Source organism: Manis javanica, chromosome 15 (genome assembly GCF_040802235.1).
Source record: "Manis javanica isolate MJ-LG chromosome 15, MJ_LKY, whole genome shotgun sequence".
Classification (NCBI taxonomy): Eukaryota; Metazoa; Chordata; class Mammalia; order Pholidota; family Manidae; genus Manis; species Manis javanica.
The window spans coordinates 53230929-53488951 of NC_133170.1; the positions used below are offsets into that span (position 1 = coordinate 53230929).

Sequence of the window (258023 nt, forward strand, 5' to 3'; positions counted from 1 at the left end):
TTCTCCCCTATACCAAGTTCACCCCACAAACCCCATTACAGTCACTGTCCATCAGCATAGCAAAATGTTGTAGAATCACTACTTGTCTATTCTGTATTGCACAGCCCTCCCCTTTCTTCCACCCACCACATTATGCATGCTAATCATAATACCCCCTTTCTTCTTCTCCCCCCTTATCCCTCCCTGCCCACCCATCCTCCCCAGTCCCTTTCCCTTTGGTACCTGTTAGTCCATTCTTGGGCTCTGTGATTCTGCTGCTGTTTTGTTCCTTCAGATTTTCCTTTGTTCTTATACTACACAGATGAGTGAAATCATTTTGTATTTCTCTTTCTCCACTTGGCTTATTTCACTGAGAATAATACCCTCTAGCTCCATCCATGTTGTTGCAAATGGTAGGATTTGTTTTCTTCTTATGGCTGAATAATATTCCAATGTGTATATGTACCACATCTTCTTTATCCATTCATCTACTGATGGACACTTAGGTTGCTTCCAATTCTTGGCTATTGTAAATAGTGCTGCGATAAACATAGGGGTGCATCTGTCTTTTTCAAACTGGAGTGCTACATTCTTAGGGTAAATTCCTAGGAGTGGAATTCCTGGGTCAAATGGTAAGTCTATTTTCAGCATTTTGAGGAACCTCCATACTGCTTTCCATAATGGTTGAACTAATTTACATTCCCACCAGCAGTGTAGGAGGGTTCCCCTTTCTCCACAACCTCACCAACATTTGTTGTTGTTTCGCTTTTGGATGGTAGCCATCCCTACTTGTGTGAGGTGATATCTCACTGTGGTTTTAATTTGCATTTCTCTGATAATTAGCGATGTGGAGCATCTTTTCATGTGTCTGTTGGCCATCTGAATTTCTTTTTTGGAGAACTGTCTGTTCAGTTCCTCTGCCCATTTTTTAATTGGATTATTTTTTTTGTTTGTTAAGGTGGGTGAACTCTTTATATATTTTAGATGTCAGGCCTTTATTGGATCTGTCATTTACAAATATATTCTCCCATACTGTAGGGTTCCTTTTTGTTATATTGACGGTGTCCTGTACTGTACAGAAGCTTTTCAGCTTGATATAGTCCCACTTGTTCATTTTTGCTGTTGTTTTCCTTGCCTGGGGAGATATGTTCAAGAAGAGGTCACTCATGTTTATGTCTAAGAGGTTTTTGCCTATGTTTTTTTCTAAGAGTTTTATGGTTTCATGACTTACATTCAGGTCTTTGATCCATTTCAAATTTACTTTTGTGTATGGGGTTAGACAGTGGTCCAGTTTCATTCTCTTACATGTAGCTGTACAGTTTTGCCAGCACTATCTGTTGAATAGACTGTCATTTCCCCATTGTATGTCCTTTATAGCCATTGTATGGCTCCTTTATCAAATATTAATTGACCATATATGTTTGGGTTAGTGTCTGGAGTCTCTAATTTGTTCCACTGGTCTGTGGCTCTGTTCTTGTGCCAGTACCAAATTGTCTTGATTACTATGGCTTTGTAGTAGAGCTTGAAGTTGGGGAGTGAGATCTCCCCCCCCCACTTTATTCTTTCTTCTCAGGATTGTTTTGGCTATTCGGGGTCTTTGGTGTTTCCATATGAATTTTTGAACTATTTGTTCCAGTTCATTGAAAAATGTTGCTGGTAATTTGATAGGGATTGCATCAAATCTGTATATTGCTTTGGGTAGGATGGCCATTTTGATGGTATTAATTCTCCCTAGCCAAGAGCATGGGATGAGTTTCCATTTGTTAGTGTCCCCTTTAATTTCTCTTAAGAGTGTCTTGTAGTTTTCAGGGTATAGGTCTTTCACTTCTTTGGTTAGGTTTATTCCTAGGTATTTTATTCTTTTTGATGCAATTGTGAATGGAGTTGTTTTCCTGATTTCTCTTTCTATTGGCTCATTGTTAGTGTATAGGAAAGCCACATATTTCTGTGTGTTGATTTTGTATCCTGCAACTTTGCTGTATTCCGATATCAGTTCTAGTAGTTTTGGAGTGGAGGCTTTAGGGTTTTTTATGTACAATATCATGTCATCAGCAAATAGTGACAGTTTAACTTTTTCTTTACCAATCTGGATTCCTTGTATTTCTTTGTTTTGTCTAATTGCTGTGGCTAGGACCTCCAGTACTATGTTAAATAACAGTGGGGAGTGTGGGCATCTCTGTCTTGTTCCCAATCTCAGAGAAAAGCTCTCAGCTTCTTGCTGTTCAGTATGATGTTAGCTGTGGTTTATCATATATGGCCTTTATTATGTTGAGGTACTTGCCCTCTATTCCCATTTTGCTGAGAGTTTTTATCATGAATGGATGTTGAATTTTGTCAAATGTTTTTTCAGCATCTATGGAGATGATCATGTGGTTTTTGTCCTTCTTTTTGTTGATGTTGTGGATGATGTTGAGGGATTTTCGAATCTTGTACCATCCTTGCATCCCTGGGATGAATCCCACCTGTTCATGGTGTACGATCCTTTTGATATATTTTTGCATTTGGTTTGCTAATATTTTATTGACTATTTTTGCATCTACATTCATCAGGGATATTGGTCTTTGCCTGGTTTTGGTATTAGGGTGGGGTCTTTGCCTGGTTTTGGTATTAGGGTGATGTTGGCTTCATAGAATGAGTTTGGGAGTGTTCCTTCCTCTTCTATTTTTTGGAAAACTTTAAGGAGAATAGGTATTACGTCTTCTCTGTATGTCTGATAAAATTCTGAGGTAAATCTGTCTGGCCTGGGGGTTTTGTTCTTGGGTAGTTTTTTGATTACTGTTTCAATTTCTTTGTGTTTCTTCCTTGGTCAGTCTTGGAAGGTTGTATTTTTCTAGGAAGTTGTCCATTTCTTCTAGGTTTTCCAGCTTGTTAGCATATAGGTTTTCATAGTAGTCTTTAATAATTCTTTGTATTTCTGTGGAGTCTGTCGTGATTTTTCCATTCTCATTTCTGATTCTGTTGATGTGTACTGATTCTCTTTTTGTCTTAATATGTTGGGCTAGAGGCTTATCTATTTTGTTTATTTTCTCAAAGAACCAGCTCTTGGTTTCATTGATTTTTTTCTATTGTTTTATTCTTCTCACTTTTGTTTATTTCTTCTCTAGTCTTTATTATGTCCCTCCTTCTGCTGACTTTAGCCCTCATTTGTTCTTCTTTTTCCAGTTTCGATAATTGTGACATTAGACTATTATATTCATTTGGGATTGTTCTTCCTTCTTTAACTGTGCCTGGATCACTATATACTTTCCTCTTAAGACTGCTTTCACTGCATCCCACAGAAGTTGGGGCTTTGTGTTGTTGTTGTCATTTGTTTCCATATATTACTTGATCTCTATTTTAATTTGTTCGTTGATCCATTGATTATTTAGGAGCATGTTGTTAAGCCTCCATGTGTTTGTGAACCTTTTTGTTTTCTTTGTAGAATTTATTTCTAGTTTTATACCTTTGTGGTCTGAAAAGTTGGTTGGTAGAATTTCGATCTTTTGGAATTTACTGAGGCTCTTTTTGTGAGCTAGTATGTGGTCTATTCTGGAGAATGTTCCATGTGCACTTGAGAAGAATGTGTATCCTGTTTCTTTTGGATGTAGAGTTCTATAGATGTCTATTAGGTCCATCTGTTCTAGTGTGTTGTTCAGTGCCTCTGTGTCCTTACTTATTTTCTGCCTAGTGGATCTATCCTTTGGGGTGAGTGGCATGTTGAAATCTCCTAGAATGAATGCACTGCATTCTATTTCCTCTTTTAGTTCTGTTAGTATTTGTTTCACATATGCTGGTGCTCCTTTTGTTGGGTGCATATATACTTATAATGGTTATTTCCTCTTGTTGGACTGAGCCCTTTATCATTATGTAATGTCCTTCTTTATCTCTTGTTACTTTCTTTGTTTTGAAGTCTATTTTGTCTGATACTAGTACTGCAACCCCTGCTTTCTTCTCTCTGTTGTTTGCCTGAAATCTTTTTTTCCATCCCTTGACTTTTAGTCTGTGCATGTCTTTGGGTTTGAGGTGAGTTTCTTGTAAGCAGCATATAGATGGGTCTTGCTTTTTTATTCATTCTGTTACTCTGTGTCTTTTGATTGGTGCATTCTGTCCATTTACATTTAGGGTGACTATTGAAAGATATGTACTTATTGCCATTGCAGGCTTTAGATTCGTGGTTACCAAAGGTTCAAGGTTAGCTTCTTTAGTATCTTACTGCCTAACTTAGCTTGCTTATTGAGCTGTTATATACACTGTTTGGAGATTCTTTTCTTCTCTCCCTTCTTATTCCTCCTCCTCCATTCTTTATATGTTGATTGTTTTATTCTGTGCTCTTTCATGTTTCCTTTACCTGCTTTCAGTGGGTAGTTGATTTTATTTTTTACCTTTAGTTAGTATTTGGTTGGTCCGCTTTCTTTGCTGTGATTTTATTTTCTCTGGTGACATCTGTTTAGTCTTAGGAGTGCTACCGTCTAGAACAGTCCCTCTAAAATACCCTGTAGAGGTGGTTTGTGGGAGGCAAATTCCCTTAACTTTCGCTTGTCTGGGAATTGTTTAATCCCTCCTTCATATTTAAATGATAATCGTACTGGATACAGTATCCTTGGTCCAAGGCCCTTCTGTTTCATTGCATTAAATATATCATGCCATTCTCTTCTGGCCTGTAAAGTTTCTGTTGAGAAGTCTGATGATAGCCTGATGGGTTTTCCTTTATAGGTGACCTTTTTCTCTCTAGCTGCCTTTAAAACTCTTTTCCTGTCCTTGATCTTTGCCATTTTAATTATTATGTATCTTGGTGTTGTCCTCCTTGGGTCCTTTCTGTTGGAAGTTCCACGTATTTCCTCCCCAAGTTTGGGGAAGTTTTCAGCAATTATTTCTTCAAAGACACTTTCTATCCCTTTTTCTCACTCTTCTTCTTCTGGTACCCCTATAATACGGATAATGTTCATTTTGGATTGGTCACACAGTTCTTTTAATATTGTTTCATTCCTGGAGATCCTTTTATCTCTCTCTGTGTCAGCTTCTATGCGTTCCTCTTCTCTGGTTTCTATTCCATCAATGGCCTCCTGCATCTTATCCATTCTGCTTATAAATCCTCCCAGAGTTTGTTTCACTTCTGTAATCTCCTTCCTGGCATCTGTGATCTCCCTCCGGACTTCATCCCTTAGCTCTTGTATATTTCTCTGCATCTCCGTCAGCATGTTTATGATTTTTATTTTGAATTCTTTTTCAGGAAGACTGGTTAGGTCTGTCTCCTTCTCTGGTGTTGTCTCTGTGATCTTGGTCTGCCTGTAATTTTGCCTTTTCATGGTGATAGAGATAGTTTGCAGAGCTGGTATGAGTGACGGCTGGAAGAACTTCCCTTCTTGTTGGTTTGTGGCCTTCCTCTCCTGGGACTACAGCGACCTCTAGTGGCTTGTGCTGGGCAGCTGCACACAGAAAGGGCTTCCGATTCTTGCCCAGCTGCTATGGAGTTTATCTCCGTTGCTGCTGTGGGCGTTGCCTGCCTTGGGCTGCCGCTCTAATATGGTGGAGCCGCTTTAGAGGGGGAACGGCTGGGAGGCTATTTATCTCCACGAGGGGCCCCCATGCTCCCTGCTGCCCAGGGGGTTAGAGTGCCCAGAGATCCCCAGATTCCCTGCCTCTGGACTAAGTGTCCCAGGACGCTTCCATCCGGCAGTGGGGTCCCTGTCCCTTTAAGATTTCCAAAAAGCACTCCGTTTTCTTTGTCCCGGGTGCAACGTCTGCAGGGACCCACTCACAGGTCTTATTGTCCTGTTTCCCTAGTTTCCAGCACCTCACGCATGCACTGTCTCTGCCCTCTGGTGCAGATACCTGGGGCTAGGTATTTAGCAGTCCTGGGCTTCCTCTCCCTCCCTGCTCCAACTCCTTTCCTCCTGCCAGGAGCTGAGGTGTGGGGCACTCGTGTCCCGCCAGGCCAGGGCTTGTATCTTACCCCCTTTGCGAGGTGCTGGGTTCTTGCAGGTGTGGATGTGGTCTGGCTGTTGTCCTGTGTCTTCTGGTCTCTCTTTTAGAAAGAGTTTTCTTTGTTGTATTTTCAAAAATATATGTGGTTTTGGGAGGAAATTTCCGCTGCTCTACTCACGCCACCATCTTGGCTCCACCCCTGAAGTTCGCCCCACAACCTTTTACAAACTAGTAAATGCCTCAAGGAGAGTGCGTGGGATATATTTTTCTCTGAAATCATGGTTGTTCTTCAAGGCCTTCAAACTGCTGTGAGGGGGAGAAGTGCTTTGTTTAATTTGTATTTTACTTAGATTTTTATAGGTGTCTAGGCAGAATGATTGGCTTGTATAAGCTACTCCACCATTGCAAAAAGCAGAAGTCATAATCCATTAAAGATTTCCTGATGAAAATTTTTATGTAATCATCAGTATTACCAATCCTGATATTTTAACTTCATCTCCATAAAATTGAATCTGATTTGATGCTATCTAACTACACAGAAATTTATATTGGAAAAGACTTTAGAATATATCTCTTTTTAATCCCCCTACTTTGCAAGGGACTCATCAATTTAGTGATGCAGTTGAGACTAAAACACTGCCCTCCAGACTTAGTCCAGTATGTGTTCCTATACCATGGGGTGCATAATGCCAACGCATTCTCAAAGCCATGTACTTACATCCTTCCAAGACTTTTTCAGCAGGGTTAGATAATTTTTAGCTGAGATGACTTGAGAATGAATGTACTCTTGAAATTATGCAAGGAGTTCCTACAAATACTCCAACAAGTTTTATTCTGACCAGTCTCCCTGTAGAAAATTATCTTCTTATCCTTATCTTTTATCCCTAAACATATATATACCCCATATAAATGAGTAACAACATCTACAGGCAGAATCATGCTAGAAACCCAGGGAAGGTATAATTGTTACAGGACTGAAGAAATGTCCACATCCACTGGTGGGGACTTCGGGAACGAAACCAGAGAACACCATTAATATAAAATAAACTATAGCCCCTCAGCCCAGTTTCAGTTAAACAGCTCCCCTGCCAGCACTTCTGTGGCTGGCACCAGCTGCAGTTAAAGAAAGTTCATGTTTCTCAGGAGACCCTACTATAGGAGAGGTATCTTTAATTTAAGAAAGCAGGATAAATCTCTATCTCTCTCTTCCCCTAACAAGTGTTTTCACAGGCCTGGCAGTGGGATTGGATTTATGCAGGCAGTGTCTACATATTACTTTGGTCTCCAAAGACTAAGCATGTTAAGTAACTGTTTGCTGTAAAGTCAACATAGGCTCTACTAGAGATCAGCATTTGGGAGCCTTTCAACAAAACCCTGGTTGATCAACTTTTAGAATGCCTTTCATGTGACCAGGCTACCATGGTGTGAATGATATGCCCAGCTCAAAGACTTTTCAAGAGCCAGCTATAAAAATACACAGAATTCTGCCTGGTTACCTATGTGAAACTTTATTTCCCCACTGCATATTCGTCCTGAAATTAAGTTCACTCCTTTGAGAGATTAGGGAACTTGCTTAGCCAGCAATACAGTCATGAAAAGGCAGCTCCCAATATTTCCTGCCCTACAGCCAGGGAACACGCCAGGCACTAGGGACCATTCTGGTTAATATATATAAACACATTGCTTCTACAGAAAGCAAAATAAAGGGTTTTATATTGAGGATCTAGGCATTCTGGCCATGGCATTTTATTTGCAGAGCTTATTTTATATCATCAGTGATAATTACCGTCTTGAAATTCATTAAACATAATGAATTTAAAAACAAGCCATGGCTACTGAAAGCAGTATGGTTTTACATATTCTCAATTCCCAGTGTCTGCCAAAGAAGGTCACAGAATTGTTGCCAGGTAACTAAAGAAAACAAATACATCATTTTTTAGAACTAGAGTTTATTTCTTAGGAAGTAGCAAGCATGAAGAATTTTCTGGAAATGTTTTATATTTTAATATGAGTGCAGGTCAAAGGGATATATATCATTTGTCGAAGCTCATCAGATTCTACACTTACGACCTGTACATTTCACATCTATAAATTGTGCTTTGAATTAAAAAGGGGGACGAGGAAGAAAAGACAGGAGACTCTCACCTTCTGGTATGAACAACAGGTCATTCACTGAGAGAAAGAAGTAGCGACTCTTTCCAGTTACCAAAGGGACCAGGTGGGAGAGGCTGCTCAGGAACTGGCAGCCAGGCAGACTGTTCATACAGAGCCCTCTACATGAGGTTTAACTTTCTACTCCTCATGTGATTCCCTTAATGTATCTGTGTCCTTGTTGTATGCTATACATTCTTTTCGAAAACAATAACAAAAGTTATCAAGAAGCTCAGTACCACCGAGTGGCTCCCCTTGACCTCGACCTCACAACCATTCTGACCAAGGCTCCCCTACTTGGTAATGACCCAGTGGTCCTTGCAGAGGGGGCCACTTTCTGGGTTGCAGTCAGTTCATCAGAACTCTAAGGAAAAGTTTGGGACCACCAATTACGTCCACTGGTGCAATAGAAAAAAAACCCCATGTTTAGAAATGACTTCCCATGTCTTTCCCCCCAGACATCTCCCTGTGCTGTCTTTTCTTCAAGATTCTAGTTGAAGCCACTAAAGAACAATTAAGAAAAAAGTGTCAGAGAGATTTGGATGTAGTACTAATGTAAAGCACTATTTCTATCTTTCAGAATTGGGAGATATTTTAAAACAAGAGTTTCTCAGTATGTCTTGAAGAGAAGTCATTTTTCTCTGATTTGCTACAGTAACTGTAGAAAAATAATAAGCCAGGTACTAAAAAATTAGCTTTGGGATAATTAATAAGCATGTCCAAAGCTACTTTTGTTGTTTTCTCATGTAATTGGTTATAACTTACAATAAATGATTAATACAGCCCCCATTTCCATTGAGACCTTTGCCAAGTTGTTTCCTTTCAGAACAAAAAGGACAGTTCTGAAAAACCAATTCCATCAACAGAATGCCATGGGACTCTTTCGGTGGTTCACCTTGCAACCCATTATTCCTATGAAATATCTTCACTCTAAGGCCAGAAATGAGGGTGTCATTTTGTAGAACAGAATCTAGAGGCAAGAAGGTACAATGGCCCAATTTTACTTCCTGTTTTATTTATTTGTTATTTTTTTTAAAGCCCAACACAAAATATGATGGTGGAAGGTAGAAAGAGTAGTGGACTGAGAGGCCAAAAATCTGTGTTTTGCCATATGCTGTTGGATGACTAGGTGAGGAATGACTATGTGAGGTCAGCAGTGGTGGTGGTGGGAAAGCATGGGTAGAACTTGAGAACAGCACCACCAGTCAAGCTCCCTGGCTTCAAGTCACAGTCGTGCTACTAGACAGGAATGCTTCCTCAAGCTGTCCCTCTCTCCTGTTCCCAGCCTTCATTTCCTCATCTGTTAAGACACAGCATGATTCCAGGTCATCCCCAACGCTCCATCCAGCCCTATGATGCTGTGCAGTGGGCTGTGAATGGGTAGCCTTGCTCAATATTTGTGTGTGGAATTTAAAAAATTTTAAATCACACAGGTAGTACATCTCAACATAAAGAAGTGAATCCATTTGCCTCTTCCTATGACTTGTACTTTTCCACAATAGATGACTACTTTCATTTCCCAAGAAATGGCCATTTACAGATCAAGAAGTGAAATTAGTAGAAAAGCAGATGGTTTGGCACATCCTCTCCCTTCCTAACACTCAATTTCCTCTAACTCCAGTGAAAGTCATATTTGCTTAGGGAATAGGGGATCAGCCTTAAGAATCCCAACTGGCTATCCAGTCAAGGTCATTTAAAGGGCAGAGGGTAGCCAAGGTAAACAATTCAAAACTCCCCAAGCTTATTTTTAGTTTGAACTATCAGCCTGCTTTCTTGTTTTCTTTCCAATGGGCTCCCACATAATCTGATTTTGATTACTTGGTTAATGAGGATATTTTGAGGTTTGGCCTTTGTTCGTCCAACTTTCTCAGGACTGTTTGATCCACTGATCCAAAGCATGCCATTTAATGTTCTTGAAATTTTATTACCTTCTATCTGCAAAACAAGTAGCAGCTCTCTACCTGAGAAGAATGATTAATACACCCTGGTGTGTTCACTCTCGCTTTATTATTTACGATCTATATAAATAAAGGGATCCAAAGAGAAACCACATACTGCACAAATCACAAACTTAAAACATTAATTTAAAAAAAGCACATGCAGCTGAGAACAGATGTTTGCATTTTCCTGGGGCCCTGATATAGAACCAAGCAAATAAATAAGAGCTAGATAAGTTAGTTCCCCCAGAACCTCAACAGTAGGTGGCACTAAAAAATCTACTACACCTTGTGCATCCTACAGTATTTGTTGAATCCCTACCTCCTGGTCCCGAATCACAGAGCCCTTTCCCCTTCTGTGAAAATACCACCATTGAATGTAAACACAATGTGTGGCCAGGAATCTTGTCCTGAACCTTGTGACTTTAATGAGGCGAGCCCTGTGGTTGAAAGCTAATGATAATTTCTAGAATTTTAAAACTCTTGCCTACTTACAGTTGTGTTCTAAACATAGCTCTGATCCAAACCCATCTGGAAATCACACACAGCTCTTGGTAAAGCTTGATTTGCAGGCAGCAGAGCAGTGGGGTGGGTGAACAACAGGTAGAAAGAGGGAAAGTCGTAGAGTGACCCCAGGACACTCCTTCTGCAGGAATGCCTAGGACCTTGTGGGTTACGACTAATGTAATTTCTGTCATTATAGAAGAAATAAAGCAAGGAAGGGAGAAAGGAAAGAGGGAGAAGGCTATTAAAAAATATCTTTTATGAAGCCAGGCTCTGTGCTAGATCCTGGAGACACAAAGGTGAACAAAAAGACTCTAACCTTGAGATTTTTCCAAGTCTGATGGAGGCAATATGTGTCTGTGACAATTGCAAGATAGTGTGATAACGTCAATTAGTTACATAGTTACTTATTTTTGTTCTTCTAACTATATTATAGGGTAAAACTACATAGGATAGCCATTAAGACCCTGAGTTTCAAGTTCAAACTGACTTGAGGTCTCAATCCCAGCTCTGCCACTGGCTATGTGTGCACCTTCCATAGTTAGCAAATGCCTCCTGACCTTCAGTATCTCCATCTGTGGCATGGGATGGGGGTGGGGACATGTGTAGCAATAACACATCATATGGGGATGATTGTAAGAACTAAACAAAATCATGCATGCAAATGTTCACAGCGGGCTTGGAACAGAGTAAGGACTCAGTAAAGCATTAGCTCTTTCTACAAGCATTCCCACTTCACAGATGAGAAGACAGGCCCAGGAGTCTGTACCCTGGCTTGCAGGGGCTTATGTATAGCAAAAACAGGACTTGATTTTGTATCAGATTCTGAGCCCAAAGCCCTTCTCTGTGCACAAGGAACAAAATCATTAAAATGGCTCAATTAAGTGTGGTGTCCAGAAAGATGCACCTCCATGTCGGTGTTCTCTCCCTCCACATCTTTCATTGCATTTGAAGCTGTTTCAGAGCCTCACCTCAGTGGTTACAGGAGTCCTCAAATTATCACAGACCATGTTTTCCATGAGATCACTTTTCATCTGCCCAGAATAGAGCAAGATCTGCGACTGTGTCTAAAGGAGGCCCAGTAAGTCAGAGAAATATGCAATTCTTTTTCATCAATGTTCCATATTCCATGAGATCTAGCATGTGAAATCTCACTGAAAGCTAGTTCTTTCATTCAATCATTCATTCATTCATTCAGTGGTCAAAGAAGTTTTTCTTATGCACTTACTTTTGTGACAGGCAAAGATTGTGCTAAAGATTGAGGGTAGAATTCTGAATAAGACAAAAACCTTGCTCTTGGGGTACTTAAATCCTATTCAGGGAATAAGAAATGAGCATTTGAATAAAACAATGCTACATTTTTAAATTGTGATAAGTGCTATTTAAGGCAGGAAGATAAGATGCAGAAAAGGTAGGGGTGTCTAGTTTGAATTGAATGTTCTAGGCAAGGTTTGTCTGAGATGATGACTTTGAATAGAGCCCCAAAAGAGAAGATGGAGCCAGCAATTTAAACTAGTAGATGTCAAGCAGTCAAAAAAACAAAAGGAAATAGCAAATACAAAGAAATATGAACTTGGCTTGTTGAAAGCTGGGCAAGGCTGGGCGTGGTAAGCAAGTGACAGACTGGCATGAAACAAGATTCCCAGAGTATAGGAGTTGGATCAAGAAAGGTCCCCCAGGCCACAGGAGAGAGATGGGATGTTATTCCAAGTATAATACAAAGTCATAAGGTTTTAAACTTGATGTGAGTTAGATTTTTTTTTCAAGGTTGTCTTGATGCTTTGTGGAGATGGACAGCAGAGGGACCAGAATAGGAAAAGGAAGACCCAGTGGGGAGATGACAACATAGCCCTGGTTAGATATGCTGCTGACTTGGAACAGAGTAGCTGAGTTGTCAAGTTTTCCCTGAACTAAAGCAATTATTTGTATGAACATTTAACATTTGAGACCTTATTTGAATAATATAGAGAGCAGTGTTTCTATATCAGAGATAGAGCAATATTGGAGTCTTCAAGGTTTGAAATTAAGGGACATTTACTAAAGAGTTAAATGCTCTTCGAGGTTCTTCTTAAAGTGTTGCTTCCAAAAAAATCTCAGAGAAGCACCTTCTGGAATCTAGGCCCCTTAAACTCTAAGATCTAGCATTGTTTTGCTAGAGTGTTGAAAATCTAAACGATGTTAAACCTGTCCCACCCTCCCTTCCTTACTTTGAGAAATAGAGTTTCCTACTGTCCAGTGAGCAATAATCCCAGTTTGACCCATTTATATGATATCTTTTCTCCTCCTTCTCTCTCTTAGGTTGTGGAGAAGCCTAAGGAAAACCAGGAAAAAAAGAAAAGTGTGAGGAACGCTCCATTAAAGACACTCCCTCAGTTCCTGTGACAGCACACTTTGCAGGCATTCAAAGCTGCAGGAGTGACGGTCACACACCATCACTCAGCGAGGAGTGCATGCATGAAAAAGGAAATACCTGGTCACTAAGAAACAAAATCCTCTAAATTGCTACTGTCTTTGGCTCCGTTTTGGAGAATAAGCCACAGAAACTAGCAATATCCGACCATTGATTTGTAGTTCCCACCCCACTTTCAAAGACCAGTCAAGCCGCAGGCATCCAGCATCAACTCCCACAGGGATGAATCTGGTCAGCCAACCAGGCCTGCTTCAGGGAAATCGTCCTGGTAACAGATGAAATCCATCTTTTACCTCAGGGTGGAGCAAGAAGATGATATCAAGATTACTCTTTGTAAGTACAAAATCTTCCACTTTCTTAAAGGTATTAACATTTCCTTCCAATGGAAAGGTACCAAAATACTGTCCATCCCAGTAGCTTTATAATCTTAAACCCAGAGACATCATGGAGATTTCCATGAATGGTTTGAAAGAATACATCAGGTCCCTTAAATTATATTATCAACGCTATCGGAGTACATATTTTAGGGGCCAAGACCCATAGCTTCTAGGTACGTAGACGTATGTGTCTTCAAAAGCGTAGTACTCAGTAATGTATCTCTTCCTTCATTCTCCCTGCTCCTTCAAACTCTAGATTTTAAAAAGACTCCCTCCAGTGGAGGCAGCAAAACTTATTCTGTGGCTAAACATTATCTGAATACTGTTTAATATAATAACATAATAATATAAATGTGAAGTGTTCATCTTGTACCCAAGGCAAACAGGGTATAGTATGTGTGTGGGTAATGGGGGAGTCAAAAAAAGGTATATGTTAAAATTCTTGAAGCTTATAATGCCATTTGCTGGCTTACAGGAAGTGTTTGCTTCCAGACATATGTAAACTTTGTCTCTGGGGTGTGTGTGCCCTCTTTGGAGACCACTCCCCAATCCCTTAATACAGAGTGCTTCTAACTGAATAATCTTTAATGAAGCAGGAGCTCTGACTCAGGGTTTGCATACTGCCAGTTTCTATGATTGTGTCAACATGGTGTCAAAGAATGGAGCAGTTGGATGGATTTATTCTTTCTGTAACCTGTGGTTCCTTCTTCATAAACACACCTGGTGTTGAGTGACATCACATGCCAGTCATGGTAGGCAGTGGTAGGAAGGATGGGCTAAGCCTTTTGGGCAAAGAAGGTGTCATTCAAACACCTCCTCAAGATCCTTGATAAGGTCTAATTCAGCCCAGGATATTAAGTGTTGTTTAGATTTTAGACTTCCCTTCACAAGAAAGCTATTTGTTCTTAAGGTGCATGTGTGACTTGAAAATTGGTTTCTTACTGGTTAGGATATCAAGCCAACCCACATCAGGAGGAAGGAAATGCTAGAGGGTTAGGGAGAACTATCTTCGTAGTTTGGTATCCCCCCCTCCCCCTGGTGTTATTTTAGCTTGCATCAGCCAAACAGGATATTAAATGTTGAGTACTGCAGTTGCCTAATTTAGACATGGAGGCCAATTTACAACCCTAGGCCAGAGAGTGTAAATTCCTCTAAAGGAAATAAACATTTCCATTTCTACAAATCCTGGAGAAGAAAAGAAAAAGACAAGTCTTGAATTCAGGAGGTAAGAGCTCTTTTTCCCTCTTGCTGAGCCCAAGAGACAGCTGGGAGCCTGTCTTGAAGGAAGACTGGAAGTGGTCAAAGCCCCCATGTGGAGAGAGGTGGGTTCTGATGCTGGACATCAAGCAAACCAAAGCTGAGGAGGAAGATCTGTGTGGCAGAGACTAAAAAGTTGTTCAGAGTGCAGTTACAGTTTCTGCATTGTAGTTTCCTGCTCTTGTTTACAAACCTTGACCTTAACTTTCCTTTGGGGAATTACTAAGCATGCCTGTCTCCATTGTTAGGGTGAAATAGCACTGAGATGTAGATATGTAACAGAGGGTTGGTCAAACTGACAATGAAAACCGTGTGGGACTCATCAAATACGTAAACCATCCCCTGGCATTCTCAGATATATTTGGAGAGGGAATAAAGTAAAAGACCAGGCTCCCCATAGTCCCTCAGGATGACAGCTCAGATAGTTAACATCTGGGTGTTAAAGGGACAAGAGACCAGAGAGACCCTAGGGTACGTAAGCACAGGCTGGAGAAAGGAGTGCAACCTAAACTCTAGTGCTTAGTTACTAACAACAGATACCATTTCCTAAGCGCTCCCTGCCACGCAGCACACCCTTTCCCTAAACCACCTCCTTTGATCTTCACAAGAGCAAAACAGTTTCCAAGGGGCAGGAAGCTGTCCCAGTCCCCTCCGTGGACTCCCTCACCTTCAGCTCTCTGCACCGTAACACTGATGAAATCACTCAGTCACAAAACGAAGTCAGACATGCTTTGGAGTTAAAAACACTGGAGTCCAAATTACTACTCTGCCACTGATTGAATCATGACTTTGGGTGATGGCATTAACTCCTCAGGGGTTAGCTTTCCTCCCAGTAAAGAGAAGGTCATAGAAGTTCGTTGTGAGGATTAAAGGAGATAAACACCGGTACCTGAACAATGTACCTTCCTACCTCTTTTTCTGCTCCAAGCTCCACACAGGCAGTCTGTCACCCCCCAAAGTGCTTCTCAAGCTTCAGGGAGCGAACTGAAGGGATGTATTGAGTTGTGAGGACGCCGGGTCTAGTTTGGCTGTTCTGGGATGCTGCATGTCTAACAAGCTCCCAGGTGGGAGGGATCCTGCTGGTCCTCAGACCCCGCTTTGTGTGGTGAGGACCTGTTGCATGAACTCTCAGTGTCCTTCTCCAGAATTCACTGCTTGGTTCCACCCTGCTCTTCCTTTCTACCACATGACTTTCCTCTCTGTCCTTGGACCCTGATTGGTGCTCCATTAGCCACTATTGAAACATATCTCATATTTCCACATCTCTGCTTTTTCTCTGTTTTGTGTCATCCTAGCATATGTCAAGATTCCAACTCATCTGCTATCTTATTTGCTTGGAAATGCCCTAGTCATGTTCAATAACCCAGTTCAACTGATGCTGTTACAGAAGCTTTCTGACTTTACCCCCTGCAGCAGCACAGCCCTGCAGAGAAAATCAAGCCTTCCTCCATGCTCCCAGAGCATTTTGTGCTTCTGCTAGAATACACAGCACATTGGATTATACTAGCCAAGTATTTATCGTGTTTGTTGACCTTATACAAATATAGACTCAATGTCAAGGACCATGTCTCATTTTGTTTTATCTTTAACATATAACAGTTCTTAGTAAATCATTTCTTGATAAACACTAATTAAAATAAATCAGTGTAAATGATACAGTGGAGATGCCAAAAGAAGGAGCTAATTACATCTTAGGGAACACACATGGATATATGGTATGTAAAACAAGGAATGTATTCAGGTCTGTACATGAATCAGGGTTACAGATACACTGGTTAACTGGTAAAATGGTGAGGAAAAAACTTCAAACAATGAGGGCCAGTCCAAAGTGGAAGATATCTAGCCTGAAAAAGACAAAATGTCATTACCATCCTCAGGTACTTGAGTACCTATCACATCAAAAGGAATTAGACTTGTTTTCCTAGATCTTGGCACCAAGCTGTGTAAAATGAAGTAAAAGACTCCTTGGTCTACAGTAGGAAATCAATAATAAAAGTACTTGTCTCAATATAAGAGAAAGCATTTTTTTTATAACAAAAAGATTTTTTACAGAGATTTCTTAGGAGGCAGTGAATTGCCAATCCCAAGCCATATGAACACAAACAGCCCAAAGTCAAGACAGTTATTGGTCGGGGGAGAAATTCAACACCAAGAAAATATTTCATGAGGCATCTTTTAAAGTTTCTTTTAACTTCAAGAATCTAAGCTCATAAAGAGATGTCACGTTAGTAGGAGCAACCCATTTTTAACTCAGTCACCCCTTGTCTTTTCTTGGATATCAGACCAAGAGTTCTGTTTGAGATATTTACCTAACGAAGCTGTACTGTTAAGGAAAAGTCACTGACATTTACGACTACAAAGACAGAATTTGGTGCATTTTCGTATGGGTGTTAACACCTACAGCCACTCCAGAAGCCAACCAAGAAGAGTGAGAGATGTGACTGGGTGGCAACCTCAGCCAAGTACATTGTCCATGTTCACCCCTTCTGGCTCATCACCATCAGAGCATACAGGATGGCACCCGGGGATTATTTGCTGAATATTTATTGATGCTCTGAGGAAGATACAGCAAAGATGGAATACTTTCCATTCATTGGCCTTGGGTAAGGTTGAGCAAGGGCCCACCATTCTGTTATTTTCATTTATTTCTCCTTCATTTCTGGTACGTGTCTTCTGAGTTGATGGAAGAGCACCAGTCTAGAAGAAGCTGATCATTCATCTGACTGAAAAAAATTTTTTTATTACTATTCATGAATAAAACAATAATTATCTTTCAACAAGGGGACTGTGTTAGGAAACGCTAAAACAAAACAAATGCTAGTAAATATTTTCAGCAGACAGATATTTTGATGGGTGTCTTGTGATTGTCTTAAGTTGTGGAAATATGAAGTGCATTTTCTTGATTCATGAGAATTTTCATGTTTTAACATGGAGGGGTGATGGCTTAATATTTCTGCAAAGTTATGGGTCTCTGAGCCCCCTCAAAATGCTGAGCAGTGAATCCATCACACAAAAGGAAAAACAAGCAATTTACAAAAGCGATTATCATTATGCTGCATAAACTGATCAAAATAACTTACGCAGACTTACCCTGTAGGCTGTACTGCAAATTGCTAGATGATACATATTAAGCCAACCCTAGGATGCCTGTCTACCATTATGAAATTTTGTGATTTATATTAGCTATTAAGAAATATTAGAAAATCTCCAGCTAGGGAAAACTGCAACCTAGCTAGAGGGGTCTCTGGACATCTTGAAGACTGAAGGGCTTCTCTTGGAAGAGAAGTCCTTCATGCTTGACAGCTGCTGGGCACATCCTGCAATAATCTTCCAAATATTTTGTGGTCCGTGTTCATTTCACGGCTTAATTAATAAATGCTGACTTTTCTAATCACCCATAGTTTGAAGGCTTGAGGAATTTGCTCTCAAGTCCTCTGGTAAATGTGAAGTCTTTGTGGGTGAGTGACAACCACAGAATCACTCAGATGTCTGAGAGGCCAAGAAAATAGGAGGGAAACAAAGATATACTTTTTGGCCTCCATAGAATAGCAAATGTTAAAGGGAAAAAGAGCTGATGTGACTATCCTATAAACCCAGCTGTCATTTTCTTGACCCCAAAGAAATGCTCTTCAGAAAGCGCACTTGTTCTAATACTAAAACGTCTTCTTGTCAATCTCACAAAGCTAGACTTTCCAACTCTTATGAATGCATTCTTATGACTTATATATAGCTCTGCCTCTTGAAATGAAATGGTTGAGTAACAATAATATCATCATTGTTCTAATGTATCAAAGAATCCCTTCATGAGAAAAGTCATTTTAATAGACTTACATGTCAAGCAGAATAGGCCCATAAACCATACAGAAGTATTCTTTCAACAGGGCTCAATTCTATCCAAGATCATTAGAAGTCCTTTATGGAAAAAAAAATGGTCAAAGGCACCTTGAGTCTGGAGACCTTGCTCTAAGTTTCTAAAATGGAAAGGTTATGAAAATCCACACATGAAAGTAAAAGACTTGTTTTAGGGACCAAGAAGGGCCACATATTTCAATCTATAAAATGATGATTGACAGAAACATGCACCTATATTTTCATTTTCTCCTCTATTTTTCAAAATTTTAAAGATTTTGTTTATTTGGAAATAATTTCAGACAGAAAAATTATAAAATAAGACAAACCATTATCATATATGTTTCACTCATATTTTTTCAAATTAAAATTTTACATTTGCTTTGTCTTTCTCATGGTAGATAGATTATAGATGATCAATAGACAGGTGATAAACAGATGATAAAGAGATTTTTTTCTGAACTCTTTGAGAACATATTCAGCCCTTTTGTGTTTAACAACAAGTGACATCCTCTTATACAACTGCAGTAGAATTATCAAAATCAGGAAATTAATATCAATATAAAAATATTATCAAATCTATAGACCCTATCCAAATTTCACCAATTGTGCCAATAATGTCTTTTATAGCAAAAGAAAAAAATTTCGAGATCAGGTCCAATTCAAGATCACACCTTGCATTTCACTGTCATGCCTCTTTACTCTTTCTAATCTTGAACAGTCTATTTCTCTCCTTATCATCTGTGTCCTTGATATACTTGAGGACCCAAGGCCATTTATTATTTTGTAGACTGTTTCTTAATTTGAGTTTGCCTGCTGTTTCCCCATGATTATATTCAGTTACCCATTTTTGGTAAAAAGAGCATAGAAATGATGTACCTTTTCCTGCTTTTGGAACTATTTTATTCCCCAGGCTTTTGTGACCTGATGCTCACCTCAAGTTCCTCCTGCCTCCCTGGCTGTCCCATCCCTGGCCTCTCCACTAGATCTCCATATGTCAGGAAGCCCAGAGGGCTCCCTGCTTCACCTCCTTCCTTTCTCCATGGTAGGTCCCTACCCCTATCCATGGGTAGGTACCACCCATACTATGCTCTCTCTTCCCCATACTTCAGACTCATGTACTCAACCTTCAACTCATATCTTTCTTTGGGTGTTGCAGAGCATCTGAAATTGTAACATAGCAGAAACCAAAATATTGATCCTTTCCCTCCAAAATGTACTCTCAGAGTCTCTGATTTGAAAACTGACTAATACGAAGGAGGAATCCAGCCAAAAATGGGGAAGGAGGGCAAAATGGGGCCAGGGGAATGTTCCCAGTAGAAGGAAGTTCATCCTTATCAATGACCCTGTCTAAGATTATTAGAATCAATTGACTGAAGAAGTGACAATCACCTTAGAAGATCTAGTCTAATATTGCCCAGTGTGACCAGCCCTGCTCCAGGGGCTGTGTGTGACACGGTAGTTGTTAAAATAGTAATCATGAGAAAACTCACTTCATTAAAAGTCATGTCGAAAGGCAATTAATTTAACTGAGCAAGTCACAGTTTCATATATACCTCCGCATCACCTATATTGCATACTGTTTAAAAAATAAACGCAATTCAAGTTAGACAGCAAAAATGCACAAAATTGCAACTCAGTTCACAATTGCATGAAGCAAGCAGCCACTTAAAACATCTGTGTATTACCATGCCTACTGCAAAAATTTTTTTCCTATGCACACACAGTTATCATGTTGTAACTAACAGTGGTCTGCATAAGACAGATTGTGTTCCTGAATGAATCAATTTAATCACACGTAATTTAGCTCAAGGGAGCACAGACTGTAGAAACAATATCTGTACTTAGCTTCTGCTCCAATGCTCTTGCTGGCAAGGAGATTGCTGTCTCACAAAGCAGCCCATTTCATTTTTAAAATATCACCCGCCATTTACTAATAACTTCTTCTATATTAAATTAAGTACTGGCCCCCAATAATTTTTACCATTGACTCTAACTTCAGTCCGCTGGAGCCACAATGAAGTCTTGCTTTTTCTATATATGGCCTGGTGTGGAAACTCATGTTTCTTCCTATTTGGTTCTTCTATCCTGGGGCAATGCACTCCTGGTTGGTAAATGCCTTCGTAAAAATGAAGACAAAGAAGTAGGCCTTGCTGTTGGCGGACTGACCCAGAGCAAATGTAGCTCCAGGCAATTAAGTTGATCTTCCTGTCTTCCAGTTTATCCCTGGCATCCCAATCTCATGCTTAAATGCCAAGGGCACAGTTATTTACCCTTCATAATATTCACTTTGATCTTTTCCCACCCCTGGCTGCAATTCAAGTCTTCTTACCTATAACTAAAGACTTGGATGTTACTAGCAAAGTTAGTTGATTTAGCTCCAAAATCTCACTTGGTCTTACTATTAAGGTCCCAAACTCAGCAGCTCTGACCACTTTGGAAGCTAATGTAGCTGTCCCGTGGCTGGTCCATGGACAACATGCCACTTTGACATTCTCACCATTTTCATAAAACACATTCTGTTCCTGGAGGTAAGCTTTTGCTTTTCCAAGAGGTCTCAAAATCCAACTTAATTGTCCTGGCCATTGAGTGGGCAGAGTTGTTTGTGTGTTTGCCTAACAGCTTTCTTGAGACATACTTAACATACATTATGTAAAGTATATAATTTGATACGTCTGACATGTGAAAATATCTATAAAGCAATCACCACAGTCAGGACAGGACCACAAACATCATTGCCTGGAATTTCCTTCTGCACCTTTGTAATTTCTTCTTCCCACCCTTCCTCACCCTCCTCAAATACTCAAGTGACTCTTGATCTGCTTTCTGTTACTATGGATTTGTTTGTGCTTTTAGAGTCTTCTGTAAGTGGAATCATAGAGTATGTGTTCTTTTTGTCTGCCTTCCTCCACTCAGTATAATTATTTGGAGATTCATCCTTATCTTTACATGTACTACTATCTCATTTGTTCTTGATGGAGAATAGTATTCTGTTAGATGATATCCAATTTTTTTATCCATTCAATTAATAATAGACAGTTGGGGTCTTCCTAGTTTGGGGATATTACAAATAAAGTAAACAAAGTTCTTCCATCTACCTTGGATAGGTAGGCTTGCCAATGATTATGGTTCTCTTAGGTCTTCTAAGGGCCAACTGATTCTTTTAAAGATCCAGTTTAAAGGTACCTTTTCCGAGAACTTAGAATGAGCTTCCCAAGAGGGTCACACGTATGAAACAGAAGCTAGCACAACACTCAGGGGTGTTCGTTGCATATCTTTTAGACTGTTCTTTCCTCGGGAAGAATTTTCTACCCTCTGAGAAATGTGAAGTTTCTCTTTCCACAGACGAGACAAAGCACTTATCTCCTACAGAGCTTTGGGTTCAAATCTTGGCATGTGCACTCTTTGTGCAAGAAGGTCTGTGGTCCCTCATGAAGGAGGACTCCCCAGTAATCTACCCTAATGTTTCAGGATTCTCAAGGTGTATATTCAGCTGAGAGTCACACCCTAATTCTCTCTCTAAAAGTAGAAGAATATCAGGATATAAGATTCTCAAACTGCCTTTATTGTGTCAAGTTCCTGACTTTGAAAAAAGATCCTCTAAGAGCTCTTCCTCACTCTTGCCACACTCCTTCCCTTTTCTCTTTTCCATGCTCCTTTTTCACATTTAAGCCCTACTTCAAACTCAAGGGTCATGTAGAATAAGCTGAAGAAGGTTGAAAATTGTTGCGATCAATGGATGGGTTTGTCTCTTCTAACAGTAAGTTCTGTTCTGCTGCAAATATTTTAACTTAGGTTTAATTTGTGGGAATATGGGAAACGAAGAAATCTTTCCCTAGAAGGAAATACATGTAACAGAGGCCGTCATCTCCGGGAACAGTTCCAGGTTACTTGAGAGCAGTTTCGGTCTATCACGTTTGGAAATGTTCTCCATCAGACACTCCCTCCACTGTCACATTGCATGAGTTACTGATGTTGATATGACCCGGCCCTGGCGAAGGGCACTTTGAGACCATGGAACAGAGCTAACCACCGTATGCTCAACAAAATTCTCTCCCCTTGTCTTTGACTTTCAGGCAAATTACCTTTCAACAGCAGTAGGAAAAAATACCCACGAAAACCAATTCAGTTTCTTAAATTGTGATCATTTAAGTTTATGCAACTGTATTACAGCTATTCATTCTTCTTTCAGATTAAAATCATTCAGTTCAAAAAAGGGCAGGGATTACCTTGGGTTTTGTTTAGTATCTTAGTTCACTCTAATGATTTCATCCAGCCAAGGATCACCCCAGAGCTGGGAAAAAAAGGCTAAGACTCCCCAGTGGGTCTCCTTCCATTGAGAAATCTTCCCCATTACTGTCATTCAACTCCCTCAGTCTCTGTGTTCCATTGTAATTAATATACTGTGAATGAAATGATTAAACTATACAGGGCTGAGATAGATCTGCAAAGCACATTACACAGGATGTTACAGAAGAATTTTCATGGTACTGCATGCAGGTGTGGCATCCACTTTCCGTTCAAGAGGAAAACCCACACTAATGGAGCTTCCAGGTGCTAGATGATGTCAGCATTTGGGATGATGTATCCAGGAACCAGAGTCAAAGAATGAGGAACAGTACCTGAAGATTAGAGAGACAACACTCACCCGAGCTTAATGCTTAAAGATTTATTATAGATTTGATCAGCAGCCATTGGAATGGAGGACACATAAATCCAGCTCAAACTGACTTAGGGAAAAACAAGGAATTTATTGGCTTAAAACTAAGAAGTCCAATAGAAGTTTCTGTGTATTTTCCCCTCTATTCTTATGGGTTCTTTTGGTTGGCCTATGAATTAAATTGACATAAGACAGATTAACAAGAAAATCATCTTTAATTATGTGCATATGGGAACCCCAAAGATCTGAGGCCCCAGGGCCAGTTGGCAGTTGAGGCTTATGTGCCCTCCTGAGCCAAGGAATGGGACAGGGAGCTGAGGCTTCAAGACAGGAGAGTAATTCACAGGACAGTAAGAAGAGCAGATGTTTGGTTATTAGATATTTACCATGCCACAGAGAGAGAGAGATCTCTCAGACAAAAATGACCTCTGGTAATAGCAATCTTTCTGGGCTAGGATCCCTATCTTATGTTTTTTAGATAGTTGAGGGAGAGGTAAAAGTTTTTCTTGAGTCTGCTGGGTCTTGATCAACTTAAGCTCAAAATAATCCATGTGTCAAAGTGGCATATTTTGGGGTCATGGATTTTGCTCTGCCACAATGCATAGGATTGAAGGCATGCACTGAATTCAGGTGCCCAGATACCGTTGTCATCCACCCTCCTCTCTTCATCTCTCAGTTCTGCTTTTTCTTGCTGGCTTTACACTAAGATCAGCTTTCCCCTCCTGGCAGCAAGATGGCCACCACCTTGCTGAGTGTTCCTCAGCTCTTCCCCAGCACTGACATAGAAATCCCAGGTGCTCGGGTCACCAGTTTGTTGTCTTTCAGCTACAAATCTTGGCTTCACAGTCCTTCTTGTGATGCTGGGAAATTTTACCCCTTGCCATCGGGACCGACGTCAAGCTTTGTCAGTAGAAAGTGCTGGTGGGATCCTAGAAAAGTAAGGGCTTCTTCTCCTGGCTCCAGCATGCCGGCCTTCTTCGTGCTCCTGTTGTGCTGGGCTGGTGTGCAGGAGGCAGTGGAGCTCACCACCTCAGGCGGTTTCCCAGCAGCAAGACCCACAGAGCAAACTCCTGTGGCAGCTGCTGGCCAGCTCTGAGAGTGCCGCAGCAGGCTGCCTCCAAGGTCCTCGGGTGCTCCCACTCACTTACTATCAGCTTCCTGGTGGCAGCCTCCCAGCATTCCCCTGGGTCCCCAAACCCCATCCCCATTCTACTCCAGCCTGACGCCCAGAAAGTCCCACAGTATCTCCTATAGGTGAATTTCAGGGCACCTCTTGCTTGCTGGCCATGTCCCACCATCTTTGGACCAGCTCTGGTCTGAGTAGCTAAACAGTCCTCTCCACCATCCAGCGGCTACAACCATACTCTGTCCACTGGGCTCTGGATCCTAGCCTTGGAAAGAATTTCCCATTTAGCCATTTGTTTCCTGCCTTGGGTGTGCTCCCTCAGCCCTAGGACGTCCTTTAGATTTTTCTTATATTCCTTTTTAGTTAATTCCCTGTAAATCATTCACAATCCTTTACAGTAAATCTTCCTGTTCAAATTACAAAGTGTATCTATTTCCTGATTGGACCCTGTTTGATATACCAGAGATGGTGTTTATTCACCCAGATTGACCAGCCTTGGCCACAGATCCCCTGCTAACCTAGTATTTGTAACCAGAGAGAAACAGTGACATCAGTAGTCAAGCATGGTCTCTGCCCTTTCCTAAAGCCATCAGATACAGTCAGAGGCACTCATGCCATATTGCCTGAGATTAAAAGAGGGATAGTTTCCCAAAAATAAATTGCGAGGAATTGATTTTGAAGAGGGACAAACAGGACAGTCAATGTGAAAGAGCGTGTGCTTGAGCAGAAGAGAGAGAGCCTGAATGATGCGAGTCCTGAGGCAAAAAGCAACCATTTTAGCATTTAAGAGCACAGTTGCACAGGAGTAATATAGACCTCATAAGGAAGAATCTAGACCAGGTAAGAGGCCTTTCTTTAGCCCCCAGAAGTCAGTTTCTAGAAGAAGAAGAATTAAAGACTGGGATCAACACCGTATATAGTCTCGATTAAACAAACTATAAAGAGGATGCATTGGCTCATCTAACTGAAAAGTTCAGAGTTAAAGCAGAATCTAAGCAATACTCGATCCTCAGTTGAACGGTACCATCAAGGACACATTCCCTGTCATCCGTTTGCTCTGCTTTTCATAGCTTTGGCTTCATCCTGACCTTAGCTTTCTCTTATTTCCCAAATAGCTTTCAGCAACTTCTGGGCTATCATACTGAGAGAGAAACAGAGCATCTCTGACCCAGACCTCCCTGCACAAGTCCCAACTCATTTTTGTTTGACCATCCTAGTCCACAAGTCCATCCCTGAACCATTGACTAAGAGCAGGGACAAGGAAACACTAACTGGCTTGGCCTATGTCACATTTTCTGTGCCTAAAAATACAGCATAATCTGGGCTTGTAGGAAAGTATAGAACGCAGAGTAGACGATCAACCAACAGATATTCCCTATAGGAATTAGCCACTCCCTCGCTGAACTCTTGTACCATCTCAAACAAAGTTCTAACGTCTATATATTTATTGCTGTTTGCTCTGCTTTTCATAGCATTGGCTTCATCCTGACCTTAGCTTTCTCTTGTTTCCCAAATGGCTAAAGAAGAGAGAAACAGAGGATCTGTAACCCAGACCCCCCTGCACAAGATTCAACTCATTTTTGTTCGACCATCGAGTCCATTTGTCTTTATATATACAATTGCATTTGTCTTTATATATACAATTCTCCACTAAACTCCCTAGTTTCCTTCAATGGCAGGAAATGGTCCTTGTTTATTATTTCTCCCCCAGAGAATAAACAGTAGAAGCTTGATGAAAATTTGAATGAAAACATAGCCTTAAACATTATAACTGCCAAAGGAGTTTGAACTTATTTGGAAGATCATAAGGTTCCCTTGAAGGTCTTGATGGAACAGAATTGTATTCCAAGATGTTTTCAAATCAGCAATATCTAAACAAATGGAAGCAGGGAAACCAGTATGGAGGCTGTCATAATTGTCCAAGCCATTGATTGGTTACAAGCTGAATCTACAGCAGAGACAGCAGAAATGAAGAACAAGAGATTCTGAGAAATTTCAGAGTTGTCATAAATAGCCTTGGTGACAAATATAAAGACAGAAGTAGAGAGAAAAGTTTTAAAAATTCAGATTTCTAGCTTGGATGACTAAGTGAGTTGACGAGGGATAAAACAGAAAACAAGGGACTGATCTGTGGGAGAAAATAAAGAGCTCACTCTGTCATCTATAGAATTCAATACTTGTTCATAAATACTTGAAGAGTGGAAGACATTTGTCTGTAAATGGCCCAAATATTTTCCCACCTTCTCTCATATTAGAGAGGTGAAATACTTGTTAATAATTGTTAGATCTGTGCATATATCAAGAACAGATGGCTCTAATGCAGCTAGTCTACATCATGACTTCTCCCACTTAGAACTGGCATAGTCAGTCTCTCTCTTTCTCTTTTTATTAAAATATCATTGATGTACGATCTTTTCTTAGGTTTCACATGAGCAACATTGTGCTTACTACATTCCCCTATTATCAAGTCCCCACCACATACCCCATAGCAGTCATTGTCCAACAGCATAGTAAGATGCTATAGAGTCACTATTTGTCTTCTCTGTGCTATACTGCCTTCCCCGGGCTCCCCCTATATTATGTGCATTAATCCTAATACCCTTTAAAACCCTTCTCCTTTCCTTCCCACCACCCTCCCCAACCCCTTTCCCTTTGGTAACCTCTCATCCATTCTTGGGTCCTGTGAGTCTGCTGCTGTTTTGTTCCTTCAGATTTTGCTTTGTTGTTATACTCCACAGATGAGTCAATCATTTGGTACTTGTCTTTCTCCGCCTGGCTTATTTCAGCTTAGTGGGTCTCTTATTCTGGTATCCACATGGTCTACTGAATTTCCTGAGACAGCTGGCTCTATTAGTAAGAGAATGCCCAGTGATGGACAACAGACAAATGCACTGAGAGAGCCTTGAGCTAAGAACTAGGAGTCCAGGTAAGAAGGGTTTGCTTTCCTGCTGTAACACTTTTCATATCTGAGCAGGTCACCAGGTAGTATCCAATTCAAGGTCAGATCTGACCTGGTCCAGAGCTTGTGCTCAAAAGCCCAACCCTATTCTGTGGTCCATGATTCAGTCCTTCTGAAACCAGTGGTAGGTGGGGCATGAAGAGCTATCACTGGAAGGTACTTTTGATGCCCTCCTTCTGTAATTACCCACTGCAGAAAGCACATAGCATGGAATTTGGCACAGTGGGAATGGATGAGGACTCACAGTCCCCCAGACTTGGGTTCAAAGATGTTCCTATCATTTTTGACTCATCTAGAAATTGGTGTTAATAATGCTTCTTCCTTGCAGGGTGGCAGTTAATATTCAATAAGAGGACTGCAGGTAGAATAAGTTTTGGAGGTTAGTTATATTGTCTGTTTTGTTCACTGGTATATCCCAAGCATTTTACCTAGTGTCTAGCATGAAGTACTAGGGTATTCAACCAATATTTGTTAAGAGTACTGAAGTAATTTTCACCTTGCCTGAACCATAGTAGGTTCCCATTAAATCTTATTTCCTTCCTGTTCTACTCCTTCTCTAGCTAACTGATGACTTTGGAGTCCATGACAAAGCAATAGACTCTTTAGAGATTTCCAGACAGCTCTCTCATTTATACTACCTCCCTGATTTCTTCAGGTATTTGGGTTTGTTGTCTCATTTCCATAGCTTTAAAAAAGTCAGTGGGAAAAGGGTGGATGAAGGCATAGTTTTAAGCCCACAGTGGGGAGTGGGGATTCAAGTACAAGGTGAGGATGGGGTGGAAGGAGGTGTGAGAGTTATTTCTCTTGCTCTCAGATGCTTACCCATACACATAACTCCATAGTGTACTTTACATTTCATGATAAACATTTTCTCAATCTGTGAATATTAGTAACATCAGAAATATCACCACTGATACCATAAATGTGTTGACACATCTGGGATCTTTCATCACGAATTTTGAAGTGAAAAATTCGGAATGTTTTTATAGCAGGTACACGTCTAGAGACATGGACTGCACTTTTGTTTTGGAACTGAATCCTAAAGGACTTCATCGACCAATGGCATCTGAAGCTCAGTCAGCTGGAGAGAAGGTGACAGAAGGCATTTGCTGCTAAAATAATCATAGCTATTAAAATGCCTCACTCATGGTGGCCTTTTCACAGCCTTTGTTTATGTAAGTTAGTGACTTGTTAACTCAAGAATTTGGGGATTTAGCATCCTCGGAAAAGATGATGGGGAACAAGAAGACATAATCATTTGCAACTAACTTTAAAACATCTGGGAACAAGGGGTGTGGTATAAATAAAAGCTACCCAAATTCTAAATAAGGATGCAGAGGGGAGAAGAAGAGAGAAGGAGGAACCGAGAAGGAGGGGAGTAAATGGAAGGGAGTGGAATGGAATAAGGGAGGAGGGGAGGGGAGAGGAAACTAGAGAAATTCAAGAAGCCAAAAGTTTCCGCTCCCTTTTTCTTAGATCATAGAGGAAGACTGCAGTCAGGAAGGGGAACAAACAAGGTGGCTGAGGAGAGGAGGCAGGACAAGAGGAGGGGAACATAATTAGCTGGACGAACTGGCAGCTGTTTTATTCCTTCCCTCTTCAATCTTTTGGAAGTTATATAAAAGTAGGATAATAAAGAAATCAAGATCATAGAGAGTTTACAAGGTTCTCTTATTTGATGGAATGTGCTGGGCTATGTCAGCCTGGGAAACTACGGACATGTTCATTCTGAAAGACTTATTCTTTACTTACAATTGCCCCCATAGTGAAAGTTGGCAATAGATAAAAATGGATCTTTATTCCTAACAACTCTCCCTCCCTCCCCACATAGCAGGACATAAAGCCTCAGGACTCAGTACTTTAAACTCTTCAAGCGACCTGCAGAGTTGTGGTATATTTTATTCATGGAGAAATAAAAAGGAATTGAAGATATATTGGGAAACCTGCTTGTAGTCATACATCCAAGCTGACTTCTCTACTCCAAATAATGCTGATATTTTGATGTCCACCTAATTCATTTACCTATTGCTATTAAAAAACACCTACTATTTTTGAGCTCAGAAAGGCAAGAGAGGAGTGCTATTTGCTGTTTCATAAAACTCCCAATTAGTGAACCAACTGGGAACCTTGACAGATAGTTGTAAGCCCTGATATCCAGAGACTGAAATAACCAAGGAGTCCACGGAGACATGAAGGTGATTGGTTCAGTTAGGGCAGGAAGATTAGACTTTAAGCTTCAGTGTTCCATAAACTCAAACCTCTCTGGTTTTTTATCTTCTTAATTTGTAGCAGCTTCTATGGCAGTTATGCAGTCATTTTTTAACAGGCATGGGCTGTGGGAGCCTCTGCCAATTACCCTAAACTGTTTTTATGGGCACAGATTGGCTTTAGCAAGAATTATATCAACATCCATTCATTGAAGTACACAAACATTTCATATGGACTTACTGAGTGTCAGACACTGCTCTAATTTCTTAGAATATACCAGTGAACAAAAAATAAAGGAAGATTAGGAATTCCAGAGGTTGGAGGAAGGTTTCCAATATAAAGTGACTTGGTAAAACTAGGTCACATTGAAAAGATTATATGAGAGCAATGACTTAAGGGAGATGATGGATTGAGCCATACAGCTATCAGGAAAGGGGAGTAGAAGAACATTGCAGGCATAGGAAACAGTTTGTTTATTAAAAAAAAAAAAAGTATGGCAAGGGGGCCAGTGAGGCTGGGACAATAAGCAAAGAGGAGAGAAATGGACGGGTCAGGGAGGTATGAGATAGAAAAAATAATACAGGGATTTGTTACAATTGTGCAGATTTGCCTGAGTTAGACGGGAAGTCATCTGAAGGTTTTATAATCTGAATTATGTTTGCAAAAAATCTTTATCTTTTGTGTTAAGAATAGAACATAGGGGAAAATGTGAAAGTAGGGAGACTGGTTAGAGCACTGCTACATTATCATAGATGAGAGATGATGCTCCCTGGGACCAAGGTCATCAAAATAGAGGTAATAAAGGGTGGTCAATGTGGGAATATGCTTTAAATGGAAGTCAGTAGGGTTTCCTGATCACTAGGATGTAAGTGAAGGGAGAAAAAGAAGAGTTACAGGTAACTCTAAGGTTTTTAGCTTAGGAAACTGGAAGAAAAGACTTGCTACTTCATGAAGTACAGTAGGTTTGGGGAGGAAGATCATAAGCTTAGTTTTGAATGCATTAAGTTTGAGAAGTTTCTTGGAGATCTAAGTTGAGGTGTTGAGTGTAGTGAGCAGTTGGTTCTAGAGTTCAAGAGGAAGGTTGGAGAAGGAAATGCAAATGTGGGGATCAGCAGTTTCTTGACAGACATCAAGCCATGAGACTGAATGAGATTACACAAGGAGGGAGGAGAAAGTATACGGGGGTGGGGCGGAATGTCCCAAAGACTAATTAACTTTTTAGTCTAAACTGAAACTTACACCATAAAAGGCAAAGCATCTGCTCACAGATCTTTGAGTAGGTGAAATAGTTTTATCCCATTTGTGTTGGTTCACGGCCAGAGCTATAAACCAGAAGATGATCTAACCTTAAGTTGTTACGCCAGTCATACTTAGGCAATGTAGATTGGCTGCCCTAATTCCTCCTCATGTTGTCTTAGGTTACATGTAGATCATAAGAAAAACTGTGGGGAAATGGGATGGTTTCCCCAATTTCTAGAGTCATCAGCCATCACATGGTTTCATGTTAGCTTTTTTTAACATTTTGGAGCCACAGACTGTGACTTTAACCAGACAGTGATGTGCAATGTTATGAAACAAGACAGTCAACGCAATGGCCTGTAGCCTATTAACACATTGGAAATATAACTTTTATTGGAACTGCAATGGCATGAAATTTGAAAGACAAAAACACAAACACAATGAGCTAAAATGCCTTAAAGAAAGCTGTGCACAGAATACTTGGGTCTTTGGAAACAGAGAGGAGCAGAAACAGAGCAAGAGAAATTTCTGAATAGTTTAAGTTAATCGCAGAACTTTGGCCCAATAAATAGAGAAGAGTTTTGCTTTGAGAAAGTTCTACTCTGAAAATTGGGACTGGGAAAATATCAAGACTTTGCCAGAAGAAGTCAGTAGCAGAGAGTAAATAAGATTACTTCCAAACAGGAATTTGAGATACAAGAAAGTACTAACAGGTATCATTTTAAAGCTACGGATAGAGCATCTATACAAGGTTATGAGAAATTATATTTTGAGAAGTATGTATAAGTAAATATATATATATATAAAAGAAGTATGTTTCTTGGGAAATTTACAGAATAAAGACTCCTAGAGAAGCAAGGTAACCATATAATTTATCATGCAAAGTGGGACACTTTTGAGACCAAAAGGGGTGCTATAAATAACTTGTTAGTTTCATAGGGCTGTCATAACAAATTACCACAGACTTGGTGGCTTGAAACAACAGGAGTTTGTCCTTCTATAGTTTGCAAGGCTAGAAGCCTCTGTGGGATTCGGAGGAGGAAATTCCTTGCCTCTTCCTAGCGTCTGTGGCTCCCAGCCATCCTTGGTGTTTCTTGGCTTGTCACTGTGTCCCTCCAGTTTCTGCCTTACTCTTCCTATTGCCTTCTTTACGTCTGTGTGTCTTCTTCTTTTCTTCTCTTATAAGGACACTAATCATTGAATTTAGGGCCCATCCTACCTTATCCAGACCAATCTCACCTTGAGAACTCTACCTGAATTGCATCTGCAAATACCTTTTTTTCCAAATAAGATCCCATTATGAGGGTTCCCAGGGGACATATCTCTCTCTAGAGGGGACCACTAGTCAACCTGCTACAGATAATTTTACCAGACCAATAGGATTAAACCAGGACTGTCCTGGGCAAACCAGGGTATTTGATCAATCTAAAGAGAAGTCACGAGAAAGATGAGACCTGTTAAGGGAAACATGACAGGACAATGATGGAACAGCCCAGGTCTAGCTTGGAGGTTAGCTGAATGGAGAGTCTTCCTGGGTGGGATTTCCTTAATCAAGGTAAAACAAGACAATGTTTGTTGAACAATGGATGTATTTGGCTGATGGATTCTCAATGCCTTCCACATCTCTAACAAGAGTTGGCACTGCAAGAAAAATTCTTGAAGGGTATGCTAGAGTATGAGCCTTTAAAAAACAAGAATAGAAGCAAAGAAGGGCTTCAGATTTTGAAAACAGTGCTATTCCTGTGGGCCAGAGAGAAGGAAAGGGAACGGCTTTAAAATACAGTTAAAATGTTAAAAACTTAAGTGAACCATACCAAAAGGAAAGGGACACAATACAGGGAAACAGAATTCCAAGTAAGATCCCATTACGAGGGCTCCCTTTGAAACATATGGGGCAGCAGGAAGAAATGTGTCTGCTGTTAGTAAGTGAGAAGCTAGTGATTCAAGGCCTAGAAACATATTTTGCCTTTATTTGTACTGTTTAGTAAACTTTCAGATAAAATAACACACAGAAAAGTACACAATTTGTAAGTTTTTCAATACGATTCTCTGATTTCTCACAAACTGAACACATTGTGTAACCAGCCTCAGCATCTTCCCCTTACGCCTTGTTCTAATCGCTACTTCACTGGGAGGAATCCCCCTCTTGCCCCTGGTTTTGAACATTATACAAATGGAATCAGTGTGCAAAAAGGACAGTGTGCTCTCTTTTGTGTCTTACTTGATGCAACTTTATGTTTATGAGAACCTTCCATGGCCTGCATCTGTAGCAACAGCTTGCATAGCACTCCACTAGTTGAGTATTCTTCAATATGTTTATCATTGTTGATGAGCATTGGGTTGTTGCCAACTTGGGGCTGTTATCAGAGGACTGCTGTGAACATTCTTGCACATGCTTTCTGGTGAGTAAAGTTTGCATTTCTGTGGGCACACACCTGTGAGTGGAATTTCCAGGTCAAAGGGGACATCTATGTTCAGTTTTAGTGCATACTGCCAGATAGTTTTCCAAAGTAGGTATACCACTTAAAGGCTAGATGTTTAGTGCTGAAAGAAGACCTGAGAAGGGCCAGTCCTGTCACAGGCATATGCTGAGGAAGAGTGTGATGCAAAGATTTCCTTAAACAAGCCTCAGAATTGTGGAAGGTGTACCATAGTATGATCAACCGCTTCCGGGCCCCTTTATCACATCTTTGCATAGCATCTCTTAACATACAATATACTTTCACACGCTGAGGTTTATTTTACTTAATAGCATTAATAGGATACCAATAACTGCTCTGTAACAGAGTTATTATTAGAGCTATCTTACAGATTAATGATTTATCCACAGGAAGATGGATATATGTCTCATCTAATACATGGCAGATCCTGTATTTAAACTCATGTAAAGATAACACACATGTATCTACTAAGAGTCAGGGGCCTCACATATAATATTTATTCCTTAAGTGAAATGTGTAAGGAAGGTAACATGCTCATGATACATGCCTACTGCACAGAAACACTTAGATAAAGGCAGCATTCAGTGGATGAGATTAGGGCATCTCAACCAATCAAAGAAAGAGTAGGAATGGAGTTAAGTCCCAGGAAAGCTACATCTAGGGACCTGAATGTTGCAAAGACATTCTCTAGCTCATTTCTGTGTCTTTCTGTGATGGTTTCATTTTTGGTCATTGAAGTCCTTCTTCCTCCACATGATTGATGTCCAAGTCCTCTGAATCTTTACCCCAGCTTCACCATGATACAGAGCTCTTTTCTGCAGATCCAATGTGAAAAATCCAGATGTATGACCTGTTTGCTAAAGTGGATATAGGTGCCCACTACTAGGCAAATTAATTGTGATCACTGGGGCAGTAAAAGAACAAGGGGCCAGGCAGTGGTCGATCTCTCTATTCAGAGAAGCAGGGGAGAATGCCAGACAGGAAGGACAACAGCTGTCCATCTCAAAGCTTAGCCCAAACTGTACCTTTTGGGCCATCGGCCTCATGAACCACTGTCTCCACATTTACGAAAGGTGGATGAAGCCTGTTATTTAAAGACAGTGTGGGATGTGGAGGTAGGGGAAAGGTGGAAGGGGAACTGGGTCATGTCACAGGTACTAAGTCATCTAAATCCTTAACAACCATCCTTTTTATGGAAGAGGATACTAAAGCCCAAAGAAGTCAAACAACTTGTCCAAAATCAGAGCTACTAAGTGACAGAAGGAGAATTCAAACCCATGACTATCTGTAGAGCCCACGTGTACAAGCACTCTTAGTGAGAATGGAGAGTAAGAAATCACTGGGCAGACAAGGGCAGAGAAGCTGCTTTCCAGGGCTGCCTGGCACACTGGTCAAGCAGCTGGGGGTTAGGGCGTCTGCTGTTGGCTGGCCAGCTGTGGCATCTCACAAAACTGCTTGACACATTTTAGACTGCTTCCTCACTATCAAGAAACCAAAATAGGCAAAGGGGATTATGAGCACCAATTTTTAATTATACAATAAATAAATCACAGGGATGAAAATTATAGTCAATAATACTGTAATGTCTTTCTATGGAGACAGTTGGTAATTACACTTACAGTGAGCATTTTGCAATGTGAATAATTGTCAAATCACTATGGTGTATACCTGAAACCAACGTAATATTGTATACCAACTAGTATTTCAATAAATAAGCAAACAAATAAGAAAACTGACAAGACAAGCTCAGACATTCCTAAAATGTCATGTGTTCAACGGCATCCCAAAACCCAGGTGGGTGGCTGGGATTATCCTCCTTTTCCTCAAGTGGCATCCCTGGGTGACTCGGAGGCTATGTCTTGCGACTCCTGCCAGGCTTGCCTCCCCAGCTACATGTGGAATTTGCTGGTAGTGGTTAGAGCATCTGTTCTCTAATCACGCATGTGGCCAGTTGCTCTGCCCCATTTGTGATAACATGGTGAATCAGGGATACTAGATCTCAAGGAATATGATGAGGCAGGGAAAAATCTCTCCAGGACACACACCACAGAGGCCACAGATGAACCACTGCTTTTTTTATTTTCAATTTATGAGATCATTCAGGTTCTTTTACCCTTTTTAACAACTTATGTATTTATTCACCCACCCACCCCCAACTTAGACACACTAATACAGGTCTGTATGTCCTTGTCTTTCCACCCAACTCCCAATCTCAGGTTTGACTCAAATGCTGACCCTAACAGAGGATCCTCATCCCTTCATAGCCAGGGAGAAGAGGGGAAGGGCTTTCTGTGGAAAGATTACTTCTGATGAATGCCTGCTGCTGAATAATGCATGTGCTCTGTTTGTGAAGCTAATTAGCTGAATTCACTTAATGGAAAGATGGTACTAAGCATTCTTTTTCTTCCAGAAAAGGCTGAGGAATTAAATAGGAAAATCCTCCCTCACCAGCATGCCCCTGCGCTGTGTCGCTGGGAAGTCGCATCAAACCCTCTGAAGGTGCTGACCGTATTTTCCAATTGCTTTGTAATTACAGGCATCTAAAAAGCTCGATTTGGCTTTTCAATAACTCACGGTGAAAACCCATTGCCAGCCCAGGCAAAGCAATTTCCTCTATGCCTGTGGGACAGAACGGATTGCAAAGGAGCAGAAGGAGAGGAGAGTGATTATTTCTTTTTCTCTCTTCTCCAGTGTTGTAGTTTGTCACTCATTTTCATTTCCTTTCAAACGCTAGTTAGTGAGCCTCCGATTCCTCAAGTGGGGATTGTTTTCTGACTTCAAAGCCTTGCAAGACCACATCTAAATCGAAATGGCACTTATCGCAGTCAACCTCTAGAGAGCATGGAAATGCAGGAGATTTTAATTTCCCTCCTTGCATGTGTATTATTCATCATTCTCTGCTATTGCAGCGAATTATCAGGGTAAGGCAATGTGTTGATTCAGTCTTTCACCATTTCTCAAATGCCATTCAGGGGTTTTAATTTTGTTTTCTTTCTGGTTTTCTTTGTGTGGGCTTAGGTCTAGCTACTGTTGTTATTTTTTTTTTTGTTTATCTGGTTGTTTTTGCTTTTTTTCAATTTAATCTTCCTTAATTTTTCTTTCCCCTAAACAATCAAATCACCCAGTGTTTGCATTCATGGAAAAATAATACATACCCCTCAGTAACTGCCCAGTCTCCGGACAGTTGACTTTAAGAAGCAGCACATATACTGAATTTTCAGTCCTGAAATCTAAAACCCTGAGAGCTAATCATGGAACCCACCATCTCTGCAGGAAGGAAAAACTAATGGGCTTGTCCCCTTTTTCTCACCCAGAGTTTTTCCACTTGACCACTCTAAGGCTCTCTGAAGGGCAGGACAAAAAACGTGGAGATATTTCTTATGAGCCCCAAGCGAGGCTCTGAGCTCAGCCCAGACCTGGTCCCAGCTTACACCACAGAGCCTCTATCTGGCAGCTGTGGGTTTCCCCGACTCTTGTATCAAGGGGTTACGAGCAGTCAGTCACTTATGCTATCCGAAGACCTGGGTGGATTTGAGAACAAAAGACATGTATCACAGGGCTATGGCCTCTGCATGGCACAGGCCCAAACTTCCCCCAAGCATGGCTATGACATTTGTTCTCAGGAGAAGGCGATATGAACCACAGATTACATGAGCATCACTTGAGAAACTGCAAAAACTGGGTCACGGGGACTGCTCATGGGTGCAACACTAACTAAGGGCAAAAACGGTCATGCCTGATAATGTCAGCTGAGCAGACACATGGTGGGACTGATCTTAACCATGGTCCACTCGGGGGCATCATGATGGGTATCACCTGATACAATGGCAAAGGCCTAGGAAGAGTCCCACATGCAGCAAAGTTGAAGAGAGATGGGGGAAGAGAGAGAGGGAACCCCACCTATCTACCCAGGGGTTATTTTAAGACCCTAAAATTTCATTAATAAGAATATATTCCTTCCAATTTTTTGCGTCCTTAGAGAGGCAGGCCTAGGGCTTCTTGTGACAGTTGTCAATGACTGATTTACTCAACTGGAGTCAGAGATAGGAGATGCCTGGGCTTCTGGAGGGAGCAGGCCAGGACTGGTGGGACGCAAGCCAGATGCCCAGGAAGTAAAATTTAAGAAGGGGCATTCTCAGGTGCCAGCTGAGGAAGGAACAATAAAGAAACTGAAACAAGAGTATCCAACACAGCTCATTTTAGAAAATGAATTGGTACAGCAAGAAGGGAAGGAAAGATGAGAAAAATGAAGCAATTTACCCATTGCATGCAGCCAAGTGAAAAGATAGATGGTGGAAAGTTCAGATCTCCTGACTTCCACTCTGGAGTGCATTACTTGCTTATTTTTGAATTCTACAGAAGCCAAATTTTGTGTCATGTTGGTAATTGCAGTAATGTTTTATTATCTCTGCATTTTTTTCTGCTTTTTGGCTTAGTCAAAAAAATGACTTAGGAGTAGGATAGATTGGATTCCGGTTGCACCACTTACAAATTGATGCACCTTGGCAGAAATTACTTAGCATCCCTGAGTCATAGTTCCCCATCTGTAAAATGGGGATATTGCTAGAATTAAATGAGATAATTTGTATGGGTTTACTCAGGCAATCATTCAGGAATGTGTATTGATCACCTATGTATGTCTACCAATGCTTTGTGGAGGGCCACAGATAAAATGGCAAGCAGAACAAACATGGTCCCAGTTTTCAGTCTAGTGAAGGAAACAGAGAAACAAGATCTTTTGACTAGATGATTCATGAACACCTGCTCAAGTATTGGTTTAAAGAGGTGGACAAATGTGAAGATTTGTGTGTTCACCCTTTCTCAGTGTAGGAGTACTAGGTTAGTTGGTAGAAGGAATTATTTCTTCTTTATTCATAGGTTTCAATTTTTTCCAGTGGATTAATATAGCTCTAAACCTTACCAGGCCAACATTAGAGTTTATTGAATGGATAATGCACATTTCATAAACTCCCTTACACAAAAGACTACAGTGAGTCATGCTTTCAAAAGTGCCTGAAGATGGATTTACACCACATGACAGTCATAATGGTTCATTTGGAGCAGTTACACAGTCTGTTGGGTAAATAATGCAAGTTGTATAAATCACATTGATGCTGTGTTTACACAATAGACTATAACTGCTCCAGAGGAGCTCAAACAATCTGATACAAGAGCATTTTACAAATGATGTAAATACAGGGTAAGTTTAAGTTAATCAAGTGAAGCAGCTCCGAAAGAGGACAGGTTTGTATGGCCTGCAGGAGATAAGATGAATGAAATATGTGCTTCCGGTAAGAGTTTATGTTAGTTAAGCCTCCTGGCTGGTGAGTAACTGGAGTCAATTTAAATTCCCTTAATTAAAAAAAAGTGGGGGAGGAAGGATAGGATAATCTGTCAGAAATAGACAGGGGTGCTCGGCAGAACCTAAAAGTCAGACTGCAGCTGGGTTTTAAGGAGGAACTGAGAAATTAGAAGAGGGAATGCTGCAAAAACCCAGAAAGTTTCTTATTTCTGCCTTTTTCCTCTCAAACTTCATTCTACTCTCTCTTTGCAAATTGGCCTTCTCTGTTCTCTTGTCGGTGTGGCCTCCGAGTTTCCGAGTTTCCCTGTTACTGCTCCAGGCACATGTAGAAATAGATTTCCTGCCTCAGGTCTTAGTTCCAGTTTGCTAGGAGGGAGATTCTCATTGGCTGGCTTTGGGCCAGATCTCTCCCCACAACCCCAGCCCAGTAAGTCACTGGAAAGGGCTGGGGATCCAGCACGATCACGGCCCACTGGGCCACATGGGTATGTCTGGAGGTAGTTTGCAGAGAGGAGAATGGCTCATGGACTGGAGAGACAGCCAAATAAATGTCTGCCAGAAGTGCTGTAACCTTGATGGGACCCAGAAGCCCCGAAACACACTATGAATAGGCTCTGGAGATACTGACTGCTATAAAGACATCCATTCCTTTCTACATCAGGGAGAGGAAAAAGCTAAGAAACCTACTGGGATGTTGTCTGTTTAATGATGACTCAATTTACCTTATTTCTTTTATTCTAATGGAGTACTCATGTCTTGGCAGAATGCATTCCAAACCAAAAACAAAAACAAAAAGCAAACAAACACAAATTCAAAACACTGAAGGACAGGCATTTTGGTGTCTCCCTTCATGCCCTGTGCCCATAAAAGGAACACAAAAAGTGTTTGCAAATGTTTGTCCTTCAGATATGACCCAGAATACAGACCTGTGAGTAGACTAGGCACTTGACAAGTATCATGGGATTAATAAGATTAAGTATCATTACAATTTTAAGCTCATTATTTATAAAATTCATAAGCACAGCCCAAAGTGCATCAGTACATTGTGACTTAACCTAACTTTTGTTTTTTCAGGGATAGTTATTGTAGATGATTTTTATTGAAATATAGTTGATATACAAGATTATATTTGTTCCAGGTATATAATGTAGTGATTTGACCATTATGTATATTACAAAATGCTCACCGTGATATGTGTAGTTGCCATCTGTCACCAAGCAAAGATACGACAATGCTATTGACTATATTCCGTATGCTCTACTTGCATCCCTGTGACTAGTTTATGTTGTAATTCGAAGTTTGTATCTCTTTAAAAAAAATAGTGGGAGGCTGGTTCTTTGAATTTATGGCAGGTATGCTCGCCACCAGTCTCCAGCCTCAGTGGGGACCCTCTCTCTTGGGGTACCCAGAACCACTACTTCCCTTTTCTTGCCTCTGTTTTTATGCCCCTTTCCTTTGTAGATAGCTCTCACAACCCAGGATAAAAACTTGTTTATCACTTGACTAGCTGAGCTTGGATATGATACTTATTTACCTCATCAAAAAAGTCCAATATGGATGAGCAGACATTTAGGGAGCATTTGAAACACTCCTGTGTCCTTCCCTACCTTCACGGACATCACCTGTTCAGAAATGGCCATCCAGTCTGTCGCCATGTTTTTCCAAAGGTTTGCTGGGTTGTATTCCTTTTTATAGAAAATACAAGAAAGATTAAGGAACAAAACAAAACAATACCCATAACTCCACCCATCAGAGATGATCAGTGTTAACATTTTGTTTTATTTTCTTTCAGTTCTATTTATTAATAAATTTATTTTAGTTGGGCCCATATTGAGTCTGTAATATGATAAACTGCCTTTATCCAAGTGTTAAAGATATTTGTAAATATTTTAATATGAATACATAAATTAATATTTAATACTTAATAAATATTTACAACATACTGGTTCTTACGCATTTTCCATCATTCTAATTACATCACTTTTTAAATATTTATGTTACTTGCTATTGCCTTGAGATATATATATATATATATCAAATTTTCCTTTAGAAAGACAATACCAATTAATATTCCCGTAGTTTGTGTAAGTGTCCCTCAGAAAAACCCCTTCATGAGTATTGAGTATTGACAAGTTTTATAGAACACATGCCATGTTCTTAATTTAATTTCTACTCCTTTAAATGTTATATCTTATGTGTTTATCAGCCATCTTATTGCTTCTTATACTATTTCTGTCTACATATATTATCTATGTCTATGTATCTGTACATACCTTTGACCATTTATTTATATAGTGTTTTTCACTCATTATTTGTTGCCTACAGTCTGCCAATTTTAATAAGTGATTTATCTGACTTTTGCCTTTTAAATTTAAGATTTATTTTTGGCCTAAGAAATATCTGGGCACTTACATAATCAAATTCATCCATATTCCCTTTGTAACTTTTCCATTCATTCTAAGCATTCAAAGTCTTTGATGTGCAAATACTTATAAATATTCCTCTATATTTCATTCTGATCTGAATATATTTTCATTTTCTTGCATTAAACTATTCAGTATATGTGGTATGCAGGACACAAATTAATTGTATTTCCTGAATAACAAGTACCTTTCACCAAAACCAAAGTTTGTTTGAAATATTCAATTTACGAATGTCTTCTTGAAGAAAATCAAAGAATCCTATGGTTAAATCAGTTCAAGCACTGCACACTGTTTCTCTTCTTGTTACTTCATAGTACATAAGTGTTTATTAACATATTAAAGGCTGTGAGTGGTTCTTTAATAAAGGAAACTATTTCACTGTTTAATCTTGCATTTTTGAAACTCCTCTGTACCATTTTTAAGACCTGTCTCCACAAAAGAAGGACAAGGGAGAAATAATAGAAAACTGGTCTTTCACTGAAGAATACACAAGCTCTATTTGAGGAGTTAATTAACTCCGTTCAGGATGTGAAAGGACAGACTGTGGAGAACAGTTAGCCAACACTCCACGTGGGGCGCAGCACCCAGCGTTCCATATATCCATTTAAAAAGAGAGGTCTGAGACTTAGGGAATTTAAATGCCTTGTGCAAAGTGGCACAGTAATAAATGTTATCATTTGAACCCAAGTCAGGGCTTCTCCAAAGCTGTCGTTTATCCCCTGATAAACTTCTAAAGCTCTGTAAAACAAGGGCATGTGAGCTCCTTAATGGAGAGAATATAGTTTTGCCTCCAGATGCTCCAGTCATAAAGTTGAAGTGTCTCCTAAGATACTTTTATGCAAAATCACTTGATTACGCAAAATCCTTTCATTGCTAAAAAGCAATCCCTTCCCATCCCCATGTTCACCAGCTATAGAGGCTTAACAGAAGCTGAGCTCTTTATGGGGCCATATAATAGATCTCCTATACAGAGCATCTTGAGTAAATTATTATCAAACAGACCATCTCTCTACAGATTAAACTGCTAAAGTAAGCCATATGCAGAGAAAGAAAAAAGCCACATCAAACTCTGGATAGCCAGGCAGACCCTATGCCTGTAAGTAATTTCCAGGTTTCTGCTAGATTTGACAACTGAACTCCAAACTGGGTGATTAATGCAGCAACTTATCCAACCTGGAAAGCAAAGAGGAGGGTTCAAGATGGATAATGAGTTTAAGGAAGAGGAGAGGACTTTGGTAAGTCCATTTATTTATCTGACCATTTATCCCATGGTCAGATTATTTTACTACATTGTAAACTCTTGACTGTGGTTGGTGGGTAGGGGTGGCTGGCTATTAATTCACATTTCTATGTTTAGCAATGCACTCAGTACATGCCATGCCCTTAACATATGGTCAAGAAAAAATTCGAAACAGTTGAAAAGTATACAAGGGTCAGGAGTTAAGGGGGGAGATTAAAAACAAAACAAAATTTAATACATTTTGCTCTCTAGCTAAACTGAATTGTCAAAAACTGATAAATTGTCCAGGGTCTTACAAAGGAATGTTTCAGGGCTTTGGGAATAATGCACTTCTTCATATTCTGTCCCCCAAAGAAGACATATAAAAGATCAGAAAATGGTTCTTTTATACCGACCTTCAGTTGTATTAGAGACCCCAAAGCACACCCACCAGCAGGGCAGGGCAGGCAGTGGAGAGAACGTGGGGGGAACAGTTTGGCCCTTCTGTGCCTCTCCCATTTAGAGTGACCACCACGGACAACCCACTGACGAATGTTCTGACCCAGTAGTGTTCCAGACAGAGGGACTTTCTACAGTCCTAAAATAAAGTTGTTATTGTAGGGGATTTCTTGCCCTCAGTCTAAAGTTTTTTGGTCTTTCTTGCAGCAGATGAGCTAGCATATTTTAGGGAAGTCTCTTCCCTGGCACTTAAAGAAATTTTCTTGGGGACCCAGGGACTGTTAGAAGATGGCCTCTTTCTTTTTAAAGAGTGGGGATTTTGTCACCAGAAAAAGCCAAGCTGGAAATTCGGTTCCACTACTTCCCAGTGATGTGACCTTGATCACCACTTAGTTAATATATTCAAGGTGAAAAGCATCTGCCAATTTCATTTGGTATTAAAATGAAAACGATAATGATACCTGCCTTATATTGTTGATGACATTACAAGATAGTGTTTGAAAAAGGTAGGCCTAGTTCAAGCTCCCAATAAACTATAGTTTATTTCTCCTTTTCTCACCTGCTTCATAACCTTCTCTGAAGTGACATCTGTCAGGAAGACATGGAATGGTTCTCAGGATTTACTGACTTTCATTTAACAGATAGCCGTAAGGAGTCAGCATGGACTTAGGGTGGTAACGTTTATATAAAACCTATATGTATTAATACTGCCCAAGAATCAAAGTTGGTGAGAAGTCTCTTGAAGGATTAGAAATAATTAACAAAGAGGTAAATGTGAATGTGTCCTGTTTCCCTATACCCTCTTCCTCCTCCCTTCCCTCTGTCTTAATCTGCTCAGGCTGCTGAGCAAAATACCATATACTGGGTAGTTTAAACAACAGGAATTTTTTCTCACAGTGCTGGAGGCTAGAAGTCCAAGGTCATGGTGTCAACAGATTTGGTTTGGCGAGGGTCCTCTGCCTGGCTTACAGATGGGCCACCTTGTCACTGTGTTTTCACATGGCAAAAAGAAAGAGAGAGCTCTGGTCTCTTCTCGTAATGACACTAATCCCTTCGTGGGTCTCTACCTTCATGACCTCATCTCAGCCTAACTGCCTCCCAAAGACCCCCCTTTATTGCCATCACCCTGGGTGGTTAGGGCTTCGACATGTGAATTTGAGGGGGACACGGATACTTTGCCCATAACACCCCGCCTTCTTCCTCATCATGCCCCCACGCTTATTCCTTCTCTATGCTTGACATCCATTTAGTTACCAAATGCTATTGCTGTAGAAAAGAGAAACCGCAGTATGATTATACAGGCTAACAGGAATATTTTGTCATATATGAGTAGTAGCCTTAAGAAACTGCAAGAGTCTAGACATGTTATCTAATTGTCAATGGAGGGAATGCAAGCAGATCAATTATTCTAAAATAAAAAATCTTTATTTTGCCTATAATGGCTTAAACTTAGCCATCTAAACAGCAAGTCAACTCAGTTTCCTAGAAGTATATTTTATAATTTATTTGTCCTGGATATTTCCCCAAAGCATTGTATTACCTGAAGTTGGATATTTTGTGGGTAGTTATTTCAGTTATTGAACTTTGAGGTTTTATACTACAGAGAAGAGATTAGGAAACTTTGTATAAAGGGACACAAAGAAAATATTTTAGACTTTTTAGGTCATTTAGTCTGTCAGAACTACTCAAATCACCATAATAGCACCAAAATCAGCCATAGAAAATAAACATGTAGGCATAGCTGCATTCCAGTAAAACTCTATTTATGGACATAAGTTCAGATTTCATACACTTTTACATGTCCCAAAATAGTGTTGCTTCTTTGATATTTTTTCAACCATTTAAATATGTAAAAACCATTTCAGCTCATGGGCCATATAAAAAGAGGCAGCAGGCTACCCCTGCCATATAAAATGTGCCATGCTAATCCAAACCTCAGAAATCATTAAGGTGGTTGCTACCAAATACCATTTGTATTCAATCATTCATTTCCCTAACCTTGCTAATGGGGCTGAGATGCATCATTTCTGGTTAGCTAACATGAGAAACATAGACGACCTGGATTCTTGCTCCATGTTTGTTCTGAGTGATCTTCAAGAAGTCTCTGAACCCCTCAGCAGCCTGTAGCAAGCATATGGAAGATTCTGACACTGACAGTGAGGATCACAGGGTCTGGCCCTGCCTACCTCTCTAATCTCAACCAATATCATTCTCTCCACCCTCACCCATTCCCTACTCTTCAGGTTCCTCAATGTGCCAAACTCATTGCTGCCTCAAAGCCTTTGCACTTGCTCCTCCCTCTGCCTGGAATTCTTTCCCCAGAGACTTAGATAAATGAATCATACATATAATTCATCTCTTTTCCTAAATACAGTTTCTTCCACGTGGTCTTCCTCAGCCTCTTGATCTAGAACAGCACCTAACATCCACTACTCCATCTCCTTGTCCAACTTTCTTTTCTACATCAGCACATACTGATATAAAAGCAATCTTGTTCACTTAGATGTTTACTTCTTTGCTATCTATCTCCTGTAATAGTGACGAACAAACTGACCCACTGCTAGAACAGGGCCCGAAAGACCTTCATTGTTTCACAGTCACTGATTGGATGGACATTATCCAGCATGTGTCTCTGGAATTAAGAGATCTTTGAAGCCCTTATCCTTGGAACCAATCCCCAGAACCCTATTCTGGGATTATTCTCTGTAATAACAGATAGTAAATATACACTTCCATGTAAGGCAAGCTCAGTGACTTTTCTGGGACCTTAAACTAACATATGGCAGGGCTAATGGGTATTTGAACCCGAGTATCAGATTTGGGAGTCTGTTTCTTTTGCCCTACTCTTTGCTGATATCTGATATCCTGCACGTGTGGTGACCAAATGTCCCTCCATCAAAAGTCATGGTGTATTTAAAGTTAGAAAACTACACAAAAGTAAAAGGGAATAAGCTACCAGTACATACCACGAGATGGCTGAATCTCACAGGTGTGATGCTGAATGAAGGAAACCAGATCCACAGGCTCCACGCTGTGTGGTCCCATTTATATGGCCATTTATAAGGTCAACACCAGGCGAAGCAAAGCGGTGTTGATCAAAGTCAGAGTGCAGCTTTTTCTGAAACGGAGAAACAGCACAAAGGAACCCCCCTGGGTGTTTGAAATGTTCTGTCTATAAATGTGTGCTCGTGTGTAAAGCCTACTTAAAGGTGTGCACTTTACTGTACACATGCTGTACTTAATAAAGAATCAAAATTGGACAAAAATTGAAACATAAAAAAAAGTCAAGATATTTATAGAAATGATAGGATAGTGCAGTGGAAATCAGGATGACCTGGAAAATTCCAGAGATATGGTGTCTGTAGTTAGACAAAACTTCATGGACCATCTAGTGGGGAATTCACAATTCTCTCAGTGACTGACAGCTGAGGGGAAGACGAGACTAACCTCTGCCATCTGTCTGAAACCACCTCCAAAAAAAGCTGAGCCGTATAAAAATTTAGAGAAGTGTCTCATTTTCTCCAGCTTGTTGGCCTTGGAGTTAATGAAGCACTTTCTTCCCTAACTTGGCTTTTCTCCTGACCACCTACTTTCACTCGAACAAGTGAGGAAAAGAAGAGAAATGCCTGTCAAACTTGAATCATGTTAGGCAGGAAAATAAGCTTGTTTCACTGCTGTTTGTCATGGGAATTATCTCGCATTAAAAAGATTCAACAAGTCTTTTCCTTTTTTAAAAAATAACAAGTCATAAAAACACCAGGCCATTTATGCATGGAAATATCCCAGAAACTGAAAGGGTCAAATCAGTCTTTAGAAAAGACATGCCCACTCCATGAGAAAGAACTGGAGGTCTGGGTTCTTTGGGAAGAGAGTGTGTGTGACTGTGGCAGGGGAGGAGGGGAAGGACGGTCACCCCTAAAATGACTTCAGAGTCCTAAGAGACAAGTCATGGATAAGCGACCTCCTTGAGAAGCTTTGATAAATGACATTTCTGCTAATAGCAAGTCAAAGGACAAGATCACTTGTCCTTTGAACGGGGCTGAGCGAGCTATAGATCAGGGCACCCTGGCTTGCCTAGTAAATGAAGTCACCACAGAGTCTAAAGCAAGCTGTGTCTAAGGCTGAGTCTTGTTTATGGAAAATGAGTTTCAAGGCTTGGCTTTGCTTGAGCTCAGAGCCTTCTGGGCTGCAGTACATGGGTTATTCTTCACAAAGTAGCTCTTGTCCACAAGAGCAAGTGTCCTGATTCCAGGCCTCCGCGTGGAGCTCAAAGGCTTGGCCTATCAGTTTCCTTCATTTCCTGTGGGCTCGGCCACCACCCTGTCTCAAAAGGCCACTTTTACAACTACACCCTCAGTTCCTTTGGACGTTGGTACCTCATCCGAATAAGAAAGCCAAGAAACACACCAAGTATACATGGGCTGGAAGCAGAAAAAGGTGGCGAAAAATGATGTGGCTCTTTTACAGCATGACTAGCTCATTCACACCCCCTTTCACATGCGCAGACATCCCGGCAAAGTACTGAGTTGCCCTCTCCTCTTAGGAACTGGCTGGGACCACAGGACAGCTTGCTCTTCAAACTCATTCCTGTGCAATTTCCTCTCCCCACATAGTTCTTTATCAGAAGAAACTAATTACTTGCTGCCATTTTCTGCCTTCATCAAGAGCATTATGTAAAACTAGGACAAGATTTGATAAAGGCCTTTAATTATGTTTCTTTGCCCCAAGTCTCTGTGGAGTGCTCAGCGTTGCCAGGATAAATGTGATGTGACTCTGGGGACTTGAATTGCTGATATCTGAGCAAATAAATAAAATGGACTAAAATCTTGTTAGGAATGATGAAGGCTGCCATGGCAGAGAGCGTTTGGAGTTGTCTATCAAACACACCTTATATTCTGTGGTCTCTGTTTCCCTATTTCTACCTTGGCAAACTTTTCTACTTTCTCCAACATACGCATGGCACAAGCACATCAGAAGAAATTTGCACTGCTCTCTGCCCTTTTCCTTGGTCTCTTTTGGTTTGTACATAACAGGAACTCTTTTTAGGGCTGGGGATGAAAAGGAACTGTGGGTGAGTCTGCACTGTAACCACAAGGAGGATCTCAGTATACTCCTGGGGAACACATATTGGCGACCTTTTCCACCATCCTGGCTCAGTAATGTATTGGATCAACACAAAAGGGGACCTGTGTGAGGAAGGGGAAGTTTCTCCATCCCCCTGCTTCAAAGCACATGAAGATGCCCAAGTAAATCAGAACAGCTGCTGTCCAATGAGGTCCACAGCATTTGCAGGACTAGGAGGCCTGGCCAAGGTAGGTAGGGGTCAGAGTTCATCAGGTTCATCCATGTCCTCTGGGGATGTTGGCCTCTGTGCGTTTGATCATTTTTTCACTTCCCAGACATTTTGTCACTTTTCTGGGACCCTCTTTTCAGTACTTGAAATATTCTGAGGTCCCAGAATTTCTTAAAGGAGAGAGAAATGTGGCTGACTATAATTAGGAAGTTTTTAGTATCCTTGAGATCCTGGTGAGGTTTACAGGCATATTGATCTTATTTCCTTTTTGCTGTGTTTCTCTTTTGCTGTAACTTACAGAAGCCAGAAGAATCACCTTTCCCAGGCTAGCCCTTCACAGTATCAACACCTCCCAGCACAACCCCATAGCCATCCCGTTTGCAAGGGGAGTAAAGACCAGAACCAAGCAAGATGCAGAGATCTTTGGCTTCTGTCTCAGACTGTACTTACCCATCTTTTCCTTTCTCATAAAACATTGGGATTTTTCTGAAGTTTTCCATATGTACTGAAGAATCTGAGTCTTACCAGATACGTTGACCTGTGTGACCATCTCTCCAGTTCAAATATGTGTATCCAACAGCCAAATCTAAGCCAGTGTTTAGAATGGGGACACTTTTGGCATTTGGGGCAAAAAAATGTTCATCACATGGGACCACCCTGCACATTGCACTGGAAGATTATAACATCCACCTTAGTCTGCTCAGGTGGCAGCATGACAAAATGCTACTGACTATGTGGCTTAAAGAACAAACACTTCTTTTTCACAGTTCTGGGGCTGAGAAGTGCAAAGTTAAAGCACCAGGATCTGACGAGAGCCCACTTCCTGGTTTGCAGACAGCTGTGCACCAGCTGCGTCCTTGTATGGTGGCGAGCGTAAGCCCTCGTGTCTCTTTCTCTAGTCAAAAGGACACTAATCCCATCTTGGGGACACTACCCTCATGAGCTCATCTAAACCTTATTCTGTCCCAGAGGCTCCATCTCCAGTACCATCACAGTAGGGAACAGGGCTTCAGCCTGTGAATGGGGAGGGTGGTGGATAAAATTCAGTCCACAGTAACACCCCTCGTCTGCACCCACTAAAAGCCATTAGTGACCCCAACCACTGTGCTGAATTGAAACACTGACACATATTTCCTAATGCTCTCAGCAGAGAACCACTACATGTAAACAAACAAACAAAAACCATCAGACAACGGGAAAGGTTGTTAAAACAGGATGACTTTGCTCAGTATATGAGAGAACACATCCTGGAAAGCTGTTAACAGTGCAGTCATGACTTTTAACACCACATCCGCCTATTAGAAGCCTGGGAGGCCCCCTAATCCTGAGTTATGCCGCCAGTGCTCATGGCGGGCACCTGCTGAACAATGGGTAAGGTGTGGCTCCTGTTCTCAAGGAGACCACAGTCCAATGGCAAAGGGAGAGGCAAACAAGCGTGCACAGTGAGGTGTTCTCCACCGTGGCTACCTGAGCAGGGCCAAGGGAGAGCAGGATGGAGGACGGGGACGGGCTCCCAGGGCAGAGAGGACCCCACCTGAGAGGCCATGTGTGTAGCGTGATGCGTGTGGCACACCTGTGTCCAAAGCCCAGCTCTGCCCCTGGTCAGCTGGGCAGCCCAGGGTAACTCCTCCGTCTCACCAGCCTCAGTTTCCTGCTCTGTCAAACAGGGAATCTGAAGGCCCCCATCTCACAGGGTGAGTCTGAGGAGCAAATGAGTGCAAGCACACAGCCCCTGGTGTAGAACAAGAGCCCTGTGATATAATGAGTTATAGAAATACATATTTGGCCATTCATATGACCAAATATATATTTCCCGGGTACATCTGGTTTTCATTCACTGCTCCTGAAGACACTACAGGGTATTAAACATGAAATGGGTGTCTCGTCCTGTAGATGAGAGACTTCTGGACCTCCACCCATGAACAGGGGCTGGAGGTTGAATCAGCCAATGGCCAATAGTTAAGTCATTCATGACTATGCAGTGACAAACCGCCTGGGAAGAGCTTATGGCTCTCTCGGATTCCGCCTCTCAGTCAGACAGCACTTCTATCCCTGGGGATCTGGAACGCCTCCACGTGCCACCGAACCAGGCCCCAGGCTCCATGAGGATAGACACTCCTTAATTTGGGAACTCGCCCTCTGTCTCTCTTCATCTGCCTGCTAACTTGTATCCTTTACGGTGTCCTTTATTACACTGGCAAATGTAAGTGTTTTCCTGAGTTCTGTGAGCCACTCTACCACATTAATCGAAACAAAGGGGAAGGTCGTGGGAACCTCCTATCTGCAGCCGGTAAGTCAGAAGCCCAGGTAACCATCTGGGGCCTGTGACCAGCGTGTGGAGCTGTGAAGGGGTGGAGGGCAGACCTGCACCATGTTTGAGAACTGCTCGGGGTTGTGTTTGTGGGCAGACCCCTTCCCACATACTTACACACATTGGAATCTGGTCCGGGAACCCCAACAGAGTCACACTATTACTGCTGAGGATAGTACTCTTGTTGTATATAAGAGAACACATCACAAGTTCTTTCAATATTTTTTACAGAGTAATTTGAGACCTGGAGGATAAGCATCAGAAAACAGGTGAGAGAACATCCCACTCATGAAGACAGACTCTTCCCTGAGCATTGATTGCTCCAAAGCTGTGAGAAGATCCATTTCTGATTTGGAGGCCTCGTTTCTAAGAGGTGTGCCTTTGAACGAAATCTTAACCTCAACAACCCTCAGTGTCCTTGTTTATGAAATGGAGAAAATGCCACCCAATATTAATAAAAATAGTGGTGCTTTGCAAAGCCTAAAGCCCCCATGTAAGGGAGCATGGACCACACAAAATTCAGGAAGGCCCATAGATGAAATAAGAAGGGGAGGGAAGGGACATTGCTCATTTTTGATTCATGCCAATTACATTAGTTCTTTGAGTCTCTATTTTCTTACCTGAAAAAGGAGATTAATAATATCCACTTCATAGGGAGGGTCCCAAGAGATTATTTATACAAAGAGGTGCCCCAGGTTGACTCATAGTAGATGCAGTAAATGTTCATTTCCTTCTTCCTTTTCCTTCCTTTTCCTCCCAACTCTGAGATAGTACTTGAACTTCAAGTCAGGAAGAGCTGGTGCCTGAAGGGTTATTACGTGCTGTGTTCCCAGGCCACTGATGGAGGCCACCCCGCGCCTCAGAAGGGCACAGGGAGGGACAGCAGAGGCGGGCCTTCCAGGCTACACAAACGTACTTTGCTCAGCAAGGTTGACAGGAGACTGTGCAATGCTGTCCCTGGGGTCAGTCTTAGATGGCTCTCCCACAGGGAAGTGCCACACAAGGTCCCCACAACTGGCAGCTGCAATTGATTCCAAGGAAGTCTGTCTTACATGGAAGTGCAAGCAGTTCACAAGAGAAAAAGAAATGAGGTGGAGTGACTTCCAGTGCACTTGGGAGAGGAAGCCAGAGCACGTGCTGCTCGGAGCCATGGAGGCTCATAAAACAGGCCCTCTGGCACGTGTGGCTTGTACTCAGGGGGGACACAGTGGGGCAGGCGGACACTATCCAGGATTTGGGGCTGGGCGGACGGAGGCTGCCCTCTGACTTGACTTGTGGCTTCTCATTTCCCCAGGGCGCTGGATAGGGCATACAGGGCATATTTCTGCTCTGAGAAACTGAAAAAATAGGGTAGTTGTGAAACAAGCCCCAAGAGACTCTGCTGCTTATTTTATGCTCTGGAGTGATCTGCAGCCTGGACTTTCTCTGTCACTGTCCAGGTGGCGATCAGATGTTCTAAGGTCCCCTTTGTTTCTTTTCTCGAATTCTGTGGGGCTCACTCTCCATGTCCCTCACACTCAGGAGGCAAATCTTCTGACTGATAGTTATTATCAGTAGCATGAATAACTCATTAACAACTTTTAAAGAATTAAATTGTCCTTACATCTACCCTAAAGGACAAGGAGTCTAATTTAATCCACATGCTGAGATTTGGAAGGACTTGAGGTGGTATTTTAGACGTCCACTGGGAGCCCTGAGGGCACAGGCCTGGAGAGGGACCCCAGCTCTGCTCTTTCCAAGCCACGTGAACTCTAGCAAGTTACTCGACCTCTCTGAGCCTGTATTCCTCATCTGCAGAGTGGGAATAATAATAATAATAATAATGCATAACTTGGAAGATGGTTGGAGGTTTAAATGGAGAAAAATATATAAAGCATATAGCACAATGGCAAAAAGTGAGCATTTAGTAACTTATCATTACCACACATGACCATCTTGTCTGCCACCAGTGCATCAGCCTTTGGACAGTCGTGCTGCAGAGATGGCTGTGCAGGTCTGGTGACAGCTCATGTTTAATTCTAGGCCCTCTTATCTTGTTCTACACATTCTCTTCAGATAGTCTCACCTAAAGCCACTCACCAGCTATCGTCTTTATCCCAGGGACATGCACATTTAGACATGCAGCCCAGAATTCTCTCTTAAGCTTTAGAACCATCAGTGCAATGCCTCTGGGATATTCTATAGATCCTCCAGAATGATAGTGTTCCAAAACCAGGTTCATTGCCTCCTCCAATTTCCTCTTCTTTTTTGTTTTCTAGTTGGTAAACAGCCTCACCATCGATCTCAAAACCTCAGAGTCACCGCTGGTGTCTTGTCCTTCCTCACTCCTTTCCCTCTGCTCCAATACCAAATCAAGTCCTGTTTATTCAACCTTCTGAAGATCTCTTTATCTCTCTACTATCTTTAGTCCATTGGCAGCCACCTCTCTCTCTCTTCTTCTTCTTCTTCTAAATTGTCCTAGAACCTCCTAATATATTTTTCCCACTTCTAATCTAACCCTTCATGAAAAAGCTACAATGATCTCTCTAAAACTCATAGAATAATATGCATTACTCAGGCTAAGTATGTATTAATGGCTGCCATTGTTCATATACTAAAAACCAAGTTCTTTAACTGCCTTGAGAATGATGTGTGCATCTCCACAGCCTGGCCTCTGCCTCTGCCCTCTGACCATTCTCAGCTTCCTTTGGCTCCGAGAAATCCCCAGCTGCTCTCCAGCTTCCCAATCTTTGTTCCTTCTCTCCTCCTGATAAAAAGTTTTCCTTTTTTTTTACATTTGCTTACTTATTTTTTATTTTTATTTTTTATTAACTAGTTAGTTCCAGCATATTCTGTAGGACTTGGCTTCAGTGTCAAGTTTCTGGGAAGGTTTCCCCATCCCCCCAGCCTGGAAGCACTGCCTCTCCTCTGAGATCCCACAGCACAGTCGGTCACCAATTGCAACATACACACCCGGACTGTGCTTGCTGCTTACATCTTTGTCCCCTGTACTGGACCACCAGTTCCAAGGGGACAGAGCCCAAGTCTGTCATGTCCACCTTTGAGTTCTCAGGGTCTAGAATAATGTCTGATGCTAAGTAAATATCTTGGGGTTGAATAAGGACACTAAATGTCTCTATCTCCAAAGCTTGGGGGTCCCTCTCTCTCTTGCAGATTGCATGTCTTCCCAGTGTTGCATGGCCGCCATAGTCAAGAGTTGCTCTCTGTGCCCAACTGAAAAGAAAAGAGTGAGTGTGCAAAGGCAAAAGGCCCGCACACTTGGAACAGCCTCTTCTAACCATGCCTCCTCTCTACCTCCTTGGAGACTGGAAAATACAACAGGATTCAAGACCTAGACTTGGGTGACACTGAGCTGTGGCCTGTTAATGACCATTTCAGGCACTGGGGGTTTAGGGGTGAATGGAACTCCATGGAAGAATGGAGGCATTATAAAGCTAGTACATCTGGGAGAAGGAGTAATTCTTTAGGGACTTACGGAATCCTGGAGGAGATTCTTGGGCTTCCTGCTCTCTGCACTCACCACCCGTAGCATATATGTAGCCATGGCCTTCCTGCAAATATGCTCAAGGGGCTGTCATGGGAGTTCACTAAGACAGCATCTTAATTCACTCCTCCTCTCAACCTTCTGGTTCCTGCTCTACATTTTTTACATCTTTGTTCTCCTGGCTTTGTCACCTGGCTCCTGCAGAGCCAGAGGTGGGGATTCTTGTGCAAGTGATTTATTGAAGGAGAGCTTCCAGGAGAAACCGGTACAAGAGAGAGAAGTGACACAGGCAAGGGGAAGAATCTAGGCAAGGATAGGGTTTCAAGTGACATCTAATTTCATCCTCATCCCAAAGGGAGCTCTGGAGGGTGAACTGTACCGTAGGGTCCATTCTACCTTGAGATGAGGGAGCAGGTCTTTTGAGTCTCACACTGTCAGTCATTGGCTCATGGATGTCCCAGGTGGGGACAGAGGGTGAGGAGATACATTCCAGTCCCCTCCGGGCTGGGGGCAGTTCCCATTGCCCAAGGGCCATCTTCTGGGAAGCATTGCAGTTGTAAGCTGTTAACAGCAGCACCCACAGTGGATGTTAAAGGGAATACAGAGATCTGAGTAGGGCGACAGGGCCTTTGTATTTTGTTGACGGCTCTTTATGACCTTCTCCGGCTGAAAGTCCTGAACCAATGCACTATTTCTGGGAAAGTTTGGAGAACTTCTGGCCAGTCAAGCCATCTCTTCTTTTTACACCACGCTTCCCTCCCATATTCTCTGACAACAGAGACCTGTGTGTGGGTGTTAAAAGTAAGCCTTACAGCCCAACTGCATTCCTGTCAGAAGCACAGTGAGAGAAAATACTGAGATGCTGCCATCATCTGCTCCCAGTTGAAGCCACAAAGCACAGATGCTACCAGGTACCTGTATTGCATGAAGTCATGTCTGCCACCAGTAAAATAGCCACTCTAGGTGGGAGGGAGAAAAACGGGCTACATATTCCTTGCTGATCTCTACTACATGAAGAGTCTGTTCATCATGGAGAACTGAGAGTGGTGAGCACTTGCTCAGACCAAGGGGCCAGGTTCTCATGACCCAATAGATAAGAAGATGAACTTCATGTAAGCTTTCATGCAAACTAGTGATGTGCTAGTACAGAAGATGGATGGTACCTTCATGAGATACACTTGGGTTCGAATCCCAACTCCACAACTCACCAACAGTGCTAGCTGGGGCAAGTTTCTCATGTTTTCTGAGGCCCTTCTATAAAACAGAGACAGTGTCTACATTGCACAGTTGTTAGTTAAATTAAATAGCACCGGACACATATGAAAGCCATCATTCTGAAGTTATCTCCCCCCTCTACAGAAAGAAAAGCTAGAAAGGAGTAGATGTTCCTTTTTTTGGAGAGAGACAATGTGTGTGTGTGTGTGTGTGTGTGTGTGTGTGTGTGTGTGTGTGTGTACTATGCAGTGTTTATGTAGGTATCTGAACCTCTGTTATTTCATTAAACACAACAATTTTGTGATTGGGATGTTCTGATCATTTCCACTTAATAGAGGAGACTGAGGAACACATCATTTGCCTTTTTCTCTGTAGAGATTGGGTCATGAGTTTGAATGAGACTCTTCACTCCATCTGAGACCTGCAAAGCTAAACGGAAGCCCAGCAGTGTAAATTCTGGGATAAGCCAGTGTCTGAGGTCCTTGCCAATCATCTTCTTTACCATCTATCTACTGGGAAAGGTTACATTAGTGCAGAGTATTGATGTATAATACCAGCTCCCCATATCGATAGTGACTCATCTGCATTCAGGGCTTGCAACTGTAAATAACCCTCAGAAGGCTAAGACATCAGGCTGTCTGCCTTTCAGTTATGAGTCATCATAAAACTGACAGATGTTTTGTCATTGCTTCTTTACAGAGGACCCAGAATCCCCTTCATGCTCCATACAAGCAGATCTTACTTCAAGGATGACTCTCCTCATGTGTCATTTGGAAACTGATACTTGTCTCACCTAAAACTTTCTCTGCTTACGAGCATTGAGTATGTATTTACCAACAGTCTTGAGGAGTCAACAGTAAAGAAACACCTGTTCTTAGGCAAAAATGGCATCTGAGAGCTCTACTTTCATGTCACTCCATTTCCTTAAGCTGTTGAGGCTCTGGTTCTGCAACTGTGAACTGAGCCCCACACCTCTCATTTGGAGAATGAGTTAGAATACGAGGCAGCGCTTGCCAGTTATAGATAGGCTCATCCAAGACAGATGCTGAACCACTTGTTCTTTTTTCATAGGCTGCCTTTATCACCCTCATTTATAATTACTTTTAGAATGTAAGAGCTTTAAAAAAGTTTGTTTACTATTATTGTCCCAGAACTATTCTCAGCACTATGCATGGACTCATTTAATCTTCACAATAACACTCTAAGGTAGGAAATTCTTATTCTGGCCATTTTACAGATGAGAAAGCTGTGATGTTGAAGGTTAAATAACTTGCCCAAAATTAATAAAACAGTAAGAAGTGGAGCTGATATTTCATCAAGGTGATATTTGATTCTGACAGACAAACTCTTAAAATCTCAACACTCTTCCCTTTACAGAGTGTCAGTTGTAAGAAAATTCCACAGACTTTCTCCTCCAAGGCAAGCACACTCTCAGGATCTAGTTGTTTGTTTCAGATATCCACTTTCTAGGAGTTAAATAAATTGAGTCCAATCAAGTTTAGACATGGAGTATGACTTGGCAGTCAAGCTAAATAGAGTGGTGTGAGTTACATGTCTTGGAATACTAATTGTATTAGTGTGTTAGGGCTGCCATAACAAAATACCACAGACAAGGTGGCTTAAAACAACGCATACTGATTTTTTCATTGTTTTAGAGGGTGGAAGTCTAAGATCAAAGTGTCAGCAGGTGGAGTTTCTCCCGGGCCTCTCTCCTTGGCTTGTCTTTATATGGCTTTTCCTCTGTGTATACTCATCGCTGGCATCTCTCTGTTTGTTCTAGCCCCCTCTTCTTACAAGGACACAAGTCAGACTGCATAGGACCCACCCTAAAAGGCCTCATTTTATCTCAGTTACCTCTTTAAAGCCCATACCTCCAAAAGTACAGCCACATTCTGAGATGCTGGTGTTCAGGGTTTCAACATAAGCATTTTTAGAGGGACACTATTCAGGCCATAATACCTTCTAAGTCCCTGGGACTGTGATGTCATTTGGGAAGATAATCCACAAAGCCCTGAATGAATCAGGTCTTATTTCCTCTCTGCAATAAACCTGCAAGTTCCTACATAACAATATTACAGAGTAGAAAGTGAAATCTGGCAGGTAAGAAACACAAAACAAAGTGCTGGTGGAATTCGGGGAAATGAGAGGTGACTTCCCATTCAGAGGGCAGGTCAACCATGCTCCGTGGTAAATCTAGCATTTGAGAAAGTTTCCACCCATCACTTGATCTAGGGTGAAGAGGTCAAGGTAGATGATTTTTGTCTGTGAAAATCTAAAGCCAAAGAAACAACAGGACAGCACGTGATTTACTCATATTTTTATTCTGTGACCTTTTACCTGCCCTTTCTGAGTTGAGATCAGAGTTACTGGAGCTCATATATTTTTTTAAAGGCACATGAAAATGGGAAGATGGTTGTCAGGTCTCGGGTGACTTCCGTGGTTACTTCTCACTCAAACCTTTTGGCCTCTCTCGCCTCTCCAAGCACCTCAAGCCGTGTCACCAGCCAAGTAACTGATAGAGGAAAAGGACTTCTCACCTGGAACTGATGAGGATTAAGCCCTGAGGGGATCCAGCGGGACCCAATGACCTAATTCAGTCACTTTAAAAGCAGTATTGCATGTGTTAATGAGTACGTCTCTCCATCACATCACATTATGCTTTTCAGAGCATTTTGCCATATTTGAACCTCATAGCGACAATACTGTGAAAGGTGTGTTTTATATTAATGCGATGTCTTTCTTCCTTTACCCTACTAGGTCTTTTTTCCAGCCTTCTCTGTTCTGCTCAAACCCTCTGGAGGCTGAATCCTAAGGACTGCATCATCTAGGCACCCTCAGTCAGTGGTGTCCTGCTGGGTTTTGTAGCATACATCTTCGAGATTACTCCATTTTGGTAAATACGAAACTGCTCCTTCTTTTTAAAAGTTCCCTAATTTTGCATTTTTTGAAACTCATACTAAGGGAAGGGTTTGTGACATTCAAACAGAGGATGGTGTGTTGAAGACAGCCCCCGTTTCGGGGTGCCATTTTAGGAGTAGAATGTGGATCTGTGTGTGTTGATTCATGTATTTATTCTTTGCATTCCTAATTTGTTAACCAATCCTATAGATCCCACTAAATGATAACAATCTTTTTCTCTGACACACAATGGAACAATGAATAATGCACCTATTGTTAATTATTGCAACATGTCACTTCTCACATAGAGAAGCATACCAGAATTCCTGGAAGTAGAATCATGGGTTCAAACTGTATGTCATTTGTAATTCCCCCCAAAAAAATTGCAAAACTTTTCTCCTTTAAGGATGTAACCATTCACACTCACACATTGCTATGTGTGAGCATGCCTGATCCCACGCCCTTCCCAAAGGTTTGCATAATCAAACCACATTAGTGGGAAAGATGAAAAATATTACCTCATCATTTTAATTCAGATTTCTCTTATTACAAATGAAAATGAACGTTTTCTTATGATTTAAGTGCCACTTGTATTTCATTTTTCCTAAACTGTCTATTTTTATCTGTTGAGTTATTCATTTTCATTCATTTATAGAAATTTGGTAACTTGAGTGGCAAACACATGCACATAACCATACATATCAGTTGTTGATTTGTACTTTGACTCTGTTTATGATGTTTTGTGACTTGTAAGTTCTAACACATAGCTAAAAAGAATTACATTTTGAAATGTTCCTTCACCCTTCCACCAGCCATTATTTAAGAATAGCTATGTTGCAGGCTTTCTAAAACTTCACCTTTAGCCTTGTCTTTGCTAAACCAGATCACATAGTAAATCCTGTTAGAAATTTGGTGGCAGTGTAGAATGGTATGGCCCCAAGAAAGACCCAAGCCAAGATTTACAGGAGCAATGCTGAGAGTTTTTATATAATTGATTTTAAAACAGCAGGGTAAAATCACTTGCAAATAAAGGTTGCAAATAGCCTCACTCTGATCAAGTGAACATTTTCAAAATTTCCTTTGATTTCTCCTTATTGTAAATACCTCTCTCTCCTTCTCCTCTCATGGCAATGCGCACTTAGGGAATTATGTGCTAGAGTCTGGTCACTTGAAAAGCAGGGCTCCACATGTAAAAAACACAATCTGAGAAACCAGGTAAATTAGGAAGGCTACCATAAATATGCCTCTCTTATATATATATGTGTGTGTGTATATATAAATATGTGTATACACACAGATATATGATATATATGTTCATATACATATGTAAAAGAATATACATAATACATATATCTAAAACAGCATGAGATTATGAAAAATCAAGACTTGAAATAATACACATTTGGTGACAACAGAAGAAAAAACGAGAGCACCTTTTGGAGTGCATGTTGTTATCACTATGCAACTTTTCCTGAAGGCAAAGGCCCACTTTTTTATTGTGTAGAGAAGGCATTGGCAAAAGCTTTCTGCAAAGGGCCAGACAATAACTATTTTTACATTTTGGATCATATAGTATGTGTCCCAGCTACTGAACTCTGCCGTTGTAGCACAAAAAGAGGCATAAAGATAGGTGTATAAAGGAGCATAGCCATATTCCAATAAAACATTATTTCCAAAAATATGTGATAGGGTGGATTTGATCCATGAGCCATGGTTTGCTGACCCCAGGTTTAGAAGATAAGTCCTTATTTACATGATGTTTGCCTGTAATATACACCTATGCTAACTATTTTCCATTCACCTCTCCAGACCCAGTTGCCATCCATTATCTTCTTTTCTGTAGGGAAGTGACTTCTATGGGCCCATCACTGGACAACCTTACCCCTGGCTTCTGTTTGAGTTTGGCCAACAGAAGGCATTGTTAGAAAACTGGAAGTCAGGAGAAGAATGAGAACAGGGGAGTTCATGTTCTCCTGGCTTTCTCTATGCTGGGTTATTACACGTTAGCCATGTCCCTCAACCGAAAGGTCACAGCTCCAGTTCTGGTGGCTTCTTTCAACTGCAGCTGGACTGTCAGGTTCAGCTCCTGCTCCCACCCCTTGTCCCTTCATGCTTCAAGGCACCTGGCCCCGGTCACCAGGCTCGCCCTCCTTTATCTGTGCGTGTTAACACCCTTCAGAGGCTACACGTCACCAAGAGAAGAATCTGAAAACCTTTAGTTGCCCTAAACACTGACAAAATTATGTTGCCTCCAACCTACCCCCATTCTGCCATATGTAATTCAAAAATAAAAGCAATGGTAAAACAAATATAAGAAAACACAACGTTTTGAGGGTTTTTTCCCCTAACATAGCTACTTTTATATTTCAAAAATTTGCAAACTTTTTCAAAATAGAATTTGTGTCCTTATCCTGATTCATTGGTATGTTAAGCACATGCTTGCTCTGTCCCTTAAATCGAAAATTGCCCAGTAGCCTGCTAGCCCAAGGCCAAATTCTCGTCATGGAATAAAGAATTCATGGTGATCTAGTTTCTGCCTACCTCTTCCTCATCATCTCCGACCATTCCACCCTCTATGCTCTCTCTGTGTTTCCGAGCCCTGTGGTTTTGCAAACTCTGCAATAGGAACTAGAGTTTTTGTGAATGGGAAGCCCCAGAGTTGTGCTGTGTCGGGACCTTGTTTCAGCCTGGCTTAACTGTACTGTATCCATTCCTAGCCCTATCTCCTGCACACACACACACACACACACACACACACACACACACTGTGCAAGTTCAAGCCTGTGGTCTTGCTCATGCTCTCACGTTATGTGGAATGCTCCCATGACCCCTAGTGCCCAGACCCTGTTCGCCAGCCAATTCCTACTATTCTTCAACTAGACAGCATCTCTTCCAGGCAACCTCTCCTGAGTGCCTCGCTTCCTCACCCCTCACCACTGCAGGCTTCTAGAAACACATTCCACACTTGTCCACAGTCACCTTTTGATGTTCCTCTTTACCAGTAGACTATGAGTCTTAAGAGCAAAGATTATTTCTTTTTCATCTTTGTCTCTTTGGCTGGATGAACTCAGTTATATCAAGTTCTTTGCAACCTAGCCTATTGCAAGTTATAACACAAGTAGCTAAAGTCATTCCTCAAAAAATATATTAAACTGCCACAAAGTCCACAGGATTCCTCCACCACAGAGTCCACAGGATTCCTCCATTCTCCATTCTCAGAAATGGGGTCTCACACCCAACCCCCAGCCCCTCACACACCAGGCTTCTCCAAGGCCTTCTCTAACAGAAAATATATTCCTGGATTTTGCCGTGACTAGGTTGGCCAACTGGTTCAAGACTTCCCTTTGCTCATTAGAATTCCTTCCTTCTTTGAAGCAAACTCTTCAATGCAGCTCTCTGGCAATTGACTTGATGAATCTAGTGTTTCCAAGAGGGTATGGAAAATTATTTACTGTGACATTTTAATACTTATAATTAATTTTCTATGTATAGTCTGCATAACTAGCACATTGAGTCAGTAATTTCACAGTTACTGCTATTTAGAAGAGGGCTAAAACTAGGGGGGAAATGAGTTAATTTAATAGCAAATAGTAAGGAAGAATACAGATAACACAGAAATGTGGCAAAAATCAAGGAGAGGAATCCTCAGTTATGATGGTGAATTTTAAATGCCAGTTTGGTGTGGCTTTGTAACCAAACACCAATCTAGGTGCTGATGGCAAGGTATATTGTAGATATGATTAATATCTATAAACAGTTGACTTGAAGTAAAGGAGATTATCCTCTAATCTGGCTGGGCCTGACTCAGTCAGTTAAAGGGCTTTAAAGGCAGAACTGAGGTGTCCCTGGCAGGAAGATATTCTGCCTGTGGACTGCAGTGCCAGCTCCTGCCTACGAGGGCCAGCCTGCCCCTCCTGACATGAGGGCCTGCCCTATAGATTTTAAATAGTATAGCCAGCCCCCATGATTGACAGTTGTGCAAGTAGATAGATACAGATGGATGATAAACAGATAGAGAGATGATAGATAGATGTAGGTGACAGATAGATATAAGTAGGTGATGACAGTGATGATGATAGATAGATGTAGTGATAGATGGATATATATAGATGACAAGTATAAATATAGATAAAGACATAGACAGAGATAGAGATGATATATATAGACGATAGATAGACATAGACATAATCCTACTGCTTCTGTTTCTCTGGTGGACAATAAATTATACATCAAGTGACTGAGGGTTTGCTTGAGTTTTTTACTGCCTGGGATAATCACTTATGAACTCTGACCTTCCAGAAACAATGCTTAAAATCAGCACTTGTCTTTGTTTAGTTGTAATGTTGTAAACAAAATTTCAGATATTTGTATTTACACCTTGATAAGGTGGTTTTGCTCCTTCTCTGCTTCCACCTTCTCTGTTTGCATTGGCTGGTGGCCTTGCTGGCCCTGCCAGACACATCAGCTGGGATAGGAACAGGAATAGATTTCAGCAGATATATGCAGCCTGACTCAGCAAAACAGTGCTGGTACTTGGTACCATGGATGCTGTCCAAAAAGAGGTGTTGCTTAGAATCCTGGGATCCTAAAGTAGGTGGGTTCCACAAAGCCTTTGCACCAGCATCCTCTGGAGTTTTTTATTAAAAATAGTCACCCTCCAGCCATCTCAGTTCTACTAAATCAGAATGTCTTACAGAGGGCCACAGTGCCATAATTACAGCATATAAATTAAATGACTTAACTCACACTATGATACTTACCTGTGTTAATGTTTGAAAACCAGTATGCAGAGGACCTGCAGAATGGTGGTAGCTTTATATACACATTTTTAATTTTGGGATTCCGTAACAGACTGTAATCAGGAAATCTCTATAATAGCTGTAAGAACCCCAAAGTTTAGAACCCAGGTCTCTCCCCGTACTATACCCCTGCCTTGGTGTCTTCACAGATGGAGTGTATTTCCACACTCCCTGACTTTGGGATTAATCAGGTGACTTGCTTCTTTAGCCAATGGCAAGTAGGGCAGTTAGCCTATAATCATCAGTGTACGCATTGTATTGTGGTGATAGCTAAATGATACATAGTCCAATACCCAATTTTATAGGTGAAGAAACTGAGGATCTAAGTTGCCAAGCGACTATCCAAAGGAGCCTAATATAATGGAATAACTCAAAATGGAGGGACTTTTATGGCAGGCCAGAAGACAAACACATGGAGAAAGAGGTTTTCCACATTCTTTCTGACCACACAAAGCAGACCACTGTCCTCATTTTGAAGTAGCAGCATTGATCCTATCCAGAAAACATCTCCATATCACGCTCAGCCAAGGAGCAACTAGAGCTAGTGGGACCCCCTTACACTCTGCAAGGTGGGGACTTGGAGTCCTTCCACCTCCTGTGCTGACTTCAGTTCAGTGACTGCGACAGTCACACTCTGCTCATCAGAATAAAAACAAATGCCTCTAAATACTTGAGCATGGTAACTTTTAAAATGCTAACTATTAAGCTGTATGCATCCAAATGCCTTTATTTAATATCCCAAGACACCACCCTGCCTGTTGGGCAAATATCTATGGTAGTTAATTTGACAGGGGGTAATGAGAGTGGTATCATTCATTATATGAGAATCCAATTAGCACTCAGTCTTAGAACTGCTCTCAAAGACTCAAGAGTATCCACGCAAGATGATTGACAGTATGCTATAGAAGATACTGCAAAAAGAATATTCTCATGATGACCTACAGGATGTCTTTTTGATGTCACAGAGCCCAATGCTTCAAATTACTACAGTGTTCCTTGGAAACTTTGTTTTGCCAACTATCTTGAATTCAGTTCTAAGCATTCTCCCCATTCATAGCCACATGGTGGAATTGGTGCTAAAGGGAGATATGAACATGGCAGTGTCCTTGCACAAAATTCAGGCTGCAGAATGTTAAAAAAAAAAAAAAAAAGAAGAAGAAGATAAACATGATTGTAGGCACATTCCGTGCCTCATCTCCATGGCTCAGTTCCTGTTATCCATCAAGTGGGTTTTAAAATAGTCCACGTTTTTCAATCCTGCAAAGTTGACAGTACTGGAAAGTTGGCAGGCACATTTGTTTAAACAAAGCTCCCAAGTTTTCTGCTGGCAGGTGTTTCCAGAGTTCTTGGAGCACAATTCTTTGGATAGGATATTTGCCAATATACATAGCAACAAGGGGAAAAAAGTATTTTCCTATGCCACAGTGGAGACACCGAAATGCGTTAGATGCAAAGCTGGATGTTCCGTTCAGGGCTTATTTTGGCTCTAGGTCAAGGAATAAACAGTAATAAAATCCCACATCTCTCTGTGCAGAACTCAGATGGTCTTCAGAGAGGAGCAGAGCCAGTTATCAAACTGGTGGCTCCCCAGCCATCTCTGCAGTTTGACCCAATGACTTTCGGTCTTTCGTTCTCTACCAATTCCCTCAAATTCCTTAGTGTCTCATTCTCAAGCTGTCCACATAATTCTGCTTGAAATTTAGGCTGGGGGGGTTGGGGGGGTGGGTTTTAAACTGAGTGTGATGAAGGCAGAGCACTTGAGATTCTTCTCCCCACCCCATAGCCCCAGGCACTGATTTTAGTTACTCTTAAATCCAACTTCCCAAACTGAAACCTGGTACTGTGTTAAAAGCATGACTGGTTTTATAACCTGTTCCTTGGCAGTTGAATAAATTTATCCTTGCTGCCATTAAAATCATTCCTTAGCTGTTCAATTAAACTTGATATTGGTTCTGGAAACAGGCAAGAGAGAAGTAACCCCTTGTTTCTCACCCTGAACTGAATGAAAATAAATAGAAGATTTTTTTTTTTTAAAGCAAGACCAAAGACTGAGGAGAGGAAATATAAGCATGGAAGGGAAAGGACTGAGGGACAAGTTTTTAAAACTCAAAGGAAGTCAGAATGTTTCTGGCTTAAAGGTACTTACTGGTCATTAAATTGCAACTCAGTGAAAACTAAGAGTTTCAAATTCTGCCTACAAAACTTTTTAGAATATTAGGCATTTACTAAATATCATTTTAAGTCATTTCTTCTTTAGTTACTTGCTAGTGGCGTATGTGTATTAGACTGTGAATGTGTATTAAATTTACATTCTTTCTTCTTTGTATTAATTGGCCTTATCTTGGAGTTCGCTTTATGCATCTCCCTGTGCCACCATCTCCTTCATATTATCTTGTCATTTAGGATCTTTGGAAGCTTCTTTACAAATTTGAGAACAAAGATAACCTTTATGGATGGTCTGGATTTAGGAAGGGCCTTTTCAGCTATGAATGGGGAGAATGCTTAGAACTGAATTCAAGATAGTTGGCAAAACAGAGTTTCTGGATCATGGATGTAATGGAGGATTTTATCTAAGAAAATCCATCGGTTTCAAAATAAAGAACTAGCCATCATGTTAACTGGGGCTATAAAAAGAAACCACATTGGTCAGGCTGAGTTTTTCACCTTAGGAAGATGTCTGAAGAAATAACAGTGGTTAAAAATACAGACCTGTTCAAATCCCCACTTGCCAGCTACTTGTAGAGTGTTTAAAAGTGAGGCTTTTAATTTAATAACAGTTCTCCTGGCACTGTGTCATCCGAACTATGAGACTTTGATCAAAATATTAAACCCCGGGCTTTGCTTCCTTGAGGGTAAGAAAGTCAACTTGAGTAGATGTGGTCAGGAGAATTTAGGAAGGTGATGCAAGTCCAGGGCAGAGCCCATAAAGGCAACTCAAGATGAGAACAGCCCCAAACTTTGAGAAAAGGGTATTTGTTTGCAAATTTGACCTCACCATGCTTTTTGTTTTAACTTTCATTATTTTTTTATATCATGAGTAATAAATATTTGTTGTAGGAAAACTGGAAAATATAGATAAGTAAATAATAATGATAATAACTGCTTAATCACTCAGAACCATCTGCCAGAAATAATTACTCTAGAGAGTTTAGTTAAATCCTTTCAGACTTAATCACGAAACATCCAGGTGGCATTACCTTGTACCTCCAATGCTGCATCTCCACCTTCAAGAGTATCTTCCTGCTCTTCTGGCGAAAGTGAATGAAGAAGGCTACGGGAAAACTGATTCCTAGGAGATAAGTCCAAGAAAAGGTCCTGAGAAGATTTTGGAGGAAATGAACTTTTTTTGTTTGTTTGTTTTCACAAACGAAGAAATGTTGTGAATTCCAGGCAGGAGATTGTTTTCTGCCAGATCATTTTTGGAAGAGGCAATTGTGATAAGCCAGAGTTTCTCTCCTAAAGACAGCAGGTTCTAGAGGATATGCACTGGTAACTTCCAGTAAGTTTAAGGAATCGATATTGTTTTTACTATTACCTCCCAATGGCTAAATTGGAAAGGACTGATAAAGCAATAACTTTTTAATAAATTGCCTCCCTTTGGACTTGATTAGCAAAAAATTTGTAAAAACTTTCTGGCAATTTCTGTGGTCTTTACTATCAAAGTCATTTGATATTTCCAGTTATTTTTTCAAAGTTTTTCCTAATACTTGTTTGTTAATAATGTCTATATGTAATATTTAACATATTGCTTCATTTATTAGGAATATTAATAGCATAGCTACCATTTTTTGGGGTGCTTTGTGCATAAATCTTCCAAATCCCATTTTAAAATTAACAAAACTGAAGCTTAGAGATATTAATTGCTCAAGGTCACAGTGAGTGAGTGAGTGAGTGATGGAAATGGAGTTTAAACGCAGGCCTACCACAACCCCAAACCACATTCTATTCATTGCAACATGTAAAACCTCTTGTGAGTGTACACACACATGCTCATACATGCTCCATACCACTCACTGGAACACAATCAAGGCAAGTGTCAATAAGGAAGGTATGTATAATTAAGGAAATGTTTGAATGGGGAATATGTTTTGCATGGGATTCTTTTGGAATGAAACACAATGGCCCTAGGCTTATCTTCCCATTAGGAACTTTACTAGTGTCTGTGTGGAAAAGTTAATCATTTTAATAAGTTAATAAAATCCACTGGTAGCAAGCATCTCTACATATACATAAATGTTACATGTGCATAACCTGAAAAAGAAAGAAAAACACCAGTGGGTTCTTAACAGGCTTTGTGATGATTCCTATGGGACCTATTGCCTTGATGTGGTGGAGGAGATGCCCACAGCTAAAACCTCCAATAACTTAAGTGTGAGCACAGGACCAGGTGGGAGAGGGAAGGGAGGGGGAAGAAGGTTGAAGTGAAAAAATGACACAGAATTGTCCTGGGTGAGTAAAAACCAAACCTTTCCCTTTTCTCTATACTTCATAGAATTTTCAGTTCCTTAAAAAATGTAATGAATGTAAAAAGGAAACTTCTAGAACCACGTGAAGTTTATTTCCTCTGATCCTTATGCCCTTTCTCCATTGACCTTCTATTAGTGTGGGTGTGGGGAACCTTTATTACTAGGTGGAGATGAAGGCAGGGGGTGGCAACTAATGTTTATCAAGCAACCACCAAAGGCCAGAAACTTGCCTAGGCATTTTATATATGTTGCCATCACCCCTGTCAAGTAGATATTATTATCCCTATCTTCCAGTTAAGAAACTAAGTCTCTGATAAGCTAAATAACTTGACTAATTTAACCCATCTATTAAGTATCAGAGTTAGGATACTAGACCAGTTCTGAAGGCTTTCCACTGCATTGGGAAAAGAAAAAATAGCTTCCAAACTTAACCCCCACAATTTCACAGCCATGGTGAGATTTAAGTTTAACTTTGTCCAGTTTCCTAATATCTGAGGTATGAATATGCATTATATTCTTTGGATAAGGATCATGATTAATAATTTTGATTTCCAAATAAACCCCCAAATCACATTCTAGTCCACACCTTGGAATTACAGGAGGTTTACATGGTAATAGCAAAACCACCTACCTCCAATTTTGCGAGATGTAGAGCCTCCTTACATTCTTTAGAGTTTTGCACATGTCCGAGGTGTGTGATATTCTGTGAATTGTCTTCTTATCACACTAGATGTCTGCCATTTTCCTTCTCTGCTGCTCCATCTCACTGTGGTGGTGTCTTCAGCTCCTTATTTTATCAGGAGAGGTTGTCTACCTCCAGGGTGCACCAAACAGTCCCTCACCGCTGCTGACATTGCCAAGCCATCATGTCCCAGAGCCCCCAGGTCATACCTTGTCTCTGCCCCAATACTAATGCTGCTAATGGTTGATATCCCAAAGCCCAGTGAAGCAATTAGCAGAAGCAAAACAAATGGAAAACAAATTTTGCTTACTCATTCATATCTCATGTGGCCTGGGCTAGAGAACCACCAAAGTGACAGGCCCAGGTAGTGTGAATGCAGCCGGCCTTCCTCCGCACCAACCAACCTCTCTAAAACCCAGTTGTCTGCCCCTCTTTGTCTTCCCTTAGGAGGAAATCTCCCTTAGGAGGTGCCTCTCTCCTTCCTGTGAAGACTGGCTCCAGATGTATGAGGCCCTAGAGACAGTCCTAGCTTGGGGCCCACTTGGGATCCCCACTGTGAACATCTGTATGTGGAAAATGTGGTTCAGGGAATTTATGGGCTTGTTCAATATTCCCAAGTTCCTTAGTAGTAGAGATGTAACCAGAGTTTGGGTATTCTGACTCCCAATTCAGAAGAGTATTCTTCTGTTCATTCAGGTATCCACTCAATAAGTATGTATTGGGGTCTGGTTTTGTGCCAGCCACTCTGAGAGGTAATGTTCTATGACACACACAGGACCCTTAGGGCTCACACTTTAATGGTGTGGTAAGTCCATTACAAATGGTGGGATAAGTCCTCTGTAGGGGGAAGTCAAGGTGGGAGTTCACTGGAGGGGCCACTCACCTAGGAGGGGCTCCCAAGACAAGAAAGCTGAGCCTGAAGGACAAGGCCAATGTAACCAGGCTAAGAAAGAAAGTTGACTTGTGGGCAGTAGGCTGAGGGCTTGGGGAGGATCGGTGTTTTGACTTAGTAAGTTGGAAGGCAACTGAGCTCTAAACTTTCTTGCCAATAAAATTATATTTTCCCCTTAGAAGTTAAGTGAATATCCATTTTCTTTTTCTTAGTAATCACACAGAACTTACTTGAGAATTTGTTAGAATGAGGGAAAGAGGGCAGGAGTTCAGTTAATGCGAGGGGTAGGAGTGGAAGTGAGATTGTGACTTCCAATAAGCTAAGCAAAAGCAATATGAAATAACCCAGGGGGAGAGCAGTCCAGTTCTTCTGAAACTTGACATTTGTATAATGGAGGATGCTTTTAAGAAAACAAATCTTCCTTTTGCAATTCCTTCAAAGACATATGACCCCAGGAAGACACTGCAGTCTGGAACGGTCTTTTGGAAATGAATGGTCCTTCCGTGTAACGCTGATTAGCATCCATGCCCCCGCCTAATGATGCCATTTCAGGGACAGTACTAACAACAGCGTAACATAAACCTTGGGCTGAAGGCCTTGAATTTCTTATTGTCTTAATTTCAAAATGTTCTCTACTTGAGTGGTCTTAGGAGTTTGAAGAAGGGAAAAGGAGAAGGGGAAAGTAATAAAGATTTGTTTTTCTGGTATGGGAACGTGTTTGTGCATATGTTGACTCTTAAAACCACAGTCCACTAAGGGAGGCTTTTCTCGGTCAATCTTTGTACTGTGTGTTCTGGGAAGATTTCAGCACCTTCTTAGCAAACAATTGCCACATAAACCCACTGTGAATGGCCAGAGAGGACGTGGTCTTTCAGCACTATTATCTAAAAAACACTGCCAAGGAACTTCCTGCATTAAGGGAAATGGACAAATTAATCTTCGTAGGGAGACACGACCTCTCTGTTTGTCACAAGTGTTTGTTTGGGAACCCAGCTCTCCCAAGAGGGACTGGGAAGTGGAGGGGAAAGGGGAGCAGGGCAAAATGGGGTTGGGAGAGTGTGTACTTTAGACTGGCTCTAGAGAAAAGAAGAATCTTGATGTATATGCTGATTTCTGCAGCACCAGTTTTCTACCACACTCTTGTGTGGTTTATTTCAATCAATTGCTCTGATGTCTGCAACACGGAGTTGGGAAGACATGGGCACCAGTTCCCACAGGCCACAGATTCCCAGATGTAAACTTTCTGCCTTCTGCTTGAAGTGTCTGGGTGGAGCTCCCAGAACAGAGCTTTGTTTCAGTGTGTCTCAAATGCAAAAAGCAGGTGCTTTGTTTGGCCTTCAGCACCTGCAATAACATGCAGAGCATGGAATTCAGTTCCCACATGCTCTTGAGTTAAATTTCCTGGATTAAAGGAGATTCAGACCCTGGTGAGTAAGGCTGGCCGGGATTTCGTGAATTCCAGATAGGATCCTGGCATCTTCTTCATCAAATTCTGCTATTAGCAGCTGCTGCCTGCAGAGGTGGAGATTTCCCAAGAAGAAACTCAAGCCTAGAGAAAAGAAAAAATAAGAACTCTGTCACCTTCTACCAGGGACTGCGGAAAGTACAGTTTACTTTTGGTAGAATGTGATTAAAGAAATGTTTCCAACGCAAAACTGTGGTTGATTGATGGGTAGACATCACTTATTTATATTTTAAGAGTATGTGTAACTTGCACCACAAATGTTTTTAAGAAATTGATGTGCACACTTGGCTTCTCTTCCTCTCTCCCTTCCTTCCTTTCTTCCTTCCTTCCTTCCTTCCTACCTACCTATTGAGTAATTACAAGTTCTACGCTATGTTCTGGGGTAAAATAATAAATAATACAAATAGGATATGGAGTCTACATTGAAGGAGTTCACAGTCAAGGAGGCACTCATGCAGACACCTGCCAGAAGTACTATATTTCAGGCTAAGCTAGGTAAAAATCATGGAAAGAGTATAAATTGTGGCTGGAACAAAGGGACAAAAAAGGAAAATCAGAGCAGAATTTGTGAAGCCATAACCCAGAAACTGAAAATATGAGAATCCTGAAGACTGAAAGAGTTGGGCAGTGTGTGGGCAGTGTGAGAAGGCATGGGTGGAAGCCCACGAGTTGGTCCAAGTGATGCAAGGAGTCCAGCCTGTTTGGAGATTTGGTGACAAGAACTGGAAAGGATGCTCTGTGTGCAGATACCAGGAGAAACCTTATTATGGGAAATCTTGAAAAACAACCCAGGTTAGGGGATGGGGAGAAGATGGCGGCATGAGTAGGGTGGCAGAAATTGCCTCCCAAAACCATATATATTTTGAAAATACAGCAAATACAATTACTTCTAAAAGAGAGGCCAGAAGATACAATACAATAGCCAGGCTACATCTACATCTGCAAGAACTCAGCATCCCACAAAAAGGGTAAGATTCAAAGCTGTGACCTGGTAGGAGGAAAAGAAACAGAGTGGGGAGGGAGTGGAAACACAGGACTGCTAAATAACCAGCCCTGGTGATCTGCACCGGGAGTACAGACACACATCGCATGGTGTACTGGATATTAGAGAAACAGAAAAGTAAAATCCGAGATGGAGACTGTGAGCAGGTCCCCACAACCAGCTCCCCAGGGGAAAAAAGAAAAGCTGGCATTTTAAAAGTCTTAAAAGAACAACGGTATAACAGGTAGACAAAATCATCGTGGCACACCCAGCCCAGCAGGCTGGGAATCTTATGGAACTTCATGCGCCCTAACCCTCTGGGAGGCAGCGCAGCTCTGAAGCTCCTCACAGTGATAAGCAGCCTGCTGTTCATTCCCCCACCCACTGGCACTGCGAGCAAACCAGCTGATGAGCCATTGCTGCCAATCAGCTGGAGAAGAGGGGTGTGGAGGGGGGGATAGCCCTGCCTGCAGCAACCACACAGAGTCTTCTCCCAAAAGGCAGCTACCTGGGCCAAACAAACAGGCTGTGCCCAGTGTGCAGCTAGCCGGCACAGGGAGAGCAAGTGGGGGCCAAGTCCAGAAGGCATGAAGGGGTACCACTCTCACAGGAGAATATATGCTATGTGCTTGCAAACCCCAGCAGTGTGATAAGCTACCCGAGGGCTGCCCTGCCCACGGCAGCGAAGGGGATTAACCCAGAGACTGCTCACTGTGTGTGGGAAACTGACACAGGCAGGGGAGAAGGACAAGGTAACCAGGAAGCAGGAAGGGACTTTGTTCTTCCAGCTGACACACACGCCACTTGCCAGTGATCACTTCTGTTGTGATGAAAAGGCAGAAAAATCTGGTCCAGTCAAAAGTCACTCAAACAATGTGAGAGAGAGGGCCTAGTGAGATAGACATAACCAATCTTCTAGAAAAAGAATTCAAAATAAAAGTTATAACCTTGCTGATGGAGCTGCATAGAAATATGCAAGAGCTAAGAGATGAAGTCTGGAGGGAGATTACAAAAATGAAACAATCTCTGGAAGGACTTAAGAGCAGACTGGATGAGGTGCAAGAGACTGTTAATGGAATATAAATCAGAGAACAGGAATACAGAGAAGCTGAGGCAGAGAGAGATAAAGGATTTCCAGGAATGAAAGAATATTAAGAGAACTGTGTGACCAATCCAAAAGGAAAAATATTTCCATTATAGGGGTACCAGAAGAAGAAGAGAGAGAAAAAGGGATGTAAAGTGTCTTTGAAGAAATAATTGCTGAAAATTTCCCTAAGCTGGGGAAGGAAATAGTCTCTCAGATCATGGAAGCCCACAGATCTCCCAACACTAGGGACCAAAGGAGAACAACGCCAAGACATAGAATAATTAAAATGGCAAAGATCAAAGACAAGGACAGGGTATTAAAGGCAGCTAAAGAGAGAAAAAAGATCACTTACAAAGGAAAACCCATTAGGCTATCATCAAACTTCTCAACAGAAACCTTATAGGCCAGAAGAGAATGGCATGACATATTTAATGCAATGAAACAGAAGGGCCTTGAACCAAGAATACTGTATCCAGCAAGATTACAATTAAATTTGAAAGAGGGATTAAACAATTTCCAGATAAGCAAAAGTTGAGGGAATTTGCCACCCAGAAGCCACCTCTACAGGGTATTTTGAAGGGAATGCTCTAGATGGAAGTACTCCTAAGGCTAAATAAATGTCACCAGAGAAAACAAAATCACAGCAAAGAAAGCAGACCAACCAAATATTAACTAAACGCAAAAAATAAAATCAACTATCCACAAAAGCAGTCAAAGGAAACACAAAAGAGTACAGAATAGAACATCTAACATATAAAGGGTGGAGGAGGAAGAATAAGAAGGGAGAGAAATAAAGAATCATCAGACTGTGTTTATAATAGTATAATAAGTGAGTTAAAGTTAGATGGTTAGGTAGTAAGGAAGCTACCCTTGAACCTTTGGTAACCACAAATCCACAGCCTGTAATGGCAATAAGTATATACCTATTGAAAATCACCCTAATGTAAATGGACTGAATACACCAATCAAAAGACACAGAGTAATAGAATAGATAAAAAAAGCAAGACCTATCTATATGCTGCTTACAAGAGTCTCACCTCAAACCCAAAGACATACATAGACTAAAAGTCAAGGGATGGAAAAAGATATTCCATGCAAACAATAGGGAGAGAAAAGCAGGTGTTGCAGTACTAGTATCAGACAAAATAGACTTCAAAACAAAGATAATAACAAGAGATAAAGAAGGACATAGCATAATGATAAAGGGGCCAGTCCAACAAGAGGATATAACCATTATAAATATCTATGCATCCAACACAGGAGCACCAATATATGTGAAACAAACACTAACAGAATTAAAGGAGGAAATAGAATGCAATGCATTCATTTTCAGAGACTTCAACACACCACTCACCCCAAAGGATAGATCCACCGGGCAGAAAATAAGTAAAGACACAGAGGCACTGAACAACACTCTAGAACAGATGGACCTAACAGACATCTACAAAACCCTACACCCAAAAGCAGCAGGATACGCATTCTTCTCAAGTGCACATGGAACATTTTCCAGAAGAGATGACATACTAGGCCACAAAAAGAGCCTCAGTAAATTCAAAAAGATTGAAATTCTACCCTTTCAGATCACAAAGGTATAAAACTAGAAATAAATTGTACAAAGAAAACAAAAAGGCCCACAAACATATGGAGGCTTAACAACATGCTCCTAAATAATCAGTGGATCAAATGACAAAATTAAAACAGAGTTCAAGCAATATATGGAGGACAAATGATAACAACAGCACAATGCCCCAACTTCTGTGGGATGCAGCGAAGGCAGTTCTAAGAGGAAAGTATATAGCAATGCAGGCCTATTTAAAGAAGGAAGAACAATCCCAAATGAAGAGTCTAAAGTCACAATTATTGAAACTGGAGAAAGAAGAACAAATGAGGCCTAAGGTCAGCAGATGGAGGGACATAATAAAGATCAGAGAAGAAATAAATAAAATTGAGAAGAATAAAACAATAGAAAAAATCAATGAAACTAAGAGCTGGTTCTTTGAGAAAATAAACAAAATAGACAAACCCCTAGCTAGACTTATTAAGATAAAAAGGGAATCTACACACATAAGCAGAATCAGAAACGCGAAAGGAAAAAAATCATGATGGACACCACAGAATTACAAAGAATTATTAGAGAATAGTATGAAAATCTATATGCTAACAAGCTGGATAACCTAGAAGAATTGGACAACTTTCTAGAAAAATACAACCTTCCAAGACTGACCAAAGAAGAAACAGAAAATCTAAACAGACCAATTACCAGCAACGAAATTGAATTAGTAGTCAAAAAGTTACCCAAGAAAAAAATTCCCAGACCAGATGGATTCATCGCTAATTTTTATCAGACATATAGAGAAGACATAATACCCATTCTCCTTAAAGTTTTCCAAAACACAGAAGAGGAGGGAATACTTCCAAACTCATTATATGAAGCCAGCAGCACTCTAATACCAAAACCAGGCAAAGACCCCACCAAAAAAGAAAATTACAGACCAATATCCCTGATGAACATAGATGCAAAAATACTCAACAAAATTTTAGCAAACCAAATTCAAAAATACATCAAGAGGATCATACACCATGATCAAGTGGGATTCATCTCAGGGATGCAAGGATAGTACATCATTTGAAAATCCATCAACATCATCCACCACATCAACAGAAAGAAGGACAAAAGCCACATGATCATCTTCATAAATGCTGATAAAGCATTCGACAAAATTCAACATCCATTCATGACAAAAACTCTCAAAAAAATGGGTATAGAGGGAAAGTACCTCAACATAATAAAGGCCATATATGACAAACCCATAGCCAACATCATACTTAACAGTGAGAAGTTGAAAGCTTTTCACCTAAGATCGGGAACAAGGCAGGGATGACCACTCTCCCCACTTTTATTCAACACAGTACTGGAGGTCCTAGCCTCAGCAATCAGAAAAAAACAAAGAAATAAAAGGCATCCAAATTGGTAAGGAAGAAGTCAAACTATCACTATTTGCAGATGACGTGATATTGTACATAAAAAAGCCTAAGACTCCACCCAAAAACTACTAGAACTAAGATCTGAATTCAGCAAAGTTATGGGATACAAAATTAATACACAGAAATCTGTTGCTTTCCTGTACACTAACAATAAACTAGTAGAAAGAGAAATCAGGAAACAATTCCATTCACAATTGCATCAAAAAGAATAAAATACCTAGGAATAAAACTAACCAAGGCAGTGAAAGACCTATGCCCTGAAAACTACAAGACATTCCTAAAAGAAATTAAAGAGGACACTAATAAATGGAAATTCATTCCATGCTCTTGACTAGGAAGAATTAAAACAGTCAAAATGGCCATCCTGCCTAAAGCAATCTACAGATTCAATGCAATCCCTATCAAAGTACCAACAGCATTCTTCAACAAACTTGATCAAATAGTTTTAAAATTCATGTGGAACCACAAAAGACCCCGAATAGCCAAAGCAATCCTGAAAAGGAAGAATAAAGCTGGGGGATATCACTTCCCAACTTCCAGCTCTACTACAAAGCCACAGTAATCAAGACAATTTGGTATTGGCACAAGAACAGACCCACAGACCAGTAGAACAGAATAGAGAGTCCACATATTAACCCAAACATATATGGTCAATTAATACATGATTAAGAAGCCAAGGATATACAATGAGGAAATGACAGCCTCTTCAACAACTGGTGTTGGCAAAACTGGACAGCTACATGTAAGAGAATGAAACTGGATCACTGTCTAACCCCATACACAAAAGTAAATTCAAAATGGATCAAAGACCTGAATGTAAGTCATGAAACATAAAACTCTTAGGAAAAAACATAGGCAAAAATCTCTTGGACATAAACATGAGCAACTTCTTCATGAACATATCTCCCCAGGCAAAGGAAACAAAAGCAAAAAAGAACAAGTGGAACTATATCAAGCTGAAAAGCTTCTGTACAGCAAAGGACAACATCAATGGAATAAAAAGGCATATTACAGTATGGGAGAATATATTCATAAATGACATATCTGATAACACCCAAAACATATAAAGAGCTCACACACCTCAACAAACAAAAAGCAAATAATCCAATTAGAAAATGGGCAGAGGAGCTGAACAGACACTTCTCCAAAGAAGAAATTCAGATGGCCAACAAGCACATGAAAAGATGCTCCACATCACTAATCATCAGAGAAACGCAAATTAAAACCACAATGAGATATCACCTCACACCAGTTAGGATGGTCAACATCCAAACGACAAGCAGCAACAAATGTTGGTGAGGATGTGGAGAAAGGGGAACCCTCCTACACTGCTGGTGGGAATGTAAATTAGTTCAACCATTGTGGAAAGCAATATGGGGGTTCCTCAAAAAGCTCAAAATAGAAATACCATTTGACCCAGGAATTCCACTCCTAGGAATTTACCCTAAGAATGCAGCAGCCCAGTTTGAAAAAGATAGATGCACCCCTATGTTTATCGCAGCACTATTTACAGTAGCCAAGAAATTGAAGCAACCTAAGTGTCCATCAATAGATGAATGGATAAAGAAGAGGTGGTATATATACACAATGGAATACTATTCAGCCATAAGAAGAAAACAAATCCTACCCTTTGCAACAACACAGATAGAGCTAGAGGGTATTATGCTCAGTGAAATAAGCCAGGCAGAGAAAGACAAATATCAGATGATTTCACTCATTTGTGGAGTATAAGAACAAAGAATAGACTGAAGGAACAAAACAGCAGCAGAATCACAGAACTCAAGAATGGACTAACAGTTGCCAAAGGGAGAGGGACTGGGGAGGATGGGTGGGAAGGGAGGGATAAGTGGGAAAAAGGGGCATTACGATCAGCACACATGGTGTGGGGGGCAGCACGAGGAGAACAGTGCAACACAGAGAAGACAAGTAGTGATTCTATAGCATCTTACTTTGCTGATGGACAGTGACTGTAATGGGGTATGTGGTGGGGACTTGATAATGGGGGGAGTCTAGTAATCATAATGTTGTTCATGTAATTGTAGATTAATGATACCAAAGTAAAAAACAAAAACAAAAAACAACACCCCAGGGTGTCAGCAGTAAAGAGCTATTTGTATGTTTTTTAACTTGGTAGTGATATGATTCTTTCTGGATTATGTATTGTTTTGCTTTGTTTTGTTTTTAAGGCTCACTCTAAGGTTCTGTCTGAGGAATGAATTAGAGGATCAGAATCTGGGGTGATGAGGGCAGTTGGAAGAACAGGGCTATGAGTTGTGATGACACTATGGACCTTGGGGTCATAACAAGGACAGACCGAGCAGGAAGGAACTCAGGCGTGTTAAGGAGATGGAATGTCTGGACTCTGTCATCACTGAGATGCAGGTGAAGGAATGGTTTAAGCTGCCTCACAGGTATCTTGATGGGGGGTGAGGGCTCAGGCAGGTATTCACTGAATAGCAATTAGAAAGGGGACCCAAGTACAAGGTCAGAATTGGAAGAAAGGCAACTAAACCCAGCGAAACTTAGAGAATAAAGTACACCAACAAGGATTACTGTATAAAATACTTTGAGATATTCAGGATTTAAGATATGATAAAAAATGACATCATGAATTCACATAGTAATTATTCATTTACAAAACACATACATTATCTAACTTTGGTTTTGACTTTTACATGCACTGAGAGGAGAAAGGATGGGGCTATAAAACCAGTGTTAGAAAACAGAGTAAATGAAATTCAGAGTGACTGACAGGCATGTTCAAGATCACACAGCTGTAGCGGAGATGAGGCAAAGAGCCAAATTATGCATCTATGTCCTAGTGCAGGGATAGAAGCACAGACTGAACACCTGTAGAGCTTCATTTTCCTTTTCCTCTAGAATTATTTTTGCCATTGGCACTGTAAAGATATCTCCAGTTTCCGGATTTGGGGGCAGTTTCTCCATGGGGTCTCTACATCACTCACTGGAAATTTAAGGTCTTACTTGAGTTGCCTAAAACTATGTCTAGGCGAGGAAGGCTTGATATTCCATGAGCTTGAATGATCCATTATCTTACAGGGTTCTGAAGTACTAGCCACCCCATTTATCATCGTAAGGCCTGAAACTGAAGAGTAATAGGCAAATATATTGTCATCTTTTCCTTTCTATGGAAAATGGGAAACAAAACCCAGAAAACTTACTATATTTCCTCAGGTCAAATGACAGACACTGACCCTTGGCATTCAATTCATCTAGCTCCAAAACAAACACAGAATGATGTGAGCCTGCAGAAAGCATGCCAAATTAGGCATATCAACCTTTTTCTTGCCTAGAAAAGGACAATTTTTCCTACTATTCTAGGTAGGACTCTGGACGAGAAAATAAAAGCTCTACTATAAATTAAAGAGTGAAGAATGCAAGGAAGGTGCTTTGCAGCTGCTCAGAAAATCATATACAGTTGGAACATCTGTATCAATGTTAGCTTTCTTCTGTCAATTATACTGATCCACAGCTTCCTTCTAGGCTTACTATACTCTTTGCTCATTGGTTGCAATTGAGGGAAATGTCTCTTCACATATTATTTAAGTAGGTGGAGAAAAAAAGGTATCATGATTCCTCTCTTCTCTGAACAGAGGAAAACACCCTTGACTTATTTGCACAGCAAAGTCTAGCCTTGGAAGTATATGTTGCCATTCAGTACACCTTCAGTGTCAAACTGAAGTTAAAAAGTGATGGAGTTCAGAAAAAGTAAAAGCATTTGGCACAACTGACCCCTGGTTCCTCCTCCTTCAAATGTTTGTTTTCCCCTGGTGCCCAGGACACACTTCTCTCTTGCTTTGCTCCTTTCTCCCAGACACACTCATAAAATAGAAGCTCTTCATCTGTCCCCCTCTTCCTGACCTCAACCTCAAGTCTCACTGCTTCGCCCTCTCTCTTTACTTTCTTATTCTTACCTCAGGTAACTCTATGCGATCCCATGCTTTAGTTAGCCTCTTTAGCCTAATGAATACCAAAATTACATCACCAGAGCTGTTCTTTCCTGCAAAATCTATATTGGTACAACTAATAGCCAACCTGACATCTCCACTCAGGTATTTACCAGCATCTAAAACTCAACATGTCAAGACACACTCTTGATGCCCACTCAGTCCTATCTCCAAGCTCATGCCTCTTCCCATTCCCCTATGATTTCAAGCAGCATCACCATATCTTTATTCTTTCAGGGGTTTAGGGCAAAACCCTAGGAATCACCTTCATTGTCTATTTTTCTATCATCTCACATCCACTCCATCAGCAAATCTGTCTGCTCCACCTTCACAATGCATCCCAAAGCCAGTTGCCTCTCTATCACTCTTGCAGAGGTTATTGCAATCAACTCCCAGCTTGCTCCGTCTTCCTCTCTTGTCTCCCTAAGCCTATCATCCCTCCACCCAACAAAGGTATTATTTTAAAATTTAAATGGAATCATGTGATCCTCTCAGGATACAATGCACACTCTGTTGCATAATCTTCTACTTGATCTGGTATCTGCCTTCTTCTCTGATTTCATCTCCTGACACTGTGCTCTTCTTGCTCTACTCTGACCACACTTCCTTACAGTGCCCTGCATACCCCAGCACCGCTTACTGCAGGGCCTTTGCACGTGCTGTTCCTCTCCTTGGAATTTTCTTCCTGCAGTTATTTACATAGCTCAGTTCTTATCCCTAAAGTTTTGAGTTAAATGTTACATTCTCAAAGGGCCTTTTTTCATACCCAACCCTTTTGCTCTCTATAATCTGCTGTATTTTTTCTTGAAAACACTGTCTTGATACAGAAATTGTATGTATCAATTTTTGTTAGTTTACTATTTTTGTTGTTTCTTTCTCCCTATGTTCATAGGAATTGTGTTTCTTTTGTATTGTCTATGTATCCTCAATACCTATAAAGGCCCCTGGACACACAGTAGGCACTAAACATTTGATGAGTGAGTTGACAAATGAGTGCATCTACAAGATTTAACCTACCTAGTAAACAAGGCCTCCTCATTTCCTATTTGTGTAGATTAAGCTGTGTGTGTGTGAGTGTGTGTGTGTGTGCTATTCAAGCTAATGTAGGGAAATTATTGATCTCAACATTTACAACTAACTCACATAATTAGTTGGAGAAAGTATCTCTTCCAAACATTGACTGGATGGCATAAACATCTACTTATACTGCTGTCAATATTAGCAAGCAAGGTGTGGAATGACTTTCTCCAGAATCTTCTAGCTGAGAAGGCAGATATTTGCATGGCCTGATATGCTTGGGTGTGTACTTATTTTCCTCTCATCCAAGGAAGGGTGACTGAGTGCCAACTATATGCCAGCCACTACGATAAATACAAAGACATGCAGTGGAAAAAAAGCAGACAAAACCCTGCCCTCATGCTCCTAGCAAGGAAGCCAGATACTGAAGAAATAATTACAAAAAGGAAGAGAAATGTGAGAATCATAGAACAGTCTAGGAAACCATATGCCCACATTTATATAAGGAAAATGCAGCTTACGGAGAAAGTATGGCTAACTCCAGGCTCACTACCAGTTTATAGCTTCAATCTTAATCAGCTATTTATTAGTTTTTTTCTCTAATTAGGAGATGTACATTCTGGTTTGGCCAGAACAATGCTGGTTTATCCCTTCACTAGAGTTATCAGTTTCTCCCTCCTTTCATTCTCATATGAATCCTAGTTTGGATAACATGGCATCGTAACTGTCACACTGCCTATACGGGAACAGAATGCAGGGCACTAAAAGGAGCTGCCACACCCATTGATTTGACTGGGAAACCAGTCTTACCCCTTGTGTGAAAATTGATATATTTGAGTTCATATGAGCCTAACAATAGTTATTTAGACTACAAATCAATCTTGGAGAATCCACCACTGCTGAGCTAAGAGAACACCTCCCAGTAGGATTTTAACTGTATGGGAATTAATTGATCCTGTTCCTAAGAGTTCTGAGCCTGAGATCCCTGTAGAGAAGCACAAGCAGTCACAGCCAAACCAGAGGGAGTCAGGGGAATGACAGAGACAATAAAGTATAGGCTGCAAATGGAAACACTGCAGAGAAGCAAAATGACCAGGTCATGAGGGCTGCTGTTCTATCATCAACATCAAATAATATTTTATTTCTCTTTGAAGCATACTGCCCAAATGCTAACATTTTCCTTGTTTTGCTAATTCCCTGTATTTTTTCACAAACTGAAACTACATGGTATGTTTATAGGTTATGTCTACTCTCTCAGTGCCTCTCTGTATTATGCAAACTGGGGAACATCCAAGTCTCCAGATGCTACATTATAGAGTTTGAGCCACATTCTACAAGTACAACAGAGGCTAAGGATTAGTTATGACTTGGAAAGTTGACCCAGGATCATGTCAGCTGGGGTTCACTTAACCCTCACATTATCCTGTAGGTGGAGACTGGCCTAGACCAGGGCACAGCAGGACCCAAAACATGGGGAGTCTGCATTCAGTGCACGAATCTCTTCTGCCTGTGGGTCTCTGCAGTGTAGACAAGCTGCTGTGAAAGTAATTTGGTCCATGGGGAACACACAGGCTTCTGGAAGCCAGGCTTAGAGTGGGAATGTTCACTGTCCAGAACCTGGAAATCTTGGGAACAATGGGATGCTGTGTTCCACCTGTGCAGGGGAGGAAGTCCCTGGTGCCCAAGGAATCTGAGCTTGGGTTCAGGCCCTCCCTCTGGGAGAAGGGCGTGGAGCAGACATTGCTGGCTTATTGCCCAAGTAACAAAAAGTGACCTTCCATGGTCTGCTCATCTGCACATTGCCATGCACACTGGCTAAATATCTGCTCTGATTATTTATTTATATCCCAAATTGTGAGGGATAATTTATCCTCTCAATTTGGCCTCCTCCGGAAATGCAGTCTTTTTAGATGTAGGCTGCTCTGGCAATATGGAGTCTGATATATTATAGAAAATTAACCTTGAGGCATAATTTGATGATCCAACTACTTTCTAAGCTGTCATTCAAAGGAATTACGCCACAGCAATGACTGTTTTGAGGGCTCATCATTATTTCACCATTACGCGAATTTTTTACTCTGATTTCGTCTTTCAATTTTTGTTTTTGATTTAAGGAAAGTTAAATGTTACAGAAACTATTAAAGTCCCCTTTGTATTCTTATTTCCAAAACCTCTTTTCTAAAACAGCCACTATCATGAGTTTGTCACTGATCTTTGCAGTACATTTTTAAATCTTTTTCTAACATATCTATTTACCCAATAAAAATGTAAAGTGAATGCTGTGCAATTAAAATTTATATAAATGGCATCATACCATGCGTATCAATCTGTAATCGGCTTTTTTTTTACCCTTTTTTAAAATTTGGATTATGTGTTATACATAATAGTAAAATTAAAGAAAATCAGTGAAATGACCATCCACCTGCCTACGATTCAACTTACTGAATATTTCCAGCTGTTAAAAGCTCCCTATGTGCCACTAACTGATTTCTGATCCCTCTCCTTTCCCCCAGATAAAACAACTACCTTGGAAATTCTACTACTTCTCTTAAACCTTGCATCACATATGACTAGATTTCTACAAATATGTTAATTACTTCTACTTGCCTTTTCACATTACCTAAATGAAGTTATACAGAATGCATTCTGTTTTAGAGTGATTCACGTTGATGCCTGGAGCTGTGATTGGCTCACATGTTAATAACATGATAGGAAGAACTATCCATGTTGATATATAGATGTAGTTGATTCACAATAAATTGTGTGTATTTATGCAATGTGACAATCTTGGTCTTCTAGTAGGAAAGTTTAATGCATTTATATTTGCTGTTACTGCTGTTTCAAATGTGTATTAATACCCTAGAACATCGTGGGAAAAATTTCCAATATACAATACCTGTAAATGTTAGATAAAATATTTAAGACACATTTGCAAAGTATGGCTGTACAAATGAAGGAATCACAAACCAGTGCTATGTATCAGTGTGGGGCAGAGTGTTTCTAAGCCCAGTTCATCAGTACTTTCAAAGTCATTTCCTGATCATAACACCTGACCCCTGTTCCCGTGAGGACATGAGAACACCATCCCCTAAAGGCACATGGCTTCAAGGCCTCCACTCCCTCTCACACTCTACCTTTGACATCTCTCTTCAGTTCTGGTACCTGGAGATTTGCCATTCTTTGTTTTTTTTTTTTTTTTTTTTTTTTTTTTTTTTTTTTTTGAGAGGGCATCTCTCATATTTATTGATCAAATGGTTGTTAACAACAATAAAATTCAGTATAGGGGGGTCAATGCTCAATGTACAATCATTAATCCATCTCAAGCCTAATTCTCGTCAGTCTCCAATCTTCTGAAGCATAACGAACAAGTTCTTACATGGTGAACGAATTCTTACAGAGTGAATAAATTCTTACATGGTGAACAGTACAAGGGCATTCATCACAGAAACTTTCGGTTTTGATCATGCAATATGACCTATAAACCATCAGGTCAAATATGAATAATTATTTGATCTTTGTACTTGATTTATATGTTGATCCCACATTTCTCCTATTATTATTATTATTTTTATTTTTAATAAAATGCTGAAGTGGTAGGTAGATGCAAGATAAAGGTAGAAAACATAGTTTAGTGCTGTAAGAAGGCAAATGTAGATGATCAGATGATCAGGTGTGTGCCTATGGACTAAGTATTAATCCAGGCTAGACAAGGGCAGCAAGACATCCACGGATGCAGAAGATTTCTCTCAAAGCAGGGGGGGTGAGGTTCTGAGCCTCACCTCTGTTGATCCCCAAATTCTCACCTGATGGCCCCCCTGCGACTGTGCCTGTCTTAGGTTGTTCCTCCCTTGAGGAATCTTACCCGTCTCTGGCTAACCAGTCATCTTCCGGGGCCATACAGGGAAATGTAAAGTTGGTAAGTGAGAGAGAAGCCATATTGTTTGCAAAGGTTAGCTTTTTACTTCTTTGCAGATTTATGCCCTGTGGCTTCTATGCCCAGCATTTGTCTCGAGGTATCTTTACCACCTGGAGGAATTATGATACTCGGTAAATTCGATATGAGGCACGAATTCTATTTAAGGTTTGTAATTAGGAAGGAAGAAGAAAAGCTATAGATGTAGCATATGAAGGAAACTTGGGAGGATTGATTATTTCTTTGACATATCTTCTTGTATAGTACCTTAAGTATGTATAGGTTTTAAACTACTAACTAATTTGCACACACATATTAACATAATAGGAATACGGTGACATAAACAAAGCAAATCTATAATTACCAGCCATCTCCAGTGAAGCCAAGAAAACCATTTAGGCACCCTAGGCATTTGTGAAAATTTATCTATAATATGATGGATATTTTCCAACTGTACTTGAACCATCAGACAAATTAAAGCAGCCCATTTCTGGGATCTGTTCGCATCCCATATGTTCTTTTAACCATAGATAGTCTATAGTCATGAGATTTTGGGGTGCTACAACTTGCACCCCTCCCAACTCCTGGTTGAGTTCCAACAGTACAGATCCAGTCAAATTCGTTGTCTCACTGTATGCACATGCCAGCCTAGACATCTCCCTCCTCCTTCTTATGGCAAGTCCAGGAGACGGTGGGCTGGATGCAGCCACAACCGCAGCATCGTCCGGATCCCTGGGGAGGCTTTTTGATGATCATCCCCCGGCACGAGTCCTCCAGAGAGTGCTGATGCCGGAAGCTCCTCCTCATATCGTATCTTATTTCATTTTCTGGGTATCCAAGCTAGGCCTTGATCTTCTGCGTAGAAACAAACAGACCCTTTGCCCACACTTTGACATGCCCTCTATACCACTGTGCAGAACTCATTGGAGGTCAGCACACAGTAACTGCTTTTTTTTTTTTTTTTTTTAATTAAGAGAAAGGAATATTATCAGAAAAGAGTACCTCCATAGCTGATCATCTGACACCCTTTAAGTGATCAACATTAAGGATATTTAAAGCATGCGTTGATCTTTGATTTACCAATAGTTTTATCCTGTTAACGAGTAATCCCCTTTTCTTTCTTTCTTTCTTTCTTTCTTTTTTTTTTTTTTTTTAAATTTTTAATCTACCCTTACATGAAGAATACTATGTTTACTATGCTCTCCCCTATATCAGGTCCCCCCTAACAACCCCATTACGGTTACTGTCCATCAGCTTAGCAAAATGTGGTAGAGTCACTACTTGTCCTCTCTGTGTTGTGTAGCCCACCCTCCCCTTTCTCCCTCCCCCCCATGCATGCTAATCTTAATACCCCCCTTCTTCTTCCCCCACCTTATCCCTCCCTGCCCACCCATCCTCCCCAGTTCCTTTCCCTTTGGTACCTGTTAGTCCATTTTTGGGTTCTGTAATTCTGCTGCTGTTTTGTTCCTTCAGTTTTTCCTTTGTTCCTATACTCCTCAGATGAGTGAAATCATTTGGTATTTCTCTTTCTCCGCTTGGCTTATTTCACTGAGCATAATACTCTCCAGCTCCATCCATGTTGCTGCAAATGGTTGGATTTTTCCACTTCTTATGGCTGAGTAGTATTCCATTGTGTATATGTACCACATCTTCTTTATCCATTCATCTACAGATGGACATTTAGGTTGCTTCCAATTCTTGGCTATTGTAAATAGTGCTGCAATAAACATAGGAGTGCATCTGTCTTTCTCAAACTTGATTGCTGCGTTCTTAGGGTAAATTCCTAGGAGTGGAATTCCTGGGTCAAATGGTAGGTCTGTTTTGAGCATTTTGATGCACCTCCATACTGCTTTCCACAATGGTTGAACTAATTTACATTCCCACCAGCAGTGTAGGAGGGTTCCCCTTTCTCCACAGCCTCGCCAACATTTGTTGTTGTTTGTCTTTTGGATGGCAGCTATCCTTACTGGTGTGAGGTGATACCTCATTGTAGTTTTAATTTGCATTTCTCTGATAATTAGCGATGTGGAGCATCTTTTCATGTGTCTCTTGGCCATCTGTATTTCTTTTTTGGAGAACTGTCTGTTCAGTTCCTCTGCCCATTTTTTAATTGGGTTATTTGTTTTTTGTTTGTTGAGGCGTGTGAGCTCTTTATATATTCTGGACGTCAAGCCTTTATCAGATCTGTCATTTTCAAATATATTCTCCCATACTGTAGGGTTCCTTTTTGTTCTATTGATGGTGTCTTTCGCTGTACAGAAGCTTTTCAGCTTAATGTAGTCCCACTTGCTCATTTTTGCTGTTGTTTTCCTTGCCCGGGGAGATATGTTCAAGAAGAGATCACTCATGTTTATGTCTAAGAGGTTTTTGCCTATGTTTTTTTCCAAGAGTTTAATGGTTTCGTGACTTACATTCAGGTCTTTGATCCATTTTGAGTTTACCTTTGTATATGGGGTTAGACAATGGTCCAGTTTCATTCTCCTACATGTAGCTGTCCAGTTTTGCCAGCACCATCTGTTGAAGAGACTGTCATTTTGCCATTGTATGTCCATGGCTCCTTTATCAAATATTAATTGACCATATATGTTTGGGTTAATTTCTGGGGTCTCTAATCTGTTCCACTGGTCTGTGGCTCTGTTCTTGTGCCAGTACCAAATTGTCTTGATTACTATGGCTTTGTAGTAGAGCTTGAAGTTGGGGAGTGAGATCCCCCCTACTTTATTCTTCTTTTTCAGGATTGCTTTGGCTATTCGGGGTCTTTGGTGTTTCCATATGAATTTTTGAATTATTTGTTCCAATTCATTGAAGAATGTTGCTGGTAATTTGAGAGGGATTGCATCAAATTTGTATATTGCTTTCGGCAGGATGGCCATTTTGACAATATTAATTCTTCCTAGCCATGAGCATGGGATGAGTTTCCATTTATTAGTGTCCCCTTTAATTTCTCTTAAGAGTGACTTGTAGTTTTCAGAGTATAAGTCTTTCACTTCCTTGGTTAGGTTTATTCCTAGGTATTTTATTCTTTTTGATGCAATGGTGAATGGAATTGTTTTCCTGATTTCTCTTTCTATTGATTCGTTGTTAGTGTATAGGAAAGCTACAGATTTCTGTGTGTTGATTTTGTATCCTGCAACTTTGCTGTATTCCGATATCAGTTCTAGTAGTTTTGGAGTGGAGTCTTTAGGGTTTTTTATGTACAGTATCATATCATCTGCAAATAGTGACAGTTTAACTTCTTCTTTACCAATCTGGATTCCTTGTATTTCTTTGTTTTGTCTGATTGCCGTGGCTAGGACCTCCAGTACTATGTTGAATAACAGTGGGGAGAGTGGGCATCCCTGTCTGGTTCCCGATCTCAGTGGAAATGCTTTCAGCTTCTCGCTGTTCAGTATAATGCTGGCTGTGGGTTTATCATATATGGCCTTTATTATGTTGAGGTACTTGCCCTCTATTCCCATTTTGCTGAGAGTTTTTATCATGAATGGATGTTGAATTTTGTCAAATGCTTTTTCAGCATCTATGGAGATGATCATGTGGTTTTTGTCTTTCTTTTTGTTGATGTGGTGGATGATGTTGATGGATTTTCGAATGTTGTACCATCCTTGCATCCCTGGGATGAACCCCACTTGGTCATGGTGTATGATCCTTTTGATATACTGTTGAATTCTGTTTGCTAATATTTTATTGAGTATTTTTGCATCTACATTCATCAGGGATATTGGTCTGTAATTTTCTTTTTTGGTGGGGTCTTTTCCTGGTTTTGGTATTAGGGTGATGTTGGCTTCATAGAATGAGTTTGGGAGTATTCCCTCTTCTTCTATTTTGTGGAACACTTTAAGGAGAATGGGTATTATGTCTTCTCTGTGTGTCTGATAAAATTCCGAGGTAAATCCGTCCGGCCCCGGGGTTTTGTTCTTGGGTAGTTTTTTGATTACTGTTTCAATTTCTTTGCTTGTAATTGGTTTGTTTAACTTTTGTGTTTCTTCCTTGGTCAGTCTTGGGAGGTTGTATTTTTCTAGGAAGTTGTCCATTTCTTCTAGGTTTTCCAGCTTGTTGGCATATAGGTTTTCATAGTAGTCTTTAATAATTCTTTGTATTTCTGTGGAGTCTGTCGTGATTTTTCCATTCTCATTTCTGATTATGTTGATTTGTGTTGACTCTCTTTTTCTCTTAATAAGTTGGGCTAGAGGCTTATCTATTTTGTTTATTTTCTCAAAGAACCAGCTCTTGGTTTCGTTGATTTTTGCTATTGTTTTATTCTTCTCAATTTTGTTTATTTCTTCTCTGATCTTTATTATGTCCCTCCTTCTGCTGACTTTAGGCCTCATTTGTTCTTCTTTTTCCAGTTTTAATAATTGTGATGTTAGACTATTCATTTGGGATTGTTCTTCCTTCTTCAAGTGTGCCTGGATTGCTATATACTTTCCTCTTAAGACTGCTTTCGCTGCATCCCACAGAAGTTGGGGCTTAGTGTTGTTGTTGTCATTTGTTTCTATATATTCCTTGATCTCTATTTTGATTTGTTCATTGATCCATTGATTATTTAGTAGCATGTTGTTAAGCCTCCATGTGTTTGTGAGCCTTTTTGTTTTCTTTGTAGAATTTATTTCTACTTTCATACCTTTGTGGTCTGAAAAATTGGTTGGTAGAATTTCAATATTGTGGAATTTACTGAGGCTCTTTTTGTGAGCTAGTATGTGGTCTATTCTGGAGAATGTTCCATGTGCACTTGAGAAGAATGTATATCCTGTTGCTTTTGGATGTAAAGTTCTATAGATGTCTATTAGGTCCATCTGTTCTAGTGTGTTGTTCAGTGCCTGTGTGTCTTTACTTATTTTCTGCCCGGTGGATCTATCCTTTGGGGTGAGTGGTGTGTTGAAGTCTCCTACAATGAATGCATTGCAGTCTATTTCCCTCTTTAGTTCTGTTAGTATTTGCTTCACATATGCTGGTGCTCCTGTATTGGGTGCATATATATTTAGAATGGTTATATCCTCTTGTTGGACTAAGCCCTTTATCATTATGTAGTGGCCTTCTTTATCTCTTGTTACTTTCTTTGTTTTGAAGTCTATTTTGTCTGATATTAGTACTGCAACCCCTGCTTTCTTCTCACTGTTGTTTGCCTGAAATATGTTTTTCCATCCCTTGACTTTTAGTCTATGCTTATCTTTGGGTTTAAGGTGAGTTTCTTGTAAGCAGCATATAGATGGGTCTTGCTTTTTTATCCATTCTATTACTCTATGTCTTTTGATTGGTGCATTAAGTCCATTTACATTTAGGGTGACTATTGAAAGATATGTACTTATTGCCATTGCAGGCTTTAGATTCGTGGTTACCAAAGGTTCAAGGTTAGCTTCTTTAGTATCTTACTGCCTAACTTAGCTCGCTTATTGAGCTGTTATATACACTGTCTGGAGAGTCTTTTCTTCTCTCCCTTCTTACTCCTCCTCCTCCATTCTTCATATGTTGTGTGTTTTGTTCTGTGCTCTTTTTAGGGGTGCTCCCATCTAGAGCAGTCCCTGTAGGATGCCCTGTAGAGGTGGTTTGTGGGAAGCAAATTCCCTCAGCTTTTGCTTGTCTGGGAATTGTTTGATCCCACCATCATATTTAAATGATAGTCGTGCTGGATACAGTATCCTTGGTTCAAGGCCCTTCTGTTTCATTGCATTAAGTATATCATGCCATTCTCTTCTGGCCTGTAGGGTTTCTGTTGAGAAGTCTGATGTTAGCCTGATTGGTTTTCCTTTATAGGTGACCTTTTTCTCTCTAGCTGCCTTTAAAACTCTTTCCTTGTCCTTGATCCTTGCCATTTTAATTATTATGTGTCTTGGTGTTGTCCTCCTTGGATCCTTTCTGTTGGGGGTTCTGTATAATTCCATGGTCTGTTCAATTATTTCCTCCCCCAGTTTGGGGAAGTTTTCAGCAATTATTTCTTCAAAGACACTTTCTATCCCTTTTCCTCTTTCTTCCTCTTCTGGTATCCCTATAATACGAATGTTTTTCCTTTTGTATTGGTCACATATTTCTCTTAGTGTTGTTTCATTCCTGGAGATCCTTTTATCTCTCTCTCTGTCAGCTTCTATACGTTCCTGTTCTCTGGCTTCTATTCCTTCAATGGCCTCTTGCATCTTATCCATTCTGCTTATAAATCCTTCCAGGGATTGTTTCACTTCTGTGATCTCTTTCCTGACATCTGTGATCTCCTTCCGGACTTCATCCCACTGCTCTTGCATTTTTCTCTGCATCTCATCCCACTGCTCTTGCATTTTTCTCTGCATCTCATCCCATTGCTCTTGCATTTTTTTCTGCATCTCTGTCAGCATGTTCATGATTTTTATTTTGAATTCTTTTTCAGGAGGACTAGTTAGGTCTGTCTCCTTCTCAGGTGTTGTCTCTGTGATCTTTGTCTGCCTGTAGTTTTGCCTTTTCATGGTGATAGAGATAGTTTGCAGAGCTGGTACAAGTGACCGCTGGAAGAGCTTCCCTTCTTGTTGGTTTGTAGCCTTTTCCTGGGAGAATAGCGACCTCTAGTGGCTTGCGCTGGGCAGCTGTGCGCAGACAGGGCTTCTGCTTCCTGCCCAGTTGCTTTGGGGTTTATCTCCGCTGTTGCTGTGGGCTTGGCCTGGCTGGGGCTGTTCCTCCAAAATGGTGGAGCCCCGTTGGAGGGGGAGCAGCCAGGAGACTATTTATCTCCGTAAGGGGCCTCTGTGCTCCCTGCTGCCCAGGGGGTTAGAGTGCCCAGAGATCCCCAGATTCCCTGCTTCTGGTCTAAGTGACCTGTCCTGCCCCTTTAAGATTTCCAAAAAGCACTCTCCAAACCAAAACAACAACAGCAACAATGAGAGAGGGAACAGAAAGAAAGAGAAAAAAAAAAAAAGGAAAAAAAAAGGAAAAAACAAGCGATTTTTTTTTTTTTTTTTTTTTTTGTCCTCAGGTGCCGGTCCCAGGCACCCGCTCACTGGTCCTGCTGCCCTGTCTCCCTAGCACCAGGGTCCCTGTCCTTTCAAGGCTTCCAAAAAGCACCCACCCACCGGTCCCGCAGGGAAGGAACGCTCAATATTCTTTGTCCTCTGGCACTGGTCCCACGCACCCGCTCACCAGTCCCGCCGCCCTGCCTCCCTAGCACCGGGGTCCCTGTCCCTTCAAGGCTTCCAAAAAGCACTATGCAAAAAGAGAGAAAAAAAAGGGGAAAAACGCGCGATTTCTTCCGTCCTCAGGTGCTGGTCTCAGGCACCCACCCACCGGTCCCACAGGGAAAAATGCGGGATATTCTTTGTCCTCAGGTGCCGGTCCCAGGCACCCGCTCACCAGTCCCGCCGCCCTGCCTCCCTAGCACCGGGGTCCCTGTCCCTTTTAGGCTTCCAAAAAGCACTCGCAGAAAAGAGAAAAAAAAAAGGGGGAAAAACGCGCGATTTCCTCTGTCCTCAAGTGCCGGTCTCAGGCACCCGCCCACCGGTCCCGCAGGGAAAAACGGGGGATATTCTTTGTCCTCAGGCGCCGGTCCCAGCCACCCGCTCACCAGTCCCGCCACCGTGCCTCCCTAGCACTGGGGTCCCCGTCCCTTCAAGGCTTCCAAAAAGCGCTCGCCCAAAAGAGAAAAAAAAAAAGGGGAAAAACGCGCGACCTCCTCCGTCCTCAGGCACCGGTCTCAGGCACCCGCCCCCAGGTCTCGCAGGGAGAAACGCGGGATATTCTTTGTCCTCCGGCGCCGTTCCCAGGCACCTCCTCACCGGTCCCGCCACCCTGCCTCCCCAGCAACGGGGGCCCGTCCCTCTAAGGCTTCCAAAAAGCGCTCGCCAAAAAAAAAACCGCTCCGGTTTCTCTCCACCCGCCGGGAGCCGGGGGGAGGGGCGCTCGGGTCCCGCCGGGCCGGGGCTTGTATCTTACCCCCTTCACAAGGCGCTGGGTTCTTGCAGGTGTGGATGTGGTCTGGATGTTGTCCTGTGTCCTGTGGTCTCTATTTTAGGAAGATTTTTCTTTATTATATTTTCATAGCTCTATGTGTTTTTGGGAGGAGATTTCCACTGCTCTACTCACGCCGCCATCTTGGCTCCGCCTCCCCCATTCTTTGTTTTGATTATGTGGTTGAAAGAGTCACATGCACTGACCATTTACCTTTAGGGAAAAAAGTATTTATTCAGAATTTCTGTATGTTCAAAGTAGAATAAGAAATCTTCCATATCTGTCTGGTCTGCCATAAAAATGCAACACTTGATGAGATTCATACACAGACCAGGATTTATAAGGTACATAATGCTACATCACAATGGAGTCAAGTTGTTTCTGCCTGACCTCTAAATGAGCAAAATTATTCCTTGAGATTTAAAAAGATATATTTACAAATAAAATATATACCATATATTAGATCCAAATATGTATATATGAAAATACCATATGCAATATACAGTATATTACATGTAATGTATACATATTATATATTATATGCAATATACAGTATATTACATGTAATGTATACATGTTATATATATTATACATATCTACATATTATATATAACATATATCACATAGTATATGTTTATGCAAATAGTTATTTAAATAATAAGCACAAATATTATTAAAGCTAATTTTTGTGTATCATGGCAAGATTTATATTTTGGTTTCCCAAAGTACTCACAAGACTTAAAGAAATGTACTTTTATCAATATCTAAGCACAACAGAAAAATATAAAACCAAAATTGTTTTCTCCCCCTCTAAAATTTTTTTCAGAATAAGGGTAAGACAAAGACAAATTAAGAGTTCAAAAATGGAACAACTTATATTAAATTTCTTATTCTTTTATTTCCATTTGGTTTTCATAACTACTTTCAGGCTGAATTAGTCACATCAGAACAGTCAACCCATATTCAATAGAGCACCCACAAGTATTTACAATACAGATGAAATTTACATTGTCTTCAAGTGACCATTAATATCCCCTTAATTCCTTAAGGGAAAAGTATTACAAAACCTAAGAGGAATAAGGAGCCCACAGCATGACGTGATGTGATCAGGACTGCTAAAAGACATCTTTTCTCATAAATATCTCCACCTTGTAGATCTGGACCCTGAGAGTCCATAACTGCAAATTCAAGGCTTTCCATTAAAGTTTCCTGAAGCATCAAATAATTCTAAAGGTCAAAACACATTAACTCATAATTAACCACTAACATCTTAACATTAATTAGTACAGAAAGCTTTTCAAAGTGTATGATTCCTGAGTACACTAGCACCATTATGCTTTTTAAAAAGGGCTTGGGTTCCTCAAAAAATTAAACAGGATTATCACCTGATGTATCAAGTCCACTCCATGGTATGTATGCACCTAGAAGAAATGAAAATAGGTATTCAAACAAAAATTTGTACACAAATATTCACCATTCAATGCTATTCACAATAACCAAAAGATGAAAACTGCCTGTGTCCACAGCTGATGAACAGATAAACAAATGGAAAATCCTTACAAAGGAATATCAGTTGGCCATGAAAAAGGAATGATGTACAGATACATGCTGTAATGGGCTTAAGCCTCAAAACACAGTGCTAAATGAAAGAGGTCAGACACAGAAAGAAGGCCACATATTATGCTATATGATAACATTTATTTGAAATATCCAGACTAGGTAAATCTGTAGAGACAAAAAGCAGATCAGTGGTTGCGAGGAGCTGGGAGGAAGGGTAATGGGAGGTAACTGTGAAATAGGTGCAGGATTTCCTCTTAGAGATGTGGAACTAGATAGAGGTGGTGTTTGTACAACATTGTAAATGTACTAAATGCCATTAAATTGTACACTTTGAAATGATTAATTGTATGTTGTGGAAACATTTTAAACTGAGAACTCCTGTAATAACTTCTACCTGTTTAAGTCAGAATTTCTCAAAGGCCTTGGATCACAGAAACCTCATGCTTTGCCTTTGCATGTGTGCATTTTGGCTTACGGAGAAAGAGAATGGAGAAAAAAGCCAATACATCCTAATAATACTGGTGAGGACAGAGAAAAGAAACCCACAGGAGGGAACCTTTAAATATCAAGGACAGCACAGAAGAAAAACAAAAAGAACCATACGGAAAGGAGTGGTGGGTGGGTAACTAAAATTAAATTGCAAAGTAGTGTGGATAATGTCAGTGAGGTGAAGACTGAAAGATTTGTACCCACATGTCCTAGGTCAGGTTTTCCAGGAAATAGATTCTGAGAAGATGTGTTGGTAGGAAGTTTCAGGAGACCTGCCTAAGGACCCACATGTGTGTAGGGGGTGATGAGCAAAGGGCTGGAGGAGGAAGAAGCTGAACTGTGGCGGAAGTCCAACAAAGCCCTCAGCCAATCCTGAAGGATGCTGTGGGGCTGCAAGGCCCTCAGCATTGTCCAGTCCCTGAATGTCCTCCCCAGCTAGCCATGGGATGCTGCCTGCCCCAAGGGTGCGTGCTTGATTGATATATATTATACATATCTACATATTATATATAACATAGATCACATAGTATATTTTTATGCAAATAGTTATTTAAATAATAAGCACAAATATTATTAGAGCTAATTTACAACAAGGACAACCCTTGCAGAGAGATTCATCATAAGCAATCAGAACGGAACACTCCTGGCAGCTAGGTAATCAAATGCCTCCGTCCTGAAGTGGGAATCCGGATGCCACACCACACAATCCACTCCATTAGGCCACAATTTTCTGAAAAGTGCTCATGATCCCATAGAAGAAATTACAAAAAGACCTCTTTCCACACCTACACATCTAAGGAATATCACCTGCAAGAAATCGGCACTCACTAATCCTGAGTGATTTCCCATCCCCCTCCATATGTTGATGCATCAGGCATTTTTACTTTGCGAAGAGAAAAAACAGAAGCTTATTTTCTAGCAGAACACCCTCTATAGTAGAGAAGCCCACTAAGTCTGCATTAACATTACTCCACAAAGGGTTGTTACAGGGAAGTTACTCTCCAAGTGAAATGGTTTCTTGCTGATGTCCCCAGATTTTCATTAATTCACACCAATGCTGCTGGTTACTTTTGGTCCCTGTTCCTTCTGCCGTGGTGTATCTACCTTCTACACTGACATCATGGCAAGAGAGGAGAGGGGAGAGTTAAAAATAGAGACTGGCGGGTCCCATTCCAGATTAATTAAACCCAAATACCTAGGGAAGGAGCACAACCATCCATCTTCTGTGTTTTGTGGTTCTTACGGATATAAATGTTGGTGAACTATTATTATAAATTCTCTAATCTGCCCTAGCTTGAACCAGATCATGAGGGAGTCATGGGTTTGTGGTCCATCACTTTCATCCTGGCAACTCTTCTGTTACTTAATTGTGCTTTGGGCAGATGCCAGAAGCCAAAACTATAGCGTATTGCATGAAACTCCTCTATACAACGCGTGTCTACATTCACCATTGACGTGATGTTTATGACATTATGTGGTATCCTCTCTAGAAAGACACATGGGAGAAAATTCTCATCTCAGAATCAATCATTGTTCTTCAGCAGCCAAACAGTTTTAATATTATAAACAACATGAATCACCCGCCTGTATTGTTTCCTTCTTCTTGTTGTTGGTTTGCAGAAACTTAGAATCAAGTTGTGGGCACACCTCTGGCAAATATGCATGACTTCATCGTGTGATTTTTGTGTCCTGACTCATCTCTGCTTTCACTGGACTTTCCTGACTTCATTTTGTTCTCATTTATTTGCTATTTCATAGACATCTTAATAAGTTACCTTAAATCCTCTCTGGAACAAGCCCAGATATAAATAACTAAATGTATTCACATTATTAACAAGTAGACGGTCACTGGACAAATCTAAAATACCCTTGAAATATCTTAACAGCAAAGAAGCAACCCCCTGCCAGTATATTTTAAGTGCTTTTGCACAGAACACTGTGTGAAATAATTCTAGTAATGCTGCAAACAATTAATTGATAGAATTTCAACTTTTGACACCAAGAACTAGTCTAATGAGATTCTGTGACTTGGCACATCAGTGGACATAGTAAAAAATAAGAGGCCCTGGGCATTTCCAAAGAATTATTGAGGAAGGAATTCAGAAAATGTCCTCCAATCTTAATTCTCTTTCCTTTGTCCCTAATCTTGCTTGCTTAGGCATGCTTAGGCATAAAAATAATATGAAGGTTACAGAACCCAAGATTTGATTAAAATATTTCTGGTTTTCTGAGCGTTTACACAAAACAAATTCCCCCTCTTTCACCCGGTTGAAATGCATGAGTTAACACTTTGCTATTAGATGAGGAAATTCCTAATAAATGTTGGTTGCCATGATTTAGTTCAACTTGGAAAAGTAAAAGTTAACTGAAAATATATTGAAGCTCAGTGTTACTACACTATAGATGAACTTGCATTTTGTAGTAGGTATGAACTATAAAGGTACATTATAATTAGTTCTGGATGTTTCCTAGAACTATGTAAAATATCTGAGTCAACCAGAAATGACCTCATACTTCTAATGACTTAGGAGCAAAGAAGTTAATCACAAAACAGCTCCCCTCCCCCACTGTTACTGAAGTTATGCTGAGAAAGTTGGGAACTGCACAGGCTTCTGCCTCTGAGAACAGTTAGGGGAAGGAAAGATAGAGCCCTGGAAAACCTTGGGGTCTCTCAGAATGAAGCTTCTACAGCTCTAGTAGGCAGCATTCCACACAGCAGTTAAGCAGCTTCTGGCATTAGATTGCGTGGAGTTAAACCCTGGCCCTAATACTATACTAGCAGGTAACCCTGGGAAATTCAACTCAGCCTCTCTGTACCGCAGTCTCTTTCTATAGAGTGTGGACAATAATTTTATCTCACAGAGTTGTTCTGAGCATTAAATGAGCTTATCTATAGAAAGCTTGCAAACCTCGACAATAAAACCAGTTTAATAACTATTAGCTTTAATTTAAATTCCTCTCTCGATGATGTCTTGAGACACAGAGCTAGCTGAATTCTTTACTGGGAAATCTGACAGGAAGCCAGCCCAGGAGGAGCAAATACCACCCTAATTGTCACTAGTTCTATCCGCAATGGAGGAGGTCTGGTCAACATAAATAAGGTCAGAATGAAGCAGCCTTGTATGCTTTGCTAAATAGTTAGGACTTCATCCCAGAGACAAACAAGAATCACTGGAGAGTTGAATGGGAAGAAGGAAATGGTCAGATTTGTTTTTCAGAAGGAATTTTTTGTGGATAGAGAATTGTTGACGTTAGAGAAAAAGCAGTAAGAGTGGCTTTAAAAAGAAGTGTGGGTGCATGTGTGTTTCGGTATGTGTATGTTTCTTTTTCTTCCTTTCGTTGTTTTTTTTTTTTTCCTTACAAATGAAATTCATTTGCGCCCAGTCCCAGGCTGCAGGCTGGTAAGGCAAATTCTCAAACTCATCCATGACCAAGACTCCTCGATCGGATCCTGCTGTCCATCCTCAGACATGCACATTCCCTTCTAAGATCCAGGACGGCTCCTCCAGATGTGGGCATCCTGTCTCGTCTCCACGCATCAGGGAAAGAAAAAGGGAAAAACAGGGCAGTGCATCCCTCCGCTACGAATACTTCTGGAAGTCACACATGAGACTTCTGCCTACTTCTTACTTGATCTCAGAACATGGTGACGGTTACCCATCTACAAATGAGTCTGGAGAAACGTGGTCTTTATTTCAAGGGAATGTGTTAACTTAAGATATCTAATTATTAAGCGATTATAGGATCAACTTCATGCCCAAAGGAAGAGTCAAGGAGGCCCCTGATTTCTGGTTTCGATGAAAGGTTGGAGAGTGGTTTCATTCATCAATGTAAGGAGGAACTAGTTTGTAAGGAACATTAAAGATTGGGAATCTGCGGCCCAAATCGGGGCGTGCTAACTGTTCTTGTAAATGAAACCTCATTGAAATACAACCATCAGCATGTTTTCAGTGTTGTCTCTGGCTATTTCAGTGCTACAATGCAGATCTGAGTAGTTGTGACAAAGACCGTGTGATCACACGGTCTGACACATTTACTATCCAGTTTTTTAGAGAGAAAGCTTGCCAACTCCTAATTTGATAATATATAAAGCACTGAATACGGTATCTAGCACATAGTAAGTGCTAATACATTTTAGGTGTTTTTCTTTTTACTTTTAAATCCAACTCTTGATTGTTAATGTCTTCATATTAGAAATTTGCTTTCAGATATTCTGGAAAGGTGATCCACCCTTGCTAATTTTCATGTTGGTGGTAGTAAAATTTTCATATCTCTCCATTTTATCTAAAGGCATGTACACGTAATTTCAGCTGTATGGATCTTTATGTGTGGAGATCATGCCTAACTCAGCCATATGGAAATTATTTTCAATTTAAAAGCCCTTAAAACCAGCAGATGACTTCATCTCTTATACATGTAATTACTATGAGAGCCAAAATATTCTACCTTTGAATGCCAAGGCAAATTAATTCAGAAGGTTTTTAAAAATCAGTAAAAGTGATTTAAAAAAAGTAAAAGTGAGATTCAATTAAAGTGTAATATTAATGGTTGTCACATATGAAAATCATGCTAGACAATGCATGCATGCTAGACAATGCATGACAAATGAGCTAGAACAGCAAACAAAATGAAGGAAGACTCATGGATCCCATGCCCTATTTTCCATTTACTCTACACACAAGATTAAAAGATTTCAGCATTAAAACAAAAATGCTAGGCTATAGTAATATATTAACTGTTAACCCAAATGATGTTCAGAGTTTGATGGAAAGAATTTTCTTCTGGAGAATATGGAAAATATACCTACTTGATATTTTTGACTATATTCAATGGGAATTGTCTATAGAGCTTATAGATGGGCTGAATTGACATCTCATAAAGAAATATCCATAAGTGATTTGTATGAAAGGTAGTAATAGTACAGCTCTATTGCTTCAGTGGAGGCTTCAGTGTTGAGTTCAGGTAATAATGGAAAAGGAAATGACTAATTTGGGGAAGTCTGGCTGTGTTGTGATCAGTCCTGAGCATCCTGGAAGGGCAGAGAAGTTCATGTCTAATAAAACCTCAGGCCCGGTCAAGGTCAAGTGTGAATCAGTCTTGGCTGTTTTCAGTGACTGTCCAGCTCCTCCATTAGCACTTATTTATCCTCTCGTGAAATCACATTTCCTGCCATGCCTTTGGGCATGAAGTTGATCCTATAATCACTTAATAATTAGATATCTTAAGTTAATGCCATGCCAGGGCCATATGCTGGAAATGTTCCATATCTACACTTCCCATGTGGCAGCCCCTGGGCCACCTGTGGTTCCTGAGCACTTAATATGCAGCTGACATAATGAGCGTCTAAATTTTTTTATTTTGTTCAAGTTTTAATTAATTTGAATACACATTTAAATAACCACCCATGGCTAAAAGTTACCGTATTGGACATCACAGGTTCTGAACCAAATTGGTTTCAGATTATCTTTAGAACAAAGGAAAATGCTGGGGATTTTTTCCATAAATGACAGTGATTGATGATTGCTTAAAGATGTTTCCCAACACTATGGGAAACCTACTAGATTTGACCCACTATACTGACTCACTACCTCTCATCCTTCAAAATGTACTTATCCTGTATCCCATTTCTCAAATGCTTTTCTTCCAGTCACTTATCTGACTAATTAACTCAGTATAATTTAGTCAATAAAAGAGCAGAAAGTGCCAAGAGACAGAGCCATCCCCACAAAAACTTTTTGGTATAGTTTGGTCCAAAGATAAGTATCACCCATTTTTAAGAAAACATATATTATTCAGGTTAAGATTGAAAAATTCACATAGAAATTATGGGAATTCTTTCCAACATTATATTTGTAAGAACAAATGTATTTAGCATTATTCTAGTTTTGTGTATATCTGTGCATAACCCTGAGGTGTCCCCATATTGGACGCAATGTAAGGGTTACACATTTATGAAAGTAGACAAAAGAGTAGCAGGTCAAAACTGATTCTCTAATAAAGGAACTTTTTAGGAAATCTGTAAAATGGAACTATTTCTATAACTCTGCATTTATTTACTTTTCCCAAGTCAACCTGTCTATTGTGGTAACTCAATAAAAACGCACGTCAGCGCCATGTGTGATTGAAATAAGTGTATCCCTCTTTCTGCCAGAGCTCGGCTCTTCATCATTCTGTGAATTCTATGAATAACCCAGTTCCCATTTGACAAATTCCTTTCTGTTTAAGTTTAACTAAATGGTTTCTATTATTCATCAAAATGAACTTTGACTAGTATACAAAACACAGGGAGGAGAATTCAAATAAAAATTTTTTGATCTGTCACCATAACATAATCTTTTCAATGAGCTTTCTCACTAATAGGTGAGGAAATTATTTTCTTGTTTTTCTGAGTGTCAGTTCCCTCATTGCGAATGGAGATCAAATACAGAGAAATCTCCTTCCCCCATGACTTAGAATTCAGGGGACACATGATCTGCTCTCACCAAGCAATTGTGAGAGGAAAGATGAGTGCATATTTAAAGGAGTTTTGAAGAGTAGAATGCGCTGTCTACCCCATGGCATTGATTTTTATGCAGTCATCACATTTATGTTTTTAAGAGATTTCCCTATTTCAACAAGTAACTGGAAATAATTGGCCCACATTCCTTAACTCACTTGTTTTAGCTGTATCACTGTTTCTCATCCAGGCAGATCTTACACAAAGCCATGTCAATCTCAGAGTGAAAAGTGACTTCTCCAGACACTAAGTCCAGCGTTGGGAGAGAGCAAGCTGCAAGCTTTTAGGAAAGAATAAGAATTTCAATAGATCTGGCTTAAACTCCAGTGAAGCTGTACCTCAGACACCTTGCTGTTATGTGTTTGCTATAATATTACACTTTCAGTTGTCTATATTCTAAATTCTTTTAAAATTTATGGGCTTAACATTTTTAAATAATATTCTTAGGGTTGATGGAAAATTAAAAACATTTGATATGTACTTATGAAAGGGATATTCTAAATCCCTTCTCATATTCAAGGGATACTAAGAGTGATAATTAAAATGAAGGCAAATTTTGATAAACTTAATATTAGCAGCGAAACACATTTTGAGAAAAGTTGCTGCCTTAATTAGATTGAGGTGACATAACAAAATACATGAGTACAATTACGTATCTTTTCAATTGCCTCTAAAACAAAGATCAAAGGGGAAAAGTCACATAGGCAGGAGAAAGTAGAAAATAATTATGTCAAAAAAGTAAAGTACACATAAGACTGCATACTATTTGCTGACATTTTCCATTCTTTAAATTTAAATAGTCTATTCTTACCAGAGCTTGACGCACAGATCCACCCTTCAGCCTTCTATCCCATTCTGAGAAAACTTGGAAAAAACTCCACTTAAGAGCCTACAGCTCAGGGGGAAAGCAACTGCTGTCCTCCAAGTTAACTTGGGCAATTGAAAGGCTTTTCCCTGGTATGAGGTACACCCTCAGTAGCACAGATGAGATTTAAAAACCAGACATGTGTTTGTTTAATCATGAGCCGAGAAGGAATCTTCTGCTAGTAAGAAGTGAAAAAAACATTGTTACGAGCTGAGCTGCATCCCCCCAAAAATCGTATTTTGAAATCCTAATCCCAGCACTTCAGAGTGTGATGGTATTTGGGGAGAGAGACTTTAATGAGGTGATTAAGGTTAAATGAGGTCATGAGGGCAGGCCCTCATACAGCAGGGCCAGTGTCCTTATGGAGGGAATTAAAATACAGACACAGAGGGGAGACGGCCATCTACAAGCCCGGGGGGAAACCACACCTGGATCTTGGACTTGTAGCCTCTGGACGGTAAAGAAATTAAGTTCTGCTATTGAAGCTGCCCAGTCTATGGTTCTTTGTTAAGGCAGCCCGAGCAAACTGGCATAGGCACCTTTCCAAAATCTGTAAATCCAGATGGTTTCGAGATAAAAATCACATACAGAAGAGTGGTGAAGATGTGCCCTCATTCCTATGAAAGGAAGAAATAGCATCAACCCATGATGTGGCTCTGTAGGTCTGGTGCTGATATCAAGGCTTCCTCACTCCACCTTTAAACACCCTCCTCAAGCCAGACCTGAGGCTGCTTGCTAGCTTCCCTAATTTTAAAGGCCTAGCAAATGCAACTACTAAGTAGTTAATAACAGATGGTGAACAGGAGAAATAGAATAAAAGAAAAAGCTATCTCCCCATGGCATCGTTATCAAGACCTTTTTCCCAGATGGGTTTGTAGCGGAGGAGCTACTCAAAAGAAGCAACTGGACTCTAAGATGTGAGCTCTGCGGAAGAACCAACCTTACTTCCCGTCACTTGTGTCTTTGTCAAGCAACAGGAACACCAGAATTGCCCTAATGGAACTGAACAATGACCTATTTATTCTGATATCCTGTCTCCAACTGAGATTTATGCCAGGTCCTTTTGAGGAAAGGCTAAACACCACAGGAGCACCCTATTGTGTACTATTTGATCGAGTGCGGAGTGGGGGAACTCTGGAGAGTATGGGAAGGGTGGGTGTCTTCCTGAAGCACATGGGATGTGTAAACAATATCCAGCCATTTGTGCCCCTCATTTGGATTTCTAGGGTCCTCTGTTTAGCAGGATTTCTAAATTGCAAGAAGTATGCTGTGAATGGAGACAATGTACCCATCACCAAGCACATCATTATTCTCATCCACCCTTTGGTTTCTCTGTGTCTTGCCTTCTTTGCTTTCTACATGGTCACTCAACACACTTTCTAAGCTTTTTATTTTAATCTTTGGTAAATGCTATGTATTCAATTTCCACTCCTGCAGGTGGAATGCCAAAAATTTCTAGTCGTTCCTATCGATTAGATCTGTTAAAAATACATGATCCGTAACTTTACCTGGAGAATTAAGACAATTGTTCTATTTATCTCCACTTGGTGTTTACTTTTTCACACAGCTGTTAAAAAGAAGCCTTTTCACTCTGGAATGCTTTGAAAACTCCAAATGCATCTTTGCATTACCTCCCACTTGCACTATTCAGTTAGAATCTAATGTTGACAACGTTTTTTTTCTCACATAACATTTTATATCTCTTTATGAGGTTTCAAAATACACCCGCAATTTTAATTTATTGACTGAGTTGCTGTATAGTCTTATAAAAAAGAAATTCAGAAGTCTCACAATGCATTCTCTTCTCTGGGTCTCTGTCTGCCCCTTATTTGTAGCACTAGTGATGGAATGCCCTCAAACTGTAGAACTTGTACTCTTTTACATGGGAAGAGAAACAAGAAGATGGATTAAAAACTCACATGAAACATTATTCCAAGGCAGTTTTCTCTGAAAGAACTGCCCTCACTGAAGCAATAATAGAATTCCTAAGGGAAAATCCTCCATTAGAAGCACTAGAAACTGGGACCTATTCAGGGTGTTCTTCAGAGTCTGCAGGCATGGATGAAAAATCAGCATAGGATGAAGGGCTGAGAGCCATTCACATTCTTTTTGAGGCTTCCCTTACTCTGGCCAATCTCCTATTGTCTGGTTCTGTTAATTTATTTTTTTAAATTCATATCATTTTCATTTTATGGAAGGAATTTTATTGAACTCAGTGTATGCAGAGTAAAAATACATAAATACGAACCAGTCTGCCCATAGAACCAGAAGTTTTTAATAATTTGAGCAACTTGGAGAAATATACATAAAAGAAATTTGTATCAGAGGAGATAAACAAGAAAAGGAAAAGACCAGCAAATTAATCCTATTTGACTGACCCATCCATGCTACAATCAACTGTCCTAATCCCAAAGATACTTTGCAAAACAGAGAAGTAGAGCTTCCACTTAGTGATGTAGAGAAGGAAAAATCTTTCCCTCTACTTTTCTAAGTTCAATGGCTGGGACCTGCAAACCAAACTGAAAAAAAAAATGAAGAAAGACCAACAAGAGAAAAAAGTTTTAATTATACATGCATGCACCACACCCTACAAAGGAAGGAAAAAAGTGGCTCCAGAAGGCAGTTAGCTGATTGAGGCTTATATACCATCTAGGCTAAAGAAAGGAAAAGAGGTGTGGGCTTCTGGGCAAGGAGGCAAGTTATGGGAAGGAAAGGGGAGGAAATGTACCATAAATAAAGGCTGCCTCTTTATGCAGATTAGTATCTCTCAGGTGATAAGAGGTGTCTGTCTTCCTGGAACAAAGATGTCTCTACAAATGGAAATTTCCTCTTTTAGAAATGTAAATTTCTAAAAAAGAAATCTTTCATTTATAAAAGGGGAAATTTGTACTTTATTTTTAGGCAGTTGGGAGGATAAAGATCTTTTTCTATGCCCACTGGCTTTAGTTCAAAAAACTCCTTATGACTAAGTGGCATATTGTGGGGATATTCTGGTGCCCTGCTGTGATATATTACCATAAATTAATGAATGTTAAATCCATGACTTCCCAGTCTTTTTTTGTCCATTGGAGAATGAATAGACTTCATTTCGTCCCAGGAAAACTGCTAAATAATTTAAGAATATAATCTGCTACAAAACCTTATATTCTATAACAAGGGCTCTCACCTATTTCTCTAGAGAGTCAGATAGTAAGCACAGGACCAGGACTAGCAAGGCATGTAAGGCACAAAATCTGAGGAAGGTCTCACCCCTGGAATCTCGCAGGTGCCCCTGTGAATGAATCCCTCCTTAAATTTTGCATTCTATGGGCTCACCTCACCTAGTTCTATTACTCACTTCACTTAATTCTGACCCTGAGTAAATCTATTAGGTTTTGCAGGCCAGATGGTCTCTTACAATTAACTACACAACTCTACCATTGCAGCACCATACCAGGACAGATGTCTAAATGAATGGGTGTGGCTGTGTTCCAATAAAACTTTATTTACAAAAACAGGCAGTGGGCAAAATTTGGCCTGATGACTATAGTTTACTGACTCCAGTTTTATGGAAATACTTAAATATATATTTTACATTATTTGATTTGCGCAATACATTTCATCAGTGTGCAAAAAATATTTTCTGCTAGCAAATGACATCTATGAAAACAATGAATTTTTAGAACACTGGCTGTACTTACATAAGCCTGGAAAGAAGTTTCTGGAACTGGGACCCAAAATGTTACTAATTTCTGGATTATTTTTCTGTGTCTATTTTCACACCTTTTTACAATTTCCTTTCTTTTCTTTTTTTTTTTAGCTTTCACCCACCTACTCGCTAGTCCACCTGTCAAAATGCTACTCATTTTTTAAAAGCTAAATTTAAAACTTGCTTCCTCTATGAAACAGTCTGTCTTTGCCTCATATCCACAAATACAAAATGACTTACACTCTCTCTGTGACAATACAGCCCTTTGGTGTGGAATTCTATACTCAGTCTTCAGACTGCTTTAGATTCAAGTGAGCTATCCATGTGTCTAATCCTAACTAAACCACAAACACAAAGACCATCTAAAACTCACCTGTTTCCCTAAATATTAAAGCTATTGAATTCTTGGTGGTCTTAAATATAAATTAAGATGAAGTGATTTGATGTTTTGCATTGATTTATTCTAAAGTTTTCATAAATTGTCACTCTTCAAAAACTCTCTCATACCACTGCACTCCCAAGTGCAGAAACTCAAAGCCAAGTGGGAGCTGGGGTGGTGGTCCCTTGGCTCTAGGCCCCAATCTCAGCCCACACTTTACATTTGAACAAGCTGATATGCCACCCACCAGGCAATCATTACACTCTAATTTCCTGATGGGATGTCATTCATGGTGGGAATACCCTCAGAGCTCAAACATGATATCTTTTATTAGAAAAAGACTAATTGCAAACAATTTTTCAAAGTTATTCAACCAACTGCTGTAACATCTTTGATTTTCTTCATAATAATCTAGTGGGGCAGGAGCAGACAGGGCCCAAATGAAATAAGAACAATCATATGTTGGAAATTATTATATTCAGGGACTGGATACAGAGGGGAGCTTATATATTTCTGCTTCAAATTTTCTAATAAAACAAAATGACAATTCAACTAAAAAGCAAAGCTGTTTTAAAGCCTGCCTTTGCCTTTAGTAAGCTCATTTCTTTAGAAACCAATCCACAAAGGAACAGAAAGGAAGAATAGATAGATCAATAGAACAATGGGAGGATAGGTAGATAAGGTACTTCTCATGGTACTCATTTTTCTGCCATTCATCTGTCTTTCCCTAATTCCTTCTAGAGCTTCAAGCATTATTCAGTACTTAAGTGCCCAGTTCTGGTAGTTTTTTTACTGCCTCTGAAAAGGAGACTAGTCTGGTATCATGGGGAAAAAGTCCTCTCACATTCACACCAGCTAACATAGTGAATGTGAATGGGAGTGCATAATACAGACAAAACACTATTCGAGGTGCTATGTATTAACACACTGACTCCTCTTTGTTTACCAACTTATGAGTTTTATCCAGTTTTTTACCCCATTTTAGAGAAACTGTTATATAACTTGACCAAAGACACACAATTCGCAAATTGAGGAGCTGCGATTACACCTCTGCATCTAACTTCAGAGCCCCTACTTGGAACTGTTCTGTCATATAACAGAAAAGAAAACCTTTGGCAGAATAGAGAGAATGTACTAAACCAAACCTAAGTCCCCATTCTTCAGTGCCGGACTCTGCCAGCTTTGAATCACAATTTCCTCCTCATGTTACGGTGGTGTATTTTTGCAGTGACCTCCATGGACTGCTTCTGGTCAACGGTCTATAGGTTCCTCTCAGGGCTAGTCAGTTTTGCTGCAGCAACAAAAGTTCTAAAATCCTAATGGTTACAAACGTTTCTGGCTTGCTCATGTCATGTTTCCACTGTCCGTGTACTGCAGCCAGGCTGGAGGTCTGCTCCATGTGTTTTCTCATCCAGCAACCCAGAAGGGAAGAGAAGCGCCCAGGTGCCATGGCTGTGTTCACAGCACAGGAGAAGAATGCCTCGGAAAGTTCCTTGCGTGAACACGGGATGCATCACATCCTCTCACATTCCCCTGGCCAACACGTGTCAATGGCCAAGCCCAAAGCCATTGAGGCAAGATGTTTACTCTTCTCCCAGGTCACACAGGAAGGCGTATGGGAATAGGCAGGAGTGATTATTCTCTTACAAAGAATAGGGTAGCAAATAATTTTGGAAAGTGACTTAATCTGCCTCCTTCCAATATCCATTTATTTCTCGCATCCTTTACTCCACCAATACTCTTTGATCATGAGGTACTGATTTAGCATGTCCTTAGCTTCTATCATTTTCTATTCCCTGGTTCAAGGTTTTCCTTTAATCACACAAACAGGAGACTTCAGTGTTAACATCAACCCTCTCACCTTAGAAAAAATGGAACCTCTTATCCAGAGGCATTCCAGGAGCTAATGGATAAACTGTTAAAAGAACTCAGGAGTCCCAAAAAGTCATCCAGGGAACCCTTCATGGTTCTCCTCAGGATGATGAACTGAAAGTCCACTGGAACCCAGACCTTTGTTGACCAAGATTATATTTGGAACAAAGAAGGTTTTTAGAATTTACATGTAACATCAGGATTTACAGGTAAATCGAAAAACATAAACCCTACTACACACTCTTAACATCAAGTTTATTTTTCTAATAAATAAACAAAACTGTAAGGCTTTATTAGATAGAAAACCCCCAGGCAGGCTATCCTGAGCCTAGTACAGTCAAGAACCCAAGTTCCTTCTAATTTTCTGCTTTACCTAGTCATGTAACTTTCCACTTTGTACTTGTGGGAAACTGGATGCATCATCTGGCCCCATGTCTGTACTCGGTGTAGGAAGAAGGGTAAAACAATAGAAGGTAAAAACATGTGAGTCTGCCCCCTTTTAAGTATAATAAAATAGTCTCCTAGGACCAGCATTGTGCAATTCTTATGTCTCATTGGTCAAAATTGGATCACCGGGTCATCCTTATTTGCAAAGAAGTTTGGGACAATCTTATTTTTAAGTTTGTATCTGGAAATCATTACAGAATCACAAGAAGTTGAAAAAAATCATACCAAGATGTCTCATGTATCCTTTAAACTGCTTCCTTCAATGGTAACATAATTCCGTAACTAGAGTACATTATCAAAATTAAGAAATTTACAATAATAGTTTATAATTACCTTGACTAGACTACCGACCCCCTTAAGATTCCACCCTTTTTCTTCATGAACTCAGTTTTTGAGTTTTATATGTTTGTGTATATAGTCCCATGACATTTTATCAACAGTATAGATATAGATTCATATAACTTGGGGCACAATCAAGATACAGAACAGCTCCATAACACAAAGAAACTCCGGGAGATGGATATTTTTAACTATATACACTGCAGCCCTGAACAAAATCAGGGATCCTGCTAGGAAGGAAGAAGAGAAATGGATTTGGTGAAGGCAACAAGCAGTACCTGCACAAAGGAGGTTATTTTAAGGGAGTTTTCCATGATTTCGGAGGTATGAATAGATTCCATCCACCCCAGTTCTTCCTCCCAAGGCACACATTCCTTTTGTTCTTTAGAAATCTCTCAAACAAAAGCCATACAATTTGATTTATCTCATGTTGTAGGGTCATAATGACCCCATTGAGATGCGGAATTCATGGTTTCAAGAAACAGCAAATATATGTCTGAGTTCAATGCCACTAAAACCACCCCAGAGACCAATGAAAGAACAAAAAGTTTTTGTTGTTATTGTTCTAATGAGAATAATTCCTTGAAACAGGACCAGAAGGCAACAAGTATAGGGAAGGAAAAGCCCAGAGGGTCTCAAATTCCATCATGTTTGGACAAGGAGCTGAGAGAAAGGGTGACCTCTTAACTAGAGGACTAACCATTATTTGCAGTTCCATTCCAGAATTTCCTGCTTGCTTACTGTGGGACCCGAGGAACATTCCTTCTTATTGTCCAACATGAAAGTTCTTAAATGCCAATAATAAGGAGAAATGAATATGAAGAAACATGTAGAGAATGTGCATATTCATGGTGGGAAAAGTATATCTTCCAGAAAGTACAGATGTATATAATAAAATAGGATCATTTATTAAGTGCACTTTGTTTGAATTTGCTCAGTCAAAACGAGGGCAAGTTTGATCTGATGTGATTGATTGGTGACTAATAGAGGCAAACTCATAACAGTCTAATGACCTGTGTAAGATTTCCCCTCCCTACAACTATGATATTGAGGAGTGTGCTGCAATCATTGCTAATACAACAAGCTGCTCAGACCCTGGGGACAGCAACCCAGCCCAAGTAATGATACAGGGAAATCAGTTTACTTCCTGAGCATAGCCTTTTAAAATGGCACTTCTTGCAACCTGTGGAGTAGTCTTTGGCCTGATGATAGTTAAGATGGATGATATAAGACACCAGAGTAAGAAGTGTGAAAATAAGGATCCATCTGTTCAATATTGCACTGAAATCTTAGTGGCCCAACTATGAGACAGCCAGTGAGTCATGAGAGGATAATACCTTTGGTATATGCCAGCTTCCCAAGCTTCAGTGAGCCAAACATCATGCTCCAATTCACCCAACTCCCCTTGGCTCCAGCTCTAGAACCTACCCTCAGTAGCTACAGGTAGATGGCAAGTTTTTATATATTCATTTCTCTCATGTTAAAGGTTAGCCTTTAAACCAAAAAGATACTAAAGACCACAGAAGGCCACTGAGCTACTAATGCCTCCCCACTATCAATCACAAACAAGTAACATATGTTAAATAAAGCAGATCAGTGTATGACAATGAGTCCTAAAAACTGTGCCTATGAGTAGCATGAATGCCCTACCAAAACACATTCAAATTCACAATAAAAACAAGAATAAACACAATGGTATGCTTGTTGGATAGGGTCAGGGACAAATTCAATCTGGGATTCTCCACTATGAGATTTCTACCAGGTAAAGACGCATATGAGACCAGTTTTGTTCTTCTACCCTCTCAACCAGTTTTGCTTTACTGCCTAGCCAAAATCCAATTTTCTGTGTTTCTCATGGTGTCTTCCATTCTTAGACATTTTTGCAAAAGGTTCAACATTAATATTTTATTATCAGTCTAATAAGGGTGGTTGACTTTTCAGTTGATCTACAAAACCTTAAAATCAGCACACTGATTAGTCTTGCAGTTTGGATACTGAGATATGATCTCTGGCATCATTAAATAGCTTCACATAGGTAACTGATTCTAAGCACATCATTACCATGTTCTAAGGGTTTAAATCCTCTTGTGGCCCAGTTTATATGAGACAAAGTAGAGATAGCCAATCTTAAAATCAAGAACTCCTGAAGTGTTTTATAGAGCAAAATTGGTATTATGGATACTAAAAGAATATTAAGTGATTAATAGCTCAATAGTTAGTATGGTCAAAAGTCTCCCAATACAAATTTTCCTAAAAGTGCTTAACTTACGTTTCATCCATAGCACCTGTGAGACTGAAGGACTATGTTCACATGCAGTGTGAGGTGGTAGCCCATGTCCTAGGTTGGGCCACAAGGGTGTATGTTTTGTGTGAAGATTAAAGATAACAGAGCATTCTTTGCTCTTTTCCTATTGGGATGTGGTATGTAATCACTTTTGCCTTGAATCTACATTGATTTTCTGTTTGCTTGCAGAATAGGATGCAGCAGAAGTTATATGAGGCACCTCCAGGGCTAGATCTTAAGATGTCCTGCAGCTTCCCTCTGGTCTCCTCCAATACCCTCTCGGAAAACTTGAGCCACCATGTCAGACTCAGTACACAGAGGCTGCCAATTTGAATAGGTCATGTGTAGACACACTGCTCGACAGTCCTAGGCTTCCAGTGAAGCACCTAGGCTCCCCAGGTGTCAAACATGTCAATAACACCACCTTGGACCCTCCCAGTCAGCCCAGCCCAGCCACCAGGTGGATACCACTGAATGACCCCCATCAATGCCTCCCGCATCAGAAGAATTGTCCATTTGAGCCCTACCCAAACCCTAACCTGAGTAATTGTGAAATATAATAAAATGCTTACTTTTTAAAGCCACTAAGTTTGGGGCCATCAGAACCCCAAAAAATATATACAGTGATGTAATACAGTAATTTATAAGAAATAGACATTTGATCATTCCAATGGCCAGAATGTATTTCTCATATGTATTTGGTCGTCATCCATGGTTCCTGTCTGAGAGCTCCCCAAACCCGTGGAATTTCTTGAACACTAAAAGCAATGGGAAAATCTTTTGTTAAAATATTTGGTCTCTGGCCATCAGTTCCTAAAATCCTTCAGAGACATAAAGATGAAATGGGTGTTTTGTTATTCATAAAGACTCCTTTTATGTTAATGAGGTGGCTTTTGGACAGCACCTAAGGATGGAGGCTGGCTGCTTGAAGAAGTAACCATAAATATAGGTTGGAACTTTCAGCTCCACCCCCTGATTTCCAGGGAGGGGAGAAAAAGCTGGAGGTTGAAACAATTACTAATAGTCCGTGATATACTGAGTCATGCCTATGTAATGAAGCCTCAGCAAAACCCCAAAAGAACAGGGTTCAGGGAACTTTCTAGGTTGGTGGACACATGGAGATTCTGAGGGAGTGGTGCACTTGGAGAAGGCGTGGAAGCTTTGAGCCCTTTCTCCATACCCTGCCCAGTGCATCTCTTCCATCTGGCTGTTCTTGAGTTATATCCTTTGATAGTAAACCAGGGATTGAGTAAGTATAATGTTTCTCTGAGTTCTGTGAGCTTCTCTAGCAAATTATTTGAACCCAAGAGGGAGTCATTGGAACCTCCAATCTATAGCCAGTCAGTCGGAAGCACAGGTGACACCTGGACTTACAGTTGGCCTCTGAAGTGAAGTCTTGTAGGACGGAACCCTTACCCATGGGATCTGACACTATCTATGGGTAATGTCAGCACTGAGTTGAAAGTTGTGACAACATGGTTGGATCTAGAAGGTATTACGCTAAGTGAAAAAGGTTAGACAGAGAAAGACAAATGCCATATGATTTCACTTACATGCAGAATCTAAAAAACAAAATAAATGAACAAACCAAACAGAAATAGACTTATAAACACAGAGAAAGGACTGGTAGGGGAGGCAGGGGAAATGAATGAAACAGGTAAAGAGGAAAAATAACTAGTGAGAATATTTGATATCTTGGTCTTGGTGATGGTTACCTGAGCATATTCACATGTCAAAGTTCATCAAGCTGTTCACTAAGATTTGTGCATTCTATTGTGTGAACCTCAATATAAAAATGATAAGAATAAATAAAATAGAGTCAAATTGAGTTGAATAGTAGGATACTCATTTAGTATCCAAGAACTGCTTAGTTGGGAAACCCCCCACCTTCACCCACACTGGAATTGAATGTAGAACATTATACATGGTTTGGTTCAAAGCCCTAAATAGGGTAGTAAATATTTACATAGTACTTATTATGTGCCTGGCACCATAACACAGGCACTTCTCACAAAACTCTTGAACTAAGTTCTATTATTATCATCCCTGTGGGGAAGCTGAGGTATAGGAGGATTGTGTAACGTGTCCATGGTCACTCAGCTAACAGGCAGAAAGACTAGGATTCAAAGCAGGCAGACTGGCTCCAGAGTCTGTGCTCTTAGCACTTACATTAAAAACCACAACACTCCTCTTAAAAAATTAGATTTCATTTAATCAAACTAAGCAAGGTTTTTCCTGGTGTGCTCCATAAATCCTTTTTAGGCAGTTTATTCAGGCAGAATATTTGTTCTCTTCTGCTTTGTTTTTTGTTGTGTTGACGGGCTCCATGCAGGACCAGTGCACTCTGGTGTGATCCCACGAGCAATATTAAGGGGTGCCATACCACAGAGATGGATTATATTACACAATGCTCTATTTATAAGGATCTTCAGAAAAAATATCCTTCCTGACATTAGGATCAGGAAAGTTACAATTGTTCTGAACAATTAGTTGGCTTTGAATAACTATTGCTTGGTTTAAAAACAAATATGTGTCCCCACTAAAGAGGACCTCATGTTATGCCTTTTTCTATCTTTTTCCAGGCTCTATTTAATATCCTAACACTTGTTTCCTTTTAAATTCTGTCTTAATTCTTTCTATTTAGTGTGTCCATGTTTTGTGAATACTGTTAAGTTTTTCTAAATGCATTTTAGAGTAAGGCACATTTAGCGTAAGGTCAATATCAATCAATTAATAAGACAATGAGTAAGAAGATAGTTTTAAGTCCTTGTGCACGTTGCAGAATTAACTGTGGGTATTCTGATCTTGAATCTGAAGTGTGTGTGTTTGTGTGTGCATGTACATATTATACCATAAGTCAACCAGTTAGAAATTCTAGAACGTTGCTTTAAAAAGTTCCTGGGAAAATATTCCATGAAGAGAAGATAGCCCAGAGAAGGTGGCCCATAAGTTCTTTGTAGATAATACCGATTAGAATGCTCTTGGGTGAAAGAAATAAAAATGGTATCCTATAGGGAGATCTAAAATTCAGGGACACTAATTTTTATTTAACAAGAAGTCTGGAGGTAACCCCTCCCAGGCTTAGTTCATCAGCTCTGCTGCGACAGCGTGGAGAACCACATCAGAGGTTCTCTTGGGCTCTTCCCTGGGCGAGAGGGTGGCTGCTGTCCCTTCCCACATCACTTCCCACATGACTGCTTCCAAAGGCAAGAAGCAGGGGGCAGGTGGGATGGCAAGAAAGCGGTCCTCAGATACTCTTCTGCTCCATCACAGTAAAAATCCTTCTTAACAGGACTGCAGAAGAGTGCCTCTTGAGATACAGGACATGGCCACTCTTGGCTGCAAGGGAAGCTGGGACAGGCCGCACATTTTCATCCTTTAGAGTGGAAAGCAGGAAAGCTAAAATGGGACTGGGAATGGTTGTTAAGCAGCCAAATATTTCTGTCTGCTCCAAGAATTCAATAAAAACACAGGTGCTATAAAATATTTAATAACAGGGATGGTCTGGGCAATTACCAGTCAGAAGAAAGTAGTGGCCTTGCACAGCTGTTTAGACTGAAGTGGGGGTTGCCTGTTACATATTAGTATTGATGATATACAAGTCCCCCAAAACATTAGCGAAATTCTCATAAGGATGTCCATGTCAACTTTGTAGTTTGTCCCAGGAAGGAGAAAGAAGAACTTTTGTTTAATTAAGCATTGAGGCGAGGGGTGTGTTAGTTGACAGCAGTCCACAGAGATGCTTCCTGGCTTACTCCTGGGGTTGAAGGGCAGGTCAAGATCACAGGTCCTCAGAATGATCACCTGCCTTTGTCAGAGCAGCTCTGTATTTGTTCTCTTTCTATACCGAGTTTAAAAAACATTTAGCTGCTAGGAAAATATCTGATAAACATGGATAATTTGTTGCAGCTGTAGTATAGGGTTTCCCAAAATGTGATCTGCATCAGAATTTCCTAGACATGCTTGTCTGAAGTTCAGCTTCCTAGATTCTATTCCAGACCCATAAATTAGATATTCCAATTCACTGATGTGGGGTAGGGCCCAAGTTTCTGTATTTTAAGCAGGATCTAACACTGGAAATCCACCAGGATTCCTTAAAACCAATACTGCCCTAAAAAGACACCTGTTTCCAAAATTAGGGATGTGAGCAAAGATTAAGTTTCAAAGATGACTATCGCTGGTAGTCTTTACTGATGATATTTTTTTCTTCTTCTCCAAATTCTTGTGTTTGACATTCATCCTTGAAATTCTCATAGATTCTGAAATTACATTCCTGGTGTCTCTTGGCTTGTATCTATGTAGGCAAAGTCAAAACTGAAATAGTCATTGAAAGTGTTATATATAAATCACTTCTCAGGCCCAGCCTGGAATACTTTGTTCCTTTCATCAATGAGGCAATATTTTAGAATAATTGTTTTAAATAACTGGTGCAGCCTTTTTATTATTTTTTCCAGGAGTTAAATAAAAACAGTCAAGCACAGACAAATGCAAGAAGTACTTTGTAAATGGTTGAAATTCAGGTACTCTTTTATTAGATCACAGCAGTGTGAGACCGATTAAAATTTCAAGCATGGTGATGTTCAATATGGTTCCTGCGATTGCAAAGAATCCATAAGCATTCCTGGGCACTAGTAATTACCCTCTCAGTGAATGAAGTTGTTCTTAAACATTAAACAGTGTGGTCCTAAGAAAAATTATAGTTTCTTTTTGTTTACCACCATACTGGAGGATAAACTATAGATTAATGAAATGCTCTTGCTTCAACTTCTATGTGGCATTGATTTTCAATTCAGAGTTAAAGCTTCAGTTCTCCCTAAAAAGCCTGTTTATAAGATCATTTTTAGTCCCTTTCTGAAAAGGTTTCATTGATAATTGAGTATGCTCTCTCCTACTTAATTGTTCACAAAAACAGTGCAAATGAAAATATCCTTCATGACATGGAAAATTGGTGATGAGAGAATTCTCACACACTGACTTTCAATGTTTTTATAATTCCTCCAGAATTGCTATCATATTGAAAAAGTTCCCCTCAGTGGAAACATTGAACAAAAGAATGAGAGCACAGGTTTCTGTTGCAAAGGCAAGCCCACCAGGACCTAAGATGATAATAAAGAGCAATAGTTTTGATTAATGACAACTAAGAGTAATAATTCTGCTCAAGTTTTACTTCCCCTGCCTCTGTCTTCTCCTGGTCCCCTGCTTCCCTTTCCTCCTTCTTAATTTCAAAGACTTCTCATCTCTTGTTAATTTTTAGAAGTCCTTTGTAGAGCTTCTTTAAAATAAAATTTTGTGTATTTTAGAGAAATAACCAAGGCAACAGGAGAAAAGGAACCTAAATGGGCAATATACTCCAGTAAACTGTAAGTGGAAGAAAAGTGTCCCTAATAATTAAGCTGCAAATGTTAGCACACATACAAAAATAAAAAAATACATAAAAAGCCAACAGTAAAGATAGTACCTACTTAATTTAGCCTTTCCAAAAGTGTATGACCTTACCTTTCACCCTACAAATAAAGAGGCTTAATTAGCAGTGAAAGATTCTGTACCTTCATTTTGTCTGTCCAGTTTCTGGAAGTTTCCATTTGCTTCACTTCCTTTTCTATTCGTATTTATATCTTAATAGTAAAAGTCAACCTGATCCCAAATGGACCTCAAAGGCATGCTGTAGAATGGAGACTGGTGATAGTGGTAATCCCCTTTCCTCCCAGCCTGGTGGATGAGATTGGGATGGCTCAAATAGATTTGGACCAAACCAACTGAGCAGTCATTGATTTATGCAAGCCCCAGCCATGAGCTTGGCATCAGAGACTATTTGCGGGATGCCTACCCCGGAAGACATCCAAGACTCTTCTTTTCCAGCAAGTTGGACTCAAAAGAGACCCAAGGAGCAGAAGGCTCAAAAAGGTTGGAGACCATCAGCTGGCAGTATTGTTTGGTTTACACAGGTTTTAATTACTTTTAATTCATTGCCTACCTTTAAAAAGGTAAGATTTAAAATAGATAACTGATCTTTTTGGAAAAAGAAATTAAATAACTGGCAACACTGACCCTGCACATGGGCAGTCCCTGGCAAGAATAACGTAAGCACTGCCCTCTCTGGACAGATGGGATCCGGTTCCTCCTCTCACTCATGCTCTGCTCTCTGCACTCACAGTCATTTGCCTGCTTGGACTCTGTTGTCATCTGAGTGTGTGTCTCCTGATCTAGTCCAGCACCTGCACTTTTTTCAGATGAGAAAACACGGTTCTAAGAATTGAAGGCCTTGACTGAAAGTTACAGGTTCACAGTTGAAGCCAGTTTATCCTTCAGTAGTTAAAGATAAGCAGGACACAGCTGACCAGACTCCCCCCTGCTGAGAAGGGGATGTGGTGTCATTCCAGACACAGCGGTGAGTGAAAATCCTAGAAGCAGGATGTATGGACAGAATTCCTGACCTGGACATCTGCTTTCTCCTGGTAAGCTTAGAGTCTCACACCTGGGATTAGAGGTTTGTCGTTATTGTAACTGACACTGTTATTAACCTTCCTGGAAAGGCCAGGCCCGATTCCCAGGGCCTGATGAGATGTGTGTTATCTCCACCATCTCCCAAAGTTTGCTGCAGAGCGTTGGCGTACCAAAGGTGGACCTGGGGGTGGCTGACCCCTGCTATGGTCAATGAGACAGATGGAGTACCTATAGACTATGCTAAAATAATAATTAAGTTGATTAAAAGTCAGCCTACTTTTTATTAATACCATGTACTAGCAAATACGAATAGTGCCACTTAAATAGAGGTAGTTCTCTCTCAAAAATGACATTGTTGTTTAAGTTCTAAACAATGGCTGTGATTATAATGAATTTTTAAAATATACATGTAAGCAGAAAATCAGAGTATTTTTTTTATTTCTCTTTGAAACTCAGAGGATCTTCATTTAGACAACCTGACCCAGAATACCTAAATCCAACTCCACGAATATGCTTTGAGAGTAAGTTTGTTAAGTTTGAAATCCTTTGGGCTAGCTTCAGGCTAACTTCACATTCCTAAACCCTGCTATTTCACAGGTTCCTGTGTTTAAACAGTCGCTTGGAAATAAATGATGACGGCATTGTGATTGCAAAGGCAGGAACAGAACTTGAGTAACTCTGTCATTTTATGGTGTTTTAATTGGTGTGTACAATTCTTCAACAGCAGAGACATTCCTAGAACGAATCATGCTATCTTGAAGAAACTAATATATGGGTAGATTCATTTGGGGAGATTTACTATGCAATGGGATTTTTATAATCTGTCAAATTTACCCTTATGTTTAAGACTTCTATAAATGTCTCCATAGATGAAGCTTCATGTGAAAGAAAACTGTTTGAAATTAAAACTAATAAGGTGTGTTCTTTGATCAGCTGTGAGGGAAACAAATTGAAAAACCTAGTGATAGTCTTTCAGTAATGTATGAAGATTAATTTTGTTGAAACCATCAACAAATTGGCAGAAATTTAGCCTCAAAAATAAGCTATAATGTTGCCACTCATTACCATGAGTGAATAATATGATGGTATACAGTTTTCCCTTTGCTCAAAGGATACATCTATGTAATTAAAAATGTATTAATCTAGTTCTCTGTGTTTCTATTCTGGTCATTGTTATTGTGAGGCCTTTTACTTCAAGATTATTAATGAAAATAATTTGATCTCATAAAGAAGGGTGGAGTTAAAATAGGGTAAACTCTAGAAGGCAAGCATGCTAGATCTCTCAGTGTGACGTACTGAGCTCCAGCTTTGCCCTGGACTAGATTCCCATGATTTATTAGATGTAGGTAGCAAGTTTTCACCTGGCCTGCATTTGGACTGAATTTAGTGCCAGTTTGTTACCTATGATAGAATTCTCCGCACTGTGAAATTTTCCCAGAGGCTCCACTCCTGGAGAATTAGAGAGTAATTTACTCCTCAACTGATCCCATAATGCTTAGCCCACTAATAAATATGTCATGAATACGTGTGCACATGACCATCTCCTCCAGCAGACATGAGCTTCTATAACATAGGGAATGTGCATTAATTATACTATTTCTGCTACATTTTAGGTACCTAATAAACTTCATCGAATAGGTAAATGGATGGAAGGTGCTCTCATCTAAGACTAACACTTTGTGAGTACATACATAAGATTTCCATTCCTACTGAGTGAAACAGATACATTTGAAAAGAACAATACTTTTTAAGAGCACACTCTAATCCTAATATCACTGATATCATTTTAAAAGCACACCTCATTCATGTTAAGTATCAGAGAGTAAATCTGAACAAATTTCAAATTCGTTGGCAATCGTTAAGTAGTCAAAGGCCAATAAATGATACGGCAGGCCAGAATAGGGCAGTATCCCAAACTTTGGCTTCATGGCATATCACTTCATATTTTTACCTATTTTATATTATTATTTAAAAAATATTTTCTTTACTCATTTTTTAAGAGCCTATCTTAAACCCCTTGTAAGAAACAATATCCATGATTATTTGAGTCTTATGTGCTTGTTGCATTATTTTTCTAATGAACACAAAGACATGGAAATATACCAAGTCCTTCCAAAACTATCTAAAATCACCTTGCATATACCATGGAAAATACTGACACAGTGGAATGGACTAGAATTTGAGATGAGATGGATGGGCGTTCACACAGGAGCTTTGCCATTTCCAAGGTAACCTCACCTGCCTAAAAGCCAATTCTTCGTATAAATGTGGAGATAAGGAAACTGACCTTAATGGTGAAGATTAAATGAATAACATACGCAAATCATCTCATTGGAACCTTTCATAAATTATTTAGGTGCTCAGTCACAGCTGCTAAAATGATTTTGATGTTTCACCTTTCACACTATAAAATCATTTTATACTCTCTCTAAAAAGTGTGTTGACCACTCTTATTCTAAATATAGCCTCACAGAACCAAAGTGACCCAATTTCCTGTAAAACAGTCATCAGTCACAGCAATTGCATTGAATAAAAATAAGTATGAACAATATAAAAATGAATATGGACAATTCTTTAGGAATAAGAGTACAGACTTGAGAAATCTCCACACACTGTTGACCCGGGTTACCTGTTGTGTCAGAAACACCCCAGAGGGGTCTCTGAACCTTGGACTTTTTAGCTAATAAGATTGAGGGAGTAAATTCTTTTTCCATCAAAAATATTAGTTGATGAAATGTACACTATTTAACACATCACCCCTCTGCTGTCTTGTTTTCTCTATCTTCACTTTTCTTTTTCTTATTCTTACTGTGAGAGTTTATGTGGAGCAAAGTTACCTGTACAAGTGGAAAGACCTTCTATTGGGGTTCCAAGAGAGACTTTTTAAATTCAAACAAGCTTTAACTTAAGGTCTCTTAACCTTTCTCCTATTGAACCGTCGACCCAGGTCTTTATCAGGGGGTTCTAATCCCCCTCCCTCCTTCACCAGGTCGCACCAGGTTGCTTTTACTTATTTTTATTTTGTTGAGGGACTTAACTCTCAGAGAGAAAGTAGGTTAAAAACAAGAGCAAAAAAAAGAAAACAAGAGCAAAACTCCACAGCCATCATCTTAACAGTGCACAGGAATTTTAGTTCACATTTTTTATTTCCAGAGAGAGAAAAGTGCTTTGAGTTTTGATTGTATGGTACAGGCCTCCCAAGCACTTATTAAGATGCCTGAGGCAGATAATAACAAATGTGAGGCCTTTGGCTCCCCCGGATAACCATCCTGCAGGCAGCCGGAAAACAAACAAGCACCACAACACAATTACCTGTTTCTTCTTCTGCCCCTTCCTGAGAGCTAGACTACAAGCCTTCTGATCTTGGCCTTCCTTTTAATTCCTTGGTCCCAGATGTGATGGTTAGAGCCCCAGGAGCCCTCTTGCCCCTTTGAGGATAGAAGCCACGGGAAAGATAGACGAGCAGAGAAATAGGAGTTTATGACAGTGTGGAGCCACCACACTAGCCCTGGAAGGTCAGTCTCTGGGCTTATTCTATATGAGAGAAAAATCATTTCTTTTCACTTTTTCTTGTTTTAACTGATAAAGGTATGCAATCAATAATTTTAGAGACCCCTGGCCTATGAGAGTGGAAAGAATGACCAGGATTGGTGGTGGGGATCAAATAGCAAAGGGAAGGTAAAGCAGGCCACAGAAGGATAAAGGGGATTTGGTGAGAGGGAAGCCTCCTCTAGAAGTAACCACCCTGCACCAAGGGAGGGGTCGGAGCCTACCACCAAGTGGCTCTCTTTTGCGCAAGATGCACAGAAGAAACCCTGAGCAACCTTGAAGTTAAAACAAAACTCCAGGTTGTAACGGTGGGGCTACCTCTCTGGGCTCATTAACCTGCCACTCCCTGTTTCATTTGCTCCACCGTTCCTTTTGAAGCCTTGCTCAAACATTAATTCTTTATCAAAAGAGCAAAGTCAAGTGGAAGAATGAGAAAGATAAAAGCAGATAAAAATAGGTAGGCGGCATTAAAGTCCCTTGGCTACCACTTGTGAGCAAAACCAAATAGCCATGATACTGCCCTCTGGTTAAACTTGTATTGTGAAAGGCTATAAAACTCTTGAGAGCCAAGTTTTCATAAAGACAAATAGAAGAGCCCAGTGGTTTCATGCATCATGCGGCTAAGTTCAACCGTGGTCTCACGGCTCTTGAACTTACTCTCAACATGAAGGTCAAAGAGAGATTTTTTCACTGTTAAATCTCAATTCCTGGTCTGTGAGCTTCATTGATAGCATGTGGATTTCAGTTTTTGAACCAGAATACTTAAATTGCATCTCCAACAAATCCCTAAATTTTTCCAGAGGCAGATATCCTCCCCCCCACCAGTACCCATAAGGAAATAGCCATCTATGAGAGGAGATAGTTAAGAGACCAATAAATGCACGACTGTGTGGTAAGCTCAGTGAACACCAGAAACTCTGGAATCCCATGGGGCCCAGATCTGAGCTTGGCTGCACAGTAGCTGTGGAGGCCTTAGACACTCCTCAACAACAAAATGGGGATAATAACATTTTACCACTCATGCCAGGATTGGCTGCAAATAACACAAAACCAAACTGAAATTGTTTAACAATAAGAACAATGACTTCACACTACAGAAGACTGAAGTTGATTAATTCAGTCACTTGATGACATCATTCAGGATCCAGCTTCCTTCCCTATGTTGGTATTTCCCTTCAATATCACCCCTTCATGTTTGCTGGATAACTATAGGTGCTCAAACCATTTCCTCGTCTAGCACTGGCCAAAGTAAAAGAAAGGAAAGTCATGGCTGAAGAGTCACACTACTCTCTGTCCAAAGCCATTCCTCTCCCATCCATGCACCCCACCCCTAGCAAACTTCTATTGATTGGAACTGCATCACATGCCCATGTCTTAACCTCCATCTGGTAAAGCTAGTGGAATAATATGACTGGCCCAGACTAATTAAGAGTCACTCTCTTGACATATGCAGGGAAAGGACTTTTTTTTCCTGAATGTGTGGATAAACAGGTAGAAAATATTTGAACACAATCAGGACATCCAGGAAGGAAAACATACTGGGGGTTGGGACTGGAGATGGACAAGCGTCAGATGGATTTGGGAAAGCAATGAAAATACCACCAAACTGACCTCACAGCTATGTGTATGTAAACCCAGGAGTGAGGGATTCTCCCTCTTATTATCATTAGAATCCGACTTGCACACTCATTAACCATTCCTTATCCCATGTACATTCCAGAACGTGAAAGTTAAATGCTTGAAAATGGGTTAAGTGATGAAATACCAGATTCAAATATCTGCAAAGAAAAGTTTAATGTTGGTAGCATTTTTTTTTGAGAGGGCATCTCTCATATTTATTGATCAAATGATTGTTAACAACAATAAAATTCTGTATAGGGGACTCAATGCACAATCATTAATCAACCCCAAGCTTAATTTTCAACAGTCTCCAATCTTCTGAAGCATAACAAGTTCTTACATGGTGAACAAGTTCTTGCATAATGAATAAGTTCTTACATGGTGAACAGTGCAAGGGCAGTCAGATCACAGAAACTTTCAGTTTTGATCATGCATCATGAACTATAAACAATCAAGTCATATATGATTATTCATTTGATTTTAATACTTGATTTATATGTGAATCCCACATTTCTCCCTTATTATTATTATTTTTTTTTTTAATAAAATGCTAAAGTGGTAGGTAGATGCAAGATAAAGATAGAAAACATAGTTTAGTGCTGTAAGAGGGCAAATGTAGATGATCAGGTGTGTGCCTATAGACTAAGTATTAATCCAAGCTAGACAAGGGCAACAAAACATCCACAGATGCAGAAGATTTCTCTCAAAACAGGGGGGGTGAGGTTCTAAGCCTCCCCTCTGTTGATCCCCAATTTCTCACCTGATGGCCCCCCTGCGACTGTGCCTGTCTTAGGTTGTTCCTCCCTTGAGGAATGTTGGTAGCATTTTGATAAAAATGTATGTATTTTTGGACTTAACATCTGTTAGTGCTTTATAAGAGTTTTCATAGACTTTATCACCTTTGACTCTCAAGGAAATATAAACAGACATTTTTAATGATCCTTTTAAGATAAATATAGATTCACATATAGATATAAGAAATAATGCAGAGAAATTTCATATACTCTAAACCCTGTGCTCCATCAATGATACACTGCAAAACTAGAGTACGATATTTCAACCACAGTATTGATATCGATACAGTCAAAAGAACACAATATTTCTATCACCGTAGTTTCCTTCATGTAGCCTTTTGATCAGCCACAGCCACTTCTTACTGCCTTAAACCCTCCTTAACCACTGTCAAACACTAATCTGTTCTCCATTTTATATTTCTGTTATTTCAGGAGTGACATATAAATGGAAGCATATGATATATAATTTTTTGAAATGAGTTTTATTCATTTGGCATTATTCTCTAGATAGTCATCCTGATAGTTGATTGTAACAAAATAGTTCATTCTTTTTTATTGCAGAGTACTATTCCAAAGTATAGATTTTCATTTGCCCATTCACCTGTTGAAAGACATCTATATTACTTTGAGCTTGGGGCTATTATGAATAAAGCTAATATAAACATTCTTGTCCATTTTTCTGTATTAACAAATATCTCCATTTTTCTGGTATAAATGCCCAGGAGTGGAGTTGCTTGATGATATGGTCAATGAGTATTTTGTTGTTTAAGAAACTGCCAAACTTATATAAAGTGTCTGAGGCTTCTAGTTGTACTTACCAGGAGGAATAGGGAAGAGTAGATCTATGCCCTCTTCTTGGAAGTGGAAGTCCAACATGATTATCATCTTGACTTTAAACTTAAAATAAATCAAGCTCAGAAAGTTTGGATAAACTGCTCTGGGTTGCCCATGTAGAAGGTAGGAGATAAGGAAAGGGTTGAGAATAAGGTCTCTAGGGTGAGCTGGACTGAATTTAGTTTCTAGATTTATCACTCACTGTCAATGTTATTAGTAAGTTTCTTTTTTTTTGGTCCCAGACCTCTTTGGGAATCTGAGGGAAGCTATGATTCCCTCTTTTGGAAAGCACTTTTATGTAAATATATACAAAATTTTCCACATCTTAATAAAGTCCATGAACTTAAATTTTCGTGTTTTGGAGAAAAATCAGCTATAAGCTTGCATGTAGGGAATAAAGAGGCCACATTTATGAAACAGCAGAAAAGAATCACATTCTAAAAGGTCATTTGCTGGCTCAAGCATTGATCTCTAGATGAAGAGGCTCTGAGGCCATGAAAGGAGGAAAGGACAAGCACCAAAGCTTTGTGGGTATGCCAACAGCAGTGTTCGAGCTAGAAGATGCTTCCCCTCTCACCAGGACTTTACTCTCCTCCTTCCATCTCCTTCAGGGATGACTCTCCTGGACAGACAGCTCCACTGGGCTCCTTTGTACATGAAGATACTGCCTTCTAATTGTCGGTCACTGCGGCAATGTGCCCAGGACACGCTGCCCCAGAGCACCTCTGACCCCTTCAGATAGGCAGCAAGGGACAGTGCTTGGATTTTAGGGATGGGCTTAAGTATATCAGTATACCCTGAGCTGAGGACAGAGGTGAGAACCCAACTCAGACACATGCAAACCAGCAGACAAGAGAAGTTAAGAGGACAGGAGACAGGCAAGTAAGAAAAGAAAATTGTGTTGTCTTATGCTAGTTGCGCAGCCTTGGGCAGGTCACTAATGTTTTGGAATCACAATTTCATCATCTACAAAATGAAGTTAATAATTCCTGCCTTGATTACATCATGCAGTTTTCATGAGCAACAAATAAGATCGTGTAAGTGGAGTCTCTGAACTGGAAAATGTTACACCATTGTTTTTACGCCTGACTAGAGATTGTATACTTCACCTGGAAGTTGAATTTTCTGTACAGAATTGTTATTTTTCTGTAAAAGAACTGATCTGAAAACCTGTAAAAGTTCTATGGTAAAACTACGGTCTAGTTTTCTTTACTTAGAGAAAAAAATGTCCCAGAGAGCATGGGCGTTGCCCATAAAAGAGGCAAACATGTTTCACTGGAGCAGATGGCTAAGATGAAAAAAAGTCGAGCATAATAAAAGGTGTCTATAAAATCAGTCAAATACAACATTAAGTGGTGCAAAAATAGCACGATGTTTTAATTGTCTTCAGGAGTTTGCTTTGTGTATGGCAGTGAAATGATAACGATAAATTTCAAAGGCAGCCTCTCTGAAGTACTTTCTCTGGATTCTGATAGCCTTTAGGTGAGGAATAACTGCAGAAAGCATATGGTTTAATGTCATTATGAATTGGAGATAAGCATTTACCGTGGCAATTCTAAACAAGACCTGGTGAGTCTATTGTCAGCTTCCGAAAGGAGGCAACCCTTTGAAAAGCCTGAGGGCACAAATGACACGTTTTTCCAATGATTCTGTCGGTTAATAATTAATAAGCCCTTAAGACTTGCGCAAATGATTATGCAAGAGTACATATCACGCTGTGAGTTCCTCATCCCTGATACACTAAAGTGTGTAAGTGCTTTGTTACCAAATATTCTTTGCAACCGTTCTTAGCAGTTAATCTAAAGCTCCTGTGTTTATAGAGCTGCAGTAAACTGACTAAAGTCATTTTGTCATTGACAAATATTTGCTTACGTTTCGTAAATGGGAGAAGTTGTAAATGAGTGACAGCTTAAGGTCTCCCCCAAGCCCCCACTCTGTCCTTGCTACTAGGTAACATTTAACAAGGAAAATAAATCTCAGACTGAATCCTGCTATGTCTACAAATATTTATTATTAAACCAGCATTGACCTTCTCGGTAGAAAGGTGAAGACTCTGCTCTTGGTCCTTTCACATACTCTGCAAGTATTTTGCAGGAAATTGTCACTCTAGGAAAATATGACAATTTTCTAGCAGTAGAATTCAGTTAATCTGAAATTAAGGGTCAGAATCTTCTAAAAGTGGCTAACCACAGGACACTGCGTTAGGCCTAGGCCTCCCTCCTTCAAGCCAACCTACTATCTTAAGCACCAGTCTTTGCACCAAGGAAAATTCATTTTTGACCTCTATTATGTCAATTAACAAACTTTCTGGAGTTGATATAAGATAGAGATGGCAGAAGCTGCCTAGGGTACAATCTTTTGCTAAGAGCTTTCTAAATGCTCCCATTACCCGGAAAATAATACCTTTGATTAGGGTACAACATTTTTATGTGAATATCTCAAATTACCATTGAATCTAATTAACACATATGTCTATTATATGCTCTAAAATGGGCAATACCATAAAATCAAAGTACGAATTAAATGTAGCTATTGAGATGATTACTATCACCACTTGCCTGACACCAACTAAAAAATATCCACCTTAAGATAAATTAAGTCAATGAAACCATACTGTTAAGTAATTTTCTTACTTTTGTGAAATGAACAATCAAAACATTCATTTTGTTGTAATGAAAGCAATCATTTATGTTTGATTAAGTTTCTAACTTCCAAGTCTTGAAATATAATTTGGTTAATAACTACTTATTCAACTGAATGATTTTGGAGCTTGAAAAATAATGTCAAAATGATAGCAAAGTTGTCCAGAATTTCTAAGGAAGCAATTATTGAGTTAAAAAAATAAAGCTGTTTTGTTCTAATTTCCTTGTTTTAAAAACTTAAGACATTAGAGATGAGTATTTTACCAGGATGAAATTGATTCATGTAACTGTTAAAGACATAAATCCTCTCCTAGGAGATAAAATCTATCCTCATTTACTTGTAACATTTTCACTTTTAGGCAGCATTTTTCAGCATTGTAAGAGGAATTTTATGTTGGTGTTTAAACTCCATGACAGGTATTTCTAGCCTCATTTGGTGGTTAGGCACTGAGGATATCATAGATTTTATTTCTCAAATTCACAGTCTGCATATTACATATTATGTTTTACATATGAATATTACATATTACAGCGCTCATTCATTGAATCGTTCTCTCATTCATAGATATTTACTGAGCAACAATAGAGATCAGAAACAGTAAACTAAGGGTGTGAAAAACACAGTCCCTGCCTTAAGGATGTCACAGTCTAGGGATAAGATTGAGAGGTGGCCAGTGTATGGCAGCAGATGACAAAGCAGCTCAGAGCCTGGGATCTGCAGCCAATCTTGCTAGGCTGGAATTCTGGCTTTGTCATTGCTTACCCTCTCTGTGGTTCAGTATCCTCACCTAGAAAATAGGCATGATAATACTACCTCCTTCATAGAGTTGTTGTGAGAACCAAAGCCATTTATTCATATAAAAATTTCAGAACAGCGTATGGCACATAGTAAGAAGCATGCTGGACAGCGTTATGTTGGCCACAATGATCATTTGTAAGTGCGGGTGCTCTGGCAGCTACCTTCTGCAAATGCATCCCTCTGCTTCATCACATGTCAACTCAGGCACCAATTCCTGCCAAAGTGAGCCCTTTATTATTTCTCTTATCAATTGATTTCCCTCCATTCCCATGATCAGGACTTTGCTTCAGATTTGTTATTTCTCACTTGTTCACCTGACATAGTGTTATACACTCTGATGCATTTTTCAAATTTTTAATCACTAATTTGCAAATCTTACATGATTATCTCTGATCATCTCCCTCTCTTGATCAAAATCTCCTTCAATATCTTTCATCATCTTGAGTGTGAAATACACTCTTCGGTCTGACTTCATAAACAGGGCCTCTCAGAGTTCAGGTTATTCTGAGCCACTCTTGGGTATTGAGATTCCTTCTTGATATGTAAAAATGGATAACTATGAAAATAAAATTACATAATTTTGGTACACTGACATGTTTGCAATGTTTAATCAAACATACAAAATGCAAATACATATGAACTTGTATTAATTTATGAGTAAAAAAACATAAAAATATAATTGGGTAATTTACAAACTACTTGGAGAAACCAGATTGGTCTGAATTCTAGTTGACGTGGTTCTGTACTTGGTACACAGATCGACAGCCACATGGTAGCTGGAACATCTTCCTGTGTCCATTTCATCAGTGGCTGTCTTTGTATTAGTTAGAAATAATTTTGACTGGCTCCAACAATTTATACAGTATCAGTTTATGGTGTCTTGCTGATTCTGTTCCCTCTGGCTTTTGCTAGGGCTGAAAAGTCCAAGATGGCTTCTTCATCCACATGTTTGGTACCTCAGCTAGAAGGGCTGGAATAGCTGGTGGCAGGCTAGATATCTCTTTCTCCATGTGTTCTCTCATGTAGCTAGCATGGGATTCCTCACTTCCTTAGCCTGAATGCTCAGGGTATTCAGCCTTCCTACCTTGTAACTGGCTTCTGAGAGAGGAAGTCTCTCTTGAGGCTAGTCCTAGAACGGGCACTCTGTCACTTCTACCATATTCTGTTGGTGAAAGCAAATTACAAAGTTAGATTCAAGGAGAGGAAAGTACACTCTATCCCAAGCCTCAATGTGAGAAGCAACATGAGAGTATGAGAGTACAATAAAGGAAGGCAGGGACCACAGCCATATTTGAAGACTGTCTACTAAATTCAAATGATGTCCACATTGAGGTGGTTGCTGGCATTGGTTTAGTGGCTCTACTCTGCAATATTTCTGACCTTCCCCTCATTGTTGCAAGGTAATTGTCTCACTTGTTTATATTCCCTGTCCCCCAATCCCCTCCAAAGGCAGGAAACAGCAGTGGTGAAGGGCAGAGCAGCTCTCCTTGGACACTTCTTTCCAACCAGGTTAAAAAACATCATTCTCACAAGACCCCATCAGATTTCTTCTTATATCTCTTCCCAGAATTGCATCACACTTCTACCCTTAAACAAGGATGGGCCCTTTTCCTAAGATGTAGTTAAATCCACATCCTACACAAAATTGGACATCTGACACCAAAGTGGAAGGGGAAGAACGGGTTTTGTGTAAGCAACCAATATGCTGGCCCTCTTCTGTAACTGCATATATAGCCAAATTTGTAGGTAACCCAAAAATCTAAGCTAAAGTCCTACTGACCCCCATGTCTACAGGCCCTATAACAACCCCCAGGATTGTTTTTGCCTATAAGAAAACCTTTGCCTCTAGTGGGAGGAACTTCACAGACACAAAGCAAAGGGTATGAATTCAGGGAGGGGTACGGAATTGGAGCCAGAAAATTCAATCCAAAATCCCTTCAAGTCTATACTCTAGGCCTTCTGAAATCTTTGCATGTCCTTATCTCTCCAAAGTTGCACATCTTTCTGTCTTTTCACTGCTGATCCTGTGCATCTGAAACACCCTTCCTCATATCTTCCCCTGACCATGCTTCTGGAATCAGCTCAGAAGGCATTTCTTCCTCTGGCCTCTTCTTTCACTCAGGCTGGAGCTGTGGCCTCTAATGTCTGCTGCTATGGTACCTTGAGCTTGCCACCACTGTGGCAACCCCATCACCAGATCGATTAATATTGTTTTACATTACATCATAAGGACAGCATGGAGCCCTTTAATTAAGGCTGTGATTACCTTTTCTGAGGCTTCATGTCTTCAGCAAATGCTGCAAAATGAATGGATGAATGAATAAATGAATGGATGGTAGTTGAAATTCCATCCTGAAAGCCCTAGAAGCCACTGGATAATTTGAAATGTGGTTAGCATTTTTGCATTTTTGGAAGAGGACCTTCTGGTAGCAGTGGAGGATGCAGTGAAATGGAGTGAGTCTAGACAGGCAAGATCATGAAGAAACTGAGATAATTCTATGTGAAATAATCAGAAATAGAACTAAAATAATGCCAGTGGTAGGGTGAAGACAGGACAGATTCAGGACATATTTAGAAAGTAAATAAATAGACCCCAATGCCTAGTTAGTTCTGGAGGGTAAAATAGAGACAAACTCTTAGTGGAATTTTATGTCTCTGGCATGAATTACCCATGGGAGACAAAGCATTTTCTTGATATGGGAAATGAACCCAGGGGACACACAGTATGGAGTCCAATTTTAGAATAAGGACTGTGTGACGTCAGCAGAACATCCATGAGGAGTCGAGTAGACAGTTGAAATAATTTTAGCTTAGTTGAGAAATTAGAGCCTGATAATTAGATTGGGAAATCATGTGATAACAAAACCATTGAAACAGAGGTGTTCGCCAGGAGGAGTGAGATGGGGCAGAGGACAGACTAGGTAAGCACTAGTATGTGACTGATGAGTGGAAGAACACAACCCTATAAAGACATTGAGAAGGAACAGCTGAACATGCCATCAGGAAACGGGGAATACTAGTTGGCAAAGGCTGCCATAATGAAATGCCAGAGATAGGGCAGCTTAAACCACAGAAATTTATTTCTCACATTTCCAAGATCAAAGAGTTGGCAGGCTGGGCTTCTCCTGAGGCTTCTCTTCCTGGCCTGCCTGTGGCTGCCTGCTTGCTGTGTGTTCGTTCACACGGCCTTCCCTGTGTTCACATCCACAGTTCTCCTGCCTCTTCCTCTTCGTACAAAGTCATTAGTCACATTGGGCAGGGCCCAGCTCTTATGACATCATTTAGCCTTAATTACCTCTTTAAATTTCCTATCCTCAAATTTGGGTATTCGTTAGGTTAGTGCTCCAAAATATGAATTTTGAGGGATACAATTCAGTCTATAATATGGGGTTACAACAGCAACATGCAAGCCAAAGGAGAGAGAACACCAAAGAGGAGAGGTGAACATGTCATATCTGGGACAACAGAGAAAGAAGTCAGGTAAACTAGCGACTGAAATGTGCCAGTTGTGCCAGTTGAAGACAAGGTGTTAGCTAAGTGAAAGAACTTTCCAAGAGAAAAGCGATCACCATGGGTTTTGGTTAATGAGTAAGAGATGAGGAGTAGTAACAGCAGAGGGTGGCTCTGATCATTCCACAGCCAAAATACTATTGTGAACGGGCTGGTCAGGTGTTCAAGATCAACCACCTGATTAACTTATTCTAGAATGTAAACTCTGGAACTAGACAGACCTCATTTCAAACCTGGCCTAGTTATGTGATTTTTGCCAAACAACTTTATCTCTTCAATCCTCAGTTTCTTTACTGTACAATGAAGAATAGAATAATACTGTAAGGAGGTACTCCACAATGTTAACAAGTGATTATCTTTGCATGATTAGGTTGAGGATCAGGTATATTTTCTGCCTTTGGTGTATGTATATTTCAGATGTTTTGCTATCTAAAAGTAAGTGAAAGGGAAAGAGAAATGGGAAGTAGATACTTTCATTTTTCCCTCTATTGAAGACAAGAGACATCTACTGAACACTGTAGGGCACAAAATTGAGTACAAAGTTGAAAAAGGAACCATCTAAGCTTTCAAGGACTTTACAATTGGTAGAGTAGAATTCCAAAAATTAAAGAGTAACTATAATACACTCCAGGTCAGAATGGGACCAACATAGAGATAACAGATTAAATAAACCCAATGCATCTTCTCTCCCTGGGAGAAGAGAATCGTATTAGACTGGAGGAATCACAAAACATCTCCTAGAGAAGCTGGCATCATGGATGATCCTGCAAGGGAGGATCCCTCACAAATTCATATTGTCTTAGAGCTTATGTGTCTGCTTCACAGTAGAAGAAAAGTTGGTCAAGACAGAAGAGCTGAGAATGCAAAATTATTGACATACATGGAGACCAATCTCCCCTGTCAACTGCTTTAGTCACTAGTCACCTCAACAGCTGCAGAGTGTGAAAAAGTTCAGGGGAGCAGAAAGTTCTTGCCTCACCACAGCTGGGAAATGCAGGGCTTAAACCGGCCACATTTTGATTCAGGCCAATTGTTTTGTGTGTATTCAGAGTTTGTAAAACTGGAAAAATGAAGATATTCAAGCTGTTGAGCTTTGGTTCATACTGGTTTTTATTGTTTTTCAACTTGGTAAGGGCTTACAAAATTAGCCTCCTTGTTTTTGAAGTCCTGAGTTGAGCTCTTTTGTCTCCATCTGTAAATGGCCTAGTTTTTTGCTTATGTGTGCTAGCTGTCTATGTGAACACACAGAAAATTACATGAAGTCAAATATACAACCATGGGTGAAGACACGGCCTTCATCAAGGGCATCAAACTTCTCTTTCAGTGAGAATCCCCAAAGGAAGTTTACATTGAGAAATTTTTAAGAGCATCAAATTGCAATATGTTTGAGTTTACATGTCTCTGATTTCATTGTGATGGTTTCTAAAAGATGAGTTTGCACTTGGCAGTGCTGACTTCAGACTCTAAATTTCACAGGAGATTGAAGTTTACATCAGAAATATTAAAGGCAAACAGTTAAAATCAACTTTAATGACATAAGATGACAAGGAACACCAGATAAATATTCCACCATGGAATCAAATACCTCAAACCTGGCCTCTAACTATGTGAAATGTCTTTGCAGTAAATATAGAAAAGGCTGTGGAATCAATTTGGGATCAGTTGGGCATTCGTTTGCCTCACTTTTGTTTTGGGGAGTAAGGAAGTATATGCATGCTGCCCAGAGGAACTTGGCAAATTTAGAAAAAGAGAGAAAAAAAAATTTGCTTCTCCATTTTTAAGAAAAGGAAGTGGTAATGACATCACCCTCAGCTAAAACCTAGCCTGCTTACATTTCAGTTTATTAGGTAACAGAATGCCTTCTCTGGAGTTAAGAAATAATTAGGATGATTAAGTACATTTTTCTACTGAATCTTTATTACCTCATTTATTCATTCACCCAGCAACTATTATTAAACACCTATATGTCCTAGGTGCTGGGGATATGAGAGTGAGTGGAGGGAGAGAGAAAATCACTGTCCTCGGGAAATTTGGATTCGAGTCGAGGAGAGGAATAGAAATGAAACTGATACAAATAATCATAAAGCTGCAGCTGTAGTAGGTGCTAAAAACAGAGAGGCATATGGTGCAAAGAAAGCCTGTAATATGAGATTTATTCAGGGAGGCCAAGGAAAGCTTGCCCATCGAGGAAGTTACAATTCACCCAAAGGAGACCAGGTTGTCGGCTGGGTGAAGAGGAAGGGAAGGACAGAGGGAAGGACATGCGTGCTGCCGAAGGCTCTGCCCAGGAGGACTTCAGAGGTCCAGTTCAGGAATTTGGAGGAGGCTCTCAGCAGGAGAGGGGGAGCAGCCCAGTGGAAGGTTAACAAGAGAGGAGCAGGCTTGGAGGCACGTTAAAGCATCTGCCTCTGCCCTCTTATCTCAAGAGCAGTGGGAAGCCATTGAATGATTTGAATCAGAGGATTGGTATAATCAGGTTTGCATTTTGAAAAACTGGTTTGAAAAATTAGTTAAAGTACCCAGAATGGTCCGGACTCGGGGTGCATGGTTGGGAGGCTCATGCTCAAAGGATGGCAGCGGCATGGGCAGGGTGGCCAGTGGTGGAAGTGGGGAGAAGCAGATGTTGAGCTTAACTTTCCTCCATTGCTAGAGTGGGTCCACTTTTGGCAAGGCTGTTGGTAGGGGAGAAGATGCCCGGTGCTCCTGACATCACGGCACTTCCCCCCACCCAAACATGAGAGTTGGGGAGCGGGCTGTTCCTGAAACATTCCGAGGCAGCTTCAGGGCTGGGTGGAATAATGGTGACGAGACTTACGGTTCCAGGCTCAAGCAAGGAAACTCTTGAGGTTGACCCGGAAGGTTCTGAGATTGGGTTTCTGGTCAGAGCTATTTGCCTTAACTCCCAGGCAGCCCAGCCACCGGCCTCTGCAAAGAATCTTTCTCTGGGATAAAGGAGTTCATTGTGTAACCTGCCGGAGGATCTGAGCAGAGGCCTAGACGGGATCTAAGTCCTCAAGAGCTGGAAGTAGGGTAAGCCTATAATTCATTATCCAATCACGACACCCTGGAAAGAAAACTACTAATAATTAAGCTTGGAAACAGAGGTACACCAGGGTTCTTTGGGCAAACCTGGCCACCCTAGCAAGAAGGGAGTTGAAAGTTTATCCTGTCCTGCCTCCATTTCCCCTTTTGCAGGCGAGGCTAAGTAGTCTCCTCACAGGCAGCACTGGCCCCCCAGCACTTAGCTGACTCCCAGGCCACTTTTAGTTTCACATTTTCTTCCACACTTGATACACCCTGAAGATATTTTCCACACCGTCTCTCTGAGATGGCCTGCCATCTGCACTTACTCTCTGAATTGCCCCCAGGCAGAGGCCGTTCAAAAGAGGTTGGCCCCACCTAAGAGCTCATCCCAAAGGCTGCATCCTAGATGCCCCGAATCAGAACCTGCATTTTAGTAAGATTCTCAGGTCTGTATGCACATGAAAGTGTGAGGAAAACTTCTGGACTGAGACCTACAGTATGAAAACCATTTTATAATGTGACGGTGTATGCTTACCTAACTGAAACCAACGTGTGATGAGGCAACACTAATTTATTTGGAAAAGAAAAAAAGCTCACAACGCATTAGATTTCAGCATGGACTCGTGGGCGGCCACTTGCCGTTTGAAAACACAAAACTCCAAAGCCCCTAGGAACAATCCAAGGCAGGCAGTGCAAGGGGAAGATGCTTCGTGGGGGTGCTTGGGAAGTGTGGATCCTGTGCACCGCCAGTACTTTCAAAGCCGCGTGCACTTCGTCACTCCGGAGGGCGGTGGGGGCAGCTGAGAGTTTGCCAAAGCCCTCGCGGGGGCCGGTCTCAGGGACGTGATTGGCAGCTCCGAGGGAGCGAGGGTGGAAGCCGAGCAGAGGGAGAAGCTCTGGGGCGGCGAGAGGTCCTGCCCAGCTGTTGGCGAGGAGTTTCCTGTTTCCCCCGCAGCGCCGGGTGAAGTTGAGTGAGTCACTCGCGCGCCCGGACCGACGACACCCCGCGCGCGCACCCGCCGGGCAGGGGCCGGCCTCCCGCGAGTTCCCCTCGGCCGCCGGGGGCCTCCCCGCGCTCGCCGGCCTGCAGCCCCTCCGCGCGGGCCGCCGGCGCACATCTGGGCCGCGCATCTGCCCGGCCGCCGGCGCGGGGCCCGAGGGCGCGGGCGCAACAGGCAGGCCGGGAGGCGCCGTCCCCGCGCGGGGCTCGGTCTATGACGAGCGGCAGGGGGCTGCCATGGGTCGGGGGCTGCTCAGGGGCCTGTGGCTGCTGCACATCGTCCTGTGGACGCGCATCGCCGGCACGATCCCGCCGCATGTTCCGAAGTCGGGTGAGTGGCCCCAGCCCGGGCTCCCCGCGCCGTCGCCGCGCTTGACAGGCGCCCCGGGACCCCGCGCGCGGGCGGAGCGGCGGAAGGCGCCCCTGGCGGCACCCGCGCGCCGCGCCCCCCGCTGTGGCAGGGGGGCGAGTCTCCTTTCTCGGGGCAGGAGAGTTGGCGGAGACGGGGTGCGGGCACGCCTGGCCCCCTTTGTGCGGGCAGGCGGGCGGCGTGGCGGCTGCGTCCCGGCCGAGCCCCCACCCCCGGAAAGGGAAGTTTGAGAAGTTGGCCGGTTATCTGGAGAAGTAGGGGCTCAGCGGCCTGGGGCCGCGGCCGCCACACCTGGGGCCCAGCGGCGCTGCGAATCTAGCCGGGTCTCGCCCAGCCACCCCAAGACGCCAGCCACTCGGAGCTCAGCCCCAGGGAGGGCCACGCGCTCCCGGCCGTGCCTGGGCCCGGAGGTGCTGTGTACAAGTTTCAGGGAAAGAAGCGATTCCCAAAGCCAAGTTAATCCTGCTCCACGGACGGCTTGACGTGGACGGGGCAGGCGGCGGGGCTTGTCAGGTGGAAGGCGGGGACTGAGGGCGAGTGCCTCCTGGTGCTAGGGGCTGGACGGGATGCCCCACAGGGCGACCGCCTTCTGGGAGCTGAAGGGACTCCGCAGCTCTTGTTTGGTGGAAACGGAAGGGTTAAAGCAGCTGCAGCTCCAGATGCCCACCTGGCCTCTAACTCTAGAGGTTTTTGAAGGGGGGAAATGGAGGAATTGCATTCTTAAGGATTTATTATGGAAAATCCCAAACCCTGAGAGCTCAAAGTTAGTATGTTTGCAGCTCTGATCCACGTAACTCCTATCTGCAGCTGTGATCTGGGTACCTGAGTGTTTGGTCCTTTCTGGGCCTCAGTGTCCTAATCTGTAAAATGTCATGATTAGACTTGGATCATCTTACATTCCCTTCCTCTTTAACACCAATGCCCCTCTCCCGATTTGATGACCTGTGTATATTTGGGATGAAATGTAAAGGATTTGTCAGGCCACATTGCCCTGAGGCACGGGTTTTATTTACCAGAGTCCCTAGGCAGACTTACCCTCCACGTTTTGGCAAGAACAAATATGCACCAGGTTCTAAATGGTACATTTCAGAGTATTTGGAGTGCATTGGGAATCTTAAAGTTATGTTTTATATTGAAGGTGGCATGCAGATAGGAGTTCGTAAGGGAATGAGGAAGAAGCATTATTATAAACAAAAAATCCTAACACAAATCTGAGTTCTACAGTTTAATAAAATCCCAGTGTTTCATTCCTGGATGTTTTTCTGCATTGCAGTGTCAGAATGTTCAACTGTCTCTGATTATACCCCAGACCCTTAAAAACGAGTTCTGTTTTGCTAATAAATATTTTAAACAGCACCTTTAACTTTCTGTGTATATTAAAAATCATTAGAAGTTTTGTTTTAGATTATGAAAGAAGGAAATTAGTGGGCCTTGAGTTTGTTAGGTTTTGTTTACAAGGATAAGATTTATGATTTGCAAATTCCAGACTCAATAGTTCATGAGTCAGGTTCATTTCATCTATATACATATTTTTAAACAATTAGCTTGAAAGCTTAGTGGCTTTTTATTTGGGCTTTTAAACAGTTTTACAAAGCCCACAGATTTCATAATTTTATGGAATTAAGGTTTCAAAGGTTGAACTAAGCAATAGTTTTGAATTTGTATTCACTTGAAATTAAATTTTCAGAGATAGTTGGAGGTTGGAAGTAGCTATTAGGAAGATGAGAAATATAATTCCACTTGCATTTTAATTTTCCATGTAGATAACTGGTTTTAGGATTTTCCAACAAAATTAGTAAGCTAATTTGTTATTAGTAAGCTGACAAAATATAAAGTAGTATTTTTTAAAATACCTTAATGCATGATGAAGAAAGAGGAAATGAGATTGCTTACAGTCTCCTTACTAGTTCACCTAAAAAAAAAAAAAAAATCCAGCTTCTGTTTAGTAGATCAACAAGTGAGCAATGGGTTTCAGTGGAAGAACAAACTTCAATAAGAAATACAATTTAGTTTTTTTTAATTGTTGTTTTTGATTTAAAAGATTCACTCCTACTAAATACCCCAAATTAAATAATTACTCTTGGGGAAAACTTTAAATGTTTGAAACCGTTCCGATCTGAAAAACATGACTTTTACTTTTCAAAGACCTAACAATTTCTTGTTGAGGACTCGACCTTGGCAAAAGTGTCATACGGATAAACTTCTTTCCTAAAAATCACATAAGTGGTGTGCTGTGCTAATTTTGTCAAGGTCAGAGACTAGAAATACTAGGCCCAGAATTTGATCTTTGGTCCATTTGCTTTTGTTCCCAGAAAGCTCATTTTCACCTCTAGCTCACCTCCTTTAGTAACATCTTATTTTTTACCAGTTATGGTTTGTACAAAATGCCCATCGCATTTTGGGTTCATTGTCTTGTTTTCAAGGTAGCAAGTACCCTGTGGTGATGAGGCCTTAGTATCATTAGTGTAGCCAGTGTAGCAGCACCACACTCTCCATTTCAGTTTACCAGTCCTCAGGTATCAACACACCTTTTTCATCAGCGATTGTGTTTATTTCTTAACTCTGTTTTTCCAATCAAGATTGACACCTCATTGGTGCCACTGTAAAAAGTGGCCATTATCCCTTCTTACTTCTCAGCATGTAGTATCTCCTTGTACCAGGCAGGAGGCTCAGACCTGGAGACACCATCCTGTATGAATAAGACAGCCATGGTCTCTGCCCTCATAAAGTTTAGCCTGTGTTAAAGCAAAGAGGATACCCAGTAACCTTAGGTACCTTGGAAGCATTATCAAATACTGGTGGTCTATTTTCTACACCCCTTTTTCAAAAGCCCCTATTGTGGTTGAGTGCACTAGGAGGAGTTGCGTCTGGTGAATATTTTCTTCTCATCCCTGCAAACGTGTTTTTTCATTGATCTATTCTTTCCTATACCTGCGTGTTATAGCCACCTCCCCCACCACCTCTCCCCCATTGGGCCACCTCAGTTCTCCATTCTCTAGCCAGCACAATGAACCCATCTGGTCTTTGCTGTGAGGACAGGCTTAAAGGTAGCAGGGGTAGGGTACAAGCTTGGGGTCAGGCCATCCTAGGTCATGGTCCCACCTCCCTTTCCTGGCTGTGCAGCCTGTGGCAGCTACTGCTCTACCTCGTTGTGTTCTCCTTTGTAAAAGGGGCTTCTGGAATTCTGGGAGGATTGAATTAAATAGTGCTTTGAAGTGCTTCCCATAGGGCCTACAATACAGTAAGTGCTCAATAAACAACTTCCATTGTTAGTATCAACTCCTTACTCAGGCCTAATGAGCCCTTGGTGACCTGGTTCCCATGTGATTCCATAGCTTCACACCTGCCAAGGCTCACACTTTCCCAGTCCATGCCTACTATCCTTGCATGCACGTATTTGAGCACTTCAGGCAACTAGGCCTTTGTTCAAGCTGTTCCCTGTCCGGAACTCCTGCTATCTGGATATTTTTCACTGATCTTTTAAGACTTAACTCAGGTGTCATCTTAAGGGGACCTGTTTTGAATGCCCCAAGTTGAGCTAAAGGTTCCCTCCTAGAGACAGGCCTCTCTGGGCTCCTAACGACAGTAAACCAAAATCAGATCTTTCTGTGACTTTCTTGCCTGTTGAGCCTGTCAAAGGCCAGGGTTGTGGCTTACTCACTTCTCCATCTCCAGGGTCTCCCACAGGGCTTGGCACATCACTTAGGCCCCCCAGGAAATGCTGAGCTGAGCCCGCACTACTTCACCGTTAACAACCAGGTAGTCACTGTTGATAGGGAGTTTGGGCTGAAAGGTACAAACCTTACTCTTAGAATAACTTGGGCTCTGATCTAAATAGGCAGTTTGGCAGCTTTTATACTGTGTAATGGTTTTTTTCTTAATGCTGTTGAGATATGGAAAAAAGATACTTCACTTCTGTCAAACTTGATGGAAAGCTGCTAGAAGTTCTCCTTTAGCTACACATTTTGAACTGGTGTAGGGCATTCAAAGCCATTGCAAAACTCAGAAGTGTCACCAAAGAAATGTTCCAGTAAATATGAAATTCTGGTTATTTTTTTCTAGAAGGTTGTTGAAAGGAGACTTTCATTAAAAATGAAGTGCTGAAATCTGAATTTAGCTTTTAGGTTTCTTTTTTCATCAGGGTTTTACGTTTTGGTTTGTAAGCAGCGAAACGGAGTTGATCTAAGGGAAGTGTGGTCCTGTAACCGCTGTTGTCTGCTGCGGAGCAGTGTGGGTATTATTTAGGTCTCATGCAAACCACCAAAACGGTTCAAAATAGGGTACAGAGAAAACCTAGTCCTTGGCAGTAGAACAGCATTATTTAGCCAGTTTCCACACAAAAGCATAACTCCATTGCCTTGTTAGCTTCTGCCCTCTGGGTTCTCAAGGACAGCTCAGCAGGTTTCCCTCCTGACTTTCAGTAGAAATGACCTAGCAGCCAGGCATTAAGAATGAGAATGCCCATGGTTCTTTTGTACCCCCTCTTCCCCTTGTAATATTTTGCTCCCCAAGGACTTGTTCATTCCGAATGAGGCAAGGTAATGAAGATTCGACTTCTTCGTGTAGCATGTCAGAAGGCTTGAGAATGTTGAGCAGATAAACTGGCCCATCTCTGGGGGAAGTGGGGAGGGGGAGCACTAATATTTGAAAATCTGCTCTCAGCCAGCCACTTGATATTACTTAGTCTAATTTAATCTTCAGAAGAAACCTGCAAGATAAATTGTATTATCTTTATAAACAGGAAAGATGGAGTCTGTCAAGGTCACTTGAGGTTTGCCTCTGTGTGTGAGTGTGTGTGTGTGTGTGTGTGTGTGTGTGTGTGTGTGTGTGTGCATGCCCTAAGGTTGCCCTGCTGGCGTTCTACTGGGTGCATGTTTTTCATAATATTTGTGTGTTGAGATGCAAGTTTAGGATGAGGGAAAGGGACACTGTATTTGGGAAAGGGGAAACAACATCTACTTTCATCAGTTCAGCACTCCTGATTTCATGATTTGCTTGGCTGCATGATCTGATGATCTTTGTACTACAGAAAATCAAGGTAGCAAACTCTACTGTCCTAGTCTGATCACAGTGTCCCTGGGACCCACTGCAGGTGGCCCATGGTTTGACCATTGATAGCGGTTGGACATACACTGTTTCCAAAAATGTGTATTGTTTGGAGGATTAAATTAAATAGTGGCACCCAGATTCCAAGCACAAAGGACCAGCATCTGTGTACAGACCTCAAACAACTGCTGGTGAGGGCGGAAAGAACAGTTTACCCCACGTAACAAAAGTGGTGATTTGAGTTCTGAGGTCCAATCAACTTGAAGACTTGTCTGGCTTTTACTTGCCATGATCAGCTTTTTAGCTCTTGGCCCCAACATGGAGCAACTGCCTCTTTGGGTATAGTCAACTTAGGATCTTCTGCGTAGGCTCTTAAGGGTTCCCTAGGATCTGCGTTTTGTCTACTGGGCTGAAGCTAAAGATTAGGATGGCTTTAGTACGGAGCCAGTGCCTGTGACTGGTGAGATTCTATGTGGGAGAAGCTATCTGCTGTCAAGACATGGGGCTCTTTCTTTTTTTCTATCTCTCTTTTCTGATGAGATATTTCCCCCTGATTTTTTTTCAGCTCAACTCATATATCAGCAAAAGGGGCCTCTGCCCTGGGTTTCAGAGGGCACTGCTTTAATCTTCTCTGACCAGGCCCCTGTCCATAGGGTAAGGAGACCCTGGGCCTCTGAGTCCAAACTCCTCCCTCTTTTTAGACCATGTTTCAGAGAGCCAGGCACCCGAAATTCACTGTCCAGATGGCCTTGGACCATCTTTTACAGCTGGCGTGGACCCTTGGGTCCATTTTCCCCAGGGTCTTCACAGCCACCTAAGGCTGCTAAGGGGCATCTGTGTATGTGTGTGGGGGTGTGTATGTTAAAACTGAGGCATCCATACACCTCTCACAGGTCCTGCATGAAGGAGCGTGGAGCTGGCACTGGCTGGAGGAAGGCAGATCACTGTCTAGGCCCGAGATGATGTTTCCCCAATACACCCAGTTCCAGGAAGACAGTTTGAATAATTCAAGAGTCTTAAAGTTTGTACTTGGTCTTCTAAGACATTATGAAGATGTATTTGTCAGTCAGGGTAGAAGCAGAAAACCTCTTGCACTGAACAGTTCGTTGGCTAGATTGATAACTGAATATTCTGGTGTACGGAAGGTGGGCCTGCACCTGTCCTGCTCTCCTGGGCCTCCAGAGCCAGGGCTGGACTTGGCATCGGAAGCATTCCTTTGCAGGAGTATTGGGCCCAAAATTCATTTTTGTTGGTTATAGTATATTTTCCCTAGAGTAGAGAGATTGCTCATTAATGAAAAAAACTAAGGGTTTCTAGGTAGTCTTTGTGTTGCATTTCATTTGGAGAATTCAGTTTTTCATAGTCTGCATTTTCCTGAAGAAAATGTTCTCTATATTCATTTGACCGTCTGTCCACTTATTTCACATACATCTTTTCTTTCTTTTTCTCCCCAGAGCCTTAGTTCCATTTCCTCTGTGTGGTGGGAACGCTAGGGCATGGCAAAGCTTATCTGGATGTTTTCTTCTACTATTGTAAATATTTCATTTGAGTGATCCATGGCCTTTGCAAGCCTCATTAAGGAAACAAGAATATTAGAACAATGCAAAGAAGCAAAAAGCCTTCTGACACTATAAAAGGTATAGAATTGTCAAACTGATGCATTTTAGAGCACCAGGGGTTTGGCAGAACAAACATGAATGTCTTTGAAGAACAATGTGGGGTCAGATGCCTATTCTCAGCATATACCAAAGCAGCTCTGTATCTGCTAAAGTTTTAAGTCATCACAGAGAATTGACTGACTGGAGGAAACACACTCTGCCGTTTTGTGGATGACTACTGGTCATCCCAGAGCCCTGCAGAATTTTTCTACATAGGGAACTGGAACAGGCCTCACACTCCCTGTGCATGGCGGTCCCTGTCTTGAGGAAGCTTTATTCACAAGCTTTCATGGACAGATTTCCCAGTAATCTATATTATTGGGAAATAATATCATATATTGGGATCTTGCTACAGTCTGGGTTATACTGAGCACATCATCTATATTATTTAACCTTCAACTCTATGAGGTAGATTTTATAATGCTCATTTTAAGTCCTTTGGAGATGAGGAAATTTAATGAAGGCCACCTGATTAGCACATGATTATGCTGGGGTCGGAAGCAAGATGGTCTGGTTTGGGGACCTAAACCCCAATTGTTATACTTTCCTGAAACTCAACTGCTTCTGTTGGCAAAAACACTTCTCCATTGTAGCCTGAGTGGTGGAAGGCTCCAGGGGTTAAGAGAAATAATATCCAACATTTTTTTAATGTTTTAACATTTTTCACATATGATCCCATTTAATTTCTTTAGCTAAATCATGTTTACTCTATACACCAGGTAGTCAAATATCATGCCTGTCTTCTGATCTCAGTGGGAAAACGAAGTAAATACATCAGGTGATGTAGTCTTGGCTGAATCACAAAATATTTATGCCAGCAAGAAATTTAGGTATTCTGAGTAAAACAGGCACTTTATTTGGAATGATTCTGGGGATGCAAGGATGAAATATGTAGGGGACACATATGGCATGCCAAGGTGAATTTGCCATGAAGTGAGTGGAATTTAACCTTCAAGTTTTCTCCCTCATCTAGACCAATCTCCTGGCAGTGTGGTTAGTGTCATCAAGTTAAAAAATACTTAAGACATTTTGCAATGCTCTAAATATCATAGCTCACACAGAAAAGAAGCTTGATAGAGGTTTCCCCAAACTTAGAAGCAATCCAAAACATTTATATGACATTACTTAAGAGTTGTGAAGCTTTTGAAAGAAAGAAACTTTTCCAAGTTATTTAAAAATAAATTACAAGTCTTCATCAACAGCTCTATAGGAAAGATGGAGTTATTTTTCTATTACCTCTATAGGGAACATTGCAAAATTTCATTGGAAGAGGTCATCAGAGTATGCAACCAAAACAACAGCAAAAATATTTCAGGAATATATCAGGCAGTTTATCAATAAAAATTTGTGTGTTCTCCTAAATTTCATATTTGTAGTATTTGCAGCTTGTGAATTTGTAATTTCATCATGCCACTTCAAATTCTAAATATTCACTTTCATACCTAAATTTCTATTTTTGATTTTTGTGCTTTTTTTTTGAGAAATTTTCTGAAGTTTATAAGCTTCAGCCTCCATAAAACCCAGCTTTATGCCTAATGGTAGGATTTACTTGTTAACTTAGAAAATAAATAAAAAATTTTCTTTTCACACACACCCCCCCTTTCACACACACACACCCCCACTCCCACACAAAGACTGAAGTCTGCATTGTTACCTGATCAATTTTTTTTTTCCTAGGTTTAACTACCGTTCATCATTTTCCTAATTTAGAGGCCTCATGCCAAGGAGGAAAGAAGTTGCAAATATGTAATTATCACAAAACTTTGATCTTGCATGAGAGGCAACCCCGATCTGACCCTTAGTTTGAGATAAAGACTCCGCCTAGGAGAGAGCTGGTGAAGACTTAAACCATGCAATGCTGGTGGTCAGAGCATCGGGGATGACCTGGCTGAGTCGTTTGGTCCCTCTGGACCTGGTTTTTCATCCGTGTTCAGTAACAAGCAGTGGAGTCAATGCAATTTTCAGCTTGATCTGTTCTTACATGTTGTATTCTGTAGGTTCATAGAGGAAATCCTTGAAATTGACTTAGAAAACATAATCCCTGACTAATCAAAAGAGAAAACTCAGAAGTCATAACAGGTCAGAACTGTCAAATACCACAAACAACACACTTGGAGTATGTTGGAGAGGACTACCATTAAAAAAAGAAAAAGAAACCATAGTGATTTTGCAAATTTCCCAGTACAGGTGCCTGGGCATATATCCTGATGAATTAGCGTGCTTACTTCAGCTTGCACTTACTCCTTCTTACTGAAGAAAAGGCTTACTCAGTTTTGGTGCTGATACTGTTTCTCTTTGGTTAATTACAGTGTTCTCATTCTCTCCTTCTTCTGAACTGGGAAAAGTGTTTGTGAAGGTTTTTCCTAAGGTAGAGAACTAGGAAATGCTTTGCTGGGTCTAAGAAAAGAAAGCCCTAAAGGAGCTCTTGTGTTTTGGGGAAAAAAAGGAAACTTGTCTGAATATAATTAATGTCTTCTGTTGCCTTTCGAAGATTTCTCCACCACTTTTCTTAAAATAGTCTCCAAAAAGACAGAATTTGCTACAGATTGGCAGTTTTCAGAGTGCTTTTTTGGGCTGAGGAGTAGCTGTGAGTCCTGTAATTGCATTGCTCTATTGTCTGCAGACACTAGTTAGCACTGAGGAGGAATCTTCTATCGCTTTAACTGACTACCCTGTTACTACATATCATGCTTATGTTTTATCCTCTAAAACCCATAGTATTGGTCAAATAAAAAAAAAGACAAAATTTGTCCTCAAATATGTGATAAGGAAAAAGGAAAAAAAAATCCATGGTAACATTTCACATTCCCCGTTCTGGAATCTCTCAGATTACATTGTTATGAAATAATTTTTAACAGTCTCAACCCACTCAAGGCACTCTTACTTTTATTCTTGTACTTTGTATTATAATTAATCGTATACGTTTTATTGCCTCTCATCACCCATTTATTTATTCTAGGGAGCTGTGGGCCAGCCGGTCTTCTCCTTGGTCACTGGCTTCTGTTTTCTGTCATGTCCAGCTGGCCTGTCCCACTCTCCCGTCCCTCAGGAGCTTCAGTCCTTTTCTGACCACTCCTTTCATGAGTTATATATCAGGGCCCAGGTGTTGAGCTGAAGCATTCTGACCCCCGCAAAATGCTATTGCATCGTCCCCACATAGAAGCAACTATAGACACTGCAACACTTCGCCACACTCAGGGTGGTCCCATGACCACCTCAGCAGGGCTGAGAATTGATTGGAAATGCAGAATTCTGGGTGCCTACCCAGACCCAGCACCTGGGAATCTGCGTTCCTCCAAGATCCCCAGGTGAGAAGCACTGCTCTAATGGCCCAAAACCATGGCCCGGAGCAGTCACATGATCTGCCGTGACTTCAGTGGATCAGAGTAGACTTGTTTCTGTCATGGAGGAAGAGCAGAATTCACAGAAGAACAGCTCTTAGTATTCTGAGGATATTTTGCCTCTTCTTAAGCTCCAAGGCTCATTTTAACTGTATGTAACTCATGCACTAAGGCTAGCAGAAGAGAGCATGCACTGATGGCAAGTCAAGTACTGAAACAGTTTTAACCATTTTTTCCCCCCAAAGCATCCCTCATGGCTTTTCTCTTCACTCAATGTTTCCTGACCCCCAACTGTAGATCCTGGGGATCCATTTCTGTGGTGAACTCACAGCATTCATCATGGTTACTCATTAGGGACTTAATCACGGACCACCTTGACATTTGTAGGCCTTAGTCAAGAGCTGTGTTAACTCTTGGCATTTCTTAAAATATGTAACACTCCACTGTATATAAAATATGTACCCCACAAATAGTGAGATAATATCAGGTTTCTTCGGAAGTGGTTCTACTCTTCAACATTTTTTAAAAAACCTTCTTACGTCTTGAGAAACTTACTTGGTTGACCCTCAGTGAGGACTCACTAAATTTTTCTTGACTCTTTTAACATTTATTTTAGACTTTTCTGAGAGGCCCCTATTGGCTTTTCCATTGATTGGCTTCTGTATTTGACTCACTATAGGGCAATTTTTTGCACCTCGATTACTTTGTCTTCAAGAATTATGCATCCCTGTCAGTTAAGCAACCAGTTCTCACAACTACTTTCTGATTTTTCCAGATCATTTCATTTTTTGACACCTGTAAATGAAAAAAAAAAAAAGAGAGAGAAATCTTTCCATTTAAACCTTTCATATTGCTTCCTATTGTATTAAATCTCAACTTATTTATCAGAATAATTTTAATGTCTTAATCAGACATTTGTTTACAACAGGAACCTACTTAACACAAAATGCATAATCATTTGGTTTCAGTTTTGCTCTTAAATTATGCTACCACTATGCAAGCCTGGACTCTTACTTTCTGTCAACCATAAAAACCTCATTATTCTGCCTTTGGACACCTCTCGCCCCTTACCTCTTCAATACACATACATGGCCATCAGTTCAATCTCCCCATGCATCATTTTGAATAGGTGGAAAGCCTCCCACAGATCTTTTTCATGAACCCTATGGAGTCTCATGGCTCTTGCATCCCCTTCAAGGTCAGAGACCGGGTCAGTATCCCTGGCCCCTAGGCACACAGATGAGACTGATTTGATGACCACATACATGGATGAAGTCAGCTCTCTCCCCGACCTCCCACTCTACCCTTGTTCATGCCTCAGGCCTTGGTTCTACTTCAAAAGGCTTCCTTACACATCCTCCTGCTTTCCGATTTTCTAAACTGTGACTGTTCTGCTCCCATGTTGTTCCATTCCCTCCCCGTGCCCTGCAACACCTGCACCCTTCTGAAAGAATGTCTTGCCTCCCTGGTCTTTGTCATCCCAGTCAGATTACCCTGCTCTTCCTCTCTCACAGGGCTGGCTTCCTCTCAGGTGGCCTTGGTCACCAAGCTACATGGGGCTGTGTATGTGTGTTTTAACTCCCTTACTGGAATGAGAAGTCTCTGAGGGAGAACCTTCTGTCTGATGCTCCCCTGGCACTTGGCACTGGCATGTATCCTCACTAAAAGATTGTCGCATTTGGGATTTATTACTTTTAAAGGCCAGGGCAACTGCTTATACATCCAAGACAGGGATGACAAGCTGTATGTACATATGTCTTTTTTTTCCTTCCTAGACTGCTTACCTTTTCACTACCAGCTGTGTTGTCAATGGCTGCATTATTTATAGTCACGTGCAGTATTGTTTTAGAGAACCGTGGGCTTTTGGGAAATTTCAGACCATCTGATTGCTCTTTGTTGCTCTGTACAGTAGAGGTTTCCTGTGCCTTCAGGCTTTGGTTTCTGTGAATCTGGGGGAGCTACAGTCTGTGGGTGTCAAGAACTGTTTTTCCATCCATCACAGGCCGCCTTTGATTCATTTATCTTCCTGCGTGTATCTCTTTGTCAGGGGCCCAATGTGTTATGACAGGAGAGGCCAGAAAAAGTCATACAGTAAATCATACCATCTGACTGTGGGCAAATTTTTGCCACTCCTGTCTTTCATTTTTATGAATCAATCATAGGTTATCTTCCATTGTTGGGATGGTTGGGGATGGGGCCTTGGTGCAGGGGAGACCTACCGGGGGGGGAAAGCATTCCAGATTGCAGAGGTGACTCCTGGGCACTGGGTGAGTCCTTTGGAAAGCCCTGTTAAAACATCAGGAGGTTCATATATGAAGGCTTTCTTCTGTAGGTGCTTAACAGGAACAGGTCTCCAAGGAAGATCTTGAAGATGGTGATCCCCCTGCTCTACCAGAATCTCCATCAGCTTCCTGCAGAGCCACCCTGTGCAAGCCTACAGCCTGGGCACCAGTGGTCGGGCAGCCTGCCTCCTGTGTCCACACAGCTTCCAGACATTCTTCCGCCTTCCTTCCAGCTGGATGATCACCCAGGCAACCCCTTCTCTAGGGAACTTCTAGAGCTCCTGCTGACTTCATAGCATTACTTTGACATGGACTACCAATGCCTGACCTGCTCTGTCTAGGGGAACAGGGAGATAAAGTAAGAATTCCATGTTTTAATATTCTATGGCACTTATTGGAAATAGTTGAAATGGCATACTTTTAACTTGCTGTGCCATTGTTTAGTTTTCAAAACTGCTGAAAACATTTATCTTCCCAGAGTTTGATGATCATGTTGGTGAGGATGTTTGTAGCCATTGTATAACCACTTACATCTATTCAGCACCATGCAAAGCATTTTGCCAAACTCAGAGGGTTTCCTGTTACCAGATCATTAATGAGATGCTTTTGGTGTCTTTAGAGCACAGAAAGGAATCTGGTTTTGGAACAGGTCTGTGTTGACTTATTGAATAACTGTTGGAGCTACGATGAACTCTGCTCCAAGCTTTGCTACCATCAAAGTATGGCTTCTTTTATAGAAAAGCAGTGGATGAAATGTTAGATGCCTCTGATATTCATGTTCTGTGCTCCAAACAGTTCTTCTCTTCATATCTTTATTCAGACATTCATCTTTAAGTTCTGGGAAAGGAAGCCCCAAACAATACTTGACCTCTAATACAATGTGCTGTTTTGATTATGGTCAGTACTTTAGTACAATTTATGTTAAAGAGAGTCTCTGGAATGACCCCTGAAGTTCCTGAGAAAGCCTGATTGATCCAGCATCATTTCTCTTAATCTAAGTCTTCCCATGTTACACAAGGTGACTATGGATGGAGGCTGACCTGGCTCTTGTGCTCGCCAAATTGAAGTGTCTTGAAGTTACAAGAAAATGAAGGGATCAGAGTAGATAATTGATGAGTGTGCTCGTTGAAAGCAGCCACTTTATCAGAAGTGAACAGAGCTGAAGTGCAAGGCTCTGATTTTAGTGAACATTTCTGCCCACTGCCCTCTCTGGGGCATATGTCTCGGGAACATAAAAAATGTCTCTTGTTGTTAAAATAGCTGTTAAGTAAATTTTAAGAGCGCATCAAACATCTTAAAAAGACTCATTTGCCTACTTGTCCAGGCAGATTAAAAACAGTTTTCTGTTCAGAAAAACACAAAAGACAAGTGATTTGAGTAACATCACTATCATTGAGACTTAAGAGGGAGAAAGATCACTGATGGAAAAAAGTCGAGTCTAGCAACTTTGAAGAAGACATATTGACCATGCCTGCTTGTAATAACTTTTCAATAACCCCTTATGTTAACAGAGTGGTGGTTTTGTCCAGTCTTCCTGGAGGTCAAGCTGTATGAGTTCCTTTTCTTTTTCCCCTTTTCTTGCAGGGACAGTTTCTCTTTTAAATACCATGTGGTCTGTCTTCTCCAGGGTTATGTCACCACTGTCAGTCAACAAACCCCGCATTCCTGTAGCTGCTTTGCTCTTCCAAGAGTTTGGAAGTGCTTAGTATAGGCAGGAATATGGGCATCTTTACAAAGGAAGGGCACTTCTTCATTATATAGACCAAGAGGTCGAGTATTGTTTTGGGCTTCCTCTCCCAGAACTACTTAATGATGAATGTGTGAATAAAGATATCAAGAAAAACAAAATCATTTTGACTTGCAGAACACAAGTACCACACACATCTAATATTTAGTCCAATTACTTTTATGTGAAAGAAGTTACACACCTACTTATAGATGGTGACCTTTTCAAAGGGTATGGTACAGAATAACCCCATTAGCAGACCCTGCATTCAGTTTTGTTTTTTTAACCCCTGCTTTTCTGCAACTTGCTTTATATAAGTGTTTTTTCCCCACAATGTAAAAAGAGAATTTGAGTCACGATGTCGTTTTACTGAATTTTGGTTAAAGAAGCACATTAAATCATCCCCTACACTATACTATGCACTTCTTCCCCTTTTTTCCCACCAATACTCATCAAGGTGATTTTTCCAGTGGACTTGAGACTGAAGATCATTCTGATCCTTTCTCCCAGTGAAAAAATCCTAGAAAAGATGAGCTTCTTAAAACAAGACTGGGTTCATCAATTTATATTGTAATTGGAGAGATTTTCTTCAAATCATAATGGATTTCTGTGCTACCTTTTTAGACATGTCCTTTTTAAAAGGGATTCCGTAATAAATCTGGAATAATGCCTTGTATATAATCCTTTAAAAAAATAGAATCTTTACATACTTACCCTGTTAAAGCGAACTAGAAAGAAAAATACTCCAATTTTGAGCATTTCAGAAATGGAGCTTCTTCAAATCTGGTATACGCATGGTCTCATTATATATTTGTGTCAATGGAATAAAAAAGAAAAATATCTCAGGGCCTAGGAAGGAAAAGTAAATTGCAGGAATATATTGACTTAAAAGTGATCCTTTTGTTTTGTATCGACTTAGCTTTGTGATTTTTCTGGAGGAAAAGCTTGTCCACACTCTTAATTCTGATCTAAGGGACTATTTATCTTATTAACTTCTTTGCCAGTTTTGTCTAAAGGGAGATACACTTTCTCACGTTGGTCTCCTTGAACTCACTATTCATTTTTGCCTTATGAGGTCAAAACACTTTAGAAATCAGCTTTCTCAGGAAACCTGCCGCTCAGATCTTTCAAACAAATCTTCCTTTAAGCTCATTGTCTCCTGGGTGATTGGCAAAGGATTTCCACCCTTTAAAAAGATAGGTATTTGTAAAGTCTGTTCTTACACAGTAATCTAAAAATGGTCTTCCAGGAAGAATTTGTACAATAGAAACCAAATGCCTTGGGGCCATTATGTTTATGATCCTGCCTTGTCCCAAAACATTATTAGAGTTTGAGTCACATAAGCAAATTGTTTGGGTTAGACCTGACCCTACCTGTATACATTTATAGTAAAGTTCCATTGGAAGACAGTTTGTGCCTTTCCTAGAGTTGAGAAATATGACTTGGGGGCCTGTCTACCTCTATCCGGTAATGCCATGTCCCTTTTCTCTAACCCACAAGTTTATTTCTATTGAGTTCTTCATATAGAATAAAGCCTTTTCTGAAGAACCATACTTATTTTTTCAATTCTGGCTGCACATCACTATCATCCAGAGGGCTTTGAAAACAATCCTAATGCCTGAGCCAAACCCCTAAAAGTTCTGATTCATATTCAGTACTGTTTTAGAAGATCCCCAGGTAATTCTGATGTGGAACCCAGGTTGAGAAACACTGATACAGCCTAACCCAGATAGGTTACAAATGACCAGAGAGATCAAGGCACTTATTTGATGTCTTGCAGCAAAGAAGTACCATTTATTGAGTTCAAAGTCTCCCATCTCTGACTTGAAATCCAGTGTAACAAATAGGAGCAAGGTTTTGTGGTAGAGCTACGGGAGAATCAAAATCCCTTTACTTCTGGAAAGTCGTCTGCAAAGTGGGATAAATTCAGGCCCCTCTGAAAGCCTACCTCTCAGTTAAGGTCGTTAAAAATCAAGGCCAAAGGGTCAGAGCACTGTGGGTTGGGCAGAGATGGGTGGTAAGGATGACTTTCCAAAGGAGAAGACAGAAAGGCTATGTCCGACGCAGGGGTGCCGTGGCCCCCTTCAGCAGTTAGACTTCTGTACTTGCTCCTGGGAGCCTGAGAGGAGGGGGAAGATGCCCACCTAGGATAACTGCCCTGCTGACCATGCAGAGGCCTGTCTGGCCTCCACCTCTCTCAAGCCACAGCCGAAGGGGCTGTCAGCACACCAACATCCGGGGGCCTCCTTGGACAGAGTTGGACACTAGGTGTGGAGGGAAGGCCATTCTGGGTCCCCTTTCCCAGCTGCAGCGCACCTCGCAGCTGCGGCCTGGCCAGGCCACCTTGGGGATGGCCCCTTGGCCTTTCTGGTGGGAAGGTGGAATGCTGGGGGTCAGGAAGGCAGAAGGAGTTCACATATCAAAAGATTATCGATAAGGGGCTTGTTCCCGAGAAAGGTAGTCAGATTATGGGGACTTTCAATGCCAGGCCAGGGAGGACTGCTTAATTGTCTGAGACACCAACAAATTCTAAGTAGGGGCATGACAGAAGGAAACCATTCAACCGTCACAACCTCTCTGTGAGTCAGGGCAGCTCCTGGGCCTTTCTTGGCTCCGATCTATGTTGGGGCTTCACTTCCATCAGCAGCACGCTCAGCACCTCCTGATTTTTAAAAATGATAGTTGCTTTCTTATACCTCAGACGACCTATGGGGAAGCTCTCCAGAGTCCCAGAATGTTTAGTGTCCCCTTTTTCCTGAGGTGCTGTCTAGACCTCACTCCGCTCAAAGAAGTTGGCTGACTCCTCTGAAACAAGGTGTGAAAAAGGCAAACGAAAGCACATTTATTAATTCCAAGAGAGTGCTTTCTTTTGCCGGGCCGCCCTCGTAGGTGTTTTCCCAACATGCTCACACCTCTAGTATCTCAAATATACACTGCAGACTTTTAGGAATCGGAAGAATTTAGAGTTTGTATTGGGTGGACCTGCAACAGAATACTTTTATTATATCTAAGGCCATTTTAATGGACTTGGAATTAGGGAGGTGGAGGTTGATTGGACAACATATCTAGCCATTCCAAGGAATTTACTAGAATGGAGAAGAATGCCAATATCCCAGACATGTGATATTTAGGGAGCTTTTTACTGCGCAATCACCAGGACGACCTCGGGACAAATTGTAGAGCCCTCCTTGGGAGCAGCCCCTGTCAGTAGGACTTCCCGCAACGGTGACAGTGTCTTCTATCTGTGCCTTCCAATGTGGTAACTATTAGCCCATGTGGCTTGAAATGTGGCAGGTGAAACTAAGGAAACAAATTTTAAATATTACTTCATTTCAATTAACTTAAACATAAATGCCCATATATGCCTATTGACCACCATCATGGACAGAGCAATGATAGTGTCCTTAAAGACCCATTCTCCTCAAGTTCCCCCCAAGGGCACAATCAGGTCGTTTCTCAGCCCCTGTAACCCTAGGGGACAGACAAAATAATGTGTGCTCTTCCATTCCTGCACTATAGAATTATAGATGCTTTCTGTGTTGGATGCATGACATTCTACAGTTTATGGAAATACTCTTTAGTAATATACTCCAATTATGGTACTCTATTGTAGGAGGATCCATTCAGGCTTCTTTTATCATCTGTATTTTTTGTTTAATCTTAAAAGGGCTGTAAAAATAATGTTGTCTTTTGGGAGAAAAATGTGCTTAAGTCTGTGCCCACAGAGTGGGAGGAATTATAAACCATGCAAACTCCTCCTGGAAATACTGGATAGAGAGAAGTTAAAGGGGAAGGTAGATGTCTTCAAGGGGAAAACTTGCCCTGGAGGAATGCTTTTAATTGGGTGTAGCTTCCATCGCAAGAGTCCAGCAGTGGCTTCCCTGAGAGCTCTGGGATTTTCCCCTGTGAATAAATTTTCCCCCCATTGGTCACCTTTGCTATGTTTGCCTAGAAACGCACCCTTATTTGGCATGCTGTGACTTAAACTCTTCAAAAAACCTTGGGGAAAAAAAAAGGCCAATGGTTTTTTTTCCTAAAATGTTAATTTCCTTGCTTTAGGCTTATGTGGGCTTTGACTGGAAACTTAATCTGTGTGTCTCAGCTCTGCATTACGTTTCAGTCATTGAAACGGGGCTTAATGAGAACTACTTGATACCTTAGGAGCCAGATGAGCTTTATTATTTTTTTTAAACACTTTTATCTCAGGAACAAGGATTTGCATTTGAGAGGCTGTGCCAGCTGACTGGAGGACTCACAGGTCTCTGCTTATTGCAAAACCTACTTTGGTCCATATTTCCCACTTCTGGGACCTTCCGCTGCTGTCACTCACAGCTTGTGTGTTTACTCTGGAACTCAAGCCCTTGTCCCCAGTTGTCTTCTGTCCTACCTCAGTTGTGAGGGGAACTCTAATTACAACAGACTTCCAAGCCAGTAGGGAAGTCTCTTCCCAGTGGGGACTGGCTCTGTCCTGCTTCCCCTTCTGTGTCCCATGTAGCCTTTGATTTCAGAGCTCCCTGGAAGCTGAGGTATCCAGGTCTTCTTGGATTTCTTTAGATCAGTGCGTTGTCCGGTAGAATCTGCTGTGATGAAGACGTTCTAAATCTATCCCGGCAACTAAGCCGTTGAAAATGGCTAGGGTGACTTGAAACTGAATATGAGATTCTACTTAACTTTAGTTCATTTAAATTTAAAAAAGCCATGTGTGCTGATGGCCACCGTCTGTCACAGTACAGCTCCAGATTGTGCCCTGGCCTCCAGAACACCTGTCTCGAGAGAAACACCTTCTCAGCTGCTCCTCCACCTTCGTGAATCAGTTTTTTTGGTGAAAGAAACTCTTTGACTTCCAAATTGATTTCTTGATACTACTAATTTTGATTAACTAAACTTTAAGCTTTTAATTTTGTAAAACTATGCACTGACTATTCATACCCTCCATGCTGGGGTTCAACATGTTTTTCTTTTCCTATTGTCCTACTTCCTCTGTGAGCCTGTCTTTATTCCTTGTCCGGCAACTGCAAACGTGCATTAATTTTTTTACAAATAAGAAGAATTTATTGGAAGGGTAGAGGTTTCTCTTGGAATGTAAGGAAAGGATATGAAACTTGGCTCTGGAGCATTGGGGAAATGGAAAACTGGAAACAACAAGTATTTATTTAGTGCCAACTACCACATGCCAGGCAATGTTCAAGATTCTGGAGAACAGCAGTGAATTAAAGTCTGTGTGTGCAAGTTAGCAAACACGATTCTACTAATATGTTAGGGATGTGCTAAGGGTAGAGTAAGGGGAGGAGAAAGATGGCAAATGTTTGTTAATTTATTTTATTAAGGTATCATTGATATACAATCTTGTGAAGGTTTCACATGAGCAACACTGTGGTTACTACATTCACCCATATTATCAAGTCCCCCCCACGTATCCCATTGCGGTCATTGTCCATCAGCATAGTAAGATGCTATAGAGTCACTACTTGTCTTCTCTGTGCTATACTGCCTTCCCTGTGATCCCCCTGCATTATGTCTGCTAATCATAATGCCCCTTAATCCCCTTTTCCCTCCCTCCCCAACCCCCTCCCCCAACCCTTCCCTTTGGTAACCACTACTCCCTTCTTAGAGTCTGTGAGTTGGCTGCTGTTTTGTTCCTTGAGTTTTGCTTTGTTATTATCCTCCACAAGTGAGTGAAATCATCTGGTACTTGTCTTTCTCCACCTGGCTTATTTCACTGAACCTAATACTCTCTAGCTCCATCCTTGTTGTTGCAAATGGTAGCATTTGTTTCTTTCTTATGGATGAATAGTATTCCACTGTGTATATGTGCCACCTCTTCTTTATCCATTCATCTACTGATGGACACTTAGATTGCTTCCATATCTTAGCTATTGTAAATAGTGCTGTAATAAACATAGCAGTGTATATGTCTTTTTGAATCTGAGAAATTATATTCTTTGGGTAAATTCCTAGGAGTGGAATTCCTGGGTCACATGGTATTTCTATTTTTAGTTTTTTGAGGAACCTCCATATTGCTTTCCACAATGGTTGAACTAATTTACATTCCCACCAGCAGTGTAAGAGGGTTCCCCTTTCTCAACATCCTCACCAGCATTTGTTGTTCTTAGTCTTTTCGATATTAGCCATCCTAAGTGGTGTGAGGTGATATCTCTTTGTGGTTTTAATTTGCATTTCCCTGATAATTAGGGATGTGGAGCATCTTTTCATGTTCCTGTTTGACATCTGAATTTCTTCTTTGGAGAAGTGTCTGTTCATATCCTCCACCCATTTTTTAATCTGGTTATTTGCTTTTTGGGTGTTGAGGCATGTGAGCTCTTTATATATATTTTGGATGTTAACCCCTTATTGAATAAGTCATTTACAAATATATTCTCCCATACTGTAGGATGCCTTTTTGTTCTACTTACGGTGTCCTTTGCTGTACAGAAGCTTTGTAGTTTGATATAGTCCGATTTGTTCATTTTTATTTTGTTTTTCTTGCCCAAGGAGATGTGATCAGGAAAAAATTGCTCATGTTTACATTCAAGAGATTTTTGCCTATGTTTGCTTCTAAGAATTTTATGGTTTCATGACTTACATTCAGGTCTTTGATCCATTTCGAGTTTACTTTTGTGTGTGGAGTTAGACAGTAATTCAGTTTCATTCTCTTACATGTAGCTGTCCAGTTTTGCCAACACCAGTATTTGAAGAGGCTGTCATTTCCCCAAATGTTTGTAATTTTGGACAGGGTTGTCCTATTCCTATATGAAGAAGGCAGCTACCCAGGGTAAGAACATTCTAGATGGAGGGAACTGCAAGTTCAAATGCCCCATCACCCAGGTGCTTGTTATTTCTTCCCCTTCTCACCACTCCCCCAATGGGCTATCATCTTTGCTTCTCAGATTTTTACATTTACAGACAAACAATTTTACACTGGACTCCACAAGAAACAGAGCCAGTGTGCAACCCAGTGGTGTGGGTAAAAAGATCAGACTAAATTGGGTAAGACACTGAATTGTAGTCAGAGTGTGCTTTCTTGGTCACTTCTGGGACCAGACGTTTTGCACATTTTGGCTCTCGCTTTAGCATTCTGTGCAGTTTAATGAATAATATTTATTTGAGTGGGGGGCAAATCAAAGGTGCAAGAGTTAGCTGCATTTGAGAGCTTGCCTGAAAAGTCTTTTTTAAGAACTAAAAAGCATTGTAATTTGACTTCGTAGTCAAAGGTAATTCAGAACATTTCAAAATTGAAACTACTTATTCTACCCTTAGCCCTAGTGGTAAATGTTATATCCGGTATGCAAATACGGCTGCTCCTTATAGATGCAAGGAGCCCACCTTGTTCAATTTTCAAGGACTTGGAGTGTGTTTCTCACTTTCTACACTAAAATAACTACTGGAATCTATCCTGACTCCACTGCAGCCTGTTAATAATCAAACAGTATTAGCATGTGAATGCCATTCTCTGCTCTCACTTGCTTTATTGGAAGTTTAGGGCTTGGGGAGCAGTTGACTTTTTACTCTTTGGAGGAAAGCCTCATACAAATCACAGCTCATACCTCCAGAGAGCCCTTTTCCTGTTCACTGCAAATAACATCAAGGTCATGACAGCAGATGAGTAATGCCCAGCAAAGGCAAAGATCCACCTCACACTCTCATCCAACTGCACTGTGAGAAACAAGCCAGGTTGCCCAGGTTAAGGGCAGATTCTCAGATTTCCCTGCAAATTTCCTACCTTTTGTTGTCCTTTCTTGAAGCCTTAACAACACTTGAAACTTGTTTCCTCTCTTTTTCATTTCCTCTGCTTGAAAATCGTGAAGGTGGAGGTTTAAAAACGTTTGGTGTTATCTTTGAAATCCGAGTGAATCTAAACTTGCCGTTTAGCCTTCTTGTGCCGACCAGTCAAGGGTAGCCTGGCTGCTGGCAGTCAATTAACAGCCCCTCCAAGTTCATTTAGAAGTGGACCACTGCTTTGATACCATGTAGAAACTACACTAGGAGTGGTTTCTATTTTCATTTCCTTAGAATGGACTATATTTCTTTTCCTTTATTTGCATTTTGGGGAAAATCAGCCTTGAATAGATGACACAGTGGAAGGAGCCTGATTTTGAATTTTGATTTTTAACTCAACCGACATCTTTATTGAGCCCCTCTGATGTGGCAGACGCTGGGCTGAGGCTGTCCGTGGGGGAGCGAAGAGATGATGGTCCCTGCCTTTATGAAACTTAAAGCCTGCTGTCTGCCATCCCCAGCAAGTTGCTAAACATTTCCCCTTTCTGTAAAATGCGAATAGTAATACTGATCTTCTATGACCATGTGGCAGGCTTAAGGCATTGATCAAGCAATAGGATGTTTTTATACATCATACCTCTTATTATTACTTATCATTCCAGCTGAGCCCAGAGTACTGGATTCAGAGCAAACTTAAATGTTTCCTATGCTGCACGTTGTTTTCAGCTGTTACAGCAAATGGCTGTGCTCTAAATCAGAATTTCCTCCCCATCCTCCATAAAATTAGAGGAAATGCCTACCAGGGCTGAATGCACAGTGATCCTTTGTCACCTGACATAATTTTCCTTACTTCCAACCTCCTGATGCTCAAATGACATTGTGCAGTTTCATTCTTCCAAGACTGATGGGCTGCAGAGATCAGGGTTAAGTCTGTATATGAGTGTTCAGGGGGATGTAGTACTTAAAAAGCAGACTGAGAAGTCACAAAGATTTTCTCAATTAGCAGAGAGAACAAAACAAAATGTAAATCACACTGCTTGAGAGCCCCAAAGCCATTTTTCTTGTAAGCTGACGCATAGTATCTCATTCTCTTTAACCAGCTCTGCTAGGTCAATGGTGGGACCTGTTTGAATTATTTCTTGACTGTTGGGGGTTGAGTTGTGAGTATTTTCCAAAATGAAAGGGACCTTACAGATCATCCTGTTCAGCCCACCTATTTGACGGGTCAAAGGATGGGCAGAGAGTGGTTGAGTAATTATCCAGGAACGCAGGCCAGCTCAGGCTCAGTCCAGAGCCTTCTCTACTGCAGCCTGTCTCCACTGCCAGCACGATGAATTCTCCAGCGAAAATCGTACAGCAATATCACTTAGTTAACTTTTACATGAGTAAATTGCCTGGAGGAGAAGAGGTTCAGGAATATGGTTTTCCATGTATCTGAATGGCATAGAACACTTATTAACTAAGTACTTAAATATCTGGCAATATTGTTGCTCTTAGTCTTCTCCAGTCCTCTCATTAGCTTTACCTCAAAGTCTATGGGTTTAATTTTCCTGAGAAAGAAAGCCAAATATAACTTCATCTCAATATTTCAGAAATCCATAATCTTAAGGTGCCTCACCTCATTGTCTGCCCCTCTCTGCATGTCAAGCTCATTAGCATGTTGCCAGTTACCTACAAAGTGTCTCAGAGCCAAAGCAGATCAGCAGTTGCCTGTCAGATGTTGTGCAAGAGTCAGCAGAGAATTTGAAAAAGGAACTTGATCCTCAAATTATTGCCTATTTGCCAGACCTAAACTTGCAAACAGTATTTTGGTTCTAGAAGGTTTGTTGGGTCTAAGCACTCTTGGGAACTTTATTGTAACAACGATTGATTCCATAATATCGCCTTAAAAGCTTTTGAGCATAGTGATAACAAAAAAGTCATTACATTTCAATTTGTCTATTCACTCAGATTTCCTGACAGATTGTTTTAGAAGTCATCAAACTGCTGCATTCTATTGATGCGTAGGAATGGATTTGCCTGACTCCTAATTATCTTGTCATGCTTTTCCTGTAATTTCCTTTTGTGAGCAGGAACACGGCAGGCAGTGTTACTTTTCCAACCAGACAGTGCTTGGGCGATGCTGTTCTGTTTAGATGCTTTACAGATGTACTTCAAGCCTGCATTCTTTCCATTTTGACTCTGGAAACTACCGCTCCATAGATGAAGAAATGGAGGTTCCGAGACGTGAGTGGCTCGCCTTTGGTCCTGCAGCTGATACTGTCAGAAGCTGAACTCATATTCATCTTGGACCTTAGAACTCCTGGATGTCACCAAGCTGTCCTTTGTTTATGTCTCCTAAAATAAGTGAAGTAATTACAAAGAACCCAAGCTCTTTTCTAAGAAACTTACCGCTCTCCTGCCTTCTGTATGTCCCTTATGTCCTAGTGGCCACACGCAATGACTTTGCTTTTCACTGGAATGAATGTAAAGCTCTCAGCACTTTGTGGTAAAGGATTATTTAAATCCTAAATGAGTAACTTCATGAAGAAGCACATCTTCACATGGATCTTTCTCATTTCCAAAGTTCTCTTGATAAAAACCATTTTGTGTACATGTTTCTTCATTCTTTTCAAGAACATGAGCATCTTGGGGAAAGGACCCTATCTCATACTGATCAGCCTTCCCAGATGATATGAGAGTGCTCACACAGCATATAATAATGCATGTTTGTCTACACTGGCTAATTTTTCTGGTAAATAACAAGTTAGTTTAGCTGAATTGGAATGTGAAACACTCCATAAATAATATGCTTATTATCTTGCTTCTATCATACTATTTTCCACTGTTGTTTTGACTGTCACCAAGAAAGTTAATCATCTTAATCATCTTTTATTTTCGATAATCTCAGGGTTATTTTTCCTGTTGCTACGGTACACCATCCAAGTCCCATCAATTGAGGGAGAACTGTTTTCTCAGTTACTATTACTTTACATAAAGTACCAACTTTAAAGCACTTACCAGCAGCAGAAGAAATAGTCATGAAAGAGTTCTCCGTGCTACTCCCTCACTGGATGCAGTATCCTGTTTGCATTGATGTGGCTTAATTTTTTCAGGTGGTTTCTTCTTTTTCTGAGTCCTGGCCCTTGCATGCCCCTATTTTTGGCTCATTTCAAAGCCTCTACAGTTAGGATTTGCCAGATAAACACGCTGTTAAAATCAGCTTTCTCTGTGGTAAATGAAAATTGCCCAGTGTGGATGGCGGCCTCCGTTGCAAACTGCTCACCTCTGCTCAGCTCTTAGAAGGGTGCTGTATCTACTAAATCCCTGTTAAAGATGAAGGGAGGTGATTGAAGGAGCTAAATGTTTTTTAGCTCCTTGAATACTGTAAAAGTGCTAGGCTTCTGAAAAATACTGCCTTTGGCAGCCATGTAGATATTTCCATCTGCAGGAGTCATTTCAGTATTTGGGTTTGGTCCTCTGATATGTGACCTAATGCTAGAACATAAAGCCAAAAAGGAGAAAAAAGGAAAAACGGGCAAATTCACCAAGTGTTGGGAGAACTCAAACTGACTTAATTCCTGAAATTAAGAACCAAGAAATTAAGAGATAAACAAGAAACCAGAGCGTGCCTATGTGAGTCATTTGGAGCTATTTGGACCGGGGCATGTTATATAGGGAAGGATGCAGTTGAAACTCCTGCTCAGTCATTATATGTTTGTCACTAGAAAAAAAACAATTACTTTTCCATTCAGCTGCAGCTTGCTTTGTTTTATGTATTTTCTATATTTTTTAAAAGAATTTTTATTATTTAAAATTTCCTTGTCAATCCAATTTTAAGAATCTTATTTTTAAGGCTCAGTCAGGTGTTTGATTTAAAGTACCTATTGGGTTAATTCCTTTGAAGCATCCCTTAATCCCTTGATTTACTTGTTCGGTGGATACAAATGTATGTTTATGCAGTTTGCTTAAAGCAATCCATTGCAAACTATTAAACTCATGAGCCAGAAAAGCTAAAAAGAAAAAAAGAAAAGAAACCCAAACTCTCAAAGATAAATTCCTTTAGTGAATAAGTTAGAGAGGTGGGAAACTCACATCACACATGCACACACCCACACACGCCTGTCTAGTTTTTTCACAATTACCTGCTTACTAATGAATTAAGGCTGGAGTTTTCCCTTCATTACAGTGGTCTACCTCTGTCCAATCCAGTGGTTTCTTTACCAGCCTTTGACTTTAAAAGTTTTAAAACCAGACATTGAGTTTTACTCAGTTCATTTTCAGAAATAGCATTATTTCTCTTAGGAGATTAGGTGGACACTGGCTGGGATTCCGCTCTTGGCTGCTGGAATTCTGCTGGGACTTTCTGTGCCTCCCCAGTGCTTCTAGCCTTGCTCCAAGTCCAGTTTGGGCCCACCCAGTCCTATCAGCAGCAAATAGAAGTAGCACATGCGTGTGCCTCTCAGCCTTTCCAACTGTAAAATGGAGAATGCATTTTTGTTGAATAATTCTGTCTTCAGAGACCTGACCTCTGCATTGCCCAGGTGCCCATTCCCTGCAGCTTCTCCTCGTCTGGGCTGTGTTTTCTGCCCGGAGTGCCTTTCAGTCTTTCCTTTGCCTCACCAAGCCACCTACCCTTCAAGGACAGACTCCTTATGAAACTGGTTTTTCTGTATCAGCTCTCTCTCCTTTTCTGACCTCGTACTTGTATTTCAAGGCCAGGAGGTTGCATTGGTAATTTGGCCTCTCAAACTAGCATGTAAGCCACAGGAGGGCAGAGACCCACCTGAGATTTGTTTTAAATCTCTTACTGTGTGGAGAATATCACAGACACTTGACAAATACTAAATTGTTGACCACATGGTAGACAATTTCAATGTGGAAAAATATATATCTTTTTGTACTAGGGTTTTGACTAGAGTCATTTCCCTGTCATTCAAAGAGATTTTGGGAGTACCGGTCAGGTCATCTTTGGAAGGTTTTTAAAAAGTAGTCTGATTCCAAAAAGATTTGCAAGAAAAGAAGAATAAAGAGGAACTGGTGGCCTCTGACCCCTGGTTTGTTTCTTTCCTGCCCGTGCTCTGGTCTCCCAGGTAACTGAGCGTTGGTTTCTGCAGGACCGGTCCTGGTGTCCCAGAGACCACTGGACTGTCACTCAAGGGAAAGCCCCATGTCTCCTGGTCTCAAGATACTCTATTCACTTAGGGAATGTGGGTTCAAATACAATTTGAAAACTAAAAAAGGGGGTGTTACATTATGCTAGAAGTTCCAATTATGCAGTAGATATTCAGAGAAGGGAAATATTCCTCAAATACCTTTGACTTAATCAAGGATTTTGTTTATTGTTTGTTTGATTATAGTTATTGGCCAAAGTATTTGCTTCATCTGGGAATATCCATCTTTTGTGAAGAGCCCTGAAGGGGCCTCTATGAGGTTGCCAGACTTGACTTGTTTTGGGAGGACACGCGTGAAGGGCCAGCAGGCTTATCCCACCTGCTCTCAAGGGCCCATGGGGTGTTGCCAGTATCACAGACCACCGAGGCTGCCTGCCAGATGGTCGCCTGTGTGTCTGACTCTGAAATGCCGACTGCAATTAAAAGCCTTCTTTCAGAGAACAAGCCTTTCCGTTCCAGGCCCATATGGTGATCAGAGCCTTTGGGCCTGTGATTGTTTAAGAGGCCAGACTCAAGAGAGAAGCAGATGGAAAGGCCTGTAAGATGAGACATGCTGTAAAAAGGAGGCTCCATCCAAAATGGGTGGAGAAAGGGAGGTAATGGCTAGTCAAACAGTGGGTTCTCCAATGCCTCCCAACTCAAAAGTGTGAACTAGTCACATGGGCCTCACCTGGGAGCAGCCTCACCTGAGATGGGCAAGTTCTGAGTACTTGGCTGGGCTTGCGAACACAGTTCTTCAACCAAACATTAATCTGGATGTTGCTGTGAAGGTACTTTGTGGATGTGATTAGCAGCTACCATTAGCTGACTTGAAGTCAAGAAGATAACCTTGCAGAGGGTGATTGGGCCTCAACCAGTCAGTCGGAAGGCCTCCAGAGCAAAAACTGAGGTTTCCTAGAGAAGAGATCCTGCCTCAAAATGGCAGCATGGATTCCTGCCTGAGTTTCCAGCTGGCTGGCCTGCCCCGTACATTTCAGATTTGCATAACCCCCAATTGCATATGCCAGTGTGCTCCCCCACACCTGTGGGTTAGGTGCATTCCCAAGGGATCTGTGCTTACTGATGCCTGATAAGCACTGCTCTCAGTCTAGTGCACTCTGTTCACTGGTTGCCGTGTTGTTGAGTTGAGATGCTGTATCAGTTTTAGTGATCCTGTTAGGAAATAGATAACACTTAGCCCATCCGCAAGTGTCTGTGGGACAAAGTAATTCTTGAGTCCCCTAAACATGCCACAGAGCAAGGTGCATGAATTCAAAGATACTTGAATGCATTTCTGGCAAAGCAGTTAGGATCATTTATGGAATCTTGAGATTTTACCTAATGGTTCAGTTAATGGGAGACGCTATCCCAAATATAGGAACTGAGAATCCATACAAAAAATTCGTAACACTTATCTGGAATAGTTGTAAACCATATTAGCCTGCTCATCTGTGACCTTCAAAGACAGCAGTACTGTTCCAGGAATATACACAGCTAAGCATTTACTTAATTCATATTTCCAAGACATGGAGCCTCTGCCTCTAGGCAGTGAGTTTGGGGAAAATATGTGCTAGAATGAGGAAGGTAACATAACCTAGACTGAAGGTCTTGCTATTACTCATGGGTCCATTTGAAGGGAAGTGAAATATCTGGGGCCATGTGATACCATCATATGCTGAAAGAGCTACCCGTGTTCACCTCCTTTATTGAATGACTTTCTAGGCGAGAGTCAGTCTTATTGGGACCTCTTTGTGGGGAGCATTATGAATAACTGATTTGCCAGTTATGGTGAGGGTCTATAAGCATTAAAATGCCCTGCCTTATTATTAGTTATTAAAGACACTTAGGGGAGTGACTTAATCTGAATCGGAAGTGATTCTGAAGGTGGTGACAGTTTGCTAGAGTGTACATTAGGTGGCTTTTGTTGTGATGGTGTTTAGAGCCACATCTTTGTCCCTGGATATTCACATGTATGCATTTACTTTTCATTCCTTTGGCTTCATGTATTAAATGTAAGATGTTTGATGAGTGAGGTCGCAACAGAACTTCTTTTCCTGGGGACTGGAATGCAATTGCACATACACTGAACCACTACCAGCAACCTTCCTGCCCTGCCAGCCCTCCACCCTGATCGGCAGCACATGGCTTAGCATGTCATCAGTGACACTCAGGGACTCTGGGGCAGGCCTGGGATTCTTCAGATGGGGCTGAGGGCCTTCAGGGATCTGTGAACCAACCTTCTGAAATGGTAATCAAAAGTATGTGTGTATGTGTCTCTATCCCATCTCCCCAGAGTGAGTTCATAAAGCTTCTAGCAAAATTAGGTGACTCCACAACAAAGGTCAGGAGCAGCTTTGCCCTCTGCATGTAACTGTCCTGTCAGTACACATTTACAAAGGAGAATACTGGCTTAAAGTGCAGGCTGCATGTTGATTGGCTGGGAACAGGGAAATTGTACTGAGCACACCCGGAGTAAAAATTTTTTTCATTTTCAAATGTTAAAAAAAAGGAAAAAGCTGATCAAGCTAAAAAGTCTGCACATAGTAGCAGGGGTAGCTTTTACTGTAATAAAGAGAAAAATGAGGCCTCCTCGCTAGGTACTTATGAGGTGATATGACTCACACACCTAAACTAGTGCACAGTAGGTGCTTAATATCCGGAAGTTCCCACCGTACCCCATTAACCCCATTATGTCTGTGCCTCCAAGGACAGGGTCAGCTTGACTGCTAGCCTTTTCCCCAGAATTTGATGGGGGGGCTTTCTCTTTCTGGGGCACTCCATACTAGGCAGGTGTACACAGACAGGCACGCCTCTAGGTGGGGTCTGAGCAGCACCCCCAGAGTTGTGCAACTCACTGGCCCCTCTTTATTCCTCACTTTCTTGTTTGATGGCCCTTTTAGCAGCTACCATTAGTTGACTTGAAGTGAAGGAGATAACCTTGCAGAGGCTGACTGGGCCTCATCCAGTCCATCGGAAGGCCTTTTTTGGGCCACTGTTGATTGTGTTCTGCAGGCATCAGATCTACACCACTTACCCTTGTCAACACATCTGGGGCTCCCCTTGCTGCTTCTAGCTCAGTCTCATCTGTTTTACTTCTCTCCCGTCACTCCTGACTCCTGTCACTTCTCTTGCACTCCTGAGCTTTTGTTAGAAGAGGATTGGCTGGCCCAGAGAGGGACTCCTCTCCGTGGGAAGTATAAAATGAGCTAATCACAAAGCTGTAGGTATGTATTTTTCCCAAGGACATCCAGCTTGGCTGTCTCTTCACTGTCACCGAAAAGTGCCTGTGTGCATTCGCTGTTTTGTTTTCTGCTAGCCGTGTTGTTTTCAGCCAATTCTAAGTCAGGGTTACATTAGAATTCATGTGGCTGCACATTAGAATCCTCTGGGCAGCTGCAAATCCCGATGCTCACCACCCACCCGAATAATTAAATAAGCAAATCTTGAGGCGGGACTTGGCTTCTTTATTTTTTAAAGCTCCCTTGGTGAGTGATTCCAAAGTTGAGAATCATACTAAGATAGGCTAAAATCCTAAAATGCTAGAAAACTGAATCCCAATGCACGGAGGCTTGATTTTCTAAACCCTATCAGACTTTTGATTTTACATTTGAAAACAACAGAGCTTCCCAACCAGCATATAGATATATTTGTCTGAAACATATTTTTTTTTTGAGAGGGCATCTCTCATATTTATTGATCAAATGGTTGTTAACAACAATAAAATTCAGTATAGGGGGGTCAATGCTCAATGCACAATCATTAATCCATCTCAAGCCTAACTCTCGTCAGTCTCCAATCTTCTGAAGCATAACGAACAAGTTCTTACATGGTGAACGAATTCTTACATAGTGAATAAATTCTTACATGGTGAACAGTACAAGGGCAGTCATCACAGAAACTTTCGGTTTTGATCACGCATTATGAACTATAAACAATCAGGTCAAATATGAATATTCATTTGATTTTTATACTTGATTTATATGTTGATCCCACATTTCTCCCTTTATTATTATTATTTTTTTTATTTTTAATAAAATGCTAAAGTGGTAGGTAGATGCAAGATAAAGGTAGAAAACATAGTTTAGTGTTGTAGGAGAGCAATTGTAGATGATCAGGTGTGTGCCTGTAGACTATGTGTTAATCCAAGCTAGACAAGGGCAATAAACCATCCACGGATGCAGAAGATTGAAACATATTTTAAAGAAAGAAAGACAAGAAGAAAACCAAATGAACAAAATATGGCCTAACTTTTTCTATGTTGTTTTCCCCATGTCCTGTAGGGAAACGTCAAGGGTTAAATTAGTTGTTTCACAAATGGAATCAGATCTAACAATTGTAGAAAAAAATATATCCTCCTTGTTGCCTTAGTGCCAAATTGAACACACGGTTCAGGGAGCAATCTTGCCTGTATTTTTAGCTAAGCATAGAGCTCTGGTCTGGGAGACATTGAGAATTTCAAAATAGTTTGTTACCTAAAAATACACTTCCTGAAATGAACTTGAGGCCTGAGAGGGATGAATGGGTTTATTTATTTTTTTCTTCTATATTTAATGTTACCACAAGAAAGCAAGTCTTCAATTTATATATGTTTATATTTTTAGAGACCCAGGAAACAGGTGCTATGCCAAGCAACAGAGGGCTGCATGGCTAAGTGCCGATGACAGAAATCTGAAATTCACAGGACAGGGAGCAACTGTGGGAGGGAGTTGACAGTTCTTCTGGCTTCAGCCACAGCATACTTAGCTCAGGGGGAAGATGAAGAGGCCTTTCTCAGGCCCTACCAAGGATGACACCTGGGAGAGGCCCACCTCCCCATTTAAGGGCCTAATGGTGGCTAGACATTTGGTCTAGACACTTGATCTTTCTTAGTCTAGCATGTAAGTGTCTGTAAGTTCCTATCTGTTGACCAAATGCCTACTTTCCTTGTCTCACCCCACTGGACTCTCCAAATTTATGCCTTTATTACCACCACTGCCAACAGAAATGGATCTCATGGAGGAAAAAGATGGGGAAGTTGTTATGCTTTTTCAGTGCCTTTCAGTGTGCAGCATGGATGTGTCAAAGAGCAGTGTGTCTGCAGGATGTCATTCATAAGTGTGATTGCATGTTGCATTTATTATCACAGCCTTCTGAATTCTTAGATGAAGTTCTGTGTCCTTTGCCCCTTGGTATAAAGGGCCAAACGTGAACTTGTACTCATCCCTCTATCTATTCATCCATTCACGTATTAATTCAACATGTATTTTCTGATACCTTCTCTGTGATGGTGTGATGGTCCCTCCTCTTGGCACTGGAGACACAGTACATAAGAAGGCAGAAAGTCTCCCAGAGTTTGCGTTCTGGTGGGTAGATGATAAGTGCATTAAATGATAGAGACAGTTGTGCAGAAGCTAAAGCAGGATCCTGTGGTTGTCACCTGTGGGCCACTTGAGGATGAAGAGGTGACGTTTAACCAGCAACCAGATAAAACCCAGGCACAGGGTATAGCCAGTGAAAGGCATGTGGTAGGAAGGGGGTTGGCTTCTTCCATAAAGACCCATGTGCCCTACAAAGTACTGGGTAAGAAGTCAAGGCTCGTGGTGGCTGGTGAGGGAAGAAGCATAGGTGGCAGGCTGTAGACCTTGGGGTGGGGCTCTGCTCCCCCTCACCTGCAGGACCCCAGGGCCTCACATGTCACCTGTGTCGGAATTGTGTCTAGGAGCACTCAGTCAGCACTGGGTAAGCAACTGGTCCCCCTCAAAGACAAGTAGGAGCCAGGTCCTTGCAGAGTAGGGCCTTACAGCTCTTTCCTAGGTCAGGAAAACAATGGCAACATCCTGCCCAACCTGCGGTGTGTCCTGACTGGCCAACAGCCTTTTGCTCTTCACAGCTTTGCTCCATGCTGACCTCTCCGCCCATCTGGGTGGTGACTCTTCTCTGGCCCCCAAATCCTCTGTGATTCCTTCTAGTTGGGGTCACCCTGCCTTCATCTATCTCCTCACCCATCCACCCAGCTGAGCTGTAATTTCCTTTAGGGCGTTTTCCATTGTGTCCCATGCCCAGTACTATGCAAGGGCCGGTGCAATCTGTGTTTCTGGATTGAATGGTAAGGTTTTGTAGCACGAGGCCTTATGGTAATCACTGACAAACACAAGAAGTTATTCGGCCCTCATCCCCAGTTATCCCTACCCTGCACCGGCTTTCATTACATATGACACACATAAAGTAAATTCTAATCCGATGCAAAGGCATTTATTTTGCCTTTCTCTGTGTTCATTCTCATGGTATCAGGTTCCTTAGAAACTGAACATCATCAGAAACTCATTGGCAGTCTACCTGGCAGTTAATCCATGTCTTTCTTTTCCCTCTCTAGTTAATAATGACTTGATGGCTGCTGACAGCAATGGCGCAATCAAGTTCCCGCCCTTGTGTAAGTTCTGCGATGTGAGGACATCCACCTGTGACAACCAGAAGTCCTGCCTGAGCAACTGCAGCATCACAGCTATCTGCGAGACGCCGCACGAGGTCTGCGTGGCCATCTGGTAGGGCGGCCCTCAGAAAGGCCTTTCCCTTTTTCCTTCAGTAAGCGGTGCTTGCTCATGACCCCAAGCGAAGTGTCCACACACCCGAAGCACAGGTGCTTGTCTTGTGCCCCTTTCTTTCAGACCATCTCTCCTGCAGTTATCAAATGTAGTTCCCAGTGCTATGTTATACATTTCCAAATAAGCACACATATGTCTGTGTAAGAACATTCTATGAGATGACCTTTAATATTTGTAATAAGTCTGAAGACCTTGCCTTGTATGAAGGAGAAAGACTGGCTACTTGTCATTTCATTGACAGCCCCTCGATACCCCAGAATGACACCAGGGCACTTATTCTTTGTGGCAATCTCAGTCCGGGTTGTGGAAGAAGAGGAGATGAAAGGTGGGCTTTCAGAGCAGGAAAGGGCTTGTCAGAAAAAGAGAAGCTCTTCAGGGACCAGAAAAACAAACCAATCCTTAGCTGATCAGAAGCCCTGGCCACGTCATTCCACCACTACCAGGCTACACACTGCATCTTTCTCTTGGATAGAACTACATATTTCTTTGATCAGATACCCTCCATTTTCTGTCTGTCTGTCTTTTTCTGTCTCTCTATCTCCCTCATCCCCCTCTTCAATACACACACACACACACACACACACACACACACACACACACACGGTACTCCTGAATCATTTGATTAATTCATAGTTATGGATTGCATTAGGACTGTGAGCAAGAGATAAAAGGAAAAGAGATTATTAAAAGAGTCCCCATTTTATAAAAATATATAAATTCATTCATGAAATGTATCGTTTTGCAGACTTATTCTGATGTTTTGAATTCATAGGCTATTTTTTTTTTCAAGTAACCTACCTGTCTCCTGGTCAGTTGGTAAATGAGAATAAAAACCCAAAACTCTTCCCCCCCATTTTTTGGGAATGAGTCTTTAGAGACTTTCTCCAGACCACAATAGTTTGCCTTGATGATAGACCTGAAAACCTTGCAAATTTCCGTACATACCAGGGGATGAACTCGTTTCCTGAGAACTAAAGGAATGTTAACAGCATTCCCTTAAGGGCAGTTGTGATCGCTTGCTGTACCTGCCAGCTTCACTCGTGTTGAGCTGTGAGTAATGCTTTTGGAAAAGAGCTTTTGACAAAGAGCATGTTTGGGGGAAAGGGACCAGCATGATGAGAGTTAGAAAGCATGCAGTTTGAGGAGTGGCTGAGGAACTAGACCTGGTTAGTCCAGGGGAGAGAGGATGTAGGTTTTCTTGAGAGATCTTTGAAGGACTCTCAAGAAGAAAATACATAAGCTTGTATCACGTAACCCCAAAGAGCAGAAGGAGGATCCATAAACCATACAAGGGGCAGACTTGTGATCAGAAGTCTAAACATTTTCACAATCGTGGTTTCCTAACAGCAGAACAGGCTTCCTTCTCTGGAGAGTCAAACAGAGTTCAGGAGCAGCTGGGTGACCATCTGTCAAGTCCAGGGCAGGGGAGATTGAGAGATTGAGACACCAGACCGATGGCCCCAAAGCTTCCTTCTTTACTTCTGTTCTCTGCCAATCATGGTTGCTCTGAAATTGAAACCGTTCTGTGAGACCTTGCTTCTGCTACCAAAACCAGGCTTCTTAAGTAAGATAGATTTCCTTGACGCAAGATACAAGTCCACACGATTGAACATCAGTCCATTCTCTCCGGAAGAGAGACTTTGTTTGTCTCAGGGAATAGGAGGCGGAGGAACCCTCCCTGTCTCCTATGTCCCAGCTATAGTGAACAAATACAGTGATCATTACTGCTACATGTGGAGTTGGGGTTGTAAGGAGAAGGGGTGTAGGGGGCGCTGTGGTGCACCTCCCTGATCCCCCTTCAGTGCTGAGGCTCTCTCACCTGCTCAGGTGCTCAGGACTGCCCAGGGATCACCCCACACCCCTCCAGGGAATCCTCCTCCACTGACAAGAGCTGCTTCATTCAAGTTTGGCCCCTCTCCATGTGCAGCCAGCATCCCATGACTGGTTGATGCAAGGGTTCAAATGCCTGGCCATTTTGCCTCAGTTTGGGACAGTCCAACTGGCTGTCCCACCTCCCGAGGGTCAGCTGAGTTCTCTGTTGACCCTGCATTGTGGCTCATCTGCCTGCTCCATGTTGTACTGCCTCCTTCTGTCCCTCACAGATGCCTCTCCAAAGACCTGCTCAGAAATCTCTCAGCCTCCAGGGGTGTTTCCAGGGATCCCAAACTAAGACAGGTGGTGCAAACTGAAAAGCTCTACCCTAGTAGTGCATTCCAATGCCTTTATCAGCTTTAGGGGCTTATTCATTCATTGACTCCTTCCTTCCTTCCTTCATTCATTCAAGTAAAATGTCAGTTGTACAGCCGTACCAGGTAAAATGCTTAAGTTCTTTCCAAGGATAGAAAGATTTGGGTACCAAAATTGGCTTCGTTATTGTGGTTCTTTTCTCTTTGGATATTGACAACTTCTTCGATGGCTCAGAGCAGATGTTGCAGGACAAAGAACTCTGTACTTATCTCTGTTTTTCCCCTTCTTATGTTCAACTACTTCCAAAGATATTTTGCAGAGTTAGCTCTGCCTGTCAGGAGGTACTCTTGCAAGAGTAGGTGGAGAAGGCCTTTACCTGGACTTTACCTGGCCTCAAGTATTATAATTAAGTTTCCTCTGGGATTTTAGTTCTCTAAGTAACAAAGAGGTGGAAGGCCAGAGGCTCTGGAAGAGCTGCCTGGTAATTATAGAGCAGCTTTACTTCCTGGCTCACATTCCTTTTTGGTCCCTTTCTGTGGCCTCTAGAAGCATCACAAGGAAAAGACACCATGCTTTTCCCTGGGAACACAGAGGACTCAGCATGTTTCCATTTTGTCAACAAAAAACAACCGCATGCACGCCCGCACACAGCTGTGGGGGCAAAGAGTGGGGATGCTCTTGTTTCATGGTCACTGTTTTTGCTAATGCTTCCCAGTGGCTCTGGGGTTAAGGATGGGTAGATTTTTTAAAAATAGGTCATTTGTTGTGTGATGGGGCCAAGCTAAGTTCCATGTAGTTCCTTACCAGCCCCCCTAGAGTGAGGACTCCCCTTGTTGCTCTTCCTCTACCAGTAGGGACCTAGTCAGTCAGCACGTGCTCTCCCGTGCCTGCTGCGGGGGCAGCCCCAGAGCCCTCGAGCTCTTCCAGGGGCAGGTGCACCTGCGCTGGAGTTGCCTCTGGGCTGCACGGATCCATCCACCCTGACTCCATTCCTGGTTGGGCTGGTCCATACCCACCCTCACGCCTGCTCTTCTCATCCCTTGTTGACATACTGTCCTTTTGTGTCCTTGAATTAAGCACTGATGGTGGCACTGGGCCAGAGGTGCTGTTTCCCCCCCTTCTTCTCCAGGTGACAGCTGTACCGTAGCTGCTTCTTCCTTCCTGCCTGCCTCCCGTTGCCCTTGCTGTGAGCAGCGAGCTCGTGTGCGGGGGGGAGTGGGGTAGGTTGTCAAGTGTGCGTGAGCATGGTGAGCATGTGCCGGCACACACGTTCACCCATGCACACGCACTCAGAACCCTTCCAAGGGAAGGTGATATTGGACCTATCCTGTCACTTAAGGCTGAATTAGCCCTTCACTATACTCTTCCTCCAGATATAGAGAAATGCACTGACACAACAGGTGTTTTACATCTGAAAAAGGCAGCAATGGGAGGAAGGAGGTCAGACAACCTTAGTGGTGGATAGTCATCCAAGAAAGCACATTTATAAGGGGTTCAGATTGAATCAAGCAGAAAGTAATGCACTCTTCCAAGGATGCACACTTTTACTTTGTCTTTTTGCAATTATAATAGTGAATATTAATCATGCCATTTTTAAATGTAATGTACAGGGAGGGCCAATAGAGCATGTCCTAGGACTGAAGTGAAATGCCTTGGGGCAGATGCTCTGAGCCCATAGGTGATGTGAGCCTTTAAGCCTAAATACATGATGTGATGAGACACTGAATGCAGAAGGAATTCCTTCATGACACATATTGCACTGAACTATAATGAAAACACCTGCAATTCTTCCCCTTTGTGGTCACTTTTTACTTCTTCTGTTCCTTTCTGTACTTGGAGAAACTGCGATTCTTTATCTAGGAAGTGTCCTCCATTGTCTCCGCACAGCCAGCTGCCAACATGTGAATATGGCCTCACACACAGGCCCTGAGGCCCAGCAGATGAAAGGCGCAAAATCACAACTACTTTCCCAGGAATGTCCTTTGAGAATGGTTTAGCTGGACATGACCCTGATTCTGTTACATAGACCAGGATGCAGTGTGAGCCTTGCTACATGATCAGGATGGACGGTTTAACTTCGTCCTGGGGACCCAGCAAGCTTGTTTTCCCACACCCTCCCTTTTAATGGTTTAATTAAGACTTCATGTACAGAATTCCCCGAGAGGATAGCCCCCAAGGAAAGTCCTCATGTTTATAATCATAAGTAAATTATGAGGCACAGGAAAAAGGGAAATGAGCAGAAAAAGCAGGAGACTGTAGGGTAACCCGTCCATGTTGGAGAACAGGAACCAGCTGCCATTCTTAGAAAGAGCTTCATGGAGGAAGTACCATCCAGACCTCTTTGCTCTCCAGAGGCCATGTTCATTCATTCTCTTTCTCTCCCCATGCCCTGAATCCCTGCACCCTAGGAGGAAGAATGATGAGAACATAACATTAGAGACGGTTTGCCATGACCCCAAACTCACCTACCATGGATTTTTTCTCGAAGATGCTGCTTCTCCAAAGTGTATCATGAAAGAAAAAAAAGTGTCTGGCGAGACTTTCTTTATGTGCTCCTGTAGCTCTGATGAGTGCAATGACCACATCATCTTCTCGGAAGGTGAGTTTTCTGCTCTGAGGGTCTGGTGCCCAGCCTGGCTTGCTCTGTGATGGTGTCTCATGTCCCAGGTCCCGTTTCAGACTCCTTCCTTCTGCGGCTGATGCTGGAGAGTCAGTGTGCACTCTGTGGATAGGCAGCCCCTCACTTGGAGGAGAGAAGCACCGATCAAGTGCCAGGATTGGTTCTGACCCTTACCAAATCTGGCTCAGAGGGCCCACGTGATTATTTGGCTTGGGCAAATGGTTTCTTGGGCACCAAGAGCCGTGATTCTCAAAGTGCAGGTCCTGGAGCTGCAATAGTAGCAGCTGAGAACTGCGCAAATGCAGGTTTGGGCCCCACCCCAGAATTAGTGAGTCAGAAACTGGATGCAGGGCCACCTGTGTTTGAATGCGTGCTCCAGGTGATGATTCTGATGAAGCTATATTTTGAGGGTTGTTGGCCTAGAGGTTGGAGGAGGCTGTTTGGTACAGGATGAGGACTTGCTTTGAATGAACTCAAGTGGTTTTATGTTCACATTCCTAAGATTTGCTTAACAGGGACTTCTCATTGGTCCCATTTGAGAGAATAAATGAAACACAGATGGGAAATCATGAGCCGAGGTCTCTGCATGGCTCATGTGGGCCGGGGGAGGGATTAGATCAGATCAGGTGCTGGCTATGTCTTTGAAGTTCAGCATTCACTCTGCTTGAAGGGAGGGACACACTGTTCTTCAATTTAAAAAACTATTCAGTGATTTTTAATTACAAAAGTAGTCTGTATCAAAAGTTCAAACAATTCAACAGAATGTAAAGATGTTTAAATGAAATCATGTCATTAATGCCAACCCCTTACTCCCAAAGCAACAGATAATCAATACTGACAGCTTTTTGGGTGCAAACTGTCTCTCATTCACTCATATTTTTCCTCCCATCCTTTCTTTTCCTGCTCACCGTCTCTCTCCCTTCTTCTGTCCTTCCCTTCATCCAGGCATCTGTCCATCCATCCATTTTTCAGTACAGTTGATCATCCTATAAATATTATTTGGTGACATTTTTTTCACACAACCGCTTTTATTCCTCCTCCTAAACAAAGCAACACATAGATATACTGTGTGCCTTTTAATTTTTGTCTAGAATCCCATTATATAGATTATCTTTTATGACTTATTTAACCATTCCCCTATTGGTAGATTATTTAGATATCCTTAGTTTTCTACATAATGCTACATTGAATATCTTTGTAAAAATATCTTGTACATTTGCTAATATTTCTACAAGATAGATTTCTAGAAATGAAATTTCTGAATCAGAAGTTATACACATTTTAAATTTGGATAACCATTATTAAATTGTTTTCCTGCCCAAAAAGATATCTGAGTATATAGATTTCTATGTACCTGCTCTAACACTAGAGATTATAAGCCTTTTAATTTTGCTAGTCTGATAATGAAAATAATATTCTTTTGGTTTTAAGAATGTGAATTCAGAGTGGGGAAAGGTTGTTGGAGATAAAATAGGTAAGGGTTTAATAAAAAATCATTTTAGAATTCTGGGTCCACACACTGTCCCCATTGCTGCTACTGTGTGTGTCCCAGCTATGCAAAACTGCATCTCATGCTTTGTGTATGGTGCTCACCAGCACTGCAGACCCACCTTTTCTCTCACTGTGTCTGTCACCTACTGCCACTTTCCCTCTTCCTGTTCGACTTCTCACCTATGCCAGCTTCTCAGGGTGTGAAGGCAGGCATGTATATCTTGTCAGCACAATGCTTTCCAAAACCTCCTCCTTACTATTTTCTCATCCTATAAGCACTCCCTTTTTCTCATTTTCCTTATGTAATTTGATTTAGGAAGGAAGGTACGACTAAATTAAATCACAATAAAGCATGGTAATCCATGATATCCTGGCTTAACATGTTAATTTTCTCCTAGTAGTTCAGCTTTTAAAAGAAAGCGCAGGCTAAGCCAAAGGAATTAAAGTCTAATAGTAGAATATCTGAGGCATTTTTACTACCACCTATGAAACTTTTCTTTCCTTTTGCACACTGGCTTACCCACAATGAAATAGTTAATTTCATCCAAAAAAGACAAAAGTTGATAAATGGCAGGCAAGTTGGAGATATATATATATATATATGTATGTATATATATAAAACATAAAATATATGTGTATGTATATATATATAAAACAAAAGTGCTTAAAATGTTATACTAAAATTATTAACATGATTAATTTATCATATTAACTTACTATTAACAATATAGCTAATGAGTAAAATAGGTAAAGAGGATAAAGAGACACAAACATTCAATTATAAATAAATTAGTCACAAGAATGAAAGTAGAGCATAGGAAATAAAGTCAGTAATATTGTAACATCTTTGTATGTTGACAGATGGTAACTACACTTATTGTGGTGAGAAAATACATATATAGAGAGACATGATGTGTGTGTTTGTATGTATATTATAATACTATAATATAATATATATACATTATAAGCTCTTAGGATACTAATGATTTTAGTTCTCAGTGTATTTTCAACTCAGGTGATAATCATGGACCCATATTCATATTTTCCTTCTTATTCACTGTCAGACTGTATATTTTCTTACGAGGTAAGGTAATCACTATAAAGGCAATTTCTCGTTGTACAACTCAGCATAGCTGATGACTCAGGATGTCTGGGTGATTTCAGAGTCTTCTAAAATGTTCCAGAGGATGTTTGCTTTTTAAGCATCTCTATTGTCTGCAGTGGGCTATTTCCCCCACCTGGAACATCAGATATTAGGAGCAACACCTTGGGATCCATTTCTCCTCTTGCTGCCATCATCTCTTCTTTATACTAAGGAATGAAAAATTTTGAAGCAATTTTTTATTCCCTACTCCCCGTCAAAAAATCTGGTAAATACAAAAGCCCTGGAGTGTTTTATGCTATATTTTTACTAGTCCAGTGCTCTGTGCTTATAGCCAGATTTCTGATCTGTCAACACAATAGATGGTAATTACTCACATCTTCCATTTTTCTTATATATGTAAGGGAAAAACAGTTGAGCTGGAAGACTTTCTTTTTAAATGTAGATCTTTATTTCTGGTGCTGTGTTGAATGGTAGCTGACATTCAGAGAGAATGTGCCTTTGCTATGTATGGTCCTCAGGCCTTCCCATGACATAGTGTCATTTATTCTTGCAGCCACCCCATGAGGAAGACACTGCTAGTGTCCTCATATTATGGGTGAGAAAGCGAGGCTCTTAGAGAACCTTAACACTTTGTCTAGGATCACATGACTAGTAAGTGGCTCAGCTAGGATTTACAATGAGCTAGGTATGTGCTAAAAAGTCTGTGAGGGTTTTCCTTCCTCCCTTCCTCTCTGTTGTCTTCTTTCTCTCATTCTGTCTCTATCTAAACAAAAATATATATATACACATATTTAAAAAATTCTAATGTACAAAAGGGATACAGTGAGAAGAAAGTCTTCCTTTGGTTTGTCCCCCAGTTTCCCTGGCCATTGTTAGCCTTTGATCTAGTCTTCCAGAGAGAATTTGCTGCATGGAATTCTGCATGAAATCCTGAATTTGGTAAAGCATATGGTGACATTTTTTTGAAAGTCAGATTCTTTGTTATATCATTTACATAAAATAAAATTCACTCTTTTAAAATTTATAGTTTGCAGAAATGGGACAAATGTATATAGCTATGTAACTGACTATAGTCAAGATACAGGATCTTTTTGTGGCTCCCCACTAAGTCCCCTTAGGCCCTTTTGCAATCATTACTGGGATTTTTTATTCTCATTTTTTAAATGTGGTTGCTTTCTTCCTCTATTTTGTGATTTTCATATTAGTAATTAGCATTGCTGTGGCCTCGGTCCCCTGAGAAATGGACATGTGGGGTGCCCCCAGCCCTGGATGAAAAAAATGCCTCTACAGGCACCCAAGCCTAGTATACAAAAAAGGGAACAAACGCAAGCCCTGCATCATGGAGCTCAGACTCTCCCACGGCATGCCCGGTGTCCCTGTGCTGTGCCGTGAGTGATCTCGGAGCATGGCAGACGGTTTGAGGGGAGGAAGGGCTTCCCTGTAACCCGCAGTCTTCCCATCTCCCCCCATTTCAGACTCCTGGAGGTCAGTGGGTAGTAATGGATTGCACGCCTATTGTCCTTTGCACCTTGTCGAAGCACCTTCCTTTTCTTTATGTACATGAAAAATGTACAGAAACTGCATGGAAGATAACTTTGATAGAATAGGAGGCCCAGCCAGGTATTTTGATGGAATAGAAGGCCCAGCCAGGTAATGGAATTACTATCTCTAGGTGATGAGGGAGAGGAAATGGGAACCCAGAAGTTAAGTGACTTGCCTGTAATCATTCAGCTAGTTAGTGGCTGAGCTGAGGCTACAGCTTCTGTCTCCAGCCTGTTGGCAAGGTCGTATTTCCCCAGTAAGGGATTTGAAATCTGCATTCTGAGGGGATGTCAGGGCTGCTCTGAGGACCCAAGGAAAAGGGATTGAGTCAGGTCTTCTTACCCCGCTGTGTATACCGAACTTAAGTAGAAACTATGGATTGCCGAAAGGTGTTGTCAGCTTTCATGAACTTGAATCCATTGTTCTAGAAAAAAGGAGTTAAAGAGACCTTGCTCTCCTTCTCTTTGAACCAGGTACCTACCCTTACCCCTAAAATCCCCCAGCTGGGCCCTGTTCTGTGCCCAGTTACTCCTTTGCTCCCCTAGAGCAGCCAAGGCAGGTGCAGGGGACCAGCTAGATGAGGCCAGGGTGCGATCTCCAGCTACCTCCATGTGCTGTGTCTGAAGAGTCTCTCCTGTCAAAAGATGTGCAGAATTCTGAGGAAGTCACTCTCTATCCCTGGACTCACCAACACCTGAGATTCCAGTTTGGAGAGAAGATGTTTGTATTGGTCCTTATTGGTGGCCTGGTGACAGCTGTCAGGCTAGGCCAGTCAGACTCCAGGACTACAATGAGCACACGATGGGGAGGAGGGACTCCTGAGCTAACAGCCATCCCGTTTACTTGCAGATGACATCACCACCTTGCAGAGACATTATGTGGCTATTGATCTCTCAGTGAACCTTTAAGAATCAAACACAACCACTCAGTTTTATTCATGTCATAAGTGATTTCCAAATGCAGTAAAGACATTTAATTCGCAGAGCCCTGGGCAAGGGGATGATTACTGTATCTGCTGTTTTAGTTGAGAGAGAGACAGTCTAGTGTAACTGTTTAAGAGTGGGGGCCTGAGGTGAAGTCCCTAAATTTAAAACCCTATTCTACTGCTTACTAGCTTTGCTACCTTATGCCAGTTACTAGTTTTTAAATTTTTAAAAATTTAATGTTTTTTACATTTTCATTTTTTTAATTGAAATACAGTTGCTATACAATATTATAGCGGTTTCAGGTGTACAACATAGTGGTTCAACGATTAAATACATTACTAAGGGCTCACCACAGTAGGTGTAGTTGCCATCTGTCACCATACAAAGTTGTCACAATGTGAATGACTGTTCCCTCTGCTGTACATCCATCCCAGTAACTTATTATTTTACAAATGGAAGTTTGTCCCTCTTTATCCCCTCCACCTGTTTCACTCATTCCCCCTCCTCCTCCCCTGTGGCAAACTTCAGTCTGTTCTCTGTGTTCATGAGTCTATTTCTGTTTTGTTTATTTGTTCACTTGTTTTTTTAAGATTCCACGTATAAATGAAATGGTATGGTGTTTGTCCTTCTCTGTCTGACCGTAGTGGCCCCTGCGAGCCGGCGGAGCATTCGGGCCCCTCTAACTGCTACAGGGCCACTTTGGGAGCGCCTTGTTTGTTTGAATTCATGCCTCATCCAGCTTCTCTTTTTCTCCACACACCTTCACTGAAGCAAGCAGAGCGTGTTGAGCCTAGGATTTCTAATCAAAGCTAACCACATCCCTGACATCGTGGGATAATATTACAAATTAGGCACGTTGTTCCTGTTTTGACTCAGAATCACAGCAGGAAGCAGCTAAATAAAACTGGAACGACTCACAAGTGCCTTTCAGATGAGTGATTAGGATAATCGGCATTCTGTACTTGGCAAAGGGATTCATTCCCCCTTCTTTTTCTCAGCGGAAAGCTTGCTTTGGGCCACGTGGCTTCATCATTGAATGGCAGAGCCCCTGTGGACCAACTGGTGTGGACACTGGTGCCTATGGCCTGTGGCGGGGGTGCCCAGCACAGTAGCTGGCACACAGTGGGTACCTCCCCTCTTCCTCTTTCTTCCCCTGGGTAGGCAGACCACTCTGCCAAGGAGCATACCTTTTCTGCATGGTAAAAACTCTTGCTACTCAGAGTCCGCAGACCAGCAGCAGAGTTCCCAGGGGGGTTGTTGGAAATACAGGATCTTGAGGCCCTTCTGGACCTTTTACAGCAGCATCTGCATTGTAACAGTGTCCTCAGGAATCTGCTTGCACCCTGAGGTGTGAAAGGCCGTGGTGGGAACTCACCCATCTAGGGATGGAACCAGAGATGGATCTTGTCAGTTTCATGCTAGTAACTAGCTGAGCTAATCCGCCCAAGAGGGATAAATTTGGTCTTAAACCCAGTCATTCGGAAATTCTCCATATACTTCACTCTGCCCATTCATGTAACAGAACATCCCATTGAAATGTGGGTGTTTTTCAACAGCGGTAATGCAGTTCACTTTTTATGTAGTACATTTCTTATAGACTCCACAAACTTTGTGCCAGCATAGACCTGGATGTTGAGAAGATCAGGTACCTATCCAGTAACATTTCTTTGGTTTCCATGATGATGTTTGTATTAATCTGTCTGTGGGATTTTCCCCTAATATTGCCCAAAGCAAGAAGGCATTGAGGAATGCTTTCAAGATGCATTTTACATGATGTTCTGAATTGGATCTACAAGGGAAATGTTTGGTAGCCTCAGGGAGGGAGTAATAAATGGCATAACAAGAGTTCGCTTGATTCAATTTGTTCCTCACTTGTTGGATATGACCACCTGTTAGGGTTGGGTACATGGAAAGCAGGAAGGTGACCTGTGGGCAACTAATGGAGACACGCTTCTGGGCCACTTCCAGCTCCCAGATGACCACATCCCTGGCCATCCTATCCTTTCCTTCTAACTTAGAGCTGAACTGCTGATTCTAGAAACTGAGAGGCACCGCGGCCATGCAGGAAAGGGAATGAGCATAAACTCAAGTCCTGGACTTTGAAAAGTTTGGTTTCAAGGCCAGAGACCCACCCCCTTCCTCATTTGAAGTGCAGGCAAGCTGGCACCGTGCCCAAGCCCCAGGCGGCAGGAATTCATACAATGACAGTAGCAAGGCTCACTGCCCTGGGTTCATAGCGAACCTGCTATGAATTGGTTCACCGAGGTTAACCACTTTGAGGTGTGTTGTTCTGTTTCCTCGTGTCATAACTTTTCTTGATATCATGTTTTAGCATTTTTTTGAGCTTCATTGAGGTATAATAGACAAGTAAGATTTCACCCTAAACCTCTTGAGGAATGTCTTCATTCCTTCATTGCACCCTAAACCTCATGAAGAATGCCTTCATTCCTTCATTTAAAGTTTACATGGGATGATTTGATATACAAGTACAATGTGAAAGAACTCCTCCCATCTAGTGAATTACACATCCATTACCTCACTTATTTTATCATTTTTTTTGTGTGTGAGAACATTTATGTTCTACCCATTAGTGAATTTCAATTATATAATACAGTGTTGTCAACTATAGTCACCATGTCTTACATTAAATCCTCAGAGTTATTCATCTTATAGCTGAAAGTTTATACCCTTTTACCAGCTCCTCCCTATTTCCCCCACTCCCTAGCCCCTGGAAACCACTTTATTCTACTCTGTATTTCTATGAATTTGAGCTCATTTTAGAGTCCACGTGTAAGTGATACTGTGTAGTATTTGCATTTCTCTGACTTACTTCACTTAGCATAATTCCCTCCTCATTCATCCATGCCATTGTGAATGACAGGAGTCCCTTCTTTCTCATGGCTGAATAATATTCCATTGTGCATATGTATGTGTACCACATCATCTTTATCCATTCAGCCACTGATGGACACTTAGGTTGTTTCTGTCTTGGCTATTGTGAATAATGCCACGATGAACTTATGAGTGCAGATATCTCTTCAAAATCCTATTGTCATTTCCTTTTGGCTCCATATCCAGAAATGGGGGTGCTGGATCATATGGTATTTCTATTTTTAATTTTTTGCAGAACCACCATATATTTTCCATAGTGGCTGAGACAACTTACATTCCCACCAACAGTGCAAAAGAGTTCCCTTTTCTCTACTTCCTTGTCAATAGTTGTTACCGCTTGTCTTTTTTTGGAGTCCTAACTTTTTTTTGTTGAAATGAAACCCATGAAATTAGCTCATCCGAACTTTCATTTTACTGACAAAGAAATGGGTCTTCAGAGAGTGGTGTGCGTTTCCCAAGATCTCACCGTTGGTTCTCCACTTTTTGTCCACAGGAGAATTGAAGAAGCTTGTCTCTTTTTCAGGGAATGCATCCCCACATTCAGGATAGGGGGTGGGGGCAGTGCTCTGTATCAGTTTTGCACCCATGGAAGGTTGCACACCTTACACACACCTTCCATAAGATTGGCTGCCTATTCTGTAGGCACAGGCTCATCATTCACAAGACCCTGGCAAGAAGTACAACCTGAGGCTTACGCAATTGACAGGTTTAGGAGAAACAGTGTTTGCCAGTGATGGCGGACAGGGTGCTTGTGAAGCTCGTGGTCTCCCTAGTGAGACGCCCTGGGTTCAGATCCCAACTAAGCTATTTATGAACTCTTTGTCCTTAGGTAAACTACTTCACCTCAGTTTTCCCCTCTGAAAAACAGGGGTAGAAATGGTGCTTGCTTTGAATAGGATTATTGTGATCAATTATTTATTTGCAAAGAGAACTTAGACCAGTACCTGGTACAGAGCAAGTAGTCAATACACTTAGGCTATAAGTAGTTACTAGTGTTCCCCTTAGATTAAAATGTCTTATCTCTGATTTTAGCCAGATGAGTGAGGAGCTTTGTACCAAGGTCATGTTTTCTGTTCCTTCCTGAAAATTGCTTCAACTTAATTGTTTTAGGTGCATCCATTAGGAGCAGCAGTCCTGCGACTCAGAACGGTATCTTCGCCGTAAAAGCCGTCGCTGCGTGCTCACTGCATTGCACCCTAAACCTCATTAGGAATGTCTTCAGCCCTCTGCCTTGCAAAGCTGATATCCCTCCTGAGGACCTGTTTGCTTCTGATCTTAAGGACACTTTGAAGCATAGAGAGCAGGCATCTTTGCCAAAGGACCAGTTGATAATATTGTTGCTTAACAGTCTTTGGAGTTTCTGTTGCAGCTGCTCAGCTCTGCCGCTGCAGCAGCCGTAGACAGTATGTAAACAGTTGGATGTAGCTGTGCTCCAATAAAACTTCATTTACCAAGACAGACCTCAAGCCAACCCCCACTGTAGCTGACCAGGGTTTTTGTGTGTCCCCCTTCAATACTAACCACCAGAAAAGCATAGAGGCAAATCCAAGTCATGATCTAGCTAGGATGTCAGCATGTACTTTGTACACTGATATTCCCACATTTATCTGGATTCCAGCTCCCCATTTTATTTTTCTTTTGTCTTCCTTGACAACTGTGTCTATCTATAGACAAAATGAGATTGTTTTTTAAAAGGTGAAACTATCAGTAAATATATCAATTACATCATGTTAACTTAGAAACCAGGACTCTAGAAACCACTTCTGATTCAGTGTTCATCCCATGTGGTTAAATAGAGAAGCAGAACATGAGCTATAGGCCGTCTTGCAGTGCATGCTCCTTGCTGACCGGCCAGCTGTGTGCAGGCTGTTAGCATACTTTCTAACCAGAGGAGTTGAGGGCAGGTAGGTGAGGGTTCCCAGGAGCCACAGTCCCATTCCTTCCTCCCTCGTAGAATTTCTTTTAAAATGAAAACAGCCTCTGGTTTGCAAGCCTAACTCTGGCAGGAAGACAAATGATTTTTTTACAGTATCAGACACATGGTTTCCTGTCTATGTTTAACTTGCCAGCAGAACATCTCAGCCAGCTGGTTCCCCCTGGGCCTATGTGACCTTAATAAGGTTGCCTCATGCCACCCAGTGAACCCATTCTGTATTGATCACATGCCTTGCAAACCTTATTGACACCCATAGGTGTCTGTGTCAGGGAAAACTTGGAAGCACTGCACCCTTTCTTGAGAATTTTTGGTGTTGTTCTGTTCCAGCACCAGGGAGCTAGCTGGCTGCTTGGGGGAACTTGTAGTGCGTGCATATAAGAAATGAGAAGGATAAACGGTGCTTTGGCAGCCTGGGGGTTTTGGGTCTGCTGCCTTTGAACAGAGCACTCCCTACTCAGAAGAGCTGGCTCACTAGCCGGGTGTTTCTGTTTCAAAATAAACAAACCAGATTTACTTTCTGATCTAAATGCAGAAGACAAAATAAGCATAGAAATGTGGTTGAGAAAAGTTGTTAGAAGAGGAAGAAGATTATGGATTAAAGTCACTAGTCTCATTCTTGGACAGAGAAATCAGTTATTTGAGGGGATGACTCAGTGCCAAAGGAGCCTTTGGTGGTGCATGAGTTAGGTTCCGAAGCATCCTGTGGACCCCTGAATAAGGCCCCACATCTGGCAAGGAGGTAATACAGATTGTACATGCCAGAGGACACTGTGACTCAGTCAAGTGCTTAGAATGTATTTGTAGTGTCTTCAGGCAAAATAGCTTGCTTTGTAGATGTTTGCTTAACTGCAAAGTAAACAAAGATGCTCTGAGACCTGGTGTGGTTGCCAGTTGTGAATATTTCTGCCCTGGAACCTCATTTTGAATCATAGCAGAGAGGAATCCAGTAAGGACACAGTCTGTCTCAGATCCCATCCGTGGATGGGAATGACCATTACAGCAGTTGTACCACTGCGGTTGGCTTTGCTGCAAGGCTGGGCTGGGTGACGTGCTGCATCTCTCAGCTCTCCGCAGCTGCCTCCTGGTTTTCTGTGGACAACACACAGATGGTGATGGCAAAAAGGGTCGGCAGAGACTCTTTTTGCTACTTTCCAAGTATCCTGGTGTCTCCTCAGTGGAAAAACACCAGGGAGCTGGCTAACCAATGTGAAGTGGACTTTCATTTCCACCCATGCTAAACTCCAGAGGCTGTGTTTACTGCCAGTCAGACATCTGGCTGACTTGCTCCTGGAAAACCTTTTCTGATCCTCAAATCACACCTGCAAGTTGCTAATTATGTCAAATATCAAATTTACTAGCAATAATTTTGCCTATATTTTAAAGGAAAACTAATATTAGCTTTAAAAGAAACAATTCATATTTGCTTTACTACTTAAAATATATATATATATTTTAAATATATTATATATACACGCACACGCACACCTTGTATTGCCTTATTAGGATTAGCTGGTTATAGTGTCAAGAACGATTGGTCCTAAATTTAGTCATTAACATTCCTTCCATTCCACCTATTTTCCACATCCCATCCTCTTCAAAATACCTATTTCTCCTGTGGGGGTGAAGTAGTTGTTCTCTATGTTGGCTACACACTGGAAACACCTGAAAAGCTTTTAAAACTACTTTTCTAAAGTGGTCTAGTCTCCCCCAGTTGGAGAAGAGACTGAAATAACTTCAGAAACTGTATTTCTGCTTTCAGGTTTCCTGAGAACATGAAGGGCCCCTAGACAGATTTCATCCCGACCAGGCAGTCAGAAAAAGAATTGAAAAATCAGGACAGGTAAGGGAGCCCAGCAAAACCCAAGCCCAGTGGTCATAGGACTGTAACAGGGAGAAGAAAAGTCCCTCTCCAAAGAACGCACATCAGGCTGAGGCTCTGTCCGTGGAGGGACAGACATTCCTAAGACATGTCATGATGTCAGGGCAAAACCTGGCATCTCAGGCTCTGTATGAGTGTTCGTTGCCCTTGTAAAGCCACAGCAGAAGTAGCAATGGTCTACAAAGCAAGGGGGAGCATGCAGGACAGTAAACACAGCAGAAGGAATAGACAAGGCAAAGACATTATCAGTTTTAATTGCCCGGGATGACCATTAATATGAAACTTAACAGATAAAGTTAGGTACTGTCAGGCATATAGGTTCAAACGATCGATTGCAGAGGGACCTCTTATCAAAAAACCTAGCATGGCAATCTGTGTATGTAGTAAAGGGATTTGACAGGTGAGGTCAGGTTACTCTGAAATCAGGATGATCTGGCTGAGGGGATCAAAACCAGACAGCAGTACTCCCGAACTGCACTCGCTGGAAGGTGTGCTGGGAGGCCCTCTGTAATCTTTGCTCCATGGATTACATTCCAAATATTGTTGGGCCTGATGAATAACATCATGAAGAATCTTGAATAGCAAGAATGATTTCAGAGGACAGGTGGCTTTGTACTTAGAAAAAGGACCATGGCATTATGGGATACCTGCCCTATGCTGAGAGGGCAAATTTTAGGGTCTGACAAATACATCAGACATTAGAGTCTTACACGTGTGTCATTTGAAAGGTGATTGAAGAAAACGGGTGTTCACCGTGAAAAAGAAATGATTTAAAGAAATGGGTTAAATGCCCACGAGGAGTTTGAGAGCCCTCATCCCACAGAAGAGGGAACCATTTTGTTCTTTTGCTCTAGAGAGCAGCATGAGAGCCAATAAACACACCTGCCAGGCTGCATTTGTCTTAATATAGAGGATACATTTTAATATCCCAGTGTTTATCTTAATGGATCTGTAGGCAGATACATTGGGATTAGATAATGAGATGATTTACAGACGAATGGGGTCTCTCTATTGTAACATCTCAACCACAGGTTTTATCTCTACCTATCAGGAATATTCCAGAAGAGGTGGTCGTACCAGATTGTACTATATAATAAGGCCCTTTTGTTGAGGAGAGAGGAGGGAAATAAATAAATAAGGGAGACTGTGAAATGAGATGCAAGAAGTGGGGAATAGCTTACACTTGAAATATGTGAAATTGGCATAGAACAATCACATGGACTGGAGGGAAGGCACCTTTCATGACTTTAGGCGAAAAAAAATTCTCAAAGTCTGTCCAGAATGTCAAACAGGACTGTCAATATGCTGGAAGTTAAATTAAATCCTGCATGCCCAGTGAGCTGTCTTTCTGTTGTTTAATTATAATGATTTTTTTTATTGTTTGCCTGAATTTAATTGTTTGCTTTTTATTGAGATGATGGATGGGGAATCATATCTCATAGTACACTCTTCCAGCTGTTAATTTGACTAGAAAATTTTCATGGTCCATTTGCTCATTGGCTGGCACTGAATACAATTGTATGAGGGCTGTGCAAACAAGACCACTATGAATTTTCTTTGTAAGAAGGAAACATCTCTGTGGCAGAGAACCAAAGACCTTATTCTGTGTTTGCTAAAGCTCTGCTTCTCAAACTTTAAGGTGTAAGTGAATCACCCAGGAACTTTGTAAAGTGCAGGAATTTAGGACCAAGCTTCTGCATTTCCAGTAGGTTCCCAGGTCATGCCTGCCGATGCTGCCAGTGTGGAGAATGTACTTCGAATAGCAGGTTGCAAGAGATTCTTTCTGTATGATGCCACCAACATGTTTAAAGATGCAGAACATAGTGGTAAGGTATCAGAACTCCCCAGTTAGAGAAAATATATGCATAATATCATCATGGCTTGCAGTGTGGGCAGTGTGTGTGTGTGATGGGGCAAGAACAGAGGGAAGCTGGTAAGGATATGGAACATAACAGAATAAAGAGGCAATTTGTTTTGCTCCTTATGAAATCCTGTATCTTTCTGTGTGAAGATCCCAGCTCACCTGTGCCTGGTGAGCACTGTGACTCATTCCTTTGCATTTGGAATGAATGTACTCAAAACATACCCAGTTAATATTTAGGGGATAGCAGCACCTTTTGTTCACTTTCGTCATTTCCTTTATTGTAACTGGGTCCACCTTTACTAGACAAAGGGTTCAATTGAGTCACATCTCTTGAAAGACAATACCATTCAAACCAAACAACCGAAGAGTACGCTCCATTTTCTGAGTACAGCCAGACTGACTTCCTCCATTGCCTTCAACCTTATTTTCACATCCTCACTTCAAATTATTCAGTACATGCTGCTACCTTAAATTTATTTCTGACAAGGTTATATATTACTTTCACTTTTTCAAGAAAGAGAATCCTGTCACTCAGTCAAGAGGAAAAGGGGGAAAATGGTTTCTCTAAAAACATCATTATCATATAACATGTGACAAAAAGAGGCAAAGAAAACTGCATTCAGGCCACATACCTGTGATATTTTAATGCTTCTTTACAAGACTGGGATTTTTTTCCTTCTGGTTCAAAGTCTGTGAAACATATTATTAATGAAAATCATTTTTGGTAAGGTCTACAGTAAAATAATACAAGTATACTTCTTGAACACTTTCTAAATTAAAGGTGTAATATCTAAGAGCTTGACAGATATTATATAAATCTTTCTCTTGGAACCCACTGGGCCTGGTTCTGGGTTCTCTTCATTATGCAGGTAAGGAAGCTAAGACCCCAAATCACAGTCAGGAAACAGCAAAGCCTAGCCTAAGTTCTTAAAACCAAGTTACACTGCCTCTAAATATGGTATGTAAACAAGATTGGTATCTTTAATTTCTTTATTCTCAGAATATAGTTTGATTATTCTTAGAGCTTTCTATTGCCTGAGGAACTATTACTAGTTTGGGTCCAGAGCTAGTTTTTTTTTCCCTTCACTTATTAAAAAAGGCAAGTTATCGGTGAAGTTGGATCTCAGTTCAATGTGGTGTCTAGAAATATTTGGTTTGGAGGTAAAGTAATGTGAAAAATGCTAGTACATCACTTAGATTGTAGTCCTGCAACATTCTCGGCAAGTCTCCTTCCAAGAGCAGTGGAGACTTGAGAATTTAAAAAGTGATTGCTGATGCAGAATATCCTGCTAAATTGTTTAAGGGAAATAAGGTGGCCTTAAATCCTTGGCAGCAAACACAGCATGGCAAAGACGATTCTGGGATATATAGGAGACATGGGATAATAGTCCTCAAATATGCTATTTTAACTAAATGTACTTTCTGTTAGTCTGTTTGGAAATAATAGGTTTTTTGTTTTGTTTTGTTTGTTTTACCGAATGTAACAGTGCTTTCAATACTGTGAACTTCTTGTTCTTCCTGATACCTAGAGCATCAGAAAAGAAGTCACGTGTCAGTGTACCAGTTTATGTAATAGCTGAGCTAGCATACTGACATCTGGAGACCAAGAATTGCTGAGATCAGGTGTGAAGGACCAAGCTAGATGAGGCTGCAGAAGTATAAAAATTCTTCATCTGTAAGGCAGATCCCTCCATTCTGATTTATTGGGCTGCTCAGATCTCCAGTGAAGTAGAAAGAGTTCTGGTTGGCATCGGAGTCCTTTTCCTGTTTTTAGAAGGAATGCATTTAACATTTCCCCCATTAGAACAAGGTTTGCTGAAGACTGTAGGTATATATTCCTTTTTGGGTGTTTAGCTTTATCATATGCTTTTCTCTGTGTGTGTTGAATTGATCATACAGTTTTTCTCCTTGAAATTTTTGATGTGGTCAATGACCATAGTTGTTTTCTTGTGTTTCTTTTTAGGGCTAAAACATAATTTTCTGGTCACCAGATTGTGCTGTCTTATCTTCATTTTGCATCCTTTTGCATCTGCATGTGTGTCTTACAGTCCGTAGCCAAATTTCTCCAAAGCTCTAGGGTTGCTCCTGTCATTTAAGTGCAGGGTCCAGTCAAGGATTATACGTTGCATTTGGTTATTTTGCCTCTTCAGTGTGCTTCTTATTTTTTGTGACGTTGACTTGGAACAGGCCATTTATTTTATAAAGGCATATTCTGGATTTGTCTGATGGTTCTTCCTTGATGAGACTATTTTTTATTGAGATATAATTGACGTATAACATGTTAGTTTCAAGTGTACAACATAATGGTTTGATATATGTATATTGCATGTATTGCAAACTAGTCACCACTGTAAGTCTAGTTAACATCCATCACCACACATAGTTACAAGTATTTTTTGTTGTGATGAGAAACTTGAAGATTTACTCTTTTAGCAACTTTCAAATATAGGACATAGTATTAATAACTATGCCATACATTACATCCCCTGGGTTTATTTGATAACTGCACGTTTGTATCTTTTGACTCCCTTCACCCTTTTTGCCCACCTCCTTCCCACCACCTCTGGCAACTACCAATCTGTTCTCTGTATTTATGAGTTCTGGATTTTCAGTTTTTTGTTTAGATTCCACTTGTGAGATTATAAGGTGTTAAGTCTTTCTCTAGCTGATTTCACTTATCATAATACCCTCAAGGTCCATACTTGATATCCCAGATGGTAGGATTTCCTTTTTTTTTTATGGCTGAATAGTATTCAGGTGTGTGTGTGTGTGTGTGTGTGTGTGCGTGTGTGTGCATGCATGCACGTTTGTGTATCACATTTTTATCCATTCACCTATCAGTGGACAGGTTGTTTCTGTGTCTTGGCTATTGTAAATAATGTTGCAATGAACATGAGTACAGGTATCTCTTTAAGGTAGCGATTTTGTTTTTGCAGCTGGCATATATATCCTGTGGCTGTAGATGAATGTGTTCTACAAGAATCTCTGTAGTTGTCATGTGATGTTCATTAGCACACCAACACACCAAAGTACAGATTTACAGATTCAGATTAAACATTTCCATAGGGATTCTACTGGTATTTCTATTGGGAAGATTTGGGAGGGAGTTGGTAATTCTGCAGAAATCAAATTCTGACATGTTTATCCAGGCATAGTAATATCAAAACTAATTTGACAGTAAAAGGCTAAAAAAATAATAAAAAATTAAGAGGGTAGTACTGTAGGATGATTTTTCATTACTCATTCATTTTCTTTAATATTTGTAAGATTACAAGTTTTGTGGTTTTGGGGGGATCAGTTTTGGTAAGTTACACATATATTTTTTTAGAACTTTGACTGGTGTTCAGAGTTTTCAAATTTATCAGCACAGTTTTACATGGGATTTTCTTACCCTCTGAATCTTTGCTGTGCCTGTAATTATGTCCCCTCTGCACCTGGCTCCTTGCTGCCCATCATCCCAGAGTTTATGGGCTGTACCCATCACTGTACACTGCCAATCTGGAGTGGTATTAATTCTCCCTCCTGTGTCTTCTATTTCTGTTTCAGCGATTTCAGCTTTTTTCTTTACTCTCTCTTTCCTTCTGTTTTCTTTGACTGCATAACTTTGTCCTTTCTCTAAATTTTTATGTGGACGGCATGTTGACTTAAGATGCCCCTAGCGGCCATAGTATCCCTCTATGAAAAACCCTGCCTCCCCCTGCTCCGCTAACTACCGTGCGTGGCTCCTCTGCTTTGACCCCAGCTCACTGCATGTATAGTTTTCTGGTGGAAATAATAGTACATACCCAGCGGTGTGGCTGCAATGCTTCAAAGTAATCCACATAAAAACAGTGTTTGGTGTTCAGTAGGTGCATAAGGGAGTGGTGTGCCTTTTACCATTATAATTAACAGGATGACTTGAGACAGGAAGTGCCCTCCCACCCCTCTGCATATCTCTAGTTAGCACAGTTTCCTTCTTTGGAACTCAGCCAGTTGCATATATATCCTGTGGCTGTAGATGAATGTGTTGGTATGAAAATCTTTGTGGTGAGGGCATCACTGACCGCTTCAAGAATCTCTGTAGTTGTCATGCAATGTTAATTAGTACACCAACATGCAACGTACAGCCATCACCCATGTCCCTTTCTGTTGCTTGAATACATTAGTATCTTGGTAATGTTTAGTCACCTGTGTGCATGATGTGTGTGTGTGTACATGCAACTCGTATGTATTACTAGGCAACTTGTTTATTTTTAAAGCACTCCAAAGAAACATATACTATGGAATTTCCCATTGAAGTTTTCTGCCAGTTTGTATTGTTTTTATGACATACTGACATTTGTCTTGGCATTTGTCTTTAAAAAATCTTTTATCAAGACACTGACATTTGCAAATGGCTCCTTATTTGCAACTAAGTCTGGCCTCTCTGTATGGGACACATTGGGTTGGAAATTTTAGAACTGTTAAATAGGCGTCTGGGTTCACTGCTAGGGAAACATCTCCGTGGCATGGAAAGAACAAAGACGACTTTGGAGCCACTTGGACTTGGGAAGAGCAGGATCCCTGCTTTTCTTTGGGTGAATCACTGTAAGTCTCAACTTTTCTTTCTTTCTTTCTCTTCTCGTCCCTCCTCTCTCCCATCCATCTTTCCTCTCTCTCTCTTCATCCTTCCTCCCTCCTTTGCTCCCTTTGTCCTTTCCAGACTGTTTCTTGCAGCATCAGTCATAGCTCCAAAGGACAAACAGTGGGAGAATGGATGCATACATTGTGTTATATGCATACAGCTAACTCGTAATGTCTTAATCTTTAAAATGGGGGTGAATACTTGAAGGGGTATTCTGACTACCAAATGAGATTGCATATTTGAAATCCTTGGTACATAGTAGGTGCTCCAAAAAAGTGTTAGTGCCCTTTCCCCTTTTCTTTTCCCAAAGGAGTCTTTTCAAGATGCCTCTTGGGTTCTTTTTGTCATGAATTTAGTTGTCTCTGGTCCCTTCCTTGTTATGTAGTATGACAAAATGTTCCAAATCCATTATTTCCAGCCCCAGACCTGGAATTAGCTATTTTGCCAAAAAGCCCTGGTTTCTTCTATGGAAGGATTCTATTGATGAGACTTTTTTTTTTCCCCCTGTGAGAACCCAAGAAGCATAAACTTTTACAGGAAACTGAGTCCTGTGAGGTTAAATGGCTTGTCCAAGATCTCATGAGTGATTAATGACAGATAGGGCTGCAGAATCTTGGTGTCCTGGTGTCTAATCTCGTGCTCCCTCTTTCTCACAACATTCAAGTACTCAGGGTTGTGGCCCCCACATGCTACACACAGAGGACAGGGAGGCTGCTGTAAAATAAAGCATGTGCCACAGAAGCAAGGGGAGCCCAACTCATTCATGGGATCTGGCCCTTGGGAGAGAGAGGGGTCCGCTCTGCAGAATTATTCCATCAAATTCATCACATCCATCCATCCATTCATTCATTCATTCAACAAACATGAATTGTCTCCCTTTTTATGTGCTAAGCTGTGCCATAGGACGGTGAGCAAAAACATTCCCCTTTAACTTTAATTCTGGTTTGGTTGCCTTAGGGAAGCTTGGCAGGAGAATTGATACTAGGGACAACTTTCACTTTGTTACCTAAGTAAACTTAAGTAACAAGAATGTTGTAGAAGCAACCTAGGCTCAGTATCCTCCTCTATAAAACAGGTCTATTAACAGAACCTGACTTGGTTGTAGCAGAAATAAAAGGAGATACTGCTTACAGTGAATCACTCAGTGCCTAGCTCAGTGGAGCACATTGTATGTCAGTTATCTTAATGATTGTACAGCAAGTTCAAATGAGGGCTTCCCGTCACTTTCCACTGCAGAGCTCCCTCCACACATGACGGAATTCAGAGGTGCCCATGGGGAATTCAACACATGGTGCCAGGGGATCTGTCATTGGCCCAGCTTCCACCCTTCCCCGAGAAGCAGACGAATTTCAAAGTCACTGCTCTAGAAAATCCTGGCAGAGAGACTAGAGCTTGAGGCCCTCCGCTCTGCCAAGGGCTTTTTGTTCTTTGTGTGCGCGTGCGCGCCAAGGGCATCTGAGAAGCTTGGCGATGCCTCCAGACCCCTTCTCAGAGTGATGTTTTCAAATGTATAAAATATAATACACAGGATTTGAAAGAAAATTAATGATATGGGAATGCAACTTTGAAATATTTTTTTAAATGAATTTGTGATATAGTATTAAGTGCATCTGTAGTAATCCTTTAAATAACAAGATCTAGCATCAGATCTCAAAAATTAAAACATCGAAGAGAGGAGTACAAACAATATGCTGAGACTTCTGCGAGGAGTGTCCTATGGCATGAAGCCATCTGTGGTTTCTGTTGGTAACAGTGTCATAGGTACGGTTAATACGAGGAAATGTTTAATTTTAGGTAAAAGAGAAAATAAAAAGATGAAATTTTTGCCCATTTAAAATTCATAGACTCACTGAGTATTTATAATGTCCCCCAGAACCATACAGGTTTTCCTCGCTCTCCTAAAGTGTATGAAATGGTTCCTGTGAAAGCTTTTATATCCAAATTGGCATAAAATGAGGAAGTGGCACTCATTTATGTGGAAGAATTGTGAGTGTCCCCAAATCCCAAAAGTCACCTCTCTTGGCCTTTTCTGATACCTCAGGACATATCTTGCTAATGGTTGCAGAAACTAAAAGGTGATAAAGTACAGATGCTCACAGACATGCTTCAAAGTACGGGAGCTTCATGCTGAGATGCTGCATGGGGTTTGGGGGGAAGGAGCATGGCGGGGCCCCTCTCACAGCTCCGGTGTGCACTGCCTCTATAAACACTGCAAAACAAACACCATACACTATTTTTGCCTTTTTTTGTAAAAGCAAAAATTGTCTTCAGATTTGTTGAAGTAAACCCAAACAGGTACTACTGTGGAAAGTGGGCACACCTAACCTAACTCCATGTTGCACACAAGTGTAATGTGAATGTCCAGTCTTAAGCACATTTTACCTGTGCATCCAAGAACCATTCATGGAAGGTTCCAATGGTTCAAGTCTATCTTGAACCTCTATGTCCTAGGCCCTGTGACAGGCTCTGAGAAGAGAAAAAGAAAGATTTTAGGGTTCTTCCTCCTTAAGGGTTACGTTCTTAAGGCTTCCTCTTTCCAGGCAGGGAAGATACATATTTGCAGGGACACTAATCAACTCTGGAACACACCTCTGCAATGCTGGAAAATGCATTCTCTAAAGACGCAGTATTGCTGAATGGATGACTGTAAAAGATCACATAGTCCAGCCCCCAATGAAGAACTGTATCAAGATGAGGGATTTTATAGTTGTTCTTCACTTTCTCTCACCAATGTGAAGTTTATAGACAGTTTGGTTTGGGATTAAGAGTGGGAGGCCTCACAAGTCAGACAGAGTTGATTTCAAATAGTAGCTTTGCTATCACCTAAGTTTATGATCTTGGGAAATTACTTAAGTCATCTGACCCTTAGCTACCTTATCTGTAAAATGGAGTTATCATAGTAGCAGGATCTACCTCATAAGGTTTTTCTGTCCATTAAATATAAACATTTTATAAAACTCTTAGGGCACAGGCAGGTTCAGACCATGTATTTAACTGAAGAGTTTCTGTGTAATGGGAGTGGAAAGAAATGCTTTCTGTGGCTCTGAGTGAAGGAGAGGCCAGCTTGTATGTACACCTAAGCTGTTACTTTTTTTAGTAGCAGCTCAGGGGTTAAGTCCACCACAGGGTGTGGGTGGCTGCTTAGATAAAGTCAAATCCCAAAGCTTCCTTTCAGCTGCTTTGCTATTGTTACGGTTTTTTACCACCTCTTTGAAGTTTCAAGATTGGCATATGTTATTCAATAATTCCCTCCCCACCAAATTTTTACTTGTACTCTTCAAAACGGAAGCACAGGAATCTTGGCTGGGAAAGTAAAACTAGTTTCTAACATGGAGCAGGGGATTTCTAGTCATCTTCAATCAATGCCATACATAAATTCCAGGGGATTTCTGTTTCTGTGCCTCTCTTAGCCTGAAAAAGAAGATAAATTAGGAAAGAAGACCCTTCTCATATGTGGCCAGGAATCATAAAATGAAATAATCAGTGATAAATGAGTAGTTCATTTGGACATTTTGCCCTCTTTGAAGTGGCGACACAGCAAAGTAATTATGCCATTAATATTTAAATTTTTCTAGTTCTGTTGTTAGATAGTGTCATATGTGAAAGATACCATTCACACTGGACCAAAATGAAGTCTTTCTAAATTTTGCCAGTGTATTACAGGTTATTACATTAACAACTGTAGAAGAGGGGCCAGCAGACCTTTTCTGTAATGGGCCAGATCATCAATATTTCAGGCTTTCTGGGCTAGTATAATCCCTGTTGCATGAACTTCTTAGTTTCTTTCTTTTTTTTTTTTTCTTTTTAATAACACCTTAGAAGTGAAAAAAATTTTCTTAGCTTACAGAGCTGTACAAAAGTAAGCCATTGGCCCTTGGGCCATAGTTTGCCATCCCTTGCTTTACAACATAAAAAATGTGAGGGATGTTGTCCCACTAAGTAATCGTTCTCTCAGCTTCTACGACAAACATTGCTGAGCACCCTAAGGTGGCCCATCCTGAGCCAGATGCTGGGTGTGGTGTGGTGATCAAAACTGACCTGCTCCTGTAGAGCTTAGGATCTCATGGGAGACGCAGGGATTCCAAGAATGGTCTGACCTGTGATTACAAGGCATCTCACGTGCTTCCAACAAGTGGTCCTGGAAGCAGACACACTGACGGGATGCTTCGAATAATAGAAGTGGAGTTACAGGCAGGGAATGCTGTTTTCTGCTCTTGTACCTGAACAATGACTTCATCTGCCTTTGCTCTCCAGGCTCACATTTTGCTGAAAAACAGGAACGGGTAATGCACACTTCTCCACGAGAGCTTTTTTCTTTTCTTGTGTAGGTCCAGCCCTTTTCTGTAATTGCTTTGTCCCATCGCCACTTCCACCCCTAGTCCCACCTGTCCTCTGTCTCATCCAAGCCTCCCAATGTGACTGAGAATTTGGGTTTTCAAGAATCAGTCACCAAATTGTATCCCTTTTCTTACTATTTTCAATGCATCGATGTACATACCTTCAAAATAGCAATTTTTGTCTTCTCGGTTGCTGCAATTCCGATGTTGTAGGGTTACTTTTCCAGTTGTTAGTTGTATCAGACAGACTTAAGACCAAAGGTTTTCATGTAGAATGTGTGGTCAGTGGAAGTTGGACCTTCCACTTAGCACTTAAGTACAGGTAGTAAATCATATTCAGCCTAAACACTCCAGTGACACGGGACTAGCCTATTCCCCCAGTACGTCATTAAGTGATGGTACCAAATACAATTTAGGCAGTGGGTTCCCTGCAAGAGATTATTATGCCCATTCCACCTGGACTGTATTCTCATCACGTTTTTCTTCTCAGACAACTGAATAATTATAGCTCCCTCCTCTGCCATGACACATGGTTCCAAGCCACTACCCAGCCTTTTTCCTTATTACTCCCTGTGTAGAGTCGTCAGTTTGGAGAACTAGCTCTTCCTCAGGAACATCATATATTCTTATTTCTTAACATAACCATCCTTCCCATCACTGACCTTTCCCCATCCTTCACTGACCACCTCAAAGGCAGTCCTAGCCTCTGAGCCTTCCTGTTTCCCTAAGCTTTCTCACACTCCACCAATACAAGGACTCTAGCACAATTTCCCTCCCATCCCAGATTCCCACATATTGCTAGGGATTCATAGGCCCACCCTAACTCCTCTGCTGGCTCATAAGCTCTCTGAGGGTAGTGGATGCCCATAGAGGGCACTCAGTTGTGCTGTGTTTACTGAATGAATCTAGCATCTGATCATGAGAACTGCCCCTACATGGGTGCCCTTGAGGGAAAGTGAATTGACCTATAGAGCAACAGAATCCTGGCGTTCTTGTCCACTGCAAATAGGCCAGCACAAAGCTCCCATTTAACTATAGCAACCTTTCACTGTCTACTGTTCACTAAACATTTCCATCCATGTCCTTCTTCCCAAGAGAAAACTGTTTTGCCAGAGCTAACCCAGGCCAGCACATGAGTCAGTCTGACATGCCAGACATTATAGTGGGATAGCTGCTGTTAAGGACTCCCCCCATCAATCCACAGGGCCTGCTTCAGAGGCTGAACTAGGACACAGGCTGCATTTCCTTCTTTAACTTCTCTCACCTGAATAGTAATGTTCCTAATGTTGCTAGTAAGTACTCCTGTCCCATGAAACTACAAATGGCATACACACTGAAAAGAGAAGTATAGGATGGCTGCAAGGTAACTGGCTCCTTTCTGCAGACCCTTCTCCCCAACGACAGGCCCAGGGCTGATGTTTAAGGTTAGTCTGAATGTTGATCAGACAAGACACATTGAAGTTAAGACAACAGCAAAGACTGGCAGAACCATGACATTTCTCTGTCTCTACCAGATAATGTGTGTGCAAGCTTCTGGGAGGCAGGACTTCCAATCCTTCTGTATTCCCAAAGCAGAGGAAAAGTCTTGGCCTTAGTCAACACTGAGCAGATGCTTCATCTACTCATTCAACACTTACTGTGGAAGTGACGTGCTAGGTGCTGTTCACAGTGACGAAGGAGGAAGACCTGTTTTCTGCCAGCACAACCCGGAGTGCTCAGTCTGCCAGGGGCAGGAATGTAGGATAGACAGATAGGACACTGGTGAGTGGAGTCACAGTGACTGAGTCCAAATCATGCTAAGTTGCTGGCTAATGTTTTGGGGAAGAATAGGAGACCTTGAATAGATGGCCAGAGGGAGGGAGGACTGGGCAGGTGCACCCCAGTACCCATCCCTGGAATAAAAATCCACAAAGTATCACTCACAAACTGTACGTGTGCTAAAAGCTCTGGATGCCCACTTCCTTGCCGTGCCTCCCTACCAGACCAATTCCTCTCCCTTGTCTTGTTTCCTCACAGAATACACTACCAACAGCCCCGACTTGCTGTTAGTCATATTCCAAGTGACAGGCATCAGCCTGCTGCCCCCGCTGGGCATCGCCATAGCTGTCATCATCACCTTCTACTGCTACCGCATCCACCGGCAGCAGAAGCTGAGCCCAGCCTGGGAGAACAGCAAGCCTCGGAAACTCATGGAGTTCAGCGAGCACCTTGCTATCATTCTGGAAGACGACCGCTCCGACATCAGCTCCACATGTGCCAACAACATCAACCACAACACGGAGCTGCTGCCCATAGAGCTGGACACGCTGGTGGGGAAAGGGCGCTTTGCCGAGGTCTACAAGGCCAAGCTGAAGCAGAACACCTCTGAGCAGTTCGAGACCGTGGCCGTCAAGATCTTCCCATACGAGGAGTATGCCTCCTGGAAGACGGAGAAGGACATTTTCTCGGACATCAACCTGAAGCACGAGAACATTCTGCAGTTCCTGACAGCCGAGGAGCGGAAGACAGAGCTGGGGAAGCAATACTGGCTGATCACCGCCTTCCACACCAAGGGCAACCTGCAGGAGTACCTGACGCGCCATGTCATCAGCTGGGAGGACCTGCGCAGGCTGGGCGGCTCCCTGGCTCGCGGCATCGCTCACCTGCACAGCGACCACACCCTGTGCGGGAGGCCCAAGATGCCCATCGTGCACAGGGACCTCAAGAGCTCCAACATCCTCGTGAAGAATGACCTGACCTGCTGCCTCTGTGACTTCGGGCTCTCCCTGCGTCTGGACCCCACTCTGTCTGTGGACGACCTGGCCAACAGCGGGCAGGTGAGTTAGACCCGGACCCGCCTCTTGCTCCTGGCCTGCAGCTCATGCCCCTTGTCCCCAACAGCCCTGCACACTGGGTGCCTGTCTCGGGAGTCCAGCCACAGTCGGGAGCTGAGCCTCGGCGTGCTCCCTCTCTCCTGCTCGTGTGCCTTTGCTGTGAGCAGCTTTGCTCCTCCACGTTCTTCAGGCCCTTTCCAATCCAGGGCAGGCAGTTTTCTCCTTGAGTCGACACTCATTTATCTTCCATTTGCAAAATAGTTTTCTTTGTTTCGAACACTGGTAGTGCTTTATCTTTAGATTTACCCCCACTTGGCTCGTGCTCGGCCCTTTCTGCTCTGTACTGTTGGAATTAATATTGGTTTCTTTTTACCATTCTAAAGGCATTCTCTTTGAAATCCAAATCCCTTTGGTCACGATGCCTTGAACAGTGAAAGGGACCAAGAAGTATTTGTTGAATGGGTGACAGACTGAGTGAACAAACACTTCCACTTTGAAGCATTTCCCTGATTAAAATAGAAATTTTCTGGCTAAGGAGCCATTGGAAAGCAACTGGAAGTTATCAGGCCATTCTTTATGAGCAATGGGTCCCCATGGTTCCACACAGAGAAGCTCGACTGCAGATTAGAGTGGACTCCCGGGAGCACACAGCTGCCCCCTCTACCCAGGCGCAGGGACGTGCTTCTGAAGCTTTGGGTTTCCTGCTCAGCTGCCTGCTGGTCCCCTGGCTGCACAGCAGGGTTGAAGTAAGCATGTTGAAACACGGATAGATTAATGTGCCAGGATAATGAATCATGCAGACCTGTTAAAAAGAAGCATTTCTTCTTATACATGCCAATAAAAACATCCCCTAGGGTAATAATATCTGTTGACCTTCTTTGGGTCCTTGAGAAGGTAGGTCTTCATTGTTGTTTAGTCAAAGGATATATGCTGCCACTCAAACACTTAAGTGAGGCCTTCCCTACAAGCACCTTTCTCCTTTGTTTCCATGTATCCAGATGTATTAAGTCATCAGTCATCATCAAAATAAAACTACACAGCATGCCCGTCAAAATTATAAAATGATCTTGTACTTTGGAGAGACTTACAAAAAATTTCATTCAGCAGAGATTTTATGAAATTATATTACATCCCCGGCACACTTTGTTTACCACGGAGTAAACAAAGAAGATTGAGACAGCCTTGAAGGGACTGAAACTAAAGGCAATTATAGTTTTCAGCCTAAATCTTGGAGTTTCAGGAATGAGAAAATATTTAATTTGGGAAGGCAAAAATAAACATCTAAAGAATCACAGATGCTGTCTCCCAGGTTACCTGCGAGGATGTTACTGTATAACATGGTGATATATGTCACGAGCTAGATAAGGCAGCTCTGGAGTTTGGCATTTCCTTATTTTGGCATCCTTAGTTTATACTTTTAAAGGACTTTCAGAGAGAGAACACCTGTTTTTAAAATTAATTACACAAGCTGTACCTTTCGGTTCTGGTCTCCTTTAAAAGAGCAGTGTACTTTTTAAAAGATCATCTGCACAGGTAGGGGACAAACACCAGCTATATTTTGAAAATAAAAATGCAGCTGGAATTAAGTGATGGGCCTCAATGTCCGGTTTTGCTTTAGGTGGGAACTGCAAGGTACATGGCCCCAGAAGTCCTAGAGTCCAGGATGAATTTGGAGAACGTGGAGTCCTTTAAGCAGACGGATGTCTACTCCATGGCTCTGGTGCTCTGGGAAATGACGTCTCGCTGTAACGCGGTGGGAGGTATGTATGGAACAGTATTATGGTGCAGTGGTGGACTTAGTCCAATTTCCAAGTCCTTGGTGATGCCCTTTCTAGAACATAATCCAGGCCAGGACCTCATATTACATTTATGCCTGTGCCTCCCCCTACTTCATCTCCTTCAACCTGTAACAACCCTGCAGTCTGTCTTTGATGAAACCTGTGAAGAACTCAGAAGAGTTATTTTATGGATAGTCTCTCATTTTGGAGTTTCTATAGTGGTTTCTCATGATTAGACTGAGGTTATGCATTCTGGACAAGATGCCACAGGAGTGATGCAGTTCCTCTTGGTCAAGGAGGTGCCTGCCTCATCTCTCCCCTGTAAAGATACAATTTTTTTCCATTTGTAATTAATGCATACCTTGCGGGAAGGTAGTCTGACCTGTTTCTAAAGATGCTAACCACCCATTTAGTAAAGATGTTTTTCACATCTTCCAGCTGGTAGACTTGTTTCGTATCATAATTTTACCTGCAAATTTTAGGATCTGTCAATAGTTGTTACAGTGATAATTATTCCTGTAGTGTTTGTCTGATCATGATTTTCTGTTTTTCTTACCCTTTCTACATTTATGAGTAGTTATTCTGCAGGAACGAAGAGTTTCCCTTTCTCCTACCACTCCCTGTTATTAGTCTTTTAATCATTCATTTATAGCAGTATGGAGTGTGCATATTTATTTTATTCTATGGGTATCCAGCATTATCGGTATTTGTTCTGTTGTTCAGATTGCCATGTCTCTAGTCACTAGACCAAACTATCTAACATTTTGCTCAAGGTGGATTTGTTTGCCCCTCTGCTGGCTGTGGTTCTTCATCCCATCTAGAGCTTCCTTAACTGACTCTCCAGGATGGGTCCAGGTCACCCCCTTCCTACTTGGAACCTATTTGTCTGGTTCCCTGCTTGGGGATGGTCCTTGCTACCCAGCTGACATTGTTATTTTCTACTTTCTCACCTGAGATTTCTTCCCCACAGCACTTCCAAAAGTTTTTCCTTACACAGTGAAATTTGTTTAACCAGGTTTCAGCCACTAAGAATAATTTTCTGCTTGAAAGCTTTGACAGTTCCAAAATGAATCCTTAAACTGGTATGAGTTGTGTAAGAGACAATCTGTTGTCACTGTCAGACTACATTTACCTAGATTTCGGTATCTCTCCTATCCGTTCAAACCCATTATTCTATAAACATGCGGGGAAGATCGTCTCTATCTTTCCCTCTGTCAGTGGAGCCAGCTTATTAAGGCCCCATGTGAGCTTCTGGCTTTCATTGTTATCGATGACTGAAGCTCTTTCCTGTTGATTATTTGCTGAGTATGGAAGAATCCCCAGCTAATGGGGAAGAACTGAGTTCACCAAGTTTAACGAGGTCTAAAAACAGATACAGTATAAACAAGTTTTCCCAAGGAAGGAACAGGATCTCATTTGCTCAACTAGTCTCAGAAAAACTTTTCATAACCTTTAGGATAAGAACAGAAGGCTTTTAGGGAACCGGAAAGAGGCCATCCTGGTTCTCATTTTGTTTGATCTTAAGCCCACAGTCCTGTTTCTCCCATCTCCTCTCAGGCTGCAAAACTCAGCATTATTTATCTGTCCTCACTTTTGTCCAACAGAAAGCCCTTCACTTGATTTAGTATGTGAACTTGCCAATTAAGCCCTTCTGTTTGCCTTCTTTTAAAAACATTTTTTTTTTTTTGGTTTTGGTTTTTTGGGCACATCTTAAAACCTCAGAGATGGTGTCTTGGCCTACTCTTCATTTCAGAGTCTTTTCTTGTATATGTAGAGTCCTTTGGAAGGTACACAAAGCCTGAAAATAGATGTGTTCCCCGCTAGAAACACAGATGCAAAGACAAGTCTTGCCCTCAAGAAGCTTGCAGTCTCCTGATGAAACAGACTTTTATTTTTTTCTCCTTCACTTTTTGACTTTGACTTTGGGGATAGTTAATTTAATTTTGCATTTGCTTTGTAATTAGCTGTTCTACTTTCTTTACTGTGGTTTTATTACCTCTGGTGACAGCTATTTAACCTTAGGAACACTTCCATCTATAGCAGTCTCTCCAAAATAGACTGTAGAGATGTCTCCTTCACTTTTTAAAAATGTGCATGTGCAGACACATTTCTTACCCTACAAATGAAATCAATGCTATTTCCCCTAGTTGATGGTAGGTGTTACTTTACATGGTCTAAGAAAGAGGGCAGGATGTCAAAGAGCTTTCCTTAAGCTTCTTTTCTGTCATGGCAAATACAACATATGCAGTTACTATTTCTCATTGATGGTATCCTTTCACAAAAGGAAATGTGGAATAAGATGATTTAGGTTGATATTTTATTTTGCAACATAGGTCAACTAACATTCCGTCCAACCCATTTCGAGTAGCAGAATGTCTAACTGGGTAGAGTAGGATATAAAGCATCAGGACATCTTGCAGGAAAGTGTGAAAGGCCAGCTTTCTGGCCTCAGAGTGCCTGCACGCTCTCACGGTGTAGCCCCAGCTCCTCACAGACACTCAGCCCCACCTTGCTTGACTCTCTCGCCTCATCACACAGCACAGCCACATTCATCATCCTGAACATCTGGTAGGTCCCTGCTCTGGGCCGTGTCCCATGCCATTTGCTGGCACTGGAACACTGAAACAGACTTCACACAGGCAAGCCATGGTTAGCTTGGGTTAGTGCTGCAGGAGGGTGAGGCAGCGGGCACAGGGAGCTGGACACCGGCATCGGCTAAGGGGGTGTGACTGGGGCCAGCCGGGCAGGGTGAGGTCTGCTCTGGAAGGAAGGGTAAGACTCTCAGCACCCTCTTGAGTTACCCTCCCCTGTGCAGAGCTCACAGGAGAAGCTAGAGAAAGGTACACGCTGCACAGGAGAAGCCTCCCCTGTCAGCGAGAGAGCACACTGGCTAGCAGCACCCTTCTGAAGCCTCCTGGGCAGCTTGGTAGTGCAGACTCCCCCCAAGGAGGGGTTCAAATGATTGAAGAGAGTGGTCAGAAGGGAAAGGCTTTCTGGTTGAAGTAGGTTTTGTCACAAAGAAAAACCAAAGGAATAGCAGCTCCCATGACTTTAGCATGTGCTTCATGAAGCAGCTCATTCAGTCTACCCAGGACTCTTCCAATACGTACTGGTGTCAGGTCCATATTACAGATGAGAAAACTGAGGCTTCAGGAAGTGGGGAAGTTTGCAGCCAGGAATCAGCCCTGCTGTCTGACTCTGGCCCCCAGGCCCAGCCCTTCCTAGGAAAGTGCTGACCTGACGAACGGAGAACATGTTTAGTAAAAGGCAGCTCTGACTGCGTTATTAATATTATTATTATTGTTATTGTTTTTATTATTATTATTATTATTATTATTAGGGATGGGTAGTCAGGTTGCTGCCTCCAAGCCTCTGACTCAAAGCTGCTCTGAAAGCACCTGGGCAGTGATCCCACACTTGAGGATTATTCAGTAATGGCCTCACTTCTGAGAGTGTCAGGGAGTGGCTTTCCTGCCTCCTCGGGGTGGATCTCTGCTGATGGAACCCCAAGGGGTTACATTCTGTAGCAAGGTTCCGCATGGGCAGGAGGGGTGGATATGATGATTTTAGGAAGCAAACTAAAGCAAGTTAGGGGTAGATCATGACCAAGTGTATGTTTCAGACACTTGGGTCATCTGAAAATACAAAGAAATACAAAAGAAAACAGGTCTTTTCAGAGTTGTTTGAAGAGGGAACAAGAAGGAAGGAGGTGATTAATGTGTTACTCTTCTGTAAAGAAGGAGAAAAGTCATGAAATTGCCCTTCAGCGAGGACACACCGGAGTCTGGCTCTCTTACAAAGAAATCTGTCCATGGTTTTGGTGTGTTTGGTGTTCGTGCAGTGTGTGTGTGTGTGTGTGTGTGTGTGTGTGTGTGTGTGTGTGTGTGCATGCGTGTGCGTGAGTGTGTGTGTGTGTGCGTGTGTGTGGGAGGCCGATGAAGGCTGGCCCCTTTCAGGCTTCCTCTGGCGTGCAGCAGGCTCGGTGTTCACGTCATCCCAGCCACAACCAGCCCACAGGCAAACCGACTTCCAGTTCCCTCACCATTGAGGCTTTGGAACAGAAACTGACACACAGCAGCCAGCTGAGCAAGTATTTAACAAGAAGAGACACAGCCCCCAGAGTGGCTCCGGAGAATGTTGTCAGCTGCTGCACACTTGGGAGACAGGCAGAAAGTGCAAATAAACCGGAGAGAAAGGGAAGGGAGGGAGAACTAGAAGGTAGGAGAGCAGGATGGGGGAGACTAGGGCTGGGCACTGATGTCCCTGGGCTGGGGGGCAGTCTGATTTGGAAGGCAGATACAAAAACTTGGGGGTGCCGCCTCAGGGCAAACTGTCAGCATCTCTGGGAACCTGGAAAGGCAATCAGAGCAGCAGCTGTGTGCCAGATGCCACCTTCCAGAGGAAGAGATTGCGTCCCAGAGGCTTGCCCTCTGAGTGGCGCAGAGCTGGAAAGAGAGTCAAGCAAGGCTTCTGGGAGGAATGAAGAGTGGCTGCTGGCCGGGGAGGGGGCAGCTTCCCTCAGTGCAGAGATTGTGGGGAAAGGCAGTGAAGGGAAGCTGGAAAGAAGAGCAAGTTGTGCTTAAGCCAGGAAATAAAGACGTTTCTGAGAAAAGATGTTTGACGCAATCAAGGAGATCCTGAGGTGTCCAGCCTCACAGCCCTTCCCCTGGGAAGCAGTCTGAGGCGGAGCCACAGACCTGGTTTGAGTAAATAATTCTGCTGTGTGATCGTCTGCCTAGGGTTGTGTGCCCCAGACCCTGTAACAAGAATGTGAGTGTAAGTAGTTTATTTGGGAGGAGATCTCAGGAAATGCCAGTAAGCGAACGGGGAAGTGACTCAGGGAGGGAAGGAAGCCAGGAAGCAGTGTGTTACCAGGCACGTCATCACTGTGGACAGTTATGGCACAGTCCTGCTGGGGACCCTGTGTGCAGAGTCAACCATCACCCCAATAGCTCCTGAGGAAGCTGGGTGTCTGTCTCACCCCACCCACCACCTTTGGGTGAGGGCTGCTCCATATGCACCCAGCCTGTCCCACCTGGAGCCAGGCCAGAGATTATGTAGGAGTTACCAGGTCATAATGGAGGACACAGGTGATTTCTCTTATTCTGTGGATACGGGAACGAGGCACAAAGCAAGGACCTCTCTTTTTCACGTCCTCATACCTAGTTCATGATGGAACCAGAAAGGCATTGAAAGGTGCTCCTACTTAGGATGCATTATTTTTAGTCTTACTAGCTAAGATTTTTGCTCTTTTTTTCCCTAGAGGCATTCCCAAATGTTTAAAAAATTATATTTTATTATTTATTTATGTATATAGATATAGATATAGATTTATAAATATATTATTATAGGTTAGCCACATAGAACAATCTCTGAACTAACCCCAGAAGGGAGGCCCATACCTGGGCATTTTTGACCAAATGCACAATGAGGAGCTCTGGAAAATCCTGCTTCCCCTCTGTTGCCAACCACGTCCTGACCTGATGCCTGTGCTGTGAACTGAGATAGCCTCATTTTTTCCTACCTCCACCACCACTAGTGCTACCTATTCCCTGAACTCAGGATGGACAAGTGTTTGGGTTTAATGTAGATAAATAATAACAGCTAGGGAGAGGGCTACTTTTCATAATCAGTGAGTTTTTGCATAGCTCATTTGGAAATCACAAACCGTAACCATCCAATAGGTCTCAGTGACCCTCCTCAGGGTCAGAGGGTGGGGAGGGCCTGACCAAAGCAGGGAGTGACACATTTTTGCCAGGCCTGTTCCCACCTGGGGCCACCCCTACTGTGTTTGTTTTGGATGGGGTAGAAAGAACCCCCCGAAAATGCTTGGTGGAGAGGAGAAAGCATGAAATTTCTTTAAAAAGGCAAAACCATTTCATGAGATAGCAATACAGTCACAATTCTGAGGGCTCTTCCTGGAATCCAGAGCGCCCTTTGGCCTCAGCTTTCTCACCTATAAAATGAGGTGTTGAATCACATCTCTGAAGACTCCTTTTTGACATTTTCCATCTGACTCATTTGAAACCCTTAAAATATGTTGAATAACTTGCATTTGTTTTCTCTGTCAAGATGCAACTCATATTCCTTGCAAAACATTGAAAGCAACACCCCTCCAAATGTGGTCTGTGAAAGGCTCAGGTCCTCAAACTGGTGGTTTCAGATTTGCAATGTGATAAAGACAGAAACAGGCAGTAGAGGTTTAATAACTTCAGCAGCAATTTGGTGTTGCTATGAGACACAACTGCGGTTCATTTTTCTTATAATTCATTTCGATGGTGTTTTACCAAAACCTTAGTCCCCAGGGGATGGGGCAAAACACCTGCTCTTTATAAAAAATCTATTGAGAATTGCTCATCTATAAAAAATAAGGAAAAAATGTAAATCACTTTTAATCCCACCATTTAACTAAGCCATTTTTGCAAAATTAGGGGCTAGAAGGGGGACAAAGATTTGCTGTTGTCTATATCCATCTACATAGTAATTACATAGTTTTAATCACATGCATTTTCTAAGATAAAAGTATTTTAAGCACCAACGTGAAAAGTAAATAGGGGCAAAAGGTATGTTATTTGGACCCAGCAATACTGGCAACGTGAATTAAGCATCTCAGCTTCTAAATGCCTAAAACCATGGGAAGAAAGTTGGAGCTGAAAACCAGCTTTTGCCAGTCACCAACTTTTTTTTAAAAGGCAACACTACCTGAGGATGGTTTTCATGACTCCCACAATCAAATATTAAAGCTGGTAAATGGAGAGGCAGATGGATACACGGTGCCAAGCATTAAGTTATCTTCATACATATTATAGGGATGGATTAAAAACAAAAGGGCAAAGTAGGATATTCAAAATGAGGGAGAAGGGCAATGAGAAAGGAACTGCAAAAATCTGTAAGACAAAAAGCAAACAGCTATTTTGGAAAATGTATATGACATAAATAGTACTTTTCCCAAAAGTCAAAGAAAGATCAGCATAAAGCATGCAGCACCCTAAATCCCCATCCCCACGCCTGACCTGAAAGACTGCTTCAGTATTTGGGATTGGAGTATGCCAGTGTGGGTCAAATGCTGATCACCCGACTTGCCTATTTTAAACTTAAAAGGGGGTAGGGGACTCATAGGTTTGTACCCTCCTGGTGGGGCTCAGGGACTTAGTCCCTCTGCTGGGCCCTTTCAGACTCGTGTGACTTCCTGTACTATGCAGTCCTCCACAAGTCAAAGATGGGAAACAGGCCTCATACCCCTTGAGGGTAGTAGGGAATCTAACAGCTTCCCAAGCTTTTAGGAAAAGTAGGAACTGATCCAGTTACCATCCTCTTTGCTTTGGGAAATCACTGTTGGCCTTTGCCTTCTGTCCCAAGGGAGTATCCAGCACTTTTATTTCAAGCAGAAAACATTCCCATTCCTAATGCCCAGTGCCAGTCTCTCCCAGCTCACCCCCGTTCCCCATGGAAACCAGTTTTAGTCCACCCAGAACTGATAGTTAAAGCACACACAGTGGTTAGTGGGACTTTGAAGATGAGGACTTGAAATGGAATTGGCCCTGGGATATAGTCTCTGCTACGGAGACCTTTTCTCTGTTCTCAAGAAATGTCAGCCAAGACTGGACACCGGGAATTGATTCTGATTGTGGCGTTTTCCTCCCGATCGCGGTCATATCCCCCCTACCACCCCCACCCCCCGTCTGAGCCTTGTGCTGTGGGAATCGTTGTCCGGTTACTGCTTTCTGTTTCCTGAGGAGAGGCCGCAGGGAGGCTTGCTCAGGGCAGCTTTGCAACCAGGGTCACACGGTGCAGTTCAGCCGAGGCCCCAGCCAAGATGGTAGAACCGTTTTGGCGCTGTCCCAGGCCAGCTTCAGAAGTAGAGTCTGACACAAAGATTTTTGTGCAATGATTTATTGAGGCTAAAGTCTCAGGAGAAGGAAGGAAAAGAAGCAGGAAAGGGAAGGAGTGCGGCTAACCTGTAGTTTCTGGAGAGGTCTACCATCAGCCTGATCTCGTGGGGAGCTGTGGAGTGTGAGCTGCCCTACAGGTATCCCCCTCCAAGAAGCAAGAGGGTTAGTTAGACTGGTAAAACCCCCACATTAACTTGTCATGGGCTACAGGCTGCCCCTAGGGTGAAGCTTTCAAGTTCCAGAAGCCTCCAGGCCAGGCAGCAACCATCAGCCAAGGGCCGTCCTTCAGAGGAGGGTGAAGGTGTGAGCCCCCCGGTCTGCGGCAGCTGGGGTCTGGGGCTCTGGGTTCAGTGAAAGGATCCGGCCAGGGTGCCAGCCACACTGGCTATGGCAGCCAACACAGTTGGAAATGGAGAGTCAGTGGACTGATACATTATCTAAGGAGCAATTCATATCATGTACAGAGCCTGCCCTATCCTATTACGTTAGAGTATACATCAAGGGATGTCATCAACAAGGTATCATATTATTTGCTCAGACTGGATTATAAGGTAAATCTGGAGATCATTCATGGAAGTCACTTAGTTCGGCCCTTACATTTTATAGGAGAGAATTAGGTCAGAGTAAACCCTTCCTGGGAAACTGCTCTGGTTCTCATACCTCTACCTTTGCTGGAATTCAGCCCAGCTTGTACTTCTCAAACACCTGCTCTACTATAAGACACAGTGTGGGGCACTGAGCAGGGAACTGAAAGATACAAAACTCAGCTTCTGCCTTGGGCCTCAGGAATTTGCAGTCTGCCCATGATAAAGGAATGCAAGGAAGAAAGAACATTCGAACCAAAATTCAGGTCTCACCCCAAGAGCAGTGTGGGTGAAGGGCTGCAGACACCCTGAAGGATCATTTGTGCTTGTCTCAGTGTGGCGGGAGTTCCTTGTCCCAAATTTCCCCATATTTCAAATGACGATAGAAGATAATATCCTGGCAGCTTTCCTATTTCGGTGAGGCTGAAGAAGATAAATATGCAATTCAGTTCTGGGAAAGGGAAAAAAATAAATACGCAAATAAGAACAAGCCTTCCTTTTTCAAAATGCCATTTGCTCTTCAATGCTTCCTCAATTCTTAGCCTAGAAGGGCAAATTACTGAATGTTGTGTTCATTGCATAAGGTTATTTTAAAGCTAAAGGCCAAAAGTCCTATTTACTTTGGAGAAAAAGGTTGAATCCAGCCCTCTCTCCACTTCCAGCTCACACATATTTTAGTACTGGAGTGTTTTCGACCTTTTAAATTGGCCTGTACCACACCGACATGTACAGTTGACCCTTGAACAATGTGGGTCAAAAAATCTGAATATCTCTTGTGATGTGCCCAAAAACTAATCACCTACTGTTGGCTGGAAGCATTACTGTGTCATGGACTGTTGATTCACACAGTTTGTATGTAGATGTCTTCTATCCTGTATTCTTACAATAAAGTCAGCTAGAGAAAAAAAAACATTTTTTGAGTTGTCCCAAATCTCCAAAAATTTTTCCAATACGTTTGCTGAAAAAAATCCACATGTAAGTGGACCTGCACATTGAAACCCATGCTGTTCAAGAGTCAGCTGTATTTTGATCCACACTTAAATCAGCGGGTGGCTTTAACATTCCCCCGGAGTTCATGCACTGCCCCTTTGGGTAGAATCTAAGATCCCTTCATTCATTCATTTGGTCATTGCTCAACAGAGCATTTATTGAGAGCCTACAGATGAGGCGGGGGCCTGTCATGGTGCTAGGAATACAAAAATGAGAGAGGGACTCTGAACCTGCCCTCAGACTCTCACGGACTCCTTAGGTGAGACAAATAAACAGGTCATTCTATTAAATACAATACATCCCAGGATAGAGCTCTGCCAGGGCAGCTAACCAGCAGTGGCTTAGGACATACTCAAGGAAGTTTCTGTAAAGAATTTGAGCTTATTTAAAACCTGAAGCTCCAGTGAAGGGTTGCATCATCTGCTGTTATTTCCTTTATAGCATGTACCACTGAAGGAAAATTACCCTTTCATATTTTGTTTGTTGATGTTAATACCATGAAACAGCATTCCTCAACCTCTTTTTCATCATTAGGAGAATTAGGAGAAAGCTATCTTAAGGAGACTTTGTGGACATTTTGTTCCTTAATCTCTACTACCTGTGTGTTTTTTTCTCTGTGGAAAAATATACCTAGTATGTAATCCACCGTTTTAACCATTTTTAAGTGTACAGTTCAGAATATTAAGCACATTCACAGTGTTGTATAAGCATCACCATGATCCATTTTCAGAACTTTTCATCTTCCCCAACTGAAACTCTGTCCCCATTAATCGTAACCCTGCATCCCTCTCCCGCCAACACGCCAACACACACGCAACCGCTATTCTCCTTTCTGTCTCTGTAAATTAGCCTATGTAGGTGCCTGCTGTAAGTGGATCATCCAGTGCTTGTCCTATGCCTGGCTTACATCACTTAGCATGAGTTCTCAGGGTTCATCCATGCTATAGCATGTGTTGGAATTCCATTCCTTTTTAGGCTGAAGATCCCCATGAAATTTAACACCACATAGGAAATCAGTTTATGTACTGTGGACCTTTGTGGGGCTACAAACCTTTGGGACATGTAAGATCGTGCCCCCTTTGGGCAGCGTCGCCCTGCTGAATGCCTGCATTAAATGTAAGCTCTGTGACCATGTTGGTCTTGGTCTCTGCTCCCTCCCCAGCTGCTGGCACAGTACATGGCACATAGTAGGCACTCAGAAATCATTTGTTGAATACTGCTCCAGCTTCCTCCACCACTTCTTCTTATTTCAATGCACTATTTTTAAAAATGGCTCTTAAAGTGACCACGGGTCTACCTTGACACTGAGTGCCTCTGGCTCTCCGACCAGACCCCTCAGCACGCCCATTCCTGCCATGCACCCTTCTCAGCAGTCCTGTCTTTGCCTGCTCTCTTCAACAGAAGTGAAAGATTATGAGCCGCCATTTGGTTCCAAGGTCCGGGAGCACCCCTGTGTCGAAAGCATGAAGGATAATGTGTTGAGAGATCGTGGACGACCGGAGATCCCCAGCTCCTGGCTCAACCACCAGGTGAGGGGGTGCTGTTTTGAGGGGAGAATGAGATTCAGCAAAGTAACTGTTTAGAGAAGAGAGAATCCAGATTATTGGTCTTCAATATGAGTGCGGGTACCTTTGTGTTCTGGGCTCCTGTTTATAAAAAAACTTTGTTTATAAAAAAAACTTTAACAAAGTGGGATAACCCCATTATCATAAGTTCCAACCAGCAGGTAGATACACCATTCAAAGAAGGCTCAGACTCTCTGCAAGGGCTTCTGTCACATTGTCCAAGCCCCCCGAGCTCTGGGTTAAAATATTTTCTTGATGGCCTTTGCACAGGGAGTGTATGTTTTGTTCCCTTCTGGGGTCCAAATGTTTTCTTCTGGGAATCTTCAGCTCTGGAAGGAAATACTTAGCCGAATGAGAATAAGCAGAGCGTCAGCCAGCTGGACCGAGAGGCAGCGGCCGTGTGCTCCCGGCTGTGTAGTAGCTGTGCACACAGAGCTGGGAGAGAGGAGGCCAGCTTCCCATTCTGGAATAAAAGAAAGCCGAGAGGAATAGGAAAATGCAAGTGAACAAACCGGAAGTCTGTCTGTTGGGAGCACCCTAATGGGTTATTTTTTCTCTCCAAGAAATGGGAGAGAAGACCATGTGTGGAAGGACAGTGGTTCTAGACTTACTGGGAGACCTATCCAGAGTCTTCCAGGGCATTTTGGTGAGGGCAGTGGTCGGAGAAAAAGAAGAAAGCTAGGCTGGCAGACCCCGAGGCCGTCGGGCACACTAGAGAGAGCCTGGAATGAGGACGGAGAGGGATCCATGCTCTAGTAGCTCCCTGAAAAACTGGTCTTTCTACTGAGGAAAACCTTGTGTTGCCGCCTCCTTTGGCAGAATTCCCTTATCCAGGGAAGGCTGGGGCTAAGTCACAGGTTTTCCTAAGGGCAGGGAAAACTCAGATAAGAAACAGAAACAAGTCAGGCACAACTGGGAAGACAGATGGAGCAGGAAGCCCGGTCTGTGCCAGTCCTGGCCCAGAGCCACCTCAGGGGACAGACCCTGATAAAGCCGGGGGAGCGCGTGCCCCAGGCCTGCAGTAGCCCAGGGCTTCTTCCCCGACTGCAGGCAAAGCCTCTTTGACTAGAAAATGCAAGACTGCTTGATGTTCACTCTGAAATCAGAAGTCACTAGCGTGGTTCCTTTCAAACTCTTTTGCCTTCCTGCTGTACGGCTTTTGTAATGAAGCCATTATTCATGATGATAAAATTCTGCAAAGAATCTGCATAATACATTTTTTCTCTTAATGAGATTTGTTGCCCTATTGATTTCAAGTTAATGCTTAATATTTAATTTAATTTACTGCCTGTAATTACAGTGCCAGAATAAAATAAATGTTACTTGTGTACCAACAATAACACTCCGCTCTTAACAGGGCCATCAATCAATACCATCAATTAGGTGAATTACACAATTAATTCAACATCATGAACTCACTCCCAGGGCCAGAAGGGAGGGGGAGGCTCTTAGGTGTCGGGGAGGTGATTGGCAGGAGAGAGCAAATGAGGGACGTGCTGGTTCTCAGGACAGTGTTGGGATGTATCTGTCCCACCTGGGCCTCTTGTGTGAGGGAGCTGTCGGGACAGTGTACAGCCTCTGCAGGCAGGAGCATACTCTTGTTTCTGCCTGTTGGGCTGTCTGTTTCACCCCTGCTTTGTTTCCAAAAAGGCCTTGTAATGAGAAAAATATTCGCAGTGCAAATTAAAAATTAAGGCTGAGAAGGAAGAAGTTTGCCACCATCCTGGCAGCCTTTCCTGAATGGGCCTTCTGAATGGGGCCTTTATGGGGCTAAGTGGATCCTCTGAATCGGCCTAGAGTCAAGCAGGTCTGACCGACACAGGCAGCTGTTGCAGATGGTCCAGCCCCTGGCCTTGCAGAGGGTGAGGCACAACAGAGGGTATCCTGGCAGGGCCTGGAAGCTACTGAACCACTCCACCAAATGTGTGGCCTTTCCAAAACAGAACCAGACTCATGCCTGGACTCCACTCGGACTGTGGTGTGTGGCCCTGTTAGAAAGGTGTATGTGAGTCCAACTACAAGACACCACGGAAGAGGCAAAAACAGAGGCAGCACAAAGTTAGTGGGTGCCAGGGCCTCGGGGCAGGGGTGGAGGGGTGACAAGGTGGAGCACAGAAGATCTGGGGTGGGAAAGGTATTCCACATAATACTGTGATGGAGGATATTGTCGGGATAGATTTGTCAAACCCAGAGCTGTGCCCTGGTCAGTGCCGAGTCAGTGTCAGCTCATTAATTACAACAGATGAAGACAGTGGCTGTGTAGGAGGTAGTGTACATGGTCTGTGGAAACCCTCTGTACTTTCACCCCAGTTTTGCTATGAACCTAAAACTGCCTTAACCAATAAAGCCTGAAACTGCTCTAAAAAACCAGAAAGGCATGAAATGCTATTAGGGGCCACTTCATGGGGATTCTCAGGTATCAGAGGTGCCACCACACCCCAGAAGCCTACTAGAGGGTCCTTGTGCTGGCTCTCCACATCACCACCTGTCATGATCCAGTGGCAAAAGAGCAAGCAGGGACAGCAGGTTTCCAAAGCAGTGACAGCCCCTCTGTGCTACACACAGCTGGTAACCTCATGTGGAGGGTGCTCAGGGAGAACGGGCTGAGGGCATGGGCAGGAACAAAGTTGGCTGGCCACCTTGCCCTCCAGGGAGCCCACCAACCCAGCAACTCAGGGAGCCTGTGGGCTTCTCTCCTGCTGCAGGGCATCCAGATGGTGTGCGAGACCCTGACCGAGTGCTGGGACCATGACCCCGAGGCCCGGCTCACGGCCCAGTGCGTGGCCGAGCGCTTCGGTGAGTTGGAGCACCTGGACAGACTGTCAGGGAGGAGCTGCTCCGAGGAGAAGATTCCCGAAGATGGCTCACTGAACACTACCAAGTAGCTCTTCCAGGGCGGGCTGGGCCCAGTCTAAGGAGGCCGCCCCTGTCGCCAAAGAACCGAGGCAGCAGGAAGCTGCCCCTGAACCCACGCTTCCTGGAAACCAGGGGTCACTCCCCTCCCTGTGTGCTGCGGCCACGGGCAGGAGGTCGGCAGCAGGACGTGGGACATGAAGCATTCTATGCCTTTGACGTTGTCATGGGATAAGCTGTGTTAGCTCTTCCTCAGGAAATGAGATTGATTTTTACAATAGCCAATAACATTTGCACTTTATTAATGCCTGTATATAAATATGGAATAGCTATCTTTTATATATATCTATATATATATGTCTATATCTATATATGCAGCCATACTCTAGAAAGAGATGAAGAAAAAGATCAGCCATCCCAGGAAATTGGTCTGATTGGAGAGCTCCAGAGCCTAGCGCCGAAGGACAGGACCCGTGACAGCATTAGCACTTGACAGTCGCTCCTGCGCTGGGTCTCTGGCGGCAGGAAGGGGACTCGGCATCAGGAGAGAGGCCCCACGTCCCAGGACCTGCTCTGGCCACATGGCACTTGCTTTTGCAGGATAATCCCCTGTGCATGTGTCCTTTTCTGGCCAGGGAGCTAAGTACTGTCATGTAGTTTGGGGACCACATCCTGGGGCTCTCATGTGCCATTGCTTCTCCAGGACTTTTCACTTGAGCTTCAAGCGCTCATCTGGTTTGTAAGCCACCTTCCACAACTAGCTCAGAGACTCTGTCCCAGCTAATAGCTTAAATGTGTTGAGCCCCATGTTTGTCCTGCACAGGCTTCACTGGTGGAAAAATCAGGACAAAATTCCCCACCTTCTTGCTTTACCATCTGCTAACGAGCACTTGTAATTGTTTTCATCCCTCCCCATACCTGTTGCGAGTCTCTACCCTCCACCCTCTTCCCTTCCCTATAAGGGAAGAAACCGTCCCTCCGGGGTCTGTTGCATTTAATTTCTCATCACACTGGCATGAGTCTTTAGCTTTCTCTGCACACACCAGTGGGTGCCATCTTTCTGGGCTCCTGCATGCTCAGACACGTTGACCTCGTGGAAATGATTGGAGCTGCCTGATTTCTGCCAATCAGGACGGTTTCACTCAGCAGTCTGAACATGGCTTTTGCCCGGCCAGCACAGTGTTTAACAAAATGGAGCCACTTTTTAAATATTTGGAGATTTTGCAAGAAAGAGTCTGGGTGCCCAAGTGAGGAAATAGATAGTAGATGCTTTGCAGTCCTCTCCCAGCCACATTATTCACGGAATGAAGGTGTGGACACACTTATAAATTGCTTCACTTGTCACTGTAAGCATTTGCATTTCCCACTGCCCACCCTACCCCAGTCTGAGAATTAAACCCACTCCTAACCTAGGACCCCTGTAAGAAATGTGCATTAAATCAGTCATTCTCTGGCTGTGTAATGTGATTTCAATTCCCTCCCTCCACCCCATCTAGTGTTAAGATTTGAAGTTGACCTTTTTTTGGACTAAAGGGGTCTCCTCTTGGTGGTCCTGGTTAACCCAAGTCTCTTTGGCCTGTAGGTCTAGAGTTTTCCTCTGCATTAGCAAGGGAAGCTCTCTATCATTAGAAGCATTTGCTGTGGATTCTGGTCTCTCCATCATACCAGCCTTCCCAACCTTTGCAGAATTTGCCAACAAGGACTTGAACGGGGACACAGAGTCCCATCTGCAATTAGGAAATCTGTATCCACGTGGACAAGAACAAAGAGTGACCTTTAATACTCCATAGGAAACTTGTTAATCCGCAAACAAGTGTTAATGCTGCAAATATCAATCTCTTTTTTTTTTTTAATGTTTTCGAAGTTACCTACCTTCAGCCAAATAGGACTATTACGGAGGGACGGGCAGTGAGCAGATCAGCTCGAACTGGATCTTGGAATGTCTCATCTCACTGGGGTTTTAGCAGCCGTGCTGGAGTTTGGGACTAGGTGAAACTTCTAGGCCCCCTACCCAGTGGCAGTAGGCTGAGACAGTGAAGGACAGCGTGGCTACAATAAATACCACGCGAGTGCCCAGAAATGCCTTGCACCTTAAGGGCTTCCTGACGCTGTCCCAATAGCTGTTGCTTATTGACCTCTAGTGGTGAATTTCTAGAATACTGGCCCATTAATGGGATTTTCCAAGATTCAAAAGCTTTATCACTTCTGGGTCATCATCAGCAGAAACTGGAATGTAGTGTCAGATGATAACTGTGGCTTGTTTTAAGTTTTTTTTTTCTTATTCAAGAAAAAGACCAAGGAATAACATTCTGTAGTTCCTAAAAATACTGACCTTTTTTTCACTACTATACATAAAGGGAAAGTTTGTATTCTTTTATGGAACACATCAGCAGTACTCATGTATTAAAACAGGAATGTGAATGCTATATACTCTTTTTATATCAAAGGTCTCAAGCACTTATTTTCATCCTATGCATTTTTTGTCTTTTATATAAATAAAATGTTTATTAGATTGAATAAAGCAAAAATACTCAGGTCAGCTTCCTGCCTCCTGTTCCTGCTCATCCTAAATGATCCTGTTACCTTCCCATGGACATTTTGCAGTTTATGCAGAAGTCACAAGACAAATCCTCTCCAGCCTTCCCATACTCATGGTCTTCCTCAACTGACAATCTCGTGTTCTTTGTTTTAAAAAGCAATCACAGAAGTTCAAACATTTGAGATGCAGCGGATGCTGTCGGTGGCACACCCCTTGTCCCAGGGCCCTGGCACGATGTCCCTGGCAAGGTGTCCCTGTGCATCTCCTGGCCACCATCTTAGCCTGTCCCCACGGTCCCCCCAGCCACCCTCAGCCATGTGACTGCTTCTCCCAGGCCTTGGGACAGACGAGGCTGCTGCTCAGAGCATATGCTCCAGTTCTCACAAGCAGGCTGATGACGGTCTTTTTCATTTCTGTCACCTGTCAGCTTCCTCTTCTTTCCACTCAGCCACAGCAGCACCAGCGGGCTTTGAAAGGGCTTTTGTGCATTGCTGGAAGAATGTGCCCTACACTGTTGCCTCCGTGTCATTGCTTGAAGGGTTCTGGTGACAAAGTCTCTGATTCACTGTCCAAATGTCTGGGCCACCCGTTTTGGAATCTGAGAGAATCTATGGCTTCTTCTGAGTTACCAGCTGGGTTCTAAATAGTTAAGGTTCAAAATAGTTAACGTAGTAATGCCTACATCAGGGTTTCTAAACCTCAGTGCCACTCATGTTTAGTGTTGGATAATTCTTTGAGGAATGGGCCGATCCTGAAGGTTGTAGGCTGTGTAACAGCCTCCCTGGCACCACACAGATGAGACAACTGAAAATGTCACCAAACATTGCCAAATTTCCCAACGGACAAAATTGCTTCCAGCTAAGAATCACTTAGCTAGATGATGTGGTCCATTACCTCTGTGGGCACTACTTACAGTTCTATTTTAACTAGTAGCTTGACAGTTTTAGTGGTTGCCCGCTCCTCCACTTACCTGCTTTGTGACCTGGGCAAGTTACTTAACCTCTCCATGCCTCAGTTTACGTGTGTAAAATGGGGCTGCACAGGCTTCATCCTATGAAGGTACATTGTGCTAAGGAATACATGCATGGCCTTTTTCCCCCAATTATTCTTGAATGTGGAAAGCATGCAATACACCTTGGTCAGTATTAAGCTGGTTTGCTGTGCCAAGGACTGCCTTCGCCAAGGCAGATTTTTGAGGTAAATCCTTGGAAGCATTAACAACCCAGAGGAGAACTGGACACACTATGGGCCCAGAGCAGGGAAGGCCCCCTCCCGCGTGAGTATCAGCCCTCTGAGGAGAGCTCCAATTCACTGAGTAGTGGCTGGGTCATCAGATTTAAGCCTCCCCCAGCCCCATGTGAGGTAGATATGCATCTTACAGATGAGAAACCACACTCAGAGAATGCAAGGAAGAAATCTAGGGTCTCACAGAGGTGGTCTGGGTGCCACGCCAAGTCGTCCTGGAAGTGGAATTTGGAGTGACCGGGAATCATACTTGCTTCCCTTCTCTACTCCCATCATCTTGAAGGAAGGGAACTGGCCTGCCCAGCTGGGGAGGAGCTGAACCTGGTGAATGCCCTCCTCTGCCCATGGGGTGTGATCTGTTCTCATCTCCTCCCGGGGTCTGTTTGCTCCATGGGGTCCAGGAAAATGCTTTTCCTTCTCCTGCCCACATGATAAGCATTGTCTAAATTCTTGAGAGAAAACAACCTAAAGGTAGATGAATGTGTGTGCATATCATGGCCTGATATGTGCGATGAGGCCTCAATGATTTCTAGTTGTGCCAACTTTCACACACACGAGCTAAGTGGTCTGTCTTTACTTTAACACACATTGGGAAAAACTAACACATTAAGCCTGGGCTTCCACAAATATTAATCCCTACTAATGGCTCACATTTATTGAGGACTCAGTAAGCAGCAAACGCTATTATCAGGGTTTTATCTTCTTTATCTTCACCACAAACCTATGAGGCCATCTTAATTCCATATTAGAGATGAGGAAGCTGACGCAGAGGGCGGGGATTGCTCAGAGTCCCATGGTGAGCAATCTTTGGGCCAGGATTCGACCTGAAGCAGTCAGACTCCAGAGCCCACACCCCAACCTTGAGCACAAGCCAAGCTGGAGTTAGCACAGGTGGAGACTGAAAAGCCAGAGGGTCTGATTCGTTACCCTAAACACACAAGAGGAAGATGCAGTTCGCACTAGTGGGGAGGGGGCGGCCACCAGGGAGCCCAGGGAGAGAGTCATTCCTCAAAGGCACACGGACTCTGGGCTCCAGGCCAAGAGCTGCAGCCAGAACAGGCGCCAAGAGCTGCTGACCCCTCTTGTAGGCCCCGTTTTGCCAGGGTTATCTCAGTTTTCTTACTGCAAGCTCAGGAGCATTCCTAGTTGGCAATACATCTGCAAGTTTCCTCAGCCGGAATGCAGTCCCCTGCCCCAGTCAGCAGCTTTTGAACGCAGCTGCTCTGTACCCAAGAGTTTCTGTTCTGTGGTGGTGGGTTTTGTATTAAGCTCTGTATGCAAATGACAAACCAATGGGGCCGTCCTGAGAGAGCTGCCTTCCCTAGGTGGGAGACAGGAAACCTTTCATGGAGACAAGTGTGTCCATCCTTTTTTCACAAAAGTCACTGCATTTGGCATCAGCTCATTTTTGTTCATTTTCCTCTTGACATGGGCTGCCTAATCACTGCTTATCACATTTCCAATTAGTTTTTTTTCCCCTTGAATAATTATAGCTCCAGACTATGGGTTTGGGGCCAAGGCTTGCAGGTTTATTTTGCAAACTGTGCTGATAAAAGCAAGATTGTGAACTTTCCCACATTACATGACCTGCCAATCAGACTCATACAGTATAATTTAATTCTAATACACCTCTTGATCTTTGGTGCATTTAAAAATAACTTGTTAATAGTCTTCCTATTCTAATTAAACTAAAATTGCACACACTGTGAAATATTTGCTACACTCACACACACACACACACACACACACACACACACACACACACACACACACACACTTGATCCTTAAAATTACTTCTGCTTGCAGCCTGTGCCTCCACAGGGCTCCCAAAATGGCAGAATAACTATTGTCCTGATGCCATAGGGTCATCAAAAAAATATAAAATGCCTTTTTGAATTTCATGCTTTGTCAAAACATACTTAACAAAATTGTTAAAATTGGGACCTCTAGAGCCAGCCCCACTGGGTTCAAATCCCAACTCTGCCAGGACTAGCTGTGAGACTTTGTACAAGCCTCTTAACCATTCTGTTGGCTTCTTAATGTGTAAAATGGGGTTAATGATAGAACCTGCCCAGGAGAGTAGTAAGAATTGCTGTAAGCGTAGTTACTGTTGTAGAAGTGGTTTTAGAACAGAGACTGGGGCACATAAGTCTTTGTTGTTCTTATTGTCTGCATTCTACTTGAAAATGAAGCTGTGTTGTAATTTTTAAAGATGCACCGTTCCCCACTTCTTTGGGTAAAATGGAATCTGTGAAGATGAGCCATGTTAATCTATAACTGCAGGCAGCCCGCCCCTTATCTGCGAGGGGCCCTGCATGGCCGTGGAGTAAATACAGGGCTCCAGGGCTCTGGGCCACAGGAAGTGGGGTCCTGGTCCAGCTCCACCTTCTGCCATTCCATGATTTTCATCTCTTGCTCTTTTGCCCCATCTGAGATCTCTTCCCTGTCCTGTGTACATTAGAAAACTGGAGAAAGATGAGAGAATAAGTAAAAACACATAGGAAACATTAAATAGTATTAATGTAACATATAAGTCATTACTTTTTTTTTGACATGCATATGTACACTGAAACTCTGCTGGAACATTAGATCCACATTAATTAGTGTCATTTTATGTCATTTCATATATATATATATATATTTGTTCATCATCTGAGCAAACCCACAATGGGGAAGGGGAGGTATTATTTTCTCCACTTTGAAGTTGCAGAAATGGAAATAAGTTTCATTACACAGTTTGAACCCAGGTGCCTATCAATACAAACTGTCTACTCCTCCAAGTTTGTTATCTCCAAACTTATTTCCTTTATCCAACAGACACAAGTGGAATGCAGAGAGGTGTACCACTCCAGCTCTGCTCGTGTCTTGAAAGCAGGACCTCTGTGTTACTGGGCATCTTATCCCAGCATCCAGCACAAAGTGGAGCACACAACAGTTATTCAGTAATTTTTATTGAAGGAGGAAGTGAGGGCTCATCTTGGCCTTTAGAAATCCACGATCCAGCTAAGGAGACAGGCTCGTACAAATAAACCGAATGACACCGGGAGATCCTGATCAGTGATACCTGTGGGGGTGAAAGAGCCTGGGGCCGAAAATGCCTGGTTTTTGCAGAGATTCTTGATGAGAACTTGACTTCTGCCCCCTCCTCACCCCATCTGCCCACGTGGGTGTAGTGCCCCAGCCTCCCTGCCACCTGGGCAGGGTGGCCTTGCCTCTCCTGCCCTCTTCCAACTCTCTTCCATATGCTACTGAACCAAGCAGTTCCAAGTCACTCAAATTCAACCCAGGGGACATGATCCTCCACCTAGCAGTGGGAGGAGTGACAGGAGGACGATGCTGTAAAAGGAGCACCAGTACTTTACAGTATGTACAGTCTTGTCCATAAAACAGGAACTAACTCCTGAGGTTTTACCATTTGTTGTTCCAGGGTTCATGCCATGAGAATAAGGGGTAGAAGAGAGTTCTGGTTCTCCGTTCTCAGTGAAGCCTGATGCCTCCTGAGATGCCCATCATCTCCTGTGCTGGGTTTGTTGGAGTCTGTCTCACCCCTAGTTCCTTGCCTTGCTGGTGACTTGGTATCATTCCTGAGAGGTCATTGGGGCCAGAGGTCTAGATCAGCTTCCTGGGGGACCCTGGGCTACTCCCTTAAAAAACACTGTATCCTCAGGTCCCCGCCTGGGAGCAATAGGCAAGGGATCCTGCTCCAGAGACCCACCCAGCTGTCACCTCTAGAGCCTCCGCATGTCTCCGCCTTCCCCCTTTTCCTTTGCCCAAGCTCTGCTCCTACCCTCTCCTCAGTAGATTTGGACAACTTCTCAGCTTTGAGTCTGAATCAGTAGCAATCAAATAACTAGTTCAGTTACTCTTCAAACCTTACCTGGGGAAGGACACATTTGTATTCCATCTTTCTAGTGCTTCAAAGAAAGGGAAGAAGAACCAATTGATTATTTTCCCATACAAAGAGTGAATGTTCACATCCTGCCACAAAAGAATGCATCAGACTTATTTATATGCATTGCATATCTTCCCGTATAACAAAAGGAATCACATTCTATCTGATAGTTTTCTTGGGTCTGTGTTCAGCCATTTCCTAAATCTCCTGGGTCTGATGGGAGAAGAGCCTCTTTCATGACTGGCAAATACTGAAGAACCACCAAGAAGAGAACAAAATGTCAAATGTGGGGTTTATTGCTGGGATGGGATAATACAGGCTCGAAATCTCTTATTTGCTAATTCAAATCCAAACCCTTTGAAAAATCTAAATAAACTTCCTACCTTATTTGGTTTGTGAACCTGATGTGAGGCTACTTCTAGTCACTATTTCTTCCATTTAGGGTGAATACTTATGTTATATGGCAGAAATATTATGTGTTTGACTTTTGGGGTGTTGCCTATAGTGTGCTCCATGCTATTACATAATATCCATCTTATTATCATTGTAAAAATCCCCCAAAGTCCAGAACTTTTAATCTGTTTGACTCTACAGGTTTTGAGCAGGGTTTGATAAATGTGTGTGTGTGTGTGTTTGTGTATGGAATCATGTATATCCCTATATAGATATATTCCAGTTAGTTTCCTATTCATGACATTTCTTAATATGCCCATTAATGCCAGCTAAGGGGTTCTGATCTAGTGGGCATGATGATTTCAGGGTAGGATTTTTAAAGCTGACAAGAAGAAAAGGCTTTTCCAAAATTCAGAAGTTTATGGGGGGCTCAAAACAAGGGGGGAGACAAGTCACATTAGAACAAGGCTTCTTGTCTCTACGCCAATGAGCCAAATCAAACTGCCCCAGTTGAAGGAAGGAACATGAAGGATTACGATGAGGGAAGCCCCCATGGGGCTGGGGACCAGTGTGTTACACACCCAGAACCAAGTCCAGGCATAACCCAGAGAACACCCAGCCCCGCCCAGGGCATCACCTTGAATTGTCAGCCACGAAACAGTGTGGATGCTAAGGCAGAAACTCTAGAACCTCCAGGACCTACTCCAACCAGCACCGCATGTCTGCTGTGCCAAGGACTTATGTGTAGCCTTTCACACCAAGCATCTGGACAGAAGCTCCCATCCGTATAGCAGCCCACTGCCCACTGAGTATCAACAAGGAGTGGCCCCAGTGCCCCAGCGGACTTCTCAGGCCACATGTGCTGTGAATTAACATGTCAGTTTTGCCAGTCATAGCCATCAGACTCTGTTGGGTATGAGTAGCTTTTAATGGTTAGAAGCAGATTAAAGCTACAGGTCTACCCAACAACCTGACCAGATTGCACATAAACAGTCATACAACTTGTTCCATAACCTCCAAGGTGTTCCAAAATTCTCTTCTTAGGTGCTATCGCTATACTTGAGGACATATATTATCACTTTGGCACTTGAGGAAAGACACAGCAATATACTAGAGGTGGGGGATATAGCAACTTTATAGTAGTTATCTCAAAACCTGAATCTCCAAAATAAGTACTGAACACTGGTTTAGAAGCAGATCTCAAATACCATTCTGAAAGATGCAGACATCTCAGCCAGCTGGATTCTGTTCATGTGGAAAGTGAATCTTCACAATATTTCCAGCTTATTTACATATCCTCAACACCAATAATTTCACCTGTGAACACTCATTTGTATATCCATTATGACAATAAACAAAAGCTTCTGCTATTGATAAACAAGGTAGGTGAAATCCTTGTAGTAATAGTCTCAGAAGTGTGACTTTTGATTATATATGAACTAATCATCCATGGAATATTTCTTGAGATTGGAGCAGTGCCTTGCCAATGGATTTCAGCCCTGGGCAAGGTATGGATTCAGTGGGACCAAGGAAAGACAATGGAATGTTCTTGGGGTGAATGAGTTTATACCCAACTTTATTCCCACGGTGGCAGGTCAATCACTAGAATCCCATCCCTTCAGAGCAAGTCTACACGCAGCAAGCCAGTCTCTGCCTCTGGGCCTCTCTGCCCCAGCAGCCATCTCAGTCTCTGTCCTCGGTGCTGCCACCACTCCAGTCTCTGCTCTCCTGCAGCCGTGCCACTGTGTCACCCAGAGCACTGGGTGGAGCTCCTTATATAGAGTCAATAGCAATGAATTGCCCACACCTGGGTAGTGAGCAAGTTGACCAGGGCCAGGTGAGAATCCTGGACGTAGGAACCTTCACTTTCTCCATGCTCCACCCCTCCGGTATTCTTGCCTCTCAATGTATGCACCCTCAATCTTCTGCAGTGGTCCCTGTGCAAGAAAGCTGGAATATTGTAATCAAATTGCACAATAACAACACAGGCTACAACAATATACAAATAACAGAAGTTTTAATAACCCTCAAGCCTGAGGATATCCATTGCCAAGTGGTCATCCCAGCTGTACCCAATCCAGTTCTACTAAAATGAGTTAACCAAAAGAACCGTGGGTGGGCCTTACAATACCCACCTTCTCCAGCCTCTCCAGCAGAAAGCCTTGCAGACACACAAGCCAGACTTGTGGCTCTGTCTCCAGCCTCTGCTTCTTTGTCTTCAGTGGCTGGAAGCACTGCTCAGGTTTCAGTTGCTGCCACAGCTCCAATAAGATTATATTTTACTTTGCATCCAATATCTATCTGTCTGCTCCTGCCTTTATCAAGTCAACCCACATCTGGGCTCTCATGACCTTCACGGGGTCCTTTAAATTATTCCTTTGAGTAGCAGACCTTACTCCCTTTTGTGCTTTCATTGCTTGAGCCTGAGTACAGAAGCAGAGCATAGAGTTCTCCATGACCTGGGGAGGGGGCTGCACCTCTCCTGGAAGAAACCGTGGTTGCCAAATCTTTATTTTCTTTCAGGCTTTCCACCAGCTTTCAACTGGATGGGGTTTCAACCGAAGAGGGGCTGATGCCTCCAGCACTGGCAAGGCCTCCACCCCCACCTATTCATCAAACCTCAGCTCCTCCATTTCTGGGGCTGACAGCTCTGCTACATCCTTCACCTGCCTCACAGCACCTTGCAGCCTGAATTCTCATGCTGCTGCTTCTCAGGCTGCTGCTTTTCATGCTACCATTACATCCTTTACCTTTTCCACAGCACCTCGTAGTGACACCATTTCAGTCATAACCAAATTTTTTACCTCCTCTATGGTAACTCTCGGCTCATGTTCTCATGCTGCTATTTCTTGTGTCTCTTTCAGTAGCATGTTCTTTTCATCTGTAGACTTTTTTAGTACTGTGAGAAGCAGCCAACCCACAGTTCCAGTTGCCTCATAGGCACTCTTGTTTCTCAAAGGACCTCCTTATTATACCAAGGGCTACCCCTACTGCCTCAGGTGTCATCTCCACCTGCCTCCAGTCCTGGAGTGGGACCCAGCCCTCTAGGAGGCAAGCCACCTTAGACCACATGCCCATTGGGGAACAGTCGACTGTCCCCCCATTCATAGGGCAGCCCGCTGAAGCATTCATCCCATAAAGATAACCTGCTTTGTTCTTGGGTCAGCAGTGAATCCTGCCAACTATGCCAATTGTCTTTCCAATGGGTTTCAGCTCTAGGCAAGTTCACTATGGATTCAGTGAGAGGAAGGAATGACAATGGACCATTCTTGGGGTAAAAGGGTTTATTACCCAGCTTTGTTCCCCCAGTGATAGGTTGAACACTAGAATTACATCTGAATCCAACAGTCTGCAGGTCTATAATCCTCCTTCATCTCTGTTTCCGCAGCCATCTCAGTCTCTGTCCTCGGCACTTCCACCACTCCAGTCTCTGCTCTCCTGCAGCCTTGCAGTAGCCGTGCCACTGTGCTGCCATGTCTCCCAGAGCACTGGGTGGGGCTCTTTATATAGAGTCAGCAACAACATATTGCCCACATGTGTATAGTGAGCAAGCCAATCAGGGCCAGGTGAGAATCCTGGCCACAGGAACCTTCAATTTCTCTACAAGCAGCTATTCATTCTAAGAATGTATGTTAAAATTATCATATACATATGATATATATATATATATATCATATGTATATGCTAAATATAATACATATAGTAAAAGTAACATATATATATGTTAAAATATTTCAAAAATAAAATACAGACTAATTCATAATCTGAGGTCATGTGTGAGTAATCCACTTTCCATTTCCCTGGGCATTCAGGGACCCTTCACATTGGAGGGTGAAGCATGGATACCTAGAAAGACAGTGCAGGCCGTATTTGGTTGAATCCCTCCCAGGCTTTCAACCTCCACACTTGAACTTGTTTGAAATTGAATGGAATCAGCTGCAAAATCTCTTCCAAAACCAGAAAAGCAGGATATTTTCTTCAGCTCTTCCTGGTCAGGGGAACAGATGCTACTTCTGGAACAGAGCTGGTTTTGTTGGATTGCCTCTCCACTGTATCTGCCCTTCAAACTCTGCTAACTCATGCTTACCACAAGGAATTGTCTCTGCTGTTCACACAAACAGCCCAGGAAAAGCCTGTTAATGTAGGCAATACCTTGTGACTTTATTTTATGAGACACATAATGTATCAACAATATACATATTGTGTTATGAAATTAAATCATTGGCATACTATAACTGAGTTTAAATTCAAATATTGAACAATCAATAATATAGAAGTGATTAAGTAAATTTTGGTCAGAGGAAAATCATGGAGGCAAGTTACATAGACTACTATGTATGGTCTAATATTATATTGAAAAGAATCATGGAAAACATACAGCTTTTACCCTGTTTTTAAAAAAGTTATGTCTTTCACATGTGAAGACATAACATTAATAACATTGGCTTATTAATTTATCTTTCTTGCATTGATATCTGTTAGATGATTTTCCATTTCCCAGGATTATTTATGTTGCTTCAATGAATATCTTCATGTAAATTGGCATTTATATATTTTTTATTTTCTTAAGATTGACTACAAGAAACTTGAATATTTTTATGGTCACTTCTGACCAAATTATTTCCCAGAAGGATTGTGTCTATTTTTATTCCCACCCAACAATACATGAGAACATGTATTTCATAGCACATTCACCAGATTTGCATATTACCACTTTTTGTTAATTTAATATTCCATACTTGCACATTAACTTGCATTTCTTTAATTCATTGAAGGTTGAACTTTTTATATATATTTTTTTAGAAATTTTAGTTTTACTGCTAAGTATTATCTGTCATATCCTTTACATAGATTTCTATTATACCTAAATGATTTTGTGAATTATAATATTTGCCACAATTTCTCAGCTTACATTTGCCTTTTAATTTTTAAATGTGTATTAAGTATACTCGAATTTTAAAATATGTATAGAATTAAATCATTCACTCTATTTCCCTATGAATTCTCCTGTTGCATGCGTATTTAGAAAATAACTATCTTTCCAAAGATCCGATAAAATATCCAATTCTATTTTCTTAAAGATTTTCTGTGGCATTATTTTTTAAAAGCTAATCATTTATTCTCTTTAAAATGTATTTGGGTTTATGGTGTGAGTTTGAGGGAAGATCACTTATATTTCCTAACTGCTAAACAGATGCTTCAATGTCATTTAATGTGGGCGTGAGAGTGAGAAATTCATTTATGATTGACTTGTGTTATGTTCTTAAGGACACAGATTTGTCCTTTTAATAGAAACTACTTCTGGACTATTTTGCTCCATTATCCACATTTCAGTACAAGTTTGCTGTGCAATAGATAATCTTTCTTTGAATTAATATTCACACTTTCCATTTCCAGAATTTTCTTTAATATTATGGCTTCTTATTTTTTTGTTGTTGTTGTTTTATCGTGCTTTTTGTTCTTATCCTAAACTATTTTGTGATTAAAAATCCAACATACACCCTGGCCTATACCATATATCCAGACTTAATAGATGTGCTCTGTCTTGTTTGATTCAAAACTTGGCCTTTCATTTAAAAAGCAACAGAACATTATGAGCATATGGTCACCATCTAAGTAACTGTTTCCGGCTGGAATGCTGTTTTTTTCCTAGGATCATGTCTCAGAGGCAACAAAGAATGAAGCCAGCAGACAAGAGTACCATGGAGCAACCAGCAAAGGTATTTTAATTAATAGAAAGGGAAAGATTCTGCTAATCAGGAGGGTCTCCAAGGGAAGATGCTGTCAATGTTTATATTGCTTCCTGAGAGGAGGAAGTCCCATCCCCAGGGATCTAATAGAGTATTGAACTAATGACATCACAACTCACTCCTGACTGGCTGAAAGTATAATACTTAATTTGCATAGGGCACAACCAATCAGAGCAGCTGAGGTCCATCTAAGTGGCTAAGTTGGATTGGGGCTTTTTGAAATTTACAAGGGTTCTGAACTTTATCTGCTTGATTCCTACTACCACCTGCCTCATAACTATCCTTAGTTCCTAGTTCCTGTCCCTGCTAATATTCAGAGCCCTCCGTTTACGGCTTAAGGGGCTTCCATTACAATAAGAAAAGATACTTCCCATCTATTCATGTACATGCAGTTTAGTGTTACCTTCTCTGTACTTTTTTAAAATATATATAAATGGAACTCTGTATATCTTGTTCTACTCCCTTTATTTTAGTTAAGGTAATGTTTTGAAATCTATGTTGATGCATATCTATCTAATTTATTTATTTAACTCTTATGTAGTGTTTAACCCCGTTTTAAAATAATCAAGCAAGGAAGGCATTGGGTTGAGGAGATTAAATGCCATTGTTGTCAGGCAGCTGCCTCTGGGCAGGTCTTTCCCAGTGTACTAGGTGAGACCTCAACCTGAACAAGGGATGGTTCTTAACTCTGATGGAGAAAGAATTCTCAAACAGGTCAGATGAGCACAGGTGAGGAAGGAATTCATTAGAGTGAGAGTGGTAGTGAATGGCAACAGCTGTGCAGGCAGCAGAGCGCAAGGAAGAGCAGAAGGAGGAAAAAGAAGTTCACTGAAGTCCTCTTGGCAAGGGCAAATCCCTTGCCAACTCCTAAAGTCAGGCCCACCTGGCGTCCAGTGTCTACTTTATCCTGCATGGAGTGGGAACTAAGCCCCAACTACCCCAGGATTTAGGGGGGTGACAGAGCACTGGATGGAGGGAGATAATGTTCTGAGAACTTACCAAAGCAAAGAAAGGAGATTTGGGGGTAGGCTACTAAAGAGCATGATCATACAACTGCACTCTTATCTGGGTCACCCAGGTAATGGGAACTTGCAAGCCCAAATCAGAGATCTTAGTAGCCCTTCCCTACTTGTCTGAAGTAGAACAGAGAGAGACTTGTGCTTAAGTCTAGAAAACTGAATGAAATACTGAAGTAATAAAGACACTTACCAATGGGAAAAGGGGTCTATTATTAACCTCCCAAGAGGTTTGGAAGAGTGCAGAGACAAAACAGTAAGTTGAGCAGCAAGAAGTCTTTATTTAAGGCAAAGTACACACTCAAAGAAAAGGAAATGTGGGCAACCTCATACAGGAGACACGTTTAAAGGCTTAGGACTCTGTCTTTTAACGATTCCAAGAATGGGGAAAAGGGCCAGGTGGACGGGGTAGGAGCTTAGGCTTGATGTGTGGTCTCATGATGTCTCTCTTCAGTGAGAGACATTATGTCATTGTCCATAGTCAGTCTTCTAGATATTGTGTAAGATGAACAACACAAGGAATTTCTTGATCTTGTTGTTCTCCAAGACAGTGGTTACCCTCAAGCAGTGGGGACATGTCATATATGACTACTTGCCCTGCCTTAAGACAGGGGCAGTTATTGGCTGATTACCATAAAATATGTTAGGAATCTCACGTCCTAACTCCCTGGGTTTTAAAATGGAATCCTAGCCCTAAGATGGAGTTCCTCCTATTCTTACTATGCTATTTATATCTCAGAATTTTTCATCACAGGCAGGAAAAACTAATCACAATGCTTATCCCATGTTCCTGCTCTACCTCACAATGACAGCCTATTAAGCAAACAAAAAACTAATCCAGAACCAATTCCTGTAAATTCCTCAAGATTAAGAACAACCAATCAAAAACCACAAACTAGGTTTTCCCAAATAAAGCAATTGAGAAAGCTACAGCCAATCAAATAATGTCTTGCGTGGCTCCCTTGTCTTCTCCATGAAAACCCTGTCCCAGCTCCTGTCAGTGGGTTGCTCCTTCTTACTTTTCATTTGGTGCTGTGAAATTTGAATGAATGTTTGTTCAAATAAATGCTTTGAAATTTTCATGTTTATCTTTTTTAAAATTTTTATTTTTAATTGTAATTGGCATGCAAAATTAATTTCAGGTGTACAACATAGTGATTCAACATTTATATACATTAAGAAATGCTCACCATGATGATTATAGTTACCATCTGTCACCATACAACATTACTATAATATTATTGACTATATTCCCTCTGCTGTGCTTTATTGTCTTTACTGTGCTTGACTTATTTATGTTATACCTGGAGGGCATTTTTTGATATTTATTTTATTTTACTGTTTTTTTTTACTTTTTCTACTGAAATGTAGTCTATATACAATATTATATCAGTTTCAGATGAACTTAGTGCTTCATCAATTACATACATTATTAAATACTCACCATGATAAGTGTAGTTACTATGTCACCACACAAAGATCTTACAATATAATGAGCTATATTCTCTATGCTATACTTCCATCCCTATGACTTGGTTATTTGATCATTTGAAGTTTGTACCTCTTTATCCCCTTCACCTATTTTGCCCATACCCCCTCCCCAGTCCCCACCTTGGTCACCAACTATCTGTTCTCTGTGTTTATGAGTCTATTTCTATTTTGTTTGTTAGTTCATTTGTTTGGTTTTTCTGATTCCCCACGTTACCATATGGTATCTTTTCTATCTGACCAAATTCTTTCACTTAGCATAATACCTTCTAGGTCTATTCAAGTTGCTGCTGTTTCAGTTTGTCTCAACACATATGAATATACCACAATTTATTCATTCACTTTACTCAAAGACACCGGAGTTGTTTCCAATTTTTACAGTTACAAAATGCTGAGTAGACAGTACTGATCTATTTTATCTAAAAGAAAATGGTGTTAAAATTAATTAAAAGAAGTAAATTTAGATTATAAAAATCACTGGAAAGCACACAGGTTAAAGCATAACTAGAGAAGAAACAGGATAAGTAATAGAAGACAGCATAAGTGTGAACCCCCCAAAGTGAGAAAATGTCTAGTAGTTTAAATGCTAACAAATACGTGTAGGATCTGTATCCTGAAAAATACAATAAACTGTTGAAAGCATAGGGGACTAAGGGCAGCCTGCACCAAGACTGCCATTTTGGCATGAAGATTATTTTAAACTGAAAACCATTAAGGCTCAAAAGACTCAAGAGATACTGTGACCCCCTCACCTCACCCACAACTGAATAAAAAGAATTTAGATGGAGGAACTGCTCCAGGAGGAGAGTTATCACTGGAAGTGCTGCATTTTAATGTAAACTAGGGCTGACAGGCAGGAAGGAATGTGACAAAGCCTATTTGTTAAAATTTCTCTCTGTGCCCCACTGTTCCTGTGTGGCCCATCAAGTGTTTCGTTTACCAAATATTTACTTTTTTCATATTCCTATGCACTGCTTCCCTTTTCCTTTGAAGTCTCAGACCCCTACCCTCTTCTCTTTGGTACAGGAAAGCATATAAACCTCATTCTCCCTAACTGTCTTCAGAATCCATATCTATGGATTATTTCTAAGTATGTAATTAAACGTTGGGTTTTTCCTTCTGTTCATCTGTCTCCTGTAAAATTGACTCTTAAACCAACCAGAAGAACCTTGAGGGGTAGAGGAAATGTTTACTTCCCCAGGAAAAGAAACAGTAAGAGACAAAATGGAGTGCTATACTGTAATCATAAATTGGAAGATATTAATGCTGTTAAAATACTGGCTGTCCTCATTTTGATCTGTAGATTCAACACAAGCCAATCAAAATCCTAGTACTTTTTTGTAGCTATCAGCAAGAAGATTAAATAATTTATGCAGAAATGCAAAATACTGGGATAGCCCAAACACTTCTGAAAATGAACTAGGTTGGCGGGCTTACTGTCTATTTTGTAGATGTACCATAAATATCATCATCAAAATAAAGAGCCCAAAAATAGACAAATACAGGAAACTGATTTTTGATAATTGATGGGGAAATCTAACAATATAATAAAATCTCTTGCCAATATACAAAGCCTATCCTCAGAGGTAGAGGAGCATGGGTAAAATTGCAATATTTCCTGAATCTCTCGCCTGGCCTTAGTGCATCTCCATATCAATAGGTGCTTCCACGGGGTGGAGAGAAGTAGCATCTCCATATCAATAGGTAATTACAAGGGCAAGCAGGGATTATCTGGACCAGAGAGATTGGGTGGAGCTCTCTCTTCTTCTGCAGCCAGGTTGAGAGAGACATGGGATGACTGCTTATCAGAAATAAATGGGTTTCTCCCACTTCATTTCTCCCTTTGACTGATTTCAGTTTCAAAGGTATTTTGCCCCAGGATTTTCCCCCAGGAGTTACAAGGAGCAAGAAAACATTTTTATTATTGAATAAACATTAAATCAGAATCTGCTTATGAGACAAACCAGGCAATATGCTAATAAGTTTGGAGAGACAGAAAGAAATCACACCCTTTAATATAGCAAAGCAGACACAATCCATTACATAGATGCTAATTGTCTCATATCCTTGTGACAAGAAGGTATTTACAATTTGAAGTCAAGCACTGAAGCTAAAACTCCCACAGAGACAGGGATACAGGGGTCACCCTCCTTGATCTTTGCATTGCAAAGAAATAGACCTATAATCCTCATGAAAGAAATCTCTAGAATTCAAAACTGGCAAGAGTCTCACTTAGCTTCTAAAAAGACTTAATCTTCTAAGAAATAGAAAACATTTACAATTTTTGTATTTTCAAAAGGAAATACTACAAAGAAAGGAATGGGATAAGTTCTCTTTCCCTTTTGATATAAGGGAGAATTTTAATATTTTTTATTTGTATTTGCCCTTACACAAAGTACAAAGGCAATTCATTGGAGAAAGAATAGTCCTTTCAACAAATAGTGTTAGAAAAATGTGATGTCAATATGCAAAGTAAACAAACCTCCACACATACCACACACCTTATTCAAAAATTAACTCAAAATCAATCACAAACATATATGAAAAAAATGTCAAATTATAAGACTCCACAGATTGGGAGAAAATATTTGCAAATCTTATTTATGATAGATGACTTGTATCCAGAATATATAAAGAACACTTAATACGCAATAATAAGAATGGGAAAAAAGACTGAACAGAAACATTACCAAATATATGGATGACAAATAAGCATATAAAAAAGTTCAACAGTATTTAGGGAAATGCCAATGAAAACCACAAAGAGACATCACCACACAACATTGGAATGGCTAATTGAAGGGATCTGAATATGCCCCAAAATATGCCACTTTGGCAAAAGGATAATTTTGAGTTTTAGGCAATTTAGAAATAGCAAACATAGGAGGAACTCTGTGATCTCCCCCTTTCTTTTTAAAAGCACAGAATAAATTTCCCTTTTGTAAAAGAAATATGTCACCTGAGATGATTTGAGTCTGCATAACCATATTAACCAACCCTTCCTTACTATGCATTTCCTAGCTACCTTTCCACAATTTACCTTTCCTTCACCAAAAAGCCCAAACTCCCTTTCCTTTGTCTTATCTCTTCTCCACCCTTTATCAGCCTTTGTTAAAATGGTATATAGTCCTCTGGGTCTAACTGCTTCTTTTGAGTGTTCACTTTTTTCCATCAAGCCTCCAAATCATGCAAAATAAGCCTTTTCTCTAGTTAATTTGTCTTTTGACAGTTTAATTCATAAGATCCCAGTACTGAACATAAAAGGGTAGAGGAAAGGGTTTTTTTCTTTCCTTTCTTACACTAATAAAACAATGACATTACCAAGTGCTAGTGAGGATGTGGAGCAGAAAGTTGTATACATTGCTAGTGGGAATGCAAAGTGGTGCTTTGGAAAACAATGTAACAATTTCTTCATGTAGCCATGAAGAGTTACATATATTTGCCATATTACCAACAGTTCCCTCCTAAGCATTTATTTAAGTGAATTGAAAGCTTACATTCACACAAAAACCTGTATACAACTATTTGTAGAAGCTTTATTCATAATTGCCTCAAACAGAAATAATGCAGATATATTTCAACAAGTAAACCTATTAACAAACTGTGGTATATACATATGAAGGATGACTACTCAGCAATAAAAATGAACTATTGGCTAACATAACAACATGGGTGAATCTTAAATGCATTTGTCAAGTGAAAATTTCTAGACTCTAAATGCAACATTTGTAAGATTTCATTCATATGACATTATGGAAAACAGAATAATACAGGAATAGAAAACAGAACATTGGTTATCAAAGTTTGAAGGTGGGAAGACGAGTTGACTACAAAGAGGCCATGGAAGGAAATTTTTAGAATGATGGAACTCTTCGCTACTGTAGCTTCAGATACCTGACTATGCATTTTGTCAAACCCATAGAAAAATACACAACAAAGGGTGTCTTTTAATATATGCAAATTTTAAGAACTCAAGTAGATGTCAGGGTAATGTTAAACAAAGAATTATTCTGACCCTTGTTAAAATGGTAAGGAAGACTTTCTTCAAGACTTTATTTACTAGAGATTAGGCTCAACTTCAAATTCTAAGACAGGGATTTATAGCCATGAGCAGAGTGAGGTAATCAGTGGAAGGAAAATTACTAAGAGGAGCCATGAAGAGTCTGGGGATTCTTGCTAAGATGACCTAGGAGGATTCTTGATAAAGACAGGCCAAGGACTTAGACATCAATAGTAAGGGATGAAGAGCTGGATCAGATAGCAAATTGGAGGAATTCTCTCTAAACCTACTTACTGGATTCTTGCTAAAACTGGAAGTAGCAAATATGAACCCAGAAGTCCACTATCAAAGTTGAAAAGAGAGCTTAAAAGAGTCTCTGTAAAGTTTGGTCACAGAGAGATTCTTTTTCAGGAACCAGAATAGAAGGTAGACTATGAAAAATACATTAAGCAGTATTACCAATGTGTGACATAACCTCACATAAAGGGAAGGGGGAAAAAGGAGCTAACCTGAGTAACTTTGGAAAATAAATTTTTGGCTGGATACCATAAAACTAAAGACAAAAAAACTACTTACAAATACCATGTTCTAGATGGTCAAGTTGTTTCTTTCAGGAGCCCAGGTTAGAAATTCTGAAATTAATTTATGAGCATAATACAGTTGAATAAATAAGTAAATATACTTTAAATACAGAGAACCCAATTTCCTACTTGAGAGAAAGAAATTACAAGTAAGCAAGGCAGAAAATGCCAGAAAGAAGCCTGTGGTGCTGAATTGGAATCAGTGATGCCAATATGAATTCATGTTTATGCACATACATACACACATGTATGTATCTGCAATACACAAATGAGATATATGTGTATGTGATATATATAAATTGTGTGAGTGTGCATACTTGGGCTAGCATGCGTGCATGTATTTCCCAGCTCTGTCTTCTGGGGTAGCCTAGATGCAGTGACTCATTGATTCTAACCAGCATACGTAGCATCCTGGTACTAGTTTCTACCACTTCCTGATCAAAAAGGTACCAGGGTTTCTTGGAGAAACAGCTGACTCTAGAGCTGAGCAATGAAAAGATGAACTTTAGAACATCTTGTCATGCCAAAAAGCAAGTAAGTGCTTAAAAATAAAGAGACAGGACCATGTCAAAAGGATACAGGTGCCAACCTGTAAAAGCTCCCAATGATCAAAGCTAGAAAAATTTGAACACCAAAATAAATAATGATAGTGCCAGATTGTGACTAAAAGAACAAAATAAATATCTTTGAGTCCCTGCTGACAAGTAAATGATTGAATAAATAAACAGGGAAGGAAGAAGACAAGCCTTCCTTACAAAATAATTCCAATTAGTAAATGTAGAAGAGATGAGGGAAATAGAAAATCATTATTAGACACCATGATAATAATTGTTACAGGCAACATCCACTGATGGATGCTAAAATTAGTGGGCAAAAGTTTTGGAGAAACAGTATAGTTGCACAGCCTTAAAGTATCCCCCCAAAGTATTTATTGTCTGTTGGTGGTTTTTGTTTTTTTTTTCCTTTTTTTTTTTTATTGAAGGGTAGTTGACACACAGTATTACATTAGTTTCAGGTGTACAACACAGTGATTTAACATTTATATACATGATAATTCTAGGTACCAGCTATCACCATACCAAGTTGTTAAAATATTTTGACTATATTCCTTATGCTATACATTACATCCCGGTTACTTATTTATTTTACAATTGGAAGTGTGTACTTTTTTTTTTTTTTTTTTGTGAGGGCATCTCTCATATTTATTGATCAAGTGGTTGTTAACCACAATAAAATTCTGTATAGGAGGGTCAATGCTCAATGCACAATCATTAATCCACCCCAAGCCTAATTTTCGTCAGTCTCCAATCTTCTGAAGCATAACAAACAAGTTCTTACATGGAGAACAAATTCTTACATAGTGAATGCGTTACATGGTGAACATTACAAGGGCAGTCATCACAGAGGCTTTTGGTTTTAATCATGCATTATGAACTATAAACAGTCAGTTCAAATATGAATATTCATTTGATTTTTATACTTGATTTATATGTGGATACCACATTTCTCTCTTTATTATTATTATTTTTAATAAAATGCTGAAGTAGTAGGTAGATACATGATAAAGGTAGAAAACATAGTTTAGTGTTGTAAGAGAGCAAATGTACATGATCAGGTGTGTGCCTGTAGACTATGTGTTAATCCAAGCTAGACAAGGGCAAAAGAACATCCACGTATGCAGAAGATTTCTCTCAGAACAGGGGGGCGGGGGTGAGGTTCTAAGCCTCACCTCTGTTGATCCCCATTTTCTCACCTGATGGCCCCCCTGCAACTGTGCCTGTCTTAGGTTGTTCCTCCCTTGAGGAATCTTACCCGTCTCTGGCTAACCAGTCATCTTCCGGGGCCATACAGGGAAATGTTAAGTTGATAAGTGAGAGAGAAGCCTTATTGTTTGAAAAGGTTAGCTTTTTACTTCTTTGCAGATTTATGCCCTGTGGCTTCTATGCCCAGCACTTGTCTCAAGGTATCTTTACCACTTGGAAGAATTATGATACTCGGTAAATTCGATATGAGGCACGAATTCTACTTAAGGGTTGTAATTAGGAAGGAAGAAGAAAAGCTATAGAAGTAGCAGGTGGAAGAAAACCTGGGAAGACTGATTATTTCTTTGACATATCTTCTTGTAGAGTAACTTCAGCATGTATAGGTTTTAAACTACTAATTAAATTGCACACACACATTAACATAATAGGAGTACAGTTACGTAACCAAAGCATACCTGTAATTACCAGCTATCTCCAGTGAAACCAAGAAAACCAGTTAGGCACCGTAGGCATTTGTGAAAACTTATCTATAATATGGTGAATATTGTCCAACTGAACTTGAACAGTCTGAGAGAAATCAGACAAATTAAAACAACCCATTCCTGGGGACTGTTCACATCCCATATGTTCTTTTAACAGTAAATAGTCTGTAGTTGTAAGATTTTGGAGCGCTACAATTTGCACTTCTCCTAATTCTTGGTTGAGATCCAACAGTTTAGATCCTGTCAAACTTGTTGTTTTGCTGTATGCACAGGCCAGCTTAGATATCTCCTTCTTCATTCCCATGGCAAGTCCAGGAACTGTTGGGATGAGTGCATCTACACCTGTAGCAGTGCATGGATCTTTGTTGGGGTTTTTTGATGGTCATCTTCTGGCATGAGTCTTCCCGAGAGTGCTGATGTTGGAAGTTCTTTTTCATATCGTATCTTAGTTCATTTTCGGGGTAGCCAAATTAGGCTTTGATCCTCTGTATAAACACAAACAGACCCTTTGCCTACACTTTCATATGCCCTTTATATCATTGTGTAGAACTCATTGGAGGTCACCAAACAGGAACTGCTTTTTTTTTTTTTTATCATTTATCTACACTTACATGATGCATATTTTGTTTATTAGGCTCTCCCCTATACCAGGTCCCCCCTATATACCCCTTTACAGTCACTGTCCATCAGCGTAGCAAAATGTTGTAGAATCACTACTTGTCTTCTCTGTGTTGTACAGCCCTCCCTTTTCTCCCACCCCCCCATTGCATGCTAATCCTAATACCCCCCTTTTTCTCCCCATCCCTTATCCCTCCCTACCCACCCATCCTCCCCAGTCCCTTTCCGTTTGGTACCTGTTAGTCCATCCTTGAGTTCTGTGATTCTGCTGCTATTTTGTTCCTTCAGTTTTTCCTTTGTTCTTATACTCCACAGATGAGTGAAATCATTTGGTATTTCTCTTTCTCTGCTTGGCTTGTTTCACTGAGCATAATACCCTCCAGCTCCATCCATGTTGCTGCAAATGGTAGGATTTGCCCTTTTCTTATGGCTGAGTAGTATTCCATTGTGTATATGTACCACTCTTCTTTATCCATTCATCTATCGATGGACATTTAGGTTGCTTCCACTTCTTGGCTATTGTAAATAGTGCTGCGATAAACATAGGGGTGCATTGGTCTTTCTCATACTTGATCGCTGCATTCTTAGGGTAAATTCCTAGGAGTGCAATTCCTGGGTCAAATGGTAAGTCTATTTTGAACATTTTGATGTACCGCCATACTGCTTTCCACAATGGTTGAACTAATTTACATTCCCACCAGCAGTGTAGGAGGGTTCCCCTTTCTCCACAGCCTCGCCAACATTTGTTGTTGTTTGTCTTTTGGATGGCAGCCATCCTTACTGGTGTGAGGTGATACCTCATTGTAGTTTTAATTTGCATTTCTCTGATAATTAGTGATGTGGAGCATCTTTTCATGTGTCTGTTGGCCATCTGTATTTCTTTTTTGGAGAACTGTCTGTTCAGTTCATCTGCCCATTCTTTAATTGGGTTATTTGTTTTTTGTTTGTTGAGGTGTGTGAGCTCTTTATATATTCTGGACGTCAAGCCTTTATCGGATGTGTCATTTTCAAATATATTCTCCCATACTGTAGGGTTCCTTTTTGTTCTATTGATGGTGTCTTTAGCTGTACAGAAGCTTTTCAGCTTAATATAGTCCCACTTGTTCATTTTTGCTGTTGTTTTCCTTGCCCGGGGAGATATGTTCAAGAAGAGGTCACTCATGTTTATGTCTAAGAGGTTTTTGCCTATGTTTTTTTCCAAGAGTTTAATGGTTTCATGACTTACATTCAGGTCTTTGATCCATTTTGAGTTTACTTTTGTATATGGGGTTAGGCAATGGTCCAGTTTCATTCTCCTACATGTAGCTGTCCAGTTTTGCCAGCACCATCTGTTGAAGAGACTGGTCATTTTGCCATTGTATGTCCATGGCTCCTTTATCAAATATTAATTGACCATATATGTTTGGGTTAATGTCTGGAGTCTCTAGTCTGTTCCATTGGTCTGTGGCTCTGTTCTTGTGCCAGTACCAAATTGTCTTGATTACTATGGCTTTATAATAGAGCTTGAAGTTGGGGAGTGAGATCCCCCCTACTTTATTCTTCTTTCTCAGGATTGCTTTGGCTATTGGTGGTCTTTGGTGGTTCCATATGAATTTTTGAATTATTTGTTCCAGTTCATTGAAGAATGTTGCTGGTAGTTTCTTAGGGATTGCATCAAATCTGTATATTGCTTTGGGCAGGATGGCCATTTTGACGATATTAATTCTTCCTAGCCACGAGCATGGGATGCATTTCCACTTGTTAGTGCCCCCTTTAATTTCTCTTAAGAGTGACTTGTAGTTTTCAGAGTATAAGTCTTTCACTTCTTTGGTTAGATTTATTCCTAGGTATTTTATTTTTTTTGATGCAATTGTGAATGGAGTTGTTTTCCTGATTTTTCTTTCTGTTGGTTCATTGTTACTGTATAGGAAAGCCACATATTTCTGTGTGTTGATTTTGTATCCTGCAACTTTGCTGTATTCCGATATCAGTTCTAGTAGTTTTGGGGTGGAGTCTTTAGGGTTTTTTATGTACAGTATCATGTCATCTGCAAATAGTGACAGTTTAACTTCTTCTTTACCAATCTGGATTCCTTGTATTTTTTTGTTTTGTCTGATTGCCATGGCTAGGACCTCCAGTACTATGTTAAATAACAGTGGGGAGAGTGGGCATCCCTGTCTAGTTCCCGATCTCAGAGGAAAAGCTTTCAGCTTCTTGCTTTTCAATATAATGTTGGCTGTGGGTTTTTCATAGATGGCCTTTATTATGTTGAGGTACTTGCCCTCTATTCCCATTTTGCTGAGAGTTTTTATCATGAATGGATGTTGAATTTTGTCAAATGCTTTTTCAGCATCTATGGAGATGATCATGTGGTTTTTGTCTTTCTTTTTGTTTATGTGGTGGATGATGTTGATGGACTTTCGAATGTTGTGCCATCCTTGCATCCCTGGGATGAATCCCACTTGGTCATGGTGTACGATCCTTTTGATGTATTTTTGAATTCGGTTCGCTAATACTTTGTTGAGTATTTTTGCATCTACGTTCATCAGGGATATTGGTCTGTAGTTTTCTTTTTTGGTGGGGTCTTTGCCTGGTTTTGGTATTAGGGTGATGTTAGCTTCATAGAATGAGTTTGGGAGTATCCCCTCCTCTTCTATTTTTTGGGAAACTTTAAGGAGAATGGGTATTTTGTCTTCCCTGTATGTCTGATAAAATTCTGAGGTAAATCCATCTGGCCCGGGGGTTTTGTTCTTTGGTAGTTTTTTGATTACCACTTCAATTTCATTGCTGGTAATTGGTCTGTTTAAATTTTCTGTTTCTTTCTGGGTCAGTCTTGGAAGGTTGTATTTTCCTAGGAAGTTGTCCATTTCTCCTAGGTTTCCCAGCTTGTTAGCATATAGGTTTTCATAGTATTCTCTAATAATTCTTTGTATTTCTGTGGGGTCTGTCGTGATTTTTCCTTTCTCGTTTCTGATACTGTTGATATGTGTTGACTCTCTTTTCCTCTTAATAAGTCTGGCTAGAGGCTTGTCTATTTTGTTTATTTTCTCAAAGAACCAGCTCTTGGTTTCATTGATTTTTGCTATTGTTTAATTCTTCTCAATTTTATTTATTTCTTCTCTGATCTTTATTATGTCCCTTCTTCTGCTGACCTTAGGCCTCATTTGTTCTTCTTTTTCCAATTTCGATAATTGTGACATTAGACCATTCATTTAGGATTGTTCTTCCTTCTTTAAATATGCCTGGATTGCTATATACTTTCCTCTTAAGACTGCTTTTGCTGTATCCCACAGTAGTTGGGGCTTAGTGTTGTTGTTGTCGTTTGTTTCCATATATTGCTGGATCTCCATTTTGATTTGGTCATTGATCCACTGATTATTTAAGAGCATGTTGTTAAACCTCCATGTGTTTGTGAGCCTTTTTGCTTTCTTTGTACAGTTTATTTCTAGTTTTATGCCTTTGTGGTCTAAAAAGTTGGTTGGTAGGATTTCAATCTTTTGGAATTTACTGAGGCTCTTTTTGTGGCCTAGTATGTGGTCTATTCTGGAGAATGTTCCATGTGCACTTGAGAAGAATGTGTATCCTGTTGCTTTTGGATGTAGAGTTCTGTAGATGTCTATTAGGTCCATCTGTTCTAGTGTGTTGTTCAGTGCCTCTGTGTCCTTACTTATTTTCTGTCTGGTGGATCTGTCCTTTGGAGTGAGTGGTGTGTTGAAGTCTTCTAGAATGAATGCATTGCATTCTATTTCCTCCTTTGGTTCTGTTAATATTTGTTTCAGGTATGCTGGTGCTCCTGTATTGGGTGTATATATATTTATAATGGTTATATCCTCTTGTTGGACTGAGCCCTTTATCATTATGTCCTGCTTTGTCTTCTGTTACTTTCTTTATTTTGAAGTCTGTCTTGTCTGATACCAGAATTGCAACACCTGCTTTCTTCTCTTTGTTGCTTGCCTGAAATATCTTTTTCCATCCCTTGACTTTTAGTCTGTGCATGTCTTTGGGTTTGAGGTGAGTCTCTTGTAAGCAGCATATGGATGGATCTTGCTTTTTTATCCATTCTATTACTCTGTGTCTTTTGATTGGTGCATTCAGTCCATTTACATTTAGGGTGATTATTGAAAGGTATGAACTTACTGCCATTGCAGGCTTTAAGTTTGTGGTTACCAAAGGTTCAGGGTTCACTTCTTTACTATCTTACTTTCTAACTTAACTTGCTTGTTGAGCTGTTATACACGCGGTCTGATGATTCTTTATTTCTCTCCCTTCTTATTCCTCCTCCTTCCTTCTTCATATGTTGGGTGTTTTGTTCTGTGCTCTTTTTAGGAGTGCTCCCATCTAGAGCAGTCCCTGTAAGATGCCCTGTAGAGGTGGTTTGTGGGAGGCAAATTCCCTCAACTTTTGCTTGTCTGGGAATTGTTTAATCCCTCCTTCATATTTAAATGATATTCGTGCTGGATACAGTAGTCTTGGTTCGAGGCCCTTCTGTTTCATTGCATTAAGTATATCATGCCATTCTCTTCTGGCCTGTAGGGTTTCTGTTGAGAAGTCTGATGATAGCTTGATGGGTGTCCCTTTGTAGGTAACCTTTTTTTTCTCTCTGGCTGCCCTTAATACTTTGTCCTTGTCTTTGATCTTTGCCATTTTAATTATTATGTGTCTTGGTGTTGCCCTCCTTGGATCCCTTGTCATGGGAGTTCTGTGTACCTCTGTGGTCTGAGAGGCCATTTCTTCCCCTAGTTTGGGGAAGTTTTCGGCAATTATTTTTTCAAAGACACTTTCTATCCCTTTTCCTCTCTCTTCTTCTTCTGGTATTCCTATAATGCGTATATTTTTCCTTTTTGATTGGTCACTCAGCTCTCTTAGGATTCTTTCATTCCTGGAGATCCTTTTATCTCTCTCTTCATCAGCTTCTCTGCGTTCCTGTTCTCTGTTTTCTAGACCATTAATGGTCTCTTGCATTTCGTCCATTCTGTTTTGAAGTCCTTCCAGAGCTTGTTTTATTTCTGTATTCTCCCTCCTTAGTTCTTGCATATTTCTCTGCAAGTCCATCGGCATGGTTATGACTTTTGTTTTGAAATTCTTTTTCAGGAAGACTGGCTAAATCTATCTCCCCAGGTTCCTTCTCAGGGGAAGATGTAGCAGATGCCGAAGCTGTCTGGGTTAGTCTTGTCTGGATCATATTTTTTTTGCCTTTTCATGTTGACAGGTGCTATTGACTGTCAGCTGGGAGGGCCAAACTTTTCATTTGCTACTGGCCTTTCTTTACTAGTACAACTGCGACCCCTAGTGGCTTGTGTTGGGTAATTGTGTGTAGGCTGGGTCTGTGTCTTGCCCCGCCGAAGTGTAGGAATTTTCCTTTCTGCCTTTCTGTGGGTGTGTTTTGCCTTAGGCTGTTTCTCTGCTTTCCCAGCACCGGGAGGGGTAATGGACTTGGGGGGGGTGGGGGGCTGTTTGGCTGTTTACCTCCGTGAGGGGTCTCAGAGCTGTTGTCCAGGGGGTTAGTGCACCCAGTTTTCCCTGTAATTTCCTGCCACTGGGCTGTGACCTCTGTTGTTTCTGTCTAGCTGTTAAATCGCTGTCCCTTTAAGACTTTCAAAGAGCACTGTCTTTCCTTTGTCACAGGGGCATCAGCTTCGGCACCCACTCAGAGGTTTTGCTGCCCTATTTCCCTAGTTTCCAGCCTTCCACGCATGCACTGTGTCTGCGCTCTGGTGCAGGTGGCTGGGGCTGGGTGTTTAGCAGTCTTGGGCTCCCTCTCCCTCCCTCCGGGAGCTGGGGGGAGGTGTGCTGGGGGTCCCACCGGCCGGGGCTTGTATCTTACCCCTTTCACCAGGCATTGGGCTCTCGCACGTGTCGATGTAGTCAGGCTGTTGTCCTGTGTCTTCTGATCTCTCTTTTAGGATTAGTTGTATTTGTTGTATTTTCAAAAATATATATGTTTTTGGGAGGAGATTCCCACTGTCCTACTCACGCCGCCATGTTGGCTCCGCCTCTCTGTTGGTGGTTTTAACATATGTCTACAAATTGTTTGATACTCTTCCCTCTGGGAATGGAATTTAATCTCTTCCATTTGAGTGTGAATTGGATTTAGTAACTTACTTCTAAAGGGTGGTATATGAAAAAGGAAAAAACAGTAACTTCACAAGGAAGAAACCTGGCAGCCACCACCGTAACCATATTATCAAGGTGAACGTCACCACTAATAAAGCAGGTAACAACTTAGATGTCTTAGTCTATCCCATCATTGAGGCAAGCCCTTCTGAGTATTCTACCCAGTGTCCCAAGCTCCATGAGATTCTCCAGTCTGTCTGGTAGGAGGTACAACAATTGCACACCTGATATAAGCACCAGATAGTGTTCCTCTAGTCCTGTAAGAGGCTCTTTATGCAGCCTGAGCTGGTTCCCCATGTTAGGAAAGAGTATAAAACCTAAATGTGATTTATTACCACTAGGATGTTCAAACATTTTAACAGTAATTTATTAACAAAGGGCCATGTGGTGGAAGGTGCTTGGGCTGAGAGTGGGGGTGGAGGAATTGATAAGGGCCTGGGATACCTGTTTTAACCTATCAATAAGATTAAGATAAAAGTAAAGGAAAGATACAACTGGCTTAGGCGATGTCTGGGGAAGACTGTGAATCCTGTAGTACTCAGCCAATGAGGACTCGCGCACTAGGAGATAAGTTACAGGCGCCAGTCTCCCCAGGTGTGCCTGCTCACTAGACACCCATCTTGCAAGACTGTCATTGAAGCCTCGCTCTGCTGTTCTCTTTTTCTCCGTGTCCACTTATTGAATTTGTACCAGTGAGTGTGTTTCTCACAATTTGGGGGTTCATCCAGGATCCTCTTGCCTGTGTGAGGTGGGGGCCCAAGTGGAGTAGGAAGATGCCCGCCTGGCTTTGGGTGGCCCACTCAGTCTGGGCATCTCACCTTTGCACAGAAGCCGAGGGGAGACCCAAGGCTGTTGTGTGGAGACAGCGTGACTGATGCAGGGGAGAAAACACAGGCCCCGCGGCAACCAGGCAACCTCGTGCACAAGCCAAGGTAGGAAAACTGGGCTACAAGTACTGCCTTGGTGGTTGGGCATTTTTCAGAGGTCGAGTGTGTGTGACTGAGACGTGTAATCTTGGGATGTGTACAAGAAAGTTCCATTATGGAGGGGGGTTGAGTACACAGGGAACTCAGACACAGGGACCTCTTGAAAGATGGGAAATACAAATTCTAGGCCTAGGGAAGCAGAGAAAGGGAACCAGATGAGCTCCCTTGGAATTCCCCCAGATAGCCTGCTGGGGTGAAGGTTACGGTACTGGGGGGACGCCTCCTGTACCAGGTTAAGGACAAACAGAAAATAATCAAATTTTGCTGTTTTGTCTGAATTAAAGTTAGATCAGATGAAAGCTGGCTTTGCCAGCTTTAAGTTATTGTTTTGATAGTAATAAAGCCTCCAGTTCACCTGAGGAATCTGTTGGTTACCAAGGGCGCTTCCCCTATTTCCACAGAGAAGGGAAAGCTAGGGAGGAGGAAATACAAGAGACCTCCCAGGACAAGCCCTGGTGTTGGGAGAGCGTTGTGTGTTTTCCTTGGTTCCTTTCCCTGTCGCAGCCACAGCCACAGCCGCAGGGGAGAGTTGAGGGGCGAGGACATGGTGGTGAGGCTTTTGTTTGGAGTTTTGTTTGGAGTTACTGGGGAGAGAGAAAGTGCAGGCGGGCTCCACAGGGAGGGGTGCCCTGGGAGGTTGGAGAGAGAAAGTTTGAAGTTAAAAGGTTGTGCACTTTGAGGGTGCCAATGGCCTCGGGAGAGAGGAGCGGCCCAGGGGTTGAGGTTCCTTTTTAAGGGTTCTTTAAGAGTGTGGCCGGGACCTGGAGGTGTAGACTTGTTAGGTGGGCTCAAGTGTCTTTGATGAGACATTATATTTCTTATCAGTCATCTAGGTAATTCTGTAAAATTAGCGTAACACAGGAAATTTACTGCTTTCAGTCCCCTCCCAGGATAGCAGCTTCCTGGTTTGGAAGCATATCAGGACTGGCTGCCCTTCTTCCAAGAGGGGCAGAGTTATTGTCTGTTTGCTAATGAATAAGTTGAGAGTCTTGCTTCTTGACCTCCTGGGTATTAAAATGCAATCTTTGGGATGAAATCCTTTCTGCCTTTTACTATGTTGTTTACAGCTGTGCCTGCATGCTAAATTGATTGCCTGGTTGCAGACTATTTGATTGGGGTTGGAAAGAAAAAAAAAATAGCATGTAGGTAAAGTCAAAAAAAGAAAAGAAGAGGCTGGGCCTGTATGATTAACATAATGACAGGCTATGCTGAGGTACCCTCTCCTTTATCTGAGGAATATTCAAACATTCCAGGCCAAATTGCTTCTGTCTTTTTGAGCTTTTTATTAATTAACTGGGTCTTTTTAGTGGACTTTCCTGGCCTTTTTCTCTTTCCATCCCACTCATATCTATTTAACATTGGGAGCCATTTTCTTGTGTCCCTCCCTGTGGGTAAAATTGTAACATTTCCAGAATATCTCACCTGGCTTTGGCATATCTGCATATTAATAGGTGTTCAGAGGTGGGAAGAAATATTGCTTTAGTACATTTGCATCTTTACTCAGAGGAGGAGAGAAGTTCATCTCCATATCAATGGGTATTTACCTAGGCCACTGAGGGCTTACCTGTACCTGAGAGGTGAGGGGGAGGGCCGGTTTTTGGCTGATGCTGGAGCCTGAAAGAGAGAAACGGCCCCAGACTGCAGCTTGTGAGCAATAAATAGATTTTAAACTTCATTTCTCCCTTTGACTGATTTCAGTTGTTAGAGGTATTTTGCCCCAGGATTTCCTCTCCCTGGACTTAACAATGTAAGAAGGACTTAGAGTTTCCCCTTGCCTTCTGGGCAGTCCACCAGGAATCCCAAGGTGTTTCCATGGAGAGAGGTCCCACTAGGACAAGGGGAAATTTGTTAATGCTCCCCTCACAGGTACTGAGGTGGGAAATTTTAAGCATTGCTAGAAGATCCCCTTGGCCTAGTGGACCAACTAGATCAATTCCTGTGACCTAATATATATACTTAAGGTTGAACTGATGTCCATGATGAATATCCCATTCCCTGGTGGTGAAGGGATTGATCAGGAGAGCTGCTGTGTCCATTTGGGAACAAAAACACCCACCGGACCAGGGTGTCCAGTCAGAGGAACAAAAGTTCCCAAATGTAGATCCTAGATGGGATAATAATAATCTAAGGGATAGAATTAAAATGCAGGATCTTCGAGGGATAATTATAAAGGGAATTAGGGGATCAGTCCCAAGATCTCAAAATGTTTCTAAGGTGTTTGGAGTCCAACAGGAAAAGGAAGAAACCCCAACTGCATTTGCATAGAGACTCAGGGACCAGATGAGAAAGTATTCAGGACTTGACCCAGAAGCTCAGGTAGGACAGGGTCTTTTAAAAGTCAGTTTTGTAACCAAAAGTTGGCCAGATATTGCTAAGAAATTACAGAATTTAGATGGATGGAATGAGAAACCTATAGAGGAATTACTGAGAGAAGCTCAAAAAGTGTTAGAAGAGAGGCTAGAAGCTTGTATTTCAAATTATTAGAGGGAGAGCCAGACCAATGGACCCCAGGGGAACTGCAAATTCTAGAGGAATTGAAAGCAATCCTTAGTCACCACCCCAGTCCTGGCATTCCCATCTTTAGAGAAGCCATTTCACTAGTTTGTTACTGTTGAACAAGGTTCTTTGTAGGGTTTTGACCTAAGCCTGGGGAGCAAAGAAACAACCAGTGGCCTTTATGTCTAAACAATTGGACCCTGTCTCTTGAGGATGGACTGACTGCGTTCAGGCCATCGCAGCCATGACCTTACTGGTGGAAGAGAGCTACCATATCTGGGAAGAGCAACAGACTTGCCCACTATGGAAACAAAAGATCAATTTTTAAGGGAATATGTGCTGGCCACGTCTTCTAACTTCTCTTCTCTCAAGCTGAAAGGACTCCTCGCCCAGACTCCCCCACTTGAGTTTTTCGCTTACTGCTTCCAGCCTAGAGACCTGGTGTTAGTAAAATCCTGGAAAGAAGATCGACTCCAGCCCAGCTGGGAAGGCCCCTCCCAAGTGCTCCTGACCACAGAAGCCACAGTGAGGACGGCTGAAAAGGGTTGGACTCATTACACCAGAGTAAAGAAACTGACTGGGAGATGAGATCTGGGGACAAAACAGAAGTGGCAGGTGTCCCAGGTGGCTAACCAACCCTTAAGGCTGAAACTAAAAAAGAACTTAAAAATGTTAACTTTTATCCTTCTAACTCTGTATTTCACAGACAAGTCACAGGGAGCCCTAGAATGGGAAGGAACTCCTGGTTATCCTGTCAAGCTGGTGATCAATATTACTAAAACATCAAGCCTCCAAACCATTAGGTTTGATGCTTGTCAGGTTCTAGATGATAAGTTTCTCTGTCCTGAATGGACAAATCTTAATAGAACAAAAAAGGCAAGTAGGACTACCCAGTTTCAAGGGTGGAAGGCCCCTCATGCAGGAGAAAAATCTTTAAAAAGAAAGCTCCACTTAGCTAAAGTTATTCCTCCTGACAATTGCCAGGACAGACAGTGTAAACCCCTTTTATTAACTATACATAAACTTCAAGACAGACTCGGTGCAGATGTCATTGGAGTAGATCCTGTGGGAAGGTTTGGTCTTAATTTAATCAAAGGCAAGACTTCACCCATAGTGGCTACCCCCAATCCTGAGGGAAATATTGAGCCAGAGCTTCCCCAAAATGCCTCTAGACTAGTTATTGTAACAGAGATAAAAGATCTAAAACAGACTCCTGAAATAGAGATAGGTTATGGATGCCTGGGTAGAGTGGGTTAAATTTTCAGTATTAGCTTTGAATAAAAGCGATTGTTACGCATGTGCTGCTGGACGGCCGCAGGCGCAGGTGGTCCCGTTCCCTCTGGCTGAGGCACAGACCCCACTGGGATGAACTGCACGTTGGTCCTGTACCAGGACAAGGACTTTGGGAAATGAGACTTACAAGGGCTTATCTTTACTCTTTCCTGCACTAAAGAAGTCAGACCTGAGGGCAATCCCCTCTTTTTCCATAAGGACGATGAATCACTCCTCATGCCTCCTTAGGCAAGGGAAAGATTTCACAAATCCTGTGGGAAACTTACTGACTTGTACCCATGCCCTAAATGTCTCTAAAGAGGGCAACTTCTCGAAATTATACATCCTCCGAGTGGATGCTTGTTGGTACTGTGGAAAGGGGAACCTGCGCTACTCATTGCCACCTAACTGGACTGGGATTTGTGCTTTAGTCCAATTGACTATTCCATTTACTCTGGCATTTCTCTCCACACCCAACGAAAAAAGTTTTTCTAGAAAATGACAGATTATTACAAGGATCCATTGACTCAATAGGACTCCCTAGGGGAGTCCCAGTGAATTTAAAGCTGAAAACCAAATAGCTGTAGGGTTTAAATCAGCACTATTTTGGTGGTCCACCATCAACAAAAAGGTAAATTTGGTCAGTTGTATTTATTATAATCAACAAAATGTTATTAACTATACCAGGAATGCTCTTCCAGGAGTAGCTAGCCACCTAGATGCTACCAGCAAGATGGCCTGGGAAAACAGAATAGCATATGTTAGCAGAAAAAGGAGTCCTCTGTGTTATGTTAGGAGGAAAATACTGTACTTTTATCCTGAAAAATACTGCCCCTGATGGTACTGTTACTAAAGCCCTACAGGGACTCACCACTTTAGCTAATGAATTAGCTGAAAACCCTGGCACCAGTGACCCTTTTACAGACTGGTTGGGAGGATGATTTGGAAAATGGAAAGATATGGCTGCCTCTGTTTTAACATCCCTTGTTATAGTTGTGGGAGTTGTAACTGCTGTAGATGCTGTATCATCCCTTGGGTGAGAGGCTTGGCTCAAAAGCTTATAGAGGCAGCCATAAACAAGCAAATACCTATGACCTACATCCAAAATAATCTTATGTTATTAGAAGAAAAACTGAACTATGAGGAAGAGAGTAAAAAGCTATTAGAGAAATTTGAGAAAGGACCAAGTGTAAATTAAAATACATTACTGGGAATAAAATCAGAAATTCTTCAATAAAAAGAGGGGGGAACTGTTAGGAAAGAGTATAAAACCTAAATGTGATTTATTCCCACTAGGATGTTCACACATTTTAACAGTAAGGTATTAACAAAGGGCCACATGGTGGAAGCTGCTCAGGCTGAGAGTGGGGGTGGAGAAATTGATAAGGGCCTGGCAATACCTGTTTGGGTTTTTTAAACCTACCAATAAGATTAAGACAAATGTAAAGGAAAGATATAACTGGCTTAGTTGGTATCTGGGAAAGAATGTGAACCCTGTAGTACTCAGCCAATGAGGAGCCAGGGGAGGGACTCACGCACTAGGAGATAAATTACTGGTGCCAATCTCCCCAGGTGTGCCTGCCCACCAGACACCCAATCTTGCAAGGCTGTCATTAAAGCCTAGCTTCGCTGTTCTATTTGTCTCAGTGTCCACTTATTGAATTTGAACCAGTGAGTTTCTCACACCCACATGCACATATTGATCAGAAATTTGTCAAATGAATACTCGAGAGATAAACCTCTGTGAATCTCCAGAATTTTCTATGTAAAATTTTCCTCTCCAATAGCCAGTCCTGCACCTCCAGATTCCTAGTCTCTCCATTCTCCCAAACCTGTACCCTTAACTCAGGGAGTCTGCTGAGCTCCCCTTGGGTTGCCCTTCCCTGTACCACTTCCCCATAACCACTCATCCAGTAAAATGGAGCAATCCATGTGTCCACCTCATTAGTTTATTTCACAGGAATCGCTGTCCTTCATGGCCTACTGTTCAACCAATGTCTCAAAAACCGTTGCTTCATATGCTTTGTCCAGTTGTGAGCTTGCTCCACTCAGAAGGGTCAGGCTGGTTCCTGTTGCCCCACTTTGGCTGGAAGCAGAAGACTGCCTATACACCTCCAATTCTATCTTTCACACCTATCATTTTATGACCCAATATTTTTGTCTCTCTGTTAATTTATTTCATCCATGACAGTTCTCTTATGTCAATTTTATACTTAGTTCATTTAAATAACAAAGTGCTAGATATTTTTTCATCTTTGCTAAGATCTGTTTCCAATGAAGAAGTGAACTATAGAAAAATAATACATATATGCAGAATGTACTATTATGTGAATAAATTGATGAAATCATACCTCCTTTGCAGGGCTACTGTAAAAATTAATGAAATAATATCTGGCTAAGCATCTAGCATTATAACATGTTTAAGAAAATAACAGTTTATCTCTATTTACTATCCACCACCAAATCTTACCACCTCCGATCTCTTTCCTTCTCTTTCCTCTTTTTTTGTGATCCCATGAGGTTAAATTATTAATCTTTTTCTTCCAGCATGTTCTGGATATTTCTCATGTCTTCCCCATTCATGCAGGTCTGGCTTTAAAGCTCCTGTGGGGCCCATTTCACCACTGTAGCTCATTGCTCTCCATGAATTCTGATATATAATTTAACTAGATCTAGAATATGCTCAACTCCTGTCATTCAGAGTAACTGTTGCTGAGTATTTTTCCCCTTATTTTTAAGATTTAATGGTTATTTTGATGGAAAAGACAGAGAAAGGATTTCAGGGACAATTACTCTTCAAATTAAGGGAAGTCATTAGCACTCAAATCAAGCTCACAATGGGGTCCAAAGTCATCCGAACATATAGCTCCTGTTCTTAATTTAGCTAACTCTTTGATGAATCTTCATTACATCCTTTCTTATTTTGAAAATAAGAATCAAAGGCAATCCATTTAGATAGGATCAGGCCCACTGCTTGAAGCCATTCAATTATCATGTCATCAGGCAGCATCCCACAACAGTCAGTCAGCAAGCAATTTGAAATCACCAACAGCAGCACAGGGAGTTATCACTGGTTCCTAATTATCAGGCACGTGTTAGAGGACAGCCATTTGGCACAGAGGTTGTTAACCCAATTTTTCTTCTCTTTTCATGTGCAAAGGCAATTGATGACTTAGTATATTTCAGTTTTCTGAATTGTATTTCATCCCCCTTATGGCAAGTTATTTGTTTATCCAAGATCAGAGAAACCCATGTGCCTGTCAAACTAGCCCCCCTTCAAATTTCTTGGTAATGACAAATCTCTTTTCCATCTACTCAGAATCCAAGACTTGCATCCATCTTCCACAAATCCCTTCCCTCCTCGCAGTGCACCCTGACTTTGGCCCTTTTGACTAGTGCAATCCACAGACAGAGCACACACACTAAACTGCTGGCTTGAAAAGGTGAAATTCAGACATCAGCTAGTGTTCCGGTTAATAACCTTGGTACCAATTTGACCTCATTTAGAAGTCAAGTCTTCCCAGCTCTGTCAGGCTCTAATAACTCTGCTTTATTCCCATCTTTGGTATCTGGATTTTATTATTTAGGTTTGGCCTTCCCCATTCAATCCATGATGTTCCCAAGGTATAGGGCATGATAGTGCTGCTGGATCACTGCATTCCAGTTAAAATCTCCTCCTCCGTTTCTGGCTTTAGAGAACCCAGACCTGCTGCCAACACCTGGCCAGCATCCTGGGCAAGCCAGCCCAGCTCTCTAACCACATACCTTCAGTCTGTATCTGTAACCCAACTGCATTCTATAAGCGTGCGCGCGCGCACACACACACACACACACACACACACACACACACACACACACAGGCCAGGAGGAGGGCCTTTGCCTTAAATCTGCATCTATCAAAGTCCCATTTCTATTACATTACAACACAAACTAATACAGATGGGGGATGCTATGCTACAGCATAAATATGCAGCATTAGACACATGACTGTTTTTCTGGTGGTTTAGTAGCCACAGAAGGGATGGAAGAGGCCCTAGTGCCACATAATCTTCTGATGTGTAATCTCCAGGATCTGGCCTTTACCCTTGATTGCTCACATTAGAAGTGATGCAGAAATTCCCACTAAGAATTTATTTTGTGGCTACAATTATAAGGGGCATCCAGAGCTTGCAGAGAGTGGAGAATCCCAAACAGTTCCTTAAAATTTACACAGCAGCTTAGGAGGAATATGTGTGCTTTAACCTGGCAGACAAGTAAGTCCTAAATTTTATGAACATAAAACCTCCCTGCAAGCCACACAGTTGGATTGTGTAGTTCTGCTCTAAGGATGTAAGAAATACCAAAATTTACCCACAGACTCCAGGGCAACAGCCAGTCAACTAAGTGGAGCTGTTGGTCCCAGGATAAGAAAATTCCTCCCTATAGACCCATGTCACCAAGGCCTCAGGGAAACATGGTGTTTGGGTTCTTGAGCACTTGACCTCATCATTCAGCTAGAGTCAACTTGCCTGTTGACTTAGGAATGATATGGAAGACAGATTTTTATATTTAGAAGATTTTCTTCAGTGTGACAATAGGGTCTTGCTCCAAGAGCAGGGAGATGAGGAGGCAATGAAGTGTCCCCAGGCCCCCATTGACTACCCCCTCCCCTTCCCAGCCCACAAGCAGAAAGGGACAAGAGAGACAGGGAGGGAGGGAGAAGACAGCCATTTCCACAAGGTGCCATAGCCTTCTCATCCCTTGGTCTCCAGCAGAATGTGACCTATGCAAAGAAACCTTGAAGCCTTCAAATAACGAGATAAAAATTGTTGAGGACTCACTAGTCACTTGGGTCACAGTTTGTGGGTATAAGTGTTCCCCCTTGTGAGCTCTCTGTCGGAACTGCAGAATATTTCAAAGGCGAGTCTGTTCTAGGCAGTGTTAGTGAAATGTTCATCCATAATTTGCGGTGTCTTAGGGTGGGTGTGGCTTCAGTCTTTCACTCCCTTATGAGAAAATATTTAGAAATCAAAGTCAAACTTATCCCAAGAATGACATTATTCTGAGAGAATCAAGCTAAATTCATTGTTAAAGGAAAACTTTTCTTTTTCTACAGAGGCACATACAGTAACCAGAACACTTAACATTTCATGTGTAGCATGTGTTTTAAGATTAAAGGAGACTTAGGAGTTGACGTGAAGAGATGGGCTAGTTGTTTTACATTTATGTTTATGCAAGTGTCCCTTAAATAAATAATCTCCCAAGGCAAATTAATGCTCTTAACTGCCAACCTTCCTTACTGCCACAGTTATTTACTGAGAAATTGCTGTGAGCTAAGGCCCCTGTGGACACCACAGTCTCATTGAAAAAATGCAGAGATGTATATAAGTACAAATTGTGACAAATATATTTAAGGAAAATTATAGAGCACTTACATTGGTGTAAATCCCATTTGGGGCAGGTGTAGGGCAGGCAGAGAAGGCATCCCAAAAAAGCTGAGAATCCAGCTGAGATCTGAACTGTAAGCAGGAATTTAATTAGGTGAAGGGGGAAATAGCTTTCTAGGGAGAGGAAGCATTGCATCCAAAGGTTCTGACATATGAGGGGGAAAGGAGGGGTGGGAGGGATCTGAAAGATTTCTGGCCCTTGGCAGTGGGGAACATAAAGCTGAAATTGTAGAGTAGTTGGATTGGTACAGGGCCTTGGCAGACACATGAGGAATTTGATCTCTATCCTGAGAATTGGAGTCACTGGATAGCTTAACTATCAGGACTGAGAACAGACCATTCATGTCAGCATCATTTGTTTGTTTCAGGAGATTCTCGCTCAGAAAGCTAAGGCTGTAAATCAATGAATAACTTTATTGTTTGCTTTAGGAAATTCCTGCCAACCCATCTGTCCCGAAAAGCACTTGACTCATAGCTCCCATCAGGAAGAGAGAGTGTTCACTTGTAGAAACAGCTTGCATATCACACAACGGTTCATCTATCAAGAACTGCATCAAGACTCTCACCTTGCTGTGCCCACAGATCAGTTCTAAACTGTTACCTGATGAACTGTGTCCCAATTGGTTTGCCTTGAAATACCCACCTTAACCCCATTGAGGACAGACCTGGAGCCAGCAAATAACCTCCTGCAGCTTCCTTCCCCTTCTGAGACGCCAAGACATTCAAGGCAGGGCTCTCCCGCACAGTAAGGCTAATGAACTTAGCTTTGCTTGACCAACAGATTTTCTCAAGGTCTTTTGCAGAACTGGCTCTTGTCAATCCTAAGAGCGAGAAGAAAGTGAGTGATAGGATCAGTTTGGTGTTTGAATTTGGCTGCAGTTTGGTGAGTAGATCGAATCCAGCTTAGAATCACTCACTGAATGGGTGCAGGAAAGCAACATTGTTCTACTCCAGAGAAGAGGTGAAAGAAGTTTGGAACTTGGACAGGACAATGGAGAAGAGGACAAATGGATGGATTAGAGACATGTTTTGGAGATAATCCAACAGGGTGAGCTAAGAGATCTGACAGTAGGGGAGAGAGACAGAGATATGAAGCATGAATTACAAATTTTGGTTTGTTAACCTTAGATAGAAAATGATGCCATTCACTAAGATGGAAACATGGTCTAAGGAACAGGTTAGAAGAGGGATGTGGGCTGGCAGGAGGGAATCATGAGTCAGTTTGGGGCATGCTGAGTTTGAGTGAGGCTGTCAAAGAAGCACCTGAACACAGGGTTGCAGAACTCAGAAAGGTCTGAGAAACAGCAATGGCCAAGTCCTCAGAAAATATTTGTTCTCACCTCCCCTGCAGTCCCTGTTAATATTTCTTAATATTTCAGATCAAAAGGCCTTTTATACTCCTGTCCTCCAAGTTCAATGGCATAAAGCAGACAGGAAAATTCTTAGATTCTGGTTTGAGAAAGGGGCCATGACAGCATGATGTCATTGGTGCCCTCTGAGAACAACCCAATCCTTGATGCTTCTGTTTGCCAAGTAACTGTGGGATGCCAGACACAGCCAGACTGCTAGGACTAATCCACACTGACTCTTTCGTCTCTGTATAGCTACAGCAGAGTGAAGATGCTTAGAGTCTGAGCCGTGCATTGTGGAGGATTTAGATTTGACTCTTGCATCCACCACTCCCTAGTCTGATAATGTTGGAGAATTTTCTTAAATTATTGGACTCCCAGGTTCCACAGCTGTCAAATAAGGATAGTAATAATTCTCACCTTGAACAGGGTTTTGTGAGGTGTAAATAAGACCATGGAAATGTCCTAGCTGGCACTGCATGTGGCATGTAGTAGGGACGCAGTAAACATTAGCTAGCGCTACAACCATCCTTGGTTTTCTGCATTAGAGGATCCTCAAACTTGTAGACTTTGACACTACACCTGTAGAACTAACAGGTTAGAGGAACAGGAAACCTGTATTATTCTTCTGCTTTTGGTTACTGACCTCTACATACTCCCTCTCCCCCTGGGGGTCTTTGTTTGAAGGGTCTTGGTATCCAGTGCTTCATTTGATCAGTCTCATTCCAGTAAAGAAGGGAAAAATGGGAAGAAGACTGAGAGCCCTCATTTTTCTCCACCTGTGACTCCAGTGGAACCTAGGGTTGTCCTTCATGCTGTTAAATGAGTTTTCTCTGAAGAGCTGGCCAAGAATGGTGTGTCAAGCTACTACTAGAGTGGGCTCCCTAAAGCCAGGAGCCTCCTGAAAAGGGAGCATTTTTGTGCATGTGGTTGGATTAAGCCATTTAATCCAATTTCCCTTGAGTTAAACCATATACAATAAATCTTAAACAAATTAGGACAAATCAAACCAGTTCTAATGGGTTGCATGAATTCCCACAAGATCAAGCTGGCTCAAATGGAATGTGATCAAAGTTGAAGGCATAAATTTGCTACAAAATGGAATCAGGTCAGTTCGAATTATATTAGTTAAGTTCTGACCAGGTTAAATTAAGAGAAATCAAACTGGTCCTGAAAAGGTTAAATTGAATCTAATTTTTTTTTTCCCAGTTCAAAATTGGCTCTAATTGAGTCCAGGGGATTAAGGCATTTCAAGTTACATCAATCTCTTTCCAGTTGGATTAGATAAATGTGAATGGGGCAAAGCTGACTCTGCTCTGAACCAAGCAGAGTGAATTCCAAACAGTTTAAATGGAATCAAACTTTATCAACCAAGGTTCATTTCTGAGCTGTCTGAAAAAACAAAATGCTCTAAGGACTGGTGCATGTGTCAAAGTGGCAAAAAGTACAAGTTGCTTGCCAGCGTCCATTCTCATATTTTTTCTTTGTTACTAACAGAACTACTTACATTGTTGTGTGCATCATTATATCTAGCTACAAAACAAAACAAAGTTCTTTAAAAACACTGTATTTCCCAGTTTCCCCTGAAGAGAAGGTGTCACAAAGGAGAAGATGGGTTGGCTTCTGGGACAATTTCTTTCTATTTCTTGCTACCTGAAATGTGGAGGAGATGGCTGGAGCCACAGTGCTTAAACTGCACCTGTGAGTAAAATTTGATGATTGAATTCATCCCTAAGGATCAAAGAGAATATGTATAGAAGGATCCAGAGTCCATGACAACATAGTGGAGGTGCCATCCATTTGTTAAAAGCCTTCAGTGTTCCTCCCAAATCTCCTCAACACTCCCCAATCTCACTGAAGGGTGTAGTTGCAAGCACCTGGCCTCTCTGCCCAAATGCTTCCTAGGGCCTTAGGACCATGGTCAAGTTTGTCAAGGGACCCCTAAGATCAGGCCTCACCAGTTAATCCACTTATCTGTTCATGCCTTATCTACCTTACCCCTCAGATGGGACATACCTGAGGTATGTTTTACACCCCTTTCCAGAGATCAAGGGCAGGGCAGAGGCCCAGGTGTCTTACTAATTTGCTCTATTGTTGATTACGTTGGCTTCCTTCCCTTCTCTGTCTCACTTCACTCCCTTCCAGGAGTTTCCTGGATTCACCAAATGAATTGGCTGCTTGCTCTCAAATCCTTGTTCATGTCTGGTTATGGAGTAACCAAATGTAAGTCACCATCCCTGGCTGGTCTGCCTTGGGATTTCTTTTGAATAAAGAAAAATAAACCCCTCCAGTGGAACCACAGTTATTTAGGTTTCCTGTTGTATGCAGTAAAACCTCATCCTCTCTGATCAATTAGCAAAATGATACTTCTTTGAGTTGAAATCCCTTTATGTTACTAGATCTTTTTGCAGTAAAGAGCCTGTGGGAAAATGGAAATTCCTATGGCCGGGATGCTCACCTGACCCTAAACTACTTGATGATGTAACTGGCCTACTGCTTGACTATCTGCTTCCACAACCATAGGCAA

The 258023-nt window shown here is 41.6% G+C and overlaps 1 protein-coding gene and 2 long non-coding RNA genes across 12 annotated transcripts; 2 read left to right on the forward strand and 1 right to left on the reverse strand.

Moving 5' to 3' along the window:
• Positions 1–16097: 16097 nt before the first annotated feature.
• On the reverse strand, positions 16098–125749 carry LOC108391860 (uncharacterized). Of its 8 annotated transcripts, XR_012125467.1 has the most exons (9): positions 123408–125749; positions 100467–100588; positions 93149–93184; positions 67502–69993; positions 65602–65693; positions 45371–45522; positions 39911–39988; positions 18351–18431; positions 16098–17242 (listed from the first exon to the last, which is right to left on the reverse strand). It is a non-coding gene; the product is annotated as an uncharacterized lncRNA (long non-coding RNA). The 8 variants fall into 8 exon arrangements; XR_012125468.1 differs by lacking the exon at positions 100467–100588 and having other exon boundaries at positions 65609–65693; positions 123408–125748; XR_012125463.1 differs by lacking the exon at positions 100467–100588 and having other exon boundaries at positions 123408–125748.
• Positions 49801–50294, forward strand: LOC140846422 (uncharacterized). The gene is made up of 3 exons (XR_012125490.1): positions 49801–49864; positions 49927–49987; positions 50240–50294. It is a non-coding gene; the product is annotated as an uncharacterized lncRNA (long non-coding RNA).
• Positions 125750–133999: 8250 nt separating the features above from the next.
• TGFBR2 (transforming growth factor beta receptor 2) lies at positions 134000–216646 on the forward strand. Of its 3 annotated transcripts, none has more exons than XM_017651713.3 (7): positions 134000–134369; positions 168022–168190; positions 172846–173036; positions 197649–198448; positions 200064–200205; positions 211091–211218; positions 213960–216646. In XM_017651713.3, exons 2-7 carry the CDS (start codon positions 168036–168038, stop codon positions 214137–214139), a joined length of 1596 nt encoding a protein of 531 aa, XP_017507202.1. In that variant the 5' UTR covers positions 134000–134369; positions 168022–168035; the 3' UTR covers positions 214140–216646. The 3 variants fall into 3 exon arrangements, with proteins under 3 accessions (XP_017507202.1, XP_036864515.1, XP_036864516.1); XM_037008620.2 differs by lacking the exon at positions 134000–134369 and adding an exon at positions 134376–134729; XM_037008621.2 differs by lacking the exon at positions 134000–134369 and adding an exon at positions 147146–147453.
• The last annotated feature ends 41377 nt before the right edge of the window (positions 216647–258023 follow it).

What these genes read in the sequence shown, in the direction of transcription:
- TGFBR2 (XM_037008620.2), top strand. Translation starts at nt 134,636, where the DNA reads ATGGGTCGGGGGCTGCTCAGGGGCCTGTGGCTGCTGCACATCGTCCTG. An exon ending in GCCGCATGTTCCGAAGTCGG is followed by an intron (nt 134,730 to 168,021) that starts GTGAGTGGCCCC and finishes TTCCCTCTCTAG; the next exon opens with TTAATAATGACTTGATGGCT. An exon ending in GAGGTCTGCGTGGCCATCTG is followed by an intron (nt 168,191 to 172,845) that starts GTAGGGCGGCCC and finishes CCTGCACCCTAG; the next exon opens with GAGGAAGAATGATGAGAACA.